The sequence below is a fragment of the Bos grunniens genome, chromosome 28 (assembly GCF_055505025.1).
Source record: "Bos grunniens cultivar Pamir isolate PY7600 chromosome 28, Bosgru_T2T1.0, whole genome shotgun sequence".
Classification (NCBI taxonomy): domain Eukaryota; kingdom Metazoa; phylum Chordata; class Mammalia; order Artiodactyla; family Bovidae; genus Bos; species Bos grunniens.
Window position 1 is genome coordinate 4,355,301 of NC_141192.1, and position 213,236 is coordinate 4,568,536.

General features: G+C 42.8%; 4 protein-coding genes and 3 long non-coding RNA genes across 31 annotated transcripts; 3 read left to right on the forward strand and 4 right to left on the reverse strand.

Moving 5' to 3' along the window:
* Nucleotides 1-1,343: 1,343 nt before the first annotated feature.
* GPRIN2 (G protein regulated inducer of neurite outgrowth 2) lies at nucleotides 1,344-8,424 on the reverse strand. 2 transcript variants are annotated; one of them, XM_086382599.1, is made up of 3 exons: nucleotides 8,163-8,424; nucleotides 6,960-7,079; nucleotides 1,344-3,033 (listed from the first exon to the last, which is right to left on the reverse strand). In XM_086382599.1, the coding sequence occupies exon 3, from the start codon at nucleotides 3,025-3,027 to the stop codon at nucleotides 1,666-1,668; it is 1,362 nt and encodes a 453-aa protein (XP_086238725.1). In that variant the 5' UTR covers nucleotides 3,028-3,033; nucleotides 6,960-7,079; nucleotides 8,163-8,424; the 3' UTR covers nucleotides 1,344-1,665. The 2 variants fall into 2 exon arrangements, with proteins under 2 accessions (XP_086238725.1, XP_086238726.1); XM_086382600.1 differs by lacking the exon at nucleotides 6,960-7,079 and having other exon boundaries at nucleotides 8,163-8,382.
* Nucleotides 8,425-22,158: 13,734 nt separating this feature from the next.
* Nucleotides 22,159-31,630, forward strand: SYT15 (synaptotagmin 15). Of its 6 annotated transcripts, XR_015156562.1 has the most exons (9): nucleotides 22,159-22,226; nucleotides 23,172-23,364; nucleotides 23,911-24,053; nucleotides 24,977-25,272; nucleotides 26,187-26,295; nucleotides 26,738-26,908; nucleotides 27,477-27,597; nucleotides 28,827-29,006; nucleotides 29,905-31,630. XR_015156562.1 is itself a non-coding variant. In XM_086381155.1 (8 exons), the coding sequence occupies exons 2-8, from the start codon at nucleotides 23,280-23,282 to the stop codon at nucleotides 30,045-30,047; spliced, it is 1,227 nt and encodes a 408-aa protein (XP_086237281.1). In that variant the 5' UTR covers nucleotides 22,159-22,226; nucleotides 23,172-23,279; the 3' UTR covers nucleotides 30,048-31,630. The 6 variants fall into 6 exon arrangements, 3 of the variants coding, with proteins under 3 accessions (XP_086237281.1, XP_086237280.1, XP_086237282.1); XR_015156563.1 differs by lacking the exon at nucleotides 26,187-26,295 and having other exon boundaries at nucleotides 26,671-26,908; XM_086381155.1 differs by lacking the exon at nucleotides 26,187-26,295 and having other exon boundaries at nucleotides 23,823-24,053.
* Nucleotides 31,631-38,558: 6,928 nt separating this feature from the next.
* LOC147342770 (uncharacterized) lies at nucleotides 38,559-47,116 on the forward strand. The gene is made up of 2 exons (XR_015156567.1): nucleotides 38,559-38,723; nucleotides 46,276-47,116. It is a non-coding gene; the product is annotated as an uncharacterized LOC147342770 (long non-coding RNA).
* On the reverse strand, nucleotides 45,457-159,381 carry SHLD2 (shieldin complex subunit 2). Of its 19 annotated transcripts, XR_015156561.1 has the most exons (12): nucleotides 159,320-159,381; nucleotides 158,236-158,291; nucleotides 121,307-121,411; nucleotides 79,708-81,243; nucleotides 77,169-77,276; nucleotides 76,746-76,928; nucleotides 66,165-66,359; nucleotides 65,701-65,835; nucleotides 58,307-58,513; nucleotides 51,457-51,685; nucleotides 47,904-48,019; nucleotides 45,457-45,817 (listed from the first exon to the last, which is right to left on the reverse strand). XR_015156561.1 is itself a non-coding variant. In XM_086381128.1 (11 exons), exons 4-11 carry the CDS (start codon nucleotides 81,236-81,238, stop codon nucleotides 45,618-45,620), a joined length of 2,721 nt encoding a protein of 906 aa, XP_086237254.1. In that variant the 5' UTR covers nucleotides 81,239-81,243; nucleotides 81,937-82,394; nucleotides 121,307-121,411; nucleotides 159,320-159,381; the 3' UTR covers nucleotides 45,457-45,617. The 19 variants fall into 19 exon arrangements, 18 of the variants coding, with proteins under 18 accessions (XP_086237254.1, XP_086237251.1, XP_086237252.1 ...); XM_086381128.1 differs by lacking the exons at nucleotides 76,746-76,928; nucleotides 158,236-158,291 and adding an exon at nucleotides 81,937-82,394; XM_086381125.1 differs by lacking the exon at nucleotides 76,746-76,928.
* Nucleotides 159,382-159,456: 75 nt separating this feature from the next.
* GLUD1 (glutamate dehydrogenase 1) lies at nucleotides 159,457-198,099 on the forward strand. Its single transcript, XM_086381146.1, has 13 exons — nucleotides 159,457-160,186; nucleotides 173,482-173,562; nucleotides 174,087-174,142; nucleotides 175,027-175,090; nucleotides 179,489-179,583; nucleotides 185,516-185,695; nucleotides 187,746-187,883; nucleotides 189,469-189,606; nucleotides 189,852-189,932; nucleotides 190,544-190,667; nucleotides 191,763-191,854; nucleotides 195,467-195,529; nucleotides 196,731-198,099. The coding sequence occupies exons 1-13, from the start codon at nucleotides 159,733-159,735 to the stop codon at nucleotides 196,848-196,850; spliced, it is 1,686 nt and encodes a 561-aa protein (XP_086237272.1). The 5' UTR covers nucleotides 159,457-159,732; the 3' UTR covers nucleotides 196,851-198,099.
* On the reverse strand, nucleotides 182,085-201,875 carry LOC147342773 (uncharacterized). The gene is made up of 2 exons (XR_015156566.1): nucleotides 201,738-201,875; nucleotides 182,085-182,412 (listed from the first exon to the last, which is right to left on the reverse strand). It is a non-coding gene; the product is annotated as an uncharacterized LOC147342773 (long non-coding RNA).
* A 78-nt stretch (nucleotides 201,876-201,953) lies between these two features.
* LOC147342774 (uncharacterized) lies at nucleotides 201,954-210,897 on the reverse strand. The gene is made up of 2 exons (XR_015156568.1): nucleotides 210,760-210,897; nucleotides 201,954-202,028 (listed from the first exon to the last, which is right to left on the reverse strand). It is a non-coding gene; the product is annotated as an uncharacterized LOC147342774 (long non-coding RNA).
* Nucleotides 210,898-213,236: the final 2,339 nt, after the last annotated feature.

The following is a 213,236-nucleotide window of genomic DNA, read 5'->3' on the forward strand; positions in this document are numbered from 1 at the left end:
ACACCCCAGCACAGGCTGTCCTTCAGTGATTCACCGCAACCTGGGCAGGACAGGAACCTCCAAGGCCTCTGAGCAGGCTGTTCTGCCTAGTATGCCGCGTCCACTCACCCACCCGTCCAGCCCCACTGTGTCCTCAAGACCCTGCTCAGCTCTGGCCCTGTGTGACGGCGACTTCCTATGCCAGTGCATCACCCCTCCCCTCACGTCCCCACAACTGGGGTTCTCGGTGCTCCCGTGCGGGGCCAGAGACGAGGACAGCCTGGTGCCCACGTGTCACTCCCGAGAGTGGACTCGCCTGCCCCGGTCCAACATGGGCCATGGACAGGCCCCGGACCCCAGGCTACATGGTGTCAAGACCCTCATGACTGCAGGACAAGCTGCTTGATCACATTTTAAAAGGGAGATGAAGTCCAGTCCCCTCCTGCACACCACCCCACCCCTCTGCCCCAGACCCACCCTCAGAAGCAGCTCTGATCTGCTGTCATTTCCAAGCAGGACTGGCAGTTTACCCAGCCTCAGTCGGGAGTGAGAAAGTCACATCTTTGAATACGAAAGCCCCATGCGGGGTCTTGGGATGCATTCCGACCTGAAACATGCCTTTCTCACCTGGTTTCTCTGGCCCGTTGTCACTACCACTTAAAAGCTAACCCACTGTTGCGAGTCATTTCCACCTCGAGAGTACTGGTCCCCTGGGAATGGGGATATGCTGGCTGTCAGATCCTGGGCTCCTGGGCACAGAAGGGGGCCCAGGAACAGGACCGTGTCATGAGCAGAGCTGCACGTGGGTCCTGACTCCACCTTCCCAGGCCAAGTGACTCCCAGCAGGGCACTAACCTTTGCCAGACCCCAACACAATGATCTACCAGGTGGTTGGCTCCGAGAAGTACCCTGCAGCCCTCTATAATGCTCAAAGCCCTCCCGTCCCACACACGGTGAGCTCAACAAGGGCACAGGCAGCTTCTTCCCCAAGGAATCCACAAAACCTGGCAATGAATATGGACTCAATAAGTTCTTGTTCACAGTTGCCCTGCTCTGCCAACCACATGCTGCAGGAAAGCACTGCAGGCTTCAGCCAGCCCCCGGCTCTGCCCTTAGCCCACCACCGTGAGCTGTCCGGCCTGGGCACGGCAGCTGCAGTCTTGCCAAATGTCTGTGGTTATGTCTGTAAAACACGGTGAAGACTCAGGAAAGTGAGTTGACAAGCGTGTGGCACACAGGAAGCCTCGACAATGTCAGTGCCCTTCCCTAAAGGCTTAGACAGCCCTCGCCACGTGAGACCCCACCTCTTACGTCAGGAGGTTGTTGTATCTCAGCACTGCTGTGAAAATAAAGCCACAAAGAGGCCTGTGGGAAACCATGGCAGAGTTCTGAACAGAGACTGGATAGAAGGTTAGGGGTTTTTACAGAGAAGTCAGGATCCCCCTTACGCACAGTGTTGAAACTGTCCCATAGTTCAGAGCCCACACGTGGCTCTTGGGAATCAAGCCCTTATAAACTAGCCCAACTGCCGGGGGCAGGGAACCCCCAGGCTGCAGTCCTGTGATCTGTGGGCAGCAGAAGACAGAGCCATGTCGGTGGGTGCCTGTGGATCCAAAGAGCGTGGGGACTCCACTGTCCCTGGGGCTGAGTCCATGCACCCCGGGCAGCTCCAGGGGCTGCAGCTCCTCACTCAGGGGCTGCACTGGAGCAGCCACAGCAGCTGGGGTGCCGCAGGGACTGCATGACAGCTCGAAGCGGCCCCCTCCTGCCCTCAGCAGACAGGCTGTCCTCGCTGGCAGGGGCCCGCTGCAGCTGCTCAAACTGCATCTCTAGGTGCTTCTGGATGGCCACACCGAGCACCTCCGGGTCCACTGCAGCTCCGTACACCTCCCACGTCATGCCCTCGGCGTCCCATCGCACGTCCCGCACAGGAGATGGCGCCTCTGCCAGGCTGGGCTCCAGAGTTACCTCCGGGAACACGCGCAGGGCCACAGGGGCTTCCAGAGGCGGACTGGTGGCCACTGCCTTGCAGACTGCCTTGGGGGCAGCTTGCACACCAGCATCCTGCGCTGACAGAGGGGAAGCCAAGACTGGGGCCAGGTCACTTGCTGAGGTCATGGTCCACATGTCCTTGGTCCTGGCACTAGGCTCCATGGCTAACCCTGTGGGACCCCAAGGGTGGGCACAGCAGTGGGAATGCCCAGGAAGCCCCCCAGAAAACCTACATTGGAGTTTCACCCCATGGTGAGCCTGCAGCCTAGATTCACTCACTGAGGCCACTAGTTTGGGAAAGGCCAGAATCCCTGGGGCAGGCAAGCCATGGCAGCAGCTGCTGGCCCCCACCTCCCTCATGCCACAGAGCAGGGCTGCTGGAGACAAAGCATGGCAGGAGGTGGTGGCCGACTGGCCGGTGGCTTTGGGGCTGCTGCTGTGGGTCACTGTGCCTCCCAAGGCAGCTGGTGGCACCCACACCTGACTCTCCAGTGTCCAGGCTGAGTTTGAAGTCTTGTCCTCCGGAGCCAGGTCCCTTTCCAAGCCTTCAGGGGTCTGGCCACTCTGGCCAGAGGTGCTGCTGGGCTGCAGCTGAGCCCCATGGACAGGCGAGCTGCCCAGGGCTGAGCAGCTGAGGCTGGCCTTTTGAGCACCACTGTGGCCCCGGGTCTGGGTGCTGCGAGCCAGGTCCGAGTGGCTCCTCTGCACAGCGGCGGCGCTGGGGTCCCACGGATGACACAGGTCACTACTGCCCACGGTGGACACGTTGCCCACAGTGCTGCTACGCCAGTGGCCCATGGCACTGGGCTGCGGCTGGGGGCTGGAGGCCTGTGCCTGCTCCACGCGCTCAGCCTGCTGCCCCTCCGCCTCCGGGACCTGGGCACCGGTGCCGGCCTCGCCCAGCTGGGCCTGACATACAGTGCTGCTGGCCCTCTTGCGATACTCTGGCCTCTGCCCCCGGCCTTCGCCCAGCAGGCTGGAGGAACTTCGGGACAGGGGCTGAGGGTGGGCACTGAGGGGTTCCGGGGCATCCGGCTCAGGACGGCTGGATCTCATGGCTGCCTGCAGGAGAGAGAGAGGGAGGGGGTGGCACTGAGTTGGGTAGCGGCATCTCTGCTGGATTCTGCTGGGGGCTCACACAGTGCAAGGCACACTGAGCGGAAGGCTTCAGTCTCAGCCTGCCTGACCAGTCAGAGCCACTAGCAAAATGATGACAGGGGACCAGACACTTCAAATCAAGGTCACCACACATACACAGGATGACACTTCAAATATCCAAACACCAAAAGTGAGTGATCAGAACCAGCCCTAGGGTAAGATCCTAGAGATCATCCAGAGGCCTAGTTGCTGACTCTACTGCTGGTTTATGGGGGACGGGGAAGCCAGGGGAGAGGCCAAGCCTGCTGGGGCCCTGGGGCTCGGGGCTTTGAGACCATAGCTCTTAGTCAATCAGCACAGAACTATTACAGTATTTTAATAACCAGTAAAGTTGGACTGATGGATACTACCCTGGTTCCTCCCAGAATCATCACTATCTCACTTGGACTGGAGCCTCTTTGGTACACAGTGGCGGGCAGAGGTCTTGGGGATGAGAAAGACATGAATACAGGGCTCCCTGAGAACACCCTGGGTTCTCTCACGCTCCCTCCCCATCCTCTCTGGCCTGGCCTGGCTGGGTTGTCTCGTCTCTGGGGCTCAGTCTTGGCCGCTGTGAAGGGGAAGGGGTTTCCTGGCTCCCACTGCATGCTCCAAGGGTAGGAGAGGCTCCCATATCAGCCCTTTAGGATTCACTCAGCATTTGTTCATTCCTCCCGCTGCCATCTCATGAGCACCTTCTGTGTGCCATGCTCTTGAGGTCAGGCAACATGGAACTAATGCAGATCTGCTGTGCCCACCAAATGGGGTCCAATCAGGTCACCCCCACTATCTGAAAGAAGAGCATTCCTATGAAACCTTTTCATAAACCAAAACAGTGTAAAGAAGCAATTACCTTGTCTTGTAAAACTCTTCGAACTTCTTTCCATTACTGAAAACAGTCACTAATTAATGTAGGTCTCGCATGAAAGTGAAGTGGAACAAAGCAAACTTTTGAAAAGTAGGGAATACCTGTAACCACCAATCAGACACATGTCCTCTCTTGCCCCCGCTCCCTTCCCGCCATTCTTGTCCCTTTCTCTAGCCATACAGACTCCATACAGACCTGCAGGTTGGACCCGGAGAGAGAGGAAAGAGATGGTGCCTGGGAGGAAGGAACAAGGACCAGGGTGAGCAGAAAGCAAGAGGCATGTGCTCAGATCACAAGAGGAGGGCAGCAGGCTGGGGGCTGGGCAGGGCCCAGAGAGAGGGAGTGGGGTCAGGGCGTGAGCCAGCCTGGCCCAGGGTGGAGTCGTGAATAAGAAACATCACTCTGAGACTCCCAGCCAGGCAGGACATGCTGAGAAGCAGGGTGGAGATGGCAGGCAACAGTGGCAACTTGGCGATCCCAGTTGTGTCCTCCCAGCCCAGGCTGATAAGAACTGCCACGAAACCAGCCACCCTGGCCAGGTGAGCGAGGCCACTGCAAGGGAGTGTGGGAAGGGCTCTCGGGAACTCAGTTTCTGTACATTAAAACTACCTGTTGCCCCAGAGCTCAGGAGATGACTGGTGGCTGTTCAAGCCAATGGTGAGGGTGTTTCTAGAGCAACTGTCCCCTTAGAGTTCCAGGCTTGCTATGAAGCCCAGTTCAGCACAACTTTCAGCGGTGATGAAAAGATGCTGCTCTGTGCTGTCCAGTAAGGTTGTTACTGGTCACATGTGGCCACTGAGCACTTGACAGATAGCTAGTGCAACTGAGTAACTGCCTTTCTGATTTTGTTTAAGTAACTGAAATTTAGGGCTTCCCAGGTGGCTCCACAGTAAAGAATCTGCCTGCCAATGCAGGGGATGTGAGTTCCATCCCTGAGTCAGAAAGATGCCCTGGAGAAGGAAATGACAACCCACTTCAGTATTCTTGCCTGGGAAATCCCAGCCTTGCAGGCTACAGTCCATGGGGTTGCAAAAGAGTCAGATATGACTTAAGGAGTAAACGATAAAATTGAAACTTAAAGGGCCACATATTGTTACTGATGACCGCACTGGACTGTGCAGCTCTACACATCGTACCAGCCTGGGCAGGAGTCTCCTGTCCTAGCTGCTCCTTGGGCCTGAAGCCAGACTGGTCCCTGGAAGAGTCAGGAAAATGATGAATAGACAAGAAAAGACTACAGCCCAGGCCCTACTCGCAGGCTCTAAGGTGGACATATAAACAGAGAAGGGCAACAAAGCCAGTAACAATCACAGTGATGATAGTAAGAACAGCAGTGCCAAGTGCCCAGTCACCCACCCCGTGTCAGGCATGTGCCATCTCCTTTCCAGCACTGTCTCATGTAATAGAAGAGCAATCTCAGGAGATAAGTCATCTTCTCCATTCTACAGAAGAGGAAACCGAAGCTCAGAGAGGTTTAGTGACTTGCTCAAGGGCACACAGCTGGTAAGTGGTTAAGCCAGGAATCAAACTCAGGAGCGTCTGAGGTTCTCTGCGCTCCCTCTTGAGAACGGTCCAGACCTCCGTCCTGGACGCTATCACTCCTCCACTGGCATCCCTTTTTATTTATTGTTGCCATGACTCAACTGGAGTCCCAGCACCCAGCACATGGGTACCCAGTGGTACCCGTGACATGCCAGTGGAACAAGTGAACAAGTAAAAACAAAGCCTGGATGCCTGTTCACCCTACCTGCTTCTTAGCAGCTCTGTAGGCAGCCGAGACTCAGAAAGACAGAAGGAGACCTGCTGGCTAGGAAGGCTGTGGTCATAGATGGGCCCTGGCAGGCAGACAACCACTGAGCTCCAAGCCCAAGAACACGAAGGAAGTCCTATCTGGACAGCCCACACAGCCTCTGACTGAACCCCACCTACCCTGCACCCTTCTCTTGAGGACGGCCATAAGAAGCCAGACCTTGGTTTCCTTGACGAAACAGGGACAAGGCTGGGGGCACACACAGTCTCCACCGGGAGCTGGCGAGAAGCTGTCAGCAATGAGGTACTGCTGGATCCGCCTCACCAGATGGCTGCCTGATGCTCAGGGCTGCCCGTCACTCAGAGTGAAAGTAGTGACCACAAAGACCCCAGGGCAGTGGGAGGTTATATATCTGTTAGTTTCCTTCCTTAGCCCACCTCCACAAATGGCAGGTGACAATCTGAGATCTGGAACAGCTCAGAAATGTCAAAGAACCCACAGCTGAACCCCAGCTGGCCTTCCCAGGCTGGTGGAGGGAAGAGCTTCAAGGGAAGTTGTTTCGAGTTATGCCAGGGAAAGAAGGTTTTTCACACCCCGCCTACCAAGAAGAGAGGCCTCCCAGGAAGCAATAGAGCTGATCAGATGAACTTTGGAGCCAGGGACGAACAGGCGAGGCAAAGGGGTATACTTCCAATCCAGGCTCTTGCCCTTCCTATGTATGCACACTCAGATGGACCCCTAACTCCTTTGAGCCTCAGTTTCCCCAATCTGCAAATCAGAAATAAATCCCCACCCCGCAGGGCTGTTGTGAAGACATAATGTGATGGCATATGGACTGCCTGGAACAGCGATTGTTAATAATCTTACCTTTCTTCCTCCCATCAGAAGTGACTTGTGCTCAAGGTATCACAGGACTAGTACTTGGAAGTGGGCGTAGGGGAAGAAAGATGGCTTTTAGGAAGCCATTTAGATTATAGGGTAGCTTGGTTTGCTTCTTAATCTTTCCCTTCCTCATCCCATCCTAGGATGGTGGTAGTCATCACCAATGTTCCCAATGTCTCCATCATGACACTGTTTCCAAGTCTGTTTTAAACCTCAGCTTGGGAGAATATGTATACATACACTCATACACGCATGCATACGCGCACACACACACTCCTCTGTATACATACACGCATACACGCGTGCATAGGCGCACACACACACTCCTCAAATGTTGAGATAGGAACTTACCTCTTAGGAACCAGGTAGGGACATACACCACCCAAATCCCTCTTTGTATAGAGAGGGGCGTGGCAACCTCCAGGAGGTGGTCTGATCCATCCCAGCCAAGGAGGGCTTTCCTGGCCAAAGCTGGGGAAAGCAGCAGGGAGCATTCCTGAGCTACAGAGAAGTGTTTGGAGGCACAAAACCTGCCCTTCACAGAGGATGAAGGAGTCTTAAGAACAAAGTGCCCACGTCACAAGCTGTGCCAGGAAAGGGTTCTGGGGAACAGTGGGGCAGAGGTCCCAGACCCAGCTTTGCTCACCACAGACAGGCCTAGATCCCACCAGGCAAGAGATTCCTCCCCTGAGGAGGATTTGCCCATACTTCCCAGGAGGAACCGGAGATGAAAAAGGTCAGCCTCCAGGCCCAGCTGCCCCAAACCTGAAGCAGCCCAAGTGGCTGGTGTGTCCCTACCTGCGTGGCCACGGGGTCCCATGAACCAGTATAGGCCCACAACACACCCGTGGACCCACCGGGGCCGACACACAGGCCCGTTTGCTGTGCGAGCCTGCAGGAAACAGCATCCACACAGCTGCACTCTGCGCACCAGACTGACAGGCCGCTTCTAGCTGCGGAGCCAAAGGCCTGAACACACCGCGCCACACACTCTCCCCGAGGGCAAGGGGCCCTGTCCTGCCCTCCCACACAAAGCCCACCTGGACTCAGGGAGAAGGTCCTCAACATGACCCCCCAAGCAGGGCTCTAGACCTTCCCAGCAGCAAAGACTGTGACTGGAGGAAGAGGGGGGCTGTGGGGTAAGCGGGCAGGGATGGAGGGCAGGAGGAGTGCGAGTGAAGGGAGGGCAGGGGCTGGGGGCAGGGGGAGGAGAGTGGGATGAGGGGTGGGGATGGAAAGGGAAGAGGAAGGAAGGGGGAAGAAGCGGTAGGAACGGTGGGGGTTGGCAGAAAGAGACGAGGTCCTGGGCACCGAATATTGAGAAATGGGAGGATGGGCAGAGGAGACGTGGAAAAGGGGATAGTTCAGGCAGTGAGCCCAGAGATGGGAGGAGGGATGCAGCCCGGGGGTGCGCTGAGCACTGGGGGCCGGGATGCGTAGGGTCGGGGCTCAGAGAAAGGTGAGGAGTGGGGTTCCCGGGCGCAAGAAGGGGAGGTGCCGCCCATCCCACCCTCCTTCGCCCCAACACGGGCGAGCACGGAGCTGGCCTCTCACCCTCTTGCCCGCCCGGGGCCGCGGAGGCCGGCGGAAGCGCTGCTCCTGTGGCCGCCACAGGTGCCCGGCGCAGCCGCCCAAGATGGAGCCGAGCCGGACCTGGACCTGGCCTGGGCCGAAGACGCCGCCAGCCGCCGTCCGCCCGGCCAGCGGAGCCAGAGCAAGAGGCGCAGCTGGGCGACTGAGGGGCGGGGGCAGGCCGGGGGAGGAGGGACGGAGGGGGCGGTAGCCCTGCTCACCTGGGCCCGCCCCCGCGCTCCACCGCCCACGCCGGCGTCCCGGCCCCGCCCCCGGCCCGGCCCCGGCCCCGCCCCCGGCCCCTCCGCGCTCCGCAGCCCCCCGCAACCTACAGCCGCACGAGCATCGCCTCGACCCTGCCCCGCGCGCCCCTAGTCCCTCTTCCGGACCCACTCTTCACGGCACGTCTCACCGTCCCGTCTTTTCGGCCCCGCCCCCACCATGATCTCCAGTTTTACAGGCCTCCCAACGACACCCGCCCCAAGACACCCATCTTCTCAACCCAACCCCAACGTCCCCAACCTTAGAGGCTCGGCTCCCTACAATCCTCCAGCTCCCCAGCCCAAGTCCAAAGAGCCTCGCCCTCTCGGCCCCGGCCTACCACGCCCAGCACAGAGGTCTAAGAGCCCCTCAGGAGATCCTCTTTCTCACCACCCGGCTCCATGTTCTTGATCACCCCGGCCCCCATCCTTCAATAGTGAGGGACTTCAGGTCCTGCCCTCGAGAACCCCAGCGCATGGGATACCTAGTTGGGTCCATCTTAGACCCACCGTGCAGACGCCCATTCTCCAAGCCCTGGACCCCATAGTTCCACCCTCTGAGGTTCACTCTTGCAGACCCCACCACCGAGCCTGGTCCTTTGAGCTTTGCGTCCATAGCTCCTTCAAGACCCAGGCCCTCCATCCCGCCCCACAACCTCAACCCCATAGATTCCATGCTCAGAACTATTTCCAGTTCAGGCAGCAGGCTCCTTAGGCACAGGCTCCCAACATGCCTCCCCCGGCCCAGACAGCTCCTTACCCCTTCCGCCCTCCAGGGATTTCTATCACCCATCCCTAGGGCCCCTCGTCTCTGAGAATCGAGTCCCAGTATCGATTCTCTTCTGTTGAACCCAGGTGCAAGGACCATTGATTTGCTTGCCCAGCCCCTTACTGAAGGGTCTGCACCCCTCTGGCTCAGTAGCCGGAAGGGGGCGCCATCTCTGTTGCTCTTCCAGTTTGGGAAGACCTCAGGCACCAGCCTCACTTCTCTGGTCTCCCCCAGCCTTGTGCCTCCACCTAACATCAAGAGGGGACCTGCAGAAAGTTCCCCAGCCCTTGGAGAGTGGGAAGCCCATGCGAGAGCCTGAGCCATTCACTTTCTATAGCCCCAAGTCTGGCATCTAGTCCAGACAGCTGAAGAATCAGACAGGAATTACAACCTCAACACCCCACATATTCACTGGTTCTGTGATCCCACACCCAAGCCAAACTATCCCTCTCTTTGAATATTGGTTTCCTCATCTGCAGAATAATTATTCTTACCTCACAGGGCAATAAGAAAGAAAGAATTTAAGTGTTCTGCAGAGTGTTCTTGCTGTTATCAGTCATTTGATCAAATATTTAACAAGCTCCTCCCGCATTAGGTTCTGGAGATACAAGCTAGGACTGCATGAAGTGGGAGCGGGGTGGGGTTTGTTGATTGCTTTGGTAGAGAGAGGAGTCACTTGGCTTAAGACCCTATGGGCCAAGTGCCATTTCCTGAGACTCAGAGCCCAACTGAAAAGGAGCAGGTGTGATGGTCTCAGGAGTTCCATGGGGGGAGCACGTGGAGAGGTGAGTGACACAGAAAGTGAGGTTCCCCAGGAAGTCTGAGCATAATGGGCACAGGGGGCCATGAAGTCACAGGAGTGGATAAGGTTTTCAGGGAGTATAGAGAGGAGGACCTAGGACTCACCTGTGAGTGCACGCATGCTCAGTTGCTTCAGTCGTGTCCGACGCTCTGCGATCCTGTGAACCTGCCAGACTCCTCTGTCCATGGGGTTCTCCAGGCAAGAATACTGGAGTTGGCATCTGTGACTGACCACGTGGTTAAAGACTGATAAGGACCAGCCAGAAAGGAAAGAGGGAAACCAGGACATTGCTGTGACCCTGGGCACTTAGAGTAAACAGCTTCAACAAGGCAATGGAGCAGAAGCCACCGGAACAGATGGAGGAATGAATCAAGGGGTGTGGCGGGGGCAATGGAAGACTGCTTGCGCGGTCAACTCTTTTATGGGCGGCCGTAAAGAAGAGAGGTAAGAAAGGTGTCAGTGGGAAAGGGGTGTAGGATCAAGAAAGAAAAAAATTTTTTTGGTGTTGGTATTGTTTTTTGGCTCACTTTCTAAAATATGATGCATCATGTAGTGGGTTTCCTTGATTTCAAGCAACAAAAACCAACTGGCAAAGTTAAGCAAAAAAGGAGTATGTTGGGAGGTATCAGGAGTCTGGGATGGAAGCTAATGCTGGAGAGCTGGTCTTGGTTCCTCAAGATAGTAGCCAGGTGAATGTAGACCTCAGCATCAGGGAGCACCCCACCATCTCGCCCTGTCACCACCCTGGAAGGAAGGCTTCCAATTGTCTGTCCTTCCTGTGCCTCTCAGCTTGAAATTCAAAGAACCAGGGGAGCTGCTGCTGCTGCTAAGTCGCTTCAGTCGTGTCCGACTCTGTGCGACCCCAAAGACAGCAGCCCACCAGGCTCCGCCGTCCCTGGGATTCTCCAGGCAAGAACACTGGAGTGGGTTGCCATTTCCTTCTCCAAGGGGAGCAAGAGAGCTCATTTGACTGAGCTATATCCATGTGCTCTCTGTCCTGGGACGGTGAGAGGAATATCTGGTCAAATTCATCACTAGGAACATCACACAGGACCCACCAGGACCGCAAACAGGGTGTTTTCCCCAGAAAGAGGAATGGAGATTGGGCAGCCAGACACAGACAGATGCACTGCATGTTGTAATAAATTGAGCATATTTGACAACAAGGAGAAGAGCCCATATAGGAGTAGAGGAAGAACAGGAAAGAGTGGGAATCACTGCTGGTGTAAGGTCCCCACTGGGATCCTGAGCATAGTAAACAGGAGTGAAATGGTTTCTGTGTAACCAGAGGACAAGAAGAAAAATGACGGAGTAATACCAAGATAGGTCATGAGGTCTGGAAATTGAAGTTTGTTGATCTCAGTTTTCTTGTCTGATGGTTCTGATTTCTGTGTGTAATAAAAGGGAAAATCATGTGCTGAGAGAGAAAGGGGAAGATGGAAAGGTTGGAGAGGCAAGGAGGGAGGAGGAGGTTTGAAATAGTTGTTGCAGAAAGTGGAAGAGCCTGTTAGCCAAAGAAATGCCATAGAAGGTCACCAAGAAATATCTGGGCCCACGTAAGTTTGGAACCAGCAATTACGAAGAAAGAATCTTATTTTTTTAAAAAAGCCAATTTGAGTTAGGACTCACAGTTGCAAGAGAAAATTAGAAAGTTAAACTTTAAAAGGTACTTTGGGGACTTCGCTGGTGGTCTACTCGCTTCCACCAGAGGGGGCACGGGTTTGATCCCTGGTTGAGGAACTAAGATCCCGCATGCTGCACACTGCCAAAAATAAATGAATAAATAAACGGTGCTTTTGACACAACTCCACTGTACACTTTCAGAATAAGCCACAGTCCCCATTCCTTCAGTAAAAACAATGAACAAATCCTTCTGGATGCTGGTGTCCAGGACACACTCTAGCTGACTGGGCACCTCTGCTCTCACCAGTTGAGCTGTGGGTTTATTAAGAGTCAGGTGAGTTTGTATCCAAACTTACTTACTCCAACTGTACACGTTGTCATTATGCAAGGTAATTAAACTGCATGTGAACTGATGGGATATGAATATGAAAAGACAGTTTTGTTCCTGTGAAATCTGGGTTAAGTGCTCTGAAAAGTGAGTCATCAAACCTTGTGCCAGTTAAGTGTGGGAAGGGCAACTTGAAAAAGCATAGGAAGAAAATCTAGACAATTTAGACAAATTCTGAATCAGATTGCTCCCCAATTGTCTTTAAACTAACTGACTTGCCTACTAACCAGTCATTGATTAGAACTGAACCTTGGGCAAAAGAGCTAATATTCTGTAGTTTAGGCAAAGCAGGGAATTTATTGAATCTAGCTTTGAGTATTGCAACATCCAAAGCCTCTGTCTCTTACACGCCTTCCCTCTGATTGCCTCTGGGTTAGCGTCATTCTTACCTAGTCTCCCTTGGGAAACAAGGTCGCTGGCAACCCCAAATCTACATCCTCACATCTCGGAATCTGCAAATCAGATCTTACCCTGTTTGATAATACCAGGCCAGGGTGGCCAGTTGAGGGGTAGCTCTTTGATTGGCCAGCCTATGTCGTGTGCTCCTCCAGGAAACAGGTATAGCGTACAAGCTCATACAGAAAACACCAGGGTTTTAAATTTCCTTACATGCCCCAAACTAAGATTTTGAGGGATATATGTTTCCCCAAAAACCACAAGCCTGGTCAACACCAGCCTGCATTGTTGACTCAAACTAACCAACCTTAAGCCACAAAACCCACATCAGCAGGAAGTGGGCTGAAAAGCTATGCAGCCCCAAGAGGGGTGCGCCATGGATGCCCACTTCCGTGGTGGGGATGGAAGAGAATGACCAAGTGGGGACAACCAGGGCCCAAAGGAACAATCCTGGAGAGAAGGCTGTCGTCCAAGGAAGTTGCTCCACACCCTGGGATCTTTTGCAGTCTCTGCCTACCAGGATTTGATGACAGTGGCCAACCAGTGGCTGCAATGGGTTTCCATTTTTTCCTTCTTCTGGACGAGAGTCCCTACCATGTTATACTGTTCCTGTGTACTATCGTATATTGGGTGTGATGAAGCAGCTAACTTGTGTATGCCTTTAGAGGGCACTGAGCCATGAAGAACCACATCCAGATTCCATACTGCAGGCTGCCCATACCCAGATCCTAGGCTGGGAGCTGGATGCAGGCGCTGGGTGGAACTCTGGAGTCATCTCCCCCTGGGAGAGGACATCTGAAGCTCTTAGAGAATGAGGAACACAGACATTTGATTGGCCAAAGGGATGGACTGGGGATGAGACTGCTAACTGGCCCCTAATGATCATGATCTCCTCCTTTTATCTGTAGACATGGAAATCCAGGGGGAAAAGACAATATTTCATTATCTTTCTGGAAGATATCCGGCCAAGTAACTGACCAGTGGACTGCAGTGTAGGGAGGAGATGCTTGTAAGCAGAAGGGGTGAGCCCTGCTCTTTTCTGTTCCCACTGGCTAGATATGGAGGTGTTGAAACGCCTCAAACCACACAGATATGGAATACCTAGGGCTAGTAAAGCAACAAGATAGGGAAGACTACTGGGCTCCCAGGCTGCTGTAAGAAAGGTAAGAAAGAAAAACTTCTATCTTGCTTAAGCTAATCTCACTTGAAGTTTCTATTGCAACAGTTCAACCTATATGCTACAAATTACTCATCCTCTCCTCTCCTCCACACCCATGCGCTTTGGGTGGGTCTCGGGAGGAAGAGCATACAACAAGGGAATCACTGTCGTATGGGAATCACCAAGGGAATCACTGCCTCACATTACCCTGGCCTCAGGGTTTTCAGGATAAGTATGTGTCCCACTTAGAGCCAATGGCATGCAATAAGGAATTTCTCTGGGAGTCTTGAGAAAGAAACTCACTGTTTTTGCTAAAGGAATGTGGAGACTGAAGCCATCATCTTACACGAAGCCTGATATGGAGTCAGCCCCGAGGGTGACAAAGCCAGGATACTGAGAGAAGCAAGGTCCTAACAACATCATTTTGAGTTTTGACGCTAGTGAGAACTAAGGCTGGTCTCAACCTTTGACCGCTTGTCTAAGGAAGACAATAAATATTCTTCTTGTTTAAACTAGTTGGGTTAAATTTCCATCCCTTCTTAACAAAAATGACCTCAGTGATACAGTCCTCTGCCAAGCCTGGGAGTATTGCTGAGGCAAATGGAAGGCAGATGCCTGAGTTCAGCCTTGCAAAGTAAGTTAGAGACCACCTGATGCTTGCTTTTGACATGAGTTTGAGTAAGCTCCAGGAGTTGGTGATGGACAGGGAAGCCTAGCGTGCTGCAGTCCATGGGGTCACAAAGAGTCGGACACGACTGAGCAACTGAACTGAACTGAACTGATGCTTGCTTGGGAAAACGTAAGTTTGTTAGAAGGATGCTTATGAATTTGATCTTTAATCGGAAAGACCTCAGGAATAAGAAAGACAGATCTAGAAACAACCATCGATGCATTGCGTCCTTCCTGGAGCTGAGTGGACCATCTAATCTTCTGACTTTTCTCTGCTCCACTCTTTCTACCAACTGGTGCCCTCTACTGATGCAGAATTTCTGCTGTTTGGATACCTTGAACCACCAAGGCCCCAGCTCCTCCTGGTGGCTCTCTTAATGCTTCCTTCTTGCTTCTTCCTCTGCAGCTAGCTGGCTTGCTTCTGTGATCTGTCCAAACTCTCAGTTCAATCAAGAGGAATCTGATAGACATATGTGATCTTTAATGCCAGAGAAAACTCGTAAGTTCTAGCCAGTCGATGAGCTCAGCACCTGGGCCAGGTGCCCTCTCCCATCCAATGGTCACATGATCTAAAACATGTCCACCTCCCGGCTGTCCCCTCTGCCAGGGCTATGGGAAAAACGGGTACCACTACTAATGTAACTCTGTTACTAGGGGTAGTCATGTGACCTCATTCTGACCAGTGGGATGTAAGAGGGAATCACCAGTAAGGAAAGCTAGACATGATGACTTCAGATGCAGCAGCCATGCTGTGACCATAGAACAGAAGCTACATGATAAGGAAGGAAAGGAAAAAAATGAGGGAGCCTGGAATCTTGATGAAATTTTTGAGCAACTGCCTTTCCTAGACTGCCAATCTCTGGGCTGCTGAGAACAGTAAACTCTTATGTCTTTGATCCACTGACAGGTTGTCCAGTATTTGCCTTTAAATACATTCCTTATTATTTACCTTCTCTATCTTTGAATGTTGTCATCGTGGGTCTTTAACATACAGATGATTCATGGGGGAATGAAAAGAACATGGGTTTTGGATCACTCAACACTGGCTTCAAATCAAGGGCTGGCCAATTTCTAATTATGTGTGCCTAGGTGGATAACTAGGGACACATAACCAAGGCTCTCTGAGCCTTAGATTTGATTATCTGTAAAATGGGAATAAAAACCCTTGACAGAAACAGCCATTTCTGAAGTTCCTTGCCCTCGCTCATCTCCTACTATAAGACTGAAAAATCAGATATTCACTTTCTTGGTCTTCCCTGAAACCAACATGGCCATGTGGGTCTTGCCCATGATGTATAAGAGTCAACATGCTAAGGGCTTTCTGATGAAAGGAGAGAAGTGAGTGAGTAAAGAAGCACTCATCCCACCCTGTTCTCTTCCTGCTTTTTCTGCCCTTGAACTTGGTCTTAGAGAACACCACGCTTGGCGCTACAGTAGAAGTCTTGCAGCTTTAAGGTGACACATGCTGAGATGGCAAAGCAGAAAGACACAAGGAGCCTCAGTCTTGGATGATATTCTTTGCCAAACCAAACTGAGGCCATCTAACTCCAATTTCTTGTTAAGAAATACCATATTTCACCAATTCTTAGAGCCATATTCTTTTTCACACATAACACCTTTAAAATCAAGTCACATGTCAACTGTTTGATAATAAAGTATTGCTTCATAGTTTGATAGCATCTTTTCTTATGCAAAGTGGTGTGATAGTGATACATTTTCATAATCAATGGCATCTTCGAGTTAATAGAATACAGTAATAAATTTCCTTATGGTTTAGGACACATTTAACCAGGTTTTCTGTAAGAAGAAGCCAAAATAAGTCTTAACTGATAAAAAAAAAAAAAAAAAAAACCTACTACAGCATAGAAAACAAACTTATAGTTACCAAAGGGGAAAGAGGTGGACGAGGATAAATTCAGAGTTTGAGGTTAACAGACACACAGTACTATATACAAAATAGATTTTTAAAAAATCCACTGTGTAGCACAGGGAATTATAATCAGTATCTTATAATAACTTTTAATGGAAAATAAACTTAAAAAGAGTATGTATGTAACTGGTAGTTCTGCGTCATACCCAGGCCCACATTCCCACTGCCAGTGGCACGTCTAGTCCCTGACTTCCGTAAGTCTCTGACTCCCAATAGAGGGAGCGTAGCTACTTCCCAGCACAGCAGCAGATTGCTCTGGTCTCTGGTTCTCTCTCTGACATCTCAAGACAGAAGCCACAGTTGCCTGTGCACACCAACGGCCAATCCATTTCCTCCTGAAGCAAGCGCTCGGAGTGGTCCTGAGCTCCCTGGGCCTGAGGGAGAGTATAGCTACCCAGCCAAAGCTCCCTGGGCTTGAGGGGAGAGTTTGGCTGCCCACCTGCCCCTCTTGCAAAGCGTCCAACATCACAGCCTCAGCCCTCAACAAAGGCATCTCCCAAGTCCTTACTCTCTTCCACTCTTCCAGAATTTTCTTTCTCACTATGGGCCAGTTGTCTAGCTGATTCTCAGCCACTTTGGAAAACTGACATTATGGGGACTTCCATTTTAGTACAGTGGATAAACATCCACCTGCCAATGCAGGGGACATGGTTCAAACCCTGATCTGGGAAGAGACCACATGCCTTGGGGCAACTGAGTCCATGTGCCACAGCTTCTGAGGCTGTACTCTAGAGCCTGCAAGCCGCAACTACTAATGTTTGACTTCTGCTCTGTCTGAGGGCCAGCCTTAGTGTTCAGGGGACCTGGAGCTAGACCTGCTAATCAAACCTGACCAGCCACTTCTTAGTCTCATCACCTCAGTGTCCCTCACTTTCCGCCTGAGTATAATGGGAAAAAGAGACTCACAGAGCTTGCTTCCCCTCTCCCCAGTCATTCATCTCCTGCCTTGGCTAACAATTAATTAAGAGTGTTAGTTTCAAATATCAGAAATCAACTCATACTGGTTCAAGAAAAAAAAAAAGGTTTAATTTATTGGACCACCTAAGGATAGATGGCTGCCTGAACAGCAGGACCAGGGGCCAGACAGATTCATCAGGCGGCCTGCACTTCTCTGAGCTCCTGTCTCACATACATTCCTCCACACAGGTGCTCCCAATGGCCCTAGACTTAGCTCCTTCAGCTCAACAACACTCACCGAAAAAGGGAGTGATCCCACAAAAATTCCAGGATTGATCCTGATTAGCTCATGACTTGGAGAAGGCAATGGCACCCCACTCCAGTACTCTTGCCTGGAAAATCCCATGGACGGAGGAGCCTGGTAAGCTGCAGTCCATGAGGTCATTAGGAGTTGGACACGACTGAACGACTTCACTTTCACTTTTCACTTTCATGCATTGAAGAAGGAAATGGCAACCCACTCCAGTATTCTTGCCTGGAGAATCCCAGGGACAGAGGAGCCTAGTGGGCTGCTGTCTATGGGGTCGCACAGAGTCGGACATGACTGAAGCGACTTAGCAGCAGCTCATGACTCACCCCTGAATCTACCCCTGTGGCCTGGGTCATATGCAAAGCTCCAGAACAGAGGTGATCTGGTGATGTGGGGAAACAGAAGAGATCCACCTCCATCAGTTACTATGTGAACAAGGAGGAGAGAAAATTCTAGTTCTTAAGAAAGAAAAGGCAGGACACTGTTGCCAGGACAGGAAAAAGGCTGCCAGGCAGGGGACGGGAAGCAGGGAGAACTGAGCCGGGAAGCCAAGAACATTCCTGGGAGGCAGCAGTAAGCCATGGGCTCTGGTCTCCATCCTGGGACCCTGGGTGGTTGTCCTTAGGATGGCACACATTTGGAGCCAGCATGGTGGAGTGCAGAGAAGGAGGGACCTTCGGACATGACAAGGGCAGATACTCTCTCCAAAATCCTCAGAAAAAGAGGTTATGGGAAATTCATGCTAGTTCAGTTCAGTTCAGTAGCTCAGTCGTGTCCGACTCTTTGCGACCCCATGAATCGCAGCATGCCAGGCCTCCTTAATAACACCAGAGAATAGAGATGATGCAGAAGGGGGAACCCTCCCCCACCTCACAAAGAGGGACGTGGGGTGACCGGGCTGGAATTGACATAAATGTCAGAAACACAGTCTTCCACATGTTTCTCAGCATGGCCTTTATCCTGCTCTGGCCTCTCTGTTCCTAAGTGATGAGAGACGACGCTTCCTTAGACAGGGCTGATTCTTAAGGTTAATTAAAAGTGGCCTTTCTCATGAATCATCCATTGCACTGAATTATTAATCACCTGCAGACATTTTCAGGCCTTTAAACACTTGGACTTCCTGCAAACCTCCTTGGAAATGCTTTTTCCAGTGGAAATATGACTTCCTTTTGGCCATGGAAAAGAGAAACATTGTCTGCTGCTGTTTCAAGATTTCCTAGCTCCCAGAGAATCCTAAGCAAGACCTGAAAACAGGAAGCAGGGCCCGGAGGGCAGCCAGAACCAGAGGCCATTCTGTTCTATGGAGCTGGCTCCAGGCCAGCCCGGTCTTAGAACCTCCACAGGACAGTGGACTGAGGGAGACTGACCACAGTGCACGTGGCTGTTGGCCTTGTTCACGGTCATCAGCACAGGAAATGGTCCCCTGGGGCCTTGCCTGGGCCTTCAGTCGTCAGTGACGAGAAAGGAATGAGGAGGGCCTGGTGTCGGGTCCAGCTCCACCACTTATTGGGTGGGCAATGGAAACTCTTTGATTTGGTTTCCTGGTCTAAAGGGGTGGTCCCTGCAGGGCTGGCTGACACAGGCAGAGTTGAGTGGAATCAGGAGCATCAAGCTTTCATCCCGATACCCAGGACATAAGGAGCAACAGGAAAGGTGAATTACCTCCTGCCATCTGCTCTCATCTTCCGATGGAAGAAGAAAGACTCAAAACTCAATGGGCTGGCTGGACATGTAAGGTGCTTGCAGATAGTGATAGCAAAGTGAGTGCCAGACCCAGCAGCTGGTCTCCAGGGCTAGGCCAAGGAGCTCCTGTCAGACTCTGAAGGGTGGACCCAAGATGTGTGATACATGGACAAAGGTGGAGGAAGCCAAGAAGCAGCTCAGCCTGAGGGCACAAGTTCTTCATCCACCATTCAGCACTGCCTTGGCCTGGAGGTGGGTATTGGGAATGCTAAGATAAATAAGACATGGCCCCCTGCCTTCACAGAAGTCCTGGTCTGCCCGGGAGAGTGAGCTGGAGTGACACTCACAGACACAGAGTCCTATAAAGCAACATGGCAGCTACAGGTACAGTGAAGATAGGGAAGGAGCTTCATGGAGAAGGAAGGAGAGTCATAGTACTTCATTCTGAAGGATAAGCAGTGGGGAAGGATAGTGGGCCCGAATATCTCAGGCAGGAAGTGAAAGTAAAGTGTTAGTTGCTCAGTCGTGTCCGACACTTTGTCATCTCATGGACTGTAGCCCGCCAGGCTCCTCTGTCCCTGGAATTCTCCAGGCAAGAATACTGTAGTGGGTAGCCATTCTCTTCTCCAGGGAATCTTCCCGACCCAGAGGTCAAACCTGGGTCTCCTATGTTGCAGATTCTTCATGGTATGAGCCACGAGGAGAGGGCAGTATAATGAGAAGGTATCCAGTGCAAGACTGCCAATGCAGGAGGCAGGAGATGCAGGTTTGATCCCTGGGTCCAGAAGATCCCCTGGAGGAGGGCAGGGCAACCCACTCACTCCAATATTCTTGCCTGGAGAATCCCCAGGGACAGAGAAGCCTGGTGAGCTATGGTCCATAGGGTCACAGAGAGTTGGACATGACTGAAGCAACTTAGTACACACGCACGCACGCATGCACACATCCAGTTCAGTAGCAGCGCTGCCAGAAACAGTTCCATCAGTCTGGACCTTGAGCATGGCAGAAAAATGGAGGAATATGGGGTGTCCATGTGGGTGAGAATGGAGAGAGGAGCCTAGAAGACATAAGCTGAGGGCAGGAGTAGGAGATCGAATCTAAACCGCAGAGAGGAAGTTGAGGAGGTGAGGCATAATGGAGACCTGGGCAAAGTTCTTGATGGAGATGAAGATGGATGGAGGAGGAAGAGCTGGCAGGACTTGGTGACTGCTTGGGTGTGACTGGTGAGATAAGGAAGCCAAGGAGGGTGATGGGGCCCTGGGATGGTATAGCACAGGGCTGGGAGAGGATGGGCAGCTCTAAGCCTGGCATAGACTAGCCACAGGCATAGCCTTTTCCAAAGCAGCTACTGCCCCACCCCACATTCAGAAGACCCCCAGGAAGCTGAGGCCCAACTGTGCAGGTGGCCAACCTGAGTCTGTGCCATGCCCATCAGGGAGGGATGGTCAGGCAAGTAGGACAGTTGCAGGTCAAGGGGGAGCCGGTGTGCTGTGGTAATAAGGTGGCTGCAGGGTTACCATCTGGGGGCAGAAGGGCCTTGCTAGCTGTCTGGTCCCAGCCTGGGAGTGTCGAGAGCTCCAGACAGCAAGAGGTAGGAGAATATAAACCATCTCTCCCTGAGGGCTGCCCAGACACTGTGCTCAGCATAATAATGCCTCCAAAAATGTCCACTCCTTAGTTCCTGGAACCAGGTTACTTTACCTGGAAAAGGGGACATTATAAATATGATTAAGTTAAGGACCTTGAGATGCAGCGATTATCAAGGATTATCTGTGTGCGCCCCATGAAATCACAAAGTTTCTTATAAGAAAGAGGGAGGCAGAACCTATCGTTAATTAATCTATGACAAAAGAGGCAAGAAAATACAGTAGAGAAACAGTCTCTAAGTGGTGCTGGGGAAACTGGACAGCTGCATGTAAAAGAATGAAATTAGAGCATTCTCTAGCACCTTACAGAAAAGTAAACTCACAATGGATCAAAGTTCTAAATGTAAGGCTGGACACTATAAAACTCTTAGAGGAAAACACAGGCAGAACACTCTTTGACATTAATCGCAACAGTATCTTTTTGGATCTACCTCCTAGAGTAATAAGAATAAAAACAAAAATAAATAAATGGGGCCTAATTAAACTCAGAAGTTTCTGCATAGCAAAGGAAACCATAAACAAAAAATAAAAAGACAACCCACAGAATGAGAGAAAATATTTGCAAAAAAAGCGACTGAGAAGGGATTAATCTCCAAAATATACAAATAGCTCACGCAGCTCTATGTGAAAAAGTCAAACAACCCAATCAAAAAATGGGTAGATCTAAACAGACATTTCTGCAAAGGTGACATATAACTAACATATAAAAGTACATGAAAAGATGCTCAACATTACTAACTAGCAGAGAAATGAAAGTCAAATCAAACGAGGTGTCACCTTACACCGGTCAGAGTGGCCATCATCAAAAAGTCTGCCAACAGGTGCTGGAGAGACTGTGGAGGAAAGGGAACCCTCCTACACAGCTGGTGCGCGTGGGAGCAAGGTCCAGGCTCAGGCTCTGTCTTTGGACACAACCTTCAAAGCCCCAAAATAACAAGACCCACCTCCTTCCCCCAAAATAACTTCCTTTCCTTCTCCACTTAGAGTTTCTTTGAGGTCTAAGACGCCGGCACACCAGCTCCCTACAGGGAGGTTGCGCGGGTGCCGGGAGTGCGCATCCTTGACGGGGCGGGGAACGGGTGCACGCTGGCTGAGGGCATTCTTAGACGAGCACAGCGCAAAGACAAGGTCGTCAGGGGCGAAAAGCCAGCATAGGAGGTTTTAGCTCTGCCCGGGGAGGCCTGGCCCTGGCGCCTTAAACGGACGGAGCCCCAGGCCCCCAGCCCTGAGCGGAGCCCTGGGGTTCCAGCAGCGCATGGTGGACTCCGCGCCCCTCCTGAGCCACTATCTGGGCCGGGCCGGGCGGAGCTGCGGCCTCTGGGAGCCGCGTCTGTGCCTCGCGCCATCCGCCGCTAACCCGAGCGCCCCAAGGCACCGCCCTCTACCGCCACCCCCACCCCTCCTTCCCGCTCAGCGCTTTAAAACCGCCTGGCAGCGGCTGAAGGCACAGACACAGGCGAGATCAAGCTCCGGGACCGCGCCCCCGACGGCCGGCTAGAGCAGCCCCATGGAAGGTAAGTGCCCTCGCCTCCCCTCCCACGCCCCCGGCGCCGCGCGGTGCCCCTTTGCCACCCTCTGGGGCGCTGCCTCTGCCCTGCTCCCGCTCCTAGCCAGGTGTGGGGATAGAGTTGAGGCCCACTCCTCGTAGATAGTTGCGGGTCAGGAGGTGTGGGTGTCTTTCCTTCTTACCAACCAACCCAGTCCTGATCCCCGGGTCGGGGAAGCCCCCGGCCTCAAGGGTGACCCAAAGGAGGGACATTCCTCGCCTAGTGCGGGATAGAGGGGCAGAGCTCTCTCAGTTAGCTCAGGGTGAAGCCTCCCGGGTCTGGGCAAGTGTGGGGGCAGCTACTGGCAGCAGAGTGCCAGTGTGTCTTGGTTTCTCACACTCGCTGCTCCCCGCCTCCACCGCCTCCCACCGACTCCCCTATATGTGGGCTTGCTGTGATAGAAGGCTGAGGGGAAGGAGAGGTTTTTAGAGAAAGTTACAGAACTAAAGCCAGAGCCCAACCTCTCAGCAGGTTCCGGGACCCAAAGAATAGGGCTCTGAATGCCACCCAGAGCATCACCTCTTCCCTGGCTTTCCTTAAGCGCCTGCTGCCCACCACCCTGAACAGGAGTCCAGGGAAGATGGAGGTTCTGATAAGAGAAGGCTTAGTTTCTACACAGAAGCACAAGGAAAAATGGTTCATTTGACCCAAGATTCCAAGTCCAGAACCACACAGCTCTGTTCGGGGCGTTAGGACCTCAAGGGCAATGGCTTTTCCCCTGAGACCCAGCAGAGCCGAGCCAGCAGCGCCCTTCCCCAGCAGATACGTGAGCACATGAGCTCTGCTTCTGTGTTATTCCTGGGATCCAACCCAGGGAGGTGGTGCTACCCAGATTCTGTCTCCAGAATGCCCGTGGTGTGAAGGGGAGTGACTTTCCCCAGGCATCACAGTACTGGTGGTGTCTGCCCCCAGAGCAGGTGGCCCTGGTGGTTGGGGGCATCCTTGGGGGGCTGCTGCTGCTGCTGCTGTTGACTGGGGTGAGCTACTATCTCTGGAAGAGACTCTGTGCCACATTCACCTATGAGGAGCTGTCAGAGACCACAGCTGCTTCCAGCACACAGGGAGACGCGCTCTGCCCTCTGGATGCCAGGACCCAGGCAAGCAGGTGAGGCAGGATGTGGGGCTAAGGGAGCTCCTGGCCTTGCTTCAGGCCCTCCCTGTGGAGTTTCCCTTGGAGTGGGGTGGAGAAGGAAAGGTCTGTTTGTTTATGGAGCGCCTCCTCTATGCTGTCAGCAGGCCAGGAGCAATCACAAAGAAACCCCCCCCCCAAAAAAAGAAAAAAGAAACCCCAGAATCTGAGCCACAGCTATGAGGCAGGTGTTATGAAGCCCATTTTCCAGCTGAGGAAACTGAGGCTCAATGGACGTTAAGTCCAGATGGCACAACTAGGAAGTGGCAGAACAGGCATTCAAACTCAGGCAGACGGACTCCAGGAGCTGTGCTCCTGCGCCACTCACCACGGCTGTGGGCAGACGGAGGAGGTGGCTGTGCGCGTCCCCTGGTGTGGGCCCAGAAGACGGTGCTCTTGCCTCCTCCAGCTCCTGCTGGCTTTTTCTCCTCTAGTTCCTGACACTTACACTCTCTGGGCTGAGCACTCTGAAGCCATACCATTCACCTGCTACCTATTTGTCATCTCCCTGCCTCTGGACAGGCCACCAGGCGTGCCATTTGTGGTGCCCCCTTCCCTCCAAAGCCAAGACTGGGTACCCCGGAGCAGCAGAGAGTGGGCCCAGGTCCCACAGGACCCCTACCCAGCCCTGGAGCTCCTGCCCCACACCACTGGCAGCAATCTTGGTGAGTGTGCCCACCAGGGCCTGCCCAGGGGTCATGGTATGGCCAGGCCAGGACAGACCCATCTGCTTTCATGGCCTGGCTCCTGAACAGAGTCCAGATGGGACCCAGGATGCCAGAGTTGCCCAGTGACCACTCTTTCTAGGTATTTCAGTTTACCAATGCCTGCTGCATCCCAGGCTGGGCTAGGTATGGCTTCACGTGCCATTTTGGAGTTAGACCATGGCTGGGGGAATCACCCCATTTTACACATTAATAAACTGAGGCCCGGGAGGGTAACAGTGCCATGCCCGAGGTCACAGAGGCAGTAAGCAACAAATCTGGGGTTGGAAACCCAGTGTTCCCAGGTACAGCACCTGTGCTGGGTCCTCCTCCAGGATGATGGGTTGGCCAATCCAGAGAGCAGAATGGTGGAAGCTGGGCACACAGCTTTCTGCCCACCTCCTTGCTCTGGAGACCTCACTAAGAACCACCCAGTAATTAGCTAAGCCCTTACAATTTAAAGAGGAAGACAACAGGCAGCATTTTATCACTGAGACATCCTCTGGGACACCACAGAAAGGAGCCAGGCCAGATGCTGGGCACTGCACCCACATTGGCGGCCCTGACCTCTAGGGGTGGGGGTCAGTCATGGGGGCAAGGGTTGAATGAATACTGTGTCCTCTGCTAGGAGTCCCAGGAGGAGCAGGCCTGGATGTAGAATGCCTTAGTGCTGAGAATGCGTCCTGCAGAGCTGCACTAGAGAGAGGCTGTGTTTAGTCTGGAGAAGAGAGTGGGGCGAATGTGGTCAGGAGAAGCCAGCGAACTACCTTGTCAAGACTCAGCCAAGAAGGGCTGGGCAGGGAGGGGCGGAAGAGCCAGAGCTTGCGGTCCCCACGCCCCTGCCTTCCCCTGGCCTGCCAGTCTTCCCAGTCCCTGTGTTGTAGGAGATGCATGTGTGGCGGGGACCATCAACCCTGAGCTCTACAAGATCCCAGAGGACCAAAGTGAGGCTGACTTCCCTGAGGGCTGCCTGGGACGGCTGTGGTTCTCCGTGGAATACCAGCAGGAGGCTGAGCGGCTGCTGGTGGGCCTGATCAAGGCACAGAGGCTGCACGCCCCCTCAGAGAACTGTAGCCCCCTGGTGAAGCTCCACCTGCTGCCCGATGAGCGGCGCTTCCTCCAGTCTAAGACCAAATGCAGAACCACCAGTCCACAGTTCAACGAACACTTCGTCTTTCAGGTATGACCTCTGAGCGGGCAGGGCCCAGGGCCCTTTGCCTCCTGGGAAGAACAGACATTGTGCAGGAGAGCCCAGCCTCCAGTGCTAACCAGGGCCCTGCAGCCCCAGGGGCCCCATACCACAGGCTCTACTCTACCCCACCTGCCAGGCCAGGGTGTACAAGAGCCCTGACCCTTGATGGTGGGGGAAGATGAGAGGCTGGAAGGATGAGGGGGCAGAGGGCTGGGCTCCTCCTGTACAGGCTGCCTGGAAGGGAGAAAGAGAAACATATTCTTGGAGTGCCCACTGAATGCCAGGCCCTGGCTTATGGGACTCAGGAAGGCAGCCAAGACCCTGGAACACGATGAGATTTCTGACATTGTCATCCATGGAAGGTGGAGGGTGAGACCCTCCACCCCCACCCAGGCCTCTTGGGGTGGGGACCAGACTCACTCGTCCTGTCAGAGGCCAGAGCAGGGACCGAGAGCCATCTTGCGACAGGTGGTACCTCTGCAGCATGGGGGACAGGTGAGCTCAGGGTCCTGAGGTGATGAGGCACTGAGCCAAGCGCACAGAGGCCTTGAGAGCCTCAGCAGGTGACTGGGGCCCTTATGGGAAGCCAGCAATCAAGAGCTCCCGAGAGGCCTTGGACAAACATTTTTAAGAGCAGGGCCGGAAGCTGACTGGCAAGGTAAGGAGAGGCTTGTCTGCAACTGGGAAGACTGTGATTTCTACCTTCTTCCGGGGCTGAGCACTGAGAAGAGGGGTGGCATGGGGCCCAGCCCAAGGCCGTCCTGCTGGGCCCAGGCTGTGAGAATTCACAGGTGAACCTGCTGTTCTTGGAACCTCAAAATCCAAGGTGGGGAGGTTTGAATCATCCCCTGCCCTGTGCCTGCACCAACCTTACCCTGGCCTATCTGTGCTTCCCTCTCTAGGGAAGAGAAAGAGAAGAAAATCAAATTTAATTAACCATCTGCCATAAGCCAGGCCCTTTGATTGGGGTTTTATAACCCAGAGAGTAAGAACAATTATTCCATCTTACAGGTGAGGAGACTGAGTCTCAGGGAGAGGACTGTTCAGGTGCCAAATTCAGATAGCAAAGACGGGGGGTTCCCTGGGCTCCAGGGTGGGAGCCTCTCACACTTTTAGTTTAGGCAACTCACTTGGATGCCTGTTAAATGGTAGATTCTGCTTGGTGGGTCTGAGTGGAGCCCAAGGTCCTGCGTTTCTAACAAGGTCCCGGGGGTGGTGGGTGCTGCTGGTTCTGGGACCACACTCTGTGTGGCAAGGCTCTGGCACAGCCTTCCACCTCCTGGGGACACTGGCCCCACTGAGGCAAAGGGTCCCCTGAGGATGCCTGGGTTTGGGGTGTGCAGGTCCCTGGTTGAGATACCCCTCATGGAAAGATTCTGTTTCCAGAACAACATATCACGTCATCCCATCCCCTGACCCTTCCTGACTCCAGCCGGGCCCTCGTCTCTCCAAGGTATCCAGCAAGAGCGTCAACCAGAGGGTGCTGAGGTTCTCAGTGTACCACGTGGACAGGCAGAGGAAGCACCAGCTCCTAGGGCAAGTGCTGTTCCCTCTGAAGAAGGAGACACTGGCGGGCAACTGCCGGCGCGTCCTCTGGAGAGACCTGGAAGCCGAGAGCCTGGAGGTAAAGGTTAGGGTCACCAGACACATGCCAGATGACCATGAGTCTGACCACCGTAGACAGCCAGCAGGTGTGGCCCAGCAGAATACTGGCCACTACCCCTACAAGTGCGACTCGCGGTGGAGGGCCCAGGCCAGAGCTGCATGGGACAGTGGAGGTGCACCTGAGGCTCTTTTGCCCTGGAGATTACTTGGAGCATCCTGGAAAAAACACATTTGGATTCCCATCCAGATCAGATAGCTATGAAAGTTGACACCTCAAATGGACCTGCCAAGGAAATTACCCACTCTTCCCCCAATACCCCCCCCACCCCATGAGGATGACTCAGAATAGGCCTTGGAATTCCCCATTCCTAGGTTTGAATCCTCAGCTCTGGTCCTTACTATGTGATTTTCAGCAGGCCCCTTCAACTCCCCAGACCTCAGTTTCCCCATCTGTAAAATGGTGGATGGGCTTCAAGGAAGGAGTATGGCTGTGTCATGAGTACCCTGGGCCTGCCTGCCAGGAGGAAGGAGGAAGGCATGGGGGCCTCCAGCACCTACCTGGGGTGCTTTCCTCTTGGCTTCTCCAGGCTCCCTCCGAATTTGGTGACCTCCAGTTCTGCCTCAGCTACAATGACCGTCTGAACCGCCTCACCGTGGTTGTGCTGCGAGCCAAGGGACTCCGACTCCGGGAGAACACGAGTTTTGTCAGTAAGGTTTCCCCCTGGGGCAGGGCCCAGCCCATGATCTTGGAGCCTGGAGTCTGGCCCTCATCCCTGGCCATCCGGTTTCTGCTTGCATGTGCTACCAGGAGCATTGCTGCCTCCCAAGCCACACCCTCCCTCTCTGCACAGCTGCTGCTGCTGCTAAGTCACTTCAGTCGTGTCTGACTCTGTGCGACCCCATAGATGGCAGCCCACCAGGCTCCCCCGTCCCTGGGATTCTCCAGGAAAGAACACTGGAGTGGGTTGCCATTTCCTTCTCCAATGCATGAAAGTGAAAAGCGAAAGTGAAGTCGTGTCTGACTCTTAGCGACCCCATGGAGTGCAGCCAACCAGGCTCCTCTGCCCATGGGATTTTCCAGGCAAGAGTACTGGAGTGGGGTGCCATTGCCTTCTCTGCTCTGCACAGCTAGGGTGTGAGAAATTGCTTCCTTATGTTGATCCCAAGGCTGCATCCCCTTGGCCTTCACCAAGACCCCTAAGAACCCTAAGACCAAGCCTGCCCCTCCCTTTTCCCAAAGCAGTGCCTTGGCTCCTGTACTGTGCTGCCTGTCTCCAGCCCTGCCCTTCTGCAAAGCAAGGGCTCCTCCCAGGGCAGGGAGCAGCGAACAGGGTGTCCCTGCATGCAGAGCTTGACACTCAGCTAGAACTCAGGAGCTGGAGGAATGCAGACCCCACTCTGGCTCACCCTAAATGTCCAGCCCCGTTGTGGGGCCCCCAGCAAGGGGGTGGTTGTCTGCCCTTTGTGCGTCTCTGCATTTGGGTCATTATAAGCAAGCTGGCATTCAGCCTTCCACTGTGGATTCAAAACCCATCTAACAGCAACTTCCCCCCCCCAAAAAAAATTAAAAAACTTGACCTCTGAATGGGGTGCTTAAGGGCCCCAGGAGGCCTGGGCGCCCAGCAAGGAGGATCCACCCCACAATGGGGACGGATGGGCGTGTGGTGCCAGGCTGCAGTAACAAGGGCCAGCCAAACCTTGGGTGCATTCAGGAGGCAGAGAGGAAGGAAGAGGAAGGGAGCCAAGCATTTCCTTGGCTGTAGGCAGTACGCTAATCAACCCCGTTTCCTCTTGTAACGCCCTTTGGCTGCAGCAGTTGTGAGCAATGGGGTCCTGGCACCCAGGCGAGGCATGAGCCCGCCCACCCAGGCTCCCACGGGCAGGAGGCTGGGCCCCCTGCCTGTCCCTCCCAGCCTGCAGTCTGTCCTGCCCCTCAGGTGTGTTTGTCAAAGTGTCTCTGATGAACCACAACAAGTTTGTCAAGTGCAAGAAGACTTCGGCGGTGCTGGGCTCCACCAACCCTGTGTACAGCGAGACCTTCAGCTTCAAAGCCATCCCCGCTGAGCTGGACACGGCGAGCCTCAGCCTGACAGTGCTGCAGAGCGCCGAAGGGGACAGTAAGGCTGCCCCTCACTGTCAGCCTGGGGATTGGGCTGAGGAGGGGCTGCTGTGCATTCAGGAAGTGTGGACCCTTTGGAAGGAGCCGTATGGTTTCTGTTCTGTGCCGAAGGAAACTAGTGCTCAGAGAGGCTAAGATATTTACCCAAGGACACGGAGCTTGCTAGTGAGATAGCTGGAGCTCACACCCAGCTTTAGTCTGGTGTCATTGTCCACAGGACCCTAGAAAGAGGTTAAAGGATGGCCCCTGCTACTCCGTCCTGGGGCAAATCGCCAGAGAGGTTGGAAAACAGCATAGCTACTTGCACTGGCCAAGCGACCTGGTGCTGTGGGTCTTTATGTACCCTGTGTTGCCTCGTGCCCTCTGTACAAGCCCTGAGGGTCCTGGGTGAGGTTCAGGGTGGATGAGAGGGTGGAGTTATCCCGCACTGCCCCTCACTCCAGGGTCCACGTCACTGAGGCAGAGCTGTCAGGTCAGCTGGTCTCAGGGGTCAGAGCTTAGGCCCCTTCTCCATTGTGATACTTGGTAAAAGGCGAAAATTATTGTTGAGTGTTCCTGCTGAATATACAAGTTGACAGAGGGAAGAGGGCTTCTTTCTGGAGGGGCCCCTTCCTCCCTCAGCTCTTTGATGCAAGGCAGTTTGATGGCCCACCAGGAGGATGGGGGGCAGAATGGGTGCCCGCACTGAAGGGCAGGCTCTTTACTTGGGCTCCCTTCCCCGTCAGCTCCAGCTCCAGAGCAAAGTCAGGACCCCTTTGGAGGCTGTTAAAGAGGGAGAGAGCTGGCTACTTCCCTTAAGAGAAGGAGTGAGTGAGAGAGAGGGAAGGCCCTGGGGATGGCTTAGGTGAGGTGGCTTCTAAGCTTCCGAGAATGACCATGTTCTCCCTCCCCTGCAGGGAGTCACGAGCTGGGCCGGGTGGTGGTGGGCCCCTACATGTACACCCGCGGCAGAGAACTGGAGCACTGGAACGAGATGCTTAGCAAACCCAAGGAGTTGGTGAAGCGTTGGCATGCACTTTGCCGCACCACCGAGCCCTAACCAGGGCGGGGAACTCAGGTCTGCTCCAGAAGCTCTCTCTCCCCATAGCCATGCCTGACAGCCACAGGCTCAGACACTGCATCCAGCAACTCACTGGGCTGCAGAGTCAGCCTGAGCTGGGGGAATATGTATGCTGATGTATAGGAGAGAAGAGGGGACAAGAGAGCCCTGGCCTGGGCAGTGGTGTGACCGGTGGGTTACATCTCAGCAGCCCGAGAGGCCCTCCTTGACTCACTCTGTCCTTCTTTGCCCATGGGGCTGCCTGGACTTAGAATCCTGGCTCCTGGTCATCCATGTCTTGAATTGGACTGGAAACTCAGACACTGAGAAGAAATAGTGTCTTTAGTGAAAGCGTAGCTGTACATGTGTAGAGTGCCGTGGAAACTTGGAAAGCTGAGGATGTGTTAATGTTCAGCCTACACTTTTTTCTGCTGTCGTTTCTCTACCTTCTGCCTGGCAGAGAAGACAAGTTGTCTAAAGGGTTTACTTCAGTTGGTTCACAATAAATATTAGGTTGGTACAACAGTAATTGCAGTTTCAGACTGTGAATTTTAAATCATTATAACTAGGCTCAGACACATCTTATTAATAAAAATAGGAACCATTACAATCAACACATTTTTACCAATGAAAAATAAGTTTGTTTATTCCTGTAGCATAACAATTTGTGCTTCAGGATTCAATGAACTCTTGGAAAGCATTTTCTGCCTCCAGCTGATTGTGGAAGTGTTTTCCCTGCAAAAAGTTGTTGAGAGATTCTTGAAGAAGTGGTAGTCAGTAGGTGAGAGGTATACGGTGGATCAGGCAAAATTTCATAGCCCAGTTCGTTCCGTTTTTGAAATGTTGGTTGTGCGACGTGCGGTTGGGCATCGTCACGGAGAAGAATCGGGCCCTTCTGTTGACCAGTGCTGGCTACAGACATTGGAGTTTTCAGTGCATATCATCCATTTGCTGAGCATACTTCTCAGATGTAATGCTTTCGCTGGGATTCAGAAAACTGTAGTGGATCAGCCTGGCAGCAGACCACCAGTGACCATGACCATTTTTTGGTGCAAGTTTGGCTTTGGTAAGTGCTTTGGAGCTTCTTCTCAGGCCACCCACTGAGCTGGTTGTCACCAGCTGTCATACCAAATCCACTTTTTGTCACGTGTCACAATCTGATAGAGAAATGGTTCATTGTTGTTATGTAGAATACGAGAAGACAACACTTCAAAACGATGGTTTGGTTTTTTTTTTCCGGTCATCTCAGGAGGCACTCACTTATGGAGATTTTTCACCTTTCCAGTTTGCCTCAAATGCCAAGTGACAGTAGAATGGTCAACGCTGAGTTCATGGGCAGCTTCTCATGTAGTTGTAAGAGGATCAGTTTCAGTGATTGCTCTCAACTGGTCGTTGTCAACTTCCAATGGTCACCCACTACGCTCCTCATCTTCAAAGCTCTCGTCTCCTTTGCAAAACTTCTTGAACCACGGCTGCACTGTATGCTCATTAGCAGTTCCTAGGTCAAATGTGTTGTTGATGTTTCGAGTTGTCTGATTATTAGCAACCTATTTTGCACTTGAATTAAAAAAAAAATCACCCGAGTCTGCTTTTTTCCTAACATCATTTCTATAGTCTAAAATAAATATAAAATATACAGCAAGTAATGTCATTAGCAAAAACATAAAGTGAGAAATGCACATTAAAATTATGTGTAATATAACCACATTTATTTAAGAATGTATCCCAATATCAAACAGCAAATTTCAACAAGGCAAAATTGCAGTTACTTTTGCACCAACCTAATATAATAGAAATTTATGACTAACCTAGATAGCATATTCAAAAGCAGAGACATTACTTTGCCAACAAAGGTTTGTCTAGTCAAGGCTATGGTTTTTCCTATGGTCATGTATGGATGTGAGAGTTGGACTGTGAAGAAGGCTGAGCACTGAAGAATTGATGCTTTTGAACTGTGGTGTTGGAGAAGACTCTTGAGAGTCCCTTGGACTGCAAGGAGATCCAACCAGTCCATTCTGAAGGAGATCAGCCCTGGGATTTCTTTGGAAGGAATGATGCTAAAGCTGAAACTCCAATACTTTGGCCACCACATGGGAAGAGTTGACTCATTGGAAAAGACTCTGATGCTGGGAGGGATTGGGGGCAGGAGAAGAAGGGGACGACAGAGGATGAGATGGCTGGATGGCATCACTGACTCGATGGACGTGAGTCTGAGTGAACCCTGGAGTTGGTAATGGACAGGAAGGCCTGGCGTGCTGCGATTCATGGGGTCGCAAAGAGTCGGACACGACTGAGCGACTGAACTTAACTGAACTAAATATAATAGCACAGTCTGACAACTAGGTTGGGTGTGTAAGTGTGGAACAGTCCCAGGATGCCTGGGCAGCATGGCTTAGAAGAGAAGGCTCTTGGGGATCAAGACTCACTAGCTTCACACCTGCAGGAGAATGCTGTGAACAGCCCGCCCAGGTACTGAGTGGTGGACAGGTTCTGGTCATCTGCCCTTGGGCCTCCTACCTCGGGGTAAGAAATGGTGAAAGCACGTGGCCAAAGCACAGCCCATAGGGCTGAAACCTTTGCCTGTAAGCCCAGCAGATCCATTATGATTGCTGTGTTGTGGTAGGTGTCAGTGTCAATTTCACTAAGATGGAAGTTCCCACAAACCACAGTCATCGAGTCCCTGTGAAGATGTACTCAAAGTCACCAGCAGCCCTTCTGCTTGTCACTGATAACTGTTATTAAGCAGTTATCATTTTCACCTGAATACTACTAAGCTTGCAGATTCAAGCCTTGTTTCTTTGTAACTGAAACAACACTTAAGTGGTATCTTCTCTTTTATTACACAGTGAAGCAACTTCTGCAAAAGAAAGTAGTGAAATGTTGCCTCTTTGACTTCACCTCCAATCTCTGTCAATGCACAAATATAAGCCTTGCCGCTAGTGGTCTGTATGCACAGAATACCTTGTGTTTGCTTTTCCTTACTTATTTCATGATTTTTAACATAACCAACACTGCAGTAATTTCTAACAGCATCACAGCACACATGTAATGGCATTCTCTATGTGTTTGTTTGGGACTTCCCTGGTGGCTTAGTGGTGAATAATCCACCTGCCAATGCAGGAGCCATGGGCTCAATCCCTGATCCAGGAAGACCCCCTGAAGAAGAAAATGGCAACCCCCTCCAGTATTCTTGCCTGGAGAACCCCATGGACAGAGGAGCCTGGTGGGCTACAGGCCATGGGGTCGCAAAGGGTTGAACGTCAGACACCACTTAGTGACTAAACAACAGCAGTGTGTTTGTACAGCCAGCTACTAAGATGGAACGGTTCCCCTTTCTCTTGGGGTCCCGAGACCACAGGTGCCAACTACCCCCACATTTCAAGGGGAGGTTCTTGTCTCAGTGACCTTTCCAGGGCCACTTGGAAAATTTGGTAAATATGCCCTTTGCAGGACAGAATGGACAGACATGTCTGACTCACAGTTGAACATTTTCAATGGCAAGAGACAGGCAGGCTCTCTGCTCTGAAGGGGAGGTGGGGGTGCTCTGTCGGGTTGGCCCCTGTTCACATATACAGTCAGGGCGAAAAGACACCGTGTCTCCGTGGGCCTAAGACAGCAGGTCTCAATCCTGTCCACAAGGTGAGCCAAGCAGAATGAAGCCCTTGGCATTTCCATAAAACATTTAGAGTCAGCTTCTTAATTTCCACACTAAAAAAGTACTAGAACTTGGTTGGACTTTCCATTCAACATATTCAGTTTGGGGACAATTTGGTATCTTTAAAATGTTGAATCTTCAGCCCATTAACATGGTATATTACATGTGTATGACATGGTGTATCTCTCCATTTCTTTAGGGTTTTTGCAAGTTTCTTTAAACTTGTTTTGTGGTTTTACAGGAAAGTGTTCTTGTACCTCTTCTCTTGGATTTACTCTTAGGTGTTTTATATTTGTTTCTAGTATATAAAAATTCTATTGATTTTTGTACATTGACTTTGTACCTAGTGAGTGGCCTTGCTAAAGTCACTTGTAATTGTTTGTAGATTCTTTGTATTTTCTTTGTATATAGTAATGACCTCTGTGAATGATACTTTTACTTTTTCCTTTACAATCTTCATGCCTTCTTTATCTCTTGCAAAATTGTGGTGGCTGTGTGATTGGACAGGAAAAGGAAATAAAAGGAATCCAGATCATGAAAGGAGGAGTAAAACTATACTTATTTGCAGATAACATGGTTTTTCGGAGAAGGAAATGACAACCCACTCCAGGATTCTTGCCTAGAGAATCCTGTGAACAGAGGAGCCTGGTCTATGGGGTCGCACAGAGTCAGACACGACTGAAGCAACTTAGCATGCATGCATTCATTGGAAAAGGAAATGGCAATCCACTCCAGAATTCTTGCCTGGAGAATCCCAGGGACAAAGGAGCCTGGTGGGCTGCCATCTATGGGGTCACACAGAGTCAGACACAACTGAAGCGACTTAGCAGCAGCAGCAGCAACATGGCTTTATGTATAGAAAATCCCAAGAAACCCACCAAAAAATTTTGTGAATATAAAATTCTAGGTTGACATTTCTTTTTCTTTCAACAGCTTTAAAATGTCATTCAAGTTTCAGAATTTCTTTTTTATTTGGCTATGCCTCGTGACTTGCTTAGTTCCCTGAGTAGGAAATGAACCTGGGCCACCACAGTGAAATCAGTGAGCTCTAACCACCGGACCACCAGAGAATTCCCGAGTTTCTTTTCTGTGTTTTGCTTTTATCTAGCATCTTGTCCCCTCTAATCCTAGCTGCCTTGGCAACTCCAATCTCCAACGTCTTGTCTGTTCAGCTCCAGAGCCTGTGCTTCCTTTTCTACCTCTTAACCCATGGCCCTCTGTGCAAATGCTCAGCAAGGTTCCTAAAGGGAAAAGTGGCTCACAAACTGTCAGCTCATCCCTTGTGTTTTCCTTCTTCTGAGATCATGGCCCATCAAATGCTTGTTGACTTGGCAGCTCTTTAGCAAAGAAGCTTTCTGTATTTCATTCAGGCTTTCTAATTCTCAGCATGAACATAACTCTGACTCAAGCAGAAAAATCATTATTTTCTCAGAATTCTTCTCCCAGAGAAAGAACTCACAACACAGAGTGATTTTATACAGGGAATTTGATGACACAAGTTACATAGCCTTCTTATGGGGCTGATGAAGTCAAAAGGAGAAAAGTTGTTTGTATCAGTTGGCTATTTTTGGGAAAATGGTGCATAACAAAGAATCTCAGCATCTTAGTGTTCTACTAAATTGCACGTGTATTTCTCACACATCTGTGGATCAGCTGAATATGGGCGGGTCTAGATTAGGCAACTCACTTTCAACCTGTGGGTCTGACCAGGCTCATGTCCTCACCTGGGCTTGCTCCATGTTTGTTCATTCTGAGCACAAGCTGAAGGGGCAGCAGCAACCCAGGGAAAGCTTTTCCATTGGGAAGGCAGAAGAAGGACAAACACATTTCTACCTTCAGCTTGTGCTGTGTCACCTGATATCCTATTGGCTGAAGTGAGTCATGTAGCCGAGTTTCCAAGTCAAGGGGCAGGGTAAACTACACCTTTTTGTAAGAGGAGTTGCAAAGCACCGTGGCAATAGATACAGCTACAGGGAGAGGCTAAGGACGGGGGTGATAACTCAGGGTGCCATATTGACGTTTCCTAGAAACGCATAACTCCAGGGTCTGTGCTCGGCTGTACAGGTGCAGTCCCAGAGGAGGAGAACTCCCTGTCTCGTAACTGCTGCCAGGTCTCAAAGCCATTGCTGCCTACTTGGTACCCTATAGTGACAACGGGCTGGAATTTGCACAAATTTTATTTTTTGTTCAAATTACTACAAGAATCTCAAGCATCTTGCTGTCATAAGCATCACAATCAAAGGAAGAAAAGGATGATTTTCTACTCTCTGCTTCCGAGCTTCACCTGAGTGCCTCACATTTGGTAAACCACCTGGAACCTGGTCCATAAGAGTCTGGGAAGCATAATTTTCAGACTTTCATTTCCCAAAACTGTAATACAGACCTTTAAAGTGGATGAGAAGGGTACTGTGTGCCATCCCACACTCGGGCAAACCTGAGTCATGGGATCCTGTAGAAAAAGGAGGCTCTGGAAGAACCCATGTGAGCACTCGAGCTCATAACTGGTCATGTAGAACCTCTCCTACCCCTTAGGTGGCCTTTCTGTACCACTTCCATGCCCCTTCCTGGATGATCAGAAATCCCTGTTAGGGGACAGTGGTGGTGGTGGTGGTCCAGTGGTTAAGACTGCATGCTTCCAATTCAGAGGATGTGAGCTCAATCCCTGGCACAGAAACCTAGGTTCCACATGACACATGGAGCAACCAAAAAAATGAATAAATAAATAAAATAAAAAAGAGATCCCTGTTAGAACATTGGGAGGAGGAATGGAAGCACAAACTGGAGAAATAAAAAAATGGTGCTCCATGCCTATCTATAAGGCATGAGCCTAGGTCAGGGCAGGAAAGAAGGGGAGGTGTGAACTTTAAATGGCATTGGAGGTTTAGACCACTGCATGGGGCTGGACATTTCCAGTGCTGAACACAGCTTGTTTTTACAACTAGAAGTCACAGGAAAAATTTATTGTTACATAAGAATGATTTAACAAGTCATGGGACTTGCCCTAGATTTTATCCAAAGGGCAGGGGAAAGCTACCTACCAAGCAGGTTTGAATGGGTGAGTGGGGAAGAAAAGAATGAAGCAGTTAACTGATTACATTCTATAAGGCTGGCTCTTTCAACAAAATGGATGTATGTCTTAATTTATGAAGATAGATTGGACTATCTGCCTATTATGGGTTTTCCCCCCTTCATTTTTAAGTAAGGGATTACTTGCTCAGATCACTCCTCCCCTCTCTGCCTCAGGGCTGTGTTTCTCAGAGCGGACATCAAGGTGGGGAGGAGGGAACCAGCTCCGAGGAACGGTACAGGTCCTTGTGCCTCCGCTTGTTAAACTGTACAACAGTTCAGGAGGAACTTGCCCACACTTGGAAGTGAGGGGAGTGCACATCAGGAAGGCAATGCCATCTCTCAGGCCGCAGAACTAGGAAGTGGTGAAGCTGGAATCTGAATCCGATTCCAGATGTCTAAAAATGGTAACATTATCCCATTTAGCCCGAGAGACCTCAGAAAGGACAGAGATGCTGGACAGAGTGCCAGAACATTCCACAGCCTGGGATCCATGAAAGGACCTATACGTGCCTATTCAATAGAGCCGCTTCTGTTTGTCCCCGTTTGGTTTCTAGTGAGGCTGTTTATCTCCACGTTTCATCCCCTTTCCCCTACTTCCCTCCCTCCCTCCCTCTCCTCTCCTTCACTCCTGTCTGGTAAGTTCTCTGTTCATCTCCACTGATGAGGTATAATCCAGCAAATGACGAAATTTGATTTCTATCTGCCCTTTGATATGGTAATATGCTTTTATCGGTTTGCTACTTGACAAATCTGGTAGGACAAACTTGCAGGGAGTGGATGAGTCGGGTGGGTGGTGCACGGGTACAGACCGGAGGGGGGCCTGGAGCTGGTGGTCTCCTTGTCAGGAGGGCCATGGGAACGCGATTGACGGGGTGGCTAGGCCAAGCCGGAAGCCGGTGGAGGGACCCTCGGCGTCCAGGGTATGTCGCTGGAGCAGAGCGCCACCCAGTGTCGGCGCACCCCTGGGGACAAATGCAGCTACTGGCACCCACCGAGAAAAGCGCCTACATCCCGCAATGGATCTCTAGCGCCTTCTTCTGTTTAGTAGCGTACTTATTCACTGCGAAGGAGAGACGCTTAAAGGGAATTCCATCTGCAGAGCAAGTTTTAAAGGATGAATTTGGAGCTGATTCCGGAGGTGAAGGGCTGAAAAAAGGACTTCGGTTCTTGTCTTCTTTGAAGAACTCAGCAGAGATCAAGATTGTGAGAAAAAAGGGGGGGCTTCATTAGAAGAAAAATGCATGTGGAAGAAGCAAAGTGTGTGTGGAAACAACAGGATACGTTTGAAGGGGCACACAGGTGAGCGCAGAGTGAGTTGCATCTTCTAGGGGCAGCTTAGGTTGCTTATGTAGTGGCAGTTTTCTGGACTTTTTTTTTTTTTTTTTTTTCTGGCCAGTCATCTCCATATTTGGCCCTGGTGTTGGGGCACATCTCAGCCAAGATGGATGCCAGCTGGCATCTTCTCCCTCCTTTTGTCCTTCCCCTAGACTGAAGGCCTTCTCTGCATATGTGTCCTGGGGGGAAATCCACAAGAATGCATCCAATCAGGCCCAATGCTCCCACTGGTATCCCATCTTAAAGCATCAGCAAGACACCAGTTGCAGGGCTCAGCCTGGGGCCTATCTCCTCCATCAGAGCTGCAGGGAAACTGATAACTGGTAATTGTGGTGAAACTGATAAACCAGCTCCCCCACCACCCCACACACTCTTCTCTTGTGTCCATTCCCAAGCACTAGCTCCCCTTCTCACAGCCACTAACCTAATGTTTTAAACCACTTTACGCGCAGGCGGCTGCGACGGGCGCGCTAAAGCACGGCCAAAAGGAGCTACCCCACGTCCGAGGTCAGGGGCAGAAGCCGGGAAGACCCCATGCCCGAAGGGCGGCGGCCAAGAGGAGTTACCCTGCGTCGGAGGTCAGGGCAGCGGTCGAGAGTGTGACTGCGACGGCGCAGGTATGGCTGAGAGGAGCTACCCCACGTCCGAGGTCGGGGGCAGGGGGTGCCGCCGAGAGGAGTTACCCCGCGTCCGAGGTCAGGGGCAGCGGCAGGAGGAGATACCCCACGCCCTTAAGCCCGAGGCCAGGGGCGGCGGGTGGGAGGAGCTACCCCACGCCCCCACGCCCGAGGCCAGGGGCGGTGGCCGGGAGGACCAACCCCATGTCCAAGGAGCCGTGGCTGCGCGGGCGCAGGAGGGCCTAGAGGAGCTATCCCACGTTGAAGGTCAGGAAGGGCCCTGGTGAGGAGATGCCCCTCGTCCAAGGTAAGGAGCATTGGCTGCACTTTGCTGGAGCAGCCATGGAGAGATACCCCACGCCCAAGGTAAGAGAAATACAAGTAAGATGGTAGGTGCTGCAAGAGGGCATCAGAGGGCAGACACATTGAAACCATACTCACAGAAAACTAGTCAATCTAATCACACTAGGACCACAGCCTTGTCTAATTCAATGAAACTAAGCCATGCCCGTGGGGCAACCCAAGATGGGCGGGTCATGGTGGAGACATCTGACAGAATGTGGTCCACTGGAGAAGGGAATGGCAAACCACTTCAGTATCCTTGCCTTGAGAACCCCATGAACAGTATGAAAAGGCAAAATGATAGGATACTGAAAGAGAAACTCCCCAGGTCAGTAGGTGCCCAATATGCTACTGGAGATCAGTGGAGAAATAACTCCAGAAAGAATGAAGGGATGGAGCCAAAGCAAAAAAAATACCCAGCTGTGGATGTGACTGGTGATAGAAGCAAGGTCTGATGCTGTAAAGAGCAATATTGCATAGGAACCTGGAATGTCGGGTCCATGAATCAAGGCAAATTGGAAGTGGTCAAACAAGAGATGGCAAGAGTGAATGTCGACATTCTAGGAATCAGCGAACTGAAATGGACTGGAATGGGTGAATTTAACTCAGATGACCATTATATCTACTACTGCGGGCAGGAATCCCTCAGAAGAAATGGAGTAGCCATCATGGTCAACAAAAGAGTCCGAAATGCAGTACTTGGCTGCAATCTCAAAAATGACAGAATGATCTCTGTTCGTTTCCAAGGCAAACCATTCAATATCACAGTAATCCAAGTCTATGCCCCAACCAGTAACGCTGAAGAAGCTGAAGTTGAACGGTTCTATGAAGACCTATAAGACCTTTTAGAACTAACACCCAAAAAAGATGTCCTTTTCATTATAGGGGACTGGAATGCAAAAGTAGGAAGTCAAGAAACACCTGGAGTAACAGGCAAATTTGGCCTTGGAATACGGAATAAAGCAGGGCAAAGACTAATAGAGTTTTGCCAAGAAAATGCACTGGTCATAACAAACACCCTCTTCCAACAACACAAGAGAAGACTCTATACATGGACATCACCAGATGGTCAACACCGAAATCAGATTGATTATATTCTTTGCAGCCAAAGATGGAGAAGCTCTATACAGTCAGCAAACACAAGACCAGGAGCTGACTGTGGCTCAGACCATGAACTCCTTATTGCCAAATTCAGGCTGAAATTGAAGAAAGTAGGGAAAACCACTAGACCATTCAGGTATGACCTAAATCAAATCCCTTATGATTGTACAGTGGAAGTGAGAAATAGATTTAAAGGCCTAGATCTGATAGATAGAGTGCCTGATGAGCTATGGAATGAAGTTCGTGACATTGTACAGGAGACAGGGATCAAGACCATCCCCATGGAAAAGAAATGCAAAAAAGCAAAATGGCTGTCTGGGGAGGCCTTACAAATAGCTGTGAAAAGAAGAGAAGCGAAACGCAAAGGAGAAAAGGAAAGACGTAAACATCTGAATGCAGAGTTCCAAAGAATAGCAAGAAGAGATAAGAAAGCCTTCTTCAGTGATCAATGCAAAGAAATAGAGGAAAACAACAGAATGGGAAAGACTAGAGATCTCTTCAAGAAAATCAGAGATACCAAAGGAACATTTCATGCAAAGATGGGCTCGATAAAGGACAGAAATGGTATGGACCTAACAGAAGCAGAAGATATTAAGAAGAGATGGCAAGAATACACAGAAGAACTGTACAAAAAAGATCTTCACGACCCAGATAATCACGATGGTGTGATCACTGACCTAGAGCCAAACATCCTGGAATGTGAAGTCAAGTGGGCCTTAGAAAGCATCACTACAAACAAAGCTAGTGGAGGTGATGGAATTCCAGTTGAGCTATTCCAAATCCTGAAAGATGATGCTGTGAAAGTGCTGCACTCAATATGGCAGCAAATTTGGGAAACTCAGCAGTGGCCACAGGACTGGAAAAGGTCAGTTTTCATTCCAATCCCAAAGAAAGGCAGTGCCAAAGAATGCTCAAACTACTGCACAATTGCACTCATCTCACACGCTAGTAAAGTAATGCTCAAAATTCTCCAAGCCAGGCTTCAGCAATATGTGAACTGTGAACTTCCTGATGTTCAAGCTGGTTTTAGAAAAGGCAGAGGAACCGGAGATCACATTGCCAACATCCGCTGGATCATGGAAAAAGCAAGAGAGTTCCAGAAAAATATCTATTCCTGCTTTATTGACTATGCCAAAGCCTTTGACTGTGTGGATCACAATCAACTGTGGAAAATTCTGAAAGAGATGGGAATACCAGACCACCTGATCTGCCTCTTGAGAAATTTGTAAGCAGGTCAGGAAGCAACAGTTAGAACTGGATATGGAACAACAGACTGGTTCCAAATAGGAAAAGGAGTATGTCAAGGCTTGCTGGGAGCGAGCTCCGCCCATGGCAAAGGTCATGAGGAAGGAGGCTTGGCATACGCAAAGGCGGGATTGAGCCTCAGGAGTTCCCCTGGAAATTCTCGAGCATCTACCCCCCAAACCAGAGTCTGCCTACTTTCTGCTTTGTGCTCTCACCTACACCTCTGACTTTACGGGGGGCTGTCCCCCACTACCTCTCTCTGAAAAAAGAGTTAGCTTACAGCTCCAGTTAATAATTCCTGGGTGTGACAGTGTTTCAACCTACAAACACCTTTGGAAGTCCTCTAGCCTGCCTGAATAGGTTTTTCCGGCCACATGTGATTGCTCAGAGCCTCCCAACTGTGAGAGGCATGAGATGTTCTAAACTGTCTAAATACAGATTCCTTTGAGCAGTTAAAAGATTGATTAGAAATTGTATTGGTGAAGGGATTTTCACTTGTTGGGCCAATGTTTGCTGCTAAGTTTCCATATCCCTTACCTGCTGTGTCCCTGGCAGTGTATTGATTAATATAATTGGTGTAAGTAGTAGCTTTAATGTTTGTAACCTTGGACCCTTGAGTTAATTCTTTTTCTTGTTATAGCCCACCACACCTTTGCTCTGTAGGGATGCAACTTTATCTAATGCTTTTGGAGGGTGGCCCCCGACCAATCACCTTTAGAGAAAAATAAGTTGTCTGAAGAAAGGGTCTTAAAATGTTAACAGGCCTCCGGGCCAGAAGATGATGCAAATCACCTAAGCTTTTGCATATGATAAGTTTGCAGGAAGAAAGCCTGGCTTGCTGCATGACTCTACCCCTTCCCCCATTATCTTCTATGCATAACTTAAGGTATAAAAACTACTTTGGAAAATAAAGTGCAGGCCCTGTTCACCGGAACTTGGTCTCCCCGTGTCGTTCTTTCTCTCACCTTCTGGCTGAATTATTCAGCCTCTTTTCTCCACTGAATTTCCTCACTGAGCTATCCTTATTCTATTACTCTTTATATCCATAATTAACGTTTAATTAAGCAGTTGTTTCCTGATCCTCGCTGACGCCGTCCCCGCTTCGAATTCCCTGGATCCACCCGGGGCTGGACCCCGGCAAAGGCTGTATATTGTCACCCTGCTTATTTAACTTATATGCAGAGTACATCATGAGAAACGCTGGACTGGAAGAAACACAAGCTGGAATCAAGATTGCCGGGAGAAATATCAATCACCTCAGATATGCAGATGACACCACCCTTATGGCAGAAAGTGAAGAGGAACTAAAAAGCCTCTTGATGAAGGTGAAAGTGGAGAGTGAAAAAGTTGGCTTAAAGCTCAACATTCAGAAAACGAAGATCATGGCATCCGGTCCCACCACTTCATGGGAAATAGATGGGGAAACAGTGGAAAGAGTGTCAGACTTTATTTTTCTGGGCTCCAACATCACTGCAGATGGTGACTGCAGCCATGAAATTAAAAGATGCTTACTCCTTGGAAGGAAAGTTATGACCAACCTAGATAGCATATTCAAAAGCAGAGACGTTACTTTGCCAACAAAGGTCCGTCTAGGCTATGGTTTTTCCTGTGGTCATGTATGGATGTGAGAGTTGGACTGTGAAGAAGGCTGAGTGCCGAAGAATTGATGCTTTTGAACTGTGGTGTTGGAGAAGACTCTTGAGAGTCCCTTGGACTGCAAGGAGATCCAACCAGTCCATTCTGAAGGAGATCAGCCCTGGGATTTCTTTGGAAGGAATGATGCTAAAGCTGAAACTCCAGTACTTTGGCCACCTCATGCGAAGAGTTGACTCATTGGAAAAGACTCTGATGCTGGGAGGGATTAGGGGCAAGAGGAGAAGGGGACAACAGAGGATGAGATGGCTGGATGGCATCACTGACTCGATGGACGTGAGTCTGAGTGAACTCTGGGAGTTGGTGATGGACAGGGAGGCCTGGCATGTTGCGATTCATGGGGTCGCAAAGAGTCAGACACGACTGAGTGACTGATCTGATCTGATCTGATCTGACACCCATTACAATGGCTAAAATGAAAATGACACCCTCAAATGTTGGCAAAGGTGTAGAACCGGAATCCTTATAACATGACTGCGGAGTGTGTAGAACAGTCTTGGAGTACTGCTTTAAAGTTTCTTACAAAGTTAAATATTTAACAATAGTTAAATACCTATCCCATAAACCAGCAATCTCCATAGGGATTTACCTCCCCAACTACAAAATAAAAACATACATCCACAAGACTTGCAAAATGATGCTTATAGCAGCTAGAAAATGGATAATGTAATATATTCATAAAATTGGTATATTCCACAGCAATAAAAAGAATGAACTACTGAGTCACATGAAAACTTGGGTGAATTTCAAAAATGACGTGAGAAAAAAGTTCACAAAGAAAATAAACTATATGATTTTACTTATATGAAATTCAAGAACAGGTCAAACTAATTTGTGGTGATAGAAATCAGAACAGTGGTTGCCTGTCATCAGTGGGAACTAACTGGAGATGGAGATGAGAGAAATTTTTAGAGTGATGGAAATGTTCTAAATCTTAACTGGGATATTGGTTACATGAATATAAATTTTTTCTATATTTGGTAAGTGATCTTTTTAATACAGGGAATTTATATTCTTTAGAAGTTAGGGACATTTTTCTAATAATTCCATCAAGTAAAAATGAAGGAGAAAATAAAATCAGGATTTCCCATTTAGGGGAATCACTATACCATATTGGTAAGACTCTTCCAGATAATATGATCACAGTGTTGCATGAAAATCTGCCTGCAATGCAGGAGACTCAGGTTCGATCCCTGGATCAGGAAGATTCCCCTGGAGAAGGAAATGGCAACCTACTCTAGTATTCATGTCTGGAACATCCCATGAACAGAGGAGCCTGGTGGGCTACAGTCCATAGGGTCACAAAAGGGTCGGACAAGACTGAGCAACTAAAGAACAAATGTAAATAAAGACAGTTCCTTAGCTTATCTAGTATCTGATTATGCAGACAATTTGCTGGCCTGCTACCCTAAGCTTATCTGAGCATACAGTAAAATGAATCAGAGAGAAATACCAGGATGGAGAGAGGAGGTGCCATTTGGCGGGAGTTGTCAGGGTGGAAGAGATCAGGCAGGAGCTTGTTCTCCCATGACAAGAAACTGTCATAAGCTGTGTAAGAAGGTTTTGTTAGAAGTTACAGACCCTTCTCCACTGAATAAGGTTCTTTTGTATGTGTGCACTCTCATACAATCATTTTTGTGTATGATTTTGGAGAGAATCACAAAACTCCTGAGGTTCATTTTTAGGGAAGCCAAGTTAAAAACAAAACAAGCCTGAATTTGAGAAAACAATTTCAATGAACCAAAACAATTTTACAAAACACACCTGTTCATTTTATCATGAATTTAGCTTTGTTCAAGCAATATGATTATCTAGTACCACTGAGCATCCTCCAGACTTCCTGGTTAAGTACCGCTCCCTATTTCCTCACTGGTGACTCCCATTCTCTGTGAGCTGCTGCTCTCGTTGTAATGAGAGAATGTATAGAATGTAATAAGTTGTAAAGTGTCTGTTTGTAAGTAAATTCAGTGAGGTACTGAAATCCTAGAAATGAACAATATGACTCTCTGCCTTCCCTGATAATAAGTTCAAACATGACCATGTTCCTACATTTTCAATGCCTCTTTATCAAAAGACACGGTCATCTGGAACTTGTCTAAACATAGGCTTATATGAACTAAGCCATAGTCATGTATAATTATAATCAAAGAAATTATGTCATGTCTACAGTTTATTAATGAAGGAGTAAGAAAAAAAATTAAGTTTGTGACCATACAGAAAAGCAATTCCTCAGGTCCATGTCTCAGTACTTGGGACAGTGCCCAGAATGGAGCAGGGACTAAACAGAGAGACTTAATCCTAATGACCTGCTGGATGTTGCCTCATTGCCAGATTTCTCTAGAAGCAAGAAAGGGAAAGACCAAAAAATAAACGAACAATAAACTTCACAGAATTTTCTTAGGGGGGGAAAAAGTTTTAATTAATGTATTTAGCACAGTTCTCTTTATAAAACATACTTATTTTAAACCCCGAGCAAAAGCCCTGTCGTTCATTTCCAAAGACAAACCATCTCACTGCTCTTCCTTGAAGTGCCTGCATTTTCTTCCTCTGGTCTCAGAGAAGGGCATGGGATGCGTGCTTCAAGTCGTTGAGATAAAAATCCAGGAGGGAGAAGTCCTGCTGCAGTGGGTAGCTGTTTTCATCTAACACAAAGAGGCTCTGCACCTTCAGGACACAAGGCGCCCCGCTGCCCGCCAGCAAGGCATGGAGCAGGTCCGCGGCGGCCATTCCGTAGGTGACGTCAGAGGGAGGGGCTGCGGAAGAGGAAACGCAGGGCTCTTAGTGCCCCTTCCGGGGGAATGGAAATGCTCACACTTATGGTTCATTGTTTCCCTTGGTTTCTCAAGTCCCAAAGCCACTGTACGTATCTCTATCCCTGCTCTTGCTAGCCATAGGTTCCTCTCTAATGATGAGGTGCAATTCCTGCTGTTCTGAAGAGAAAGCACGGGTTCAGACTGATGTTGTTTCCTTTTACGGCACAGCCACCGGCTTCATAAAACAATACAGGGAAGAACTGAGATTCATCTTTTCCTAAATTAAGCTTGAAGCAAAAAGGGTATGTCCACATCAGAAAAGAACTCTTATGTTTATCTAGTCTACAGCTCTTATCATGGTTATATATACACATAGTGTTTGTATAACAGAACCCTGAGTAAGTTTCTTAATGAATACCAAAATCTTTTTAAAATATTTATTTCTTTGTTTGTGCCAGGTCTTAGTTGCGGCAGGCAGGATCTTCGATCTTCACTGCTGGACCTTTAGTCGTGGCTGTGGGACCCTGTGCATTGAGATTGTGGGGTCTTAGCCCCTGGACCACCAGGGCTCTTAAGACCACAAGTCTTCCTGCCCCAAGATACAGATGGTGAGGATGAAGATGGCGGAAAATCCCTCTATCCCTGGGGGAGGGGCAGAAAACCACCTTGGATCAAGACCGTCAGCAGTGCCCTCCTGCTGGGATAGGGGCAGGACCACGCAGAGACACTCAACAGAGACACAAGGCCGAGCTCGGCTGCTACGGCAGGAGGGACAGGGTCTGTTCGAAGGCACCACACCCAAGAACCAGACACACGAAGAACCTGTGTAGGACTACGGCTAGACGAGAATCAAAGAGAATCACTCCTGCCCCTCTCTCTAGGCTGGGATGCAAAAATGACAACCAACAGAGCCTGTGCAACCTGGTGAGGTATACAAATGTAAGAAACTCTCTGAGGCCCGGGTGCAGGGTGAAGGATTAAAGCTGACAGCAGAGCAGGAATACTCGGAGGAAACTCTCTAGAGAACCACTCCCCACTATGAGCACGGATAATGCTAGAAAATTTGAAGCCAGTGATGACCTGAAGGTAACCAGAGCAATGAAAAACTCAAATCCAACTCATGGGCTGGCAAAATTAACTCTACTCTGCTCACCCTCACCCCCATTAAAAGTCGAAGAAAACAGGTGTGCTCACTTTAGATACAAATACTGTTCACCTCAGTCTGTATTGTTCTATATGCAATGTTCAACATTTAAGCAAAAATGAAAGCCAGAAAAAATAAACCACTATTAAGAGACAGAGCCATCATTAAATGAGATTAACTCATCTGCTTAGAGAGTCTCAGACTAATGAGGAAAGGATGGAGTTTGAGCATCTGACAAATGGATCGTCCTCACTTTGCTGTTAGCTACTGACGGTCAGCTACTGTTGTTGTGCCTATCATCAGAGCTGAAGTTCCTGAACATCCACACGACTGCCATCTGCACAGTCTTCATATGTTTATATAGTGCTGCACATTCATTTACTTAACTATTAAAAAACTAGGGCACTGGTGTTTTCCCTTACCAATTGGAAAGTTAGAGTAAGAAGAGATTAGGCACCTACTTCTCTCTCTCTTCATGTGCTGAGACAGGTGTAGAGCAAGTCTTACCTTCCAACTTACATAATCTTGTGTTTCTTTTTTTTTTTTTTTTCATTGTATATATGAGAATTTTATTTATTTAAAAAATTTTTATTTTATATTGGAGTATAGTTGATTTACAATGCTGTGTTAGTTTCTGGTGTCCAGCAAAGTGATTCAATTACACATATACATGTCTATTCATTTTCAGATTCTTTTCCCACAGAGGTTATCATAGAGTATTAAGTAGAGTTCCCTGTGCTATACAGTGGGTCCTCGTTGATTACTTATTTTACATACAGTAGCCTGTATAGTCTTGTGTTTCACTCAAGCTACATTATCCTACTGCTTATATACTGACAGGAAAAGAAGTTAATTTAGACTATAATGTTCCTTCTATTTTAATATACTATCTGTACTCCTGATATGAATGGTTCCACAGAGGACAACCTCTTGATATCTTACCTATTACTCTGTTGAGCCAGTCAGGAGAAATGTTGAGCAGAATCTTCTCTATCAGCTTTGATCCTACATGGATGCAGACCTTATATTTTCCATCAACTATGGTCATTAAAGCTGGCCTACAAAAGAGTAAACAGCTTAGGACCGTCAAAAAGATTTTCAATTAAAGAAATGTTTAAATGTAATATAATTTCAAAAATTAGTTTTATAAAAAAATATTTATTTACTTATTTTGGCTGCACTGGGTCATTGTTGCTGTGCAAAGGCTTTCTCTAATCGCAGTGAGTAGGGGCTACTCTCAAGGTGTGGTATGTGGACTTCTCATGGCTATGGCTTCTCTTGTTCTGGGGCACGAACTCTAGTGCATGCTGGCTTCAGTAATTACGACACACAGGCTTAGTTGCCCTGAGACATGGGATCTTCCCAGACCAGGGGCCATTCTGGTGTCCCTTGCATTACAAGGTGGATTCTTAACCACTGGACCACAGGGAAGCCCACAGCACTGGGTCTTTATTCAGAGTTCATTTTAATTCTTAAAACAACAGTAGGATGTCCTGAAATGCCCTAGAAATGCAGGGCTTTTATTTTAAAGACTTTCAAGTAATACATTGATTTTATTTATTTCATATTCATTTTAAATGTTCAGATACTAATATAAGAAGACATAATTTTACCCTATTGTGCAAATTACTTTTAGAGATAAAATAAAGATGATAATCACATATTTCACAATCACAATTTCAAGTTATTTTTTTCCACTGGATTCTTTATCATAAAAAACAAACTTTTGCATGTCACTAAATAAAGACAAAGAAGTAGACACAAACCATGACACACTCTAAAGAACAAACAACATGAACAAAATGACATGAATAAAATTATTCTGTGTACTTTTAAAGAAAGGGATATACCCCTTTTAAAAATAAATTATTACAAAATGAACAGAATTTAGAAAGACCTACCAGGATAGGGGAATTCAGCATAACCACTAAACCACGACTACTGATTGTCTCTCTAAAAACTTACTTCCCCCTTTATCGACATGATTCCAGGTCCTTTTATCTTTTTATAATCTTTCCCCAGGGTATCTCACTTCTTCCATTCTCTTTTTTAAATCTGGATGTGCCATGTGGCACACGGGCCTTCAGCTCCCTGACGAGGGGCTGAACCTGCATCCCCTGCATTGGGAGCACAAAGTCTTAACCACTGAACCTCCGGGGGAGTCCCTCTTCCTCCATTCTTTATTTCAGCAAATACGTGCGCAAAATCTGGTACTATCCAGTGTATACACTGGGTACACACTAGTGAATAAGAGAGATCTGCTTGCTTCACTCAAGGAACTCCAGAGTTTAGTGGTATAGAAAGACAATTAAGGTTTTCAATAATGGTGGCAAGATGCTCCGCTGGGGATAGAATAGGCTTTTCAACCAACGGTGCAGGGACAACTGAATAAAAGAATGAAGCTGGACTCCTTCCTTATACCACATATAGAAATTAACTCAAAACAGATCATGAATCTATATGTAAGAGCTAACTATAAAATTCTTGGAAGAAAAAATAGGAGTAAACCTCCATGATACTGGCTTAGGAAGGACACTTTTCTTAGATATGATACCAAAAGCACATGCAACAAAAAAGAGACACAGATAATAATAAAAAGTGACCGCAAGGACATGGAGAACCTGCAATCCTCATTCACTTCTGGTAAAACTAAAATTGTGCAGCGGCTTCGGAAAACAGTTTGGCAGTTCCTAAAAAGGAGTAAAAAGCTACCACATCAACCTAGCAATTCTACTCCTGAGTACATGCCCAGGAGAAATGAAAACATGGCCACAAAAAAGTTGTACATGAATGTTTGGAGCAGTATTATTTATAATAGCCAAAAAGTAGGTACAATCCAAATGTTCATCAATTGATGAATGGATAGATAAAATGCGGCATATCCATATTGTTGTTGGTTAGTCGTCAAGTTGTATCCAACTCTTTTGTGACCCCAAGGACTAAGCCCATCAGGCTCCTCCATCCATGAGATTTCCCAAGCAAGAATCCTGGAGTGGGTTGCCATTTCCTTCTCCAGGGATCTTCCCAACCCAGGGATCAAATGTGCATCTCCTGTACTGGCACGCAGGGGTGCCCATATTATCTGGCAATAAAACAAAATAAAGTACTTGATATATGCTACAATATGGATGAACCTTGAAACAGGTTAAAAAAAAAAAAAGAAGCCAGTCATAAAAGACTGCACACTGTATGATTATTTATCTGAAATGTCCAAAGTAAGTTCCTCTACAGAGCCAGAAATTCGACTAGTGGGTGCTGTAGGTTGGTGGGAAGGAAGAATGAGAAATGGCTACTTTGGGGGTGGGAGAGGTGAAGGTGATCCAAAATAGATTGTGGTAACAGCTGCACAAGCCTGTGAATATACTAAAGCCTTGGAATTTCACATTTTAGATGGGTTGATTTGATGGACTGTGAATTGTATCTCCATAACGAGGTTTTTCAGAAGACTATGCAAGTAAATGACTCCAGGTGCACACACAGAGCACTTCAACAGAGAACAAAGGAGGCGACTAAAAAAAAGTCTCTCTGATGAAGGGCCCTCAACTAAGACACAAATGGGTCAGCCTTGTGGGGTCAGGCAGGGGGAGAAGCAGGCGAGAACGCCCTAAGGAGGAAAAAGTCAGATGCTAAAAACCTTACAGAAGGCCAGGACCAACCCAGAGATCAAGGCGAGGAGTGTGGCAGACGAGTGTGCTGGGAAATGCAGAGTGCGACAGGAAATTCTGGAAAGGTTCTAAAGGAATGCAGTGGTTACTCTGTTGGCTGTGGAGAATGGACTTGGTGGAGACAAAGGGAGGAGGGGACCTTGCATCTGAATCCAATCTTCTTTTCAGACAAGCAACTTTCAAAGTAAGAGCAAAGTTCATTTACTTGTTCATAACAAACATAAATATATGTAAAGAGAAATAAGGCTAATGGATTATGCTTCTATAAATTTTCTTATTTAAAGTATTCCATGATAACATGCTGAACATATCTGTATTTGGTTTTTAGATATTACAGTATTTAGAAATAGAAAAGAGCATAAAACACTGATTGCTAATCTGCTATCCTTAATGTTTAGTGTGAAGATAAGAAAACTGAGGTGCAGGAAAGTTAAGCATCTTACTAGCTTCTACAACTCAGGGGTTAGATCATATAATTAATTTTAACCTTTAAATTCCAATAATGTGTTAAGATGGGGAAATGAGTTTCTTATGAGCCATTTAGAACTTGGTTAAAAATTAAACCAAGTAAAAGGTTTCTTTAGAGTATCTGCTTAAAAACAATAAAGTCTCCCAATTACTGCTTTTTTAAAAATTCCTGTTACGATTACTGGGCAATTTTTGCTTTCATAAATAGCCATTTTTCCATCACTCAGGAGGAAAAAATTTATTCTCTTGGATTAGCTCCAGTTATTTTTCATCAGAAACACTTGATACATGTAACTTTTTGGTCATTTCTAGTCCCATATAATAAACATTTCCCATCTAGCTGGCCTGCTTAGTTGCCTTACCTGTAGTATATTTTCTTCATAGTAAATGGCAAGCAGCTAAAACATTGTTTGTAGATCTTGTTCTCATCTGTTTGTAGTTCCAATCCACATTTTGCGCAGCCAGTGTATATAATATTGGGCAGAGAAGAAAAAATACTCTTCAGAGAACTGCGAGCATTTAGAGCTATTTTCTGAACTGCTGCAATGGGAAACACTAGCTCTAAAATCTGGGCTTTGATTAGAATCACTCCTGTAAAAGATAAGCAAAAAGAAATACCATAAATTAGGAGGCCAAAACCATAACTTTAATTTACAAACATGGTTAAGTGTACGGTTGAGTCAGTTACTTATGGTAAAGGACACTAAGGCCTTGTTGGTCTTCTCTGCTCTTCTGCTAGACAGTCTTACTCACTATGGCTTCCGCACTTACTCCAAAGCGTAGGGGGTCATCTGCCTACAACTAAGAGTAAAGATTTATTTGGCCAACTTGGTTGAAAAGATGGATGTCTGTACCCGGGAGGGCCCCAGAGGACCCTGCTCAGTTTCACTACCAGGGACTGTGTGCTGTGCTGTCCTTCGTCACTCAGTCGTGTCCGACTCTTTGCAACCCCATGGATTGTAACCCGCCAGGCTCCTCTGTCCATGGGGATGCTCTAGGCAAGAACTCTCATGCCATGCCCTCCTCCAGGGGATCTTCTCAACCCGAGATTGAACCCAGGTCTCCCACATTGCAGGTGGATTCTTTACCACCTGAGCCACCAGTAAAGCCCAAGAATACTGGAGTAAGGGTAGCTCATCCCTTCTTCAGAGGATCTTCCCGACCCAGGAATTGAACTAGGGTCTCCTGCATTGCAGGCAGATTCTTTACCAGCTGAGCTACCAGGGAAGCCCACCAGGGACTGACTATAACAGCACAAGTTTTCTGTATAGTTTCCCAATGGGGAGTACCTCTCCAGGGCGTGCAAGACTACTCCCAATTCCCAGCCTCATGCCCCAAATGAAGTGAGGATATATCCTTTGTGCTATTAATCATCAAAACTATAGCCACCTAATTTATCATTGTCTATAAATGGGAACCCACTCCAGGGTTCTTGCTTGGAGAATCCCAGGGATGGCGGAGCCTGGTGGGCTGCCGTCTGTGGGATCGCACAGAGTCGGACACGACTGAAGCAACTTAGCAGCAACAGCAGCATATGTTGTTTGTTTTTATCGTTATATCTAATTCTAGGCCTCTAACCCCAGCAAGTAGATGTTTACGTAAAAGATATGTAACGGGAATTTCCTGGTCCTGTGGTTAAGACTTTGCCTTGCTTGGAGGAGGGTGCAGGTTTCATCCCTGGTTAAGGAGCTAGGATCCCATATGCCTTGTGGCCGAAAAACCAAAGCAGTGTTGTAACAAATTCAATGAAGACTTTAAAAAAAAAGAAGATTGTTAAAAAAAAAAAAAAAGAGTTGACTCTTCTGTGACAGCAGCATAAATGCAGCCCCTCTACTGCCTACGGCATTCTTCCTGCAGTGGTCATCTTCATAAGCCTGTGAGGCTCCAGAGGCGGGCGCAGGAGGGACACAGAAATAGGAAGCAGGTTTAGAAACGTGCACGGCACTACAACACTACCCAAGGTCTCACCAGTTAGTACAAACCTAGAGTCTTCTGTGGCCACTTACTCCCATTTTTGAAAGTTGTGTCAAATTTTTGTTTGATGATGTAAAAATTGGTAAATTTTTTACTATCTGTGTTTATTTTCCAGAAATATTATTAATTTAAACTAACTGTTAGTATTAAAACAGAGCACGACCCTCTGGGGCCCTCCTAGGCACAAATTCCTTTCTGTCCTCATTCCTTGTTTCTGAGAAATAGGCTTCATTCAGCCTCCTTGACCTTCCGAGTTCCAATTCAGTTACGAATCTGGGAAGGGAGGGAACTGAAGAGGCAGTCAAGAGACAACAGAATACCAGTGGGGCAGGGTCCTTCTCGTGAAATATCTATAACAGTATCTTTGAGTTCTTCTGCAGGAACTAAGGCCCCACCCAGGTGGAGGACAGTAACTTCAGGCTAAAAAGCACAAGATTTCTGGAACATTATCCTGTTACTTTACCACCAACCAATCTGAAGAAAGTCACACCCTTTCACACCCCAAATATTGCCCATAAAAACTTCTCCCTGAAAACCATCAGGGACTTGGGAGTTTTTGAGCATGAGTTGCTCATTCTCCTTTCTTGGCCCTTCAGTAAACCTTTTTCTGCTCTAAACTCTGACATTTCAGTTCATTAGGCCTCACTGTGTGTCCAGCACATGAACTTACATTTGGTTAAAGTTAATAATAAATGTTTCCATGTAGAAGTGGGTATATGGAGTTCTCTGAGAATAAATCTCTGTAATTCAATTAAAAAGTGGGGTTTCGTTTTTTAATTTTCTGGGCCAGGACTGAGCTCTTAAACCTGTGAAGTCTGACACTAACTTGAAGTAGGCGGCATCAAAATTGAATTGAACTGTACAACACCCATTTGGGGTGCACAGAGTTGGAGAACTGGCTGTTGATGTGGAAAACAGCAGCAAACCATACATTTGATGTCAGAAGTGTTGTGTGTAAAAATAGCTGACACCCGAAACAACTAAAAACCAAACAAAATGTATGAAACAGCAATTCTCAGGACATTAGGTATCAGGCAACAAAGGACAGCGATCCCAAGCGATGAGAAGCAAGACGGAAGCCTAGCAACTGCCCCAGCTTACAGACAAGCGTTTACTGGCTACAGTACAGGAAAGGAGACCCAGGCAGAGCCTGGTGGTTTCCCTGAACTGACAGCAGACACAGCTTGAGTCTGGAAGGCTAATAGGGCTAGAGATATCAGAGTTGGTATTAGACAGGACAAAGGGGAACTCTGGAGAAAACTCTGGATAACTGCAGAGGGTACCCCTCACTTGAAGAATTCAACTGAGTACTAACCAATACATGTAACCAGAGGACAAGAAAAGACCATCCAAAAGTACTGAACAATCCCTGAAGCTTGCACGGAGATAGGAAGAGTGACTTCTCCCACCGCTAGAGTGGAAAATCTCATAATCCATAAGGTATTGGGTAGAGAGCTTAGAAGTTGTACTTACAGGAAAATTCATGGCACTAAACTCCTACATTGGGAAAAAACATGTCAGTTACCTCCATTTCCACCCTAAGAAATGTGAAAAAAAGAAAGAAACCCAAGAAAACAGAAGAAAGGGGGGAAAAAAAATCAGAGCAGAAATCAATGGACTAGAAAATAGAAAAATTAATGAAAAAAAAGGTGGTTATATGAGCAGATTAATAAAACTGGTAAAACTCCAGCCAATGATCAGTTAAAAAGAGAGAGAAGGCACAAATTAGCACTATCAGGTAATACCAGTATTACTACAAATTCTACATATATTAAAAGAGATAGTAAGAAAATATTATAACTTTATGCCAACAAACTTTTGTTGTTGTTGTGCCAACAACCTAGATGAAATGAACAAATTTCTTGAAATACCAACTATCAAAGCACACTTAAGAAGAAACAAGTAACTGGAATAGCCCTATATCTATTAAAGAAATTGAATTTGTAGTTAAAACCTTCCAATAAAGAAAACTGAAGGAGTTCTACCGAACATGTATGGAAGAAATTAATCTAATTCCAAATAAACTCTTCTGGAAAATTGAAGAGGCTCCTCCGTCCATGGAATACTCCAGGCAAGAATACTGGAGTGGGTTGCCATTTCCTTCTCCAGGGGGTCTTCCCGACCCAGGGATTGAACCCAGGTCTGTCACGTTGCAGGCAGACGCTTTAACCTCTGAGCCACCAGGGAAGGGATGACTGAAGAGGAAACACTACACATCAACTCTTCTATGGGCATTGCTCTAACACCAAAACCAGAAAATGATACAAGAAAACTGCAGACAAATATCCACCATGATACAGACATAAAAATTCCTATTAACAGATATTAGCAGTAATTCTCTCGGCTTCCCAGGTGTCTCAGTGGTAAAGAATATGACTGCCAATGCAGCAGACACAGGTTTGATCCCTGGAGAAGGAAGTGGCAACCCACTCCAGTATTCTTGCCTGGGAAATCCCATGGACAGAGGAGCCTGGTGGGCTACAGTCCATGAGTTGCAAAGAGTGGGACATGACTTAGTGACTAAACAACAACAAGAACAACAAAAAGCAAGACTTCCCTGGAGGTCCAGTGATTAGAACCCAGCACTTTGACTCCTGGGGCACAGCTTAGTCCTGGTCAGGGAACTACCCTATAAGCTGGATGCAGAAAGAAAAAAAAAAGTTTTTTTAAAGCTTTTTCTGATGTGGATTATTTTTAAAGTGTTTATTAAATGTTACAATATTGCTTCTGGTTTGCATCTTGGTTTTTTGGCCTCAAAGCATGTGGAATTTTAGCTCTTTGACCAGGACTAAACACAAACTCCCTGCCTTAGAAAGCTGACGTCTTAACCACTGGACCACCAGGTGAGTCCCCAAAAAGAAGAATTTTTACCCAGAATATAAAGAACTCTCAAAACTCAATAAAACAATGAAGCCAACTTTTTCTTGGTAAGCAAAAGATTTCAATTGACACTTCATTAAAGAAGATATATAGGTGGCAATTAAGTACATAAAAGATGTTCAACATCACCAGCCAATAAGTAAACGCAAGCTGAGATTATGATGACCCATTACTACACATCTATTAGAATGAACAAAATTAAGAAGAATGTCCATACCAAAACCTGAGGTGGGTGTGGAAAAAACAGAGCTCATACACTGTTGGTGGAAATGTAATATGGGACAATTGTTTTGGGAAACAGGCAGTTTCTTTATTTCTATTTTTCTGGCAGTTTCTTTAACAGTTAAACGTAAGCCTGCCATATAATCCAGCTATTGATTCAATTCTTGGGTATTCACTCATGAGAAAAGAAAGACTATGAATAACGCCTTGTACTTGAATGTTTATGGAAACTTTATAATAGCCAAGAACTGGAAACAACCCAGATGTACATCCAGAACTGAACAAATAAACAAAGCATGGTATATTTGTATAACAGGATAAAGAATGGTTTACTGATACACACAACCACATGGATACATCTCAAAGAAACTGATACCTCTCCAAGAACTGGCTACGTTAGAGATGCCAAACAAATGATTCCATATATATAAAAGCGCAGAAAATTCAAACTAATCTCTAGTGACAGAAAGCAGATTGACTCCCTGGAAGGGTCGGGGGCAGGGATGAGGGATGGAAAGAGATACAAAGAGGCGGGCGATGATTTCATGACTGGTGTTGCTTTCATGGGTTCATGTCCATACTTACCAGTGTGAATGTACACACTTTATTAAATAAGGGTAACTGCCTATATGAAAATTACATCCCAAAAATCTTGTTTAAAAAAATTTTTTTTAATCTAACATTCTGAACCAATTTGAAAAGCACCAACTGAAATGTCCTATTAACTGCATAGGACCCAACTCTTACATTTCTGTGGACGAGCCAGAAGAGGGCAGAGCATGCTAGCAAAAAACCCCAAGAAATAGAGCTGAGAATCTTAGCATGTGATAATTTAGGAGCTTCAACCTAATTTATTTGGGATCAGATTATTTTCATTAGAAAAACTGTAAAAATAATCTTATTTCACTTAAAACAATTCTAGCATTTAATGAAATCTAAAGCTATCTGTAATAATTCAGAAGATTATTTATGCAAATTGGAGAATAAAGCTAAAATTCACTGTCAAGATCCAAATTTCCTGAGCTATTTGTAATAACTCAACCTATAAAATCACCAAAAACAGTAATTTTTTTCAAAAACAGTAATCTTATACAAATTCTGAGGAAAATTTTTCACCAAATTTTTCTTCATTAAAAAATTTAAATTATATAACAATAAACCTGCAGATACATCTCATTTTTTTCAACCTTTATTTTCCCTCTAAATTTATTTGCTATAATAGCCATTGGAAAGCTTTCTATTAGTTTCCAAAACTGATAATCACTGACATTTACTCATTATTGGCATTTAGCAACCCTAACTATAGCTTTAAATGCTGTTTAATTTATAATGCCATCAACCAGGAGTTAGCATCTTTTAGCATCATTTCCGTAGTTAAGAAGCCAGTGCAATTTAGTGGAAAGTATTGGTATTTCCCACTTTATTTCCCACTAAAATTGTAGCAATTTATCTAGTTATTTATTTTTGCTATTTTACTCTCTTTATTTCAAAGTGTATAGCATACTAAACCTAAAACATACTCCTTCTACTACTTCACTCAAAAGAAATTAATTATATTTTGCTCATGGAAATTGTATGAGTATGTATATAAATTCATCAGGCATCCTTCCATGTGGTATGCTTGAGAGAATGAAATTTACACACACACACACACACATTCAAGTTCAGGAAGTGTGTTATTACAATACCGGGTCTTAGGTGTGGTATGTGGCATCTAGTTCCCTGAGGAGGGATCAAACCCAGGCCCACTACATTGGAAGCATGGAGTCTTAGCCACTGAACCACCAGGAAATTCCTCAATGTTAATTTTTAACAATCATGTATAGATGATAGCTTAGTAACTTGATAAAATATTTATCTCAACAGTGATTCTGATTAGAGATGCTATCTATTTCTGGCTTATTAAATGATAAGCTACTTATAACTGTATGCAAAAAATATTTTTAAGTAACCCTTAATAATTACAAATTAATCTCAAAGGATTATAGACAGAAAGTCAGGAAGAGGTTAGTAGCTGCTTCAGCTACTTACAGAGACCTCTATTTCACTTTTACATCAGTTATACATGTTTCCTACGAACAGCAGCTTCCTTGGTTATATTAAAACTAGCAATGTCTTTTATAAATAAGATCTTACCCGAACGCTTTTCCTCTAGGTGTGTTGCTAAATCTGACATCTTCACAAAGGAGGGTGTGTTTTTTTGAAATTTTGCTTTAAATGTAATTGCCCTTCTATCATCATCAAACAGGCACTCACAGGATGACCATGGTGTTGTATGCAATTCTAGGTTCTCTAGGATGCAATTGCGCTGAACAAAAAGATACTTAAATTCCCAAATATAACCTTAAACAAAACAAAAACAAAAAGTTACCAAAAGGAAATTATCTAGGATCAAAACCAGATTAAACAGACTGACCTGATTAAATCAGTTAAATACAACTTTTATCTCATTAAGGAATTTGGATATAAAGAGGCAAAATATGAATGTTGTGTTAAGGCAATAACAATGGTAGAGATAATTTTTACAAAATTTTTTCTAAAGATTACTTGGTCTCCTAAACAGTCATAATTTATCATAACCAACTGTCTATTCAGAATAGCAAACTCTCATTCTGATTATCTACAGGAAAGTTTTTTTTTTTAAATAATGACATAGAAATGGACACATGTCTACCATAATCAATATTACTCAATGATTTTTCAATACCTTAGTTTTCTTATTTAGTTAATTTTTTTGGAACAAAAACAAAACATTCAGATTCAGTTGCTCCTATTTTTAATTCTTTCAGTAATAATTCTGAACCACAGTAGCACAGACTTTCTTGCTCAACAATCAGACTGTGCTGTGCTGTGCTTAGTCACTCAGTCGTGTCCGACTCTTTGTGACTCCATGGACTGTAGCCCACCAGGCTCCTCTGTCCATGGGGATTCTCCAGGCAAGAATACTGCAGTGGGTTGCCATGCACTTCTCCAGGAACAATCCGACTATATATTAATAAATTCAACTTTAAAACTATATTAAAACAAAAAAAGTTTCTTAGTACAAAGTCTTCTAATGACAAGTGTCTTTTTATTTTCCCACATACTTCAGTCTATAAATCTAAATCACACATCTCATCCACCTCCTCAGTCTCTCTGGACAGCTATTTTTTTGTGGGAAATTTTAAAACAAGTCAGTAAATCTGTATAGACAGAGCATCGTTAGAAAGAGCTAAAGCATATGTATTCCAAGTTGTTGCTTAAAACCAATCACTATTTTAAAACAATTTTCTTGTCTTATTATAGAATACATACTTAGAAATCACAGGTAAAATAAGCAAAGAAATAAATGGCAGCTACAGTCAACACCTCAAAATAAATACAGTTACTATTTTAGTGTCCATGCAGTTGTTCTCAATTTGTTTGATTTTTACTTACTCTGTCAAATGTATATTTTATGTCATTAAGTATTATTCTGCATTATTTTAAAATACTACATAATATGTCATTGCACAGGTATACCAAAATCTTAAAAATTATTAGCACAATCCTCTCTTTGGGGACATGTTTCTTATTTTTCACTATTATAAATGTAGTACTATGGTAAAATATTTTTAGCTACATCTTTATGCATAGTCATGATAACTTCCTATTAAGTGTCATTATTAGGCCAAAGGTATCCCAAATTCAGGCTTTCATATGCACTGTCAATTGTCCTCAAGAAAGGTTGTTCCCCTGAAACTAATAAACAACTAATAAACAACCAGGTTGTTCCCTGGTGGCTCAGATGGTAAAGAATCTGCCTGCAGTGTGGAAGACCTAGGTTCCATCTCTTGGTTAGGAAGATCCCCTGGAGGCGGGCATGGCAACCCACTCCAGTATTCTTGCCTGGAGAATCTCAAGGACAGAGGAGCCTGGCGGGAGGTCCATGGGTTGAAAGAGTTGGACAGGACTGAGGGACTAAGCACACACACACACGTCAATTATACTTCAATCAGAAAAAGAGAAAAAAAAGGGTTGCCGGTTTATATCTTCTATAATCTACGAGAGTGGTTATTTCCCCATATCTTTTCTACTGATTTCTTAGGACAAAAATCAGTTATCATTATTATTTTATTTGTCTGCCTTCCATTGCTAGTAAGAATAATTTTTTTCATACATTTATTGGCCACTTTAATCTCTTCTTTGAGGACCTGCCTGTTCACATCTATTGCTCATTTATTCTCACAAGGATTTGACTTTAGATTATGCTATTATTTTCTGAAAAAATATAATTTTTTTTCTGGTTTTTCACTTGCATTTTAATTCTGCATATGGTGATTTTCATGTATGGCAGTTTTTGTTACAGCATTTTATTTAACCTACTAATCTTTGGGTTCCAAATAAGTTCACTTATATTTTCTCCTAGTACTTACTGTTCCTTTTAAAAGTATTTGAATTTGTAATACATCCAGCATTTATTCTGGCACAAATATGAAGCATAAGTTTAATTCTTATTTCTTCTCAAATTGTTAGATAGATATTTCAAATATATCTACCAATTTAAAAAAATTTGCTTTAATTTTTAAATTATAAAATAAAATATACTTTTTATAAAATATTTAGACAGTAAAAGAAAAGTAATAGGCAAAGTAAGATTGTCTGTATTTCAGTAAAATGGATAATGGGTACTTTAGTTCATTGTGTTATTCTGTCTATATGTTTGAAGTTTCTTTATACTAAAAGGTTTAAAAAATAAATGCAAATTCCATACATGAAATTCAAACTAAAAATATAAAAAAATAAAAACCACATAATACTACTAGAGATGTCTAGCATTTAGTATCTGTATTTCCAGATTTTTAAAGTGTATATACTTATATATCCACTTTTATTAAAATGGGATCCTATTATACATGAAGTTTTTTTTTTTCAATAATAGAACTATTTTATTAAACATATGAACGTACTGATTTTGTACAATACGCATTTCTTTCTTTCCTCTGCCGCAGGAAGCCAGCGCTCTAGAGCCCCATGTTTATAAAAACACACTTTGGCAGCTACTATGACAAGGTGAAAAAAGTGCAATTCCGAAAGTGACAACACATAACCGAAGTGGGGAACAGAAAAGGCAGAGGGGAGTGGGCCCAGGGCTGCTCATCTTCTCTCAAGAGGAAACAATTTAAGAACAGAAACTCTTGAGCATTATTTAAGCAGTACTGCCCAGCTCTCTTGGTAGCATCTCTGTTTCAATTCCATTTATCTTGATGTTGTAACTAACTAATCTGTTACTTCTTTAAGAAATTCTGCCCTGGTTTATATCCTTTTCAGTGGCCCACATCCCTTTGAGTTTCAAAAACACAGAAGTCGCTCAGTCGTGTCTGACTCTTTGCGACCCCATGGATTGTAGCCCACCAGGCTCCTCGGTCCATGGGATTTTCCAGGCATGAATACTGGAGTGGGTTGCCGTTTCCTTCTCCGTACATGAAGTTTTATAATCTACTTTTTTAAACTAAATATTATATCTATACATCTATCCAGGCTAGTGAACATACATATCTTAGATAGTGAATATATTGGTGTGTCCACCAGACCACAAATGACCCCCTTAACTATTCCCTCACCCACTGAAATAAGCTTACATACTCCAACTCGTACTTTTTTTTACCTTTTAGTACAGCATGAGGGACCTTAGTTCCCATGCCTCCTGCAGTGGAAGTGCAGAGAGTCCTAACCACTGGACCACCAGGGCATCCCCCAACTGGTACTTTTTGACCCTGTGCTACAGCCCACAGTTGACTGAATCAAATTCAAACTAGGCAATCAGATTCTCTTTACTGGGAATTTAGAAACAGGACTGGTTTCTTAAAAGGAAAAGTAAAACAGGAGCTACAGAGTAACAATGTGCTATCCATAATGTTGAGAAGCAGAGAAAGTCTAGAGAAAGTCTCTACTAAGAAAATAAAGCAAATTCATGGAGATGTTGCCTGGGCCCAGAAAGCTTTTCTGTTCCTAGTTCCAAGTCCCCCTGAAACCCATCACTCTTGCCCTATTTACTAGGAGATACTCCTGTACACTTCCAATATATCCATCCCCCTTAATCGTTTAAGTTAACCATAATGGAGTTCCAGTGTGAAATTTGAGCCTTCAGTGCCCAAGTTTAAAAACAGTTTCTTAGCACAGCCAATGGACTGTGCAACCTTCATGTGCAAGCATTTGTACCTTTGTGAGTTTTTTCTTATCATTTGAAACAAGCTATTTCCTCCTCGAACTTGCTTCTTTATTCCTTAAAGACAGCGGGAATTTTAAATGGTTGCCTGATCTATATTTTATTCTTCAATCATTTATAAAGAAAGTAGCTACTGGTGCCGGCAGTTCTGTGTGATGAGGACACAATGGTGAACAGGCTAATCAGGGTGCTTTTAGTCACAAACTTGACAACCTACCGAGAAAAGTAGTTAATTATCAAGCACGCAAATCAGCTGGATCATCTGTCTGTGTTGGGCGGCACAAGTGCAATGCAAAGAGTGACATGATACAGAGCAATTTTGTATATTCATGTGGGAGGCCTCTCTGGGGAAATGAGATTGGACAGCCATCTGTGGGAGAGCTGGAGGAAGAAGCAGTCTAGGCAGGGGAAATGCATAAATTCAAGGTCCCAAAGCAGGAAAAAGTTTGGCGTGTTCAAGAAACAGAAAGGAGTCGAATGCGGGTTAAGCTAGTGGGTCTGAGGGAGACTGAGCAGTACCAAGACAGTTTGTGATACAATTCTATACTTCAATCATGAGTTAAGGGTGTGAAGGAATACCAACCTCCATCAGATATAACTGTGATTTTCCATGAAGCATAGTCACAAAGGTTGGGATCATTTGTATTATTCTGTGCTTAATCAGTAATGTCATGAGTGTACTTTATTGTAATGTTATGTTTTTTTAAATATTAGACTTCTATTAGATTTCAGGAGAATATTGCATTCGAAAGGCACTTAGTTCTGAATAGCTTATTTTATGCATACCGAATTATTACCAAGAAGTGTAGTTTATGTCCCTAGCCCACCCTCCTTAGGACTTTAACTGTAACCACTGCTTGCTGCATGTCAGGCATACCAAATTCCTACTAGCAAAACATTTCAAAAAAACTGGGAATTAATTTATTATTTTTCTCCAAAACATCAACTCTTCTGTCTCTAGTATTCAGTAATTACTGCTTGACAATCACTTCTAATTATATCACCTAAATGTGAGTTTGTTACCCTCGGGAACAAGGAAAATGAGGGCTCAGTACAGACAGAATAATACAGAGAATGCCTCAAGAAATACTAGATGAATAGACAGAATACTAACAATTTGTGAAAGGAGAACCACTTACTTAAATGACTCTTCAAAATTAGATCTTGAGGTATTAAGGCAGATATTAAAACTTGAAATATAAATAAATATGCTGAAGAAATGAACAAAGAAACTACACTTTAATTCATGGATTTATAAATTTTCAACATTAACCTAAATATCAAAGAATTATCTGGAGAAAATATACTTCCTCTTCTATTGACCAAATAACCATCAGCTTTTAAGAGATATTCGTATTAAGCATGGAGCATGCCTTGCTGCAGCTCCACTATAACTGGAATGCCACCTTTGATCTACATTCTGCTCAGCATGCAGCACACTCATGTTCCCGACCATGACACAGTGGTCAGTGATGATGGTTTCTGTATCACTGACACATGTTTTTCAGATTTCTCAACCAAACAAATATTTGCCACTGTTTGATCTTAACATGAAAGCCAAATTTCAGACTTATCTCAATTCCTAGTTATGGCCTATTAATGATTAAAAGAGGTAATGTGATAGATCCTATCTTTAGATAACTATTTTGAAATAGAAGTTTGCAAAGACACATTAACTCTTTCAGGTAAAAAAAGAATGGATCACATACCTAATCAAATAACTCAGAAGCCACTAATTAAACTGTCTCTGATTGTTATAACTAAAGGATCTAATATCAAAATGAAGATGTTACACTATGTTATTGAAACATCAATTCAGTTCAGTTCAGTCGCTCAGTCGTGTCCAACTCTTTGTGACCCCATGGACTGCAGCACGCCAGGCCTCCCTGTCCATCATCAACTCCCAGAGTTGGTGGCGGTTTACTCAGACTCATTTCCATTGAGTTGGTGATGCCATTCAACCATCTCATCCTCTGTTGTCCCCTTCTCCTCCTGCCCAAAATCTTTCCCAGCATCAGGGTCTTTTCAAATGAGTCAGTTCTTCGCATTAGGTGGCCAAAGTATTGGAGTTTCAGCTTCAGCATCAGTCCTTCCAATGAATATCCAGGACTGATCTCCCTTAGGATGGACTGGTTGGATCTCCTTGCATCCAAGGGCTTCTCAAGAGTCCTCTCCAACACCAGTTCAAAGCTTCCATTCTTTGACTTTCAGCTTTCCTTACAGTCCAGCTCTCACATCCACACATGACCACTGGAAAAACCATGGCTTTGGCTAGATGGACCTTTGTTGGCAAAGTAATGTCTCTGCTTTTGAATATGCTGTCTAGGTTGGTCATAATTTTTCTTCCAAGGAGCAAGCGTTTTTTAATTTCATGGCTGCAGTTACCATTTGCAGTGATTTTGGAGACCCCCCCAAAAAAAGTCTGACACTGTTTCCACTGTTTCCCCATCTATTTGCCATGAAGTAATAGTACTGGATGCCATGATCTTCGTTTTCTGAATGTTGAGTTTTAAGCCAACTTTCTCATTCTCCTCTTTCATTTTCATTAAGAGGCTCTTTTTAGTTCTTCGCTTTCTGCCATAAGGGTGGTATCATCTGCATATCTGAGGTTACTGATATTGCTTCTGGCAATCTTGAGTCCAGCTTGTGTTTCATCCAGCCCAGCATTTCTCATGATGTACTATGCATATAAGTTAAATAACCAGGGTGACAATATACAGCCTTGACGTACTCCTTTCCCTATTTGGAACCAGTCTGTTGTTCCAATTCCATTTAATACCTCATAAATGATTAACTGATGCTCTAAAGAAAAATGTAACCATGGGTCATACTTTAAACATGAACATGCTATGTATGTCTAATAGTCCACACTTTTAAAACAACTGGAATAAAAACCTGGAACATAGTAATTTATTAAACAGTAACACTGTGACTTGAAAGAGTTAATGCAACTCCTCTAACATCTGCCCTATAACCAGAGAGGAGTTTATTTATCAGAGTACCTTGGCTGAATAAAAATTGTAGAAGCATCTCCAGAATTAAATTTTTAAACAACATTATCCAAGGAAGGTAAGATCTTCAATCTTCACTAAAAAGGTAAAGTAGTATACCTGGGAATAAATGAAACCTTTTAATTTGCTGCCATTAATTATAGAGGATTATAGATCGTTGAATTGTTTACAGGAGGTAAAAAATTGTAACAAGAAATCTACAAAAGAATATTCAATCATGCTCAATTATATTTCAAACGTTGTCTGATCTCCAGAGTCCCTTCATCTTAGGCTCATAAGCATTAATCATTTACTTATCTATAAATAGATTAAATGCTTTTTCGTGTATTTACCTTTTTTCCTTTGAAGTTGAGGGTACCAGGCTGCTCCAGGACCCCATAATACAAGCACATAATGTTGACCTTGGGTCTGTTCCACTGTTAACATAACTTTCCTTTGCTTCTGTCCTCTATAACTGTATAACGCCTCTGGAAAAGGAAAAGAAATATTTAGTTGGCGTTACTCTACTGCATGTGATATCATACTTTACTGTCTAATGATAAATATCTACTGATAACCAAACGGTACACTAAGACAGTCCTGTGCTTAAGTTTCTTTTAATCAAAATACAGTTGATCTACAGTATCACATTAGTTTCAGGCATACAGCACAGTGATATATACACTCTTCTTCAGGTTTCCTTCCCTTATATGTTATTATAAAATATTGAGTACAATTCCCTGTGTGATACAGTAGGTCCTTGTTATGTCTTAATTTTTTTATAACCTAAGATTGATGAAGTACCCAAAATATTTACCTGTCAGTACAGTGATATCAACAACTCTTAGAATTGCATGGACTAGTATGTCTGGCTGAAGCTGCTCCAATTCTATAAATTCTATACTGCTCATTTTCTGAGGATGCCTCTGAGGAAGATTTCTGAGATAGGAATGTTTTGAAGATACATATGCCAGTAAGTCTTGAAGTACAACATTACTAATCATACTGGAATCTAGGAAAGAAAAAAAAGACCATATATACAAAAGAGGGAAACGTTATATTTTCTTGATAACACGGCATTTTCTTAGAACTGTATTTTTTGTTGCAAAGTGTGATTAAGTGTCAAACATGATTTCATTTCTATAATGCATGTAGCTTATCCTTGAACCAGGTTAGATGCCAAAATAAGCTTGATGTTTTTAACCAACGGAAATGGAATTATTTATCATCTGCAAAAAAAAAAAAACCTGCCCTGTTCCCTTACTTCTCTATTTCATTAACAGTATCATTTTTCTACCAATTAACCAAGACCAATATTTTAGTTTTTTTTTTAATTGGGGTATAGTTGCTTGACAATGTTGTGTTAGTTTCTGCTATACAACAAAATGAATCAGCTATATATAGATACGCATCAATTATTTTTTTGACTCCTCCATTACCCTGTTGTATCCAACCAGCGCCCTAATCCCTGAAATCTGATTTGATCACATCTTCCCCAGCTATCCCAACCACCCCTATTCTTCCTCAAGACTGTTAGCATTTCTCATCTGAAATACTCCTAACACTCCTCTAACTGGCCCTCCAAGAACATGTTCTATTCTTTCTCACTTTTAAGCCTCTGCCCTCACCATATTCACTGGCTAAAATGCTGTCATTCTCCTCTCTAACCACCCATCTGAATACTACACAGAAAAACAATCATTTGAGACTCCCAGTGCTAGGGATACAAAGACATGATCTCAAGGCTGAAGAAATTATCAGCCTAGAGGTTGACAACCAGCACTGGGCTTAGGATATAAGCGACACGTGTAAGCATTCCTAAGAGTGCACCTAAAGACCTGCCCGGAGAAGGCAATGGCACCCAACTCCAGTACTCTTGCTTGGAAAATCCCATGGATGGAGGAGCCTGGAAGGCTGCAGTCCATGGGGTCGCTGAGGGTCGGACACCACTGAGCGACTTCACTTTCACTTTTCACTTTCATGCATTGGAGAAGGAAATGGCAACCCACTCCAGTGTTCTTGCCTGGAGAATCCCAGGGACGGGGGAGCCTGATGGGCTTCCGTCTCTGGGGTGGCACAGAGTCAGACACGACTGAAGTGACTTAGTAGTAGTAGTAGTAGTAGTAAAGACCTGCCCAGGGAAGTTGGAAGAGGCTTGCTTTATTGAGGAAATATTTGAGCAATGCTTTGGGAAAATGCCTAAGAAAAGGTTTCTAGGTAGTAACTGGGAAGAAGAATATGTTTCCAGGTAAAGAGAAAGGGTTAGTAATCCTTTACGTATCTCAGATGCTTTTGGTATTCTGATAAAGCATATGGACCCATTATCAGAATAATATTTTTGTAACAACTTTATTGGAATATAATTCACATACATAAAGTTCACCCTTTTTCTTTTTTTTCTGGCCACACTGTGCGGCTTGTGAGATCTTAGTTCACCATCCAGGGAATGAACCTCAGCAGTGAAAGTGCAGATTCCTAACCACTGGACCACCAGGGAATTCCCAAGTTCACCCTTTTAGAGTATACATTTCAGTGTTTTGCTTTTTGTACTTCACAAAGTTGTGTGGCTATAACCATTATCTAATTTTACAACATTTTTATTACAGAGTAGTATCTCAAAATTCATCAAATGAAATAGGATAACCAATTATATGGAAATACAGTAATCAAAATATTTTTAAAACTGAGGATAACTTATGTGCCTCATTAAAACATTAAATAATAAGATATAGCAGAGTACACAGCAACTACTATAACTTCAAAGTATGCCAAAGTATCATGTGGATAAATAATATTCAAGTTACCTCCAACAACTATAATGTGATATGAAAATATATGTGCTTTCCATTGGCGATCAAGTCACAAGTATTGAAAATATTACTGTGGATCATCACCTTATTCATAATGGAAGGAAATGTTAATTTTCAGTAGGCAATTAGTGAAAATAAAGATGTAATATTATGGTTAACAGAGATGGGGGGCCGTGAGGGGGAACTGATGAAGGCAGTCAAAAGGTATAAAGCTTCAGTTATAAGATAAGTAAGTACTAGGGGTGTCATGCACAACATGATAAATATATTAACACTGCTCTATGTTACATGTGAAAATTATTAAGAGAGTGAATCCTAAGAGTTCTCATCACAGGAAAAACATTTTCTTCTTTTTAATTTTATTATCTTTTATCATCTCATTCATATGTGATGGTATTCACTTAACTTATTGTCATAATCATTTCATGATGTATACAACTCAAATCATTATGTATTATGCTGTGTACCTTAAATTTACACAGTGCTGTATGTCAATTATATCTCATAAAACTGGCAGAAAAAAAAAAGGGATGTAATATCTTCCCGTGCAAGTTTATGAATGCTTTAATGCAGAAGAAGCAATTTTTACAGACAAAAGTAGGAAGAACGTTTTAGGAAGCTAATGACCATCCAGCAGATGATGAGAGCTGGAAACCAGGCAAGACTGCATGAAGGAGAAAAGGGTGACGGACTTGTGAACTAGTTCAGAGGCAGAATCTAACACAGTCAGATGTGGAGGCTAAAGAAAAGATTGAAAGACAAGATTTCTAGTATAGCTGAGTGGATGGATGAAAACAAATGTTCTAAAGTTTCCAGAACCTGATATGAAATCTATTCTAATTAAGGTTACTTAATTCATAAATGAATTTTATAAAACAATGGTGATATCATAACAAAGATAATGAACATAAAAGAAAAGAACAGATATCATGAAAGATGAATGAGAAAGAGAGGAAGAGTGAAGATAAGACCAATTACATTATAGCAAAACCCAACTCCCAATATCTCCTTCTACAGCTCCAGCTTATTCACCAGGTGTTCTGATTCCTCTTTCACAATATTTCCAGCACATTTGGAATCAGAAGAGCTGGGTTCAACTCTGACTTTGTCAATAATGACTCTTCTGAACTTGTACATAACTTTTCTGGGCTTTATTCTTTATCTGCAATAAGAGCTTTGGAGGGAGGGGAAGCTCCCTAACATCAAATTATTTACTAATTCTTGCTTCATAAAAATTTGTACAGAAACATTTGATTACTTAGATTCAAAATAAAATAGTCTACTTCATGGAAACACTGTGTTAAAACTTCTATTTATATATTTAATTTAGTAATATTTAAGATAAATTTATATCCTATCACATTATCAGGACTAAATTTGTAAAATTTATAACACCTTACTATAATGAGAAAAGAACAAAAGTTCTATATGTATGTTGATCAGAAGTAAGCTCTCATGAGTAGTAACAACTTGCAAAAATAAAAACCAAAATTGACTTCTTCTTTCAGAAGAAAAACAACTACAATATTTTCAAAGTATCAACTGTTAATCATTTTCAAAATAGTTATCTAATTATACAAAAAAGGCTTAGAACATACTTTATTTAGCTACTAACTTGTGTAACCTGTGAAAAACAAGGCAATATAAATTCCTATGTAAGTAGAAAAACAAATTTGAAATAACTTCTAAAAGCTATTTAACTAGCTCAATATTTTTCACATTATTCTGCAAAAGCCTGAAGCTACCCAGAGTTTCCATGGCATATTCTCCATCCAGAATTGGATCCTTAGATCTTCATGAAATTACTGAACTAGAGCAATCTTACTTGAATCCAGTTCAGTCTTAAAACGAGATCTACAACATCTGTCTCTCAAATCCCTTGAAAAATACTTACATTCCATATTATTTTCATTATTTTAAAACATTCTTTACCCTTCCATTGTATTAACAACTATAAAACATCTGTAATAACATCTCTAAAAGCCATTTGACTCCTTGGAAATGTGCTTTCCAAGATGTAGCAACTTCAAATGTTCATAATAAAACATTAAACTTAAATCATTTAAAGAAATCCCTAAATTAAAAAAAAAAATAAAATCCCAGGCTGCTTTTGACCACTTACTCTTTTACCTATCAGAATAATTTATCAAATTTCATGAAAATCTTACTGGGATTTTGATTGGATTTTTACTGAATTACAGATCAACTTGGGGAGAACTGAAATCTTCACAATGTTAAATCTTTCAATCAGTGAACAAAATATGTTTAGTCTTTTAATTTTTCATTGTTTCATTTAACAACAAAATTGTTAAATTCACATGATAATATTGTAAATGGTGCCTTGTCTTTACTTGTTACTGGTTGTTAGTCACTCCATTCTAGAAATGCAATTGACTTTTGTATATTAACCTTTTACGTGGCCACCTTGCTAAACTTTCTCATTATTTCTAATAATCTGCTTGTAGTTTTAAGAGGGGAAGGATTCTTTGTAAGTCTATAAATAATAATCATAATAATCCATCATGTTATCCACAAACAAGAAACTAATACTGTCTAAATATTAATGTTAGTAACTAAACTATAAATCTTACTCAAATTTTACCAATTTTCCCACTAATACTCTTCTTCCGTGTGGCAATCCTATCCAGGATTCTACATTACATTTAGTTCTTATTTCTCTTTATCCTCCTTTAGCCTGCAGTGGATATCAGTCTTGTCATTCATGACCTTGACACTTCTGAAGAGTATCGATCAGTTACTTTGTAGAATGTGTCTCCATTTGGGTTTCTCTAATGTTTACTCATGACTGAAATGAGGTTATGCATTCTTGGCAGGAATATCACAAAAATTATGCTGTGTCCCTGCCAATGCAACAAAGCAAGGAATTCGTACAATCCTTAATACTGAGAATACTTGCCTTGATCACCCAGTTAAGCTGATGTCAGCCAAGTTTCTTCACTATAAAGTTATTTTTTCCCTTGTATGTTGATAACTACCTTGGGGAGATACTTTGCATACATATGCAATGCTATAGCTCCCCCAAACTTCCACCTACTAATTTTAGCATCTATTAATGCATCCTTGTTTGCAATATTTATTACTGAAGTAGTTACCTAATGATAATTCTCTGTTTTCTTCTTTCTTCTCACATTTATTCATTGGAATTCCAATTTATCCAATGGAATTGTGAAAAAGAGCTCTCTCATTTATTTACTTGCTTACTTATTTTGTAAGTTAGTTAAATATTTATATCAGTATGAATCCATACATATCTTATTCTGAGGGCTATAATCCAACACTATGTTTTCTTTTTTTCTTAAATTGTTCCAGTTTTTGCCAATAGGCTGTCCTTCAAGTTGGCTTTTGTGTTCTTCCAAAACAACCCTTTTCTGACACCATGAAAGTTCCAGGCTCTTCTCAGATTTTCTTTGCCCCAGGCCTGTAGTCAACCACTTCTAGCAGAGCCGATTCCTTTTACAGACCAAGACACGGGCACTAGGTGGGATCATTACTACTGAGGTGTCCCTGCTGCTGTGTCCTCTCAGCAGACAGAACCAGGAAATTTATGTACTGAGCATAATAGCCCATCCATACACTTACATCTATATTTCTGTATTCCTGTATCTATTTGCTTATATATATATATAGAAGACCATGAGCTTATACTAATCTCTCTGACTCTAATCCAAAAGGTTCCCTTTAATCTTCCCTCTTTTTTATATATAATTTCTTTCTGTAACAATGAAAAACCCAATTCTCATTATCTATTACATATTTATTTACTTGTTCAGTTCTAGTACATATACAAAGCTGTTGCTAACACATTCCTCCTTGAGAAATACTTTTACTAACTAGATTACAGCACTTATGTACAGCTGTTTTTCCCCTTGGCCTTACAGAATCCAGTCAATACACCGTTTTCTACAGTTTCTTAGGTTTGTTCTTTTGTCCCCACTACCCTTCTGCATAGTTACTTTATTCATTTTTAATTCTGTGAGGCTCATTTGTCAGTGTCTCCATTCCGCTTTGGATTCCCACTCCATCACATTCTAATTGGTTCTAATTGTTTACTGTGGGGGGTATATGAAGCATTAACTATGGTTCTACGAGATAAGAGACACACAAAAAGACATACTCAGAGAGGTGTCACTCCTTCTTCATCAGTGTTACCCTATTTCCATCCCCTCTTTCTTTCTACCTCTCTCCCAACCCTTCCCTGTAGGTAACCAATCTTGTTACTTCTGGTTTATCCTTCCTGCATTAAAAAAAATCCATCTATGTACTTGTTTCTGGCTGCACTGGGCCTTGGTTGCTGTGAGCAGACTTTCTCTAGCTGCAGTGCAAGAGCTTCTCACTGCGGCGACTTCTCTTGCGGAGCATGGACTCTAGGGCACTCGGGCTCAGCAGCTGCAGCGCACGGGCTCAGCAGTTCCGGCTCCCAGGCTCTAGGGCGTAGGCTGAATAGTGTAGCACACAAGTTCAGCTGCTCTGGGGCACGTGGGATCTTCTCAGACTAGGGGTCAAACTGGTGTCGCCTGTATTATAAGGTGGATTCTTAACCATTGGGCCACCAAGGGGAAGCCCCTTCCTGTACTTTTGTCGCACAAATGTGGAGTTATACATATATTTTCTTATTCCTCCCTTCTTTCTTAGATGAAGAACAGCACACTACATATGCTTTTGGGGGCTTCTGTTTTCCACACAACAGTGTGTCTTAGAAATCACTTGATATCAGTCCATAGACTCTTTTCATTTTCTTTTTACATCTGCATAGTATTCCACTATGTGACTGTACTACAATTTAATCAACTGTTCTATATATGAGTGTTTCTATTTTTTCAGTGCCTTGCAGTTACAAACGATACTGCAATGAATAATTTTTTTGTTCTGATGTATAGATATTTTCATATTGTTGTAATTCTATCTTCAGGATAGATTCTCAAAAATAAGCTTGCTGGGCTGAAAGCTGAGCACATATATAATCCTGTTGCTGCTGCTGCTGCTGCTAAGTCGCTGCAGTCGTGTCCGACTCTGTGCGACCCCATAGACGGCAGCCCATCAGAGTCCCTGGGATTCTCCAGGCAAGAATACTGGAGTGGGTTGCCATTTCCTTCTCCAAAGCATGAAAGTGAAAAGTGAAGTGAAGTCACTCAGTCGTGCCCAACTCTTAGCAACCCCATGGACTACAGCCTACCAGGCTCCTCCATCCATGGGATTTTTAGGTATTGCCAAATAGCCCTCCACAAGGGTTGTAGCAATTTACATTCCCACCAGCAAGGTTAAGTGAGCCTGTTTCCCCACAGACTCACCAACAGAATGTGTTGTCCTATTTTTTAATTTTTGCCACTTTGATAAGTGAATAATGACACCTCTGTGTAGTTTTAACTTGAATTTCTCGTGTCTCCTTTCCATTTTCCAATCAGGTCCCTTGTTGCTTAATTTTTAAGAGTTTTCCATATACTAGAACACTAGAATTTTGTCTCGGAGCAGGCAATGGCACCCCACTCCAGTACCCATGGATGGAGGAGCCTGGTAGGCTGCAGTCCATGGGGTCACTAAGAGTCGGACACGACTGAGCGACTTCACTTTCACTTTTCACTTTCATGCATTGGAGAAGGAAATGGCAACCCACTGCAGTGTTCTTGCCTGGAGAATCCCAGGGATGGGGGAGCCTGGTGGGCTGCTGTCTATGGTGTCGCACAGAGTCAGACACAACTGAAGCGACTTAGCAGTAGCAGAATTTTGTCTCAGGTGTATGCTGCAACATTCCTTCCAAGTATGCCAACTGTCTTTTGACTTTATGTGTTTTTAGTATTTTTCCATAGATAAATGTATGTCTCATGTTTTTACTGCTTCTGGATTTGGAGTTATAGCAAGAAAGCCTTTCCCTACACCAAGATTAGAGAGGAATTCATTTATGTTTCCTTCTAGTAGTTAGATTTTTTTTTTAATATTTATATTCTTAATCCATTTGGAGTTTATTCTTCTATTTGTTATGAGAATTTGTTAACCAAAAATTTGGTTCACCTTTTTGTGGGTGTCAAGTCAAAAGACACTACCAATCCAAAGATTGAGAGAAGGAAGGATTTATTACTTGCAGCAAGTAAGAAGAATACTGGGGATGTTTCCCAAAGCAGTGTCTCCTGGAACAGCAAAATTGGGGAAGTTTTAAGCTAAGGGTAGATGCACATAGTCAGGCTTCCCTAGCGGCTCAGCTGGTAAAGAATCCACTTGCAATGCAGGAGACCTGGGTTCAATCCCTGGGTTGGAAAGATCCCCTGGAGAAGGAGACAGCCACCCACTCCAGTATTGTGGCCTGAAGAATTCCATGGATAGTCCATGGAGTCACAAAGAGTTGGACATTAATGAGTGACTTTCACTTTTTCACCAAGAGGTTTGGGCTAGTGTGTGCATACTTGTGAAGGGACTTTGGGATTTCTACTGAAATCCTGTTTAGACTTTTTACATCAATAATCATGTATAATACTGGTCTGTATTTTTATTTGTAATGTCTTTATTTGGATTAGGTGCTAAGTGTTATATTTGCTTTATAAAAGGAATTGGGAATTCAGAATTTCCTGTGAAACTATTTTCAGACCTGGCCCTCTTTTGAATGGTAGTTGTTTAGTAATTTTCTCTATTTCTTCCATAGAAACTGGTGAGTTTAAACTTTCTTTCTCTAATGGGATCAATTTTGGCTATCTGTATTTCCCTAGAAAATTTACATACATTCATTCTTTTTCAGACACTTTTCTCATATATGTTATCAAAGGATATTGAGTACAGCTTCCTACGCTGTATAGTAGGTTCTTGCTGGTTGTCTATCTCATATATAGTAGCCTGTGTATGTTAACCCCAAGCGCACCTGGTTTGCCCTTTTCCCTAAATTTCCCATATTGACTACAGCTTGCTGCGCTGTACAGCAGGTTCTTGCTGGTTGTCTATCTGGTATATAGTAGCCTGTGTATGTTGATCCCAAGCACACCTGATTCACCCTTCTCCCTAAATTTCCCCTTTGGTAACCATGTTTGTTTTCAACATCTGTAAGTCTGTTTCACTTTTGCAAATTAGTTCATTTGTATCATTTTTTAAAAACTTAAAGATTCCACATATGAGTGATACCATATAGTTGTCTTTCTCTATCCGATTTACTTCACTCAGTACAATAATCTCGGTCTATACATGTTGCTGCAAATGGCATAATTTCATTCATTTTTATGGATGTAATATTCCATTGTACACGTGTACCACATGTTCTTTATCCATTCCTCTTATCAGTGGACATTGTCTTGGCTATTACAGATAGTGCTGCAAGAAACACTGAGGTGCATGTCTCCCTTTTTTCTTGATCAAATTAACTAGCTGGTTCATCTATTTTTTTGGAAACAAGATTTTATTATTAAAATTAGTTATCATTTTAAAATTCCCATTCTTATTAATTACTGCTTTTACCTTTACTATTTCATTCCTTGTTTCTTTGCTTTACTTTGTTGTTCTTTTGCTAGGTATCAGAGTTTTGAATTTAATTCATGTATTTTTATTCTTTTATCATTATTGATAAAAAAGAATTTAGCTAATAAATTTTTCTTTGATAATTTTCCTTAAATGCATCCCAGATATTCTGACATGTAGTGTTTTCATTATTATATTTTTAATTCTATAAATATCAGTTTGCATTTCCTTTTTCACTCAAAATTTGTTTAGTAGGTATAAAATTTCCAGATATAGGACCTACCGCTGCTGTTGTTAATAAATTCTAGTTTTTGGACTTCCCTGGTGGCTCAATGGTAAAGAATCCACCTGCTAATGTAGGAGACACAGGTTCGATCCCTGGTTTAGGAGGATCCCATATGCTGCAGAGCAATGAAGCCTGCGCACCGCAACTATTGAGCCTGTGCTCCAGAGCCCAGGAGCCGCAACTACTGAGCCCACGTCAGCAGCCAACCACTGGATCCTGTGTGCCCTGGAGCTTGTGCTCTGCAGCAAGAGAAGCCGCTGCGATGAGCAGCCTGCACACAACTAGAAAAAAGCCCGTATGCAGCAACAAAGACCTGGAGCAGTCAATAAACACACATTATAAAAAATTAAAAAGAAACAAATTCGAGTTTTATAGCATTTGATCAGTATGCTTGTAATAATTCCACTTTATAGAAATTACTAACATTTTCTTTGTGCCCTAATAGGATCAATTTTCCTGACTGTACTGTGCACACATGACAAAAATGCATATTTCTATCATTAGAATGTAGAATTCAATCTATACCCACAAGATACACTTTATTCATAAGATCTACAGTGCTCACTATATTGCTTAGATCTTTTATTTCTTAGTCATATTCTGTCTATTAGATCTGTCTTGTGCCATTAGAGAAATGCAAGTTAATACCACAATGAGATATCACTGCACAGTGATCAGAATGGCTAAAATTTTAAAATAGGACAATACCAAATGCTGACAAGGATGCAGAGAAACTATAAGATACGTTGCTGGTAGGAAGTTTAAGTGGCACAGCCACTCTGAAAAACAGTTTGGCAATTTCTTATAAAACTAAACATGTATTTGTCATACAACCTCCTCTTTTCATTACCTCAAGAATTCCAGAGGCTCAGAAATGCCATGGAAGAACTTCAGAGGTCCATGGAATCACTTGGGATGATATGCAAAATTTTATATCTCCCTACTTAAGTCTATTTTTCTTAAGAAATGGCACATAGCTTCTCAAAGAGGTCTATGACTCCCTAAAAGGTCAAGAATCACGACGATATTGACTCTAAGAAAAAGAAAACAAATCATGAACCCCAATATTTCTTTAAATATGATTTATACTGTACAAGGTGATTTTTATAAACTCTATTTTCATTCTTACTGAAAATAAACCAATACCTTTCAGCTAACCATTTAGAAAACATTTTGTAACATTGCCATTTTAACGCTACTTTTTCTCAATATGTGTATGTATATACTTTGAATACTAAGAAATTATTATATTTAAATTTAAAATGTGTCTTACATTCTTCGGGCTGGACAGATGAATAACTCCCAAGATTTAATAACTGACTGGTAAATGTTGATTGCAGGACTGTCTCACCAACCCAATGATCCTCATGGATAGTGACATCTAGAAAGGGGGAAAAAGTTCTGATCATGCTAAAAATTCCCTCACACTGGGATTAATGTACTCATCATAGTAAAATACCATGCATGCCTCTCACATGCCAGGTAACTGAAATCCAAATAGGGGAAATGATCTCCCTAAAGGCACAAAATGATAAAATAGCAAATTTGATCTCTGAAACTAAGAATGTCTGTATGTAGGTAAAATAACAAAATTGCTTCTGTATATTCAAATAATATCAATATGGAAGCTTTGCTCCATAGAGAAAATTTTAATGGTTTTGTTCACTTAAGGCAAAGATATAATATATATTTCTGATAAATTAAATCATTTAGGGTCAGGAAGCAAAGCAGGGTTCTAAAGCAGTAGTTCCTAGAAGAGTAAAACATATTTAGTATGCATTTATTTACTCTGCTATAAGCCATATATAAATATAATATAAGGCATCCTTAAAGAACTTTGATTATTTTTCCCTAAACTGAATGATAATTATCTCCTATAGACGTTAAAAATGAAACACTCTGAAGGTAAGGAACACTTCCCAGGAAAAACAGAGCTGCATGATGTAAGATGGAAAGAGAAGAAACAGTTAGTGAAACGAAACATACCACCTGGGAGAAACAATTCTAGGCAGAACAAAAATTAAGTTAAAGACAGACAGATCCATCCCAGCAGGATGTCATCAGTGCATATAGAATGTTAGAGGTATGAAGATATTCTAACGGCAGCAACATAATCAAAGAAAACAAGGATGCATAATTTCCAAGTCATTACTTCCAAGTTTATATCCCAGACCCTCTCCTCAGCTTCAAACCCATTTACCCACGTATCCACAACTGCCTAACTGACACTCCTGACTGGATATCCGATTAGCTCCCCAAACTCAGCCTTGCTCGAATCTGCTTTTCTTCTTGTATGCCCCACCTCATTTGTTGGCACCATGCTGCTAGCCAGGTCAACTGGAACATGACACCATCCTGAACTTCTGCCTCTCCTTTCCCATCTTTGTCTCCAACCCCACTGTTGACTCCGCCTCTTGAATCTGCCTGCAGCCCTGCCACCGCCACTGTTTTGCATCAAACATTCTTCTCTCTCCAAGCAGGTACCCTTCCTATCTCCAATCCATGTCCCATGATGCTAATGAATGACTTATCAAGAACATTAATGTGATCTACTGACTTGATTAAAAAAACTCTCAGTGGCTCCCCATGGCCTGGCCAGGAACAACCAACACAGCATTCAAGGCTTTTCAAGATTTGACATTCAGGATGCCTGCTCTTCAGAAAGGAACAAACAAGAAATTTCAAGGAGAACTTTCAGAAAACCATATTGTAAAACCTATGTTCAGACTGGTAAAATGTTAAACACTGGTGACAGGATGGAGGGGAGTTAGAATTCAGCCCTTGCCCCCCCTTTCTTGCTCCATTCACTGATACAGTTTTCTATTTGTTCTTTATATACTGGTTTCCCAGATAAGTCCCAGGTCTTCTCTTTTAACTCTAGTCACTAGTCTCCTTAGAGACTATATAGGACATATTTAGAGCATCTTTTCACTCTATTGCTAAAGTATAGTAGAAAAATATCCATTGCGGAATGGAATCTGATCTGGAATCTGTTTGTTACACAGAATTGTTCACTTTTGGGTGGATATCAGTAGGTAGTATGAGATATCCAATAGAGATATAATCATCTGCAACCGGATGCTATTAATTAAAGTGGGATTTCACTCATACATTTCTCTGTAAATGTAATCTCACTACCTAACTAGGAAAACATCAGTCCTTCCAATGAACACCCAGGACTGATCTCATTTAGGATAGACTGGTTGGACCTCCTTGCAGTCCAAGGGACTCTCAGGAGTCTGAAGCTCTTGCTCTTCTACATCCATGGATTCAACCAACCAGGAATGGTGGAGCACTGCAGTGTTCACTACTGAAAAACACACACATATAAAGGGGCCCATGCAGTTCAAGGGTCTTTGGTAATTTTAATAATTTAAAAATGCAATAGAAATTCCATGTTGCTTCAGTAAGAATGTAGTATGCACAGCTTTACTAGGGATGGAATAGTAGAAATATTATCCTGTTAACACAGCTAAAGAAAAGGGTTACAAATAAGACATACATAAATAAAATTGTAAGAAAACAAAGAAAGAGCCCGATGAGGCACAACGTGGATGCTAGCACAGTGAATGAAAGGAGGAGAAACCAGAGAAGACTTCTCAAAGAGAAGGAGGGACAGAACAAAGAAGGACAAACACCCAGAAATGGCAATGCAGGGATGAGGAGACCAACACAGATGCTCTAAGGGACTCTATCACGCTGGAACCCTAAGTAGCAAATGGTAAGGAAAGAATCCTTAAAGGCTTAAAGTGGGAGGGGGAAAAAGACAACAGCTTTGTAAAATAAAAAGATATTTACCACGATGACCTTACCTGTGAGTAAAATTATATCTCCCAGAAACACAGTAAGTGCCCAGAATGCTGCAGTCCTCCACAGAAACACCTTCTTCTTAATTTCTGATTGGTCAGTTACCACAATTGTTGCTAAGGGCACTTTAGAGCCAGAATTTGGTCCAGATTTTATATTTATTTCTTTCATGTGACATGGAGATAACACCATGACTAAGCAATTGTATTTCTGACGTTCAGAATCACAGTTTTTTATTAATGAGGTTTTTTTAATGCCCTTAAATTCAAACATGTTCCTCCGGTCCACTGTTACAGTATGATCTCTCTCATTAGAAAACAATTTAATTTTCTTAGCTACATGGGGGACTTCAGATAGAGCCTGAGCATGGCCTGATTTATCTTCAGAGGTCCAACTTCTCTTACCAGAACTTTTGCGGAAGGTATTTAGTTGAGAACACAGTATTCCTGAGTTACATGACTCAATGAGTATCTCATTTGGTTGAAATTTATCATCACAATTGAAAAGTTCTTGAGATCCTATATCTTCTTCAAGATCTTTATCAGCGTTCAAGAGAGTGTGGCTACTTTTTGTTTCAGGACAAACAGGACTAAAAAGTTCAAGGGAACAGGCTTGGTTCTGTCCATCTTCATTTCCTCCTGCAGAATCATCTTTGGACTGAATCAAATTGTCCTCAGTTATTCTGATTTCCCCATAACTTGCCTCTGGTTCAATCTCCATGTTTATGGTCCCTTTATTTATAGACTTCTGCCCTTTATAGTTCCTTTGAGCTAAAAAAGCAACCTGGCTGGAGGTCATTATACTAAGAAATTCAGTGTCAGTGGATATTTTAAGACCTGACGCCTTCCCTACTGTTCCTTCAGGCCTTGGTTTGTCTCCTGTGTTAGCGGGAAAGAACTCCAGACACTGGTTCTGTATTTCATGATGCTCTGCTGGTGCACTGTTTATTTTGATGGCTTCTGGCGTGTTAGTCTGCTCAGCACCACAGACTGCATCCAATATAGCTGCACACTTATGAGCTAAATGAAAGGGATTTTTTGGAATGTTTTGACCACACATGTTTGATTGATCATGCTGTTCGTTTCTGGTTTTCTTAAGTTCACTGGAAAGCTTTTGATACTTTTCTTCTTCAGTAAAATGCTGAACGCCTCCCTTAAATCCACGTACTTGCTCACTGGAGCTGGTTCTGTCACTCATTCCCAAGGGGTAAGCCTTCTGGGACTTTACAGTTTGTGCTTCAGAAATGCGATGTGTGGTGTCATCTTTCATGTGAACAGATCTGTTCATAGAGTTTGCTGGAAAATGACCATGAGGAAGATCTGGAAGGCCCAGAGGTTCCAGGGCCTGACAGTCCTCAAGATTTTTGTGCCTGCATTTTTCATCCTTCAGGTATAAGGAATGGTGATTGTACAAAACCTGAATTTCTTTCCAGGTCTCAGCAGTGGACGCTACAGAAGTTGGTTCCTGTGAGACTGTCATTTCCAGTGGACTGACTGGAGCACCCCAAAAAATGTGAACTTGAGATCCTCCACTCATAGTTTCTGAAAAAAAACAAAGAAAAAGAAAAATCTAAAATAAGCATTTGTCAGAAATTTTTATATATTGAAATTAACTTATAATAGCCTGGACAGAGGAGCATGGTGGGCTGCTGACCATAGGGTCGCACAGAGTCAGACATGACTGAAGCGACTTAGCATGCATGCAGGCACTGGACAAGGAAATGCAACCCACTCCAGTGTTCTTGTCTAGAGAATCCCAGGGACGGGGAGCCTGGTGGGCTGCCATTGCTGGGGTTGCACAGAGTCGGACACGACTGAAGCAACAAATGTAATATAAATCAAAAACATAATTAATAAAGGTGATTTATATTCTTAATCAATTATAAAAATAACAAATATATAAGCAATCATAAGGAGAAATCAAAATATGCACAAAAGATACTCACATAAAGACTCTCTTTAAGGAAAATAAAATTAAGCATACTAAAACAAATGCGTCAACTCTTGGTATGTTCACTTCTGGTATTGTAAAAACTTGCACTCTTTTTTTTTCTTTTGGCTGCTCAGTGAAGCATGTAGGGTCTTAGTTCCAGGGATCAAACCCATGTCCCCTGCATTGGGAGTGCAGAGTCTTAACCACTAGACTGACAGGGGAGTCCCAAAACTTGCACCATTTAAACAGTAAGTTAGTAAAGAAGGGAATAAACAGCATTTGTGTAGCTGTATTATAGTCACCTTTAAATCCCTTGTTTTCTTTTTAGGGCCTTCTTCCTGCAACTGTGAACTCAATTTCAAAATCCCAAAATAGAGGCTTGAACCAGTAAAGAGAAAATAAAAAACCAAGGCTCTTTTCAAAATGTACAAGTGACTATATTATCTATCTTCAATCTATAAGCACAATCAATAACCGCTTCTGTATTTTTTAAAAATAATTTTATTTGTTTATTTTTTGGCTGTGCTGGTTCTTGTTTCTGCACAGGCTTTTCTGTAGTTGTGGTGCGCAGGCTTCTCACTGCGGTGGCTTCTCTTGTTGCAGAGCATGGGCTCAGAAGTTGTGGGACGCAGGTTTAGTTGCTCTGCGGCACATGGGATGTTCCTGGAGCAGGGATCGAACCCGTGTCTCCTGTGTTGGCAGGCTGATTCTTCACTATTGAGTCAGCAGGGAAGCCCTGCTTCTGTATTTCTAACCTTCTCTAAAATGCAAACAGATTAAGAACAGCCATTTTGTAATATACAGACAAAAGAAACTCATTATAATTTCAATATTTTTTCATTAACTGTGGGCACTTGCTATAAGTAAATCTAAGTAAGCATCATATTTAGTGGGATAAAAATAGAGAATCATACCACTACTGACTTGATAGTAACTGACTTTCCAAAAGTATCATTCCTAGAGTTTGCTGATAAATTTTTTATAGTGCTATTGACAAATAAGGTCCTTGGCCTAAGGGAACTGTCAGTCTGGTTTTAAAAAAAACAAAAAGGAGAAAAAAAGAGTGAATGTAAACTAGCAGTTTAAAAATAATGTAATACATATGGTAAGCTAGAAATAGGAAACACAAGTCTACTGGGGAACAGCGCTCCCATGGAAGGCAAGTCCACGGCTGTAAGCATCTACACAAAAGAATAAGCAGCTGAAAAGGCAGGGTTATGAAAGACGTGGTATGATTGAGGACTTCTGATCAGAGTACAGGTCCTTTGTAAGAAGGTAAGAAGCTTTCAAATCATGAAAGTCTGTATGGAAGTATGGCAGTATACAGGAAACCGCAGCTACAGTCCCCAGGCACTCTCATCATTCCTTGATTTGCTCATGGTCACCTCTTCCTAATCTATCTGATTATAATTCTTGTGATTTCACTGTTGGTGTGGGTGTTCCTGCTAATACCCTGGCCTCTTGGTTCCTTGTCCTCTTCTGCTCTACTGATTTTATTCTCCACCCTACCTCAGTTATTCATTCTCATAATCATATGCCCTACCACTAACAATAACTATACATTTCCTTAAAAGCGCCACAGTGGCTCAGACCATAAAGTGTCTGCCTACAATGAGAGAGACCCGGGTTCGATCCCGGGGTTGGGAAGATCCCCTGGAGAAGGAAATGGCAATCCACTCCAGTACTCTTGCCTGGAAAATCCCATGGATGGAGGAGCCTGGTAGCCTACAGTCCGTGGGATTGCAAAAAGTCAGACACGACTAAGCAACCTCACTATACATTTCCTTAATTTCAATTTAAGCTTTAACTCGCTGACTACTTTCTCCTATCTTTGACTTACTCCCTCTAAATGGACAACTACAACAGCTCTTTGACCACGTGGGATCTATGTTGAACACAATGATCGTAATTCATTTTTATAGCCTCATTCTTCACTTTCCTCCTTAAAATGCTTAGATTCCAGGGTCATTATAATCACTCGCTACCATACTTCTTTAATTCTGCTACTCTCCTCTCCAGCTAAACTCAAACCCTGGTTCAATCACACCTACTCTACAACTGTACCCAATGAAAACTAGTCTCGTTTTAAGATCATTACTACTAACTTCAAGGTGGTACCCAGAAATCTTATCTTTCCGTGTCCATTCATTTTCCAAGATAACTCCTTTATACCCTTTAAAGCTCAGCATCTCCCCCATCCTTGTGCAGCTGATGATCATTTACAAGTTGTCAGCAACACACCTACTGACCCATATGCTTTGCCCACGTTATTACTATGAATAAATTGTTTGTGTTTCTAAGGCCATCTCTTCCTCACTTAGACGTTAGATCTAATAACCTCTTTCCTACCCAGGCTTCAACAATTCTCCATTTCTCTCCTACATCTTTATTTTTCTTCCTTTACAGGAGCATCTCCATCAACATACAAACATGTTGTGACTACTCCTCATGCTGTTAATCCTCAGCTTCTCTACTCCCCCACTTATTGTACTGCTTTTCTGCTCCCCTCTACAGCAAAATTCCTTGAAAGAACTGTCTATATTCCTCTTACCCCATTTTCTCTTAAATCTACTCCTATCAAGCATTGGTCCAAAACACTCCACTGAAACAGCATATTTCAAGGTCTCCAATAACCTCCATATTGGAATTGGTCAACTCCCCATTTTCAGCTTAGACTGTCAGCACTGATCACCCCTTTCTTCCTTTTATCTGGCTTTAGGAATACCACAGCCTCCTGATTCTCATCCCAGCTCACACCACCTCACCATATGCTCCTTCCCAGTCTCCTCTGCTGCCTCCTCCTCGTCTCCTCAGCTTCTCGCTCAGCGGCCCAGTACTTGGGTCTCTCTCTGGACTCACTCCCTAGGTAATTGTCACTCAGTCTCAGGATCTGAATACCTTCTAATAACTAACAGATGTATACCTCCATCACTAATGACTACCAGATGTACATCTGATATAATGACTAATGACTACCAGATGTATATCTCCATCACTAATGACCACCAGATGTTTATCTCCATCAGTCTCTCTTCTGAATTCCTGACTCCTTATCCAACATTCTTATCAACATTCTACTTGAGATATAAGTACTGGGCCCCTGAGCAAGAAGTTGAGGAGATGAGTAAAAGCTAGCGAAGGAGACTGATAAAGAGCGTATGGTGAGGTGGGATGAGAATCAGGAGGATGTGGTATCCCTAATAGGCACCTATGTGGAAAAGAGCTAACATACCAAGCCTGAGACTGCTGCTGCTGCTGCTGCTAAGTCGCTTCAGTGGTGTCCGACTCTGTGCAACCCCATAGACGGCAGCCCACCAGGCTCCCCCATCCCTGGGATTCTCTAGGCAAGAACACTGGAGTGGGTTGCCATTTCCTTCTCCAATGCATGAAAGTGAAAAAATAAAGTGAAGTCGTTCAGTCGTGTCCGACTCCTAGCGACCCCAGGGACTGCAGCCCACTAGGCTCCTCCAGCCATGGGATTTTCCAAGCAAGAGTACTGGAGTGGGGTGCCACTGCCTTCTCTGAAGCCTGCGACTACCATCCTTAAAAAGCCCTGCTTGCAATGTGCGCCCTTGGCAGGCATTTGTGCATTTTGATTTCAGGAGGGTTCCCACTATTCCTTGATAAGAATGACTCACTGTGCCTAAACTATCTAATAAACAGTTCCTTTCCTTCTACGAGACTGGCATTTTGGTATGTGATAGGCAGAGTGTGGCTACACCACCAAGGCTCCTTAGAGAAATGGCTGATTCTAGATTTGGGGGCAGGAAATATACAAGATGAACCTGAAACATCTCATCACACAAGAGAACAATCGAAGACTAGTAGGACTGTCAAAAGAACTGACGAGCCAACTTAAAGAGGCTCCCACTGCCAAAACTGGGCAATCTGAACATCAGTCAGGATGACCACCAAGATGGATTGGAACAAATCTGACATGCTAATATCCATGAACTCATACAAATAACTAAAAAAACTCACTCATGATCACCTTCAGAGGATACTGTGACTGTTTCAAAAGTTGGTGAATAAAAGGAAAACATTTTACCCTGTTTTTCTTTACTAAGAGAATCTCAAGATGGCCAAATATATGATGAGAGGAAATCTCTCTTTACAGTGATATTCTGCTAATAAACAACAACCAAAAGAACGATAGACTAGCACCATCTCACAACTCCTAGCGAGTTAGTGGATTTTCTAGGCAATAGCCATTAATTACTACTAATATCACCAGGTAGATGTGAGGAGGGACAGCGCAGGGAATCTGTAGATTGAAACCAATTACAAAGTGTGGACCTTATTTAGATTTTGATTTGAAGGCACAGTGTAAAAATATAAGGCAACTGGAAAAACGGAAACTTTGGTATTTTATAACATGAAGGGATTACTGGGGTTTTTTTAGTGGGATCATATTACTGAGGCTACATATGAAAGGCTATGTGCCAGAGATGCAAAATGAGTGTTTGCATGTAAAATGGTGTGACATTTTTTAATTTCCTTAGAACACCAGGAGGGGAGAGGGGACGAGGTTACAGATTAAACAAGATGGGCCATATGTCCAGGCAGGTTGAAGGAACACGTCTCTAATCACTCTACTTTTGTACCTCTTTTAAATATCCTATAATACAAGCCTTCTTTTTTGTTGTTGTTTTTAAGAAATATTTTTTCAAACTTGGAAAAGATTTAAGCAGTCTAATCATACCCAAGGTTGGGGAACTCTTACGCAGCTCTGACTAACAATCTGGTGAAGGTGAGGATGCTCATACCACACCACCAAATAACGCCATTTCCAAGTTTCTGCTCTGGAGAACTCTTGCACGTATCCACACAAGAATACGTGTGCAAGAATGATCATGGGGGACTTTATAAAAAAAATTTAGAACCTAAAAATCCATGAAGAGGAGAGAAGCCGTGGGATATTCAGAGAATGACTGCTATATGGAAGAAAAATAAATGAACACAAGTTACATATCAACATGGATACATCTTACAAACATAATTTTAAATGAAAGAAGGAATCTGAAGAATAGACAACTTATGATATCAACATGTTGAATTTTAAAATATGTCTGAGATTAAAACACAAAATCCAGGATTCTGGTTACCTTCAGGAAGGAGGAATGGGGATGTGATAGGTAGAGTACACATGAAGGGCATCAACTGTACTAACCGTGCTGATTTTCTTAACTAGGTAAATATATTCCTTGTATTGTTCAGAAATATTTTATAACTTAAAAAAAAACCCTAGAAAGAAAAACTGAGAAGCAAGATTAAAGATGATTTTTCAAAGACGTCTATATTTTTAAAGTTTTATTGTAATGAATAATGAATGGTTATTACTTTTATAATGGATCTTTTTTTGTTTGGTAATTCTGGCTTTTCTTTCACAACCTTCAAACTGGACATGATGTTCCAATACAACAATGGACCTAACCCTAACATTGCTGACTGAGAGCTGACAACAGTGATGGCAACTTTCAACTTATTACCAGTTAAAACAAAGATATACTGCTATTTTCAAACAGTCTTATAATAGTGAATTGTTACTAAGGAAACAAAATTACAGTAAGTTTAGGTGTGTTGACCTGTAACAAAACAAAGAGGGCTAAGTATCATTAAGTACTATAACCACATATACCAACCTCATTTAATCCTCAGAGAAATAATAATCTGAATAAAAAATAATTGATATATTAGATCTAATTGATGGTTTATTTTTTATATATTGGGCTTCCCTGGTGGTTCAGACAGTAAAGAACCTGCTGTAATATGGGAGACCTGGGTTCGATCCTTGGGTTGGGAGGATCCCCTCGAGAAGGAAATGGCCATCCACTCCTGTATTCTTGCCCAGAATATCCCATGGACAGAGGAGACTGGCAGGCTACAGGTCCCAAAGAATCAAACGTGACTGAGCGACTGACAATACACTTTTTAAAAATTTATATATCACTACTAAATTGGTCACTAGGGGGCTCCAAATAGCACAGCAAAAAACACTCTCAAATGATACACTGACATCAAAACCAAGCGGAAGAGGGAGGAATGTATTATCCAGAAACGTAGGTAGAAATACTTCAGTTCAGTTTAGTTCAGTCGCTCAGTCGTGTCCGACTCTTTGCGACCCCATGGACTGCAGCATGCCAGGCTTCCCTGTCCATCACCAACTCCCAGACTTTACTCAAACTCACACCCATTGAGTCAGTGATGCCATCCAACCATCTCATCCTCTGTCGTCCCCTTCTCCTCCTGCCTTCAATCTTTCCCAGCATCAGAGTCTTTTCAAATGAGTCAGCTCTTCACATCAGGTGGCCAAAGTACTGGAGTTTCAGCTTCAGCAGCAGTCCTTCCAATGAATATTCAGGACTGATTTCCCTTAGGATGGACTGGTTGGATCTCCTTGCAGCCCAAGGGACTCTCAAGAGTCTTCTCCAACACCACAGTTCAAAAGCATCCATTCTTTGGCCCTCAGCTTTCTTTCTAGTCCAACTCTCACATCCATACATGACTACTGGAAAAACCATAGCTTTGACTAGACAGACCTTTGTTGCCAAAATAATATCTCTGCTTTTTAATATGCTGTCTAGGTTGGTCATAACTTTTCTTCCAAGGAGTAAGCATCTTTTAATTTCATGGCTGCAGTCACCATCCGCAGTGATTTTGGAGCCCACAAAAATAAAGTCTGTAACTGTTTCCATTGTTTCCCCATCTAATTGCCAAGAAGTGATGGGACCGGATGCCATGATCTTAGTTTTCTGAATGTTAAGTTTTAAGCCAATTTTTTCACTCTCCTCTTTCACTTTCATCACGAGGCTCTCTAGTTCTTCACTTTCTGCCATAAGGGTGGTGTCATCTGCATATCTGAGGTTATTGATATTTCTCCCAGTAATCTTGATTCCAGCCTGCACTTCATCCAGTCCAGCATTTCTCATGATGTACTCTGCATATAAGTTAAATAAGCAGGGTGACAATATACAGCCTTGACATACTCCTTTCCCGATTTGGAACCAGTCTGGTGTTCCATGTCCAGTTCAACTGTTGCTTCTTGACCTGCATACATATTTCTCAGGAGGCAGGTCAGGTGGTCTGGTATTCCCATCTCTTTCAGAATTTTCCACAGTTTGTTGTGATCCACACAGTCAAAGGCTTTAGCACAATCAATAAAGCAGAAGTAGATGTTTTTCTGGAACTCTATTGCTTTTTCAATGATCCAGTGGATGTTGGCAATCTGATCTCTGGTTCCTCTGCCTTTCCTAAATCCAGTTTGAACATCTGGAAGTTCACAGTTCATGTACTGTTGAAGTCTGGCTTGGAGAATCTTGAGTATTACTTTGCTAGTGTGTGAGATGAGTGCAATTGTGCAGTACTTTGAGCATTCTTTGGCATTGCCTTTCTTTGGGATTGGAATGAAAACAGACCTTTTCCAGTCCTGTGGCCACTGCTGAGTTTTCCAAATTTGCTGGCATACTGAGTGGAGCACTTTCACAGCATCATCTTTCAGGATTTGAAATAGCTCAACTGGAATTCCATCACCTCCACTAGCTTTGTTCGTAGTGATGCTTCCTAGGGTCCACTTGACTCACATTCCAGGATGTCTGGCTCTTGGTGAGTGATTATACCATTGTGATTATCTGGGTTGTGAAGATCTTTTTTGTATAGTTCTGTGCAGAAACACTTGGATATCTTCAAATCAAAACATAAAATTACTATGCAAATGAACTTCCCTCTCTCGAATCTTTGGGTTTGTCTCCAACAGTTTCTTCCCGTTAGCTTCAACTAATTATACCTATGGCTAATTCATGTTGAGGTTTGACAGAAAACAACAAAATTCTGTAAAGCAATTATCCTTCAATTAAAAATAAAATTAAAAAAAAAAAAAAGCTTCCATATTGTTTCTTTGTTCTCACTTCCAATTTATTCTTCAATCCACTTAAATATGGCTCTTAAGTCAATCATTTTGTGTAACACTTTTTACTATGTAAACCAATGACCCCTAACAGCCAAATCCAAAGATCAGTTTTTAACCCTCATCTTACTGCCATTTGAAATTGGTTATCAATTCCTCTTTTCTGAAACATTCTACTTTTTTGATTTTGTGAGATCATCAAAACCACAGAAAACTACTGAGCTATTCATTTATTCACTTAATAAACAGTAGTAGGTGTCAGGCATCATGCCAAGTACTGGGAATTCAACAATAACAAAGAGCTTTAAGGAGCTTATATTTTAATGGGAGAGCTAAATTGACAATTGTAAAATTGAGATACTGAACTATCACAGAAATACATGCAGGGTGTCCCTAAGAGGGAGAAGCCTGGCGCAACTCAACCGAAGTACGACTGTCCATTACCTGCATTTTTCATAGACTCACTGGACTATGGTTAGTGACAAAATGTTGAAACCGTATTTAAATAATATTCATAAAAAAGTAGTACAATATAGTGCTAAGACATCCCTCCTCCCCACCCCAAAACAGGGGCCAGTAAAGCAGCCTCAGCTGTCTTATTCACGGGACAGACCAGCTATACGTGATCTCCAAAACCTTTACAGGGCGCGAGGCACTCACTGCCTCCAGACCCTCCCTAAATGTCCTGCAACCTGACTTCTATTTCCTATCTCTGTTAAGACAGCAGTGAAGTACAAATTGTCAATTAAGTGTCCACAGTACTTCACCACTCCAATTGTGAAAGTCCTTCCTTAACTTCTAGAACACTACTCTTTCCTAAATAATTCTTCTACCTCTTTGATTTTTCTTTCTCTTTTTCCTTGGGCCATCTCATCTTTTCATTCCCTACAGCAGTGCAGAATTCCAGCCAACTGCATTCATTTTAATACTAAATATCCAATCATGCTTTACTAGTCTATATTGAACCAACCATTCTCCCCAACAGCAGACTTATATTTCTAGTATCATGATACTAGCACAGTAGATTTTTTTAAAAATGCAATGTTCTTATGGAGGTTTCTCAGAAACCTAAAAAGAGAACTACCACACAACCCAGCAATTCCACTCCTGGACATATACCTAAAAAACAAAAAAATAATTCAAAAAGATACCTGCACCCCAATGCGCAAAGCAGCATTATTTACTACAGCCAAGATATGGAAGCAAGCTTAGTGTCCATCAACACATGCATGTATAAAGAACACATGGTATATATTATATACACAATAGGGTACTACTCAGCCATTTAAAAAAAGTCTGCTATTTGAAACAACATGATGGACCTGGAGGGTATTATGCCACGTGAAGTCAGAGAAAGACAAATATTATATGATGTAACTTATACGTGGAATCTAAAAACTAAACATACTAATGAACGTAACGAAAAAGAAACAGACTCAACAGATGCAGAAAACAAACAAGTGGTTACCAGCAGCGAGTGGGAAGGGAGAGGGCAAGATAGCAGTATAAGATAAATAAGTAAGCCACAGGATATAACACAGGGAATAGAGCCGGTACTTTTTAATGACTATAAATGGAACATAACCTTTAAAAATTATGAACTGCTAAGTTGTACACATGAAACATATAGATTGTACATCAACTATACTTCGAGCAATGTTCTATTTAGTCTCTTTCTTGAAGGGAAAATCTGACTAACTGACTCTATATCCAGACTAGATGACACAGTCCATGGATTCAAGTTTGGTAGGGCTGAAGGTTATGAGGCCACAGGCTGCAGATTCCCAGATTCAGAGCTGTCCTTGCCCTCTAAGCAGGGGAAGTCACTGAAGCACACAGGGGTGACACAGAGCAGTCCTGAGAGTTCAGACAAGACCTCTCGGTACAAAACAGGTCCAAAGCAGATTAACACTCTATAAAACACAAGGTTATTTCTACATAACAATTATTTAGTATGCCTCCGCTTATTTGTCTAAATATATACCCCTGTATGTGTGGGACCCCTACTTCCCCTATCAAAAAAAACAAAAAACAAAAAACTGACTAGAAAGTATGGTCCTGTTAATGCAAAAGAGTAATTTTTTTTTCAAAGAAATGTCTTTACAGCTAAGGCTGTAGCTACTAACTCCTTTGATTTATAGGAGTTGGAGTCTGTGAACAGGGGGATGGGATGTAGCGAGGGTAGAGGGAAACAAAAGTATTTATCAGAGCAAATATACATGGACTGAAGAGTTAAGTTGTGAACACTGATACATTTCAATGATTCTTGGATAATGCCTGGGTGGACTCTGAGGGTTAAAGCTCATTAAGATACCAGATGAAACCTGCAAGTACATATCCATTACCACAGTTAATAATTACACATTTCTCAATCGGCAGAAGGCCATTTCAGTCAGAAAGACCAATGCAACCATAGTGTTTTATCTTTAGAGTGGTCAGAGTCTAATGAATGGGTCAAAGATTTATAAAACAGGATGAACCGTATCAGTGAGTTTGTCTCTGTAGCACACTACAACCAGAAAGGCTTGTTACAAAACATAAGCAGTTAAAAGGGAGTGCTTTCTCCGTCTCACCATCAACTTACAAACTCACCGTTATAATGCCTTTCCATGGCTGTTTTACCAAAAATACAAGCATCAGAAAGCTACTCAAGAGTGTCAAATGAAAAAAGAAGAGGTAGCGCAGGACTGTAATCGTTAAAAGCCTGGTTTTTACAGGAAGATAGATTTGGGTTAAAACCATACTCTGCAACTTGAAATGGCTGAAGCTACATGATATATTCTTTATATTTCTGTATACAGTTGAAAACACCCCTAACAAAAAAATACATTTCTTTATATGTCCAGTGATAATTGCTTCCTTATCTATCAAATGAGAATAACATCAATCCCTTTCTTACATTATTGCTGTGAGATGGGCACAAGAGTACTTATTCAACGAACTAAGTTAAACACTGGAAACTCTACACATACATGCTTAGTGACATGGAAAAACCAAACCACTGTATTTTAGGGCTTTGCTTTTTTTATAAAAAATACATGTATTTTTACACAGTTGTAACCATAAAATTGATATAACTGTGTATTTTGCTTTAATCCATGTAAGGCTACTCTCTTTTATGTCAACCTATAACTTCCTAATCATTTTTAATGCTAATGTCTTCTTGATGAACCTAATTTAGTTCACCATTACTCTCTACTTCACTCATTTGTTTCTAACATCACTATTACAGCCATTTCCGCAATAAATAATTTGAGAAATTTAATTATTTTTCAATTATTTTCAATTATTTTCTTGTGATAAATGCCCAGATATGTGACTATTGGGTCAAAGATGACATACATTGTTATAGTTCTTAATACTGTCTCACTGTGTGCAAAAGAACTGGACAGTTTATAAAGCCCCAAACAATGGCCACGAGTTCCATCTCACCACAAATTTGTTAGCGTATTAATAAGTAATTTTACTAGTGAATTTACTAGTGAGGGTACAAAGGTACTTCACTGGTGTTTCATTTGCATTTCCTTAATTATTTCCACAGAGAAGGCAATGGCACCCCACTCCAGTACTCTTGCCTGGAAAATCCCATGGATGGAGGAGCCTGGTAGGCTGCAGTCCATTGGGTCACTAAGAGTTGGACACGACTGCCCAACTTCACTTTCACTTTTCACTTTCATGCATTGGAGATGGGAATGCAACCCACTCCAGTGTTCTTGCCTGGAGAATCCCAGGGACGGGGGAGCCTGGTGGGCTGCCATCTATGGGGTTGCACAGAGTCGGACACGACTGAAGCGACTTTGCAGCAGCAGCAGCAGCAGCAGCAATTATTTCCAAACTGAAAAAATAGTGAATTCTAAATTACATTTGGATTAAAATCCTTAATATATGACGAGTATGGAAGAACAGACACACAAAGAAATAGAAAAATGGGTTAAGAAGATAAGCAGGTTTATATCACACAAAAAAAGGCATGGTTAAAAACAAAGAAAACATTCATTCTTCTAATAAAATTAAATAAAAAATTATAAATTAATAAGAAAACATTTCTAGCTATCAAACAAGCAAACATTCATGCAAGAGTTACAAGGGTGTAGCAAAATAACATACTGATAAAATCTTTTCTGGAGGGGATATGGCAATGTATGTTGAAAGTCTTAAAATTCTGTACCCCTCTGACCCCATAATTATACTTCTGTTGCCAAAATCCTGGCTCTCTGTACACCACTGCCAAACAGAAATACGGAGACAGCTATGGAGAAGAAGGAAAGGTGGTGAGGTGAAGTCGCTCAGTCGTGTCCGACTCTTTGCAACCCCGTGGACTGTAGCCTACCAGGCTCCTCTGTCTATGGGATTCTCCAGGCAAGAGTACTGGAGTGGGTTACCATTTCCAATCCAGGGGATCTTCCCGACCCAGGGATCGAACCCGGGTCTCCCGCATTAGAGGCAGACGCTTTAATCTCTGAGCCACCAGGGAAGCCCAGGAAAGAGTGGCTTTATTACTTTGCCAGGCAAAGGGGGAACACAGTAGGCTAGTGCCTCAGGAACTGTGCCCCTTCTCTCTGGTGAGTATGGAAAGCTTATGCAGTCGGGTCAGATCAGATCAGATCAGATCAGTCACTCAGTCATGTCCGATTCTTTGCGACCCTATGAATCGTAGCACACCAGGCCTCCCTGTCCATTACCAACTCCCGGAGTTCACCCAGACTCATGTCTACAGAGTCAGTGATGCCATCCAGCCATCTCATCCTCTGTCGTCCCCTTCTCCTCTTGCCTCCAATTCCTCCCAGCATCAGAGTCTTTTCCAATGAGTCAACTCTTTGCATGAGGTGGCCAAAGTACTGGAGTTTCAGCTTTAGCATCATTCCTTCCAAAGAACACCCAGGGCTGATCTCCTTCAGAATGGACTGGTTGGATCTCCTTGCAGTCCAAGGGACTCTCAAGAGTCTTCTCCAACACCACACTTCAAAAGCATCAATTTTCGGCGCTCAGCCTTCTTCACAGTCCAACTCTCACATCCATACATGACCACAGGAAAAACCATAGCCTTGACTAGACGAACCTTTGTTGGCAAAGTAATGTCTCTGCTTTTGAATATGCTATCTAGGTTGGTCATAACTTTCCTTCCAAGGAGTAAGTGTCTTTTAATTTCATGGCTGCAGTCACCATCTGCAGTGATTTTGGAGCCCAGAAAAATAAAGTCTGACACTGTTTCCACTGTTTCCCCATCTATTCCTCAAGAGGTGATGGGACCGGATGCCATGATCTTCGTTTTCTGAATGTTGAGCTTTAAGCCAACTTTTTCACTCTCCACTTTCACCTTCATCAAGAAGCTTTTGAGTTCCTCTTCACTTTCTGCCATAAGGGTGGTGTCATCTGCATATCTGAGGTTATTGATATTTCTCCCGGAAATCTTGATTCCAGCTTGTGCTTCTTCCAGTCCAGCGTTTCTCATGATGTACTCTGCATAGAAGTTAAATAAGCAGGGTGACAATATACAGCCTTGACGTACTCCTTTTCCTATTTGGAACAAGTTTGTTGTTCCATGTCCAGTTCTAACTGTTGCTTCCTGAACTGCATACAAATTTCTCAAGAGGCAGATCAGGTGGTCTGGTAGTAACAGTCTATTCTTTCTTCTGCAAAGTTTCAAAAGGGTGGGGTTGCTGACAAGATTACGGTCTTTGCAAGGTCTTAGGTGACCTAGCCTCCAATCTTGATGAGCCTCTCTGGTCCCTTAATCTTGCCTCATGTGGTTTCACTGCTGTTCCTCCTTTGATTAGCAACTGTTCAGCCATTTGGAACTGAGAGAACGTCATGGAGGGTGGAACTTTGCCCATAAGAAAACTGAAAGTGTTAGTCACTCAGTCGTGTCTGACTCTTTGAGATCCCATGGACTGTATTGTAGTTCACCAGGCTCCTCTGTCCATGGGATTCTCCAGGCAAGAATACTGGAGTGGGTTGCCACTCCCTTCTCCAGGGGATCTTCTCAACCCAGGCAGAGAACCTGGGTCTCCTGCTCTGCTGGCAGATTCTTTACCACTAGTGCCACCTGGGAAGCCCTCTAAGAAACAGGGGACAAAAAGACCTCTGTGCCCAGGAGTCCCATGGGGCCCTGTTCAGCATCACTTAGAGGGATTTAACCTGAAGGGGAAAACACTGTGCACAAGCTTAACAGATTCAGCTACAAGGATGTTCACAGCAGCACCATGTAAAATGTTAGAAAAGCGAGGAAAACGTTCATTGACCGAGGTTTGATAAATAAATTATGGCACATCCATACAAAGGCAAACTATATAGCCACTTAAAGTCATTATTACAAAAACTTTTCCTAAATATACTGATACATAAAACAAGGAGACTAACAAAGATTATATATGGAAAGATTTTAATTTGTTTTTTAAAAAAACAGTATTCAGTTTACTACTATTTATCCTGAAGTTAGAAACAATTGTTACAGTTTCTATGTGTTCTCCAGAGTGACTGATACAGGGGTGCTAAAAAATAAATAATTCTTCTGTTCTTTAACTCCAGTCAATCAACTGAACTTATCTTAAGACACCATTCTAAGAAATAACTGAGTACTAGCAACCCGCATACTATGTACATTCATGCTGAACTCTTTACTCTTTGCTGTCGTCGTTCAGTCCCTAAATCCTGTCTGAACTTCTGTGACCCCACGGACTGCAGCATGCCAGGCTTCCCTGTCCTTCACTATCTCCCGGAGTTTGCTCAAAGTCATGTCCACTGAGTTCACTGATGCTCTCTAACAATCTCATCCTTGGCCGCCCTCTTCTCCTTTTGCCTTCAATCTTTCCCCGCATGAGGGTCTTTTCCAAAGAGTCAGCTCTTCCCATCAGGTGTCCAAAGTATTGGAGCTTCAACATCAGTCATTCCAATTGACTGGTTTGATCTCCTTGCAGTCCAAGGGACTCTCAAGAATCTTCTCCAGCAACACAATTCAAAAGAATCAAATCTTTGGTGTTCAGCCTTCTTTATGGTCCAACTCTCATATCCGTACATAACTACTGGAAAAACCGTAGCTTTGACTATATGGATCTTTGTCAGCAAAGTGATGTCACTGCTTTCTAATATGCTGTTTAGGTTTGTCATAGCTCTGCTTCCCTCATAGCTTAGTCAGTAAAGAATCTGCCTGCAATGCAGGAGACCCGGGTTTGATTCCTGGGTCAGGAAGATCCCCTGGAGAAGGAAATGGCAACCCACTCCAGTATTCTTACATGGAGAATCCCATGGACAGAGGAGCCTGGCAGGGTTACAGTCCATGGGGTCTCAAGAGTCAGATGCAACTTAGCGACTAAACCACCACCACCAGCTCTTCTTCCAAGGAGCAAGCAGCTTTTCATTTCGTGGCTGCAGTCACCATCCAGAGTGATTTTGGAGCCCAAGAAAATAAAATCTGTCACTGTTTCCACTTTTTCCCTTTCCCTTTGCCATGAAGTGATGGGACAGATGTCATGGTCTTAGTATTTTGAATGTTGAGGTTTAAGCCAGCTTTTTCACTGTCTTCTTTCACCCTCATCAAGAGGCTCTTTAGTTCCTTTTCACTTTCTGCCATTAGAGTGGTATCATCTGCATATCTACTGCTATTTCTCCAGGCAGTCTTGATTCCAGCTTGTGATTCATCCAGCTCAGAATTTCACATGATTACTCTTTCATGTACTGCTGAAGCCTACCTTGAAGGATTCTGAGCATAATCTTACTAGCATACAAAATGAGCTCTACTGTCCAGTAGATCAAAAATTCTTTGGCACTGCTCTTCTTTGGGACTGGAATGAAAACTGACCTTTTCTAGTCCTGTGGCCACTGCCATAGTTTCCAAATTTGCTGGCATATTGAGTGCAGTGCTTTAACAGCATCTTCTTTCTGGATTTAAAACGGCTCAGCTGGAACTCCATCACCTCCACTAGCTTTGTATGTAGTAACGCTTCCTAGGCGCTTTCCATGTGGTGCCAGTGGTAAAGAATCAGCCTGCCAATGCAGGAGACATAAGAGATGTGGGTTCAATCCCTGGGTTGGGAAGGTTCCCTGGAGGAGGGCATGACAACCTACTCCAGTATTCTTGCTTGGAGAATCCCATGGACAGAGGAGCCTGGTGGGCTACAGTCCATAGGGTTGGAAAGAGTCGGACACCACTGAAGCGATTTAGCATGCAAGCAATGCTTCCTAAGTTCCGCCTGACTTCACACTTTAGGATGTGATCACACTCCAGAGTGATCATATCCATCGTAGCTATCTGGGTCATGAAGATCTTTCTTGTACAGTTCTTCTGTGTTCTTGCCACCTCTTCTTAATATTTTATGCTTCTGTTAGGTCCACACCATTTCTGTCCTTTATTGTGTCCTCTTTACATGAAATGTTCCCTTGGTATCTCTAATTTTCTTGAAGAGATCTATAGACTTTCCCATTCTATTGTTTTCTTATATATCTTTGCATTGATCGCTGAGAAAGGCTTTCTTATCTCTCCTTGCTATTCTCTGGAACTCTGCATTCAGTTGGGTGTATCTTTCCTTTTCTCCCTTGCTTTTTGCTGCTCTTCTTTGCTCAGCTATTTGTAAAGCCTCCTCAGACAGCAACTTTCCCTTCTTGCATTTCTTTTTCTTTGCGATGGTTTTGGTCACTGCCTCCTATACAATGTTATGAACCTCTGTCCATAGTTCTTCAGGCACCCTGTCTATCAGATCTATTCCCTTGAATCTATTTGTCACTTCCCCTGTATGATCATATAAGGGGTGTGATTTAGGTCATACCTGTGTTTTTCCCTACTATTCTTCAATTTCAGCCTGAATTTTGCAATAAGGAGCTCATGACCTGAGCCACAGTCAGCTCCCAATCTTGTTTTTGCTGACTGTATAGAGCTTCTCCATCTTTGGCTGCAAAGAATATAGTCAATCTGATTTCAGTATTGACAAACTATAGAGTTGCCCCTTGTGTTGTTGGAAAAGGGTGTCTGCTATGTCCAGTGTGTTCTCTCGACAAAACTCTGTCAGCCTTTGCCCGGCTTCATTTCATACTCCAATGCCAAACTTCCCTGTTACTCCAGGTATCTCTGGACTTCCTACTGCTGGGAGCAGGAGCTCTGCCCATGGCAAAGGTCATGAGGAGGGAGGCTCGGTATACACAAAGGCGGGATGGAGCCTGAGGAGTCTCCCTGGAAATTCTCGAGCATCTACCCCCCAAACCAGAGTCTGCCTACTTTCTGCTTTGTGCTCTCACCTACACCTCTGACTTTACGGGGGGGGGCGGGGGGGGGGCTGTCCCCCACTACCTCTCTCTGAAAAAAGAGTTAACTTACAGCTCCAGTTAATAAAGTTCCTGGGTGTGATAGTGTTTCAACCTACAAACTCCTTTGGAAGTCCTCTAGCCTGCCTGAATAGGTTTTTCCGGCCACATGTGACTGCTCAGAGCCTCCCAACTGTGAGAGGCATGAGGTGTTCTAAACTGTCTAAATACAGAGTCCTTTGAGCAGTTAAAAGATTGATTAGAAATTGTATTGATGAAGGGTTTTTCACTGTTGGGCCAATGTTTGCTGCTAAGTCTCCATATCCCTTACCTGCTGTGTCCCTGGCAGTGTATTGATTAATATAATTGGTGTAAGTAGTAGCTTTAATGTTTGTAACCTGGGACCCTTGAGTTAATTCTTTTTCTTGTTATAGCCCACCACACCTTTGCTCTGTAGGAATGCAACTTTATCTAATGCTTTTGGAGGGTGGCGCTTGACCAATCACCTTTAGAGAAAATTAAGTTTTCTGAAGAAAGGGTCTTAAAATTTTAACAGGCCTCTGGGCTAGAAGATGATGCAAATCACCTAAATTTTTGCATATGATAAGTTTGCAGGAAGAAAGCCCGGCTTACTGCATGACTCTACCCCTTCCCCCATTATCCTCTATGCATAACTTAAGGTATAAAAACTACTTTGGAAAATAAAGTGCGGGCCTTGTTCACCGAAACTTGGTCTCCCCATGTCGTTCTTTCTCTCACCTTCTGGCTGAATTGTTCAGCCTCTTTTCTCCACTGAATTTCCTCACTGAGCTATCCTTACTTAACCACTCTTTATATCTTTAATTACATTTAAATAAGCTGAAGTTTCCTGATCGCAGACACCGTCCCCGCTTCGAATTCCCTGGATCCACCGGGGCTGGACCCCGGCATCCTACTTTTGCACTCCAATCACCTATAATGAAAAAGACTTTTTTTCCGGGGGGGGGGGGGGGATGTTGGTTCTAGAAGATCTTGTAGGTCTTCATAGAACTGGTCAACTTCAGCTTCTTCAACATCAGTGGTTGGGGCATAGTCTTGGATTACCATGATGTTCAATGGTTTGCCTTGGAAACAAACTGAGATCATTCTGTCATTTTTGAGACCGCATTTTGGACTCTTTCATTGACTATGAAGGCTGCTCCATTTCTTCTAAGGGTTTCTTGCCCACAGTAGTAGATATAATGGTCGCCTGAATTAAATTTGCCCATTCCCATCCATTTCAGTTCACTAATTTCTAAGATGTCGATGTTCACTCTTGCCATCTCCTGCTTGACCTCATCCAATTTACTTTGATTCATAGATGTAACATTCCAGGTTCCTATGCAATATTGTTCTTTTCAGCATCAGACTTTACTTTCACCACCAGACACATCCACAACTGAGCGTCACTTTGACTTTGGCCCAGCCACTTCATTCTTTCTGGAGCTGTTAGTAATTGCCCTCACTCTTCCCCAGCACCATACTGGACGCCTTCCAACCTGTGTGGCTCACCTTCCATTGCCATATCTTCTTGCCTTTTCATCCTGTTCATGGGGTTCCCACGGCAAGAATACTGGAGTGGTTTGCCATCCCCTCCTCCAGTGGACCACATTGTCAGAACCCTCCACTATGATCCATCCATCTTGGGGGGCCCAGCATAGCATGGCTCATAGCTTCATTGAGTTATGCAAGCCCCTTCTTCACCAGGACAAGGCTGTAACCGATGAAGGGGTCTCTACTACTACAAATAACCAATAATTACTAAATGCTAGTATCTGAGTTTCCTACTTAAAATGATAGAAAGTTTCATGACATTTCATGTCACCTATGAAAGGTTGTAAGATACACTATTTGTCCCTCAAAACCAAAATCAGTTGAAGTTTAAAGCAAATACTCATTCTCGGGGCTTCCCTGGTGGCTCAGGGGTACAGAATTCACCTGCCAGTGCAGAAGACACGGATTGGACCCCTCCACACACCCCTGAGCCGCTAAGCCCGTGTGCCACAACTATGGTGCCTCCACTCTAGAGCCTGGAAGCTGTAACTCCTGAGCCCACGAGCAGCAACTGTAGAAGCCTGTGTGCCCTACAGCCCGTGCTCTGCAACAAGAGAAGCCACCGCAATAAGAAGCCTCGTACCGCAACTGGAGAGCAGCCTCCACTCACTGCAACTGGAGAGTCCATGCAGCAACGGAGACCCAGAACAATCCGAAGTAAATAATAAAAGCTTATTTTTTAAAAAAGGTATTACTCATTCTTGTATCTAAAATAATAACTATTAAATCTTTAAGCAGACAATTGATTTCTTAAACCTTTTTGCATAAGCTCTCATTTCCTTTGCAACAGCCTTTGGTTTTTCAAGTGAGAGATTTGTAATTATGCTCTTATCACCACCTGAGATACCCTAAGATTAGTGCAGGATGGTGAGCCTCTTACACCTGCTTGCAATGCAGTGGGCATTTCTCCCTCCCAGCCCCTGTTCCAGGCATTTGCCTCCTCCCAGTAAGTATTTAAACAGAAAATGACCCTTATTCTAGCTGTTCTCCTACCTTAAGAACAGGGTAACCAGACATGCTGGTCTGCCCAGGACAGTCCTAGTTTAAGCACAGCTATCCTGGAGTCCGATTCCATCAGTTTCCCTCCTCACTCTTAAAAATGTTTCCGTTTAGAAATAAATTACATAGTGTTCTAGTTAAGAACCATATAAATACATGAATATGTTAGGTGGGTAGAATAGGGAAAAGGAATACAAAACGGCGGTGGCTAAAAGACAAGGAAGGTCAAAGGAAGGTCCGATGACCAGAGTGAAGACTTCAGGCAGAACAAACAGCACTCCTGGCTAAGCCCGATTTGCATAGGGCAGGCCCAGGTGGAGGGAAAAAACATATAAAAGGAGGAGCCAAAGCGCTTTCTCTCGGACTCTCTCTCCCGCGTGCATGCGCGCACTCTCTCTCTCTCTTTCTCTCTCTCTCTCTCTCTTTCTCCCTCCCAACGCACTCCTCCACTCTCTTCTCTTCGAGTCTTGGATTCTCCTGCTATCTTCTAAATAAAATGGAGCTGTAACACTGATTTGCCTAAGAGCTGTAACACGGTTTGTCCAAGACCCGAGAGCTGTGATGCGCCAAGGACTTTAATATCCATCGCTCCAAATCTTTGTTGTGACGAGACAAAGAACCGAGGAACATACACTCGTGTGACATCTATGGTGCCGTGACATACACTCGCGTGACAAATAAATGTCCTATTAGTGAAGAGTGTGCCTGCTACTACATTTTATCAAAAACATTAAAACAATAGTTAGGAAGGACTTAAGAGAGAGAGAGAAACACTCTGTTCTGTTTCCCTGTAAAAAGTTTTTAAGGAGGGAATTCCCCAGTGGTCCAGTGGTTAGGATTCCGAGCTTTAACTGCAGGGAGAACAGGTTGAATCCTTGGCTGATGAACTAAGATCCTGAATCCACATGCCTCATTGGGCAGCCAAAAAAAGAAAACCAACCCGCCCCCACCCCCCCAAAAGGTTTTAAAAATAAAATACTAATAGAAATAAGGTTGAATTGTATCTAAAAAGTATAATATGCATTTAAGAATCACACAACAGAGATAAGAATTAAATGAAGTAGAAAACAGAATTAACTTGTTTGACAACTAAAGAATCTAGCTTCAGTTTCTAAGTAGTGAGTCTGAAGACAATGGTATAATACCTTTTGGATCCACTCTTCCTAGAAAACATCTCAGACAGCAAGATGTCAACTTATCCAAGAATCACTCTTCCTAAGCAAAGTCAAAGGATGAAATCTAAAATATCACATTTCATTCCCTTGTCCCCTACAGCATGTGAGAGCAAAAGGACTCAACCATAATGATTAGTAATAAAGGCCTCAAGCGTAACCTGTGTCCCAGGGGGCTGCCTGACAAAACCCGTGTTTGCTCTCACCTCCACCCACCACTGAAAAAAGATGAAAAACCCAACAAAATCAAGAAATAACGACAACAAAAACACTTTGCAACTTCAGCCCTGACATTCCTTTGTAAAACGTCTATATTCATCTCAGTAAATGCCAACTCCACTCTCCCAGTTCCTCAAGTCAAAAACTTCGGTGTTCTCACTGCCTGCTCTCTTTTTCTCATTCTTTCAATGTGTCATCAAATCCTTTCAGTCCTACCTTTAAAATTCATTCAGAACTTGACCACTTTTCTCCACCTTCTGCTCCTGCCCTTGTTCAAATGAGCATTTGGATTATTCGCAATAACCTAATTGATTTTCCTTCTTATCCTATTGCCCCCTCAGAAAACAGGTTTACAGGAGTTAAAGGAACTTGCCCCAGGTTGCACGGCTTGCAGCCAGTGGGGCCAAGTCTGGAATGCAGGAAATCAAACTGCAGAGCCTAAGATCTTACCCACTATGCCACACGGCTTCTCTGGACTTTGCATAACTGTGGAGCCAGAATCCACGCCTGAACACTGCCACTGAATCATATGAAGTCAGTTCAGTTCAGTCGCTCAGTCATGTCTGACTCTTTGCGACCCCATGGACTGCAGCATGCCAGGCTTCCCTGTCCATCACCAACTCCTAGAGCTTGTTCAAACTCATGTCCATTGAGTCGGTGATGCCATCCAACCGTCTCATCCTCTGTCATCCCCTTCTTCTCCTGCCTTCAATCTTTCCCAGCATCAGGGTCTTTTCCAGTGAGTCAGTTCCTCCCATCAGGTGGCCAAAGTATTAGAGTTTCAGCTTCAACATCAGTCCTTCCAATGAATATTCAGGACTGATTTCCTTTAGGATGGACTGGTTGGATATCCTTGCAGTCTAAGGGACTCTCAAGAGTTTTCTCTAATACCACAGATCAAAAGTATCCATTCTTTAGCAGTCAGCTTTCTTTATAGTCCAACTCTCACATCCATACATGACCACTGGAAAAACCAGCTAGATGTACCTTTTTCAGCAAAGAAATGTCTGCTTTTTAATATGCTGTCTAGGTTGGTCATAGCTTTTCTTTCAAGGAGCAACCATCTTTTAATTTCATGGCTGCAGTCACCAACTGTAGTGATTCTGGAGCCCCCCAAAATAAAGTCTCTCACAGTTCCCAATGTTTCTCTATTTGCCATGAAGTGATGGGACCAGATGCCATGACCTTTGTTTTTTGAATGTTGAGTTTTAATCCAACTTTTTCACTCTCCTCTTTCACTTCCATCAAGAGGTTCTTTAGTTCTTCTTCGCTTTCTGCCATAAGCAATTTGAGCATTATTTTGCTAGCGTGTGAGATGAGTACAATTGTGCGGTAGTTTGAACATTCTTCGGTGTTGCCTTTCTTTGGGATTGTAATCATATGAAACACACTCACAAAGGACTGGCTTATGTAAACAGTGTCAGACTTTATTTTTCTGGGCTCCAAAATCAGATGGTGACTGCAGCCATGAAATTAAGACACTTACTCCTTGGAAGGAAAGTTATGACCAACCTAGATAGCATATTCAAAAGCAGAGACATTACTTTGCCAGCAAAGGTTTGTCTAGTCAAGGCTATGGTTTTTCCTGTGGTCATGTATGGATGTGAGAGTTGGACTGTGAAGAAGGCTGAGCGCCAAAGAATTGATGCTTTTCAACTGTGGTGTTGGAGAAGACTCTTGAGAGTCCCTTGGACTGCAAGGAGATCCAACCAGTCCATTCTGAAGGAGATCAGCCCTGGGATTTCTTTGGAAGGAATGATGCTAAAGCGGAAACTCCAGTATTTTGGCCACCTCATGCGAAGAGTTGACTCACTGGAAAAGACTCTGATGCTGGGAGGGATTGGGGGCAAGAGGAGGACGACAGAGGATGAGATGGCTGGATGGTATCACTGACTCAGTGGACGTGAGTCTCAGTGAACTCCAGGAGTTGGTGGTGGACAGGGAGGCATGGCGTGCTGCAATTCATGGGGTCGCAAAGAGTCGGACACGACTGAGCGACTGATCTGATCTGATCTGAAGGAAAGAACAGAACTTCAATACAAAGGAGTTTCATTATCAAAGAATTCCACTTAGAAGATTTACTGTAAATCTAATAATGAAGTGAATAATATATGGTTTTGGAGAGGACCTCTCCCAACTCCTCTGCCCCGGTATATCGCTTCCTTCATATTTGACAAATTCTTCCCCTCTCTCTCCCTACCTCCCTTTCCCTCTCTCCCTCTTTAATCATCTAGCAATGGGATGATAAGTTTCCAAGACATTAAATTTTTGTTGTTGTTCAGTCCCTAAGTCATGTCCCACTGTTGGCAACCCCAGGGACTGCAGCATACCAGGCTCCTCTGTCCTCTATCTCCCAGAGCTTGTTCAAATTCATGTCCAATGAGTCAGTGATGCTACCTAACCATCTTATCCTCTGTGGCCTCCTTCTCCTTTTGCCTTCAGTCTTTCCCAGCATCAGAGTCTTTTCCAGTGAGTCAGCTCTTCTCATCAGGTGCCAAAGTATTGGAGCTTCTGCTTCAGCATCACCCCTTCCAGTGACTATTCAGGGTTGATTTCCTTTAGGATTGACTGGTTTGATCTCCTTGAGTCCAAGAGACTCTCAAGAGTTTTCCCCAGCACAATTCAAAACCATCAGTTCTTTGGCACTCAGCCTTCTTTACGTGCCAGCTCTCACATCCGTACATAACTATTGGAAAAACCAGTTTGATTGTATGAACTTTTGGGGCAAAGTAATATCTCTGCTTTGTAATATGCTGTCTAGGTTTATCACAGCTCTCCTTCCAAGGAGCTAGCGTCTTTTAATTTTATGGTTGCAGTCACTGTCCGCAGTGATTTTGGAACCCAAGAAAATAAAATCTATCACTGCTTCCACTTTTCCCCATCTATTTGCTGTGAAGTGATCTAATCAGATGCCATGGTCGAATTTTTTGAATGTTGAGTTTCAAGCCAGCTTTTTCACTCTCCTCTTTCATCTTTATCAAGAGGCTCTCTAGTCCATACTGTCCATGGGGTCCTTCAGGCAAGAATCCTGGAATGGATTGCCGTTTTCTCCTCCAGTGCACCGTGTTTTGTCAGAACTCTTCACTATGACCTGTCCATCTTGAGTGGTCCTGCATGGCATGGCTCATAGCATCACTGAGTTCCACAAGCCCCTTTGCCATGACAAAGCTGTGAACCATGAAGGGGAGACATTAAATATTCAAATTTAAAAGCCTGTTGCTAGGAATTCCCTGGTGGTCCAGCAGTTAGTACTCTGTGCTTTCCTTGCAAGGGGCACGGGTTGGATCCCTAGTCAGGGAACTAAGATCCCACATGATGTGACTCAGCCAAAAAAATTTAATAAATACATACAAACCTGTTGCTTAGCAAGTTAAAATATACAGAGTAAACAAAACAAACCACAGATGACAGTTATCTTCCTGACCTGAACCGCTTTCTTCCTTTGACCTTAAATACCCCAAAGCATATCTCAGCACCATCCCCTCAGCCTTAAACATTCTTCCTCTAGACTTTTGTTTACTATTTTTAAAATGTGAAGTATAACTAAGCACTCAATAACAGGCACAAGTCTTAAGAATTCCGTTTGATGGCTACTGACAATTGTCTACACCCATGTAACCACCACACAAAACAAAACACAGAACGTTCCTATGGACCTCAGGAAGTCCTTTCACGTCCCTTTCTAAACAGCTTCCTTCCCTTTCCAATCTATAATTACCTTCGGATTTCTATCACTACAGAAGAGTTTTGTTTTTTTCTTGAACTTCATATAAACAAAACAGTACATGTTCATTCATGTCTAGCTTCTTCTACTTAATGCAATGGTTTTGAGATTCACCTGTGTTGTCGGGCATATCAGGTGCTGGGTACTGTAAATACACCACAAGTTATTAATGAATTTTCTTGTAAACAAACATTTCAGTTGCTTCTGATTTGTAGCATTTATGAATAAGACTGCTATGAACATTCTTGAATTCATAATTTTGTAGACATCTGTTCTTATTTTCCTTCATTAAATATGTAGGGGTAGAGCTGTCAAAGCACAGGATGGCCACATGTTTAACTTCAGTTGCTGCTGTTTAGTCACTCAGTCGTGTCCCACTCCTCTGTGACCCCATGGGCTGTAGCCAGCCAGGTTCCTCTGTCTATGGGATTTCCCAGGCAAGAATACTGCAGTGGGTTGCCATTTCCTTCTCCACGGGATCTTCCCAACCCAGGGATCAAACCCACATCTCCTGCATTGCAGGTAGATTCTTTACCACTGAACTGCCTGGAAACATTTAACTTCAGTAGAAATGCCAAACAGGACTTTCCCTGGTGATCCAGGAGCTAAGACTCCAAGCTACCAATGCAGGGGGCCCGGGTTCCATCCCTGGTCAGGGAGTGAGATCCCACAAGCCACAACTAAGAGTTCACACACCACAACTAAAGATCCCACCTGCTATAATTAAGACTCATCACAGCAAATAAATAAATAAAAATTTTAAAAATTAAAGACAATGCCAAAAGGTTCCCCAAAGTAGCTGTTTCATTTTGCACACCCATCAGCAATGGATGAATTCTAGTTGCGTCACTTCATGCCCAGTATTCAGCATCTTCAGTCTTTCTTTTGTTAGCCACTTTAGAGGGTATGAAATGGTATCTTATTATGAATTTACTTTGCATTATTTCCCTCTTGACTAAGTGACACTGACTACCTCTGCAAGTGCTATTGATCATTAGTATCCTCTTTGGGGAAGTCTTTGTTACTAGATTGTTCCTCTTTTCCTCATTTTACTAATGGGTTGTTGTGGTTCTTTACATACCCTAGAAAAAAGTCCTTTGATGGATAAATATGAAATATGCTGGAAATATTTTTTCCACACTCTGGGCTTACCTACTCTTTTTCTTAGTGGTTATTATTTAAAGTGTTAATTTAGATGACGTTCAATTTATCCATTTTTTTTTTACATATCTTTTTTCTTTTAAGATCTTATTCAATAAATATTTAAATACTTCAAGGTCATAGCAATGGTTTCCTTTTCTGTTTTCTAGAAGCTATGACATTTTAAAAATAGGTCCACAAATTTTTGGTACTCTTCCCTTCAAGAGGTGAGGCTTAATTTTCTACCCTTAATTTTCTAAATGTGGATTAGAGCAATGAGTAAGAACATGGCGGAAGTGATGGTGACTTCCAAGAGTTTGTCATAAAAGGCAATGCCACTTCATCCCTGTGCTCATTCTTTGATCACTTACTCTGAGGGAAGTCACTTGCCATATCATGAGGGTGCTCAAGCAGCCCTACGGATATGTTCACGTGGTGAAGAACTGGGTCCTACCAATAGCCAGTAAGAGCTGAGGCCTCTATCAGTAGCCATGAGAAACATACCATCTTAGAAGGGGATTCTCAAGCCCCAGTCAAGTCTTCAGACGATTACAGTCTTGCTAACATCTTGATTACCACCTTATGGGAGACTCTGTCCTGGAATTACCTAGCTAAGTTCCTCCTGTGTTCCTGACACAGAGTAATTATTACATAAATATGTGTTGCTTTAAGCTGGGAAGTACTGGGTAATTGTTATGAAGTAAGAGATAACAGAAGTTGTATCATTTGCTTTTTCATTTTAGATATATGATCCTTTGCAAATTATTGATAGTTTCTCTGTATGGAATGAGTTAAGGTGGTAGTTCCTTGTTTTCCATATAGATATCAAGTTAGAGCCACATTTGTCTTCCTGCCCCCGCCCCCCGCGCCCCCCCCCGCCCTTGGACTGACTTAGCACTTTGGTGGTATAATGTATGAGTCTATTTCTAAGATCTCTATTATGTATGACTGATCTATATGTTTAACTTTATGCCAACACCACACTTCTTTTTTTTTTTTGGCTGCACCCCTTAGCTTGCAGGATCTTAGTTCCCCAACCAGGGATTAAACCTGTACCCTTGGCAGTGACAGCATGGAGTCCTATCCACTGGACCATCGGGGAATTACCCAACACTGTCTTGATTACTGTAGCTTTGTGGAAAATCTTGACATCAGGAAACAAAAGTCCTCCAACTGTGCTTTTCAAAATTATGTTGGTTATTCTTAGTCCTTTACAGCTTGATAAGTTTGTAGAATTATCTTATCTAATTCTTCAAACAAAGCTGACTAGGAGGCTGTGGCTTCCCTGGTGATTCAGTGGTAAAGAATCTGCCTGCCAAGGTAAGACATACAGGTTTGATCCCTCGGCTGAGAAAATCCCACATGCTGCGGAGCAACTAAGCCTGTGAGCCACAAGTATTGAGCCTGTCCTCTAAAGCCCAGGAAGTGCAACTACTGGGCCCTTGAGATCTACTGCCCGCGCTCGGCAACATGAGAAGCCACCACAGTGAGAAGCCTGTGCGCGGGAACTGAAGAGCAGCTGCTCACCGCAGTTAGAGAAAAGCAAAGGCCCCAAAAAAAACCCAGCACACACACACACACAAAAAAAACCCAGCACAGCCAGTGAATAAGTCAAAATTACCTTTTAAAAAAGCTTATTAGGGTGTTAATGAAGACTGAACTGAACCTATTTATAAACAGAACTCCATCTTAATAATGTCGAGTCTTCCGATCCATGAATATGTTCTATTGCTATCTAGGTTTTTTTAATGTACGTTAGCAACGTTGGAGAGGATCACCAACTCAATGGACATGAGTTTGAGCAAGCTCCAGGAGACAGGAAAGGACAGGGAAGCCTGGCGTGCTGCAGTCCACGGGGTCACGAAGAGTCAGACACGACTGAGTGACTGAACAACCACAACAAAAGCAATGTTTCTACCTTTCAGTTTTGAGAACATATCCTTAGATTTATCTATAGGTATCTGTTGGGTTTTTTTTTAATGCTATCAGAAATAATAGTTTTAATTTCAGTTTATAAATAATTCACTGCTAACACAGAGAACTAAAATTATTTTATATACTGATTTTGCTAAATTCACTTATTAAAATTGCTTTTTGCAGATTCTGTAATTTTCTACGTACACAATCATAACACATGTAAATAAGTTTTACTTCTTTTTTCCTAATTTTTATGCTTAATTATTATCTTTTTCTTGACTTATTATACTTTCTAGGACCATTATTTCAATCTTGAATAAAAGTGGTAAAAGAAAAATATATACCCATATAACTGTTTTAAAATCTTTAGTATCCATAGCCATGGTTGGCAAATGTTTTCAACAAAATGTCAGAAAGTAAGTACTTTAGGCTTTGCAGGCCATACAATCTGTTATAATTACTGTGTACCATGGATACAGCAAGAAAGCAGCCACAGACAATAAATAAACAAACGAGCACGGCCATGTTCCAATAAAGCCTTCAGTTCAGTTCAGTTCAGTCCCTCAGTTGTGTCCGACCCTTTGTGACCCCATGAATCGCAGCATGCCAGGCCTCCCTGTCCATCACCAACTCCTGGAGTTCACTGAGACTCACGTCCATCGAGTCAGTGATGCCATCCAGCCATCTCATCCTCTGTCATCCCCTTCTCCTCTTGCCCCCAATCCCTCCCAGCATCAGAGTCTTTTCCAATGAGTCAACTCTTCACATGAGGTGGCCAAAGTACTGGAGTTTCAGCTTCAGCATCATTCCTTCCAAAGAAATCCCAGGGCTGATCTCCTTCAGAATGCACTGGTTGGATCTCCTTGCAGTCCAAGGGACTCTCAAGAGTCTTCTCCAACACCACACTTCAAAAGCATCAATTCTTCGGCACTCAGCCTTCTTCACAGTCCAACTCTCACATCCATACATGACCACAGGAAAAACCATAGCCTTGACTAGACGGACCTTTGTTGGCAAAGTAGTGTCTCTGCTTTTGAATATGCTATCTAGGTTGGTCATAACTTTCCTTCCAAGGAGTAAGCGTCTTTTAATTTCATGGCTGCAGTCACCATCTGTAGTGATTTTGGAGCCCAGAAAAATAAAGTCTGACACTGTTTCCACTGTTTCCCCATCTATTTCCCATGAAGTGATGGGACCAGAGTAAAGCCTTATGGTCATCAAAATGTGAATTTCCTATTATTTTCACATATCACAAAATGTCAGCATTCTTTTCACTCTTTCTCAGTCACTTTATTACATAAAATCCATTCTAGGTCACAAGCCACACAAGAACAGGTGATCGGCTAGATTTGGCTTACAAGCTGAAGTTTACTGACATCTGGTTTAGACCACTGATTTGAGACCCTTCTTTTTTTCTAATATAAGAATTTAATACAATGTTTCCCTCCAAACACTGCTTTAACAGCACTAATATTTGTATCATTTCTGTTTGTACTATTTTTTAGCTCTTTCTAAAGGATCACAGCCTTGTCATGGCAAAGGGGTTTGCGTAACTCAATGAAGCTATAGGCCATGCTGTGCAGGGCCACCCAAGATGGATAGGTCACAGAGAAGAGTTCTGACAAAACAAGATCCACTGGAGGAGGAAATGGCAACCACTCCAGTATCTTTGCCGAGAGAACCCATGAACAGTATGAAAAGGCAAAAATATATGATACCAGAGGATAAGTCCTCCAGATCAGAAGGTGTCCAGCCTGCTACTGGGGAAGAGTAGAGGACGATTACTAATAGCTCCAGAAAGAATCAAGTGGCTGGGCCAAAGAGGAAATGGCATTCAGCTGTGGATGTGTGTGGTGGTGAAAGTAAAGTCCGAAGCTGGAAAGAACAATATTGTATAGGCACCTGGAATGTTAGGTCCATGAATCAAGGTAAATTGGACATGGTCAAGCAGGACATGGCAAGAGTGAACATTGACATTTTAGGAATCAGTGAACTAAAATGGACAGGAATGGGTGAATTTAATTCAGATGACCATTATATCTACTAATGTGGGCAAGAATCCCTTAGAAGAAATGGAGTAGTCCTCATAGTCAACAAAAGATTGGACTATGCATTTTGGATATATGCATAGTCCAAAATGCATTAGTTGGGTGCAATCTCAAAAATGACAGAATGATCTCAGTTTGTTTACAAGGCAAACCATTCAAGATCACAATAATCCAATTCTGTGCACCAACCACTGATGCTGAAGAAGCTGAAGTTGACCAGTTCTATGAAGACCAAAGACCTTCCAGAAGTGCTGCCACCACCAAGTTGTTTCAGTCGTGTCCGACTCTCCCCCGTCCCTGGGATTCTCCAGGCAAGAACACTGGAGTGGGTTGCCATTTCCTTCTCCAATGCATGAAAGTGAAGAGTGAAAGTGAAGTCGCTCGGTCGTGTCCAACTCTTTGCCACCCCAAGGACTGCAGCCTATCAGGCTCTTCTGCCTGTGGGATTTTCCAGGCAAGAATACTGGAATGGGGTGCCATCACCTTCTCCCTTCTAGAACTAATACCCCCCCCCCAAAAAAAAAAAAAAGAGATGTCCTTTTCATCATAGGGGATTGGAATGCAAGAGTAGGAAGTCAAAAGATACCTGGAGTAACAGGCAAATCTGGCCCTGGACTACAAAATGAAGCAGGGCAAAGGCTAACAGAGGTCTATCAAGACATAACAAACACCCTCTTCGAACAACACAAGGGATAACTGTATACGTGGACATCACCAGATGGTCAATACTGAAATCAGACTGATTATATTCTTTGCAGCTGAAGATGAAGAAACTCTGACTGTGGTTCAGATCATGAGCTCCTTATTGCAAAATTGAGGCTTAAATTGAAGAAAGCAGGGAAAACCACGAGGCCATTCAAGTATGACCTAAATCAAATCCCTTATAATTATACAGTGGAAGTGAGAAATAGATTTAAGGGATTAGATCTGATAGACGGAGTGCCTGAAGAACAATGGACAGAGGTTTGTAACACTGTACAAGAGGCAGTGAACAAAAGCATTCCAAAGAAAAAGAAATGCAAGAAGGCAAAGCCGTATCTGAGGTGGCCCTACAAATTAGCTGAGGAAAGAAGAGAAACAAAAGAGAATGGAAAAAGGGAAAGATTTACCCAACTGACTGCAGAGTTCCAGAGAATTGCAAGGGGAGATAAGAAGGCCTTCTCATGTGAACAGTGCAAAAAAATAGAGGAAGACAATAGAATGGGAAAGACTAGAGATCTCTTCAAGAAAACTGGCAATACCAAGAGAACAATTTCATGCAAGGTAGGGCACGAAAAGGATTGAAACAGTAAGGACCTAAGAAAAGCAGATGAGATTAAAAAGAAGTGGCAAGAACACACAGAAGAACTTTATAAAAAAGGCATTAATGACCCAGATAACCACGATGGTGTGATCACTCACCTAGGGTCAGACATCCTGGAGTGTGAGGTCAAGTGGGCCTTAGGAAGCATTACTACAAACAAAGTTAGTGGAGGTGATGGAATTCCAGCTGAAATACTTAAAATATTAAATATATATATATATATATATGTATGTATATATGCTGTACTGAGTCATTCAGTCATGTCAGACTCTGTGTGACACCATGGACTGTAGCCCACCAGCCTTCTCTGTCCATGGGGATTCTCCAGGCAAGAATACTGGAGAGGGTTGCCATGCCTTCCTCTAGCGAATCTTCCCAACTGAGGGACTGAACATAGGTCTTCCACACTGTACGCAGATTCTTTGCCAGCTAAGCTACCAGGGAAGCCCTATACATATACAAAACTTGAGCTCCAAAATTCCCTGCTTCTTTCTCTTTACCAGTATCTTAAATAAAAATAGCAGCCATCAATGTTTTATATGAGATGAATTTCTCCCCAGTTTTATTGAAACATAATTGATATATAATATTGTATAGGTTCAAGGGGTACAGCATAAAGATCTGATATATGTATATATTGCAAAATGTCTACACTGTAAGTTTAGTTAATATCCATCAGTCTGCATAGTTATAAATACTTTTCTTTCTTGTGATGAGAACTTTTAAGATCTCTCCATTTGTAATTTTTACGTATTTAATAAAGGACTGTTCACTATAGTCACCATACTGTGCATTACATCCAGAACTTATTTATCTTATAATTGGAAGTTTGTACCTTTTAGTTTATTTATTTATTTTTGTGAGAGCCACTCCTAACTGCAGCAGGCGAGCTTCTCCTGATGGTGGCTTCTCCCGTGTCAGAGCACAAGCTCTAAAGCACAGGGGCTTTCGTAGTGTGGCCCCTGAGCTTGGTTACCCCAGGGCGTATGGAATCTTTCTGGACCAAGAGTCACACCCGTGTCTGTTGCACTGGCAGGGGGATTCCCAACCGCTGGGTCACCAAGGAAGTCTGGAAGTCCCTACCTTTTGACCACCCTCACCGATTCCCCTCTTCCTCTGACAACCACCAATCTGTTCCCTTTTTCTTTGTCTTCAGCTTGTTTACACTTCACACATACGTGATACCATACAGTATTTGTCCTGCTCTGGTTTATTTCACTTCGTTTATACCATTAAGGTCCATCCGTGCTGTTGCACATGGTAGGATTTCCTTACTTTCATGGTTGAATGATACTCCACTGTATATACACATACCACATTTTCTTTATCCACTCAGCCAGTGGCCATGGTTTCCAAGTCCTGGTTATGTTAAAGAACACTACAATGAACATAGGGATGCAGATATGCCTTCAAGATAGTGATTTCACTTCTTTAGAATATATTTCCAAAAGTAGAATTGCTGAATCTTACAGTAAATTATTTTCTATTTTTTTGAGGTAAATTTTTAATCTAAAATTTACAGTACAGGGTGGTAGAAAGCATTTTCTGTACTACTTCTAGTCAGTAAAGAAAGTTAGCAACTGAAAAATTAATATGACAGACCAAAAAAATACATAAAAAACTTATTAAAAGGCTCAATTTTCAGAGAAAAATCGTGATTAAAACCCAATATCTATCTACTTCTTTACTCAGGCATTCCAGAAATGAAGTAGATAAAATTACCCAATGAAATCACATAAATTATATTAAAAACAAAATAACTGGAAAACAAATGAAAATTACCAGTTAAAATTATAGAATTTACCTTAAAAAACTGGAAATAGCACTGCCATACAACCCAGCAATCCCACTGCTGGGCATACACACCGAGGAAACCAGAATTGAAAGAGACACATGTACCCCAATGTTCACCGCAGCACTGTTTATAATAGCCAGGACATGGAAGCAACCTAGATGTCCATCAGCAGATGAATGGATAAGAAAGCTGTGGTACATACACACAATGGAGTATTACTTAGCCATTAAAAAGAATACATTTGAATTAGTTCTAATGAGGTGGATGAAACTGGAGCCTATTATACAGAGTGAAGTAAGCCAGAAAGAAAAACACCAATACAGTATACTAACGCATATATATGGAATTTAGAAAGATGGTAACAACCACCCTGTATGCGAGACAGCAAGAGAGACACAGATGCATAGAACAGTCTTTTGGACTCTGTGGGAGAGGGAGGTGGGGGATGATTTGGGAGAATGGCATTAAAACATGTATAATATCATATAAGAAATGAATCGCCAGTCCAGGTTCGATGCAGGATACAGGAAGCTTGGGGCTGGTGCACTGGGATGACCCAGAGGGATGGTATGGGGAGGGAGGTGGGATGGGGGTTCAGGATGGGGAACACATGTACACCCATGGTGGATGCATGTTGATGTATGGCAAAACCAATACAATATTATAAAGTAAAAATAATAATAATAATAATAAAATTAAAAAATTATAGAATTTAGTAAACAATGTATTCGATGTCCACATTACAAAGCTGACTTAGAATTTAACTAAAAAAGAAACTCCTTAAGTTTTCATTACTCAAAGAATATGACTCAATCTCTATGATACATCCTTAAAAGGAATAAGGATCAATTTATCCTAGAGCGCCAGGGTTCACATCAAGCTTTATGAAATGACTGATAATCACATTTCTTCTTTCAAATATAAAATTCACGTGGATTGTCACCTTAAATGAGAAAGGCATGAAAAGCACTTATGTGCTGATCTAATATTAGAAGTTACTCCGTAAGTATTGTTTCTCTTGAGTGTCCTTTCTGCTTTGAAAGTCTATTTCCCTAATGAAACAAAAACACTTTATTTCTTTATAATAATTTCATCTCATGTAAGTTTATGAAGGCTGTATAAACCTTTGTTAGAACCAGTGTGAAGCTTGTCTGAATAGCTGATAATGACCAGCGAGGACAGAAGACAAGGGCAGCGGCGTCAGCAGAAAAGACAAAAGCGTTTCTAAACCGCCCACCACATCAACACCAATACGTGAGGCCTTCATGTGGTAGTTTTGAAAAATATTTTTATATCCAAGAAAGTTTAAACAGAATTCAAATCTACTTTGGATTTTATTCTTTTATTTTGAATTTTGATTAAGAATGTTTTCTGCAGAAAGAACAATGCTCAGTTTCTCTGCTTTTGTAAACTGTAATAAAATATGAAACTCACTAAAGAAAAGCAAAGCAGGAAACTTAATACATCACTTTTAGTCACATATTCGTTATGTGAAAGTAAACATCAATTCCAAGTATACTCCAAACTTTTAAGAGAAATGGGCAGGTGAAGGAATAAGAGAGTATAAAAAATGACACTGCTTCTATGATGTGGGTTTACATCTTAATTTTTCATTCTGTAGCAAATGAGACAAATCGAGGCTTTCATCCGGTTTGCCAGAACGGCTCTCATGAGTACTAACATTCTTAGGTTAGCATTTTCATAAACTTTTTCCTCATTTCTTCTAAGAGTCTTAGATAACATTACAAACTATATAACGACGCAGCTGCTTTGGAAAAAACAGTGTGGCAGTTTATCAAAACAGAGCCGCCATATAACCTAGCAATTCCATCTCAGGTATATACCAAGGAGAAGTGAAAACATGTACACGCAAATACTTGTACACAAATGTTCAAAGCAGCACCATTTCCATCAGTCAAAAAGTGGAAACAACCCAAACATCCATCAACCGCTGAACACATAAACCAAATGTGGTATATCCTTACAATGGAATTATTCAGCCCAAAATAGCTACAAAGTACTGATATGGACGAAGCACAACCTGGAATTAAGATTGCCAGGAGAAATAGCAATAACCTCAGATATGCAGATGACATCACACTTATGGCAGAACTAAAGAGCCTCTTGATGAAAGTGAAAGAGGAGAGTGAAAAAGTTGGCTTAAAACTCAACACTCAGGCATTGAAACATGTATAGTATCATATAAGAAATGAATCACCAGTCCAGGTTCAATGCAGGATACAGGATGCTTGGGGCTGGTGCACTGGGATGACCCAGAGGGATGGTACGGGGAGGGAGGTGGAAGGGGGGTTCAGGATGGGGAGCACATGCACACCCGTGGCAGATTCATGTTGATGTATGGCAAAACCAATACAATATTGTAAAGTAATTAGCCTCCAATTAAAATAAATAAATTTAAATTAAAAAAAAAACTCAACATACAAAAAACTAAGATCAAGGCATCTGGTCCCATCACTTCATGGCAAATAGATAGGGAAACGATGGAAACAGTGACAGACTTTATTTTGGGGGGCTCTAAAATCACTGCACATGGTGACTGCAGCCATGAAATTAAAAGATGCTTGCTCCTTGGAAAAAAAGCTATGACCAACCTAGACAGCATATTAAAAAGCAGAGACATTACTTTTCTGACAAAGGTCCATCTAGTCAAACCTATGTTTTTTCCAATAGTCATGTATGGATGTGACAGTTGGACCATAAAGAAAGCTGAGCACCAAAGAACTGATGTTTTTGAACTGTGGTGTTGGAGAAGACCCTTAAGAGTCCCTTGGACTGCAACGAGATCCAACCAGTCAATCCTAGAGGAAATCAGTCCTGAATATTCATTGGAAGGACTGATGTAGAAGCTCCAATACTTCGGACACCTGATGCAAAGAACTGACTCACTGGAAAAGACATTGATGCTGGGAAAGGTTGAAGGCGGAGGAGAAGGGGACAACAGAGGATAAGATGGTAGGATGATATCACTGACTCGATGGACATGCGTTTGAACAAGCTCCAGGAGTTGGTGATGGACAGGGAAGCCTGGCAGGCTGCAGTCCATGGGGTCGCAAAGAGTCAGATATGACTGAGCACCTGAACTGAACTGATATGCCATGTTACAAGTAAACTCTGAAAATACACTATGTGAGAAAGGAACCAGACACATAAGGCAATATATCGTATGACTCTTATTTATATGAATTGCTCAGAAAAGGCAAATCCACAGAGATAAAAGCAGAGGTACTGCTGGGAGGGGCTAGGAGAAGGGAGAAAATTTAAGGGGGTGTCCTTTGAAGGTGATGAAAAACTTCTGGAACCAGATAATGGTGATAGCTGCATTATAATGAAAGTATTCAAAAGCACTGAAACTTTTATGTTCTGTGAATTACATTTTAATAAATGAAAGAAACCCTACAAAACAAAAAACAGATGTTAACATCTTATCAGAGAAAGTTACCTCCCCAAACAGTGATCTTTTAGTATCCCTTTAAAAACCTTATTGTTAAAGACATTAGGAACATTTTCAAAAGTAAATCTTTTTCTACAATGCTCAATAATCTTTTGTATTTGTCAGGAGTTCACATAAAATTCTTATCACCAGCTTTGCAATGCTTAATCTGCCATGGTAGAAATCAATTTTATATGGTATCTAAACAATTCAAGTGAATTTTAAAAATGGGCAGAATGTTTTATTAAATTTGGCTTACCAATATCATATGTTGAATTTTAGTAAAGGAGAGGAACATGTTTATTTCTAATGAAGAAGATCAGCAAAAGATGAAAAACTTTACATAGCAAAATTTACCTCGTCTCCTTGAGTTCTCATGAACCTGTCTCTGACATTCATTTTTAAAAATTTTGATATTCAAAAAAGACAACATCAAAAATAGGCCACATCAAAAATAGGCCATGCCAAGTGCAACGTCGTTGTTGCTTAGTCACTCAGTCGTGTCCGCCTCTGTGACCCCATGGACTGCAGCCCTCCAGGCTCCTCTGTCCACGGAATTCTCCAGGCAAGAGTACTGGAGTGGGGTGCCATGCTCTCCTCCAGGGGATCTTCCCATCCCAGAGAACGAACCTGGGTCTCCCGCACTGCAGGTGGATTCTTTACAGGCTGAGCCCCCAGGGAAGCTTAGTGCAATAATAACCCCATTCATGTATTCTACTTCAGTTATAATAGAAGATACCACTTCTGCTGGGCCTAATTTGTTGTTTTTGCTTAGTTGCTAAGTTGCGTATAACTCTTGTGACTTCATGGACTACAGCCTGCCAGGATCCTCTCTCCGTAGGATTTTCCAGGCAAGAATACTAGAGTGGGTTGCCATTTCCTTCTCCAGGGGATATTCCCGATCTAGGGATCAAACCTCAATCTCCTGCATTGGCAGGTGGACTGTTTACCACTGAGCCACAAAGGAAGCCCCAAACCTGATTTAGACAAGGCCAAATTCAGTTGCCTACATAATAATTTTCCCAATGTCCATTTCCAGTCTTCCTGTTTGCTCTTAGTGGGGCTTGAATAGAGTAGGCTCTAGACCTACATGAATTAATTATGCAAATTAGCAGACGAAATGACAGTTTCAACTTAAAGTAATAATGTCTATTTGGGGCTTATGCAATGAACTAGAGGCTTTATATATTTCCCTCATTTCAGCTTCATAATACCTTACAGAGAGGCTAAATAACTTCCCTAAGGTCCCAACACTAAGGACAAGACTCAAACCAAAATTTAACAAACATACAATCATTTTTTGCTGAAACATTTCAAGTACGGGCTACAAAGGAATATAATTTCAGTTTAATAAACATTCATTTTTTTCAAGAGTATAAACACCCTTTAGGAAATGAGAAACTAAAAGAGTGCTTGAAAAGAGCATTATTGAGGTATCTAGGGAACACGCCATGAGCTGGACTGGCTATTTTAATGCATGAACACTTAACTATTACAACAATCCTGGGAAGTTAATATTGATACTTCTTTTTTATTTTTATTTTTTACTTAAGAGGAAATGGAAGTTTAGAAGGTGCGAGAAAGTCCAAGGTTACAGACGTTGCAAGGTATATAGCTGGGATTAGCAATCAAACTCAATTGGTCCATAAATATTTACTGAGTGTTTACTATGTACCTGGGCTATTACGAGGCACTTAGAATAGAATATTAGAGATGCCCTACAAACAGCTCAAGGGCTTCCCAGGTGGCTCAACGTAAAGACTCCCCCTGCAAGGCAGCAGCCACAGGAGACACGGCTTCAATCCCTGCGTCGGGAAGATCCCCTGGAGAAGGAAATGGCAACCCACGCCAGTATTCTTGCCGGGATAATCCCATGGACAGAGGAGCCTGGCAAGCTATAGTCCATGGGATCATAAAGAGTCAAAACAACTTGGCACACACACACAGCTCAACCCAAACCCATCTTCTTTTCGCTCAGGCAGTAAATCATCATGAAACTGAAAACTCCCTATAGATGTTTCTTATAATAGCTTTGTTTTAAATGATTATTCATGCTTTGGTTATATATGTTAAATACTTCCCCTAAAGCATAAAGTTGATTGCCATAAAAACTGAATAATCCTCCAGGAGTAAATGTGAAAACGTAAGCAATTCCGTCCTCCTGCGTGATTTTGAGCATATTGCTAGATACAGAACACCCCTTTGGAAAATATACTTTCTATGTTCTGAGTGATGATTTAAACCATTAAGCATTTTACAAAGCTTTTGAAGTCTGTCAGATTTTAAATGACAACAGTGAAATTTCAAAAAGAACCGGAGAAGTCAGCACCAAAGCTAGTTTAACATTAATAATAAGTGATCTACTAAATAGGTCTATGTTTGCCCAGTCAGGTTTTTGTATTATGTCAGTTGGAAAGCCGGAAGGAAACTGGTTTTAACTCCCATACAACCTGTATCATGACAACATCACTTTATCAGAAATGTAGCTGATATCAGCATAAACACTGAGACAGTTTAAATTTAAAACTGATTTTTCTTTCCCAACTATTTTCATAATCATTCATGGTAAAGAACTGAGATGACTTAAAAAAAAAAAAAAGGGTAATTAACATTTACTGAGACCCTTCTATTTGTCAGATACTACATGATTTTTTTCATTTAGTTCTCACAGCCACTTTGTAAGATATTAACCTTTTAGAGAAAGAAACAGAAGCTTTGAGAAATATAGTACCTTTTCTAAGGTCACCTAGCTAACAAATAGGCAGAGCCAAGGTTCAGACTCTGATGCCCATTATTATAATGCTCCATGGCACTACCTGTCAGTTTCCTAATTTATTTAACTATAATATAATATCAGAACAGAGAAAGCAGAGTAAAATAACGATTTCGATTATGAACTGTTTTAGTACCTCAAAAGTACTATAGACTGATGTTGACCTTTTAAAAATTCCTAGGACAGTCACTGCAAAAGAGAATATACAAATACCTTCAAGGGGGTCCAGTGGTTAAGACCTTACACTTCCAATGCAGTGGGCACAGGTTTGATCCCCAGTTGGGGAACTAGGATCCCACATGCCACAAGACACGGCCAAAAAAAACCCTTCCATTTAAAATAGGCTTTCAAGTAGGAACAAAGCGACAAACAAGTCTGAGAAATGCTGAACTTCACTGGTAACAAGAAGTATGACATAGTACCTGGAGCCTGGAATATCTGGGTTTGAATCCCAACTCTTCACTTCCTAGCCTAGCCATGGGATTTGGAGCATGTCATTTCACCACTCTGGGTGTCAGTCTTCTCATCTGTTAAAAAAGGAAAAAAAAAAAAGGAAATAACTGCAGAAGACAGACTTGTTATAAAGATAAGAACGATTAATACATCTGGGGTTCTTAGAACACAGCCTTAAAATACTAAATGCTTGATACAGGTTAAATTATTAGTAATAAAATAATTTCCCTGAGTCTCTATTAAGCTGATAAAAGTTGATGTTCATTATACATTGCCAAACAGTCAAGGGATATTTATAGAATGCAGTTTCCCAAACTTATATGATAGAACCCACTTTTCATAGACCATCCTTCAAAAAGACTGGTTAATGTTTTTTAAAATTAAAACAAAACAAACAAACAAAAAGTACCCTGAGAAACAATAAAGAATTCCATCACTAAAATTAAATCTGTTTTAAAAAAATAGCAAGGTTAACCTTCCCAGGTGAACACAGTGAGGTGCTGGAAGGGTGGTGTGCCGGACGAGCGCCTGGGGAGCTCCACACTCCAGCCCCATACCCCGCTCTGTTCATCGCTTCCATCTGGATGTTCCTGTGTCGTATCTTTAATTTGTTGTTGTTGTTGTTTAGACGCTCAGTCGTGTCTGACTCTTTGTGACTCCATGGACTGCAAACAGCCAGGCTCCTCTGTCCATGGGATTACCCAGGCAAGAATAATGGAGTGGGTTGTCATTTCCTTCTCCGGGGGATCTTCCCGACCCAGTGATGAAACCTGCATCTCCTGCAAGTCTCCCGCATTGCAGGCAAAATCTTTACCACTAAGCCACCAGGCCAGTAATATCTTTGCAGATTATAGCATATGGGTTTGGTGACTGGAACTGATACATGTAGTGGAATGGAACATCATTTGATTTTCCATTCTCATAACCTTCAGTGGCTTCAACTGATCATGTCTCATCATAATAGTCTTTCAATTACCTACAATACTGTGTGGAAACTATTCATCCTCATCCAGTCTGCAGCCATTTGAATAAAGACATGTATGGTTTCCATTATCAAGATATATCTAAGTCTCACGTCTATTGTATAGACTTGAAGTCAATATTCAAATCATAGTGTTTTTCCATTTGGTATTTATTGTGTCCATTTGGCAAATTTAGTCATTACCAGGCTTCCCTGGTGGCTCAGTGGTAAAGAATCAACCTGCCAATGCAGGAGACACAGTTTCAATCCCTGGGTCAGGAAGATCCCCTGGAGAAGGAAATGACAACCTGACTCCAGTATTCTTGCCTGGGAATCCCCACGGACAGAGAAGCCTGGTAGGCTATAGTCCATGGGGCAGCAAAAAGAGTAAGACATGACTCAGCGACTAAACAGCAACAGTCATTACCAGAAGTGCTAATTACGCTATGTTTCCATTCAAACTTTTTTCTAAGCAGTATGTGTCAAGATATTCAGAAATGCTTACACCCTTTGAGCAAACAAATTAATTCTCAAGAATCTACACTATGAAAATAAATGAGAATACAAGATAAAATCTTATATAAATACACATTTACAACATTGTTTAATATTGTGGAAAATTAGAAATACTAAAAACGTCTAGGGAATTCCCTGGCAGTCCAGTAGTTACGACTCCACTCTCACTGCTTAGGGTGTGGGTTCCATCCCTGGTTGGGGAACTAAGATTCTGCAAGTTGTGTGGCGCAGCCACAAATAAACAAACAAAAGTCTAATTTTAGGGGAAGAATTAAACAAAGAATGGTATATTAGTTGCATTATACAGTCATTACAAATTCTATTTTAAGGATGATGAATAATGCTATGTGAAAAAGCAAGTTACTAGTTTACTTTTGAAGTATAAGCATAATTTTATAAAAGCCAACAAAACACTAAGTAATCAAAATTTAAGACAAAAATTAAATCTAAAAATACAGCCAAATATCAACTACGGTTGATCTGAGCCATAAGGTGAACCTTCTTCCTACTTCTCTATATTTTCCAAGTTTTCTTTACTGAGTATGTCAATTTTGCTTAAGTCTAAATTGATACCACTTGCCTTTGAGCTAAAGTTCTACTAAATGACAAAAGAAACAATGAGAAGCAAACTGGCTTAGTGAGCAAAGATGGGGAGAGTGTGAAATGTTATTTCTTTCAAAGGTTATTTATTATTTTGTGAGAGGCAGAGATGGTCACACATACAAAAAAGTCATGTTTTCTTGCTAGCAAAGCTGTTCTTAGTTTTGTACAGTGAAATCCCACACATCAATATTGCTTTTATGTGCGTACGTGTGTGTGTTTATGCTCAGTTGTGTCCAACTCTTTGCCAACCTGGGAAGCTCCTCAATATTTCTTCAGTTCAGTTCAGTCACTCAGTCGTGTCTGACTCTTTGCAACCCCATGGAATGTAGCACACAAGGCTTCCCTGTCCATCACCAACCCCCAGAGCTTGCTCAAACTTATGTCCATCAAGTCAGTGATGTTCTCCTACCATCTTATCCTCTGTTGCCCACTTCTCCTCCGCCTTCAATCTTTCCCAGCATCAGGGTCTTTTCCAGTGAGTCAGTTCTTCCCATCAGGTGGCCAAAGTATTGGAGCTTCAGCGTCAGTCCTTCCAGTGAATATTCTGGACTGATTTCCTTTAGGATTGACTGGCTTGATCGCCTTGTAGTCCAAGGGACTCTCAAGAGTCTTCTCCAACACCACAGTTCAAAAGCATCAATTTTTTGGTGTTCAGCTTTCTTTATGGTCCAACTCTCACACCCATACATAACTACTGGAAAAACCATAGCTTTGACTAGATGGACATTTGTCAACCAAGGAACATCTCTGCTTTTTAATATGCTGTCTAGGTTGGTCACAGCTTTTCTTCCAAGGAGCAAGCATCTTTTAATTTCATGGCTGCAGTCACCATCTGCACTGGTTTTGGAGCCCAAGAAAATAAAGTCGGTCATTGTTTCTTGTTCGACAGAAACATGATGGATCATGATTCAAAGTATTCTGTGACCTGAGAAAGTCTGAAAACATATTTTAAATATGCCAAAGATTAATGTAGAATAAGCTTTGGTTTTAAGGCATTTGGGGAGAGGTAAAACTCTTAAGAGTTTTTTAACTTTATGAATTGATACATTTTCAAAATTCCAAAAATAGATATTTAAGGAATTCCCTGGTGGCCCAATGGTTACGACTTGGTGCTTTCACTGCTGTGGCCCGAGTTCAATCCCTGCTCAGGGAACCAAGATCCCACAAGTCACACAGTGCAGCCCAAAAAAAGGCATTTAATATGTAGCATTTCAGGTTATATTTATAACTTAAATATGGATTAACTATTGCTACAATGTTACTAAATTCACATGCCTCTAAAGAAATCAAGAACTCTACATATTGCTGTTTGTGACCTCTTTTTGTGACTCAGAAACTTTTACACTCCTCAACCTGGTGCCCACTGTGCAAAGGTCTGAAGACCTAATGATTTCTCATTTCAATTTGAACTTAGGCTTATCTCTACCCATATACAAACCCCTTAGAGACCAGTTTGTCAAGGTCAAAAAATCAAGTGAACACCAATCGATTCCACCCCTGCCTTCCTCCTTTCCCAAGGCTAAGCCTTGCCATAAAAGAAAACAGTCCCATGCTACGGTTCTTTATGACATTCTGCGCAAAGGCCACAGACAGCTAAACGCTGCTAAATAGATCTGACAACAATGAAGTCATCGAGCTTTGCGCATAACCCAGAATTTCAGTCTGTCAGCATCCAGGCATTTCCCAGAAAATTAATAAAAATTTTGAGATTAGCTAAAACCATCATGTTCTTACAATCATCCGAAATGTACGCCCCTTCAATTAATCCCTTTTTCCTGCTGCACTCTGATCTCATTCCTACTCCATACTCTCTCCCTCTTTGCCCATCATACGCCTCCCATAGCTGTACTTTTTCATAACCCTTTCCTCTGTTTCACTGCAAACAAATACCCTAAACCCCAACCAACCTAACTTGTTGCCAGCAGTCTTGTTCTCGAAACTAATCTGGGTGCAAGCTAATCTCTCCCTATCGGCAAACATGAAGCATGGCAGTTATGCCTTATTCACCATCACAGTTCTTTACCGTCAAATAAAAGTATATCTTCTGAGAGTCAGGTCACCTGTAGGTCTTTCTCTCCTTGTCATCACCTGTCTTCTGGGTCACTCTTTCACAAATCACTAACAGCTTTGGAACATGGTTCAGTATCTTTCCACCCCTTGCTCTGCCACCATTCTGAGCAACTCACTTCCTGTTTAGCTGACTCCTATAAAATTTTAGCTCTACAGTTTCCTTATCTCCTCCAACTCCAGGAATCTTTACCATCTCTCCACTTCAGAAACCCATAGCCAGATCTCACCTTCAGCCATACCAGCAAGGGCTTCTCCTATTTAATCTTAAATTCCAATATCCACGTCTCAACCACTACTTCAGAAGCTACTTCCCAGTTTCATCTGTTTCCAACTCTGCCTATCCCCAGTGGCCCAGAGCTTCAAACCCTCATACTACTGAAATTTCTTGCATCCTTTGTCTGCTACACTGGACTGTAAAACTCAAACCAGAATCAGTCCAATTGCTCAGCTTGTCCGCTCAAACCCTCAGGCTGGTGAGGCCTGAGATGGGGGGGGGGGGTGGGGGGGATCATGTGACAACTAAATATACCAGAGCCATGAAAAATTATTACAATTCCTCTAAGTAATAATCCAATTCAGTTAGCCCTCTCATTTCTCTCAATGGTCTTCTCGAAATTCTCCCTTTCTGCATTTCCCTAGTGGCCCAGAACTTAAGAATCCACCTTGCAATCCAAGAGACACTGGTTCGACCAGTGGTCTGGGAATTAAGATCCCAAAAGCCCTGGGGCAACTAAGCCTGTATACTGTAACTACTGAGCCTGTCAAAGGCTTTGGCATAGTCAATAAAGCAGAAATAGATGTTTTTCTGGAACTCTCTTGCTTTTTCGATGATCCAGCGGATGTTGGCAATTTGATCTCTGGTTCCTCTGCCTTTTCTAAAACCAGCTTGAACATCAGGAAGTTCACGGTTCACATATTGCTGAAGCCTGGCTTGGAAAATTTTGAGCATTACTTTACTAGCGTGTGAGATGAGTGCAATTGTGCGGTAGTTTGAGCATTCTTTGGCATTGCCTTTCTTTGGGATTAGAATGAAAACTGACCTTTTCCAGTCCTGTGGCCACTGCTGAGTTTCCCAAATTTGCTGCCATATTGAGTGCAGCACTTTCACAGCATCATCTTTCAGGATTTGGAATAGCTTAACTGGAATTCTATCACCTCCACTAGCTTTGTTTGTAGTGATGCTTTCTAAGGCCCACTTGACTTCACATTCTAGGATGTCTGGCTCTAGGTCAGTGATCACACCATCGTGATTACCTGGGTCGTGAAGATCTTTTTGGTACAGTTCTTCTGTGTATTCTTGCCATCTCTTCTTAATATCTTCTGCTTCTGTTAGGTCCATACCATTTCTGTCCTTTATCGAGCCCATCTTTGCATGAAATGTTCCTTTGGTATCTCTGATTTTCTTGAAGAGATCTCTAGTCTTTCCCATTCTGTTGTTTTCCTCTATTTCTTTGCATTGATCGCTGAAGAAGGCTTTCTTATCTCTTCTTGCTATTCTTTGGAACTCTGCATTCAGATGTGTATATCTTTCCTTTTCTCCTTTGCTCTTCGCGTCTCTTCTTTTCGCAGCTATTTGTAAGGCCTCCCCAGACAGCCATTTTGCTTTTTTGCATTTCTTTCCATGGGGATGGTCTTGATCCCTGTCTCCTGTACAATGTCACGAACCTCATTTCATAGCTCATCAGGCACTCTATCTATCAGATCTAGGCCCTTAAATCTATTTCTCACTTCCACTGTACAATCATAAGGGATTTGATTTAGGTCATACCTGAATGGTCTAGTGGTTTTCCCTACTTTCTTCAATTTCAGTCTGAATTTGGCAATAAGGAGTTCATGGTCTGAGCCACAGTCAGCTCCTGGTCTTGTTTTTGCTGACTGTATAGAGCTTCTCCATCTTTGGCTGCAAAGAATATAATCAATCTGATTTCAGTGTTGACCATCTGGTGATGTTCATGTATAGAGTCTTCTCTTGTGTTGTTGGAAGAGGGTGTTTGTTATGACCAGTGCATTTTCTTGGCAAAACTCTATTAGTCTTTGCCCTACTTCATTCCATATTCCAAGGCCAAATTTGCCTGTCACTCCAGGTGTTTCTTGACTTCCTACTTTTGCGTTCCAGTCCCCTATAATGAAAAGGACATCTTTTTTTGGGTGTTAGTTCTAAAAGGTCTTGTAGGTCTTCATAGAACCATTCAACTTCAGCGTCTTCAGCGTTACTGGTTGGGGCATAGACTTGGATTACTGTGATATTGAATGGTTTGCCTTGGAAACGAACAGAGATCATTCTGTCATTTTTGAGATTGCATTCAAGTACTGCATTTCGGACTCTTTTGTTGACCATGATGGCTACTCCATTTCTTCTGAGGGATTCCTGTGCACAGTAGTAGATATAATGGTCATCTGAGTTAAATTCACCCATTCCAGTCCATTTCAGTTCGCTGATTCCTAGAATGTCGACATTCACTCTTGCCATCTCTTGTTTGACCACTTCCAATTTGCCTTGATTCATGGACCTGACATTCCAGGTTCCTATGCAATATTGCTCTTTACAGCATCAGACCTTGCTTCTATCACCAGTCACATCCACAGCTGGGTATTGTTTTTGCTTTGGCTCCATCCCTTCATTCTTTCTGGAGTTATTGCTCCACTGATCTCCAGTAGCATATTGGGCACCTACTGACCTGGGAGTTTCTCTTTCAGTATCCTATCATTTTGCCTTTTCATACTGTTCATGGGGTTCTCAAGGCAAGAATACTGAAGTGGTTTGCCATTCCCTTCTCCAGTGGACCACATTCTGTCAGATGTCTCCACCATGACCCGCCCATCTTGGGTTGCTCCACAGGCATGGCTTAGTTTCATTGAGTTAGACAAGGCTGTGGTCCTAGTGTGATTAGATTGACTAGTTTTCTGTGAGTATGGTTTCAGTGTGTCTGCCCTCTGATGCCCTTTTGCAACACCTACCATCTTACTTGGGTTTCTCTTACTTTGGGCATGGGGTATCTCTTCACGGCTGCTCCAGCAAAGCGCAGCCATTGCTCCTTACCTTTGACGAGGGGTATCTCCTCACCGCCACCCTTCCTGACCTTCAACGTGGGATAGCTCCTCTAGGCCCTCCTGTGCCCACGCAGCCACGGCGTGGGGTTGGTCCTCCTGGCCACCGCCCCTGGCTACGGGAGTGGAGGTGTGGAGATGGGAATACCAGACCACCTGATCTGCCTCTTGAGAAATCTGTATGCAGGTCAGGAAGCAACAGTTAGAATTGGACATGGAACAACAGACTGGTTCCAAATAGGAAAAGGAATACGTCAAGGCTGTATATTGTTACCCTGTTTATTTAACTTATATGCAGAGTACATCATGAGAAACGCTGGACTGGAAGAAACACAAGCTGGAATCAAGATTGCCGGGAGAAATATCAATAACCTCAGATATGCAGATGACACCACCCTTATGGCAGAAAGTGGAGAGGAACTCAAAAGCCTCTTGATGAAGGTGAAAGTGGAGAGTGAAAAAGTTGGCTTAAAGCTCAACATTCAGAAAACAAAGATCATGGCATCCAGTCCCATCACTACATGCGAAATAGATGGGGAAACAGTGGAAACAGTGTCAGATTTTATTTTTGTGGGCTCCAAAATCACTACAGATGGTGACTGCAGCCATGAAATTAAAAGACGCCTACTCCTTGGAAGTACAGTTATGACCAACCTAGATAGCATATTCAAAAGCAGAAACATTACTTTGCCAACAAAGGTTCGTCTAGTCAAGGCTATGGTTTTCCCTGTGGTCATGTATGGATGTGAGAGTTGGACTGTGAAGAAGGCTGAGTGCCGAAGAATTGATGCTTTTGAACTGTGGTGTTGGAGAAGACTCTTGAGAGTCCCTTGGACTGCAAGAAGATCCAACCAGTCCATTCTGAAGGAGATCAGCCCTGGGATTTCTTTGGAAGGAATGATGCTAAAGCTGAAACTCCAGTACTTTGGCCACCTCATGTGAAGAGTTGACTCATTGGAAAAGACTCTGATGCTGGGAGGGATTTGGGGGCATGCTGGGGTCCAGCCCCGGTGGATCCATGGAAATTAGAAGGAAAGACGGCTTCGGCAATCAGGAAACAATAGATTTAATTAAATATTAATTAGAGATATAAAGAGTAATAGAACGAGGATAGCTCAGTAGGAAAATTCAGTGGAGAAAAAAGACTGAATAACTTGGTTTACGTCGAAAGCTAATAAAATTCCAAGGCAAGGAATTTACGTCACCTACGTAGGCCGCAGGCATCCTCCCGTTCTCCCGAAGGAGAGGAGACACTAAGGCCTCCCCGGTCAGATCTTAGAAGCCCAGGCATAATTAGCAGGCTTGACGAGCCTCCACGTCCAGATGGGGGTTCAGCCAGAAGGTGAGAGAAAGAATGACATGGGGAGACCAGTCTTTCGAGGAACTGATCCCATTCTTTATCTTCCAGGGTCTGTTTTTATACACCGAGATGTTATACAAAAGTCACGCGGGGTCAGCAGTCCTGACTTTTATTAAAGTCAGGTGCTTCATACAGATGTATACAGAGGTCTTAGGGGTGTTACATCATCTTCTGGCCAGGGGGCCTGCTGACAATTTATGACCCTCTCCTTGTGACAGCGGTCAGTCAACACTTATTTCTCCAGGGGTGATTGTTCTTAAAACAGACGCCACCCAAATAAAGTTACATTCCTACAGGGTTAGGGTGTAGTGGGTTTTAATTAAGGAAAGAATTTGCTTAGCCTAAGGTCTAACGTGATTAATTTCAAAGGTTAATATTTATTTCTTCTATATATTCATTAATGTGTATAAGGGCAGGGGATGTAGAGACTTAGCAGTAAACATTGGCTCAACAAATGAAAAACCCTTCACCAATACAATTTCTAATCAGCCCACTATAGGGGCAAGAGGAGAAGGGGATGACAGAGGATGAGATGGCTGGATGGCATCACTGACTCGATGGACGTGAGTCTCAGTGAACTCCGGGAGTTGGTGATGGACAGGGAGGCCTGGTGTACTGCGATTCATGGGGTCGCAAAGAGTCGGACACGACTGAGCGACTGATCTGATCTGATCTGACTGAGCCTGTGATCTGTTTAACTGGAGAGGAGCCCTCACACCACAACTAGAAAAACCCTCATGTCAGGACTCAGACACACCACAGCCAAAAAAATAATTAAACATTAAAAAAAAAAAGAAATTCTCCCTTTTCCCTCAAACTCTCTCCTACAATCATCATCCCCTATAATCTCAGCTGATGAGGTGATCCTCCCCACTTCATGAAAAATTAATCAAGTGTATTAATGCCCTGCATTCCTCACTCTTCTCTGTCTGCACCATCCTTTCTTCCTTTATCCCTACTGTGGTGGAAACAATATTCCTATTGCCACTCAAACCTAGTATCCTCATTCTGTTCTCTCCATGCATAAGGACAATGTCAATCAATCTCACACACCTCCTCCTCCTTCCTGTATCATCAACTTCTCCCTTCCTCTGACTCTCTCCGTTTAACACATAAATATGCTGAACTTTCTCTTGATACACCATACCCTCTACCTGTGATCCTGTACCTCTATAAGCTTTTAGAAAAGAATATCTGTACTTACTGCTTCCACTCTCTTACAACCATTCACTCCAGTTCTCAACAACCTGGTATTTATCTCTACCATAGAGATTTCATTGAAATTGTTCCACAGAAGATGATCAATCACCTACTTGCTGCTCTGTCCTTATTGCAGCCAAACTATTTTCTACATTTGACACTGCTGACCACTCTTTTCCTAAAACTTCTCTGTCTTCATTTAATGACATTTACTGAAAACCTACTTTATGATAAGAATTGGGGATAAAATGATGAATATGACAATCTTAGCCCTCAAGAAACTTAAAATTCAGTTGGGGAAGCTTCTATGGTAATTCATATTCTTCTTTCAACCTTCCACATCATCCCTTCATTTCTCTATTCAGCCCATAGATGCTTATATCTCCCCCATGGCTCCCCTCTATGTTCATCTCACATCCATCCCAGGATTACTATATTTATGTTACCTACTCACTAATGATGACAAAACTTACATCTATAGCTGAGAATTCTGTCCTGAGTTCTAGAATCAGGATTTCATTGGTTTTATTCTCTATGAAAAGATATTGGTACTTGTATATTTCACTATCTTGATAACATCCTTTGATAACCAAAGTTTTCAATTTTGATGAAGTCCAACTTATCTATTTTTTCCTTGACTACTTGTGCTTTTCATGTCCTATTTAAGGAACTGCCTAGTCTAAGATCATAAATATCTGCACCTACATTTTTTCTAAGATTTTTGTTAATAGTCTCAGCTCTTTTAATTAGTTCTTTAATCCACTGAAACCATCACTTTTGAAAGCTAAGCATTTCAGTGGCAGTATCTGAAGGTTTAAGAGTTATAAGAGTTCTTTAAAATCTAAAACCATGGCTTTAAATATCACACCCCAAAGCAAGAAAACTGTCGACAGACTATATATGTAAGTGAAGTGAAATGAAAGTTGCTCAGTCATTTCCAACTCTTTGCCACCCCATGGACTGTACAGTCCATGGAATTCTCCAGGCCAGAATACTAGAGTGGGTAGCCTTTCCCTTCTCCAGGGGATCTTCCCAACCCAGGGGTCAAACTCTGGTCTCCTGCATTGCAAGGAGATTCTTTATCAGCTGAGCCACAAGGAAAGCCCAAGTATACTGGAATGGGTAGCCTATCCCTTCTCCGGTGGATCTTCCTGACCCAGGAATTGAACCAGGGTCTCCCTGGTGGCTCAGCTGGTAAAGAATTCGCCTGCAATGCAGGAGACCCGGGATCATTTCCTGGGTTAGGAAGAGCCCCTGGAGAAGAGAATGGCAACCCACTCCAGTATTCTTGCCTGGAGAATCCCATGGGCAGAGGAGCCTGGTTACAGTCCACGGGGTCGCAAGAGTCGGACACAAATTAGTGACTAAACCACCAACTACCACCACCACCTCCTGCATTGCAGGCGGATTCTTTACCAACTGAGCTATCAGGGAAGCCTTTATACTTTAAACTACAGCATAAAGAAAGTGGCAGGTGGTGACAAAAATGCAATTCTCCCACAACAAATGAGAGGATATAAAAGCCTAGGGAAGGAGCACAGAGAGAAAGAGGAATTGGGAGACAGCTTAGATTCAAGCTCAAAATTTCTATCTCTTGTCCCAGCCAGGGCTAGGGCTGGGGTGAAGACCATCTCCAGTATGTTTGTGGGGAAGGATCTGGAATAGAAGATAGTTATGTTTCCCTTTTCCAAGTCATGGTCCAGGGAACTATAAGCCTTTTAGCAAAACTTTACAGCTAACACTAATTCAATGTAGTAGGGCAGCAACAGCCAATAACATGCCCAGACCACTCTCCTGAAAAGCTACCTCAGAGTCCCAAGCATGCCAGCATAACGTGGAAACCACTAAGGAGTTTGCTTTGGGCCAATGGACCCAAAAAAGCCTGGGATTAAGGAAGACCCAGCATACACAGACTTGCTGACCCAGACCAGAGGCCATGGACATCAGCCTCAGATGCAGCAGAGCAGACTGCTGCTGCTAAGTCGCTTCAGTCATGTCTGACTCTGTGCGACCCCATAGACGGCAACCCACCAGGCTCCCCCATCCCTGGGATTCCCCAGGTAAGAACACTGGAGTGGGTTGCCATTTCTTTCTCCAATGCATGAAAGTTAAGTAGCTCAGTCGTGTCCAACTCCTAGCGACCCCATGGACTGCAGCCTACCAGGCTCCTCCGTCCATGGGATTTTCCAGGCAAGAGTACTGGAGTGGGGTGCCGTTGCCTTCTCCAGCAGCGGAGCAGACAGTGCCATTCAAGACTAAGTCAGTATAACATACAATCTCACAGTGGCCAAGGGCACAGGATGGCACAAAGATGAGAGGCCCCACCTCTGTGGCAGAAAATATTACGTGGCTTCTCTGTCAATACTTCCCACCCCAGAAAAAAAAAAGGGGGGGTGCTGTATGAGAAAACTGCACACTTATCTAAAGGACTGATTAATTACCTGAACATCTGAGTTCACCTGGAATTAACTAAGTTAAACCAGAAGGTACTGGCAAGATTGTTTTCTATTATGTAGTAGAATAAGAAGCCCCAGAAATAAGGTAATTTTAGTTATAGACAGAAAATGAAAATTACATGTTTGCACATTAAAATTTGTAGTTTACAAAATTTATGCCCACCATACTTTCAATTAAGTTTCTCACTGAACAAAAAGTAAAAAGGTAAAGCCCTTGCTGACATGATCTACCTCTCCAAAATCGCAGCATGCTGTCCTACAGCTGGACAACCAAAATCACCCTGGTTCCTGAGGCGCGTCAAGGCCTTTCCTCTCTCAGGCTTCCCAGGTGGTGCCAGCGGTAAAGAACCTATCTGCCAGTTCAGGAGACACGAGAGATGCCAGTTCGATCCCTAAGTTGGGAAGATCCTTTGGAGCAGGAAATGGCAATCAGCTCCAGTATTCTTGCCTGGAGAATTCATGGACAAAGAAGTCTGGCAGGCTAGAGTCTATGAGGCTGCAAAGAGTTGGACATGACTGAATGTGTGCACAGACACACCCAAACACCCAGGCACACACACACACACTCTTCCTCGCCCCTGGTTTTTCCACATGGTGTTTCCTTCACTTATGCCCACAACTCTTTATACAGGTTGCTCCAACTCAGCCTTTAATTTCAGTATGAATGTTTCATCCTTGAAGAGGACTCTCTGGCCACCCTATTTGAAGCTGCACGGTGCCCTGTCACTTCCTCTCCAGCACCCCTTGCAATCTAACCTCCAACGTTCTTCCTTGTCTGTCTTGTTCACCCCAGGGTCTGGTCAATAATGGGTGCTCAATAAGCAGTTCTATATAAATGAATGAACAAAGTAAAACGTGAGAGTCAAAATAAACTTTAAAATCTTCTAATAAATCTGAGTATTAAAGAGTTAAAAAAATTAAAAGTAGGACTCCCCTGGAGGCATGGTAGATAAGGATCTGCCTGCCAATGCAGGGGGCACGGGTTTGGTCCCTGGTCCGGGAAGACTCCATATGCCTCAGAGCAACTAAGCGGGAAGATTCCATATGCCTCAGAGCAACTAAGCCTGTGCTCTAGACCCCGAGAGGCACAACTACTGAAGCCTGTGTACCTGGAGCCCATGCTCCACAACAGAAGAAGCCAGCACAACGGTAAGCCCGTGCACCCCAAGCGAGAGCAGCCCCCGACCACCGTAACCAGAGAAAGCTCATGCAAAGCAATGAAGACCCAGCATAGCCAGACATAAATAAATAAAGCTCAAAAAAAGATTGCACTGGCTATTCAAGAGTCCTGAAAAATAGTTAAAAGTAGACAACCACCACATTTCAACTTGGATATCAAAGTCATATAAATGACCACAAATAAGTTCCTATTTCTATTTTAAGAAAATGCAATTACAGAGTTTTAAAAAGATGGTATGTAAATCCACAGGGTGCCTTCTCCAGGCAAAACCCACTAAAACAGAAACACAAAACAGAAACAGATCTAACAAAGAATCAAGACAAGTTTCTTCTAAATTAAAATAAAGTCCATAAGAATAAAATTTAGCCTATAAAAACTTTGAAGAACAACAGAGTCTGTTTGAACATAATGGAAAGTGCTTCATCCTCTTTTATGGTTCGGTAATAATGTAATAGGATATCAGTTCTTTCCACATGAATATATAACTCTAATGTAACTTTAAGAATACAAAAGTACTTTATATGTGTCTGTGTGTGTTTAAGTTAATCACGATAAATAGCAGACATACTAACATATGTAAATAACAACAAGTTCCAGTTCTCCAAAGTGATGGGCAAGATTCAAGCCAACTCATCCTATGAAAACAACTAAAAACACTAGGCAAAATATAAAAAGCAAATTCTTAAAAGTCATTAAGCCATAATAAGAGAGTAAGGAATACCCAGTTAAAATTCTAAGAGAAAACCAGGAACTTAGAATAAATTAGCATTGGAGCCGCTTTTGATCTGAGGGCATTCGACCTTGAGAAAAAATAAAAATTTTTGTTTGATGGTGCCATAGGTTGTGAGGAACATAATTCAACGCACAGGACCCACATAAACGGATGACAAGTCTAATAAGAGAGTATCCCCGCAATAGCCGATAACGCCACAGGGCAACACTCCTGTGGCAATCGTCACCTGAAAGTGAACCAGCCCCTGAAGGCCGGTGACCAAGCCTTGCATGGTCTCATGGTCCTGGGAGTTACAAACCTTGGATGGTGGCACCTTTAACAAAGGTGGCACTTTGCCTAATCCCAGGTGCCTATAGAATAAAGCACAAAAAACTAAAAAGTTGCATATAAAGAATAGGTAAGATACACAGAAGATGAAGTGAGAGATGATAAAACTGGGTAGAGACAGTACTTAAAGGGGTTAACAGCTGAAATTATCCTGGAACCTATGACGGATCCCCATCTCTAGAATCAAAAATCTCAAAGAACAAACATACAACAGAGTATATCAGTAAAGTTGATGAATTGGTTCTTTGAAGAGACACACCATCCGGGGAGCTGTCCCGCCTGATCTCTTCCCATTTCTTCTCCTGTTTCTCTCCCTCCTCCCACAACACATAAACTCACACTCCAACCACAGTGATCTACGACGTAGCTATGTAATTCATGGGATTCCCTGATGGCTCAGCAGTAAAGAAGATGCCTGCAGGAGATGAGGGTTTGCTCCTTGAGTTGGGAAGATCCCTTGGAGAAGAAAATGGTGACCCACTCCAGTATTCTTGACTGGGAAATCCCGTGGACGAGAGGAGTCTGGTGGGTTACAGTTCATGGGGTCACAAAAGAGTCGCTTACAACTTAATGACTAAACAACAACAAACTATTTCATACCAGTTTGGTCAGGATTTTTTTGTTTTGAAAAAGAAAACACTCGGACCACATTTTAAAAGTAGGACAAAGATATTACAAAGATACACATAAGTGAGAAATGAAATCAAAATTAGAAAGTCATCTTTCTGACCAAATCACATCACAGGTTTCTGGCTAGCAATTAGATTGGCCATGGCTAGCCAAAAGGCACGTGCTGTCCAAAGGTACCTTCCCAAAAGACAATCAATCATCTGCATCCTGAGGAACAAGGGATTAAGGTCACATGACCACCTGAAAGCATGTCCTGCTGTGAGGACAGAGCAGTGACCTTAAGAGCAATAGTACAGCCACAGGTGCCACTCTCACATCGTACATGACTACTGGAAACACCACAGCTTTGCCTATATGGACCTTCGTCAGCAAAGTGATGCCTCTGCTTTCTAACACACTATCTATGTTCGTCATAGCTTTTCTTCCAAGGAGAAAGTGTTTTTATTTCAAGGCTGTGGTCACCGTCCGATTGCCACAGATTTCCAGGAGAAATATCAATAACTTCAGATGTGCAGATGACACCACCCTTATGACAGAAAGCAGAGTAAAGAGCATCTTGATGAAAGTGAAAGAGGCGAGTGAAAAAGTTGGCTTAAAACTCAGCATTCAAAAAACTAAGATCATGGCATCCAGTCCCATCACTTCATGACAAATAGATGGGGAAACAATGGAAACAGTGACAGACTTTTTGGGCTCCAAAATCAATGCAGATGGTGACTGCAGCCATGAAATTAAAAGATGCTTGCTCCTTGGAAGAAAGCTATGACCAACCTAGACAGCATATTAAAAAGCAGACACATTACTTTGCCGACAAAGGTCCATCTAGTCAAAGCTATGGTTTTTCCAATAGTCATGAAAGCTGAGCATCGAAGAATTGATGCTTTTGAACTGTGGTGTTGGAGAAGACTCTTGAGAGTCCCTTGGACTGCAAGGAGATCCAACTAGTCCATCCTAAGGGAAATCAGTCCTGAATATTCATTGGAAGGACTGCTGCTAAAGCTGAAACTCCAACACACTGGCCACCTGATGTAAAGAACTGACTCCTTGGAAAATATCCTGATGCTGGGGGGAAAGATTGAAGGTGGGAGGAGAAGGGGACACAGAGGATGAGATGGTTGGATGGCATCACCAACTCAATGGATGTGAGTTTGAGTAAGCCCTGGGAATTGGTGATGGACAGGGAAGCCTGGCATGCTGCAGTTCATGGAGTCTCAAAGAGTCGGACATGACTGAGCAACTGCACTGAACTGAACTGAACTGAATGGCCATGAAGTGATGGGACTGGATGCCATGATCTTAGTTTTTTGAGTGTTGAGTTTAAGCCAGCTTTTTCACTCTCCTCTTTCACCTTCATCAAGAGGCTCTTTAGTTCCTCTTCACTTTCTGCCATTAGGGTGGTGTCATCTGCATAACTGAAGTTGTTGATATTTCTCCCAGCAATCTTGATTCCAGCTTATGGTTCATCCAGCCCAGCATTCCACATGATGTACTCTGCATATAGGTTAAATAAGTAGGGTAACAATATACAGCCTTGATGTACTCATTTCCTGATTTGGAACCAGTCTGTTGTTCCATGTAAGGTTCTAACTGTTGCTTCTTGACCTGCATACAGGTTTCTCAAGAGGCAGGTCAGGTGGTCTGGTATTCCCATCTCTTTAGGAATTTTCCAGTTTATTGTGATCCACACAGTCAAAGGCTTCAGTGTAGTCAATGAAATGGAAGTTGATGTTTTTCTGGAATTCCCTTGCTTTTTCTATGATCCAATGGATGCTGGCAATTTGATCTGCCTTTTCTAAATCCACTGTATATCTGGAAATTCTCAGTTCACATACTGTTGAAGCCTAGCTTGAAGGATTTTGAGCATTACCTTCCTAACATGTGAAATGAGTACAATTGCACAGTAGTTTGAACATTCTTTGGCGTTGCCTTTCTTTGGGATTGGAATGAAAACTGACCATTTCCAGTCCCGTGGCCACTGCTGAGTTTTCCAAATTTTCTGGCATTTCCAAATTTCCAAACTGCAGCACTTTTAACAACACCATCTTTTAGTATTTGAAAGAGCTCAGTTGGAATTTCATCACCTCCACATGCTTTGTTTGTAGTAATGCTAAGGCCCACTTGAGTTCACACTCCAAGATGTCTGGCTCTAGGTGAATAACCACACCATCATGGTTATCCATGTCATTAAGACCTTTTTTATACAGTTCTTCTGTGTATTCTTGCCACCTCTTTTTAATCTCTTCTGCATCTGTTAGGTCCTTACCAATTCTTTTCTTTATTGTGCCCATCTTTGCATGAAATGTTCTGTTAGTATCTCTAATGTTCTTGAAGAGATCTCCAGTTTTTCCCATTCTATTGTTTTCCTCTATTTCTTTGCATTGTTCACTTAAGAAGGCTTGCTTTCTTATCTCCCCTTGCTATTCTTTGGAATTCTGTATTCAAATGGGTATATCTTTCCTTTTCTCCTTTGCCTTTCGCTTCTCTTCTTTTCTCAGCTATTTGTAAGTCCTCCTCAGGCAACCATTTTGCCTTCTTGTATTTCTTTTTCTTGGGGATGGTTTTGGTCACTGCCTACTGTACAGGGTTATGAATCTCCATCCATAGTTCTTTAGGCACTTTGTCTATCAGATCTAATCCCTTGAATCTATTTGTCACCTCCATTTTATAATCATAAGTGATTTGATTTAGGTCATACCTGAATGGTCTAGTGGTTTTCCCTACTTTCTTCAATTTAAGTCTGAATTTTGCAATGGGGAGCTCATGATCTGAGCCACAGTCAGCTCCCAGTTTTGTTTTTGCTGACTGTATACAGCTTCTCCATCTTCAACTGCAAAGAATATAATCAATCTGATTTCAGTACTCACCATCTGGTGATGTCCATGCATATAGCTGTCTCTTGTGTTGTTGGAGGAGGGTGCTATGACTAGTCCATTCTCTTGGCAAAACTCTGTTGGCCTTTGCCCTGTTCCATTTTGTACTCCAAGGCCAAAACTGCCTGATACTCCAGGTATCTCTTGACTTCCTACTTTTGCATTTCAATACCCTATGATGAAAAAGTTGGCTTAAAGCTCAACATTCAGAAAACGAAGATCATGGCATCCGGTCCCATCACTTCATGGGAAATAGATGGGGAAATAGTGGAAACAGTGTCAGACTTTATTTTTCTGGGCTACAAAATCACTACAGATGGTGACTGCAGCCATGAAATTAAAAGACGCTTCCTCCTTGGAAGGATAGTTATGACCAACCTAGATAGCATATTCAAAAGCAGAGACATTACTTTGCCAACAAAGGTTCGTCTAGTCAAGGCTATGGTTTTTCCTGTGGTCATGTATGGATGTGAGAGTTGGACTGTGAAGAAGGCTGAGCGCCAAAGAATTGATGCTTTTCAACTGTGGTGTTGGAGAAGACTCTTGAGAGTCCCTTGGACTGCAAGGAGATCCAACCAGTCCATTCTGAAGGAGATCAGCCCTGGGATTTCTTTGGAAGGAATGATGCTAAAGCTGAAACTCCAGTACTTTGGCCACCTCATGTTAAGAGTTGACTCATTGGAAAAGACTCTGATGCTGGGAGGGATTGGGGGCAGGAGGAGAAGGGGACGACAGAGGATGAGATGGCTGGATGGCATCACTGACTTGATGGACATGAGTCTGAGTGAACTCCAGGAGTTGGTGATGGACAGGGAGGCCTGGCGTGCTGTGATTCATGGGGTCACAAAGAGTCGGACATGACTGAGCGACTGATCTGATCTGATCTGACCCTATGATGAAAAGGACATGTTTTTTGGTATTAGTCCCAGAAGGTCTTGTAGGTCTTCAGAGAACATTTGACTTCAGCTTGTTCGGCATTAGTGGTTGGGGCACAGACTTGGAATACTGTGATGCTCCATGGTTTGTCCTGGAAATGAACTGAGATCATTCTACCATTTTTAAGATTGCACCCAAGTACTGCATTTCGAGGGCTCCCCTGGTGGCTCAGATGGTAAAAATCTGCCTGCAATGCAGGAGACTCAGGTTCAGTCCCTGGGTCAGGAAGATCCCCTGGAGAATGGATCAGCTACCCAATCCAGTATTCCTGACCAGAGAATTCCATGGACAGAGGAGCCTGGCAGGCTACAGTTCCTGGGGTCACAAAACGTCAGACATGGTTGAGTGATCAACAATTTCACTTTCACAGCATTTCGAAGAACGGATGCTTTCAAACTGTGGTGCTGGAGAAGACTCTTGAATGTCCCTTGGATTACAAGAAGATCAAACCAGTCGATCCTAAAGAAAATCAACCCCGAATATTCACTGGAAGGACTGATGCTGAAGCTGAAGCTCCAATAGTTTGGCCACATGATACAAAGAGCCAAGTCACCGGAAGACCCTGATTTGGGAAAGACTGAGGGCGTGAGGAGAAGGCAACAATGGACGATGAGAGCCTTGGACGGCGTCGTCAGCTCTATGGACGTGAGTCTGAGCGAACTCCAGGAGACACTGAAGGACCGGGGAGCCTGGCATGCTGCAGTCCACGGGGTCACAGAGTCAGACACGGCTGAGCGCCTGAACAACAGCTACAGGTAATTTGGCAAAAACCATGTTGGTTAACATGGTAATTTGACTGAAATGACAACCAAAAATAAACATCCTTGTACTGACATTAATTCCTTACTTTCGATAAATGTATCATGGCTATGTAAGATGTGGGTAGTAGGGAAAGATGGGTAAAGGGAACTCTTTGTAGTATCTTTACAACTCTTCCGTAAATGTAAAACTATTTCTAAAGAAAAATTATTATAAACAAAATTATTCAAAATAAAAATCAATTCTCAAAAGTGGAAAAATTGAAAATACTTAAGTCTTTTTTGTTTTCAATTGCAGTTTTCTCCTATTATATGAAAGTAGAGCACTCCTCTGCAATCTTTAAGCCAAAACAGCATAAATCAAAGAAGCAATTACCTTAGGAGACATCTAGCTAAGGGATGCCCAAAATAAATCAAGATAAAGCATGAACAAACACAGGAACAGTTCAAAGCTATGGCCGAGTGTGTTACCAGAGAGGGGGTTTGGTGGTGGATCACCCCTATAACCGCTGGCTCCCTTCAAGACAAATGCTGAATGCTATTTTTGCTTTTTGCCTTTTTCCATAAAAGTGAAAATCCTCTTCAGATTGCTTTCAGTTCTTGAAAACAGGCACAAATGTAGGTCTTTCATAAAAGTGGAATAAATCAAACTTCCCAAAAGTGAGGGATGCTGTACATGTATCCATACCTTTATTATATCATGGAGTGCTTATATGATCCTATATATATATTTTTAGAATTATTATTTCATATTTCAAGATTTCCAGGTTTTTTCCTACTGTTTAAAATTCTGATTGATTTTTTGCCAGTTATTACTGCTTTCACTGATAACTACAGAGAAAAATTAGAAAAACATAAATCTTCCATATTGAGAACCAATATGAAAAAACTGGGATTTACATTAGAAATAATATGAATCTATACAATCAGGTTAGGAATAAAATCTGAGCATCCCTTGCTATCCCATCTTTCCTGTTTCTAAGTTCAGACACCAAGAGCTAGGTCAGTGAGGAACACCTGTAATTCAAAATGCACAGCTATTACGGACTTAGGTATAGGTTTTTGTTATTCTCATATGTACACTTTTTCAGTTTTCTCTAAGGAAATGTTAAAATAAATTAAAACCATAAGAGGCAAGGATTTGTAACTTCTCAGGGCTTCGGGTTTTTTTTTAGCTTTTTCCACTTAAACTTTTTCTAAGTAATTTAGAGAGCCAATAAATAAAGCCAATTGCAATTGCGTCCTGAAGGTAGCTTAGTTCACTTTTCTAGTGTTTGTACTGCATTTTTTTAAAAAGGCTAAAAAAAAATGAAATTACAGAAGACAAAGTCTGTAATTAATTAGAATAGACTTGTAAAAATATACCAGATTATTATTCAAAAAATAAATTCATTTTTACCTGACCTAGAGAAAACACATGAAGGTAAGGATAAATATTCATTTTAACTTGAACCTTTCATCACAAATGTCCTACATTCTTGAAGTCTAGATATGTGTGCTTTGTGTATTAGCAGCTTTTCACTGACACTTCATCTTTTTCTTTTTTTTTAAATAGCTGACTGGAATTTTCATTGTGGATGGCTGGCAGATATCAACTTCTAGAATCAAAGGTGTACTCCCCTTTGTGTTTCTTTGATTTACATGACCCTACAGGAATGCAGTCATAAAGATTCTACGGTTGATTAAGACACTGTGGAGGACAAAGCAACTCTAAGGGCACCTTTTCTTACTGACCCACTCTCAGGCTGTGTTTCCGACCATGTGGTGCTGTAACAGTGACTATGATGAGGCTGTCATTCCCACCCTCGAGACAAAGAAGAGAAGAACTTCCCATTTCAACACAGAGGTCACACTAGTTACTTTCATTTAAGACACTTGCCTATGTGTTACTCCAAGGACAGTAAGTTGCTGACAGCAGCTTCATCTGAAAATGTGTTGAAATCATTTGAGGATTTGATATTTCATTATAATTCTCAAGATTTTTCCCAGAAGTTAAGGGTGGGTTTCTGTTCTAGCAACAGAGTAAACACCACAGCATGGCGTTACTGCTGTACAAGCTGTCAGTGGTAAAAAGCTTTTCAAAAAAAAAGGAGACATACTCTTAAAACTATCATCATTATATAAGATGTCGAAGGGAACTAGACTCTGCAAATTTCTCAATACAGAGAACACAAAACACAGTGACAATTAGCTCCAAAGGGTACTAGAATCTGTAGATTTCTCAATGTAGAGAACATGAAACCATAAGCATCACAATTCCCAGTGTTAAGAATGTTTCACCCAACTTAAACTGTACTTGTATTCTAAAAAATATATATTATTACAATAAGATAACACAGACAGCATTAGTTACTTTCAGTGGTAAATATGGCAAAAACTGTTGGCTACCAATTTAACAATTTTTCCTTCCACAACTTTCTCCCTTGCTGGCAAAGCCTGCCTATACCTCAGAAGCTAAAAGTGCCAGAAAGTTCTCTTTCTAGCCTCTGTTACGGCAAGAGCATGAATTAATAATCCTATCTACTGGGGCCTCAGAGAGTTGAAGCTGGCCGGCAGGCCTTTGGAAAAGGCTTTCTTCACCAATAAAGAGATATGTAGGACTTCCCTGGTGGTACACTGGATAAGAATCCATCTGCCAATGCAGGGGACACAGGTTTGATCCCTGGTCCGGAAAGATTCCGCATACCGTGGGAAAACTACGCCCATGCGCCACAACTGTACTGACCCTGTGCTCTAGAACCCGTGTGCTGCAACTGCTGAAGCCAGCACGCTCTAGAGGCCTGCAGGCCGCAGCTGCTGAGCCCGTGTGCCAAACCTACTAAAGCCTGCATGCCCAGAGCCTGTGCTCTGCAATAAGAGAAGCGACAGCAATGGAAAGCCCACCCACCACGAGAGAGTCGTCCCAGCCTGCCGCAACTAGAGAAAGCCCTCACAAAACAATGAAGATCCAGTGCAGCTCAAAAAAAAAAAAAAAAGAGAGAGAGGTGTACAGGAGGAAACTGCTGCCTTAGGTAATACTTGGCTGCATCTGCATATGACCCCTAGAACGACTGTAGCAATCTCACAACCCTAAGGAAAGATATCACCACGTTGCTAAAAATAACACTGAGAAATCACTGGGTAACTAAGCCCAACATCCTTGCATCCAGGCTTCTTGTGCTCAGTTGCTCAGTCATGTAGGACTCTCTGCAGCCCCATAGACAGTCCCATAGACAGCCTGTCCATGGAATTTTCCAGGCAAGAATACTGGAGCAGGTTGCCATTTCCTACTCCAGAGGATCTTCCCGACTTAGGGATCAAACCCACACTTCTTAACGTCTCCTGCACTGGCAGGTGGGTTCTTTACCACTAGCGCCACCCTCTTGTCTGGTAAGTTATTCATTTATGGCTTTAGTTTAAGCCACCTTTATCTGGACATGGTCACTTGCGGGCCAACACATCTGTTCACTGCATGCTATCAAGATCGGGCATTTGTGTGTGTGTGTTAGTCGCTCAGTCATGTCCTACTCTTTGCAACCCCATGGACTCCTCTGTCCATAGGATTCTCAAGGCAAGAATACTGGAGCGGTTTGCCATTTCCTTCTCCGGGGGATCTTCCCAACCCAGGGCTCAAACCTGGGTCTCCTGCATTGCAGGTAGATTCTTCACCATCTGAGCCAGCAGGGAAGCAAATATCTGTTCACTGCAAGCTATCAAGATCGGGCATTTAGACTACTGCTACTTAGCTGACTCCAGTCATTACTGTTACTTGAAAACTGGGTAGGCCTCTTGGTGGGTGTCTAGCCAATGTGACAGGGATAGAACAGGATAGTTACACAGGTAGTTGTAGAAGTCCCAGTAGGGGACTATAGAGAAGGAAACCTCAAGAAAGCTACTGGAACATTGTTCAATGAAGCAGGCTTGCTTAACCATAAAACTATAAACAAACCCACAAAATATGCCCCAGGCCATTAGATGGAAGAAAAACATCACCACCATTCTAGAGTCAGACACTTTCCTGCCAAATATGAAGGAGATCTAGTGCTGTATGCCTTACGTCTGCATCTGTGTCTACTTGAAGAAGGCAGTCTTTTCCCCTCCCACTTTTTTTCATTATAAAATGGGTAGCCCACTCAACCCTTAGGGCAGAGTTCCTTTGCCTACCCACCTGCATCTCTTATAAGCATCCTATATTAACAGATCTACTTTTTGCTATCACTTTGTCTCTCACTGAACTCCTTCTACACTGAGACACAAAGAAGCTGAGTCTCAGTAAGTCCAGACATAAAGTGAGTGATTCTAATTAAAAGATCATGGGTTAGAGTCCCAAACTGGGTTTTGGCTGGGTTCCAGTCCTGGCCTCAGGGGTTCAAGTCTCAAACTAGGTTTTGATTGGGTTTGAGTCTCAGGACATGGGTTCAAGCCCCAATCTGAGGTAAATGATTTCAAATAGGCACAACCAAGCCAAAGATGAGGAGACAGAAGGATGTATTACTTGCAGCAAGTAAGGAGGACACCAGGGATCTTTCCCAAAGCAGTCTTTTTCCAAACAGCAAAAGGGGGGAGGTTTTGTTTTGTTCTAATTTATTTGTGTGAAAGTCACTCAGTCGTGTTCAACTCTTTGCGACCCCAAGGACTATTCAGTCTATGGAATTCTCTAGACCAGAATACTGGAGTGGGTAGCCTTTTCCTTCTCCAGGGCATCGTCCCAATCCAGGGATCAAACCCAGGTCTCCCACATTACAGGCGAATTCTTTACCAGCTGAGCCACAAGGGAAATAAATAATTTATTTATTTGGCTGCACCAGGTCTTGGGTAAGGTATGCTGAATCTTCAGTTGCATTGTGAGAACTCTTAGTTGTGGCATCTATCTCCATGACCAGGGATCAAACCCAGGCCCCCTGCACTGGCAGCAGGGAGTCTTATTCACTGGACCACCAGGGAAGGCCAAAAAGTGGGGAAGTGTTAAGCTAAGGGTACATGCATATTCGTGAACAGGCCTGAGTAAAGGAGAATTTGGCATAAAATCGGGACAAGGAATTTCAGGGTGGTCCAGTGGTTAAAATCACTTGTTTTCACTGCAAGGGTACAGGTTCAATCCCTGGTCGAGTGAACTAAGATCCCACAAGCTGAGCAGTGTGGCCAAAACAACAATAAATTGGAGCAAATTGGGGCAAAGATCAACAGAGTCCAAGCTTTGGTTGATTAAGGTCAGGAGGGTCAGCATCATTCCATCCTCTACCTAGGTGGGGGCCTTAGTTCCTGCAGAACTCAAAGATATATTATGTACATCTAGTGAGGAGGAACTAGGACTTTGCTTTATCACTGCACTACTGTTTGACTGTCTTTTCTCTGTCCTGTATTCCCCCACTTTCCTTAAGGTTATAATTACTGCCAGACTTCTTTCATGGGCAAGCATTGTAGCCAGACATAGATCACCAAATGGCTTCTCTTACGTCAAGCAAGTGGTTCCTGGTTCTTCTCCAGAGACTGCTTAACTTATCTATTTACATTACCGGTGTCTCAGACACCTTACTCCCTACTGCTTCATTCATTTTTCTTTTCTGCCTTTTACTAAGGAGCAAACTCAGTATAATATACATATGTTCATGGAGTCACAGAGTCGAACACAACTGAGCAACTAACACTTTCACATGCTTCAAAATAAAGTCCATGTTTCCTCTGTAACTCTTCATCATGGTCAATGGGAAGGTATCTTTTGCTCCTCCAGTATATTTTTCAGTTATGACTGCTTTTAATAGCATCAGAGACATGTTGCAATTTTTAGCTTATACTTTCTTACTATTGAAAACAACTTCATATTGAAATCAAAACTGATCTAAAATTTCTAGAAAGAAAATGCTAAAGATAGAATAAAGATTTGCATTTACATGTCATCTACATAAATAAGTGGAGCTGAATGGTGAGGCATCTTAAATAATAAATAATTGAATGTACTATCTTTTTTACCTATAAGGAAAACAAACAAAAAAAAATGTCAATTTAAAAAAAGAGACAGAGACACGATGGATTACATACACGTGAGTTCAAAATCCTGGCTTACAGTTAATTTTTAAGAGACCTCTTAAAAATTGTTTCTTGCATCCTATGCTTAAAGGGATAAAGATACTACCATGATTTTTCATGTTTACTCATAACAGGGAAAGAATCCTTAAGCAAGACTTGAGAAAACCTTTGCTGAATGTTATTCAGTGACGCAGTAAAATGAAAACTTAGCCAAACTAGCCAAACAGATATAACTGACATTTGATTTATTAAGGGGAAAAAAAAAGGTTTTTAGAAAGAAAAAGACTATAAATTCTGAAAATTTCAGGTCCTTCTCTTTGATATACTTTCTGTCACTATTTTTCTGCTTATTACACAAACACACTAGGGGAGAAAAAAAAATTACCCTTTTCTGAATATCAGTCAGAAGCATAACAGCAAATATTAGAAAAAATTATTCTGAAAACCATGGCACAAAGACTTGAAAAACAATTTCAGATGCACCAAAATTACCGATCAGTTCAGTTCAGTTGCTCACTTGTGTGTGACTCTTTGTGACCGCATGGACTGCAGCACGCCAGGCTTCCCTGCCCATCACCAACTCCCAGAGCTTACTGCTCAAAGTCATGTCCACAGAGTCAGTGATGCCATCCAATCATCTTATCCTCTGTCATCCCCTTCTCCTCTCACCTTCAATCTTTCCCAGCATCAGGGTCTTTTCCAGTGAGTCAGTTCTTCCCATCAGGTGGCCAAAGTATTGGAGTTTCAGCTTCAGCAGTAGTCCTTCCAATGATTATTTAGGACTGATTTCCTTTAGGATTGACTAGTTCGATCTCCTTGTAGTCCAAGGGACTCTCAAGAGTCTTCTCCAACACCACAGTTCAAAAGCATCAAGTCTTCAGCACTCAGCTTTCTTTATAGTCTAACTCTCACATCTATACATGACTACTGGATAAACCATAGCTCTGACTAGAAAGACCTTTGTTGGCCAAGCAATGTCTCTGCTTTTTAATATGCTGTCTAAGTTGGTCATAACTTTTCTTTCAAGGAGCAAGCATCTTTTAATTTCATGGCTGTAGTCACCATCTGCAGTGATTTTGGAGCCCCACCAAAAAATAAAGTCTCTCACTGTTTTCATTGTTTCCTCATCTATTTGCCATGAAGTGATGGGACCAGATGCTATGATCTTAGTTTTCTGAATGTTGAGTTTTAAGCCAAGTTTTTCACTCTCCTCTTTCACCTTCATCAAGAGGCTCCTTACTTCTTCTTTCTTTCTGCCATAAGGGTGGTTATCATCTGCATATCTGAGGTTATTGATATTTCTCCCACCAATCTTGATTCCAGCTTGTGCTTCATTCGACCTGGCATTTCTCATGATGTACTCTGCATATAAGCCTTGAGAAAGTACTCCTTTCCCAATTTGGAACCAGTCTGTTGTTCTATGTCCAGTTCTAACTGTTGCTTCTTGACCTGCATACAGATTTCTCAGGAGGCAGGTCAGGTAGTCTGGTATTCCCATCTCTTGAAGAATTTTCCAGTTTGTTGTGATCCACACAGTCAAAGGCTTTGGCATAGTCAATAAAGCAGAAGTAGATGTTATTTTAGAACTCTCTTGCTTTTCCGTGACCCAATGGATGTTGGCAATTTGATCTCTGCTTCCTCTGCCTTTTCTAAATTCAGTTTGAACATCTGGAAGTTCACGGTTCATGTACCACTGAAGCCTGGCTTGGAGAATTTTGAGCATTACTTTACTAGCATGTAAGATGAGTGCAATTGTGCAGTAGTTTGAGCATTCTTTGGCATTGCCTTTCTTTCGGATTGGAATGAAAACTGACCTTTTCCAGTCCTGTGGCCACTGCTGAGTTTTCCAAACTTGCTGGCATATCGAGTGCAACACTTTCACAGCATCATCTTTCAGGATTTGAAATAGCTCAACTGGAATTCCATCACCTCCACTAGCTTTGTTCATAGTGATGCTTCCTACGGCCAACTTGACTTTGCATTCCAGGAAGTCTGGCTCTAGGCCAGTGATCACACCATCGTGGTTATCTGGGTCATGAAGATCATTTTTGTATAGTTCTTCTGTGTATTCTTGCCACCTCTTCTTAACATCTTCTGCTTCTGTTAGGTCCATTCCATTTCTGTCCTTTATTGTGCCCATCTTTGCATGCAATGTCCCCTTGGCATCTCTAATTTTCTTGAAGAGATCTCTAGTCTTTCCCATTCTATTTTCTTCCTTTATTTCTTTGCACTGATCACTGAGGAAGACTTTTTTATCTCTCCTTGCTATTCTGTGGAACTGTGCATTCCAATGGGCATATCTTTCCTTTTTTCCTTTGCTTTGGCATCTTTTCTTTCTTCAGTTATTTTGTAAGGCCTCCTCAGACAACCATTTTGCCTTTTGCATTTCTTTCTTTTTTTTTTTTTTTTTTATTGTATTGGTTTTGCCATACATCAACATGAATCCACCACGGGTGTACACGTGTTCCCCATCCTGAACCCCCCTCTCACCTCCCTCCCCTGCGTTTCTTTTTCTTTCAGATGGTCTTGATCACTGCCTCCAGTACAATGTCACAAACCTCCGTCCACAGTTCTTCAGGCACTGTCTATCAGATCTAATCCCTTGAATCTATTTCTCATTTCCACTGTATAATCATAAGGGATTTGATTTAGGTCATACCTGAATGGTCTAGTGGTTTTCCCTACTTTCTTCAATTTCAGTCTGAATTTTGCAATAAGGAGTTTATGATCTGAGCCACAGTCAGCTCCCGGTCTTGTTTTTGCTGACTGTATAAAGCTTCTCTATCTTTGGCTGCAAAGAATATAATCAATCTGATTTCGACCTATCTTCAGACCTATGCTAATGATCTTTCCTTTATGGGGTATACTCTTCTCTCCACTACATTCATCTGGGTGAATAATGAGGTATTGACAAGCACTTGTGAACTAAACCCTATAAAACTTAGCAACATGGGGACCTGATTAAAAAAAAAAAAAAAAGATTTTTAGCTCCTTGTTTTAAAAGCCCTTGTTAAAAAATTAAATTTGATTTGTTATATCAGCTGGTTTTATTATATCATTTTTAATATCCAAATAGGACAACGATTTTTTGTCAAATATGAACTAAACAACTCTGTAAGTAAAATTATGATGACTACTAAATTCTTTCTCAGTTCAAATTCACTACTCATACTTAAGATGCTAAAGAAGACCTGAGATGAAGAGTTTGAAAACCGATATTCTATGTAATAGGTTATTCACTGCAGCACTGCTGTAACTTCAAGAAACTGGAAAGAACCTACATGACCATCAGTGAGAGACTGGTTAAAAATAATTATGGCACATTCACACAATGAAATACGTACTATACAACATAAAAAAAAAAGTAAGGGGCAATCAGGCAACAAAGAAAAACACATCCAGATTGGAAAGTTAGAAATAAACCTATCTCTTTCTGTAGATGACATGATCTTGTGCGCAGAAGATCCTAATGAATTCACTAAAATAATTATCAGAACTAATAAATGAGTTCAGTCAATAAATGAGACCTATTATATTCTTTGTAGCCAAAGATAGAGAAGCTCTATACAGTCAGCAAAAACAAGACCAGGAGCTGACTGTGGCTCAGACCATGAACTCCTTATTGCCAAATTCAGGCTTAAATTGAAGAAAGTAGGGAAAACCACTAGACCACCCAGGTATGACCTAAATAAAATCCCTTATGATTATACAGTGGAAGTAAGAAATAGATTTAAGGGCCTAGATCTGATAGATAGAGTGTCTGATGAGCTATGGAATGAGGTTCATGACACTGTACAGGAGACAGGGATCAAGACCATCCCCATGGAAAAGAAATGCAAAAAAGCAAAATGGCTGTCTGGGGAGGCCTTACAAATAGCTGTGAAAAGAAGAGAAGAGAAAAGCAAAGGAGAAAAGGAAAGATATAAACATCTGAATGCGGAGTTCCAAAGAATAGCAAGAAGAGATAAGAAAGCCTTCTTAGGTGATCAATACAAAGAAATAGAGGAAAACAACAGAACGGGAAAGACTAGAGATCTCTTCAAGAAAATCAGATATACCAAAGGAACATTTCATGCAAAGATGGGCTCGATAAAGGACAGAAATAGTATGGACCTAACAGAAGCAGAAGATATTAAGAAGAGGTGGCAAGAATACACAGAAGAACTGTACAAAAAAGATCTTCATGACGCAGATAATCACGATGGTGTGATCACTGACCTAGAGGCAGACATCCTGGAATGTGAAGTCAAGTGGGCCTTAGAAAGCATCACTACAAACAAAGCTAGTGGAGGTGATAGAATTCCAGTTGAGCTATTCCAAATCCTGAAAGATGATGCTGTGAAAGTGCTGCACTCAATATGCCAGCAAATTTGGAAAACTCAGCAGTGGCTACAGGACTGGAAAAGGTCAGTTTTCATTCCAATCCCAAAGAAAGGCAATGCCAAAGAATGCTCAAACTACCGCACAATTGCACTCATCTCACATGCTAGTAAAGTAATGCTCAAAATTCTCCAAGCCAGGCTTCAGCAATACGTGAACTGTGAACTTCCTGATGTTCAAGCTGGTTTTAGAAAAGGCAGAGGAACCAGAGATCAAATTGCCAACATCCGCTGGATCATCGAAAAAGCAAGAGAGTTCCAGAAAAACATCTATTTCTGCTTTATTGACTATATCAAAGCCTTTGACTGTGTAGATCACAATAAACTGTGGAAAATTCTGAAAGAGATGGGAATACCAGACCACCTGATCTGCCTCTTGAGAAACCTGTATGCAGGTCAGGAAGCAACAGTTAGAACTGGATATGGAACAACAGACTGGTTCCAAATAGGAAAAGGAGTACGTTAAGACTGTATATTGTCACCCTGTTTATTTAACTTAAATGCAGAGTACATCATGAGAAAAGCTGAGCTGGAAGAAACACAAGCTGGAATCAAGATTGGTGGGAGAAATATCAATAACCTCAGATATGCAGATGACACCACCCTTATGGCAGAAAGTGAAGAGGAACTAAAAAGCCTCTTGATGAAAGTGAAAGTGGAGAGTGAAAAAGTTGGCTTAAAGCTCAACATTCAGAAAACGAAGATCATGGCATCTGGTCCCATCACTTCATGGGAAATAGATGGGGAAATAGTGGAAACAGTGTCAGACTTTATTTTTCTGGGCTCCAAAATCACTGCAGATGGTGACTGCAGTCATGAAATTAAAAGACGCTTACTCCTTGGAAGTAAAGTTATGACCAATCTAGATAGCATATTCAAAAGCAGAGACGTTACTTTGCCAACAAAGGTTCGTCTAGTCAAGGCTATGGTTTTTCCAGTGGTCATGTATGGATGTGAGAGTTGGACTGTGAAGAAGGCTGAGTGCCGAAGAATTGATGCTTTTGAACTGTGGTGTTGGAGAAGACTCTTGAGAGTCCCTTGGACTGCAAGGAGATCCAACCAGTCCATTCTGAAGGAGATCAGCCCTGGATTTCTTTGGAAGGAATGATGCTAAAGCTGAAACTCCAGTACTTTGGCCACCTCATGTGAAGAGTTGACTCATTGGAAAAGACTCTGATGCTGGGAGGGATTGGGGGCAGGAGGAGAAGGGGATGACAGAGAATGAGATGGCTGGATGGCATCACTGACTCAATGGATGTGAGTCTGAGTGAACTCCAGGAGTTGGTGATGGACAGGGAGGCCTGGCGTTCTGCAATTCATGGGGTCGCAAAGAGTCGGATACGACTGAGCAACTGATCTGATCTGATCTGATATTGATAAAAGATCAATATAGGGACTTCCTGGTGGCCCAGTGCCTAAGACTCAGTAGTCCCAATGCTAGGGACCCAGGTTGGATTTCTGGTGAGGAATTAGACCTCACATGCTGAAACTAAAGACCCTGCATGCTGTAACTAAGATCCAGGGCAGCCAAATAAATATATAAATGAGTATTTTTTAAAAAGGTCAATATATAATATTCAACTATATTTCTGTATACTTGCAATGGATAATCTGAAAATGGAGTTAAGAAAACAATTTCAGTTATAATAGCATCAAAAAGAGTAAAATATTTATTAATAAATTTAAGAAAAGAAGCACAAAACTTAGATATTCTGAAAAGACAAAACATGAATGAGAGAAACTTCAAAAGACTCAAATAAATTAAAAGACATATTCATGTTCTGATTCATGCAGATACAATAGTATTAAAATGGCATGACAGCAAAAGCACCACTCTTCAAGTTGATCTACAGATTCAACATTGCTGCTGCTGCTAAGTCACTTCAGTCGTGACTTTGTGCGACCCCAGAGACGGCAGCCCACCAGGCTCCCCCGTCCCTGGGATTCTCCAGGCAAGAACACTGGAGTGGGTTGCCATTTCCTTCTCCAATGCATGAAAGTGAAAAGTGAAAGTGAAGTCGCTCAGTGGTGTCCGACCCTCAGCGACCCCGTGGACTGCAGCCTTCCAGGCTCGTCCGTCCATGGCATTTTCCAGGCAAGAGTACTGGAGTGAGGTGCCATTGCCTTCTCCGGACAGATTCAACATTAAGGCAGTCAAAATTCTATCTGGCTTCTTTGCAGAAATAGACCACCTGATCCTAAAATTTGTATGAAAATTCAAGACACTAAGAAGAACCAAACAATCTTGAAAAAGAACAAAGTTGGAACAAAATCACACTTCCTGATTTCAAAACGTACTACAAAGCTGCCGTAAGCAAGGCCGTGCGGCGCCAGCATAAGGACAGACATATGGGTGAGCGGGAAAGAACCAAGGAACCGAGAAATAAGTCCTGACGTTTAGGTCAGTTGATTTCAATAGAATTCAAAGACAATTCAACGGGAAAAAAAAAGTCTTTTGTTGAACAAACAGTGCTAGGACAATTTGTTATCCACATGCAAAAGAATGAAACTGGATTCCTTCCTCACTTTTTGTACAAAAATCAACTCAAATGTAAAAACTGAAAGTATAAAACTCGTAGAACACGGGTGCAAATCTTCCTGACTTTGATTAGACAATCGTTTGTTAGACATGACACCAAAAGCACAAGCCACAAAAGAAAACATTTGTAAACCGGACTTCAACAAATTTGAAAACTTTATGTCCTACAAAGGACAGCATCAACAGCGTGCAAAGACAAGACCCAGAATGGAAGTAAACACTTTCAGATCATACATGTGATAAAGGATTTGTATCTAAAATATGTAAGAGCTCTCAAAGGAAAACAAAACAAAACAAAAATATATAAACAACTCTTACAAAGGGGCTTCCTTGGTGGCTCAATGGTAAAGAATTCACCTGTCAGCACAAGAGATATGGGTTCTCTATCCAGGAAGATCCTACATGCCGCAGAGCAACTAAGTCCATGCACCACAAGTACTGAGCCAGCACTCAGTGCACGGGAACTAGTGAGCCAGCACTCAGTGCATGGGAAGTACTGAGCCAGCACTCCACAGCCCTCGAGCTGCCACTACTGCGCTCATGTGCCACAGTTACTGAAGCCCGCACACCCTACAGCCCGTGCTCTGCAACAAGAGAGGCCCTGTAACAAGCCCGCACACCACAGCCAGAGTGGCCCCCACTTGCCGCCATCAGAGAAAAGCCTGTGCAACAACCTAGACCCAGCACAGCCAAAAGTAAATTTTAAAAAACCCAAAACCCTTACACGTCAACAATAAAAAGACAATCCAATTGAAAAGTGGAAAAAGGATGTCACTGTACGTCTCTCTTTAAAAATACATACAAAGTGTCAGAACTGCCATATGACCCAGCAATCCCACTGCTGGGCATACACCCCAAGGAAACCAGAACTGAAATAGACATATGTACCTCAATGTTCATTGCAGCACTATTTACAATAGCTCGGACATGAAGGCAACCTAGATGTCCACTGATAGATGAATGGATAAGGAAGCAATGGAATACTACTCAGCTATAAAAAGAAACACATCTGAGTCAGTTCTAATGAAGCGGATGAACCTGCAGCCTATTATACACAGTGAAGTAAGTCAGAAAAAGAAAGACAAATACTGTATATTAATGCATATTTATGGAATTTAGAAAGACAGTACCAACCATCTTACCTGCAGAGTAGCAAAGGAGACACAGATGTAAAGAACAGACTTTTGGACTCAGTGGGAGAAGGCGAGGGTGGGATGATTTGAGAGAATAGCACTGAAACATGTACATTACCATATGTAAAATAGATGACCAGGGCAAGTTCTATGCATGAATCAGGGCACCCAAAGCCAGCGCTCTGGGACAACCCAGAGGGATGGGGTGGGGAGGGAGGCAGGGGTTCACGATGGCGGGGAAACACACGTATAGCAATGGCCAGTACATGTCGATGTATGGCGAAAACCATCACAATATTGTAAAGTAATTATCCTCCAATTAAGATTAATTAATATATAAAATACATATATATATATATAAACTGTCAATAAGTACATAAAAAGATGCTCAACATCATTAGCCATCAAGGAAATGCAAATCAAAATCAAAATGAGTTATACCTTTAAACCAGATAATAACAAGTGTTTGGGAGAATAAAAAGAAGTTGGAATCCTCCACTGGTAGGAATTAAAATGGTCCAGCTGCTGTGAAGAACAGCTGGGCAGCTTCCCAAAAGGTTAAACAGAGAGTTACCATATAATTCAGCAATTCTACTCTACCAGGTGTGTACCCAACAGAATTGAAAGTATCTGTCCAAACAAAAGCGTCTACAAGAACATTTACAGTAGTGTTACGATAGCCAAAAAGTGGAAATAACCAAACGTCTGTCAAAGATTAATAGATTAAAAAAAGAGGGCCATAGAACTTTTCTGATGGTCTAGTGGCTAAGACTCTGTACTACCAAGGCAGGGGACCAGGGTTCGATCCTTGGTCAGGGAACTAGATCCTACATGCTGCAACCAAAGATCCCGTATGCCAAAACTAAAGGATCCCACATGGTGCAACAAAAATCAAAGATCCCATGTGCCACAACCGAGACCTGGCACAGCCAAATAAATTTTTTAAGAAGATACATATATATACACACACATATATAGACCCATATATATATACGAAAATGGAAACAGTGGCTGACTTTATTTTGCTGCTGCTGCTGCTAAGTCGCTTCAGTCGTGTCCGACTCTGTGCGACCCCAGAGACGGCAGCCCACCAGGCTCCCCCATCCCTGGGATTCTTCAGGCAAGAACACTGGAGTGGGTTGCCATTGCCTTCTCCAATGCATGAAAGTGAAAAGTGAAAGTGAGGTCGCTCAGTCGTATCCAACTCCTAGCAACCCCATGGACTGCAGCCTACCAGGCTCCTCCATCCATGGGATTTTCCAGGCAAGAGTACTGGAGTGGGTTGCCATTGCCTTCTCCGACTTTATTTTGGGGGACTCCAAAATCACTGCAGATGGTGACTGCAGCCACGAAATTAAAAGATGCTTGCTCCTTGGAAGAAAAGCTATGACCAACCTAGACAGCATATCAATAAGCAGAGACATTACTTTGCCAACAAAGGTCCATCTAGTCAACGCTATGGTTTTTCCAGCAGTCCTGTATGGATGTGAGAGTTGGACTATAAAGAAAGCTGAGCACTGAAGACTTGATGCTTTTGAACTGTGGTGTTGGAGAAGACTCTTGAGAGCCCCTTGGACTTTAAGGAGATCAAACCAGTCCATCCTAAAGGAAATCAGTCCAGAATATTCGTTGGAAGGACTCCTGCTGAAGCTGAAACTCCAATACTTTAGCCACCTGATGCGAAGAGCTGACTCATTTGAAAAGACCCTGATGCTGGGAAAGATTGAAGGCGGGAGGAGAAGGGGACGACAGAGAATAAGATGCTTGGATGGCATCACTGACTCAATGGACATCAGTTTGAGAAAACTCCGGGAGTTGGTGATGGACAGGGAAGCCTGGCGTGCTGCAGTCCATGGGGTCCCAAAAAGTCGGACACAACTGAGCAACTGAACTGAACTGAATATATATGAAAGAGGGCTATAGCCATACAACGAATACTATTCAACCATTTAAAAAAATGAAATAGTGATACATGCTACAATAGGTATGAATCTTTAAAACATACACGAAGTCAAAGAAGCCAGTCACAAAGGACCACATATTGACTGCATGATTCTATTTAAACAAAATGTCCAGAATAGACAAATCAAAGACAGAAAGTATATATTACCTTTTCTAATTATTTTTAAAAACAACCATGCTGTTCCTGTATTTATACGCTATGTCTTTCTAAATCCTAAAATAAATCTTCTAAAATAATTTTTAAAGCACTTGAAAGCACAAAAGCATGCTATGAATCAAAGAGAAAAGGCCTGGAATTTTGAAACAGGTAAGGAAAATGCATAAACCTTAAAGGCAGAAAACAAATTGTCTTTACTGAATGCTATCAAATGACCAAAATTCCTTTCAAGTTAAATTCGAGTCTTCCTTTGAACTGAAAATTATTATCAATTATTAAGCCTTAATTCGCAAAATATCTGTATATTTTATAAAGGCAATCATCAGTGTAAAGCTGAAACTTACTAGATTTACATCACAGTAAATAATTTTAAACTAAATAAAACACATAATTAATATATTTCTTGGAGTACTAGAAATGGCATAACTTGGAGTCAGATATACAGTTTGAATTTTAGTCTGCTATTTATCATCTAGATGATCAACTATTTACTTGGTCTCTGCAAGCCTCAGTTCACCCTCCTGTTAAAATCAAGAATTATAATACCTACTTCAGTATGAAAAGAAGCATTCCAACTACTTACTAAATGGGAAGGTGAGAGAAGTAGTGTTTGATTTCACTTTTTAAAAAAATCTATCGTTACCGTTTGAATTTTTTTACAACTTGTACATAATTTAAAAACATAACCAAGATTCTAAAAATTTAAAAATCTACTTTAGGAGGTTCTTTTAGAGATATTTCATAAGACATTGACACATAGCAGACTCAATTAAATTTCCTCACTCCTTCCATTGCCTCTCTATTAATAACTTCTTGAATTCAGGTGAACAAAACTTGGAAGAAGAAAAGTTAAACATTTATTTTTCTGAAGGCTGTCATTATCAAGAAGGAGATAAAGAAGTGCAATAAAACTAAGCTTTTAAAACACTTTCTTCAAACTATACCTAAGAATTTAATCTGAATTTTCATGTTTACTGATTCTAATCATTTTATTCTGATACTTTTTAAGGTTTTTGGTTGTTGTTGTTTTTGCAATATAAAATAACACTATCGAGTGAAAAGGAAACTTGATACCTTAATCCTTTGACCAACAAGACAAATTCAGGATTCAGTCCAGAGAACAGTTACCACTGAAAACACAATACAAATATAAATGACTATTAACTATCCAGCAAATAAGATAAAACATAGGCTCCACCTTTTTTTGTTTTGACAGTACACTGAATAGATGAAAGTAATTTAATTATCTAGGTTGTCAGCTTATACTTCACAGAAAACTGTAAGAATTAAAACATTCTCTTCCATATGCTAATTAACAGATGAATAAAGTGAATGTCAGGAGGCAAAGTCGTTTTGCAGGTCAAAAAGGTACTATTTTAAAATCACCAACCTACACTGGAACCATTAAGTTGGTAATGTGGCCTTTGATAGCTTGTCTTAAAAACTGAGTCATCAGACTTTTACAAGAATCTAACTGTACCCGTAGAAGTGTATTAACTAGCATTTCTCATCAAGTTTGTGTAAGTACATAATTAAACCCTCATGTCTTTTAACCTTTACAAATTCTATTCTGGACTATTAGTACACATATTACTGAGAAAGAATATCCTGGAGTATTATTGCAGTTCTATAGTGTTGTTTTTTAACTATTTCGAGAACGTATCTCTGAAATGCGGAAACAGTAAATTTCAGAAAGATACAACAATGATTCACGTAACTATCTCAACATCACGCAGTGGTTGAATGGGACAAAATTTAAAACTTAAAGCAGTGAAAGCCAATAGACAAGGGAGTCCCCAGCTCCCAAGCCTTCTCCTTTCCATTTCTTGCAAGACACTTCAAAACTCCAACTCCCAAGACCAAAGTTCGTCTCAGTCCCAGCGGATAAAGACAAGCTCTTAGCCCGACCTCCAAACGGTGCTTCTCCCTGCCACCCGAAGACAGGCGCAGGGGTGACAGGATGGCCGCCCCGCCCGAGAGCGCGCGGGCGGAAAGGAGGGACACCCATGACTCACCCACCCTGGGCCCACCGCCAGACCGCCCGCGCGGTCTTGGGACCAGACTCTTAGCGCCCCCAAGAGGCGGGTAAGCCTCTTCCTCGGAGGCCCCCTCCCCAGTCAAAAGCCCTCCCCGGGAGAGGCCGGGGCTGCGCACAGACCTGAGGCTCCAGCTCTTCCCCGCAGGTCCCAGCCCCGTGCGGGAGCCCTCGCCCCGCCTCCCGACCTGCGAGCATGCGCACCCGGCCCGACCGCGACTGCGCGCCCCCGAGCGTCCCCGCCGGCTCACGCCGCCGCCGGGGAGGCCGGGCGAGGCCGGGCGAGGCCGCGGCGGAGGCGGAGGCCCGGCTCCCTGGGCGGTGCGCGCCCCCCGCCCTGCCATTCACCAGCGACATTGGCCCGTGGCACCCAAAGTCCGTCCTCCGCGTTAGGCGGCTAGCGCCGGAGGGGAGGGGATAGCCAGGAAGGCAGGAAGCTGTGGCTTAAAAGGGCAGCCCGCGCCGGGCCCTTCCTCCCTCCGTCCGTCTCCGGGCCTGTGAGAGCGCCTCTCCTCCGTGGCCTCCGTCCCGCCGCCATGTACCGGTGCCTGGGTGAAGCGCTGCTGCTGTCCCGCATCGGGCCCGCCGCCCTGGGTTCCGTGGCTGCCGACTCGGCCGTGCTGCTGGGCCGGGCCCGCGGGCAGGCTGCCGCAGCCGTCGCCGCCCCGCAGCCGGGGCTTGTGCCACCCGCTCGGCGACACTACAGCGAGGCGGCGGCCGACCGCGAGGACGACCCCAACTTCTTCAAGATGGTGGAGGGCTTCTTTGACCGCGGTGCCAGCATCGTGGAGGACAAGCTGGTGGAGGACCTCAAGACCCGGGAGACCGAGGAGCAGAAGCGGAACCGGGTGCGTGGCATCCTGCGGATCATCAAGCCCTGCAACCATGTGCTGAGCCTGTCCTTCCCCATCCGGCGCGACGACGGCTCCTGGGAAGTCATCGAGGGCTACCGGGCCCAGCACAGCCAGCACCGCACGCCCTGCAAGGGAGGTGAGCCCCTTGTGCCCTGCCCCGCCCCGCCTGGCCTCCAGCCTCGGGGGTTCACCGTTCAGCCCAGCCCGGGCTGGTACCGTCGCCCTCCCACGCTGTCCCCGTTCCCCCAGGTCCCGGCCTCAGCTGTGTCAGGCTCCGATGGATAGTGAATTTTCTGCTCCATCACCACCCCGTAGTTGGTCCTCCCCCCGCGAGCTTGTTGATGCTGTATGCAGAAGACACTACACTGCTCTTTTGATCTAGCCACTGTGACACAGTGTGGGTCTTGACGAAGAGCACTTGTAGAAAGGAAAATGACAGACACATCTGTCTGCCTCTGCAAGATTTTGTGATCTTCTGTGACTCAAGCGAATGCAAAGCATGAAATAATTGTTCTCGGATTTTTTCACTCTTTCACAGTAGTGACAGATGGTACAGGAACATACAAAATGAATCGAAATCTACAGTTTTACTAACTAAATGAATTTATTAATTATAGTCGATCTTTTAAATTATTTTCCTACTGTGGCAGCTTTGTACACACACACACAAGATGGTAATACATGAACAGTGTAACATCAGACAGACACCGAAGTAGATCTAAAGGGTGTAGACTGCAAGACAGCCTGCCAGCCAATGGAATGAAGTAGCTGTGGGGGTGTGTACTGGTCCAGGCTAGCACCACGTTTGAGTTTGAGTGGGGGAAAGTACTTGAAGAAAGGAGTTGAATCGGCTAGAATTTGATAGTCACCAGGTTTGTAGTAGTTTTTGAATGTCTGTATATTTGGCCTCTGCAGTCAGATTGCTTTTTTTGAGCAAAAAAAAAAAAAAGGCTCCCCTCTTTTTTACTCCTTAAAATCGCACAGTGCATTTTTAATCGTGCTTAACAGTGGCAAAACCACTTTTTTCTACTAAAATATTGTGTAGAATAAAGAACCCAGGGAGGTAGAATCCAGCTGGAGGTTGCCTAATAAGCACAGAGGATGTTGGCCTGGACCCTTTGTCTCAGTAAATCAGGTCCAGTGTTCTGTTATACTGGCTGACTCCTAAGGATGATTTTTAGAAATCTCTCTAGGAGGAAAGTTTGCGCTCTGCTGGCATTCTTAGCCCAGGAACAAAGGTTGCTTCAGACTGCTTAATGATTTACTTTTACTTCTTGCTAAATTTGCATTGACCCCACCCACTTCTAGGACTTAACCTTTAGAGCTTAATTATCCTCTACCTCTCAGTTTCCTCTTTTAAAACCAACTTTTGAACTTCTTTGATCTCTGATTTCCCATTGCAGCCCCAGTACTATATAAAACACACACTGTCCATCTACATCGCCCGCCTTCTTGCTCTCCAATCCCTTATTCTCAAAACCAGCAATTCACATTCCGGCTCCCTAGAGAAGCAAAGATGTTAGAAGAGGCCAAGTTAGCAAATATTAAATTGCTGTTGTTTCTGAAGAGTGGACATCACGTTTATGTGCCTTGTTGACATTATTTTCCAGTTGCTTAAGAGATATGCAGCTAAACCATTATATTTGTTTTCCTGCAGGATCTGAGTTCATTTCTTTGAAGTTCCTTGTATTCTGTTCTTTTATGCCAGGTCCTCTTCTATGATGAGTCACAGCTCCACAAACTCACTAAAGCAACTGAAGTTTGCCCTAGTTTGTAGTCCTCTTCATCTTGCCATAGTTTTTAATACCAAAACAGTAACAAATTGCAGCAGCTGTAGAAAGCACTGTTATTGTAGCGCTTGTTCCTACTAGGTTCTAGTAACTAGAATGTTAAGATACAATTCTCTGTTCTTTTTATCCTGTTTACAAGAAGGTTTGCTACTGAAAGCACTGCTAAATCCCAGCATATAAACAGAAACTGAATTGCACCTAATAAGTAGTAGCAAGCATTGCAAGATAATATGAAAGATCAGCGTGTGTAAACTTACGAGTATATTATCTTAAGGAATACAGAGGGAGCGGGATTGGGAAGGATTATGTAGCTATGAAGGCTCTTCAACATATTTTAGATTGCTTAAGATAATGAACAGGATACTCAATAGATGATCTACAAAACAGAGGTACTGTAGACCTCCATACTTTGCTTTCATGACACTCTGGAATCTTCCTACCCATTTATCATCCCCATCTTATTGCAGAAAATGTATATTCCAAGGAGGACTTACTTTCAGTGGGTTTTTCTTTTTCCCTTCTAATTAAATACTACAAGGAAGTTATTAACTATTTTAGAAATACAACATGTATTAGGTGATTGAGACTTTTTAAATGCTTTGGATTAGCCATGTGAATTTACCCTCCTGAGCGCGCTTCTCTCCCCGTCTTCACTCAACTGCCTTCTCAACCAGCTTGTTTGAGTTGGGGAGGACCCTTTGCTCTTCATCATCGTTCTCTCCAATCCTCAGCTTTCTAATCTTTCTTCAAGAGCAACCTTACACCTGAGTTTTCCAACATAAAATTCTTAAGGTTGAAACAAAACAACAATCTAATTTATAAACAAAACAACAATCTAATTTATAATCTCTGTAAGGGAAACAGGTGGTTTTAAGAACTGAGGGTGGCTAATGTGTACTTTATACCAAGTAAATATTTAATAACACATACGTTTTTATGCTTCTCTTTTCCCACATACCATATTTAAAGGAAGCCAGTAGGTTTACATCTGTTAAGGAATTGCAAAAGAGTGTGCTTCATGCTCTGATGGAAAGTTTCAAGAGAGGCCTTAGATATTTTCAGCAAAGATTAACAGAAAACATTATCGGTGATTATTCCTATTAACATTCTCAGAATAAACCCTCTGGTTTTATTGGCTGTGGTTCTACCTGAGATTAATGTACCTTTTTAGAAGAAAAATTATTTAACTCATTGGAGAGAAGTAGAGAGATTGATGCTAGCAGTTCACTGATGCAAGAGTCAATTTACTTTCTCTTCTCTCCAGTCCTCCCATCCCCCAGTCCCTTTTAGTCCTGAGACTAAAAATGTTGAGTCCAAATTCCTGTGACTGGTTTTTCCTCTCAGAACTTTCTAAAATTATCATTTAAATAAAGCTGATGTAATTCTGATACATTGTCTTATTTAGCTGCAAATGTCAGCACCCAAAAAAAGTGTATATTAACCCATTGACTTATTTTTTAAGAACCAAAATGCAAAAAGAAACAGTAGGAGGTAGGTGGTCTTTGTTGTTGTCTTTGGGCAGCTGAATGTAGGGGGTGGGGCAGGGAAGCGCATAAGGGTTGGAGTTAATACTGTATCGAAGCTCCCCTTCAGCCTTTGGGATCTAATTTTGTGGTAAATAGTAGTACTTTGGGGAAAACTGTAGAAAGTACTGATACTGTTTCAAAATGAGACTTCCTCTGCTTTCACTGAAAGAAAATGTTTCAGATTTATTTCTCTTATGCTGAATTGACAATGGTCAAAACATAGGTAAGTTTGAATAAATTCACACTGTGTAGTATTTTTAGAGTGAGTATGTATCTCTACATTTAACTCAATCTGAAAGTTCATTTAGAGCACAGGTAGCTTATATATCTTCTACCCTCTAGCCCTTAGCCCTGTGGTAGTAGCCCTGTTGTTCTTTTTAATATTGTTTAGTTAAATATGAATTGGTGTTGCTGTTATAACAGTCTTTGTATTTCATGGAGCCAGATGCTTTCCCCCAAAATACTAGGGAATGAAAAGCCATGATAATGGAGGAGACCTATACAAGAGACCTGATTGTCCTTCAGTCTTCCTGTCGCTTTGTGTGAATTCCTCTAGCTAGTTTGCTTTGGCAGTAAAAACCCCATATGCAGAAAGACAAACACTATTCATTATGCAAAGGACACGTTGCAGGAATTGGGGTGTCAAAAATTTGAGGACAAACATCAATAGTATGTATCAAACTCCAGTAAAACTGACGTTTAAATTGCTAAGTGTAGAGAATTACTTAGACTTTGTAACTTATATAGTGGGAAGAAATTGGCTTTAGCGCTGTTGGTGGTAATTTAGATTGCTTAATAAAATTGTTTCATATCCAGTTATGTTAAAGATAACTGAGGGCTTTGCCAAGAACCAATAAAGACTAAAATATCAACTTCTGGATGTTGAAAACTCCTAGGCTATATAGTCTCTGACACGAGACTTTTTTTTTTTTCCTGATTATTTTGCATAATAATTAGGTTGTTATAAATAATGAAGGGAAAAACCTTTAATAGCACTTTAATGAAGCATGTCGATTCATAAATGGGCCCATAACTGCTCCACCCAACAAATCCCTGTTAAAATACAAATGTTCTAATAATCTGTGAACGTTTGTGAATAATTGTGAGTAATTTTTGTGAATATTTGTGAAAGTTATAAAATGAAGCAGCTGTATTCCCAATCCTTTCCTACAAGATAACCGTGAACAGTCTTAAGACCACAACTGTTATCTAGAACTGACCTAGCTATCCAGATGAATCAATGTTTTCGCCTTTCCAGAGGCAGAAGTTAACGCAGATGGAAGTACACACTATCGAGACTGAAGTGTTAACGTATGAAATACTACTAATGAAGGCAGGAGAGTTTTTCTGAAGGCCAAGAAGACAGTCTGAGAGAGGGCTGCTCAGAATGTTTCCGATTGCCTTCCAACAGGCAGCTGTACCTGGGAGAGCCTGCCTTCTCCAGGGTCGACTGGCAAAACAAGGGACAGATAACATGGGTTGAGTCCTGCACTGTTCATTTTGCTAAGAGCGGTTCAGACATCACTGCTTTGATTCCTCAGAACAACCTCGTGAATGCACTGTTGACCCAGATTTTCTGATGCAGATACTAAGGTTAGAGAATGAGGTCTTCTTTGGCGGGGGTTACACAGCCGTAAGTAGTAGGGTTCAGTTCAGGTTCTAGCCATATGATTCCGGCACCCACCTTCTTAAGTCTTTACTGTCTGGATTTATTCATGTAAAAAGTTAAAAATTGACTCATGTAAGAGTTAATCAAAATTTATTACTAGTCAGTGCAATAATTTTTAAAATGGCTTTCTTCTGGGTGTCTCTTCCTATAAACTAAGCAAACTTGATCATGAATCGCTATTATTTCTCTTGACTGTTCCTGGCGAAAGTCTCTCAGACCTTTTACTGTTTCTGAATTGCTTCTTGGCTAGTTGAAAATGTGAAAGATGACACAAATAACAATTATAAAGATTGACTTTCCTTTCCTAAAAAGCGTTAGCCGTTCAGTCGTGTCCGACTGTGCAACCCCATGGACAGTAGTCCACCAGGCTCCTTTGTCCATGGAATTCTCCAGGCAAGAATTCTGGAGTGGTTAGCCATTCCCTTCTCCAGGGGATCTTCCCAACCCAGGGATGGAACCCTGGTCTCCTGCATTGCAGGCGGATTCTAGTGACACAGTTGAAAGCACTCTGAATAATATGTTGCTGCAGTAGGAGTTCAAGGAAGATGCCAGAGAAAGACTGTCTAGAGGTAGGTAAAGCTGGATAGGACTTAGATTGGGAAAAGGTCATTTCAGATAAAGAGATGTCAAAGAGGAGGTGACGATAGCTCTAGCAGGAGGCAGGACTGTGTGTTGGGATCGTGAAGACAGACTGTGTTTGTAAATAGTGAAAAGGTTTTATAGTGTAAATATTCATTTGATTACTAATACAGAGCTTCTAAAACCCATGTAATTTCCTGAGTGATAGGGGTTCTGAGCGTGCCCGTTGTTTTAATATTTGGCCTTTGACTCTAGTTGCTAACACAGAGGCCCTGAAATCCTTGTAATTTCCAGAGTTATGGGGGATGGCAGGAGCATCCTATACAGAGTTCCTAAAGCCCTTGGAATTTCCTGGGTGAATACGAGCACCTTTTGTTCTGATGAACCAATTCTTGGCTCCTTGATAGCTTCAGGATTCCCCTACAGGTAGGGTACATGGAATGGAGAGTCAAAGATAACTCGGTTTTCTCCTCTGCGATGCTGGTAGAAAAACTGGTATTAGGGAAAGAAGTGTTACGAGGAAAGAGGATTGGACTTTGAAAATAAAGGAAGTCTGGTATAAAATGATCCTTAGGAAAAAACACAGGCATACGTTTTTCTCAACTTTATCCTTGCAAAGTATAGTCCCTGTGGTACCTGTCCCTACCTTGTGTCCAATATCCCTATAATTCTTCTCTTCCTCTCTTAAGATCCCTCTCAGATATCTCCTAGACTTGTAAATAATAGATATGAAACTAGATACCTGAAAGTTTGAGCCTTTACCTCTTTGAACCTTTTTATAACAAATTGTTGTCTTTTACTAAATGTTACCTACTGTATATTCACAAGGCTTACTAGCGTCATTCCCAAGACCTCTTTAGTATGAAGGTATGACTAAGTTTAGTAGTATTATCAGAGTAAGGAATCAATAAAACAAAAATTAACAGAATCTTCCCTCCCCCCTCTAATGCATATTCTTTCCTCCATCCATTGGGCAGTAAGTTAAATACTTAAGCACAAAACAGAGCTGTATGTTCTATAGATATGTATATACATAAATGCAGGGAAATGACTTGGAAGGATACATATACATTTAAGTTGCTAAGAATATTCACCCCTAAAGAATGATGTCATAAGTGGTAATCAGGAGACATCTGCTTTTCCTTATTTGAATTTTGATGAAAACAGGCATATATGTTATGTAATTTTGAAATTTTAATGGAAAGAAATACATTTTCCATTCCATTTTCTCAGCATCTGCTAAACATTCACTTCCAGAAGGCTAAGATTTACCTCTTCAAAGTGCTTAAAATAAAAATTTTGATAATAGGTTAAAACGGTGAAGTGTTCCCTGCCTTCTTACATGGATACTTTCAAAAGCAGTCCTTAGCTCCTGAACTAAATACTCCTTCCTGAGGCTGAAGGAATTTTTGTGAGACTTTGAGTCTTTTCTATGGCCTTTACTTGCTGGTGGGTAGGTACTGGTTTCTCACTGCTTCTTTGCCTTCTCTCCTCACTTTAAATTAAGTTATGTTCTTTCATTGCGAATTAGGGGATTATATTATTGAGAAAATAGGTTCTAATGAGTAAATGCCAAGTGTAGTAGTGCATGAACTTTAATAAGTGTTGTAAGTCCTCTTTCCCTTTATGGGTTTCTATGCTTGTGGTTTCTATGCCAGGGCTTCCCTGGTAGCTCAGAGGTTAAAGCGTCTGCCTGTAATGCGGGAGACCCGGGTTCGATCTCTGGGTCAGGAAGATCCCCTGGAGAAGGAAATGGAAACCCACTCCAGTATTCTTGCCTGGAGAATCCCATGGACTGAGGAGCCTGGTGGGCTACAGTCCATAGGGTCGCAAAGAGTCAGACACGACTGAGCGACTTCACTTCACTTCATGCTTGTAGCAGAACTCTTGGCTATTGAGTATAGTTTCTGAAAAGACACAGTACAGGTGGGAATTGAATTTCTAATCCATAAATCAAACCCTATTAAAAGATCCAGGTTCAAGTGACATTTACAACCATTTGAATTTACATGAATGTATTTAGTTAATGATTCATCATAAAAAACAAAGCTTCCTTAGTCACTAAGAGCTTTTTGTATGTTTTGATTCTGAGTCAGCTAGGAAAAGGAAGAAAAATTCAAGCTACCCAGTAGTGGTTTTCACTGCATCTTTTTCAGTGTAATCAGCTCTTGTGTTTTCTTTACCGCCATAGCAACGTAGCCAGTTTTTGCTTTCGATTTTTTTCCTTCTAGAAAAACTTACTGTACGCCAGTCTTAGGCTCTTGAAGGTAGTAAGGGAAACCTTCAGTAATTAAGTTAAAAGGCTGAGACACATTTCATGCTGTGTGTGGTTTGCAGATGTCTGCATTTCACTGATGTTCTTTTCAAACATCTGGTTACTAGTTAGCTCAAAACAAGTATATATTAGGTTAACTTCTCTGGGGAATCCAAGGAATGATTACAAAGTTCTATTACGAAGCCTTCCTCCAATGTTACCAAGTTTGATAAGTAATAAACATTGTCGTGGGTGGTGTTTCTTTGGTTTACTCTGGTGAATTGAAAGCACAGATTACTGTCAGCTGTGGTCCTTGACTTTAGACCCCGTTTCGGTCTCCTTTTTAATTTTCGTTTTACATTGCAGTACAGTTAATTTGCAGTGTTAGTTTCAGGTGTACAGCATAGTGGTTGAGTTACACATATGTTTATTTCTATTTTTCAGATTCTTTCCCATAGACATTATTACAGAGCACTGAGTACAATTCCTATACAGTAGACCTACCCATACAGTAGGTCTTTGTTGATCTGTTTATATAGTGTGTATATGTTAGTCCCAACCTTCTAATGTATTCCTTTCCCCACCCCCCATTTCTTACGACGTTAGGCCTGTGGTCCACACCTCTAATCACCCAGTTCCCTTTCTAGGGTGCCCAGCTGTGGGCTTATGCTTTCCATTGGAAGCATCTACCTCCATTATTACATCTGTTGTTCAAAGACCCAACTGATCTCTTCCCAAACACTAGTAATGCTAATGTCAGCATAGGCTCTGAGACTTTACGATACCCAAAAACCCTGACATACTTTTCTCCATTTCTCTAATAAGGTTTGTTCCTTTTAGTTTCTGTCCCTGTACCCCATTCAGTCTCTGGTCTTGCTTACCTTTAGCCTTCTCTGCCACAGAAAAGAGGGAAAGAAAGGCTTGGTTCTATAAAAAATGAGACTATTCATACTGAAAATAAGGTCCTTCTTTCTTGCTTCATTTTGGTTTAAAATGTTTTAAGTTTTTCTGATTTTCTTTTATGCATGAGGGTATTTGGCTTTATGAGTAACTTTGTCTTAATGTAGTATCTCCCAATCCACTGAATTTACAAATTTAGTGGAAATATTGTCTTCTTTGCAGTCATATTCTTAGCATCAGCTAGAATGTGATGAAGAATTTTTCAGGTGGCAGTATATTTTTAGTGATTTTCTTTGATTTTCAGTCCCAAAGGAGGAAGAGTAACTAGCTATCCCTTGGGTGTAGGTAATTTCCTGTGTTACTGGAGTTTGTTAACCTGTTACCTCGAGTGTTTAGTGCAGAGTACTTGTTGACGTTGTTTTTTTTCCCCCTCATATTAATAGTGTGGGTCACTCTGTACTAGTATATCTGCTGATTTCCAGAATTAAAAACATTCATGTATCACTAATTAGAAAGTTAAAAGCATATGTCTTCTCTAGGCCAGGCAGCCCATGCACGGGTTTCTAGGCTCCTCTCTGTGTCTGCCCTTATCTGTTCCAAGGCTTATCCCCCTGACCCCACTACTTTCCTTGTAGTCATCCCTTGCCTCAGTTCACTGGGAGTCGTCGTTGGTTCCTAGCCTGCAGAAAATGCCTGTGGAATGAGAGGTAATTTATGTGACTACTGTTCTTCAGTGTCTTTGAGCTGAACTCTGTAAATGGGTGTGGCTAGGAGAGAAAAGTTCACTTTACAAACAGGAATTCCTGGTGCCATCCAGCGGAAACATGCTTTTTGTTACATGCACAGTTTCTGACTCATCATTCCAGGACTTCTGCAGTAAAACAGACGTTTTGTTTACACCATGTAGAAAGAGGGTCTGGTTTCCAGTGAGCATTTAAGTCTAGAACTTAAATTTCTCTCTGATTTCTGAATGTTAAATATTTCACACTGTTTTTCATTGAAGGCACTAGTTATAAGCACTGGGTAAGGGAAAGTAACTTTTCCCCCACTTAAGAAAGGAAGGGGGGCTTCCCTGGTGGTCCAGTGGTTAAGACTTCCCCTTCTAATGCAGGGGGTGCTGGTTTGATCCCTGATTGAGGAGCTAAGATCTCACATGCCTCCTGGTGAAAAAACTAAAACACACAACAGAAACAATATTGTAACAAATTCAATAAAAAACTGGTCCACATTAAAAAAAAGTCTTTTAGAAAAAAGAAGTTAATATAATTTAGTGACTACTTGCACAGACTCATATATTTAACTTATATGCAGAGTCCATCATGAGAAACACTGGGCTGGAAGAAGCACAAGCTGGAATCAAGATTGCAGGGAGAAGTATCAATAACCTCAGATATGCAGATGACACCGCCCTTATGGCAGAAAGTGAAGAGGAACTAAAAAGCCTCTTGATGAAAGTGAAAGAGGAGAGTGAAAAAGTTGGCTTAAAGCTCAACATTCAGAAAACTAAGATCATAGCATCTGGTCCCATCACTTCATGGCAAATAGATGGGGAAACAGTGGAAACAGTGTCAGACTTTATTTTTAGGGGCTCCAAAATCACCGCAGATGGTGACTGCAGCCATGAAATTAAAAGACGCTTACTCCTTGGAAGGAAAGTTATGACCAACCTAGATAGCATATTCAAAAGCAGAGATATTACTTTGCCAACAAAGGTCCGTCTAGTCAAGGCTATGATTTTTCCAGTGGTCATGTATGGATGTGAGAGTTGGACTGTGAAGAAAGCTGAGCGCTGAAGAATTGATGCTTTTGAACTGTGGTGTTGGAGAAGACTCTTGTGAGTCCCTTGGACTGCAAGGAGATCAAACCAGTCCATCCTAAAGGAGATCAGTCCTGGTGTTCATTGGAAAGACTGATGCTGAGGCTGAAACTCCAATACTTTGGCTACCTCATGCGAATAGTTGACTCATTGGAAAAGACCCTGATGCTGGGAGGGATTGGGGGCAAGAGGAAAAGGGGATGACAGAGGATGAGATGGCTGGATGGCATCACCGACTCAATGCACATGAGTTTGGGTGAACTCCAGGAGTTAGTGATGGACAGGGAGGCCTGGCGTGCTGTGATTCATGGGATTGTAAAGAGTCGGACACAACTGAGCGACTGAACTGAACTGCACAGACTCTAACAGCACACTGATAAAAGGGCTTTATATATAATAAGAAAAATGCTCGTTCTTAATAGTGCACTACTCTACCACCCGTATGAATTTATCTTGAGAAGTAATCAAAGTTCATTGAACTGCTTAAAATGCTATCCATTTAGAGTTTTTAAATGTACATTTCTTTGCTATTTGCCACTACTTTGTAATACTTATTATAGAAATGAAAATACTTGAGAGTGAAGTATTGACCACATGCAGACACTGTGCCAGCTGCCTCATACACATTATCCCAAGCAATTCTGGCGTGAAGCCTAGAGCATTGCTTATACCTCATTGCTCAACCAGGTGAGCAGGTGCAGACTTCCATTGCAGTTGCTATTTGGGTGGGGATTCACTTGTTAGAAAATGATGGGCACTACACCCAACCCAGATTCCTGGCCTAGCTTAGTTTCCACTAAATGATATGCCTGCTGCTTAGTCACTTCAGTCATGTCCAACTCTGTGCAACCCTATGGACTGCAGCCTGCCAGGCTCCTGTGTCTATGTGATTCTCTAGGCAAGCGTCCTAGAGTGGGTTGTCATACCCTCCTCCAGGGTATCTTCCCAACCCAGGGATCAAACCTAGGGCTCCTGCATTGCAGACAGACTACTGCTGAGCCACCAGGGAAGCCCCAGTAACATGCCTAAGTAATGCCTATTCATTAATTTGTATAAACACATTTTAGTATTTAAGCAATTTTTTAGCTTAACCAAGGAGATAAAAGACCTAAGATGTTATTGAAGGAAATTGAAGATAAAAAGAAGTGGAAAATATCCTGTGTTCATAGATTGGAAGAATTCATAATATTAAAATGTCCATAATACCCAAAGTAATCAATGGGTTTAATGCAACCCCTATCAAAATCTCATAACAGTTTTTCAAAGAACTAGAAAAACTAAAATTTGTATGGAACCACAGAAGATCTTGTATAGCCAAAACAATCTGGAGAAAAAAAGAATAAAGCTGGTGGTATCATGCTCCCTGACTTCAGACTATACTACAAAGTTACAGCAATCAAAACAGTATATTTCTGGCACAAAAAAGACACACAGATCAATGGAACAGAATAGAGAGCCCATAAATAAGCCCACACACTTGCAGTCAATTAATCTACAACAAAGGACGCAAGAATATACAATTGGGAAAAGATTCAAAAATAAACTCAAAACTTAAAGACCTAAAGGTAAGATCGGAAACCATAAAACTTTTAGAGAAAAACAAAGGCAGAACACTCTGACATAAATCATAGCAGTATTTTTTTTGGACCTGTCTCCTAAGGCAAAGGAAACCAGCAACAAAGTGAAAAGACATTATCTACTGGCTGGGAGAAAACATTTGGGTTAAATATCTAAAGTATGTAAACAGCTCCTACAACTCCATACTAAAAAGACAATCTAATTTAAAAGTGGAAGACCACAAATAGCAAACGTTGGTGAGGGAGTAGAGAAAAGGGAGCACACACAGTAGAGTTGGTGGGAGTGTTAATTGGTGCAGCCAATTTCTGGAAAACTGGAGGTGCCTCAGGAAAAATAAAGATAGAGCTACCATATGATTTAGCAGTTCCACTTCTGGGAATGTATATGAAAAAAATGAAAATACTAATTTCAAAAAGATACATGCACCTCAGTGTTTAGAAGCAGCATTATTTGTAATAGCCAAAATATGGAAGCACTCGAAGTGTCCAACAGATGAGCAGATAAAGATGTGGCGTGCATATGTTTTATATATTATATACATTTAAGTATCTATGTTGTTATTCAGTTGCTAAGTCATGCCTGACTCTTTGTGACCCCATGGACTGCAGCACACCAGGCTCCTCTGTCCTCCACTGTCTCCCAGAATTAGCTCAAATTTATGTCCATTGAGTCGGTGATGCCATCAAACCATCTCATCCTCTGTCGCCCCCTTCTCCTCCTGCCCTCGGTCTTTCCCAGCATCAGGATCTTTTCCAGTGGGTCAGCTTTCTGTGTTGGTGGCCAAAATATTGGAGCTTCAGCATCAGTCTTTCCAATGAATTTTCAGGGTTGATTTCCTTTAGGATTGATTGATTCAATCTCCTTGCTATCCAAGGGGCTCAAGTCATCTCCAGCACCACAATTCAAAAGCATCAGTTCTTTGGTGCCCAGCGTTTTCTATGGTCCAACTCTCATATCTGTACATGACTGCTGGAAAAACCATAGCTTTGACTATACAGACCTTTGTGGGCAAATCTTTTTCTCTAAAATATCAGAATACTTGAATCAAATTCAGTGCTCATTCTTTTGGGGCATACAGGATCTTAGTTCTCTGACCAGGGATCGAACCTGTACTCCTTGCATGAAAGGCAAAGTCTTAACCACTGGGACACCAGGGAACTCCATCTGTTACTGACTCTTTAATGATAAGCTACTTTAATTGTTGTTTAAAAAGTGTGGACATTTTTGAGTTCTTCTATTTTTAACATGCTGGAAGGATGTTCTAAATACATCCCCTCCTTTCTCACCCCATCTTTTTTTTTTTTTTTTTTAACAACCAGGTATCCGTTACAGCACTGATGTGAGTGTAGATGAAGTAAAAGCTCTGGCTTCTCTGATGACATATAAGTGTGCAGTGGTTGGTAAGTGGTCTCCTTTGTTGCTACCTTATAAGAACTCTGGGAAAATGTTTGCATACAAGGTTACTTTTAAGATGTTAGAGAAATATACCTTAGGAGAAGTCTTTGGGGTTTGTTTTGCTTTTTTTAGGTTGTGAAAGACTTACATCATTTTTTTCTGTAAGTCTTGGTTTACCTTTTTCTAAATGGGAGACTTTTTATAGGAATTAACTGAATTTTCCTGAAGTGTAGATATTTGTTTAAATCCCTTTCTATACTCTGTAAATAAGACCAAACCATAGTACAAGAAAAATACTTTGTTACATTTTAGACATAGTAAGGCACTCGGATTAGATATGCACTATAATTTGTATACTCTTAGAATTTATATTACATCATTTTAGGAGAGATCATTGTGGGCTTATTTACTGAACCTTCTGAAACTAAAGCTAAAAGCATCACACTTTTATAGTATTACATAGTGCTTTCTGCCTTTTTAAGTCTTTTATCCTTTATATGGAATAACAGCTTTCAAACTTCTCTTTCAGATGTGCCATTTGGGGGTGCCAAAGCTGGTGTGAAGATCAATCCCAAGAACTACACTGTAAGTACCAAAATGACATTAGTGCATATGGTGCCTCTGCAAAGGGCTTGAAATCACTGTGCTTCTGCGCATCCCTAATACCCGTGAGATTAATGGGTCCTGTTGCTTTAAAAAGCAATGAAAAAACAAGCAGGCAGCTAACTCATTGAATGTTCTGCCATATAAAGGTTCACCTGCTTACATCAATGTCCTTTTTTATTTTCCTACTTGGTTAAAAGGTAATAAGTATACATTCATATTCTTAGGCATTTGTGTACATGTTTATTAAATATGGCTATAATGTAAATATACTATATATAAATATATCATATACTAATACAACTATGATCTGAGGTTTTTATGTTGGGATCTCAAGGTTCTAGTGTATGTAGTTTGGTAAAAATATTATGTATCCTATCAATTCCAAGTTAATGTTACTAATTAGCCTCTGTATTAAGTTTAATAAATTATATGAATTAATATCTGCATACAAACAATATCTATGTTTTTAAAATTGTGATTAGATGAAAATAAGCCCTGAGGATTGCTCATAGACTCCTGTACTGGTACAAGAAGGACAAGTGTGAGCACTACGCTGCTCTGTGTTGCTTGTTGCTCAGTCACTGCGTCTTGTCCAGCTCTGCGACCCCATGGGCTGCGGCATGCTAGACTTCCCTGTCCTTCTTAGGTAACCTAATTTTTGGTCTCAGAAATGTAAAATTTAATTTCCATTTAGAATGGAAATGCCTACTTTAGGAGCTGTTTTTCTGAAGATTACACAAGATAATATGAAAGTGTTCCATAAGTAGAAAATAGGATGCAACGGTTAGTTATCTCCTCTAGTGGTTTTTCTATCAAAAATTACTTTTTCATTGTTGTCATGTTTTCCCCTTTTTCCTTTACAGGATAATGAATTGGAAAAGATCACAAGGAGGTTCACCATGGAGCTGGCCAAGAAGGGCTTTATTGGTAAGTATTGCCGTGTAGGTTTCCACAGTGTGGGAACATCTGAAAAGTAGTTGTCATAATTCTAAACCCCTGCTTTTGTCTGTATATGGATACAGACATGGATGGGCTTGTCCTTTTCCTCTGAGAAATTGGGTTCTGTGTTAAACATGGCGAGCACACCAGGGCACGTTTGGACTCCGCTCTAAGAGAACAGCTCACGTTCCCAGTACACAGCGTGGACAGCGACAGAGGCCGCTGCACCTCTTCTCCTGTACAGACGTAACGTATAAGGTTCTTGAACCCTGTAACAGCGTTGAACCACAAGCACAGTCAACAGTGGTGGCATCCAAAAAGATTTCAGGAACTACATAATACCTTCATCATAAATAATTTTTAATATGCGAAAAGGAGTTTTGCAATAGTAATCCTGTTCTGAAAGCAGTGAGAAAACATGCTATTTGGAATCGGAGGCTGAAGCAGGCCTTTCCCTTCAGAGAAGTGGGCGCAGGCTGGGAGGTGTGGGGCTCATTCTGATGACTCACTTGGCCATCACTGGCTGATTCCTGGGGCCCCTAATGTTTGTTACTAGGAGCTTTTGCCAGTCAGACTAAATTTCTGAGGGTACTGACACTCATTTTATGTTTTTGTATCCTAGTATTATGTGTATCATACATTATTTTGTGTGAGATGTGAATATTCTTTGATGCATAATTATTATTTAATCCTTTTAAGTTTCAAGCAAATTAAACCTGTTGTCCTGAAAGATTCTGATCTGTGGTAAAAAATAAATAAATAAAATCGTTTGATAGAATTTTGCTACCGTAGTTTAACATAGTAAACTCAGAAAACTAAACAGGAAGGAAAAGCTCCTTTTTCTGTTTTCCTGACCCTCTGTTTTTCTTTCTCAGTATTCTTCTCACTGTTGACAAGTTCCTATTGACTTAATGTGTTCCTATTTTGAAGTTTTCCCCTTCTGGTAACACGAGACCTTTACTAGACTTGTCCTGTCTTCCATAGTGTAGAAGGCGTCTGGATTCTCGGCACGCAGCCTCCCTGGCGCTGCTGTGGGCTTTGCTTGCAGCCACTGTACAGGGGGAGCACTCACGCAGCGAGAGAGTAACTACTGATCCCGGTCGCCTGCATGATGTTTTGCATCATAGCTTAGCTTAAATCTCAAACATAGTTAATAGTCTTGAGTGGTATCAGACTTTATTGAGTTGTATTTTTTGCCCATATATAGAGTATATACAACTTAATTTTCTCTATATTGATAAGAACCCTGTAATTTCAAAGGTTAAAAAGTGATTCCTTGAAATACTGAAAGCTTAAATATTAGCAATTTAACTTTTTTATTTATGTATAAAAGCTTTACTAAGCCACTCTGCAACTAAGCTGACATCTGGGCCCAGAAAGCTTTGTAGCCTAAGAGGGAGGCAGTTGGCTTTCTTTTCCTCTCTCTAGGGCACAGAATTAGTCCTGAGCAAACCTGGCATCATTTCAGTTATTTTCTGACTTGCCTTTCCACAGAGTTTCAGATTATGAGTTAGACCTGAGTCTGGGTCCTAGCCCTGTCATATTGAATGAGTTTAAGGTCAGCTTTTCAATTTCTGCAAAAAAAAAAAAATATATTGTCACCTGGGGTTTTGGTAGGGATACTTGGAATCTGTTGACTTATCTGTTGTGTGTTGCCATCTTAACCATAGTGAGTCTTCCCGTCCATGAGTACTGAATGTCTTTCCGTTTGTTTACTCATATTTTACAGTTTTCTAGGTACAAGTTTTGTACTGCTGTTAAGTTTATTCATAAGTATTTTATTTTTTCTGATACTGTTCTAAGAGATACTGGTCTTCAGTATTCTTATGAAGTCTTTCATATCAAGAATGAAAGCATGATATACTGTATTTTAGTTAACTAATCCACTAAACAGGTTGTTTTGTATTCTTACTTACCATTTTGATGAGTGTATTTCTATATATTCCTGCCTTTACAGATTTAAGCGGGCACCACTTAATACATTTCCATCTGAGATCTCATAGGACATCAGCATTAGGACTGTCGTCGTTACTTGTCACTGCCTGTGGGCTAACTTCTTGTTAGCTTCAAACCATTTAATTTGCTGCTCTGAGGAACTGAAAGCCAAGGTCTAAAACTTTCTGTACAGAGTAAGCTTTTAATAATAGGTCAAAGCAGGGTTCTGGCCTCATAGAATGAACTGAGAAGTGGTCCTTCGTTGTCTTTTTTTTTAGTTTGTGAAAGGGTGTTAATTCTGTTATGTGCGTTTGGGTATCGTCTTTTAAACTGTGGAGCTCCCTTCTCACCCCCCTATATCTCTGTGCACCAAAATTACCTGTTTAGCTTTACCTCTATATTCCTGCCAAAGCAGGTGCTTTTTTCAGTCAACTTTTTATCTTATTTTATTGGTACAGGATTGAGTGTTAAAAGGCTAGACTTTCACACCTGTACTTTGTAAGGTATTTGAGAATTTACCTGTAACTCGGGAATTGTTTGTAATCTGTGCATCCCTATACGTTGATTTTGTATGGAGTAGTAATAATACTTCGTGGTTTTACTTTGGGTGGTGGTGGTAATGGTTTAGTCCCTGAGTCATGTGCAGCCCCACAGACTGTAGCCTTCCGTGCTCCTCTGTCCACGGGATATCTCAGGCAAGAATACTGGAGTGGGCTGCCATTTCCTTCTCCAGGGGATCTTCCCGACCCAGGGATCGAACCATGCTTACTGCATTGCAGGTGAATTCTTTACTACTGAGCCATCTGGGAACCTCTAAAAGGATGCAGGAGCAATTTGTCATGTTAACGTTGTGGTTTTCTTTTTATAAAGGTAATGAGTTTGTATTTTACAGTTGAAACAATATAGAAAGTTATAAACAAGACTGAACTCTAAATATCGTGAAAAAGTTCACCTTTCTACACCTCTGCATACGTGTATATGGAAATAAGTATAGTGATTACACGTAGGTGTATACAGAGAAGACCTTCTCTAGTGGCTCCCTGGTAGAGAATCTGCCTCCCAAACTTGCAGGAGACACAAAGTTTGATCCCTAGGTTGGGAAGATTCCCTAAAGAAGGAAATAGCAGCCTACTCCAGTATTCTTGCCTGGAAAATTCCATGGACAAAAGAATCTGGCAGGCTACAGTCTAGGGGCTTGCAGAGAGTCTGACACAGCGTAGTGACTAAACAATAACAAGTGTATAAAGAAAGAGATTTATATGGATGGGAACTTAGACTTGCTAGACAAACCTGCTTTTTCCTCCACATGTACGTTTTAATGATGATTCCAAGTCATTTACATGGGTGCACGTCATTCTTCGTAACTGCTGAATAGTATTTCTTTGCATGATATACTGTATTTTAGTTAACTAATCCACTAAACAGGTTGTTTTGTATTCTTACTTACCATTTTGATGAGTATATTTCTATATATTCCTGCCTTTACAGATTTAAGCGGGCACCACTTAATACATTTCCATCTGAGATCTCATAGGACATCAGCATTAGGACTGTCGTCGTTACTTGTCACTGCCTGTGGGCTAACTTCTTGTTAGCTTCAAACCATTTAATTTGCTGCTCTGAGGAACTGAAAGCCAAGGTCTAAAACTTTCTGTACAGAGTAAGCTTTTAATAATAGGTCAAAGCAGGGTTCTGTCACAGGTAAAAGTCTTATGGGCTTAACATCGTTGCCTCCGCAACATGTGTTTTTGCTTTTTCTACTTGGTGAGGAGGGCTTCCATCCCCAGGAAGCAGGTGTGTCACTGTGCTGTGCCGCACACATGGCCTTCTAGCTGCCATACACATACACACACACACACACACACACACACACACACACAGCCTTCTAGCTGCAGCCTCCACATACACACACACACATACACATAGCCTTCTAGCTGCAGCCTGCACACACACACACACATAACTTTCTAACTGCAGCCTACACACACACACACACACACACACACACACAGCCTTCTAGCTGCAGCCTGCACACACACACACACACACACATAACTTTCTAACTGCAGCCTGCGCACACACACACACACACACAGCCTTCTGGCTGCAGCCTCCTTGTGCCACCATGCTCTCTAAGTGCGGTTTAAGAAACTGAGGCCGAGAGAGGCTAAACTGGTTTGCCTATGCTTGCACATTCAGAAGTCTCTTGAGTGGTGTATCTGTTGTACAGAGCTAATTTCCAAACTCATAGCAAGTGGGAGAAGCTATGTAATGTTGTGTGTGTCCGTTTTGTAATGGAACATGTAGTGTGTCTATGATTTGAATTGGTAACCTAGATGAAATCTGAAGTTTTCTAGCCATGGTAGCCTTTTTATTATGGAGAACTGCAAGGATGTGTTTGAGATGATCTGCCTTAAACATTGGTGCCGTGCCCTTTCTGTGTGTCCCCAGGCCCTGGCGTCGATGTGCCCGCCCCCGACATGAGCACCGGCGAGCGGGAGATGTCCTGGATCGCCGACACCTACGCCAGCACCATAGGACACTATGTGAGTGCTCGCTGCAGCCCGAGGCTTCATCTGGTGTCTGTCAGAAGTGACAGTTCAAATGATGATGTACATAAGGGGAAAACTCGAGTTTGTCTCCACTCCTTTAATTATGTCTTGTTTTATATATTATTTTACTTCCTGTCCATCTTACATCATGAGCTTCCCTGGTGGCTCAGTGGTAAAGAATCTGCCTGCCAGTGCAGGAGATGCAGGTTCAATCCCTCACTCAGGAAGAGCCCCTGGAGAAGGAAATGGCAACCCACCCCAGTATTCTTCCCTGGGAAATCCCACTGATAGAGGAGCCTGGCAGGCTGCAGTCTACGGGGTTGCAAAAGAGTCAGACGCAACTTAGTGACTAAACAATAACCTTACATCATAAATGTAGTGAATTTGGGTTAGGCTTTTACTCACATGCAATCCTGTTCTCAACACTGGGATGGAACCCTCAAAGATCACCCACCAGGGCAGGATTCATTATAAGACAGTAGATGGGAAATAAAGAAGCATTCAATTCGAGCTTTTCCCTCAAAGAAACTAAGACACATTAAGCAGATAAGGTATGAAGACAGTGTAATAGCAGGGTGGAGAGTTTCTGAAAGCAGACTTCCTGGAAGGAGGTATTTGGTCAGGGCTAGACCTTGAACATGGATAGAATTCAAATGTGGGGATTTGGGGAATAGGCAGAGAAACTGTAGAGCTCAGACTGCCTGAAGATGAGGCACATTTAGAAAGGTAGCAGGAGATGAAGAAGTACAGGAAAGAATAAGAAAATACTCAAGTCCCCGTGTTTTTGTTTTCCTTGCTAGTCAGCGGGGAGCCTTTGATGCTGACTCTTCCTTAAGGGAGAGGGGCTGGCCGCAGCGTTAGGCTAGAGCAAAGAAGGCCTCCACAGTATCAGCATCCGCCTTCCCAGCCTGGGAGCCACATGGCTAGGGAGAAGCACCGGCTCAGAGTGGACTCGGCAGTACCGGGCTGCACATGTGGGACCAAGGCGAAGGACAAGGTTGAGTCAGAAAGAACCAGGAGGACCTGGGCCTCTGGGCTGCGTGGAAGCAGCGCCACGGGCACAGGACACAAGGACAGTTGGCGCTCTGTCCTTGAAGGGGTGGAGCCTTGCGAACCATGTACGGAACAGGAAGAGGAAGTAACTGAAGAAAGACATTTTGTTACCCAAAACCTGGATTCACCTTGATGGGTGTTAGGCCAAGACATGACCAGACTGAAGACTGGCTTGGTTTACTACTCAGAGCAAGTCAGCACTAGGGATCTTTCCCAAAGCACTGTCTCCCAGAACAGCAAAAGCGGGAACCTTTTAAGCCAAGGGTACATGCATATTCATGAAGGGGCTTGGGTGGTTGGCAGAGTCCAAGTTTTAGTTGACTGAACTTACTAAGATCAGAAAAGGTCAACATCTTCTTCCTTTAGATTTCAGTTGATCTGATGGTTGAATGCTGAGACCTGTTCAAGTACAAGCATCATGGACAGGCTTAGATAACAGAATGGCTTCTCTTTTGTGAGGAAGGCTTTGCCTGATCCTCTTCCTCTAAGAACTCCATACCCTAACTGTTCACAATTTATTCTAAAAATATAGAGAGATCACTTACTACATGCGAGGCTTATAAAGTACAAGCAAGGTGGGAAGGGGGTTCAGGATGGGGGACACATGTACACGCATGGCTGATGCATGTCAATGTATGGCAAAAACCACTACAATATTGTAAAGTCATTAGCTTCCAATTAAAACAAATTAATTAAGTTTTTTTTTAATTGGAGAATGAAAAAAAATAAAGTACAAGCAAGGTGTTCAATATAGTTGGGGTAAGGCTAGAAGGAAGCGTTTTGATGCTATGAAAAGAGTACTGGGAACCGAACCACGTCTCTGGAGTAGGATCAGAAAAGCCTCCTTGAGATGTGACCTTTTGGTCTACACTCTGAAAGAGGAGTACTTATCAACCAGGGGAAGTGGTGCTGGCCAAGGGTTAGAGGCAGAAGGAAGCACCTGGGTCCTTATGTGAAAAGCAGCGAACCTGAGAGGCTGCAGGAAGACTGGTAGCCAGAGTAGAGAGGGCACGAGGGAGGCCCGCAGGAGAGAGTCAGACCAGAGTCCTACCTTGTAGGTGACAGCAAGGACTTTGGTCTTTGTCCTGAAAACAGAGGGAAGCCAGTGAAATGCTAAATAACAGGTGTGTGCCGCAGAAAATGGGATTGTTGGGGAGAGAGGACGACACAGGAGCCCCAAAGCGCTATTGGCCTGCCTTAGAATTGAGAGGAATGGGCAGACTGGAGAGTGTTTGCGGGGTGGAGGGGAAGCAGTTAGTTACAAAAGAATGAGGACTACCAAGAGCTGTGCACTGTGCATGCTGGGGGTGCTTCTGAGCAGAGGCCAATTCAGCAACTAGGTTGGAAGAGTAAGGATGGAGCCAGCCTTCAGGGGGGCTGCTGAGAGTGAAGTAGGGCATGAAGAGTAGCCTTCACTTAAGAAAATGGCACTGGCGAGAAGACAACTTGAAAGGTGCCTGTTTTCCAAAGAGAAAGGTTTTTGTTGTTGTTTGGCATGTTGATTGGCTGAGGGCCACGGATTCATCTTTTAAGGGCCCTAGTGGAAAATCAGCCTTAGAAGAGGAGGAATATTGTTTCCTCTGAAAGAGAGGAAGGGGGCTACAGCATCTAGTGGAGACGTTTAGACTTGTCTCGTTTCCCGAAGCGACGTGGTGTGTGTGTGGCTGGGAGCGCTGGTAAACGCCCAGGGTTCTGGAACGGGCTCCTTCACACGCCAGCTCCGCGACCTGCGGCCAGTGCCTTAAGCCATCTGTGTCTCGCATTCCTCATCTAGAAAATAACAATAGTACCTAGTTCATGAGATGGTCATTAGGATTAAGTGAGTCGTAGTATAATGTGGCTCTTGGTAAACACAAAAATAAGTATAAATACTACACCAGGTAAAGTCTGCAAACCCCCTACGATAAAACAGGAGCAGTATGAGGCACTCCAAAGAACTTTGGTTTTGACTGCCATTCCCAAAGGTTGCTTCTCTGTGTTACCTTCTCACGTTAAATGAGCTCTGGGTGTGGGCTTTTTAAGCAAAGCATTGGATTGAGCAGGACAACGCGGTGGGCTGAACATTGTTACTTCCTGGCTGGTTCCCAAAGGTGACAGAGGAAAGTCTTATGAGGCTTTGCCAACTAAACCTTAGGCTAAACGCGGGTAAAAGACTGTCCTTAAAGTGACAGGAAATTCAGAATCGGGGCCGGGCCCGAGATAAGAAGCCATAGTTTTTGTTACTGTGTTCAGATGTGAGGGCACTGGAAAGCAAGCAAGTTCTCCACCCTGGCCAGGCTTTCCAGAACAATTAGGTATGCAGGGCAGCTCGCAGCCAGCCGGCACAGTGCCCGACCTCAGAGAGGATCGCTGTCAGCTCCAACATTTGCATTTTCTCTGTTCAAAAGCATTTGGCACCTGGTTTGTAATTCTGTATTCATAAGCATTAACTATTCATGAAGGAAAACTGTGGGAAAACTACTAAGACCATAAGTCACTTTACTGGGCCATTTTGGGTTTTTACTTTATCCTCTTTGTTGGTAATGATACAGCTAACACAATCCTAGTTCTCTCTGTAAAAGTATTTATTGTCACTTTTTAACTTCTCCAGCTAGAACATTGGAGGGTAAGGGATATGGTATGAAATAAGGCACTGTATCTTATTTCATATGGGTAGCAAATCACCTCAGTTTATTAAATACTAGATACTTTAGCCTCTGACGTAAAATGCTTCTTGTATTTTATATTGACTTCCTATATACATTAAGACTCTGTTTTCTCATGTCCCACCCATCAATTTATCTATTGCACACTGTTCTGGTTGCTACAGTTTCAGTTCAGTTCAGTCACTCAGTAGTGTCTGACTCTTTTTAACCCCATGGACTGCAGCATGCAAGGCTTCACTGTCCATCACCAACTCCTGGAGCTCTCTCAGACTCATGTCCGTTGAGTCAGTGATGCCATCCGACCATCGCATCCTCTGTCGTCCCTGTCTCCTCCCGCCTTCAATCTTTCCCACCATCAGGGTCTTTTCAAATGAGTCAGTTCTTCGAATCAGGTGGCCAAAGTATTCGAATTTCAGCATCAGTCCTTCCAATGAATATCCAGGACTGATCTCCTTTAGGATGGACTGGTTGGATCTCTTGCATCCAAGGGCCTCTCAAGAGTCCTCTCCAGCACCACAGCTCAAAGCTTCCATTCCTCGACTTTGAGCCTTCTTCACAGTCCAGCTCTCACATCCGTACATGACCACTGGAAAAACCATGGCTTTGGCTAGACGGACCTTTGTTGCCAAAGTAATGTTTCTGCTTTGTAATATGCTGTCTAGGTTGGTCATAACTTGCCTTCCAAGGAGTAAGCGTCTTTTAATTTCATGGCTGCAGTCACCATCTGCAGTGATTTTGGAGCCCCAAAAATAAAGTCTGACACTGTTTCTACTGTTTCCCCATCTATTTCCCATGAAGTGATGGGACCAGATGCCATGATCTTAGTTTTCTGAATGTTGAGTTTTAAGCCAAGTTTTTCACTCTCGTCTTTCACTTTCATCAAGAGGCTTTTTATTTCCTCTTCACTTTCTGCCATAAGGGTGGTGTCATCTGCATATCTGAGGTTATTGATATTTTCTCCCAGCAATAAGTTAAATAAGCAGGATGACAATATACAGCCTTGATGTACTCCTTTTCCTATTTGGAACCAGTCTGTTGTTCCATGTCCAGTTCTAACTGTTGCTTCCTGACCTGCATATAGGTTTCTCAAGAGGCAGGTCAGGTGGTCTGATATTCCCATCTTTTTGAAGAATTTTCCACAGTTTATTGTGATCCACACAGTCAAAGGCTTTGGCATAGTCAATAAAGCAGAAATAGATGTTTTTCTGGAACTCTCTTGCTTTTTCGACGATCCAGCGGATGTTGGCAATTTGATCTCTGGTTCCTCTGCCTTTTCTAAATCCAGCTTGAACATCTGGAAGTTCACAGTTCATGAGCATTACTTTTTTTTTTTTTGAGCATTACTTTACTAGCGTGTGAGATGAGTGCAATTGTGCGGTAGTTTGAGCATTCTTTGGCATTGCCTTTCTTTGGGATTGGAATGAAAACAGACCTTTTCCAGTCCTGTGGCCACTGCTGAGTTTCCCAAATTTGCTGCCATATTGAGTGCAGCACTTTCACAGCATCATCTTTCAGGATTTGGAACAGCTCAACTGGAATTCCATCACCTCCACTACCTTTGTTTGTAGTGATGCTTCCTAAGGCCCACTTGACTTCACATTCCAGGATGTCTGGCTCTAGGTGAGTGATCACAGCATTGTGGTTATCTGGTTCATGAAGATCTTTTTTGTATAGTTCTTCTGTGTATTCTTGCCACCTCTTCTTAATATCTTCTGCTTCTGTTAGGTGCATACCATTTCTGTCCTTTATTGTCCTTGCTGCTGCTACTGCTGCTGCTAAGTCGCTTCAGTCGTGTCCGACCCTGTGCAACTCCACAGACGGCATCCCACCAGGCTCCCCCATCCCTGGGATTCTCCAGGCAAGAACAGTGGAATGGGTTGCCGTTTCCTCCTCCAGTGCGTGAAAGTGAAAGTGAAGTCGTGTCCAACTCTTAGCGACCCCATGGACTGAAACCTACCAGGCTCCTCTGCCCATGGGATTTTCCAGGCAGGAGTACTGGAGTGGGGTGCCATTGCCTTCTCCTTTATTGTCCTTACTTTATGTTAAATTCCTAAAACCATGTTTCTCCCATCAGAAAGTACAATATACTTTATTATATATTTTCTAGGAACAAGAATCTGAAAAAGTGAGATTTATCTCTGTTGATGAAAGTATACCTTAAAGACACACACACTTCTAATGAGTATAATTTTAAGTTTTGCGCCCTTTTTTTTTTTTTTTTTTTACAGGATATTAATGCCCACGCCTGTGTTACTGGTAAGCCCATCAGTCAGGGTGGAATCCACGGACGGATCTCTGCTACTGGCCGGGGAGTGTTCCATGGGATTGAAAACTTCATCAATGAGGCTTCTTACATGAGTATTTTAGGAATGACACCAGGATTTGGAGACAAAACATTTGCGGTTCAGGTAAAAATGTTTGTTGCTCTCTTAAGGAATAACTGATATTCAGGCAGTAAGATTTCCAGTGTTTTCAGATGTGCAGTTTTAAAATCGTATTGGTGTACTGTTGACTTGCAGGGCTGTGTTAGTTTCTGTCGTGCAGCGTAGAGGTTCAGTCACGCACGTGTGTAGATTCCTTTCCGTATTCTTGTCCACTGTGGCTTGTCACAGAATAGTGAATACAGTTTCCTATGCTCTGCAGTAGCACCTTGCTTTTTACCCATCTCATATTCACATCTGCCATTCCCAGACTCCCAGTCCATTCCTCCTTCGCCCCCTCCCCCTTGGCAACTACGAGTCTGTCCTCTATGTCTGTGAGTAGAAACAATTATCTACTGTGGTCTTGGAGGGCTGTTTTTCATGTGGGCGCATCCCTATGTAGCCTGCATGGGTTTAGTGCTGTTTTCATGCGAGGGCCATTTTTAGCATGGGTGCCCGCCGCCTCTTTCGTCAGTGTATGCTAGCCGTTATCCCCTTGATAGGAAATGTGACCAAAGCCTGCACTAGGTATTCAGCGAGGCCACCCCTTTGCTCTGCACGGCCCAAGGGCTCAGCTCTGATTTCAGCCCCGCTCTGTGCATGGGAAATCTGCCAGTGCCAGCTGCAAGAGCCCAGCAAGGGGGCAGCAGGGGTGTGTGTCCCCAGTGCCTGCAGAGAAAGAGGATGCGTGGCAACCCTGCCCCTCGCTTCAGGTGCCACTTACAGTGGCATGCCCTTACACTCCTGTGTCCCTGGCAGGTCCAAGCTTCCTCATAGACACGCTGCTGCAGCCATGCCACACTCAGGCTGTCTCCATGCAGCCAATAGCAGTCCTCCCCCAGGTCTGTCCTCTAAAGTCTGAGTTTCAGCACTCACCCCCCACCTCCGCCAGCAGACGTGTATTTCAGGCTGGGGTGCGCAGGGTGGTGGCATGGACAGTCTGTGCAGGTCCCCTCTCTGATCTGCCTGCCACAGAACAGTTGTTGCTCTCTTCTGAGCCTCTGAACCCCTTTCCTGATCTCCCCCACCTGTGAGGCGGCTTCCCAGGATACAGGAACTTCTCCCCTTTTGTAGCTCCCTTCCAGGGCTTCCCTGGTGGCTCAGACAGTAAAGAATCCTTCTGTAGTACGAGAGACCAGGGTTCAGTCCCTGGGTCAGGAAGGATTCCCTGGAGAAGGGAATGGCTACCTGCTCCAGTATTCTTGCCTGGAGAATTCCATGGACAGAGGAGCCTCACAGGCCACAGGCCATGGGGTCACAAAGAGTTGGACACAGCTGAGTGATTAACACTTTTACACTTTCACTCCAAGGACACAGGTCCCATTCCACTTCCCCCCTTTTTTTTTTTCTTTCATCCTACCTGATTAATAGATCTTTAAAGATCTAAACAAACAGATCTCTCTAGTCCTTTCAGGCGTTTGAGGTCTAGTGATTAGTAGGTATTCTGTGAAAATTGTGCCATTCGCAGATATATTTTTGATGTATTTCTGGGGAGAGGCGAGTTCCACATCCTTACACTCTCAGTTGGAGCCTTTAAAATTTGATCTTTTGGATCTTTTAAGGTTTAAAGTGGACATTTGCAGAGTAATACATCCTCTTAAACTATTATGTGTATACACAGTGATCCAGATTTCAGCTTTTGCTCAATGTTTGATTAGTTTGCTTAGAAGAATTGAAATTAAGTTGAACTCTACTTTAAAATAAGACTCATATTCCTCCCAGTTAGTGACTTTATCTTTTCATGACCATAGGATATCTGGCCATCAGGGACTGAAATCCTACTTAGTTACCATTTCTTTATAAGTCAGCAAGCTGCTCGTAACTGAACATCTTCAGGACTCACTAGCACAAATTACAAAGGGTTGAGTTCTGAATTCCAAAACACAGAAATTTATTATTGAAGAGAGACATGGTTTCTTTTGTCAAAAGGATTTTGAGAATTACTTCTAAACTAATAGCATGTGTATTGGTCAGAATAAGACTTAACCATCTGTGCTAGGACTTTGATTTTTGTTTCATGTACAACTGTTCTTCACAGGGATTTGGTAATGTGGGCCTGCACTCTATGAGATATTTACATCGTTTTGGTGCTAAATGTGTTGCTGTTGGTGAGTCTGATGGCAGCATATGGAATCCAGATGGTATTGACCCAAAGGAACTGGAAGACTTCAAATTGGTATGTTGTTCTAATATCTGAGGAGTTTGACCACCTGGATGTTATAAAGTTGAAATAAGCATTGTTGAAATCTGTTTCCATTGCTTTTTTTAGATTAATTTTTATTGGGATTACAATGGTGCACTACTTTCTGCTGTACAGTGAAGTGAATCAGGTGTACATACATCCACTTGTGGGTTCCGTCCATGTGGGTCATTTACAGGGTACTGAGTAGGGTTCCCTGTGCTACACAGTAGGTTCTTCCTGCTCATCTATTTTTATATGTACTGGTCTGTCAGTCCCAATCTCTCAGTTTATCCCTCCCCCACTTTCCCCCTCGGTGACCGTAAGTTTATCTTCTTCATCTGTGACTCTGTTCCTGTTTTGTAGATGCGTTCATTTATGCCCTTTTTAGATTGCACACACAAGCAGTATCATGTATTTGTCTCTCTGCCTGCCTTTCTTCACTCAGTAGGGACTCTGTTCCTGTTTTGTAGATGCGTTCATTTATGCCCTTTTTAGATTGCACACATGAGCAGTATCGTGTGTTTGTCTCTGTCTGCCTTTCTTCACTCAGTAGGACAGTCTCTAGGTCCGCTCGTGTCGCTGCCGATGGCGTTGTTTCCTGCTCTTTTATGGCTGAGTAATATCCCATTGTATATGTGCACCATCTCTTCTCCATCCATTCCTCTGCCAGGGGACATTTATGTGGCTTCTGTGCCCTGGCTACTTACATCTATCTTTTTGAATTATAGTTTTCTCCAGATACATGCCCAGGAGGGGATGGCTGAATCATACTGTAGCTCTATTTGTAGGTACCTCCATACTACGCTTCATATTGGCTATGCCAAATTCACATTCCCACCAGCGGTGTAGGTGGGTTCCCTTTTCTCTGCAACCTGTCCAGCATTGTTTGCAGATTTCTTGTTGATGGCCATGCTGACCCTGTAAGGTGGTAGCTCATTGTACAGTTGTTTTGTTTTTAGTATTTTTCTTTCTTTATTGGCTGTGCTGTATTTTCATTGCTGTGCTTCAGTTGCAGTGAGAGGAGGCTACTCTCTAGGCGCCATGCGGGGACTTCACAGGCTGTAGGGCACGAGGGCTTCAGTAGCTGCCGCTCCTGGGCTCTGGGGCGCAGGCCCAGTAGTTGAAGCGCACAGACTTAGTTGCCCCAAGGCATGTGGATTGTTCCCGGATCAGGGATCAAACTGGTGTCCCCTGCACTGCAAGGTGGATTCTTAACCACTGAACCTCCAGGGAAGCCCTTCGTTGTAGTTTTTTTTTTTTTCCTTCGTTGTAGTTTTGATTTTCGTTTTCTAATAATTAGTGATGCTGAGCATCTTTTCATGTGCCTCTTGGCCATCTGTATGTCTTCTTTGGAGAAATATCTATTCAGGTCTTCCATTCATTCGTTTGTTTTTTTAATGAGCTGCATGAGTATATTTTGGAGATTAATCCCTGTTGGTCTCTTCATTTGCAAATATTTTCTCCCTTCTGTGCGCTGTCTTTTCACTTTGTTTGCTTATGAGACTTCATATCATAGGCACTGAACATAAACATTTAAACTCTGTTGCAACCATTAATTCTGATTTTTAATCAATAATAGCAACATGGAACAATCCTGGGCTTCCCCAAAGCAAAGATCTATGAAGGGAGCATCTTGGAGGTTGACTGTGACATACTGATCCCTGCTGCCAGCGAGAAGCAGCTGACCAAGTCCAATGCACCAAGAGTCAAAGCCAAGGTGACATGACGATGGGTTCCACCTTACTAATGTGATTGAAGGTCATAGAAAAGCTCTAATAGGTTTCTTCTTTAAAAAAAAAAAGCTTTACTGGGATATAATTCACATATAGTTCCCCAGCATGCAGTTTAAAGGGGAATTTTTTGTCTCTCCCAGCCCTCTCCCGTGCACACATCTCTGAGGCTCAGCTGGAGGTGATTTCACAGTGTTATCAGCATTTCTCTATGTTTCTAACTTTCTTGCAGATCATTGCTGAAGGTGCCAACGGACCGACAACTCCAGAAGCTGATAAGATTTTCCTAGAGAGGAACATTATGGTTATTCCAGTAAGTAAACTATGTTTGCCAGATTTTATATGTACTCAGAGTCATAATTGTTTTTTGCAAGGAATTGTGAGGAGAGGATTGTTAGTTTCCCAAGCCTTAGTGAATTTTTCATCTTTATTTTGCTTTTAAGAAAATAAAGTGGAAGTGTGGTTAATATAATAAGCCTGTCGGAAAAAAAAAAAAGACAGTTCACTTGGACCTGAACATTTTCTTTCAACTTCAGGCTCTTTCTTGAGTATGTATTTAGACTTCTTAAATCCAGTTATATAAATGTGAAATGTGCTAGAAATACTACTGTAACTTGCAAATGTTCCTCGCTCCTTTTACTCAGAAAGCTAATATGAGTAACATGTGCTTAAGTTTTTCAGTGGTTAAGCATGGGGTCTGTAGCAAAAGGTCATAAGAAGTTAGTGTTGACTTGTGATGCATTTTGAAGAACTCCTTTTGCTGCAAGCACTTTAAAAATTTCAGCTAAACTGAATTTCTTAAGTGTAAAATTTCTGCCTCTAAGATATATATGGGAAGTTTGAAATTTAATCTGCTTTCACATTGAGCTCTTATGTTCACTGTAAGCTTTTACTACAACCATCATCTCATTTTTTTGTATATAGGATCTCTACCTGAATGCTGGAGGAGTGACAGTGTCTTACTTTGAGTGGCTGAAGAATCTAAATCATGTCAGCTACGGTCGTTTGACCTTCAAATATGAAAGGGATTCTAACTACCACTTGCTTAGTGAGTTCTGATTATTGTGTTCTCTAAGAGTAAGCTTTTGGACCACCTTAAAGGTTGGGGAAAGCCTGTGTTTAATAAAAGGACTAATTTCCTTTTTTGTTTTTCCCCAAAAAAATTCCAAGATAATTCTGATATGTATCTGAGTTTTAAAAAGTAATTACAGGTTTTTCTATTAAATGGTAGTTTTGGTGATATAGAATTCTGTTATTTTTCTATTAACCAATAATGAGATAGTGGTATTAAGTGAGTAATAGTTACATAATTAGATGTTTTTTTCTTTTAGTTTTTAAAATTTTTTTTTAAACTGGAGGATAATTGCTTTACAATATTGTGTTGGTCTCTGCCATACATCAACATGAATCAGCCATGGGTATACATGAGTCCCCTCCCTCTGGAACCTCCCTCCCCCACTTCTTATTTAATCTCAGAGTAGGAAACCATTCTGTCTCATGAGTCTTAGACCAAAAATATACAATTTCTTTAGAGGTATTCAATATATGAAGTCTCCAGAATGTATTTATATTCCAGTGTTTATTCTGCAAGTGTTCCCAGAACATGATCTGTAAGTTAGTAGTATATAAAGAGTATCATTTTAAACCCTGTTGATACTCATCCATTGCTTTCTCAGATTGCTCTTGGTAAAGACCTATCTAGTGTCAAGAATTTTTTGCATCTTCTGATAAGAATGCTTTTAGTCTTTGACTAGAGTAGGCTTCAGAGTTAACACTAGTATTTTCCTCAAGCTAAAATAAGACCAAGACCTCCAGCTGAGCTTTACTGAGCCCACTGAGAATCTGGGTGAAGTTTTCCATCAATTTCCATTCCTTTTTCTTTTTAAAAGAGCCAAGGAAAAACCCTGGTAATGGGTGTTATGGAAACAGATCGGTGACCTAAATTCACACTTACATAGGAATTTGGCAAAGTGCTTTATCCTTTTAGCTCAGTTTTAAATGAGTAACCCTTTTATGTCATTAGCGTTGAAGGTTTCTAAAACTATTCAGTTTAGGATTGTGAATATAGTTTGGGCTACTTTGGGTTGTATTTCATTTGTTTTTTCCTACTAGCGTTTTATCTTCATTTCTCGGCTTTTTATAGTGTCTGTTCAAGAGAGTTTGGAAAGGAAATTTGGAAAACATGGTGGAACTATTCCCATTGTACCCACAGCAGAGTTCCAAGACAGGATATCGGTGAGTGTGCTCGTGACGGCATTTTCCATGCACGGCCGGCTCTCTTCTTCAGATTAGGCCGGATAGATTAAATGGGCTTAAGGGGTGGTGACCAACATGACCACTATATGGCTTCCCTTTTTATTATGTTCTAAAAATGGAGTATCTTAGCATGAAATAATTCATGGTTCTACTGCTTTTGATACTTCTACAATACAGATGACTCAGCAAGTGATTCTAACACGATTGTGAAGAATTATTGTGTATGTTGACTCTCAAGCTTTAGAGAAATAGAACTGAAAAGTAAACATTAGATTGACTTATATAAAGATTGCAATTGCAATATGGACACATTAAGAAAACAGATGAGAAAGGATATTTTATGTTAATTAGCTTTCAATAGATTATATTAATACACATCATAAAGAGAATCTCTTTACCAGTAAATGGCATACATCATGAAAAAAATCACAGGAAATAGGCTTAGAAGAAATGTTTAACCTCATTGTTAAAGAAATACAAATTAAAATAAGGATCCTTTAACGTATTAAACTAGCTTAAACAATGGATCTTATACTCACCATGTCTGTGGTGAAGCAGTTGTACCTTTATTCTGCTGACAGTGCAAAAATGTTATTAAAGTGTTGCTGCTCTTCGACACTATAATAACATCCCTTCTGGGAATTAATCCTACAAAAACAGTTCTAAAGGAGAGGAATAATTCTGTGCATAATGTCACTGAACTGTGTGTGTAGTCATTTTCAAAATTAGGTTTGATTTAACATTCTGGTGGGGGGTGGGAGGGCCATAAAATGGCTAAGTGATATATCTTATGAAATAGTCCATCATAGAAAATATAATTTAAGACTGTTACAACATGAGGAAATGTCAAGGGCTTTGTTTTGAACGAGAAGATACGCTCTTTGCACTCTGGATACTCACTGTTCTCTTCCAAGAACCTTCCGCTTTTCCGCAACTATGCATCCCTGGTTTTGGTCCCTCCTTTTGGAAAACCCAGACCTGCTCCCTGCTTGAGTATCGTCACATCTCTGTCCCCTGGAAGTTCCCTCCGTGTGCCAGCATTTCATCTGTCCTTCCATCGCAGGGAAGTTACGTGCGTCCCCAGGCCCCGCCGCTGCAGCAGCCCTAAGGTGGGCTTCTTCCTCCTCCCGTGGTCGCCCCACATCCTAGCACATGGCCCGCACATAGCGGCCAGTGTATCAGTGTATCAGCAACTTTCAAATGCTTTCAGTGCTTCCAATTCTTGATTTTAAGGCTGTTTCTCATCTCTTATTGACTTATTTATTACAGGAGTTTTGTAGTAAGTTTTAGCTGAAAAACAAGTTTTTGCCCCCACCTCCCTTCCTCTAGTCTCCCCTCCCCAGCCATGATCTGGCCCTGCCAGGACCTGTGTCATTGACTTGATCATATTTTCACTGTCCCCATTACCCCTGCTGCTGCTGCTAAGTCATGTCAGTCGTGTCCGACTCTGTGCGACCCCATAGACAGCAGCCCACCAGGCTTCCCTGTCCCTGGGATTCTCCAGGCAAGAACACTGGAGTGGGTTGCCATTTCCTTCTCCAGTGCATGAAAGTGAAGAGTGAAAGTGAAGTCGCTCAGTCTTGTCCGACTCTTCGCGACCCCTGCCCACCAGGCTCCTCCGTTGATGGGATTTTCTAGGCAAGAGTACAGGAGTGGGGTGCCATTGCCTTCTTTCACTTAAATTCCATTCACCATCATTACAGTCACTCCCTGGTCTTGTTTTGCTTCATCACACCCTCTTGTTAACACCAGAACCTGATGAAATTCCGTGCTCTGCCTCCTTCATTCCTTCCCTGTAGCAGGAGGCCCCACTGACTCTTCAAACTCTAACTTCAAGTAGGCTCTCAGTTCCCCAGCAATTAAGTTACTTTTCCCTGTTCCACTCATCTTCTCATTTTCCTGGTGATGATATCATATTTTCTCCTTTTTTCCTCCCCTGCACTCCAGTTCATGCCCTGGTATCTGTTCACAGCAAAGCGAAGCATCAGGGAACTTGCAGCTTCTGGTATCTGTACCCTGTTATTATTCTAGAGAAACTCTTTGTGCTTCCATCTCAGCCTGCATCTTGTTCTGGGCAACTGGATGGCCTGTTTTCAATTTCTCAAAGGTTTTCAATTCCCAGCAGACCTTTGCCTCTTTTGCATCATCAATTTTCCCTCGTCAGTCATTCCTATCAATGTAACAAATGCTGTCTTAAGAAAATATAAATCTTTCAATCACACTTGCCCTTCCAGGTCTTGTCATTTTTATTTCCTGTATAGCAAGGGCCTCCAGCCCCTGGGTACCGTCTGTGGCCTATTAGGAACCAGCTGCACAGCGGGAGGCGAGCAGCAGGCAAATGGGTGAAGCTTCGTCTGTAGTTATAGCCACTCCCCACTGCTGGCAGTACCACCTGAGCCCCGCCTCCTATCAGGTCAGCGATGGCATGGTATTCTCCTAGGAGCACAAACCCTACTGTGACTGGCACAGGCTCACAGCATTTAGTGCCTGGTGACCCGAGGTGGAGCTGGAGCCGTGGTGCTGGCACCCTGGAGCGGCTGCAGATACAGATCATCAGCAGATCTGCCTGCACAGGGACCGTGTAAGTCAGTTGCTTGGAGCTCATACCAGAACCCTGTCAGCGAGTGGGGAGTGATGGTGAGCTGTATACTTCGTTATATATCACAGTGTGATAATAATAGAAATAAAGTGCACAATAAATGTGCTTGAGTCACCCCAAAACCGTCCTTCCTCCCCAGTCCGTGGGAAGACTGTCTTCCCCAAAACACGTCCCCGGTGCCAAAAAAGTAGGGGACCGCTGCTAATACAGCATACCTCCGTAAAAGGTGCATATACTGTTCTCAGTTCTTCTACATCCATACCTCCTGTTCTGCCCAGCACACCACCAAAACTGCTCTTGTCCAGGTAACCAGTTTGGCAGCATTGCCAGATTGTCATTTGCCATGTTGTCGTTTTCCAGTTCTCATCTTCCTCCGCTGGTCACAGGTGATCACTCCCCGTGGAATACGTCTTAACTCCCAGGGTGCCGCATCCTCCTGGGTTTCTCCCTGCCTCACCCGCCAGCCCTTCTGCTGATCCCTGTCATCACTCTGCCCTGTTAACAGTGGAAGCCCTCAGGCCCTGAGCCATTCTTAGTTTGAATCCAAAATTCTGATGATCTTAGCGGCATGGTTTTTAAGTGTGTGTGCTGTTTCCCCCACTAGAATCTAAACTATGAGAGGAGAGAATTTTCGTTGTTCTGTTTCCTGCTGTGTCCTCAGTACCTCGAAGAGTTCCTAGCACATAGTACATACGCAGCATTTGAGTGAATGAGTGAAAGGCATAGCAGTGTTCACTTGTATAGCGAGTGTTTCCTAATTTGGTAGAACAAGTTTGGAATAAGGTTTAACCCATGTTTCTTAATTGATACAAATGTTATACAAATGTACCTTCCTGAGTGAACACATATTAATTGGATAAAGTTCAGAAGTATATCTTGCCTGAAAGAAAACAATTCTATCTCACTGTATATTGACTTAAGAATCCATTGTTCTCTGACAGGTGAAGCATGTCTTTGTATGGTTTTGGTTAAACTATTCTTTTTCCTAACAGGGTGCCTCTGAGAAAGACATCGTGCACTCTGGTTTAGCTTACACCATGGAGCGCTCTGCCAGGGTACGTATGCAGATGCTGTTTGTGTTTCTGCTGGTTACATGAAGTGCAGCTCAGCCGTGTCTCCTCAGCCGCCCGATTGTGTGTGCAGTGACAGAAAATATCAGTCTGTTTAAATGTTCCAGAACGTGTGCTTTTTCATTCTTAAATGATGAGTGTTGTTTCCAGGGTCCTCAATATGTTTTCCAGACTTTGAAATAATTAATGCCAAGTTAGGAGGAGTGATGTTTAGCTTAGTCAGCCAAACTGGATTGCAGCTCAGTGCACATTACTCTGTTATAGCTATAGGAAGCTACCTTACTGCATAGAATTTGGTATATGTGAAAGTTTTCTTGACAACTTGATCATTATTTCAAAGCCTTTGAAGCACAGTTTGAGTCCAGTTTTCTTAATTTCTTCTCAAGTTCAGATTCTATCCACTTGGCATTAAGTTGAAATAGCAGAGCAGATATTAATCATGGTGTTTGCCGTTAATTTTTTTTAGATAACTAGCATACTGTAGGAGAAGGCAATGGCACCCCACTCCAGCACTCTTGCCTGGAAAATCCCATGAATGGAGGAGCCTGGTGGGCTGCAGTCCATGGGGTCGCTAAGAGTCGGACACAACTGAGCGACTTCACTTTGACTTTTCACTTTCATGCACTGGAGAAGGAAATGGCAACCCACTCCAGTGTTCTTGCCTGGAGAATCCCAGGGACAAGGGAGCCTAATGGGCTGCCGTCTATGAGGTCGCACAGAGTCAGACACGACTGAAGTGACTTAGCAGCAGCAGCAGCGTACCGTAAATTCACCCTTTTAAAATACATAACAAAACATCCTTTAAGTATGTTCACAAAGCTATGTAGCCACCACCACTAACCCCAGAACATTTCCATCACCCCATCCTTAGTTCATTTAATTATTAGTGTATATCATACTTACTTCAGATTACTAGATGTCTAAGGGGCCTAGAGATAGCTCGCATCTTAAATTCTGAAGAGTAGAGTAGCACCTTCTTGTTGCCTAAACAGTAGTTTGTATTAATTCCAGAGAATTAATCGTTCCCAACTAGGAGTTGTTCCTCTGCCTAAGTAGTTTCTCTTTGGCTGTACAAATCCGGTCCTAAAGTGGTACCGGGTGACGTACCAGGCTCCTACGCGCCTGTGTTCATAGACTGGCTGCTTGAGTCGGGCTGATAACCACTGCGCTTCCCCCTTCACCTCAGCAAATCATGCGCACGGCCATGAAGTATAACCTGGGGCTGGACCTGAGAACGGCCGCCTACGTCAACGCCATCGAGAAGGTCTTCAGGGTGTACAACGAGGCTGGCGTGACCTTCACATAGACCAGGCTGTGGCTGACTTCCTCACTGCCCTTTCACCTCTTCATCTGCAGACCTATCACGAGTTTACATGTAACCACGGAAATCTCTCTCTCATGACTTAACAGATAATGGACACCATTTGCAACAAGTCAATCCAAATCAGCCCCTTAAGAAAATTAAGGTTAGGGGATCATGTATAAGCTAATAGGTGATCGTAGAAATTAGCTATTCCAGAGAGTCGTTTGGGCATTTTGCCTATAAATACAGTTTCTTCTGCCTGCCTGTGCTGCCTTTCTCCATGGCTGCTCCTCGGCACAGTCGGCTGTGGCCCTAGGAAGGCACCTGCCGGCCAAGACCAGTCGGTCACTTGCCGCTTCGGCTCTGAACACGTCTGCCAGGAGCTTTGACACACGTAAGAAGCAGGTACGTGGCATTTTCAGGAGGTAGCATGGTTCTCAAGTGAGTTATTGGTATTTTACATCAGCAAAATAACTCGATCTTACAGGTTACAAACAAAAACAAAACTGTTTCTCTTTATGTATTTTATTTTAGAAAAAGTACATGCTGCTGTAAGAAAATTGCCTTTAATCATTTAACAAGCCTAACCTTGACTCAAGCAGTGAATGCCTATAAACATAATAAATGAAAAAAGCTAGTATTTTTATAACATAAAACAGTATCATTTATAGCTTGTCAATTGCATACTGTCATCCAGCAAAAATAAAAAGCCCAGTAGAGAATTAAGTTATCTTCATACCTGCAAATGATGGAGGCTATTTTTGTTAAGGCTGTCGAATTTACTAACCACAATTATGATATATAGTCCAAAGAATGTAGTAACCTCCTTATCATGTTAATTAATTGTTCTCTTTTGAAGATCTGTTGCATTGACTAATTGAACGATAATTCAAGTAGAGTGTCCCAGAAAAAACTGCTTGGGCTCCCTCTTCGGAGTCTGGCTGGCAGCCCTGAGCATTGCCAATGGCCCCAACTCGCCCTGACTTTGTGTCCTCGTTTGGAGGCCTCATCTCTGTGCGCGGCTTCCGCCCCAGTGGGCTGGAAGCAACTTGGGGTGTGTTTTGTTGGGAGTTGTTTGGCCAGGGCCTTTGAACAGTAGTGTCCCAATGAAGTACTAGAGAGTATTTATGTAAGAATGAGCTTTTCTTTTTTTTTTAAACAATAATATCCTTTTAGAAATTTCTAACTACTTTGTAACTGCATGACTTAACCTGGTGATACAACAGTTATTAAAAAGACTACCTTTTCCAAAGCTTATGTTTCTTTTCTGTGTTTTTGTATTTGATATGTTTGCCTTTTTCAGTAGATGATAAAACTAATTGGGTTTCTGAAATTTTTGAAACAAACACATACATAACGTATCTTTGGATTATATTGAGCAGCCCAAATTTGATCCTTGGATTCTTGTCTGTTTTAGTCTATGAAACAAGATCAATGGCTGTTCTCAGGGAAGAGGTTCTAGTGCTTAAAACTGATGTACCAACATAATTTATATACCTTTTTTTATATATAAGTACTTTTTAACAAAGGGAGGTTTTGTTGATTATGGTTTTGTTTTTAATAATTTAGTCACAGGTTATAACAAGACAGAATGCTAATAATCATAGTATTCATATGATTCATAGTAATCATAGTATCCATAATCAACAACTGGATTCTAGACCTGATTCCACCAGCTTATATAGCTGGCAAATCTGGAACATAACTTTCAGCTGAACTTGGTGTCTGTTTTGTACTGAGTCTGTCTCTCCATGGTTCTGAGCATCTGGTCAAGGAGTAGAGAAGCCCATGGCACTGTGGTCATGGCAAGCCCTTCCCAAGCACAGTGATGTCTATTTGCATTCTAAATGGAACATTAAAATAGGGGTGGGGGAGGCAGGGAGAGATGTGAAAACAAGCTCCGTAATATTTGGAACAATACCGAGTGGGTGAGTAGAGTTTAGGTCATGTGAAAGTGGGATGATGAATCCTAGTGTGGTCTTTGGTTGACGTTTTGGGAGTGTTTATATAGTCATGCTGCGCCTCCAGCATTGCAGGCAGATTGTTTACCGCTGAGCCACCAGGGAAGCCCTGACACCTATGAGGTTAGTATTATCCTTATACCAAAGCCAGGCAGAGACGAGAAGATTACACACCAGTATCCTGTGTGTGTGTGTGTGTGTGTGTGTGTGTGTGTGTGTGTGTCTGTGTGTGTGTGTGCGGGTGTGTGTGTGTGTGTGTGTGTGTGCCGGGGCTTCCCTGGTGGCTCGGTGCCACGCAGTGAGAATCAGCTGCGATGCAGGAGACACAGGTTCAGTTCCTGGGTCAGGAAGCTCCCCTGCAGAAGGCAATGAAAGCCCACTCCAGTATTATCACCAGGAAAATCCCATGGACAGAGAAACCTGGTGGGCTACAGTCCATGGGGTGCAAAAAAAGTCAGACGCAGCGTGGCAACCAAACAGTATATGGGAGAGATTATATATATAAACAATATTCAGTGTCCTGTAACATGAGTCAGAACTGCCATCATTTAAAAGTCTACAAATAATAAATGTTGGAGAGTATGTTGAGAAAAGGAAACCATCTTACACTGTTAGTGGGATTATAAATTGTGTAGACATTATAGAAAACAGTGTGGAAGTTACTTAAAAAAAAAACGAGGTACCATATGGTCCAGAAATCTGTGTCTAGGGCATGTGTCCAGACAAATCTCTAGTTCCAAACGATACATGGATCCCTACGTTCATAGCAGCATAACAGAATAGCCAGGACGTGGAGACAACCACAGTGGCCACTGGCATGAACGGATAAAGAAGCCGTGGTGCGTATACTGGAAACATACTCAGCCACACGGAAGAGTGAAATAATGCCATTTGTAGCAACATGGTGAGCCTTGAAACTACCACAGTAAGTGAAGTAAATCAGGAGAAGACAAATACCATATCACTTACATGTGGAGTCTAGAATATGACAAATGTACATACCTACCAAATAGGAAGACTCAGAGAACAGATTTGTGGTTGCCAAGGGAGAGGGAAGTAGGGGAGGGAAGGACTGGGAGTTTCGGATTAGCGTATGTGATTGAGTATATAGGATGGATAATCAAGGCCCTACTGTATTAACATGGAACTATATTCATTATCCTATAATAAACCATAATGAAAAGGCATATGTATAACTGAACCACTTTGCTGCATACCAGAAACTAACACGGCACTATAAGCCAATTCCTCAATTTAAAAAAATACCCCTTAGTAACAAAGACACGAAAGTATTCAGAAACTTTCTGAATATCCAAGAGCACAAAAATACATACATCATACCTACATCATGATCATGTAGGATTTATCCCAGGAATGCAAGGATGGATCAACATAAGAAATCAATCTGAAATCTTTTTTATGAATGAAGATGGCGCCAAAGGTGGAGAAAGAAGCTGCTGCACCTCTCAAAGCCAAAGCTACAGTAAAGGCTTTGAAAAGCCAACAAAGCAGTGTTCAAAGGCATCCACAGCCACAAAAAAAAAGGAGATCCGGACATCACACACATTCTGACAGCCCAAAACACTGTGACTCAGGAGGCAGCCTGAATAACCCTAGAAGAGCACCTGTAACAGAAACAAGTCTGACCGCTATGCCATCATCAAGCTCCCCCTCCCCAGAGTCAGCCACGAAGGAAACATAACACTGGTATTCACTGTGGATGTCAAGGCCAACAAGCACTGGATTAAACATGCTGTGAAAAAGCACTGTGATGTTGACATGGCTAAGGTCAACACCCTGATCAGACCTGATGAAGGCATATGTTTAACCGGCTCCTGACTACAATACTTTGGATATTGCAAACAAAACTGGGATCGTCTAAAATGAGTCCAACTGGCTAATTCTAAATATAAAAGTTTTCACTGTATAAACATGAAGAAATCAATCTAATAAACCCCATTAACTGAACAAAGGGGAGAGGGGACACATAATATCAATCGCTGTGGAAAAAGCACTTGACAAAATCCAAGACCGTGTCTAAACATAAACAACAGTTATGAAAACCCCACAGCTAATATACTCATCAGTGAAAAACAGAAAGCTTTCCCTGAAGAACAATGTTCTTGCTTTCACCCTGTTATTCTACATTATACTGGAAGTCCCAGCCAGAGCAATTAGGCAAAAAAAAAAGCCATCTGAATTGGAAAACAAGATAAACTGTTTACAGATTACATGATTCTATATACAGAAAATCCCATAGAACACACACGCGCGCGCGCTCGCTCTCTCTCTCTCTCTCTCTCTCTACTGGAACTAATACACAAACTAAGCAAAGTTGCAGGGCACAAGACCAACACTCAAAAATCAGTTTTCCTGTGCATCAGCAAAGAGCAATCTGTAAAGGAAATTAAGAAAACAATTTCACTTACAATAGTATCCAGATGAATAAAATGTCTGGGAGGAAATAAATTTAACCAGGGAGGTGAAAGCCTTACAGACCAATGGAATAGAACTTAGAGTCCAGAAACTTCTGTGGTTAACTGATTTTTTTTTAACATTAGTGCCAACATCATTTGTATTAGTTCCCCAAGGCTGCCTTAAAGTACCACAAATTGGACGGCTTAAAACCACAGAACTTTTGGGACTTCCCCGGTGGTCCAGTGGTTAAGAATCCACCTTCCAAAGCAGGGGACGTGGGTTTGATCCTTGGCTGGGGACTAAGTCTGGGCCACAACTACTGAGCCACGTGCCACAGCTAGCAAAGCCCGTACCACAGCGACTAAGACCCAACACAGCCAAAAATACATAGCTAAACAAACATTTTTAAAAAAACACATGGAACTTTATTGTCTTGTAGTTTGGGCTGCAATAAATTGAGGTGTCAGCAGGACCATGCTTTCCCTGAAGCCCAAAGGGAAGAACTCCTTACCTTTCTCTAGCTTTTAGTGGTGGCCATCAAGCCGTGGCACTCTTTGGCTTGCAGCTGTGTCACTCCAATCTCTGCTTCTGTTGCCACGTGGCCAAGGTCCCTCTGTGTGTGTGTTCTTATAGGGACACCAGTTATACCGGACTAAGTATCCACCTTACTCCATTATGACCTCATCTTAACTAGTTACATCTGCAATGACTGTTTCAAGATAAGGTTACATTCTCAGGTACTGGAGGTTAGGACTCAGACATATCTTTTGCAGGCGGACTCAATTCAACACATAACACCAACCTATGAAAAAAGAATAGACTCTTCAACAAAAGGCATTAGGACAACTGTATATCCACATGCAAAGGAACAAAGTATGACTTCTTCCTCACTCCGTGTATAAAAATTAACTCAAAACGGATCGAAGACCTAAGTGTAAGAGATGAAACTGTAACGCTATAAGAACAAACCATATTGATAAACCTTCATGGCCTTGAATTTGGTAATAAATTCCCATTTTTATTTAATTTCATTCCTTTTTTATAATTTCTAACTATATTCTCTAGTTAATATTGATCTCATACCTTCCTTTAGTTCTTTAGATATTTCTTTTAGCTCTTCAAACATGTTTAAAATAGTTGAAGTCTTTGTCTAGTAAGTCCATTTTCTGGGCATCTTTAGGCACAGTTTCCATCCTGCACACACACTTTAAGTCGATCATAATTTCTTTCCTTGCATATCTTTGTTTTGTTTTTGCTGAAAACTAGACATGTTAAGTAATATAAACTGGGAACTCTGAAAATCAGATTTCACACTCCTCCCCCAAGACTTGCTGTTGTTGAGTGTTTAGTGACCGTTCTGAACTAATTCTAACAGTCAGTTTTATTTGTTGCGTGTAGCCACTGAAATTTCTCCTCAGTTAGCTTAGTGGTCAGCTAATGACTAGACAGAGATTTCTTCGAGGACCTAGAATCAGTAGGTCTCCTATCTTTGCCAAGACTCTGTGCATGCTGGGCCTCACCTTCAACACTAAGCCAGCCAATTTACATGTTGGCCTTGGTTCTCACGTCCTGCCTGCACAAATCCTCAGGGGTAAAGTTGAGAACTGACCCTCAGGCCTTCTCAGGTCTTTACTGAACTATGGCCTCACACATGTGCATGGCCTACATTCCCAGCAGTATGCTGGGAATCTTCAAAGTATGTTGGGAATTTTCAAAGGACATTTTAGCCCCCAGTTTTTCCTTCTAAACTAATTTAAAAAAAAAGAATTTTGTTTAAACTTATTTACCACCTCATACCGCCTCAAGTCCAAGGGAGCCCCTAAGCCTTCTCATTAACCAGTGTTTCTTTCTTTCCACCAATGAGAGGCTGTCTCCTTTCGTTGTTTTTCCTGTGTTTTAGTATAGAGCCACCTATGGGGCCCCAGTGGTGACTCACTGACAAAACAGTGGTTTTGCTTTGCGTCTTCTTCCTTCTGTTGTTCCTTGTTGAACACTTTAAAAGCAACATCTACTGATTAAAAAGGGTTCATTCCAAATATCTAGTCTTTGCAACTTTCTCACAATATCTGAGGTACTTTGCCCCCCCCCTACAAAAACATCAAATTTGCCATTCTATGTTTTGGGGGGCCTTGGGATCTGCATTAGTGTGACATCTATAAACCTGACAAGTCCTTTCCAAAAATTCAGAGAGGTCTTCATTTGTTTTGCTGAATTTTTTGAAACTGTTTTTGCTTTGGTTCTCCTTTATAAAGATTTGCCAAGATACATTCATTTTCTAATAAGGGCATTCTCCCTTCATTGGGGTCCCAGTTTGGTTCAGCTCAGAGTACTGCCAAGTGGGCTTTGAGTATAGACAATCCTCCCTGTTAGGGAAGGTTGCAATCTCTCCAATTAAACAACCCTGAGAAACCCAATGGGCTGATCATTTGCACTTAGGTTCCCTATGAGATTAGGCTTCCCTGGTGGCTCTCCCAGTAAAGCATCTGCCTGCAGTGCCAGAGACCTGGATTCGATCCCTGGGTCAGGAAGATCCCCTGGAGAAGGAAATGGCAACCCTACTCAATTACTCTCGCCTGGAAAATGCCATGGACAGAGGAGCCTGGTAAGCTACAGTCCATGAGGTTGCAGAGTGGGACGTGACTGAGCGACTTCACTTTCACTTTCCCTATGAGATAATGGGGAAGGGAAACTGTCTTCCCCTGGGAGTGGCTTCTGGCCCAAACTGAGTGCCCTGTCAGATCTTACATGATACCAGACCAAGTACTTGTGCCCCAAAACCTAACACAGGATTTTCTAACTGACCTCTATTAGGAAGGGAAGTCTTGAGCCCCAGTGCCAGAAATTGGGGCTGGATAGGAATGATAGGCGCTAGAGGGTTGGATATAATTGGCATAATGGCCAGAATGGCTGGGACTGCTAGCTCAGCCAGAGGAGTTAAGGTTTGAAGCAACATATACTCACTCTCATTTCCACCATTTTCCCGGATGTAACAGCACAAATGCTTGCGCACAAAGGACTTCATCCCTCTTCCCCACTTCTTCACAAAATAGCTACAGAGTCACTCAAAAGTCACTGTGCAGATGAAGTAAGAGATGAGGGTTCAAAGAAGATCCCCTGGATGAGGGTTTGGCAACCAACTCCAGTATTCTTGCCTAGAGAAACCCATGGACTGAGAAGTCTGGCGGGCTACAGTTCACGGTGCCACAAAGAATCAGACACAGCTGAAGCGGCTTAGTACACACTCACGCACGCACCAGAACTTTAGGAGCTCCACATAATTTCTACAACATGTATGTTAAGCATCTTTACACATGATGTAAATGTGGGGTTTTTTTCCCAGCATTACCATGCTTATTTATTAAGGGGTTCTGAGAAAAAAAACTGTTCAAAGTACTGCTGTGGACATCATTTACATATGATACACTGCAAGGATTTTTATCACCCCTTATTTGACAATGCTTCCCACGTAATTTAACATACCAAACCAGCCTAATTAGTTTAATATTCCTCTGAGATGGAAAGAAAACAAATAATTTAAGATGTTACAACCCTCAGGAAAACCTCAAATTTAACTAGCTTCAAATGAACTTCTTTCATTTAGAATTTGATATTTGGGAAGTTTATCAAAAGTATCAAAATTTTAACCAGTGATAAAAGATCTAAAAAAAGAGAAAAGATCTCAGTAGCAAATACAGATCACTTAAAAAAACAATTACCAAAAGCATTTTAATATTTTAAGAAAACTTTGTCCTCTTAGAAAACCAAATTCAGGTTTTGCACCACTTTACCTGTAAACTCTGCTTTCTTAAATTCAATCTTAGCTAATTCCGATCACACACAAAAAACTTTCAGTGTTCTGCCTCCAAAAACCTTACACAATTTCTATATGCATATTAATCTGTCCCTCACTTTTTCCATTCAGAACAAGCTCTAGAACAAAATCACAGTTTTCCCTTTAACAAAATACATTTTCATGTCTCATACCTTCTTTGCTAAAGACACACACACTACATCTTGCATACTGAAATTCTCTCCTTACAATTCTTAACCTCAAAACCTTAATCTCCAGTGAAAACCCAAGAAGGAATTTTAAAACTGTCAAATCAACATTTCCTGATTGACACACTTATGCTTTATCTTCCTCTTCTAAGAAGGCAAAAGTTGGTAAATTTAGACATGCCTTGCACAGAAGGCAATGGCACCCCACTCCAGTACTCTTGCCTGGAAAATCCCATGGACGGTTGAGCCTGGTAGGCTGCAGTCCATGGGGTCGCTAAGAGTCAGACACGACTGAGCGACTTCACTTTCACTTTTCACTTTCATGCATTGGAGAAGGAAATGGCAACCCACTCCAGTGTTCTTGCCTGGAGAATCCCAGGGACGGCGGAGCCTGGTGGGCTGCCGTCTATGGGGTCACACAGAGTTGGACACGACTGAAGTGACTTAGCAGCAGCAGCAGCAGTTAATTTTCTAATATTTTATCCTATTTGAAGGAAATGGCAACCCACTCCAGTGTTCTTGCCTGGAGAATCCCAGGGACGGGGGAGCCTGGTGGGCTGCCGTCTATGGGGCCGCACAGAGTCGGACACGACTGAAACGACTTAGCAGTAGCAGATAGTCAATAATTCTCTTCATTTAACTTAGTTTCAAGTTAAACAAAAATCTAGAGAAACTATTTCAGATAGACACTCCCCATATATAATTATTCCTATGTGCTGTGCGTGCGTGCTAAGGCACCTCAGTCTTGTCCGACTCTTTGTGACGCCATGGACTGTAGCTTACCTGGCTCCTCTTCCATGGGATTCTCCAGGCAAGAATACTGGAGTGGGTTGCCATGCCCTCTGCCAGAGGATCTTTGCAACCCAGGGATTGAACCCACGTCTCTTATGTCTCCTGCTTTGGCAGGCGGGTTCTTTACCCCTAGTGCCACCTGGGAAGCCCAATTATTCCTATAGAATTTACCTAAAACTTTTACTTCATATACCTCTATTTTATTTACTTAAAAGCTTTGTCATTTGTTATTTTTCTTGCTGACAAACTTTGTAGCAAGAACAGGTCTTCTTTGATTTCTAATAACTTAGGTACAATAAAAGTAATATACTTAATGTTGACGACTCTAAGCACAAACCCATATAAATCAAACCAACAAGCTTACACAAACTTTCATACCAGATATTAATTCAATACTGAATATTTCCTAGATCACATGAACACAAAATTCATTTTAGCTAGAGTCATTAATATTTGAGTATTTATATAAGTGCTTAATTTCCTTTAAGCTAATTCAATAGATGAACTCGCCAGGTCAGTAGGTGCCCAATATGCTAATGGAGATCGGTGGAGAAATAACTTCAGAAAGAATGAAGGGATGGAGCCAAAGCAAAAACAACACCCAGTTGTGGATGGGACTGATGATAGAAGCAAGGTTTGATGCTGTAAAGAGCAATATTGCATAGGAACCTTGAGTGTTAGGTCCATGAATCAAGGCAAATTGGAAGTGGTCAAACAAGAGAAGGCAAGAGTGAATGTCAGCATTCTAGGAATCAGCGAAATAAGATGGACTGGAACGGGTGAATTTAACTCAGATGACCATTGTATCTACACTACTGTGGGCAGGAATCCCTCAGAAGAAATGGAGTAGCCATCATGGTCAACAAAAGAGTCCGAAATGCAGTACTTGGATGCAATCTCAAAAACGACAGAATGTCTCTGTTCATTTCCAAGGCAAAGCATTCAATATCATGGTAATCCAAGTCTATGCCCTGACCAGTAATGCTGAAGAAGCTGAAAGGTTCTGTGAAGACCTACAAGACCTTCTAGAACTAACACCCAAAAAAGACATCCTTTTCATTTTAGGGAACTGGAATGCAAAAGTAGGAAGTCAAGAAACACCTGGAGTAACGGGCAAACTGGCCCTGAAGTACGGAATGAAGCAGGGCAGAGGGTAACAGAGTCCTGCCAAGAGAACACACTGGTCATAGCAGACACCCTCTTCCAACAACACAAGAGAAGACTCACCACATGGACATCACCAGATGGCCAACACCGAAGTCAGACTGATTATATTCTTTGCAGCCAAAGATGGAGAAGCTCTAAAGTCAGCAAAAACAAGACTGGGAGCTGACTGTGGCTCAGGTCATGAACTCCTTATTGCCAAATTCAGACTTAAATTGAAGAAAGTAGGGAAAACCACTAGACCATTCAGGTATGACCTAAATCAAATCCCTTATGATTATACAGTGGAAGTGAGAAATAGATTTAAGGGCCTAGATCTGATTGACAAGAGTACCTGATGAACTATGGATGGAGGTTCATGATATTGTACAGGAGACAGGAATGAAGACCATCTCCAAGAAAAAGAAATGCAAAAAGGCAAAATGGCTGTCTGAGGAGGCCTTACAAATAGCTGTGAAAAGAAGCAAAGCGAAAAGCAAAGAAGAAAAGGAAAGATATACTATCTGAATGGAGAGTTCCACAAAATAGCAAGGAGAGATGAGAAAGCCTTCCTCAGAGATCAATGTAAAGAAATAGAGGAAAACAATAGAACAGGAAAGACTAGAGATCTCTTCAAGAAAATTAGAGATACCAAGGGAACATTCCATGCAAAGATGGGCTCGATAAAGAAAATAAACGGTATGGACCTAACAGAAGCAGAAGATATTAAGAAGAGGTGGCAAGAATACACAGAAGAACTGTACAGAAAAGATCTTCATGACCCAGATAACCACAATGCTGTGATCACTCACCTAGACCCAGACATCCTGGAATGTGAAGTCAAGTGGGCCTTAGGAAGCATCACTATGAACAAAGCTAATGGAGGTGATGCAATTCCAGTTGAGCTATTTCAGATCCTGAAAGATGATGCTGTGAAAGTGCTGCACTCAATATGGCAGCAAATTTGGGAAACTCAGCAGTGGCCACAGGACTGGAAAAAGTCAGTTTTCATTCCAGTCCCAAAGAAAGGCAATGCCAAAGAATGCTCAAACTACTGCACAATTGCACTCATCTCACACGCTAGTAAAGTAATGCTCAAAATTCTCCAAGCCAGGCTTCAGCAGTACGTGAATCATGAACTTCCAGATGTTCAAGCTGGTTTTAGAAAAGGCAGAGGAACCAGAGATGAAACTGCCAACATCTGCTGGATCATCGAAAAAGCAAGAGAGTTCCGGAAAAACATCTATTTTTGCTTTACTGACTATGCCAAAGCCTTTGACTGTGTGGATCACAATCAACTGTGGAAATTTTTGAAAGAGATGGGAACATCAGACCACCTGATCCGCCTCTTGAGAAACCTGTATGCAGGTCAGGAAGCAACAGTTAGAACTGGACATGGAACAACAGACTGGTTCCAAGTTGGGAAAGGAGTACGTCAAGACTATATATTGCCACCCTGCTTATTTAACTTAAATGCAGAGTACATCATGAGAAATGCTGGGCTGGAAGAAGCACAAGCTGGAATCAAGATTACCAGGAAAAATATCAATAACCTCAGATATGCAGATGACACCACCCTTACGGCAGAAAGTGAAGAAGAACTAAAGAGCCTCTTGATGAAAGCGAAAGAGGAGAGTGCAAAAGTTGGCTTAAAGCTCAACATTCAGAAAACAAAGATCATGGCACCCGGTCCCATCACTTAATGGCAAGTAGATAGGGAAACAGTGGAAAGAGTGTCAGACTTTATTTTTCTGGGCTCCAAAATCACTGCAGACGGTGACTGCAGCCATGAAATTAAAAGACGCTTACTCCTTGGAAGGAAAGTTATGATCAACCTAGATAGCATATGCAAAAGCAGAGACATTAATTTGTCAACAAAGGTCCATCTAGTCACGGCTATGGTTTTTCCAGTGGTCATGTATGGATGTGAGAGTTGGACTATAAAGAGAGCTGAGCGCTGAAGAATTGATGCTTTTGAACTGTGGTGTTGGAGAAGACTCTTGAGAGTCCCTCGGACTGCAAGGAGATCCAACCAGTCCATCCTAAAGGAGATCAGTCCTGAGTGTTCATTGGAAGGACTGATGTTGAAGCTGAAACTCCAATACTTTGGCCACCTGATGTGAAGAGCTGACTCATTTGAAAAGACCCTGATGCTGGGAAAGACTGGGGGCAGGAGGAGAAAGGGAAGACAGAGGATGAGATGGTTGGATGGCATCACTGACTCAATGGACATGGACTTGGGTGGTTCTGGGAGTTGGTGATGGACAGGGAGGCCTGGTTGCTGCAATTCATGGGGTGGCAAAGAGTCGGACACGACTGAGCAACTGAACTGAACTGAATTCAATAGAGTTCTTTTACTAAGTAATGCTGGCATTTCTACAAGCTATAACATATACAAACACACACACACACATATAAGGACCTCACAGTTCCCACTCCAAAATTTCAGCCCTGAATCAGGTACAACAACGTGAAACCTATCAGTTACAAAAGAGGTTGGGTTTTGGCAAATGGGGAAGATCAAGATCACTGGTCTAGATGGCTAAACGCTTTTTACAATATTTATTTTACTTCTATTTGTAACTTTTGGTCATTTTAGGAATGAAGTGGAACCTTTTCTTCCTGAGAATGTCCCACTTTTAGACAAGAGGAGACAGGGTGGTTTTTTGGGTTTTTTTTTCTGTTTCTTTCCTCCATTTGACATCATTAAGAGTTTCAAATATCACAAAACTGATTTGGCTGTAAATAGAGAGACAGTACCAAACAAAATGAAATGACAAACCCAAAGGACAAACAGAAAATCCTAAACAAACCCTCAAGTTTGGTCTTGGGGGTGTTACATACGCCAACGACATAGGAGACCATAAACGAAGTACTTAACACAGCAAGGATACAGTACGTGGCACACAGGGTCCCACGATAACCCCGCCTAAATCCCTTGCGGGGATCCTAACAGGTACTGGGCTCACACACTGTCATCAGTAAAATAAAATATCATCCTCCTCTCATCCAGGGGTTCAGAGCTGTAATCAGATGACTTAACCAAAATGAGCTTCAGAGAACTTTCTTTAGGGTTAATTCAAACAGTCCCCAATGTTTTTTTCTTTCAGTCTTGCAATTACATGTTTTTGTATTTATTTATTTTTAAAATCAATCTATTTACTTTAATTGGAGGCTAATTACAGTATTGTGGTGGGTTTTGCCATACCTCAACATGTGTCAGCCACGGGTGTACATGTGTCCCCTGTCCTGACCCCCTCCTCCCTCCCCACCCCATCCCTCTGGGTTGTTCCAGAGCACCCGCTTTGCATGCCCTGATTCATGCATCGAATTTGCACATCGAAACATCCACATTACCACGTGTGAAATACTCCCCATTTTTAAAGACAGAAACTCAGGACAAACAAAACACAAAACTCACGTACAATGCTAGCATCCAAAGGAGCAAAGGAACCGGTTCACGTGTCTAGTAAAAGCCCAACAACTCTACGCTTTCCAGCAGGCCACCCCACTCAAATATAAAGCCAGTTGGCTTATTCCCAAGGAAAAGCCCCAAATGAAGAGGAAAGTTTCCGGCTGAACACACCAGAGCAACCTACCCTACTGTGTGGATGGAGCTTGTCAACTCCTAAATGTCGATTTGTTGCTCCAGTTGTCAAGTTCTGGGGAAGCTGGTGCTGCTTCGGGGAATTTTGAAGGCAAGATCTCAGGTTAAGTGGCCCGGCAGTTGCTAGGGCCTTACCCAAAAACTCCCCAACAAGGGCTGGGTAGCCATGAGTAGCAAATCTTGAACTCTAACAAATTTTGGTGCAGCTCATGCCGCTCACCACACTATAGGCCGATAAGTGGAGAAATGAGTTGTTGGGGCAAGGATTAACAACTTTATTCAGAAAGCCAACACAAAAGAAGACAGTGGCCTCACATTCCAAAGAACCATTCTGCCTGAGGTTGGGTTCTTTTACACTAAAAGGGGAAGGAGCAAAGTCAAACACTTCCTGGTTCCCATCAGCCTCCAGGAGAGATGTGTTAATTTCTTCCTCCCTGTAGACATTCACAGGTGTGCCTGGTCAGCATGTTTCCTGAGAGCTAAATAAAGGTATTTTAGCTTAATGCTCCAGAGAAGGCAATGGCACCCCACTCCAGTACTCTTGCCTGGAAAATCTCATGGATGGGGGAGCCTGGTGGGCTGCAGTCTATGGGATCGCTAAGAGTCAGGCAGACTGAGCGACTTCACTTTCAGTTTTCACTTTCATGCATTGGAGAAGGAAATGGCAACCCACTCCAGTATTCTTGCCTGGAGAATCCCAGGGACAGAGGAGCCTAGTGGGCTGCCATCTATGGGGTCACACAGAGTCGGACACGACTAAAGCGACTTAGCAGCAGCAGCAGCTTAATGCTCCTTACCTGGGAGGCAGGTTTTCCAGAGATGGGCCCTTACCTATAATTTAAGCTTACAGGAAATATCCTTTTAGTGATCAACTTGTAATAGAATACAAAGGTACTTTCCTATTACACTGGTTTTCAAATATGAAACCAGCAAACTTTAAGAAGCACTTAATTAGGAAGCAATCTTCAATAAGCTAGAATGTGGCCTCCATAACCACATTTCAAAATATATCTGTATTGGTTTTCTCTTAAATTCAAGCATCATTTACATTTATATAATAGAAAAAGTGAGGATTCCTCATATTTCCAAAGAAGCGCAGAGTTGAACATGGTTCATATTTTATATACATACAGACATGGTAACATTTGATATATACATACATATATATTCTACCAGTTTTCTTGTTTGCTTTGAAAAAAATGAACTAGTTCTACATGCACGTTTCACATATTACTAACTCATTTGTACATGTTCCCTAATGATATATGTACATTTTTCTCATTCTTAACAGCCACCAGGGAAGCCCAAGAATACTGCAGTGGGTAGCCTATCCCTTCTCCAGAAGATCTCCCCAACCCAGGAATCAAACCAGGGTCTCCTGCGTTGCAGGTGGATTCTTTAGGAGCTGAGATACCAGGGAAGTCCCTTAACAGCCACAGAGTATTCTGCGCACAGGGAAGGAGGAAGGCCATACGTAACACACGTGTATTTTCCTCCTTTATCCATGGGTGTGAGCCTTGAGGTTACTACCGCAGTGGTCCTAACCTTCCTGGCACCAGGGACCAGTTCCGTGAAGGACAGTTTTCCCGCAGATTGGCAGTGGGGGAGGGGGCGGGGGGGAGTAGGGTGGGGATGGCTTTGTGATGATCCAAGCACACTACGTGTGTTGTGCTTGAATAAATGTCTTGGAAGCCCAAGAACACTGCAGTGGGCAGCCTATCCCTTCTCCAGCGGATCTCCCCAACCCAGAAATCGAACCAGGGTCTCCTGCTTTGTAGGTGGATTCTTTACCAGCTGAGATACCAGGGAAGTCCCTTAACAGCCACAGAGTATTCCATTTCATAGAAATGTAGTAACTGTTATCCAGCCCTTAGATGGCCATCTAAGCAAAAGTCCCATTTTTCATGCTAAGGCATTATAAATACACTAGAGGTAATAAATGTCAACTCGATAGTGTGTGTCAAACCTAACAAGCACAATTAAGCTTGCCAACCAAGTGATTTCTGATTATCACTTTAGGGTGTTTCCAATCTCCTGTTATCACGAATATGTCAGGATGTATCCTCACCCTTTGGGCCTCTGTCTGTGTACCTGAAGAATAAAATAAATGCTGCTAAGAGGAACTGCCGTCCAAAGAGTCTGTTCTGATTGACACTAACACTCACAAGTCACATCCTTTTGAGCTTGGGTTTGGATTGGGAGAATTCAAAAGTCATCAGAAACCAAACCAAGATATAAGGTCCAGACACAGCTGGACAGTAGCAAATGTTTGAAGCCAGGACACTGGACATTCCTGGGCCATTCAGAAACTTGTGAAGCCAGTTCTGAAAGAGCATCAGGAATATGGTGAGCAACTAACTTGTTCCACAAAACACCTTTTATGGTACCGATTCATTCATGGCAGGAAGGAGGGAAGGCCAGGCTTTCTTGCCTACTACAGCCAATTTAAGCCTAACTTACGTCTTTGAG

Coding starts and splice junctions, on each gene's coding strand:
- SYT15 (XM_086381154.1), top strand. Junction 24,054..24,976: donor CACCACTGGCAGCAATCTTG/GTGAGTGTGCCC, acceptor CCTGTGTTGTAG/GAGATGCATGTGTGGCGGGG. Junction 25,273..26,737: donor ACGAACACTTCGTCTTTCAG/GTATGACCTCTG, acceptor CGTCTCTCCAAG/GTATCCAGCAAGAGCGTCAA.
- GLUD1 (XM_086381146.1), top strand. CDS start 159,733: ATGTACCGGTGCCTGGGTGAAGCGCTGCTGCTGTCCCGCATCGGGCCC. Junction 173,563..174,086: donor ATATAAGTGTGCAGTGGTTG/GTAAGTGGTCTC, acceptor CTTCTCTTTCAG/ATGTGCCATTTGGGGGTGCC. Junction 190,668..191,762: donor TTCTAACTACCACTTGCTTA/GTGAGTTCTGAT, acceptor GGCTTTTTATAG/TGTCTGTTCAAGAGAGTTTG.
- SHLD2 (XM_086381131.1), bottom strand. CDS start 81,238: ATGAGTGGAGGATCTCAAGTTCACATTTTTTGGGGTGCTCCAGTCAGT. Junction 65,836..66,164: donor TGATATCACTGTACTGACAG/GTAAATATTTTG, acceptor TTCCTTTTCCAG/AGGCGTTATACAGTTATAGA. Junction 58,514..65,700: donor TCAACTTCAAAGGAAAAAAG/GTAAATACACGA, acceptor GTTTTGTTTAAG/GTTATATTTGGGAATTTAAG.
- GPRIN2 (XM_086382599.1), bottom strand. CDS start 3,027: ATGAGATCCAGCCGTCCTGAGCCGGATGCCCCGGAACCCCTCAGTGCC.